Source organism: Eublepharis macularius, chromosome 1, assembly GCF_028583425.1.
Source record: "Eublepharis macularius isolate TG4126 chromosome 1, MPM_Emac_v1.0, whole genome shotgun sequence".
Classification (NCBI taxonomy): domain Eukaryota; kingdom Metazoa; phylum Chordata; class Lepidosauria; order Squamata; family Eublepharidae; genus Eublepharis; species Eublepharis macularius.
The window spans coordinates 63,348,340-63,618,236 of NC_072790.1; the positions used below are offsets into that span (position 1 = coordinate 63,348,340).

Here is a 269,897-nt window from a genome sequence, read left to right on the forward strand (position 1 = left end):
TAATATGTGCCAGCGACAACAATTAAAGGAATTCAACATTCAAGAAAGAGTTTAATTGAAAATAATGGTCCCTTTTACAAATTCCCATATTTGTTCCCCCTTATGGCAATTCCATGGCTGTTGAACTTAGGCAGATGTTATACCTGTCTATGTATCAGGTTGAACAATTTATGGTCCATGGTGTTCCCAAACACCAGAATGAGTGAGACTCATTTTATTTAAGGCCATTTTCACATGCGCCCTGGGAGATTGCGCAAACTCACAGCATGAAGTGTCTTCCTAGCACGATCTCCCAGCACGATCCCCTTTAATGGCCTGATGACATCAGAAAAAGGGCCATTAAAGGGGATCGTGCTGGGAAATCGCGCTAGGAAGACACTTTTATACTGTGAGTTTCACACAATCTTCCAGGTGCGTGGCCATGTGAAAATGGCCTAAGTTAGACCGAACAGTGCTTGAGATGGTATCCATAATGACTGCATTTTTATGCCAATAAAAGGTTTATGATATGATACGACTGTAAATAGTACAGTACAGTGTCTGAAGAGGCTTGACTTCAGATACTATGTAGTCAGTAATGGACTGGATGAGAATGAACAAGCTGAAACTGAATCCTGACAAGATAGAGGTTCTCTGGGTTAGTAGAAAGGCAGATCAGGAACTTGAGATCTCTCCAGTCTTGGACAAGGCTATACTTCCCTTGAAAATCCAGGTTTGCAGATTGGGAGTGCTGCTTAACACAGCAGTCACCTTAGGAAACCAAGTGGCTGCAGTGGGTTTGGAACGCTTTTACGCAACTTTGGTTGGTGTGTCAGTTGTGCCTGTTCCTGGTTCAGTCAGATATAGCCACAGTATCCATGCCTTAGTTACATCTAGACTGGATTGCAATGTGCTCTTCTTAGGGCTACCCTTGAAGAACATTCAGATGTTGCAGTTAACACAGTATGCTACAGCTAGACTGCTGATTGGAGCCAGCTATCAGAAGTGTGTGACCCAATATTACAGCAATTATATGGCTACCAATCCGCCGGTGTTGACCTTTAAATCTCTTCATGGCTTGGAACTGGGTTATCTGAAGGACTGTCTACTCCCATATGTTTCTGCCCAGGAATTAAAATCACAGGGAAAGGCCCTCCTGACTGTCCCATCAGCTAATGAAGCTCATCTGGTGGGTATACAAGACAGGGGCTTTTCGGTGGCAGCCCCACAATTATGAAACAGCATCCCCAGGGAGGTGCACTTGGACATCCTCACTTCTGATAATCAGGAGGCAGCTGAAGATGTTTTTATTTAGGACTGTTTTTAATTAGCATTTTTATGTTTATTGGCAGTCCTAAACTGCATTTTAAACTTTGCTTTATTATTAATATTGTAAGCCATCTTGAGTTCCTCAAGATAGATAGATGGCTAATAAATGTTTTAAATAAAATGTTTTAAATAAAATAATGCATCTCCCCCTTTTGGATAACAGCTTCAAGGGAGTGGGGAGACAGTACATGTACATACAAAATATTCAAACAGCTCATCCATCCTTACATTCCTTCCAAAAATTGCATGTTGTAGCATCTGTTTTTTGTGAATTCTAGCTGCTCAAAAATATGCTGTTAAAATAATGGAATTGCAGGATTAACACATATGAATAACCATATAGGAATGCATTTGTGGATTTGCCTTCATTCTTTAAATACTTTACAAACATATTTGCTACAGCTGCTTTATCACTAGGAATGAGGAAATGTGTATTTGAAAAGGTACATACAAAGCCAAACGGCAATGTCTGGCACCAAAAGAAAACTAGAAAACATCATAATCAGTTACTGGGTATTGATTTGCTAGAGAGGACATATATGTATTTATTAACTTTGCCTGATGTCGCCTCTTAACTAATTACGCTAGCACTGAACATCTCTGGATAAACATTAAAAGTTGGCAAGTAATATCTTCTATACTGTGCAGTATTTCAGCATTACTAGCTTCTCAGCCACTTCCAATTGCTTCACAGTGCCTGACCTTTAAAGCTTTTTTCAAAATTATTTGTAGCTAAGCTCATAAAGTGCCAAAGAAACAATTGTGTTAGGGAGCAAAATGTGGGCACTTGGAGGCCTTTTATTTTCTGGAATAGCATGTATATTTTAACATCAAAGTCCTCCCACATAGCAGGCTCCATACTAATTTGCCTATGGAGGCCATCCTACAGACTGAGATTGTATCCCTTTCAAAATAAATATAACCCAGGTATATATAGACTGCTATACTGAGGCAACAGTTTCTGTGATCAGATTTGGGAGAAGATAAGCCTATTCCATATTTCTATCTAAAGGAGATATGTTTTGGAGGTGCCACAAAACCAAGGAACCAGCAGGTGCCGATAGTAGCATTCTGACTGTGCTGGTGAGAACACAGTTCTGGTGTGGAATGCAGCAACCAGATTGACTTCTGCTGTAAAAAGCAGAGGACCCCATCTTACATGAGCTGCATTGCTTATGTGTTTCTATGCTAAATTCAAGGTGGTGGTTTTTTATTTTAAAGCCTTTTTATTTTATAGGTCTGGGATACTTGAGGGAGCACCTTTTCCTAAAGGTACCTCCTTCTTTGAAATACAAGTGCTACGCCACTCTGGACTGGCCAACAGCCAGTCAGATAGACATTAACACACTAAGTTGTTTTGGTACTGATAATTCAAGTTGTGGAGCCAGATATATTTTGAAGTTTACTAGATGAGGGATTTTAGAGCCAGGTGTATTTTGAATTTTGCTAGATGAGAGATTTTGTTCATCTTTTTGTATGCAGGCCTTTCGTGCCTAATGTGTCGTTTTAAATTTTAGTTAATTTTCTCTCTCATCTTCCCCCTGGGTGCTTAAGGTTAGCTATGTGGTATAGCTTGATTGTTTATCTTCTGGAACTGGTTTTATTGATTGCATTGCTTTATGCTTCATGAACATTCCCTGCATTGAGAAACAGTTTATTGATTTGCTAAACAAGGCCACAAAGAAGTATATGTGAAGGCAAAAACTGCAAGATTTTCATATAACAGGACTCAATATTACACTTCAGTGGGTAGCAATATGTCTTGTGTCACCATGTGTATCCATGTGCTAGTTGCTTCAAATGTATGATACATATCTTTGCACATTGCTAATAAAGCAGTGTTGTATATTTACGTGTAAGCATTGTTTACCCATCACCTGAAAATTGCTTCCATTGAGCACATTAAGGTTTGTACCAATTCATGAACCCTATTTATGGTGTCTTTTTCCACACTGAAGATGACACTTGATGATAACGTCAGAAGTGATTGAACATGAACTCTCGGAAGCAAAGCCATAAATAATACTGTTGTGTTATGCCAGTTCTTTGTTTGACTTGCCTCTTAAATTAACAATTGATACTGTGCTCTATGGCAGTGGTCTTTTCTCAGATCCAGGACCCCCACTGAGCCACAAGTTTGTCACATCAAGGTCATGTTACAGAAATTGAACATGATGATCAAGACCATAGACCAAGAGAGACAGGAAACATGGCTGAGTATGAGGAGATGTACCATTATCAGTAGGAAGCCAAAGGTCAAAGTAATTGAGGAATCACCGCCACCACTAAATGACCTCATCTTGCTGACCTGTTGTGCTGCTCTCTTAATTCTGTGCAAACAGAAGAGGGAGAAGTGACTGGATTAACATGCAGTAGCATCAGGTTCTTCTCAATGGCAGACAAAATATTGCAGCTCTCAAAGTTTGTGATCCTGCAGTTGGAGTTCAGAAACTGGCTTGAGGGTGCTACTGACCCATTCTAAGGAAAGACAGTTGATCAATATTGCTATGAAGTGCAAATTATGATCAAACCAGAAATCGCCCATGCCTATATTTATGCATTCATGTACTCCACATTTCTAGAAACAAAGATTTTAAATATTATTGTGTATGTGTGTAGTTGCGAATCAGATTATATATATAGCAAGGTTGCTTATAGGGAAAAATGAAGTTTAAAATTATTTAAAATTTTGCAGTGTTCTTTTGAGATCTATAATTTGCATCTATTAATCTTTGTATCAGGGTTTATTTCCCAGAGGATTTGTCACTAATTTAGGACATTTATGTGATGTGTTGGGCTGCACCAAAGTTATTCAAGTACAAGTGGGGACCCACAAGGACTTGTGAGAGAAATCTCTTTTTCCCCTTTCCTACTATGTCTTCTTTCCCTTTTTACCACCCAATGTTTCTCCCCCTTTTCTTGCTCCCTTCTCTCCACCCACCTTGACCCCTGGTCTTCACTCTTCCCCCTCTTGCATCCTCTCCCCTATGGCCCAGTTGTATAATGCTGGCTGAGCTGGGCACAGTTGCCTGGTAGGGAAGCTGCAACTTGCAGGGGGAAGGTACATCACTTCTCCCTGTATCCCCTTCCCCACACCATTTCTTCTTCCTCTCCTCCTGGCTGCCTCTATGTGCTCCTCTTTCTCTATGTCCTCCTCTCACCCACCAGTCAACCTACCTTATCTGTCTCCCTGTCTTCAGCATTCCCTCCCTCTGGCAGCCTCTCTCCAAGAAAATGCTGGCCAAGTTGTGCAGTTGTGGCTGAGCTAGGCTCAGTTGAATGATGGGAAACTTTTAAGGCCTTATGTGAGGTACCTCACGTTTCCCTATATTCTCTCCCTACACTTGCCCTCCTGGCAGCCTCTCAACTTTCCCTATGTCCTTCACATTAAACAAGTTACCATTTCTCTGTCCCCCACCTTCGCTTATGTTTCTTAATTTACTTCATTTATATATTGCCTTTCTCCACAAAGCAGCTACATCATTCTCCTTGCCTCCGTATTATCCTCACAACAGCCCTGAAAGCCAGGTTAGGCTGAGTGTGTGTGACTGGTTCAGTCACCCAGTGAACTTCCATGGCAGATTGGTGATTGGAGCCTGGGTCTTGCAGACCCTCAGTGTATTTTTTTTAAGAGTTCAGATTTTTCTTTAAACCTGAGTGTAGAAAGATTTGTCTGTTCATTACTCCCGTCTCCGGATTTAAGTAGCCTCAGATCGGGGCTACTTGGCTATTAGTATATTATATAGAATTTCCGCCTTCAGTTCTGTTCTCTTCATCCCCAATGGATGTTATGAAAGGGCCTACTGGATAATAGGAGATTTGTGCATCCTGCAGTTGGTTGATTGCTTTGATCCAAGCCTATACATGTTAGTGTAAATACATTTTTGCTAAAGGACAGCTGTGATTGCTGCAAGAAAACACCAGCATTTCCTGCCTCAATTTTGACATGTAGAGACACCCAAGGTTGTGTTGTCCAATAGGCACTGTAGGCTAAACATCTCATGAAGGCCTAGTCATTCTTGCATCGGCATCTTTTGCTCATGTGATCAAGCTTCCTTTCCAAGAGAAAGAGTCTTAAGTACCACCAGCAGCTGCAACAAGGTATGTTCCATTTCTTTCTTTTTTTTAATTAAACAGTTTTATTGTAATCAAATACATAAGATACAGATTGTAGTTTGTCATTTACAGAAAATTTTAGATTAAAAAACTTTACAATACAGTGTAGTAAAATACAGCAGTTGCTTATGAGAGTCAAAAGGCGAATGAATACTATTATACACAACAGCATACATAAAAACCCTTAAATTTAGTAAGACACATAAAAGTAATTTACACATATGAATGTAAATAAAACTGTTTTAAGCCTGGATGGGGTCTATTAATTTCAAGATATTCAAGGAAGGGAAGCCACTTTTCTAGAAAATTTGTGGTTCCTGGGAAGTACTCCATCTGGAGGATTTTATCATGTAATTTCTCTGAGATGAAGTGATCCCAGATTTTCATATACCAACTGTTGATTGTAGGGTTGGCATTTGACTTCCAGAGTTCGGCAATTGTACTCTTAGCAGCCACTAGCAGGGTTTCAATGAGGTCTTTCCTTATTGTGGGTATACTAACTTGACAATTGTCCAAGATATCTAAATGTTCCATTTCTGTTTTTCTTAAAGAAATAATCTCTTCATTGCTGCTCTTGTTTCAGAATGGATGAGTAGAAAAGGATTTTAAAAATTCTCTTTGAGATGTACTTTCCTGTGCTTAGAGCCCAAACAGGGTGGAGAGGAAATGGATACATTTTACTGAGGCCCCAAGTTCCAGGGGGCAATTAAGACATTGTCTGAATGTGTTAGGGTGGGTGTTGGAAATTTGTACCAAGTGTGATGTAGTGACTGGATAATATGCATTACCCCCCACCCACCCACACACCACATGTTGGGGGGGGAGGGGAGCATGGGAATAAAGTATGTGATAGGAGTGTAATTTTGTTCTTCGTATACGTTCTACCCACCTCAATTCCTTCCTTCTAATCCATTGTAACAGAATGGAGTTAGATCATATTTTTATTAGCCTGTTAATGTTTAACTAATATTTAATCAACCAATTATGCTCATTTTAATAAATGTGAGAATTAAGCGTGCATTACAAAGCATAGGTTGCTTTTATAAACACTCTTCCTTTCAGAGTGGGGACGATGCTTTATGTGTGTGTGTTTTCACGGTATGGGGATGGGTGAGGGTTTGGATTTTGTTCAGAATTACCATGGTTTTTCTTTGTGTTGGCAGGAAGAGAAAGCATCCACAGAAGTGAGGAATGCAGAGTAGGAGGAGGCTGCAAATACTGTGTTGACCATCATGAGATGATGGTGTTTGGTGGGTTAAAATGTCTTGCAACTTCCTGTCCCTTCTAGTTTTATTTTTTTTTTACCTTTTACACATGACATTAGTGCAAAATATAAATACTGTCTATTAGCCTTGGTAGTAATATAGCAATATAGTTTATATCAATATGGAGCAGTAGAAATGATGAGTAACTATGCCTTGGTTCATATCCTTTTTATTTATACTGTGTGCCTTTTTCTCCCATAGAAGTTGATGCAGCCTGTATTCTTCCAGTTACCTTCTTAAGGGTCTGAATTTGCTTAAATGTCCGAGGTAATAAGGGACAAGATCATATAGTACCATAGAAGTATTTGCTAATGCTTTGACAGTGAGCATGGATGAGACTTGGTCCAGTTCTCAATGAGGTGGTAAGCTTGTGCCTGGGCTTTTCTTTCTTTTTTTTTATAAAATTTTTTATTGGATTAGACACATATAAAATTTATTACAATCACATTCCCTTAAATTTTCCAATTCTAACCCCCTCCCTTCCCCCCCCTTTTGTTGACTTCCAACAGTTTTCCAACCCCTTGTCTATTCTCCCTCTACTCATTTCAAACTTATTGTACTTATTATAATATACTTGCAAACTCTTCTAAGCTTTTCTATAGTAACATAGTGCTATCTCTAATTTCCTTCCCAAATGGGTAAAAGTATGACAATCTTAACTTATCTTTTTCAATAATAATAATAATAATCATTTTGGTATTCTGTACTCTATCTTACTCTTTCTAAGTACTTCAAAATGGGACAAACAATTTGTCCCTCTTTATACATAACTTCACATACTTCTATAAACATTGCATACATTTATTATAAATCAATCAATTTGACTTGTACTTTATGTGTTACTCTTTACTTTCTTTTACATGTCTTGTCCTTTTTGATTAACTAATTTCTCCATTGTAAAACTACACAACAAACAATTCATGTACACATTCAACAAAGGTCTATCAATTAGACCTATATTATGTATGCTAATGTATATTAATTCTCCATTGTACAGTTATCTGCTTACTTAAAAAAAATTAATTAAATTCTATCCTTATAATCCTTATAATAGTAACACTATTGATACCCAACTATTCATACTAATCAAATAAAATAATTGCTTAGAATTTTTTCACTTTACTCTCTCCCCCCGGTATAGTCACTCCCCTCTCCTTTTGTTCTATTTCAGTAATTATCAAACTGCCACAGTCCTCCCACCTCCCATTTTTTCACCAGATATCGTTTCAGCCTCTCCCAGTCCGTGTTAAACTGTCCCGGGTCAAGGTCTCTCAATTTTCTTGTCATTTTATCCATCTCCGCCATGTACAGCAATTTGTAAATCCAGTCCTCAATAGTTGGCACTTCTTGTACTTTCCATTTCTGCGCATATAAGAGTCTAGCTGCTGCTGTCATGTAAAATAGCAATGTCCCGTGTTGTGCTGGAATATCTTCCATTCCCAAGTTCAGTAGCAGGAGTTCTGGGTTCTTATTAACTTGAAATTGTAAAATCTCACTCATTACTCTTATTATTTCCCCCCAGTACTGCCTAGCTACCTCACAAGTCCACCACATGTGATACAGTTGGTGTCAAATACCAACGATAAATCATTTTGTAGAGATTCTCTTTAATACTGGTACATGTCGTAATCTTCAATGTATTTTTCCACACATATTCCCACGCCTCCATTGTTATTTCTTTATTAAAATTTATAGCCCACTTCACCATTTGCACTTTAACTACTTCATCTTCCGTATACCATTTTAACAGTACTTTGTATATCTTAGAGATTTCCTTTTTTTCTTCTTGTAGAATTGCTTTCTCTAAATCTGAGTTCTCCATTCTTATCCCTCCCTTCACACAGTCCGAATAGTAAAGATCTCTAACTTGTCTATATTGAAACCAGTCATAATTTGGAGACAACTCTTGTTGCGTCCTTATTCTTATTTTAGAAAGTTCTATTTGCGTTATCTCCTTGTACGTTAAGCACTGTTGTTCATTATCAACCGTTCTCGGATCTATTACTTCATATGGAACCACCCAGGAGGGGATTCCTTCTTGCAGGTAGTCTTTGTACTTCTTCCAAGTTGAGAAGAGGCTTCTCCGAATGTAATGGTGCAAAAACATAGAATCTGCTTTTACTTTGTCATACCATAAGTATGCATGCCATCCAAATAATTTTTTATATCCCTCTAAGGCCAGCAGTTTGCGATTTTTCAGCTTCATCCAATCTTTCAACCATACCAAACAAATTGCATCGTAATAAAGTCTCAAATTGGGCAATTGCATTCCACCTCTTTCCTTTGCATCCTGTAATACTTTCATTTTCACTCGAGGCTTCCTGCCTGCCCACACAAACTTTGATATTTTCCTCTGCCATTTGTCAAACTGCTTAGTGTCCCTAATGATTGGTATTGTCTGTAACAGAAACATCACTCTTGGCAACACATTCATCTTAACTACTGCAATTCTTCCCAACCATGACAAGTTCAGTCTATTCCATTTAATCAAATCCTGCTCTATTTGAGTCCATAATTTCTCATAATTATTCTTGAATAGATCTATATTTTTTGCAGTCAGTTCAACTCCCAGATATTTCACCTTATTTGTTACTTCACAGTCTATTAGTTCCATCAATTGCTGCTGTTTTAACTTAGTTATATTTTTGCATATCTTTGATTTCTTTTTGTTTACATAAAAACCTGCCAAGTCTCCAAATTCTTTAATTTTTTCTATTACCTTAGGCATGTTTTCAATTGGATCTTCCACAATTAACATTATATCATCTGCAAATGCTCTGACCTTGTAGGAAAAGTCTTTTATCTTTATTCCACGGATTGCATTGTCTTCTCGAATCTGTATCATTAAAATTTCCAAAACCAAAATAAACAACAGTGGAGACAACGGGCAACCTTGTCTAGTACCTTTGCCAATAGTCAGTTTTTTAGTCAACTCGTCATTCACCACAATTGCTGCACTCTGGTCTCTGTAAATTTCTTTCACTGCTCTTATGAATCTTTCTCCCATTTGTAGCTGTTCCATAGTGGCAAACATAAAGTCCCAGTTCAAATTGTCAAATGCTTTTTCAGCATCTACAAAGAAGAAACCAACCTCCTTATCACAACGCCTATCATAGTATTCAATGGCATTTATAACTGTCCTTAGGTTGTCTCTGATTTGTCTGTTTGGTAAAAAACCTGCTTGTTCTTCCCCAATAACTTCGGAAAGCCATCCCTTTAGTCTCTCTGCCAAGACCTTCGCAAAGATCTTGTAATCATTGTTAAGTAAGGAAATAGGTCTATAGTTTTTAACATTAGTCAAGTCCTGTCCTTCTTTAGGGATCAATGATATATTAGCTTCACTCCAGGTATCTGGAATTCTTTGATCTCTCAAAACACCATTGATCACTTCTTTTAGAAATGATGCCAGCTCATTGACCATTACCTTGTAAAATTTAGCTGTAAGTCCGTCAGGTCCCGGCGCCTTCCCCAGATTTGTTGACTGTATTGCTTTCCTTATCTCTTCCTCTGTTACTTCACTGTTCAATTTAGCTCTCCAATCGTCCGAAATTACTGGAAGCTTAATTTTCCCCAAATATGTCGCTATTGAATCTTTATTCACTTCTTTTTTGTCATACAATTTAGCATAAAATTTATAGAAAGCTCTACTTATAGCAGTCTGTTCCAGATGCACTTTATTGTCCTCACATATTTTATTGTCTTTTTCTCCTTTCTCTTTTTCAATTGCCATGCCAAGTATTTCCCAGGTTTATTTGCACCTTCAAACGACTTTTGATTCATTCTTTTAAGATTCCATTCCAATTCTTTATTATTCATTGCCATCAACTGCTCTTGAAGGATTTTAATATCTTGATAGATTTTCTTTTTCCCTGGTCTTTTCTTTAATTGTATTTCTTTTGCTTTTATTTTTTCCATAATCTCCTGTCTCTTCTCCTCTCTTTTCTTTCGAGCTCTTCCATTTAATTCCATTAGTATACCTCTAATTACTGCTTTATATGTATCCCATACCTTGTTGGTTGGTACTTCTCGATTCATGTTATACTGTATGAAGAATTTAGTTTCCCTTCTCAACATCTCCATATTTTCTCCCTCTTGTAACAAGTCCTCATTTATTCTCCATCCTTTCCTCTTAATTCTTTTTCCGAACTTCCACATTACTGGGTTATGATCTGAGCCTACCATGGGCATTATTTCTACATCCTTAGTCCAAAGCACTAAGTCCTTTGAGGCCCAGATCATATCGATTCGTGATAGGGTAGAATGCCTTGCGGAGAAAAATGTATAATGTCTACCTGTGGGATTCTGCATTCTCCACACATCTTCCAGAGTTTCCTGTTGCATTAATGCAAAAAAAGTCTTTGGTAATAGTCCTCTTTTCTTTTGTGCAGTTACTGATTTTTTATCTTGTTCTAAATTTGTAACTCCATTGAAGTCTCCTGCAAGGATTATCTGATCATAAGAGAGTTCATCTAAATGCTTCCTTAAATCCTCAAAGAAGCTCTCTTTTGCTCCATTTGGTGCATAAATTCCAATCACCAACACTTTCCTTAAATTCCATGTACATTCCACTGCTATAAATCTGGCTTCCGCATCTCTAATCATTAGCTTTGGCTGTAGCTCCTCTCTTATGTATAATACCACTCCCCTTTTTTTCTTTTTTGAGGCCGCTACAAACTCATTGCCCAACTTGCCCAATTTAAGATATTTTACATCCTGATTTCTAATATGGGTCTCTTGCAAGCACACAATATCACATTTTTGTTTTAATAGCCAGTGGAAAATACTTTTTCTCTTATTAGATGAATTAAGTCCATTTACATCCCAAGATAGTACTTTACACTCCATATTCATAGCCTTGTTGTTGGTAAGTCTTTTTCATTGTCTCTCATAAACTTTTCCATCTCAAATTCAGATCTGATGCGCTTTTTCACTCCTCCGAATTCGAAGGATATCCCCTCCGGTAATTCCCATCTGTATCTTACTTTCATGTCCTTCAAATTCTGAACTAAGACTTTATATTTTTTCCGATCAAGCAGCACCGATCTGGGTAACTCTTTCATGATGATAACCGTCTTGCCATCAACTATCAATGGATCTTGAAACTGCTTACTCACTATCATTTCTCTTGAATTCCTTGTCGTAAATTGCACAATCACATCCCTTGGTAGTTTCCTCTGGGTCGCCAATCTGGAATTTATTCGATACACCACATCAAGGATAGCCACAACCTCCTCCTCCTCCTTTCCCAGGTATTCAGCTAACACCTCTGTAACCTGTTCTTGTGCTGTCTTTCCATCTATTTCCGGCAAACCTCGAAACCTCAGCTGCTTCTCCATGTACTTACTCTCCGCCACTGCCATCCTTCCCCTCATCGCTCTCATATCCGTTCGTTGCGTCTCTGTAAGATTCTCCACCACCTTCTCGACTACATTGACTTTTTGCTGCGCTGCTTGCAAGTCATTTTGTATTGTTTCCATTCCCTTCTTTACTTCTGCCAATTCATTTTTTACTGTCTCTTTGACATCTTTGACTTCCCTCACCAACTCCTGTTTTGTCTCCTTCAATTCCTTTAACATTTCCAGAAATTTTTTATCCAGGTTCTCAATAGCCGTTTGCCACTCTTTTTTCGACATCGTGGGGCTTGATTTACCTCGCTCCCACGAGTCTGCACGTTTCCTTAGCTCCGTGGCGTTTAAATTTATGTCCCTCTAAATTAATTTGACTGTCCCGATTCTTAAAAAAAGCAAAGGATGTTTCAAGAAGTCCAAAATGTCGGGCGTCTTTTCTCTATGGTTTTTCTGTAGTCTTTTTGCAATCCAAGATGTCCTACTTCCTCTCCTGTTGAAGTCAAAGTCCTTCCCTTTTCAAAAATGGCGATTCCCTTCTTCCTGTCTCCAATAAGGGTCGTCTCTCTCCAGCAGCTCTATCACTGTGACGCACTTCCTGTTTCCCGTCTCTCCACTGCAGCTCTCGCGATGATAGAAATTTTCTCACAGCCTGCTATCACTCTCTGACCACAGGTATGAAAAACAATTGTCCAGTTTCTTTAATAGCTTCATTTAACTTAGTCCTTTTTCTAAACTATTTCTTGCCGAGTCTTCCCCTCATTATATTCCGTCTGTTGCAGTTTAAAGTTTCACTTTAAAAGTTCATTACTTTAAGCAATCCATCCCAATTCGAGAGATAGTGATCTTTACCTTTTCAAGCGTCTTTCTGGGTTGTAATCACTGCTTCGATCTCAATTTCTTTTCCACCTACTTTTCCCCTGTTGAAGCTTGGGCATGTAGGTCTTATGCCAGCCGCACTGGCCCCGGTTCTGCTGCAGAGATTTTAGCCGACCTGTCTTAGGGTGGGACCTCAAGGGACGAGAGAGAATCCTTAGCGCAGAACCCCCCCTCGCCCGAGATCGACGCGCCCTGAGGTCTTTGAGCGTTCTTTGCCTGTTCTCCGCCTGAGAGCAGGTGGCCGGGGGCTATTTGTGCCCCTCCGGCCGCTGAAACGGCAGCCCGGTCAGCTCTGCACTTAGAGCTGCGTTAGACCTCCATGGATCCCAAACCGGAAGTCCCGTGCCTGGGCTTTTCATATTGTGGTACATCTCACTTGATTTGGATTTTCCTCCATATTAAAAAAAAATCCTTGCATGTAGAAAATGAGTATCTCAGCCTAGTATTATGACATGCTAGTTTTACCTGTGGACAGTCAAATTTGTTGCAAGCATCAGGATACCAAGTCAGCTATTTCTGTAATATTACAAAAAGCTTGCACAGTGTACTGATTAAGGGTGAACCAAGACGCTCCAGATTCAAATCTCAGCTGCTCCATATGGTTGCCTTAAGTCCCTTTTTAAGGATAATATACCATACAAGGTTGTTTGTTTGGTTTATTCAGATAATGTATGTGATGCATTTAGAACATTATTAAACACTGGATTAGCTCTGGCATGAAGGAGAAGTGGCGAATGAGGCATCAGTGGAAGGAATTGTTTTTTTGGAACGGATAACGTTTCCTCTGCACCTTATCAATGAAACCACAAAATGTCTAGTAAATGTTTGCGGTTTGCACAAGGTTTACCACAGTTGTTGCCTTGGGTCTAGATTTCCTTAAAGAGTAAGTTTAATTTCTCTGAACCCATTATAGTATCTAAGATGCATATTTAACAATTCCTTTCTTATTGAAATGCTTTTTTGGATAGAAGGTTAATTACAGAAGTTTGGTCCAAGAAAGAGTTTATATATTCCGACGTTCATCCCTACCCTTTTCAACTGTATAACCCCTTCTGTTGCAGTCATCCATACTCTTTGTGACTCACTATAGTTTTTATTGTTTGGGTTGTGAGCATTTTTTAAATCTGAATATGCCTCCCATGTAGTTTTTTAGCACTTTCTTTTTATGTGTGTATTTTCTTTTAATTTAAAATAAAACCTCCCCAAAAGCAAGTTATTGTCATGCATTTATTAACTGCATGCACTGCAAGGTGGGGTGTGTGGGGGTTTTGTCCCCAGGTTTCAGTTACATTAATGTTTTCCATTTATTTTCTTTGCAGATCTGGATCCTGAAAAGTTTTGCTGACCCCAGTTTGCCGTGTTGTTTTAAACCATGTTAATCTTTAAACAACAGATGTAATAGCAGTATTAAAATCTTAATTATATTAATAGCTAATAAAATTTGTTCTTGTAAAAGTGCATCTGTGTGCATGATGGGAATGGCAGAGGCAAACGGCGGTGTCTTCTTTTTTTAAGCTCCCAGGTTGCATTTGCCTTTAAAAGAACTGAAAAAGCATGAGAAGAAAAAGGGCTACAATGACAAATTGGCTATCTTTCTCTTTCATAGCCCTGCTTTTTTCAGCCTTCAGAAGCTGGTCTAAGAAAAAACAGGCTGCAAATAACACCCAGAATAACTTACTCTCCTTTTTCACAGTGCAGAACAGCTCCTTGTATGAATCATCCACAACTCATCCTGGTGACCGCTTACTCGCAATATACAATCTCTTCCATCATGTGTACATTTTATAATCCCTTCACAAAACTAGATTTGTTCTCTAGGTTTCAACCTTGCAACCGTGTCACTTTTTAACTGAAATGATGGATGGATTCCCAAGTTATAAACAGACAACCAGTTCTCAATTCAATTAAAGTTGACTGTCCAGGCCACAGAGTGAAGTATAACACCAACAGTTGAACAGTAGGAGTGAGCAAGGCATTCCACAGTTTCTTTAGTAGTTCAGTGGTAGAATACAAACAGAGGATATAGGAACACTTGTTACTGCTATTAGAACTGACCAGATTACATGATCTAAACATGATGATTCAGCAAGAGAAATGATGTAATGTCAGTTTCCATTGCCTGCAGTTCTGTTGCACCAAGGCCTCCTGTGGATAAGCAGGGAGGAGTGGTGACCAGGAAAACCTTCCAGCAGCTTTGGCTGGTGAGCCAGCTGTGGCCTTTCCTGGGTAAGAAAAGATCTTGCCATTCTTGTACATGCTGTGGTACCATGGCGATTAGATTACTGCAATGCAGTCTAAGTGGGGCTGCCCTTGAAGACTGTCTGAAAGCTACAGTTGGTACAGAATGCTGACTTGAGTCGGTCATAGGGACCACATATCTTCAGCCTTGTTTCATCTCCGCTCATTCCCAATTTGCTTTTGGGCCCAATTCAAGCTGCTGGTATTGACTGAAGACCTATATGACTTGGGACTAGCATACCTTTAAGAACCTCTGCAACCATTTCAATCATCTTCGGGTGTTTGTTCTATGTCCCCTAGTCATTTGAGGCTAGATAAATGGCAAACTGAGATAGGGCCCTCTTTGTCATGGCACCATATCTCTGGAATTCTCAGGGGGATTCAGCTGTTCCCCACTATGACTTTCATACCAGCAGGTGAAAACATTCAGCATTCTCTATTGCCCTCCTTTGTGCTTGTTTAATTTGCTGTTTTACATGTATTTGTTGTTTTAAAATTGATTTTAATGTCTTTTTAAATGCCTTGAAGACCCTAACTTGGAAGAAGAGCAGGACACAAAGGTGTTAAATAAAATAAAAATAGATCTCCAAAGCCTTGTTCTCACTCATTTAGTAGATCACCATTTGAGCTATACCACCATAAGTTGCAATGAAATTTTTAAAAGCTTGAGCTATGTTCTCATTGAAGTACTAGGTAGGATCTATACTGGGTGGTTGTTGTATTCATTCATTTCCTAGATCTTACTGTGTACAAACGAATCCAAAGGGTGAATTATTACTCTCCTTCAAAGTGACGATCCAGGCCAAGTCCAACAAATAAAGTAAGGTTGCCAACCTGCAGTTGGGGTGTGAAATTTTCCCAGAATTACAACTGACCTTCAGACTACTACGGTTCCCTGTTTAAAAAACAGAACAAAAAAACTGGTGGAGAGGGAGAGATTCTGTCTCTTAAAGATTGGATGATTATCCAGATTCCTGCATTTTATACACATCCAGTTTCTGTTTATTCTCATGAATGAAATGAGATCTCTATATCTGCAGACAAGTATCTTGTGCAGCTGCTGCTGGTCAGGGGAGACTCTTCCACGGGACGCCAAGTCCCTCCAGCTGCTGAGCCCTGCCTCCGGGCTCTTTTGAATTGTGATTTTTATATTGATGTTTATTTTTTGTCTTTTATAAGCCACTTTGAGTCTTGCTTTGTAAGAGAAAAGTGGGATAAAATATTCAAACAAATGGAAGTATAGGACAGGACATTTCCAATACTAATGTTCTAATGGTGAAATCAACCAACTTACTGGAAGTCAGTCAGAGCTAATTCATTTTTATTTGTAGCAACAGTTAAGTTATTTAGAATTTTTTTTATTGCTAATGAGAGTGGGCTTTCTGGATCTTCAGCTTTTACTAATTTTTACTTTGTAATCTACTGTTTCTCTCCTTGGTATGGGAAAGTAGATTATAACTCTTCCAAAAGAAACTTTTCTTCCACAAATCCCACAACTGCAAAATGACTCATTGCTCCTGCCCCTCTATATTTTGCATTATGTAACCAAATTCCTTCGTTTTCCTCCTTTCTTTCCATAGTGACAGCACTCATCACTTTATTTTGTTTATCATGTGGCAGTTGGGTTGAATTGAGGCAGCTCCAAACGTGACATCATTCTTATACTGGAATTGGATTGGGGAATAACAGCATCTGTATTTGCTTGTGTTTGTGGGCTGCGTACACAACATTGAACATTTATAGACATGCCAGGTCGTGACATTTGGTCTTCCTTCCTTCCACCCAAAGTATTCAAAATCCAGAATGAAATCAAGGAGATAGTTGCTTTTCAGATCCATCCTTCTACAAATCCACCATTCTAAAGAATGAGAAATATTTTGTGAAGTTAATGAGAATGTGTTCAGGTGATAATTTGACTTTTGCTGTTGTCCCCATCACCTTTTTGCTTGGACTCTGATCCTTCACTGCTCAGTGGGATCCCCTGTTCCAGCTACAAAACTCTGCTTCCAGTTTTACAAGGATCTCGATCAAAGATCTTCAGATCTAAATTGAGATGAAATTATTGGCTCACGGTAGTTCTAATTTTATTCTCCCCAAAACAGAGTGCAATGCAGATGACCATTTGCCAAGCAATAGCTACTTATAGTTATACGTCACCACTTTTGTAATGCAACATGTACAGCCAGCCTAATGGTCATCTGTATTTGCCTGTTTTTCCTCTTCCAGGATATAAGGACAGCAAAATGCAAGCATGTACGTCAGTGTCTTCTCACTCCGAGTGACCAGACCCCCCCCCCCACCTTATTGTAAGGAAGATGATGATTGGTGACTTAAGGCTACCTGATTACCCATTATGTATGAAAACACACAAGCACAGATTTTTAACCTAGGTTTATTCAGAAAACAACTGTTTAAGAAGTGTGCCTGCAGTCATGCCTCGTGGAAAACCTGTCTTGAGCCACCATTCTTTCAACGTGCTCAGCAGACGAGAGGAAGAGGGAGGATGCAGACATATGTGCAAAGCTAACATAACCCTAGTTCACGCTCATTTTCATTGGACCACGGTTCAGTTTGATGTAGGGCCAATCAGAATGGGGAGTGATGGGAATTAGACAACTGTTGCTTGTGGGGGGGCATTTGATAAACTTTGCAACTTGTTTAATGTGTATCCTCCTTGGACCAAATTGGCAGTGTAATCCTATACTCCAGCCTAAGTCCATTGAAGTCAATGGGTTTAGAATGGAGTAATTCTGCATAGAACTGCACTGAGACACCAAATTCTCTCTCTTTGGGTGGGTGGGGGCTGTGTCTTTTATTTTGTATTCTTTTATTTTATTTTGTATTCTTGCATTTTTAATTTTTTTATGGCTAGGGGACTCAAAAACCAGAATGGGGGGTCAGGGAAAGCTTTGTCTTTTGCTAATGTGGTGAAAATGGCCTTCGTTGTCCTGAGGACAGGACATTTCATAACCGATCAATTGAAGGGGAGCAGCATTACGCCACTTTTCCCTGGGTTGCAGGGAATGTGATTACCTCTAGAATTCAAGCAACAAGTGAGGGGGAAATCTTCTATACTTTATTTGAATAATATGCAATATAAACCACTAGATGGTACTATTACAGACAAACAGTATAAGCTTCATCATTATGATGGCAGAAAGTCAAGATGTTGAAGATAGATGTGATGCAGTGTTTTGCTGACAGTAAGTGGAAAAACTAATGATGTTGACATGTTTCTCACTTTCCTCCTATCACAAGGTTCCTGCTCTCAAGATCGTGTCTATCTTGTTCACAGAAACGAAACCCCCAGAAATACTGTAGTTTCCAGATGCCTAGAATTTGTTTTTTGACCTTTACCTTGTAAAGGCCACGGGGAAATTAGAAAATGGAAAACATACGTTCAAAATTTCAATTTTTAATTTCATAAAAATCCAGTGACATTTGCTGGTATTTTCAATTTAGTAAGGAGTTGAATAAGAATAAAATTATTACTGCCACTCTGAAAATAAGCTTTGAATGCCCGAGTAAATGCAGTTTTGTAGTTGTGAGCTGCCACTGATGGCACCTCTGTAGGTGCTTTGGCTGCCTGCCTAAGACGTACAAAAAGTATCGTTAAGACAGTGCCTTTTGAGTAGACAAAAGCATTGTAAGACCCATGGCCTTACATTTTAACCAGGGCCGTTTCCACACTACTTACCTTCATCTGGAAGACTGCGGAACGTCATGAAAAAAAAAGAAGATAGCGTCTTCTCACACAAGTTTTTCGTGATGTCGCACAAAACTCATGCAAGAAGATGCTATCTCTGCTTTTTTTCGCGACGTTCCGCAGCGTTCCGGATGAAGGTAAGTAGTGTGGAAACAGCCCAGCTCTTTCTCCAAAGAGCTCATGGAATCCCTTTCTCCCTCCTCATAACAACGCCATCAAGCAAGCTAGGCTGAGAGAAACGGATATGGCCAAGGTCACCATTTGTGACTGTAGATTTGAACCCAGGCCTCTACTGTCCTAGAGATACCCTGACTCACTCTTTAGAACTTTATAGGATAAAAATACCTTGAAAAACTGCACCAGATTTTCCTTCCTTTAGCATATTTCAGAGTATTGCCCATGCCCATCCTAGTATAGTAGTTCAGAAGCCTGGGTAAATTTTCATTTTTTGGGGGGGGGACCCTGTTTCGATCAAGCTCTCTGAAGTGAATAATAACAGTGTGCTTATATATCAGATTAGCACCCAACGCAGAATTGTGAACAATTACTGTTATTATTATCCCTACAATACAGCTGGGGAGCTGGGGCTGAGAGGAGTGGCTTACTCAAGGCCACCTGCTGAGCTCATGGCAGTCATGAGATTAGAACCAGCAGAGTGCCGATTTACAGTTCAACCACTTAACCACTAAGAGTTTAGCTGTGTTAGTAAGTCTGACCAAGCGAACTAAGCTTTTGTACAAGTCAGTCAACATCTATGAAGTCAAGAAATCTGGTACCTCTTCTCAGAGCTTGAAGAGTTTACTAGTCCCTAACTGGGATTTAATCTAAACCATTGCAACTAGTCCCTCTCTCAACTTGGCTTGTGAAGTAGAAACAAGTGACACCTGGAATGCATTTGGCATGTATGAAGCTGTTCAGAGGGAAGGCAAAGAGGAAATGGCCAGGAGGTGGGCTGATGAGTGGCATTTGTGTCCTGCAAAACTCATCAGTAGTTACTGATCAAAACATATCTATCTTCTTTCTCCTGTGATCCTTCTGTTGTTGCATATTGCAGAACCTGGCCAACATTTTTTGTCATCACCCATTCACTTGTGACACCTGATGGATGGTTTACTCATTTGCACAGTGGTGGCTTCACTTAGCACTTGACTTCTGCGTATTTTGGTGTTGAATTAAATCTGTTAAGTTCTTGTGGTTTCACCTTTCTTACAGGAGTCTATCAAATGGCTTCCCAAGTCTCCTAAGTTACATGGCAGTCATAATTGGAGTTCACAGGGCTCTCGCTGGGCCTCTTTGAAGGGAAAGGAGAGCATCCAGGGATGTAGTCTCTACAAATTCAGTTCTACCAATGAAAAATGGAAAGAAGGAAGAATCAGTCCTGAGCAAGAAGCTGAGGAGTTGGAGGATACTGATGAGGATGTAAGTTGTAATCCAGTTCTGTAGATCCTGTCCCCTTCCGGCTCAGGAAAGCCCATGTTTGTGTGTGTGTGGTACCATTGGTTACAAATAGATTTCAGGGTATGATCTAGGGCAGCATTTCCCAGCCTGTAGGTGCTGGCTGAAAAGTGAGTTGCAAAGCAAGTGAAAGCAGGCCTCAGGCTTTTGCTGTTTTATCGACTGTGCATGCTCTGTTTTTTAAAAAAAGTTGTTCACCATACCAACAATTTGGAGTTTCCACACCTAAATGGCTGGAAACTATTGGTCTTGGTCATATGCTGTAGTTCCCTTGTTGGAGCTAAGCAGGGCCGGGATGGTCAGTGCCTACCAAGTAGGTCATCCAAACAATGTATTGGAAGAAGGGACTGGTGATGTCTTGCTCAGGCCTTTAGGACCACCAGCAGAGAAAAAGGAAGGCAACAATCATAGAGTCAGTTAGATAGGCTGCTATCAAGTCTCCTTCCTGCCAGGGGAACTTCCTTCCCTTCTCTCCCCCTCCTCTCTCTTCTTCCCTACACGCACCAGGAGAGGCAGCATATTGAGAGAGATGGCCTACTTTCTATCTAAAGCCATCCTTAGCTAGTTAAATCAGTTATTTGTTCTATCTCTCCACTAATCTTAGGTGAATGTATTTCTTTCAACAAATAAACAGTTGTTGGTTCTCTAACTTGGATGAGAGCTTTCTGTATGCAGTTTGTTTAGTTAATGTGCCTTAAGTGAACCCAATACAGTGCTGTGTACATGGACTTAAATTCATGGAAGAAAGGTGGGATATAAATAAAAAGCTGTATATATTGATTCCAGCTCAAACCAAAACCTTCAGGAGTATATTTCTGACTGGCATTACAGAAGACTCCAGTGAATGTCTAATTGTATCCTGGAAGTTACATTTTGCACTCTGGTCCATTTTGATCACTGGTGTTATCCCTAATGCCTGTTCCTAAGAATGTATTAGTAAGAATAGAGTGTTTTCTTAAGTATGTATGTTCCCCTCTCCCCCAGATGTTTGCAAGATGATTCTACAACTGTAGATGTTTGGCTATTGATACAAGAGCCTATTGATAACAAGAGCCATTAGCTTTGAACTGTGCCAGCAATCCTCAAGTATTTTTTTCAGAAAGCTTGACTCTTTCAAGATAACACAAAGGGTGAATGAAAAGATGCCCATTTCACCATAGGAAAATGATTGCAGCTCTTCAGATTTTCTAATATCTTTAACTTAGGTAACTGATATTCTGATAAAATGACCCTTCCGATGCATAGTTTTGTAGGATTCATGCAATTTATGAGCATGAAGGTATGCGTATATACACATGGGCTAAATAAGGGCCAAAGTCTGAGGAAACTGCCTTGGAATTTAGCTGTACTTCACTCTTTTCCCCTTGCAGATAATGTGCATAGCAATGCCATTCATTTTGGGATGTGATCCGACAGCATTTGCACCCACGTTTCTGGCTTATTCATCACAGCCAGAGCCTTTGCCATTTTATTTGAAGCGCCTTGCCTCCATTACATCCATATTAAAATTGTCTTTTAATAATGATTTTTCCTTTTAAAAAACAAAACAGGAGCCTATATCCAAATTCTCTGGGAGTCTCTTTGACACTAGTGATACCATCCGAGATCAAAGAAATGCTAGAGTCTCTTTTCAGGAGAGACAGAAAGCAGCAACTAAGGTGAAACCCTTTCCAGTGCTGAGCCATAAGCACCCACTTCCAGCCGCAATTCCAAGCAACTTTCCAAAAGAAGGCAATAGAAAGTTTTCAAAGGAAACCAAAGAGCAAGTCCCAAGAAGAGCTGCAGATGCAACTGAGCCAGCCCTGAAGGTAATTCATCAACAGTGATGCCTTTTCATCTTAATTCCACACTCTAGAATTGAAAGCTACGAAGTGATGAATCAGACCAAGCTTTTTTAGCCAAGTGAATGGGATACAGGCGAGTAATGACCTACAGTAACTCCACTTTCATGTATGCAAGGAACTGAATGAAAGAATAGTGGGGCTAAATACTTGAGAGTGCAGAACAAGACTATCTAAGTTTCTGGAGAAGGTTCAGTTCTATATCTCCTGTTTCTAGGGATGTCAGCTTTTGAACTGGCCCCTGTACCTGTGCTTCAGGAGAATATTTTTACAACACAGATTAATTTTTTTTTGAGAAAAATTTTTATTGGATTAGACATCATTATATTTCATACTTCATACAATCAATTTCCTTTACCTATCTTTATTCTAACCCCTCCCTTCCCCCCCCCCCTTTTTGTTGACTTCCAACAGTTTTCCAACCCCTTGTCCATTTTCCCCCTACTCATATCAAACTTATTTTGTCCCTTGTATATATACTTTCACTCTCTTCTAGGCTTCACTATATCAACTAAATATTACATTTCTGGCATATCATCTTTACTGGTGTCCATTTAACTTATACTCTATATTGCTTATGTAATTTCTCCATTATATAGCTATCTATCAATAATAATTAATCAGTTTAACCCAAATTTCTTAATATGACTATAAACACCATATACCTTCAGCGTAAGTTAATCAATTTAACTTAACTTCTATATACTTATATTCATTCTATTTTGACTGTATATTTTCTCCATTATACAATTGTCTGTCAAAAATGAAATTACTACTTAATATAATAATCCACTAAAATAATTGCCTGGAAATTCTCATTTAACTCCCCAATCCCCGGTAAAGTCACCCCCTCTTGTTTTATTACATTTCAATAGTTTTCAAACTGCCACAGTTCTCCTCCCACCTCCCATTTTTTCACCAAATATTGTTTCAGCTTCTCCCAGTCCGTGTTAAACTGTCCTGGATCAAGGTCTCTCAATTTTCTTGTCATTTTGTCCATTTCCGCCATGTACAGCAATTTGTAAATCCAGTCCTCGATAGTTGGCACTTCTTGCACTTTCCATTTTTGTGCATACAAAAGTCTAGCCGCTGCTGTCATATAAAATAACAATGTCCTATATTGTGCTGGAATGCTCTCCATTCCCAAGTTCAGCAGCAGGAGTTCTGGATTCTTATTTATTTGAAATTGTAAAATCTCACTTATCTCTTTTATTATTTCCCCCCAGTACTTCCTAGCTACCTCACAAGTCCACCACATGTGATACAAAGATCCTTCATGTTTCTTGCATTTCCAGCATTTATTAGACATATTCAAGTTCCCTAGCGCAATTTTCTTTGGTGTCAAGTACCAACGATAAATCATTTTATGGACATTCTCTTTAATATTGGTACATGTCGTGATCTTCAACGTATTTTTCCACAAGTATTCCCACGCCTCCATTGTTATTTCTTTATTAAAGTTTATAGCCCACTTCACCATTTGCACTTTAACTGTCTCATCTTCAGTATACCATTTCAGCAGCACTTTATATACCTTAGAGATTTCCTTTTTGTCCTCTTGTAAAAGTGCCTGTTCTAGTTCCGAATTCTCCATTCTTATCCCTCCCTTCACACAGTCCGAATTATAAAGATCTCTGATCTGTCTGTACTGAAACCAATCGTAACTTGGAGACAACTCATCTTGCGTCTTTATTTTGAGTTTAGAAAGTTCCATTCGGGTTATCTCCTTGTATGTTAGACACTGTTGTTCATTATCGACAGTTCTCGGATCTATTACTTCATATGGAACCACCCATGAGGGGATTCCATCTTGTAGGTAATTTCTGTACTTCTTCCAAATTGTGAATAGGCTTCTCCGAATATAATGATGTAAGAACATAAAGTCCGCTTTTACTTTATCATACCATAAGTATGCATGCCATCCGAATATTTTTTTATATCCTTCTAAGGCCAGTAATTTCCGTTTTTTTAACGTCATCCAATCTTTCAACCACACTAAACAAATTGCGTCATAATAGAGTCTTAAGTTGGGCAGTTGCATTCCGCCTCTTTCTTTTGCATCTTGTAACACTTTCATTTTCACTCGGGGCTTTTTGCCTGCCCAAACAAAGTCTGATATTTTCCTCTGCCATTTTTCAAACTGCTTAGAATCTCGGATAATTGGTATTGTCTGTAACAGAAACATCATTCTTGGCAACACATTCATCTTAATTACTGCAATTCTTCCCAACCATGACAAGTTCAGTCTGTTCCATTTAATCAAGTCTTGCTCTATCTGAGTCCACAGTTTCTCATAGTTGTTTTTAAATAAATCTATATTCTTTGCAGTCAGTTCAATTCCCAGATATTTCACCTTGCTTGTTACTTCGCAGTCTGTTATTTCTGTTAATAATTGTTGTTTTTGTTTAGTCATGTTTTTACATAGTATCTTTGACTTCTTTTTGTTTACATAAAATCCTGCCAAATCTCCAAATTCCTTAATTTTCTCTATTACCTTTGGCATATTCTCCATTGGATCTTCCACAATTAACATTATATCGTCCGCAAATGCTCTGACCTTATAGGAAAAGTCCTTTATTTTTATTCCACGGATTGCATTATCTTCTCGTATCTGTATCATCAGTATTTCCAAAACCAGAATAAACAACAGTGGAGACAACGGGCAACCTTGTCTTGTACCTTTACCTATAGTCAATTTCTTGGTCACCTCGTCATTCACCACAATTGCTCTCTGGTCTCTGTAAATTTCCTTTACTGCTCTTATGAATCTTTCTCCCATTTGTAGCTTTTCCATGGTGGCAAGCATAAAGTCCCAGTTCAAATTGTCAAACGCTTTTTCAGCATCCACAAAGAAGAAACCAACCTCCTTGTCACAACGTTTGTCATAGTATTCAATAGCATTTATAACTGTCCTTAAATTGTCTTTGATTTGTCTGTTTGGTAAAAAACCAGCTTGCTCCTCCTCAATAACTTCAGAAAGCCATCCCTTCACACTTTCCGCCAGTATCTTCGCAAAAATTTTGTAATCATTATTAAGTAACGATATAGGTCTATAGTTTTTCACATTAGTCAAATCTTGCCCTTCTTTGGGGATCAATGATATATTGGCTTCATTCCAAGTATCTGGGATCCGCTGATCCTTTAAAACACCATTGATCACTTCTTTTAGGAATGGTGCCAGTTCATTAGCCATTACCTTGTAAAATTTGGCTGTAAGTCCATCCGGTCCTGGCACCTTTCCCAAGTTTGTTGACTGTATTGCCTTTCTTATTTCTTTCTCCGTTACTTCATTGTTCAATTTGTCTCTCCAAGTTTCCGAAATTACTGGGAGCTTCATTTTCCCCAAATATGTCGCTATTGAGTCTTTATTCACCTCTTTTTTATTATACAGTTTGGCATAAAATTTATAAAAGGCTCTGCTGATAGCTGTCTGCTCCAGGTACACTTTATTGTCCTCACAGATTTTATTTATTATCTTCTTCTCCTTTCTCTTCTTCAATTGCCATGCCAAGTATTTCCCCGGTTTATTTGCGCCTTCAAACGCCTTTTGATTCATTCTCTTAAGATTCCATTCCAATTCTTTGTTATTCATTGCTGTCAGCTGTTCTTGAAGAATTTTAATATCCTGGTAGATTTTCTTTTTCCCTGGTCTTTTCTTTAACTGTATTTCTTTGGCTTTTATTTTCTCCGTGATCTCCTGTCTCTTCTCCTCTTTTTTTTCCTGGATCTTCCATTTAAGTCCATTAATATGCCTCTAATTACTGCCTTGTAGGTATCCCATACCTTGTTGGTTGGTACTTCTCTTCATGTTATATTGTATGAAAAACTTTGTTTCTCTTCTCAACATCTCCATATTTTCTCCCTCTTGCAGCAAATCCTCATTTATTCTCCATCCTCTCCTTTTACTCCTTTTCCCCAACTTCCACATAATTGGATTATGATCTGAGCCTGCCATAGGCATTATTTCCACATCCTTAGGCCAAAGCGCTAAGTCTTTTGAGGCCCAGATCATATCAATTCTTGATAACGTAGAATGTCTCACGGAGAAAAACGTGTATTGTCTGCCTTTGGGATTTTGTCTTCTCCATACATCTTCTAAAGTTTCCTGTTGCGTCAATACAAAAAACGTCTTTGGTAATAGTCCTCTTTTCTTTTGTGCAGTTGCTGACTTTTTATCCAATTCCAAGTTTGTCACTCCATTGAAGTCTCCTGCAAGAATTATCTGGTCATAAGAAAATTCATCTAATTGCTTCCTCAAGTCCTCAAAGAAGCTTTCTTTTGCTCCATTAGGTGCATAAATTCCAATCACCAATACTCTCTTTAAATTCCATATACATTCCACTGCTAAAAATCTGGCTTCCGCATCTCTCATCACTAACTTTGGCTGTAGCTCCTCTTTTATATACAATACCACTCCCCTTTTTTTCTTATTGGAGGCCGCTACAAAATCACTGCCCAATTTATTCAATTTTAAATACTTTACATCCTGCTTTCTAATATGAGTCTCTTGCAGGCACACAATATCACATTTTTGTTTTAATAGCCAGTGGAAAATACTTTTTCTCTTATTCGGTGAATTAAGTCCATTTACATTCCAAGATAAAACTTTGCACTCCATATTCATAATCTTGTTGCTGGTAAGTCCTTTTCATTGTCCCTTATAAACTGTTCCATCTCTGATTCAGATCTAATGCGCTTTTTCACTCCTCCAAATTCAAAGGACACTCCTTCTGGTAATTCCCATCTGTACCTTATTTTCATGTCCTTCAGAATCTGAATTAGAGCTTTATATTTTTTTCGATCTAACAACACCGATCTGGGTAGTTCCTTCATGATAATAATCGTCTTGCCATCAATCTCCAATGGATCTTGAAACTGTTTAGTCACAATCTTCTCTTTTATGTTTCTGGTCGTGAATTGCACAATCACATCTCTTGGTAGTTTCCTCTGGGTCGTGAATCTTGAATTTACACGGTATACCACATCTAGGATAGCCACAACTTCCTCCTCCTCCTTCCCCAGGTATTCAGCTAACACCTCAGCAATCTGTTCTTGAGCTGTCTTTCCTTCCACTTCCGGCAAGCCGCGAAACCTCAGCTGCTTCTCCATATGTTTACTCTCCGCAACCGCCATTCTCCCCCTCATCACCCTCATCTCTGTTCGTTGCGTATCTGCTAAATTCTCCACCGCACTTTCCACTACCTTAACTCTTTGCTGTGTTCCCTGCAGGTCATTTTGCATTGTTTCCATACTTTTCTTCACTTCTGCCAGCTCATTTTTTACTGTCTCTTTAACCTCTTTAACCTCTTTCACCAACTCTGGTTTCATGTCCTTGAGCTCCTTAATCACTTCTAAAAGTTTTTTATCCAAATTCTCTATCGCCAATTGCCACCCTTTTTTCGACATCGTGGGGCTTGCTTTGCCTCGCTCCCACGAGTCCGCTCTCTTCCTTAGCTCCGTGGCGTTTAATTTAATGTCCTTTTAGTTTAAATGTCCCGGTCTTTCCAAAAAAACACTTTTAAATAGTCCAAAATGTCGGGCGTCTTTTCTCTATGGTTCCTCTATGATTTTTGTAATCCAATATGGCTTACTTCCTCTTTCGCTGAAGCCGCGGCTCTTCCCCTTTCAAAGATGGTGATTCCCTTCTTCCTGCCCTCCGGCAAGGGCCGCTTCTCTCCAGCAACTCTATCGTTGTTACGTACTTCCTGTTTCCCGACTTCCCACAGCAGTTCTCGCGATGGTAAAACTTTCTCACAGCCTGATATCTCCTTATAGCCACAGGTATTCAAAACAATAGTCCAATTTCTTTAATAACTTCGTTTAACTTAGTCCTTTTTCTAATATAATTCTTGCCGGGTCCTCCCCTCCGTATACTGAGACTGTTGCAGTTTAAAAGTCTACTTTAATTCTTCTTTACTTTAAGTAATCTGTCCCGTTTCAAGAGATAGTGATCTTTACCTTCTCATTCACTTTCCTTGGGTTGTAATCGCTGTTTCAATCTTAGATTCCCATCCACTCTTCTTTCCCCTGTTGAAGCTTGGGCATGTAGGTCTTATGCCAACCGCATTGGCACCAGGACTGCCACAGAGATTATAGCCGACCTGTTTTAGGGTGGGACCTCAAGGGTCGGGAGAGGATCCGTTGCGTAGGACCCCCCCTCGCCCGAGATCAACGCACCCTGAGGTGCTTGAGCGTTTTATGCCTGTTCTCCGCCTGAGAACAGTTGGCCACAGACTTTGTTTTGCCCCGCCGGCCGCTTAAATGGCAGCCTGGTCAGCTCCACGATTAGAGCTGCGTTAGACCTCCATGGATCCCAAACCGGAAGTCTACAACACAGATTAATGTTGTCATCCGCATCTCCCCACACACTTTGCTTCTGAAGGCCCAGGCATAGGTCTAGACAGTTTTTTTCCTGCTAAGATGGCCACCCTACCCAGTTTCTGTTCCTGTGTCTAAGACCCAGAGTGGCATTTTAAATTGGTAGCAGTTGGAAGTCTCATCTCTGAGATGGACTTTATGGTGTTATTGTGGTATTATTGCCCCCTTCCTGAAGCCAAAGGCAAAACATGCATACAGGAATGTAATTAGAAAGCTAAAGACAAATAGTGCAAGAACACATTACAAAGGTCTCATAGCTGCTACAAGGACTTTAGATCAGACGTGTGCCTAGAGTTCCATGCACACCAGGGCCTGATCCTACTCCAGACTTTAGCACACAGGAGTAGGGGGCTTAAGGCCTTCCCCTTGTATTGTTTATCCAACCTGAAATGCCTTCTAGGGACCTGCGATTTGCTGCCGTTAGGAAACTTAACTTGTACTAATGACTACATATAAGTTCCTCAGTGGGGCATTTGTGTCTCCTTGCACCCATCACAGGCCAGGAAACTTGTCCTGGGGGAAACTTAAGCCTTCTCTCCCTATGCACCTCGTAACTGAGCTCCCAGCATTGAGTCCAGGCACATATCTGACAATCTATTTGTCTGTGATACGGAGTTTGTAACGTATAGGCCCTCATGAGTTAGAAAGATGTTTTTACAAGAACCTGTTCTCTCTCTTTCTCAGTATGGTTTTGCTTGGATGGCGTTGTCTCCATGCATACTGCAAGGACCAGTGTCCTTATGCACAACTTCCAAGGATCCCTTAATGCCATCCTCAACTACAATACCAGTCTAGGACCTTGATTTCACATGGGGCAGCATGGGGGAGTGGGGGTGGAGTGCTTAACTGGAGTCTCCCAGACTAGACTATGCCAGGCTGATGGTGGTTCTTTGCTTTTTATCTATTTTGGAGGAACGTGGCCTCAGTATTGCAGGATGACAAGCCCTAGAAGGAACACGTTGGGGGAATAGCTTTGTGGTCATAGCATGCAAGTAATATTCAGCTTATCTGAGTAAAAATGAGTTGAGGAAAAACGTACTATGAATAGGTTACTTTTCGCAGAATGTGCGACTTGTAAAGCCATACAGTAATCGGTTACATTTGTTGAGTCTATAAAACAGACATATTGTAAACCATTAAAGGTCATTGTAAAAAACCATGCAAGAAGTCATTGCCTTAAGGATAAAGCTAAAACAACAATTAAAAGCATCTTGTCTTGGTAAAGAAATACATTAAAAAGTTAAAGCCTGCTTTATTTCATTATGAAACGGTATTCTTTTACATGAGTGTTTGGTGAATATTTAGATTGCATTTCTGCCAGAGGCTCATGAGGGTGGGAGAGAAGGAAGGGAGAGAGAGTTTGGTATTGAGGGTAGTTCTCTAAGATTTGAAGCTCTACTTTTAGAAATATTAAATTATTAACCTGCTGGAAAAAAACTGGCTGTATTTGAAGAACATGTGTTGTGGCAACTGGTGCTGAAATTTGTTATGAACGTAGGAAAGCTGCCTTACACAAAATCAGACCATTGGTCCATCTAGATCAGCACTGACTGCTTTGACTTGCAGCTGCTTTCCCAGTGTTTAGATAGAGAAGTGCCTTTCCTAAAAACCGCTCCATGAGATCTTTAAATGGAGATGCCAAAAATTGACACATTGGGCAACCATTGTGTTATTGGCCTTCCCTATAATTATAGCAATGTTATCAAGACCAGTAAAGCTAGGGTTGCCACTTCTGGGTTGGGAAATTCCTGAATATTGGGGGGCAGCCTGGGTTTAAGAAGGGGAGAGACCTCAGTAGGGTATAATGCTATAAAGTCAGCTTTCAAAAGCAGTCATTTTCTCCAAGAGAACTGATCTTCGTAATCAGAAAATCATTTGTAGTTCTGGGAGATCGCCAGACCCCACCTGGAGGTTGGCAACCCTAAGTCAAGCAGTCACCCTTTTGCTTTACCAACAGGGATTGGCACCATTGACATGTATACTTATGTATAAGCCCACAATTATTTAGAACAATAGTTCCACAGTACATGGAACCAGTAAACGGATTGGAAATATTGGTGCTTCTGTGAAAGTCACACATCCTTAGCTTTTGTCTTCATCTTCCAAAATGACACCTCTGGTTCCAGTTTCTCTATTATCAATGGAATTATTGAATAACATGCCATAAGAATAAGTGTGTGTGTGTGTGTGTGTGTGTGTGTGTGTGTGTGTGTGTGAGAGAGAGAGAGAGAGAGAGAGAGAGAGAGTATTCAATAATCCAGTGGTGGTACATTTTGTTTAACTTTCCAGGGCCTGTGCTTAGGGAATTTAAATACAGATGATGGTAGGTTGCTGCAGATGAAATATTATGTCCGAATTCCTTTGCTTTTCTGTAAACAAAGCATGTTTTCTTGAACTAAAGGCATACTAGCTTGAATCAGAATAACCCAAATACTGAAATTTTAGTAAACATTACATTCAATCTACTACACTGATTGGCCATGAAGCTTTGAATGCTTCCATTCTTCCTTCCACTCCTCCTTTCTCTTCCCATTTTACAAAAATTGCTAAGTTCATTTACTTTTCTTGGAAGATAATTACTATCTCTAAAATATTCTCACGGGAAGAACATTTGAAACAGTATAACAATAAAAGAACTATTTCCCAACTTTATTCCATGAACATAGGTTTACGTAGGTAATTATACTACAGCACAGTGACTGTGAGTATTCCATTCATTTTGAACTAAAGAGTTATGCATGGTTCTCCCCCCATGGTTTTCACTGGCAGTTGCTTGTCTAGTGATGCGAATAAAGTGTTGTATTTGTTTTCAACTGGCCATTCAATATCAACTGTAATTCTTTCCTATAATCATTACTGTGTGCAGTCAAATGAGGAGTCTTTGTACTTGTTTTGCTGGTAGAAAGGGCTCATCTCCATATGAAGAAAATGATGGGGGTGCATTTCATTACTTACACATTAACCAATGAATACTCATTTTTCTGAGATGCCCAAATAGTTCAGTGAAGCTGAAGCTGTTCTGTCACTGGCAGTTTGGGACCTACTAGTGATGCTGTAACTGAGGGTCAAACCACATGAGACAAAATGCACTCGAATTACACTCAAATACACTCGAATTACAAAATACACTCAAATTACCCATGTAATTCGAGTGTATTTTGTCTCGTGTGGTGAGACTCAGAAAGAGCAAAAGCTTCTCTTGTACTGACCCTCAAATTTAATGAGTAGTCACATTTTGTGAGGTAACTAACAGGGTTTTTTTTTAAAAAAACAACAGTGTGACTGTCTCTCAAAAGCTATATAACAGAAATATAATTTCTATTTGATGCTATGATGTGTGACTGCTGCGATTATAGACCTTTCCCACAGTCACAGCAGCCCTTTCTGACCTAGGACAATATTCCTGGAGTTAAGGATCCCACTCAGGTTATTCTGGGAGTTGGGGACCTATATGAACTAACAACCACCATGAAGGTCTGCAGGCCACAGCAGGGAGAGGGAAGAGGAAAAACTCCAAGTCAGAAAGAGAGATGGTGTCCCCTTCCCTCTCCCTCTGCTGCTTCCACATGGTGATGGTTAGTCCATGTGGGTCCTGTGACTTCCAGAATAAACTTTTCCAGAGTTGGAAAAGGTTGATCTGGGGAGGGGGATATAAGAAAGATCTGTGACCATTGTGCCTTTTGCTGATGGATTGTTGGAACCAACACTGTATCATTTTCTACCTAAATTCACTGGGACTCTGTTTGATGCTTGTACACTAATGCAAACACGTTCTGTCCCAACTGCCCCTTTTTAATACTTGTTTCTTCCTGTTTGGGCCAATGTTTTTGCCATTGTGTCATAGATGAATGCTTATACTCAGACTCTGAAATCTCGTTATCTCCTTCCCAAAGACAGTGTAATCAGTTAACTTGTTGCATGGTTTTGACCTGAGAGTATGGTTTAATTTTTATGTAAACAATCCAAATAATTGGCTTCTGTCTCATTAGAGGCAATCTCTTTGCCATATCTGTTCACACACAAAATATTTGGGTTTGGCTGGGGTACTTTGCAGATCACGTTGGAGGTATAGTCTTTTGTTTCATATTGTTCTTTGAACCTGAACATATCCATCTACCCTCCAAGACAGGTAAGTGGATTGCCAAAAGCTTCCCGATGTGTCATCATGGCTGTACAGCCACTTCTCCTTGACACTGGAAGAACATTGTCAGAGACAACCTTCTGAGTAATAAGAGTAGTTTTAGCTATGGCTTGTTGTTCTTCCAGCATTGCATTTGAGGTGCTAATCCATTCTGAAGGACTGTTGCTACAGCTTCTGTGGCGACTCTTTCGATGGATATTATTTTGCTTTAAAGCTGCCCGAAGAAAACTGCAATTTCTGGCTTGGAACCTTCCAACCATCACTGGATGATGCCCCTTCTCCCACCTCACTGCACCCCTCCCCCATGTGCCTTTTATCCACATTGGTCCTGCAATTCCTGAAAACATCATTTTGGGTATTAGAAGGGACCGTGGAAAGGAAAACATGGTGTGGTATTCTGCTCTCTTTATGTATCCTGTGGAATATAGCTCTTATAATGGTACTTTGGTATAAGGCTCTGAAATGGCCTGGATTATGCTGCCTCTCTGTCTTTCTTAGTGTTCCAAAAATGGATTTTGCTGTCACCAAAGGTTTTTGCCTTAGATTTCTCAGTTTAACCCAGAGATTAGGATGGCTTAGTCATATTTAGTAGAATGACCATCCATTCAGCGCAGAGGGTAGCTTTGAGGTAAAAGCAGATCCTTTATATTAGATGAAATAGACATTTTACTTAAACAAAAATAGAGTTATTATAAGAACATATGCATAATTATTTCAGGGTAATTCCTAAGCACATTGGCTTTGGAGTAGTTAATAAGCATAATGGCTTCAGGATGAATACAGACCTTCAAATGTTTCTAAAAGGAATCAGCCACAAAGACTTATTTCCCCCCAATTGCCACTCAGGCTAATATTAACCACAAAGAAAAGAAAACACAGACTGCACTATTTTCCTCACAACACTTCTCTAAAACTTGCAGATCTCTACTCCCCATACGGCAGGGCACTGCTACCATCTAAACACAGCATGCTTCATTTACCCATATAGCCCCTCTCCTTTCTTTAGAGGCCTGCATTTTAAACAATAGTAACATAGCTTTAAAAAACCACCTTAAATAGCAGAATACAACACACAAAAATATTTACATGGCAAAGCATTGCACATGGGGGGAAATCCACATCTATAAGCACTTTTTGTTGATGGCTGATTGGATCCAAATCCCTATATCTTACTTATATCCCCCAAATTAAAATTTCCCTTTAATGTATAGAAGCTATGACATACCATTTAACCCCTGGATTTTGCTAAACAGTATAAAACATTTTCAGACAATATATATGATATATCATAGCACATTTATTCTTATTTGTATAGCTTGGGGATGTGTTCAGCAGCAGGAATATGATTTAAATATTGAAAACTGGTTAGACTGCACCTTGAAGACACTTGGGATTTTTTAAAAACTACTTTTTCAAAAAGCAGCTGACATTTAAGATGTCATCACTAGTCCCAGCCTGGAGAAAGTTAATCATGCTTCAGTTCCATTGAAATCAATTGGACAAAATAGCTGTGAATAGCTGTTGATTTCGCAGGGACAAGTATAACGATCTTTTTCTGATTAAGGCTTTAGTCTTGCATATAAATGCAAGCTCATTATCTCCACGAGAAGGTCTCTGAGAAGAAGCAATGTGAAGGCAGAGATTTAGTGTACTTCCAAAGCATGATAAATCTGTAAACTTATCTAAATTAGTAAACCTATCTAAGGAAGGGAGCTCTAGCCTAATAATAGAGCTTATGTGTTGCTTATTCAAGTTCTTCTTGTGGCATCTTCAGTTAAAGCTTTTAGGTAGCAGAACTGAACATGACTTCCTGGTTAGATGGACCATTAGTCTGATTTAACAGAAGGTATCTAACTGCATATTCAGTAGTCCACACTGGTGTCCAAAAGGCATTCTGACAATATTACCACCTGTCTTAAGTTGATCCAGAAGAGTCCTAGTGTCATTACCTCTTTCCTTTAATTAATATGTTTTTTAAAAACGTCTTCAAGTTCAACAACCAAACTTGTGGCTGGCCTCAGAACATAAAGGGCACTGTTACAAGAAGCACTGGATCAAGGCTCACTGTCCCTAAGCCCAAACTGACCATAAAGTGAATCCACTTATGTCTCTTCCTTGCACATTTACAGAACTGAGATAGGAATAGGGTTGCCAGCTCCAAGTTGGGAAATTCCTGGAGATCTTGAGGGTGAAACCTGGAGAAAGGGGTTTGGGGAGGGAAAGGACCTTGGTATGGCATAATTCCATAGAGCTCACCCCCAAAGTAGCCATTTTCTCCAGGTGAACTGATCTCTGTGGCCTGGAGACCAGTTGTAATTCCGGGAGATCTCCAGCCACTACGTGGAGGTTGGTAACCCTAGATAGGAAGGAGAGAAAAGTGCCCTGAACCCTTTTCCATCTGGCAACTTTTTGCTCTAACCACTGTGATTTTCTGGTGGTGACAAAGAGCCCTCTGACCACAAAAATGGCTATGCCAGGGAATGTGGAATCTGCACACACAAAAGTTGTATGGGAGGAGGGAAGGGGTGGGATTGCGTCAAAAAAGCTAGATAGAGCCAATCTGTTGTTTTCTAATTGTATCTCTACTCACAGAGGGAAAGATATGACTGCATATCTGCTTGTTTGTTTAACAAGGGACGTTTCCATACACCCTTAAAGGGGCAGCCCACTCACTGAACGCTGGCAGCTTTCCCTTATGAATCCAGATGTTTCCATTTGCAAAACTCTTGCAGGCAGTCTGGCTTCCGTTTTTTCGGCACCTTTTTGGGGAATGCACTTTCTGTGGTCCCAGAAAAGGCGCCGAAAAAACAGAAGCCAAACAGCCTGCATCCATTTTGCAAACGGAGATGTCACCAGCATTCCAGTAGTGTGCTGTCCCTTTAAGGGTGTATGGAAACAACCAAGACCTGCAAAGTTAAAATTAACTACTTCATTTTTTTTATCATTTTTTACAGGCTGCCTTTATTTCAGAACCCAGCACACCTGATTCTGGTCCTCTAACATCATCTAAAAGTGGCTCTTTCCAGACAGCAAATCACATTATAACAGTATGTAATTATGGAAAGCAAAATTGGTGATGCATTAAAAGCAATGGTGTTTTGAACATTAAATTTTAAAAATATAGTCATGTCTTTATTTGTAATTCTTTTTCTCTCTTGGCAGTTGCCTTTTAAACTGTCAGATTTTTGTGTTGATTTTTAAAAAACCCAGCAGAGGTCAGTGTTACCCTGAATTTTACCATCCTCAGGCTTTGAGAGCTAAAGAGTGCTAGCCACTAGGGAACAATTTGTTCTCTCTTCTTTTTTCTAAAGCAAGTTAGAAACTCATGGAAGGTAAAGCTATTTTATAAACTGGAAGATGGATATCCTCCAGAAATATGCTCAGACTCATTTATAGAATTATTTAGGTATATACATTACCATGCACAACGTTTTAGACACATTCTTGCTTCAGCATTTACCACTGTAGCCAAACACAGAAAACAACACCACAATTTTGCTTCATATTAATAGGCTGGAATAAATTAGAATGCATGATTGTTGCAATTGTTGGACTGTCCTTTACATTTTAGTAGACGTGTATTAAACATTACAAAAACATCAAGAAAGGTTATGATCAGATAACTCCCTCTGTATGGAAGGAAGGGTAGTTTGGGAGGACATTTACCAGTGGAAGACCCCCAACTCTTGCACCTGGTGAAGGCGGAGGACTGTCCCTGTACTCCTCAGCAGCATAGGCCGGTGCATAATCCTGGCACTGTGGAAGAGGGGGGGAGGGGAGGATTATGTTTGCAGAGTAACCAGACAACACCAGTAATTATTTACTAGTATATACTTAAAACAAGCCTGATGAAACAATCATGTTGACAAGTACTGGGAATCTTATTTTTTTAAAACTGGTTTCTTTTGACTAATGAAAGTTTAGATTTGTGCATCGTTTACTAGTAAACACTTAAGGTTAACAAGAATGATCAATCATCTTTGATGTTTAATAATAGTAATAATAATGCACTTCATAAACCGCTCTGAGTGGGCATTAAGTTGTCCTGAAAGGTGGTATATAAATCAAATGTTATATTATTATTATTATTGCCTTGCAAATGCCAGTAGTTTCCAAGAGAGACCTTCCCTCTTTTTGGATTGACCTATTAGCAACCAATGTGAAATACTACTGTTGAGTCAGAAGAACCTGCTGTTCCCTAGAATTTTACTTTAAATTGAGATTATTAAATATCTCTTTCTTTTTTGCCTACTTTGTAATTTGCTACTTCGGAATAGGGTAATCTCCTACATTTTCTAACCAGTCTCACAAAAGTATATTGCCTCTGTAAAAAACTGTAAAGGCTCCCTGACCTTTTCCTTGTGAAAATTGGTAAGTCAGAATCTCTGTATGACAAGATAATTTTGTCAAAATGCAAGTACAGACAGGAGCCATCGAGTGAGACATTTAATATCCTGGAGTAAAATTTGGGACAGCCAGGTTCAAATCTCCATGCATCCATGATCGTGGTCAGGGTTATTGTGTGATTAAGAGGGCAAAACTGTGTACAGTGCCCTGAGATCCTTCTTGGAAGACTGGAATAAAAATGTGCTACCAAGAACTGCTTAGAAAGTGTGAGATCTTAACTCATGCATAAATGCTAACACTCACACACATGCACACTTAAGAGTATGGATGACTTCCAGCAAAAAGAAAAGTAATACCAGTTGGGTGAGGGGGGGGGGGACTGGATATTGGCTTTACAGTATTGAGCATTCCATTGGCATTATATTTGATGGTAAAAAGGATAGAAAGGAAACTGATGGAAGCAGAAGTAAAATGTGTGGGAGTTTGTTCGGTAGAGAAACCAAACATGGAGCCCCAGACTAATGTGAGATATAAAATACTGAATATTCAAGTATTCAGAGAATACTTGAGAGTATTTGACATTGAAAGAGCTTTTGTGAGCACATTTGTTTCTGCTTTACTTTTGCATTTCTCTGCTGCAATTAACTTCCCCCCTCTCTTTGTATTCTTTTGTGGTGCTTCAGATACCTCGCATCATCTTGACACGCCCGTCTACTTCAGATGAAGATGCTGACCAGTTAGCACAAGACCTTGATGACTCTGAGCCTGAAGAAACAGACAATACTGAAAGCCATTTCTATTCAGACTGTTTGAACCATGCTTTTTACCCTCCTTAATAAAGTATTCCTTTTAGGGAAAAAAGGCTTTATGGTAGTCTTTGCTACTATGAATGTGGTACATTATCTGCACTGCCTTATTAAAAGTTTAAAGTAATACGAGTTGAATTTTGACTGACAAGAATCTATCAGTGCTCCAATCTATTTCCCCCGAACTTTACTTGGGCTGTGATTTCTGAAGCCAAAGTACAGCCACTTACAAACAATTACTTTTGCCAAAGGTACCAATGAAGAGAGACGGAAATTCACTTTTAAAGTACATTTTAATAAGATCATTGCTGTCATGCAGAGAATATATTATCGTTATCAGAAGGGGGAAAAGACAATATAATTTAAAGGTTGGTGGAGTGTCATTTTACCTCATGTTCCTATTTTCTGTATAAGACCAACTAATATACCTGAACCAAATGCGTTTCTTTGGTTTGAATGTTACTTTTTATGGTAAGTTTTTATCTGAATAAAATATTATTTTTCAGTTAAATCAATAACTGGTACTTTCTTGGGAGGCAAATAGAGATCAGAACCCACTCCAAAAATCAAGGAACCAGTTACTTCCATATTTTAGTAGACTGCTTGCAATTTTTTCATAGTGGAATTTTACTGAGAATCTCTTCAGGACATTCTTGTGCCTCCTTTATTGAGCTGCTATAAATTCAGGCCAGGTTTTGCAGGGCCAATTTCCTTTTGGAGGGGAGAGACAAATTGACATTTTTAACAATATGCTAATTTATAGATGTGGGAAGTCAAGATACAATTTAAGAATGGCAAGTGCACAGTAGATGCTGATCCAATAGAAAAATCTCAAACACTATCTGAGCATAGCAAACTTCTAACAATCCCCCCAGACTCTTTTAGATCCACTACTCCGTGCAACTAGTTTCATTTCCTATCCCCTTCTGGGTGGGTTGACTTCAGTGTGCATTCCAGGTAGCTTGAAGAAAAGAGGCTTAAAAATCACAATATTTAAAAGCCTAATTCACTTCAATTTTTTGAAAGTTGAGAGAAAGGCCTAGGACTACATACACTTGGCATGTATATGTTTTAAAGATGAATTCGTCTGCATTCCATTCCCACTTTGATTTCCATTTGCTTGGGACAAAGATATATTATAAATATTTTATGTAAATCAGTATCTTGAAACCTAGGCACAGGATGTTAATAACAGACCCTTAATTTCCTGAATATAGCTAAAGTCCACAAGATGTTGATGGAACTGAACAGATTCGTGCTTATGGAAAACCCTTGACTGACACAAGTAGTGCCAGTGCCAGCTATTATGGAAATATTCCTTTACTTCAGGCGGCTGTAAGTGACCTATGGGGGTATGCTAGCATTTTTTTATGCTCAGTGCCCACCTAGTTTTGGAACAGTATAGTTTTTCTGTTGGCAAATCAGTCTTGAAGATTGTACGGATTTTCTTTAATCCAAATCCTTAAAAAAAACAAAAACCTGTAAGAACTTCTAATGTCCGACTCCCGATATCTCCTTCTGTTTGCATTTCAATCTCTTTCTCTCTCTCTCTCTCTATATATATATATAAATGACTGCTTCACCTGCTAAGTGATCAAGTAAATGAGAACTCAGCTAGTTTTCATTAATTCAAAGACCACACAATTGCGGGATAATGTGTTAATGCTATCATTTTCTAATTTCATTCAGAAAGCAAAATTTTAGCAGACAGTCTGAGCAGTATTTTTTCCTATAAAATATTTAATTCATTCTCTCTCACACACACTTGCACACACATGTGTGCGCATGCACAAACACACACACAGCAACTTATTTCACAAAATTTTAGTCTCCTTGGGTTTGTACTATAAACCCAAGAATCTGCTTACAAACTTGGGACCTTATGCGGACCTTGAAGATGGAAAACTAGGGAAATAGAAAGCATAGGAGAAGGTGTTGGATGATATACGGATTATCTACCACTCCCTCAACAAAAATAGTGTGTGGGGATGGACAAAAGTTATCACAGCCGAATGCTGTACAGACACAGACTTCTCTCATGCTGCTGAAAATTTTTGCTGGATTCTTGGCTTCTGAGGCTAACCCATTCAAGTGATTTCAGTTGATTTTTGATGATTCTTCTTGGAAAAGCTCGGGAGAGGACAGGAGGTCTTAGTCTCTGTCCATTTTTACAGGACCACTTGATTTATAAACAAGTTATTAAATTTACCTTTATTTTTGAAGTATCAAGACCTAATGGAAACAGCACAAAATATTATCAAGAATTTCAAAGTGATGCATATTCCACCTTGTTAATAGCACTAATTCATGAGTTTGCTGAGACCTTGTTGTTTTCGACTTCCTTTAGGCTTGTTCTCTGTACCATGTAAATCCGTGGTTATCCAGAAAAGAAGGCGAACAACACTAATCAGTTCCTTTAAGTGTGTGTGTGTGTGGGGTGCTGGTGGTGGTAGTTCTACTTTGCCCTTGTTAACCATGCCTGGAAAGCCCAGAGACCATCCCAGGAATGTAAGTTCTGTTCAACCTGCCCTCCATCTTGGTAAAGCATCTTGCACTGAAGCATACTCAGACTTCATATTTGTCTGACTTTGAGCCAGCAAGCAGTAACAAACACACATTTTGTACTCAGAACTTTTTGATTTCCATATCCAAGTGAGAAGACCTGGCATAAAGCCATGGTCAAGTGGTTCCTCTCTGAAAAACATATCGAAGCCATGTAGCACTCAAAGTTCTTGTACTTCTGTTATTCAGGAGTGAGTGTGATGCTAGGCATCTCATGTGGTACGCAATGTTTTCTTATTCCCCATTCCTTGTTATGTCACCCTCCTCTATGTATTTACAGAGCAAGTAGTGTTGTCCAAAGAGTGACAGCAACAGCTGCAGCTGTGGTCTGTGATCCATCACAAGATTAACTTCCCCCTCGTCCTAAGAGTCTATGTCAACAGAGGGCAAAATTCAGGAAATTAAATGTTTCATTTCCACTGGCATAAAACTATATGCAGGATTAAATTTGACCCGGGAGGTGTCATCAGAATGCCCATGGGAACATTTTTCAATAGACTTCAGTCCGGAACAGTGATAAAAAGATAAAAATCTCTGAGCACATTCAAGTTGACCTTTCCTTCACCTACCTGATTATGTGAGAAGTACTTCCGTTTCTCTGTAGCTATAAGAGATCACAGTTTAATGGCAGAGCACGTGTTTTGTATGTCTATGGACCCAAGTTCAATCTAGTATTTCCCATCTCATTTAGTTTAGAAAGGCAAGAAAGACCTCTGCTTTGGACTCAGCCACTATCAGACAAACTTGATAGACTATTGATCTGACTTGGGCCTAGTTCTTGCTTGATGGATCATTTCTGAATAGAATGCCACGGCATAAATACACACAATCCCACAGAAATTCATCCCTGTGTCTGTTTTCTATGTATTTATTAAAATATTTATGCATTGATTTTTTTCAGATAAGGAGTTCAATGTATTTTATTTTATTTGTTTTCAATTTTTATTCCACCCTCCCCGCACAGGCCGGCTAGGGCAGATTACACTCAATTAAAAACATTACAATATAATTTACACTTTAAAATAATTTAAAATGACAATAACAAACAGTCCAGGATAAATATTTAAAAGAATATAAAATAGCAGCACTCGACCAATAGGAAGTAATCGATCTACCGCCTACTATCACTTTAAAAAGTGATAGTATCACTTGTGTAACAGATATCAAAAAGACTTATGAAAAACAATAATATAATTTAAACATAAAAAATAGCATTCAAAAATATCATAAAAACAAAACAAAAACCCAAGGCCTGAATTCCAGACACAATTTCTGCATATTATGCTCTATCAAAAACCCTTCTAAATAACATTATCTTGAAAAATCTCCTGAAAGTTCATTCCAAAGAACTGGGTTTGGGGCAGGGGGAGAATTCAACAGAAAATGGCAGCAAATAGCGGACCCCACAAACCTTCATCTAGTCCTCAGTACAGACAGAATTTTTGTATGGAGGAGCATTCAGTTATGTGTTTCTCCACATGAAGTGGACAGTACAACTTATCCCGCCTTGGAGAAAATTAAAGATCAGTAAGGCGCCAATCCTTACAGTCTGTGTACATGCCACTTTGGGGAAACCAATGTATGCATGTAAAAACTTGTTCTGCTTTTAATAACGTAAGAATATGAGAGTGGTCATGCTGGATCAGACCAGTGGTTCATTTGGCCCAGCACTCTGGTTCCAACAGTGGCTAGCTGCACTCCACAAGGAAGCCCAAAGCAGAGCCCTCAGAAGAACAACAGCCTTGACTTGCTCACTGCAGATAAAGATACAGTGACCAGAACTGTACACAGCACTCCAAATATATAGCCACGTCAGAGATTTGTATAGTATACTAGAAGTTTTATTCTCAGTTCCTTTCCTGATGATGAATGATGCTTCATGCTAAATTGCCCTTTCAAAAATTGCTACTGAACACTAAACGTTTTCAGTGAGCTTATCAACCACACCCATAGGTCTTTTCCTTGATCTGTTGTTATCAATTTAAACCCCCATCATCACATTTTTAAAAATTTATTTACATCATTTATAGTCCGCCTTTCTCACTGAGGCTCAAGGCGGATTACACAGTATGAGGTTAATACAATCAGTATCAAGTACATTTCAATACAATACCATAAGGTAAACAGATACAAGTTTAAAAGACATAGCATTAGCAAGGATCCAAGACAGTAGAAAAAATACTGGAGCAAAACATAATCAATTCTAGGACTAACATTAGACAACATGGAGTGCTGGTTGTACATAAATACGTACTCCTATCATGGGAGTACGTATTTAAACCAGCAGTTAATATATAAAGCAAAATTAGTGAAGTCTATCATACCCAACTCATTAATGAAGCATCTGAGACCCCATCCCTACAATACAGCCCTCCCATTTGAGTAAAAAGCCTTTTTGAATAGTTCAGTTTTGCATTGTTTACAGAAAGTCAGGAGAGTGGGGGGCGCTCTTCTGACTTCCTCAGGCAGGTCATTACACAGGATAGGGGCCACCACAGAGAAAGCCCTTGTATGGGCTGCTGCTGACTTCACCTGTGTGCAGCCTGGCACCTGCAGGAGACCCTGTTCAGATGAGTGAAGCTGCCATGGAGGAACATAGGGAGGGAGGCGGTCCCGTAGGTATGCTGGACCAAAGCTGTGAAGAACTTTAGGAAACTATTGCCCTAATGTACGTCATTTAGCACTTGCAGTGAATTTCATATTCACCAAGTTTTAGAGATGGGGGGCTGGGGAGAGATACCATTACTTTGTGTTTACACTACCTTGTCAGCCTCTCCCCACAATAGTAGTTTGATTATCCTGTATATCAAGAGGAATATGGGATGGAGCCAAAAGAGAACAGCCATTACACTGCTGCTGCAATATGAAAATCTGCCCACGGTTTCATGTTGACCCTAATATCTGACAGAGAAATACAGGTCTTGTTCCTGACAGAAAATATCCATAGACCATTTTAGGAAAAGTTAACCAAGTGTTTAGGGCCTTTTCTTACATAGCCCTTAATTACAATAGCAACCATAATTTGCTTCCACATGCTAGAGCATCCAGTGACTCAAATATAGCTGTAAAATAGTAAAGAGTCCAGTAGCACCTTTAAGACTAACCTACTTTATTGCAGCATAAGCTTTCGAGAATTACAGCTTTCTCTGACGAGGAGAGCTGTAGTTCTCAAAAGCTTATGCTACAATAAAGTTGGTTAGTCTTAAAGGTGCTACTGGACTCTTTACTATTTTGCAACTACAGACTAACACAGCTAACTCCTCTGTAAATACGGCTGTGTTCATGTTCATTGCTATGTTTCATGGCATGGACATTAATGTTCATATAGGCACACAAGTAGTTTATATGAGGCTTCAGGGTACTTTTAATGCCATGTATAAAAAACACCCTTTGGTGAGTTGCTGGGCCACTGCTTGCTGCTTCCCAAATCATCACTGTGAATTGCTTCCAAAGCAACATTGCACTAGTTGGTGTGGCAACCGGAGGGTGTGTTGTTGTTATAAACCTTGGAATCTATAGCTGAGCCAGGGAATGAGCCCCCTCCCAGCACTGTTGCTAATATTGGACTCATGACTATCAGCCATGAACTGCCGCCAGGTTATTCTTTTATAGCTTGCTGGATACCAGACCATGCCAATAAAAAAGAACTGGATGTAGGCAAAAGGGGTGTAGGGTATGGTGTCGTAGCATTTCAGCCCCAAGACAGTTCATATACTTAAAGCTAACTGACTAAACATTTGTTTACAAATTTTCTGCCCTTATTTCAGAACAAAGGTCTGAATGTACTTATTTATGTACTGTTTGCTTTTAAGAACCATCTGAAAATTACTATCCGCTAATGGGATAACTGAGGAAAAAGACATACTTAATCAGACGACTCTGTGCAATTTGTGAATGGTTCTCCCACAGTATGTTTAATGGTACATAGCAGCTATCAGAATCTGCAAATTGGATCATGTTGAAAAAGAGGAAGGAGATTTAACCCTTTCCCACCCTGCATGCTATTTGCTCTGTGGATAAAATTTAAAGACTATCACATATGGTTTGCCTTTGTTTCTTCTCCCTGGGCAAATAATTGCTCAGAAGTTCAACTGAGGGCAGTAAAATGTTGCACATTGTAGTAGCGGCAGCAAATGATGCTCTACATGCTATGGTCCTCCTGATCCACATTTGGCCCCCCAGTATCTGATCCTTACTATTTAAAAGCTAGGAGTTCTATTCACAGATCACTCAATCTTTTATATATTTTGATCCTAGTTGGAGAAAATTGTGCAGGTATCTGCTTTCCAATATTGCTGTTAAGTACTATTTCATAGTAGCAGTTAAGAATTTGGAGATTTCAGTCCTCTACATAGTCTGTTTAGCCCAGTGATCAGAGATGATCACCTGAGAAAGGAATTTGTTCAAAACTGTGTATATTTGAGAGAGAGAGAGAGAGAGAGAGAGAGAGAGAGAGAGAGAGAGAGAGAGAGAGAGAGAGAGAGAGAGTTCCCCATTAGCTTTGTATCTGCTTCAAGAAGACTTTGATAGTTTCCGGTCTTTGTGTAGTCAACAAATTTGCAAGACCAATTTTTAGAGGTGTAAGCAAATGGAAGAAGATTTCTATATGTAATTGTAATAATGCATACTATTGTAAAATTATATAAATTTGCGAATACATTTGTTTGAATGTGCAAAATTAATAACAATTGGTAATATTTGGATATCTTCCAATCTGGCCATTATTTGGACGTATGGGCAATAGAGAGTTTGGCCCTCCCAACGAGCAGATGAAGGCTGCTGTGGCCGGGAGCCGCTTTTGCCACCCCAGAAGGAGAAAGCAGCATTGCTCTCCTTCCTGGGCCTCTGGGCCTTTGCTTGGGGGTGGAGCCAAGTGCCTTACAAGGCAGCTCCACCCCTCAGCCCTCTCAGTTGGGTCCTCATGTTCAGCCTGGACAGAGCATATTTGGCTTGCTGAGCAATGAGGGCTTCTGGCGACTGGCAGCAGTGGTGACACCGCAGCGTCTCGCTCAGGTTGCTCAGCTGCACCTGTCTTTCCCACTGCAATGTCAGCTTCGATGGGGCCAGGCTCCTGGCCCCCTTAAGATGCACCCTGTCACTTGGGCCTGGAACAAACATTTATTGTTCCTTCTTAATATGTATACACTGTAATTAAGTATCATAAGGGCACAGACAGACATAGGACCAATCCCGATGAGACAGATATCCGTGGATGAGGAATGGAACCATACAACTCTAGATCCTGAAATTTTGATGGATGTGTGAAGGCACATGAGTCACATGTTCTGTGGTTATTGTTCAGAAGGTGCACTCAGAGAAGATTCCCAATCTGTTTAAATGTGTCAGTTTCAAAAAGCAGTTTTGGTATTTGACACATGAGGTTTATAAAGGGAAACAACTGCCAAGAACTGAATGAAATTTTCATTTCGTTCCCTTCACAATAACTTATACCAAATCCTCAAGCTACCTTTTGAGCACAAGAGAGTTTAGAGGTGCTTGGGAGGAGGGGGAAGGACCTTCTTATGAAGCACCTTTGAGAAGGAAAATGAAGAGAAACTTGGATATGCGCATGCCCCTCTGGATTGCAGCCACATATGACAGCAACAACAAGGATTAATGTGAGCGATGTCATGACTCATGAGTCTACATTTGCTTAACAGTAGCCTGTTTTCCAAAATTCAGTTGTACTTCCCATGTCTTCATGCAGCAGATCTTATTCTATGAGTTTCAGGTAATAATAATTTTGTTGTGATATAACACATGTTAACATATTAAAGTATTTGATGCTATGTTGGCATTTATTATCTGTAGCCAGTTGCATGCCTTCCCGCCGGGTTCTATTTGTGAATTTTCTAAGTCTATAAATGGAAACCCTAGCTAACAAGAAATTATCACCCAGACAGGCTGATACTGTTCTGTCTCACAACTTGAGCATGAACAGTGGTGGTGTCTAACATGTAAGACACTTCTTTTCGGGGCTTGAATCTTACTCTTCCTGGGAAATGGAGTTAGGAAAACATGAGAGAGAAACCTCAGCAAAGGGCACTTTATGGAAGGAGAAACAGAAGGTAAGTTACAGTTTACCTCAGAATTATTGGCTAGCTTAGAGTCAAGGCCAGTAAGAAGCAGTTGCATAGCAAAGGAGTTTCCAGTTACTATTTTGATACTTCCTCAAGTCAGTGACCTTGAAGCATAACAGGTTCAATAAAAGTGTGCTGAAATTAATTATTCTAATATATTTCTGTGTGATATTGAATAAGAGTATTTAACAGAAATCTCTGTACTTTTAGTCTCCTGTTAAAACTAGTGATTTCTGTGAAGTATTTTTTAAAAAGTGAATTCCATGTTCTTGTAATGCATCCTATATAATTATGTCATGGGGAATTTGATTCCAGTAACCCTTACAACATGTTGTGTTGTGTTTACTGCCAATCTGATATTGAATAATGAACAGAATGTCAATTTCACTTTTGTTAACAGTATGTATTGACTGGATCCTGAATTGGATCCTGGCTAAAATTTGTGTGTATGAAAGCATTACTTTCCTGCCTTCCACTGCAGCCCCAAATGCCCCCTGAAATGCTGTTTCTGGGGGACATGGGTCCCACAGCATGAGGAGGGGTTTGGAGGGCTTCTGTTTGAGCAGGAAATTGACAAAAGTCACCCCACCCCGCACATGTGGTTCTTTCTGACAGGATCCAACACTACAACTCCAGAAGGATAAATGGAATTTGCTTATGCCAAAAGTTGTTCTCTTGTGGCATGAAGGCGCCATGTTATTCTTGACTCTGAAAACTGATAAGCTTTTTTTTAAAGTTGGCATTACTTGAACCAAGTCAGAAATTAGAAACAGTATTGCATTCTTGAATAGGAAGGCAATACTACTAAGGCATCAGTCCCCCCTCCCTTTTTTAAACTTCACAGTGAGACTAGTATAGCTCTAACACAACTTTCATTTAAGCCATTCCCTTTTTCTCCTCACTCCACTGAAGTAAATGTATTTTATAAAGGGTAGGAATATTTAAGTAAAGGCATCTAACAGTTTTATCTTTGTTTATGACCTGTCTATTGGTCACGGCCCTTGATGTAAACATTACCTTATCTATTACGGTGTCCTACATTGCTTAAGTTCCAACGCATAGCCTCATTAGCCCAGGCACAAGGCCACCCACTTGGCACTGACCTAGAATCACCCTTTGGAATTAAAATTACTTGGTCTGGCTATCAGTGGCCTATTCCACATGGTACACTTTAAGTCAGTGCTTCTGAATATTCATGCCGATTGGGGCTGAATCGGCTTGGGCTCCTGGCATTCTGCACTGCACAACCTGAAGGTGATTTGGTGTCTGCTTTCTTATTCTAAACAAATTGAGGTGTGTCTGTTTGAAGCCACCTTTTGTGGAGTCTGGAGTAAACATCACTTAAAAAATTTTTTTAGCGAATGCATCATAACGTTGCAATGATGGAACCCAGTGTGGCCACCATCCCCCTCCTTCTCCCTGTCTTTGTACTTGCTGATTGGGCAATCCTGTTCCCATCATTTTTTTTAAATTCTGGAGAGGCAATTAATAACAGAGCTCTTCGGGGACCTACAAAGTACTTTTTGTGTTTGCTCCACTAGCTTCTAGCAGATTGCTCTGGTGTGATTTAAATTGTCTGGTATAAAACAGTGCGTCTCTGCCAGAGCAAAATGTTCAAATACTGCTTCCCCAAAAAATGGCATTCTCACTGGCCTCCTCACACCATGTAATCATGTTCTAGATTGGGGAAGGTGGATTCTTGACACAAGTCCCCCACCTCTGTTTCCAAATCACTGGGAACATGAGCCTGGTTGTAAATAAAGGAAATAAAAAAGTAAACCCAAGAAGTGATCAGTGAGTAAGGTGGATTGCCGTCAAGGAACATCAAAGAACGCATGAATGTCACAGTGTTGCGACTACCCCCTAATTAAAAAAAGGGGGGAGAGAGAGGGGAATGGGTAGTTGCTTGGGACTTGTTTCAGGCTTCTCCTAACACCAAAGAGAGGAAAAAATAAAAATGTGTGTGGAGAGCTGGGGAGGAAGGGAGTGGTTTCCACAGGTGTTTGAGAAAGGATGCTGCAGCATTACCATCCTTCCCTCAATTAAAAAAATAAATTAGGAAGTGTGTGGAGAGCTGGGGAGGAGGGGGAATGGTTTCCACCAGGTGGCCAACCAATCAGTGCCCAGGGAAAGGAAGGGTGGAGAGAGACACAATTAGGGACTAGGAATTCTGTATACACATAGATGCAGAGGAGTTAGCCGTGCTAGTCTGTAGTAGCAAAATCAAAAAGAGTCCAGTAGCACCTTTAAGACTAACCAACTTTATTGTAGCATAAGCTTTCGAGAATCACAGTTCTCTTCGTCAGATGCATCTGACGAAGAGAACTGTGATTCTTGAAAGCTTATGCTACAATAAAGTTGGTTAGTCTTAAAGGTGCTACTGGACTCTTTTTGATTTTGTATACACATAGGACCCATCAGCAGCAACTCAACAGCAGCTTGAGCAACAGCAACACTTGCCTTATGTGTGCATGGAAAAGAGTAGGGGAAAAGCCAGGGAAAATTCAATTCTGCATCTCAAGCCTTCTTTCCTCATATGGATATCTAGAGATCAAGAGAAGCAGAATGGAATCAGAATCACTCTAAACTGACCGTGCAGAATGGGCCAGAGCCTAGTTACTTTTGTTTTGTAGCAGTAATTTAGAGAGGCTAAAGTAAACAATTATTTCCATACCCTCCAGATGAAAACAGAGACACACTTCTGCCCAAGGCCACCTTGCTACCACTATGATACATTGCCGAAGGTTCTACATCTGCTGTATGCTGCTTTCATTTACTGTGCATCTGCTTTTTAGCAACAAATATGGTCTTGTTCTTTTGTATCAAGATTTGCTAGGAAAATTGGACTAGATTGTCCTTCTATTTGTCATCAAACATATACCACAGCAGCTGCAGCATTTGAAATGACAGGCTATGTACTCTATTGGCCCTTATCATTTATGTACATATATTTACATGTCTGTCCAGTAGAGGAAAGATGTAACTCATCCCAACTTAGAGATGCAATTTCTGGCTATCTTAGAAAGAAACTAAACCCTGAGGAATAATAATCCTCACAAACATTTTAATAAGGTATCCATCACAGGTATTTGTAGATAAAGGAGGGCTGAAATTTACCTGAAAGAAGGGTGACTTAAACATGGGCATTTTCAGCCTGATCTTTGCTCTTCAGAATATTTAAGGTTTGGTTTGGCCATGAGTGGTGGTAGCATACAAGTTCTGTTCCAGTTCACATTGGAAAAATTCAATACCATTCACATCACTTGCTGTATTATTGAGGTTCTACAGTGATACATCATGTCCTGTTTTGGGAAGAGGGACTCAAGTGGGAACACAGAGATTAAAATATGTCTATCTTCATGTTAGATGATACAGGATTGTTACTTGATTGAAATGGGAAACTCAAAGTTTAAATAATTTTTAAAATTGCTCATTCCTACTAGATTTATGAACAAGTGAATATGCTACAGTTTGGGGCCTTGGATTATGAGGGGCTTCTAAATAAATAAGAAAGTTACTCAGTTACCATTTTTGGGTAATGCTGTCGAGAATCTTAAAGTGGATATGGCTTAGGACTTTAGCAAGTCTTAATCTGGCCTTGCCCACCATCCCTTTCCACTATGCTGCCAGGTTGTTTCTCACTTGCACTTGATATCTCAAACACTATGGATGATGTTATATCACCGGTACTCAAAAGTTCGCAGTGTCAGCTGTGCGCTGCCTTTGAGATTTTGCATTTTGGAGGAGGTGATTACTTTCCTCCGTGAGGTTCTTGCAACTCTTAGGTTGTGTATATTGAAGTGTTTATTAATCAAGTGATAAATGATGAAAAATATAAAGCTGGCCTTAAGAATGTATGAAAATGCACATTCCCAGTGTCCAGGCACATCCTTATCTATAGCAATCAGTATTCTCCTGATGAGTCAAAGTCTGAAGCTAGTTTTCTGAAATGCTGCAAGAATCCTACAAGGGTATGTATGGTTAGCAGCATTTAAACCTGGATTCTGTCTGGCTTGGATGTGTTTTGCCATGCAGTAGCAGGATGGACACTTCAGAGAATGCCTAAAATATTACTGCCCAGCTGTTTTCACACTCCTAAAACCTCTGGAAAATCACGCAAAACTCATGGCATGATGGCATCTTCATAGCTCGATTTCCCATTTAATGGTGTGATTTCTGATGTCATCACGCCATTAAATGGGAAATCGCGCTATGAAGACACCGTCATGCTGCGAGTTTTGCACAATTTTCTGGAGGCATTTACAGGCATGTGAAAACAGCCATTGTGTCAAGATGGCAAGCTTTAGAGCAATCATACAGAGATATTGACTATAGGAACTATCATGCATTGGGGCCGCTTGCAGAGCCTTAGAAAAAGGCTGTACTTTTGCTGACTGATGGGGTAGAAAGACCAGGGATTGATTCCAGAACCCTCAACTCAGTGCTATGTCACAAGGGATGCCGGGGGAAACAGAAAAGCTCCGCTTGTAACATGAAGATAGATATAACATTGATCCAGTCTTTTATAAGGTGTGTGCCAAATGATGACTGTATGTACAAAAACATATGAATGTCTGTATACGTAAGGCATGGAAGTTAACACAAATATGATGTACAGGAATAGCCCTGGTTGCTCAATTAGAAGGGAGAACTACACACAAACCATGACTGTGCACATAATTCTCCATTCTGTTAGAACTATGTATGGGGAAGCCACCTTTTGCATCTGGGCAGTCCTATTAAAATGAAGTACAGATGTAAGCTTCAAAGGGCAGCAAGGAAAACCATGTGCCATGTTTGTGAGCTTGCAAGGATGTCTTAGCACAGGAACACACTGATGTTACATAGTCAATGTAAATAATAGTGCTAATTCCGCCAGCTTCTGTTGAAAAATTAGGAACAACAAATCTTCAGATTAAATGATTTTTAAACCAGAGACCTCACTCCACAGATCCTTATGTGCATACTAGTGCATGTGAGCATTTAATATGTTGTACTCTTTTGCACTTATGAGTGAGAGCCCATTTCCATAGACACACTGCCTTGATGGACAGGAGTAATTGGATAAGATCAAGTTGTTATAGGGTTCTCATTACTGTTTTCCTACTGCATGTGTCTTTTATATTAAGAGGGGAATCCATGAGGATTCACAGGGAAGGGGAAATCCTCTCTCCTTTCCTTGCTAGATCAGCCACATCTCCAGTTACTGATTCCAGCATGGGCTCTGCTTTCCCCCTTGGTTTGACTCTGGCTTCCCCTGCTATTACCCTTTGCCTCACCACCATCTCCTGGTGTGGCTGCTTCCACCCTGGCAATATCAGGTGTCATTTGCCAATTCCAAGCTATTAACACTTTAAAGGATTTTCTGTACATTGTATATATCCATATCCATAATTCTAGCGCTGGTTGGCTCTGGTGGATTTGCTTGTCTGCACAAGGGCCAGCTCTGGGCTATTCAACAGGAGGATGGTTGGAGCATATTATAATGTTGTTATTTTTCCTTTCTACCTTTTGACAATTGAGCATTCAGAACTGTAAGACATTTTAATTGCCCATTTATTCAGAAGTTGTTTTAAAATGCTAAATCTTACTTACATCAAAACAATGGTCAATTTTTTAGTCATAGTAGCACTTTCCCTCAAATGCACTTTTAATTTTATGGTAATAGAAAAATGATTTACTGCTAATTATAATTATTACTGTTAAAGGATACTTCTTATAAGGCCAAAAATGACCACTACAAGAAAGTGTTTATTCTTATAAATGTGCCACTAGATATTGTGTGCGATACACAGCATTGTGTTGAGACTGCAAGAGCAGATCCTTGAAATAACTTCTTTCAAAGCATTTCCACTATTATCTTGTCCTCTGATTTTGTTTTAATAATTGTAATAATCTTGCTTTTATCTCCATGAAGATGGATTCTTTTTACGTTTGGGAGTATGGAAACATCTCAGTTGTTCCTATGTCAAAAGTCTTATTGTAGATCGATATGAAGTGGATTTCATACAATTTTGATGTCTGATAAAAATCAATGTTGTTAGTCAGTAAGGGGCCATCTGACTTTTGTTTTATCGTATCAAAATGGCCATAGCCTTTGGCAATTGCTGCTTTTGTTGCACTAATATTTAATTTTAAAGAGAGAAGTTTACTAGAAACTTAGGATGTTCAATATTTCGGATGAGCAGAGCAATCCTAAGCAGAAGGACACCTTTAGAAGCCTGCTGACTTCTGTAGACTTAAAAGGATGTGATTCTGCTTAGGTTTGCACTGGAAGAAAATTTTGTGACAACAGATATAAGCAATTCACACAATACTAGAATTTATATATGCTGAATATTATACTTCACGTATGGAGATAGTTGGTAAACTAAGCACTGCTGTTGCAATTTGGGCTTCTTGTTCTCATCTCACTTTTGGCAACTAGAAATTGTTCTCAGGAAGCAAGGATGGCCCCATCACAGCTCTGGCTGTATGTTCTCAGAGAGAAAAAGAGCACACACATCCATAGCTGTGCTCCTTTCTGTTTTCCTAGCTGGAAATGATGGGGTGGGTGACTCGCCCTCGCTTTCCTTACAAGAGAGAGTCAGTATACACACACGGGTAACAGCCATAACACTCAACTCTTTTATCCCTTGCAACAACAGCTCCTCGCCGCTGTAATTGCTGCAGCTGCTGTGTCAATGCTTTAACTCTGCTGTACCTGAATATTTTGTAATCACATTTCTCTAGCAAAGCAAAAAAGGAGATGATTGATAGGAAGCTGAGATAAAAAAGAAGATGGACTTAGAATTACCACATCTTTATTCTGACATTTAGAACATACAGTACTTCTAGTAAAAAAAAATATTTTCCATCATCTCTCTGTGCTGCATTTCACATACCTAAATTTGTTGTCAGGTTTTACAGCCAGTATAAAATCCACAGGGAGGAATTGAAATAGACACTTGTTGGAGATAAGATTACTGTCTGGCACCTCCATCTGAAACATTCACGATGTCATAGCCGCTGGGTGTTACCACAAAGACTAGGAGAACATCACGTTGAGAATGGTGCAACAGTTGAAAGATCTTATTTTAATCACATTCGTTTGGTGCAGCAAATCTCTGGATTGGGACATACTCTTGTTAAGACTGAAGTGACATGCCAATCTTAGCAAAGTTTCGGGCATGAAAATAGTCTCCCAAAAGTGAATGGCAGCTCTAAAGATGTTTGCCTTGCCATTGGTGGCTTGAATGGAACAAAACTCACAAAGCCAAATATTTTCTAGACTGATTCCTGAAAAATAGTCTTACCTGCTGCAAGTGACCAGGTGTGTAGTTATAAAAGTGCCCTACAGAGTTTATAACTGCAATGCATTGAAGTTTATCTAGAAATAAAAGTGAATTCAGAGGGTGGAGTGCATGCTGTGCATCAATCCTGTGAGGTTAGTGTGACTCCTGCTCCTTTATAAGGTACAGAAATGTGATTCCCCCCACCATGAATACCATGAACATACAGCTTCCCAAGCAGTGCTTCCTTAGGAGTGCACAAATGTTTCCTTGGCACTTCATTTTTTTTAAAAAAAACGTTTTGTTTCATTCATTGGTACATTAATTCATGTTCATTTTTCCATCGGTTTCCAGGGAAACACATTTAAATGGGAAGGCTGCATTCCTGAGCTGTACCTTTTTGGCTTTCATTGTCCAACTGCAATGTAATGCAAGGATTTTCTCTCTTACAAAGACAGAAAAGATTCCACTTTTATCTGTACTCGACTCTTTCTCGAAGGCAGACAACATGACTGAGCTGGCATAGGGAGAATCTGGCATCCCAAAAAAGCTGGGCAGAGTTGCACAAGAGGGCACAAAGACTTCCATTTGGCACTGCAAGGAAATGAGCAAATGTTGGTACTCCAAATTAGCATGACAACATTTTGTTTACTTATTCAAGGCACTTGATATCCAATTTTTCTTCAAAAGTCTTTTTAAAAACACAATTTAAACAATTTAAAATACAATGGAACCAGAGTGAAAAAGTACACTGAAGAGCCAGAGCTGGGATCCCCTGGAGAGGGGGTTTCATATCACAAAGAGCCAAGAACAGTTTAATTTCCACTCAAATTTTGGCTATGCCTAGGATTTAAGTACCTGCACGAGAGGGAAACAAAAGTTCAGCCTAGATCTCACACAGCTGGATTCAGCTTCTCCCTCAATTCCCCTTGTTGTTACACAGGGAGTTATAGGGCCGGATCGACAGGGGGCAGGGGAGGTAGTCTGCCCCTGGTGCTGTCAAAGAGGGGTTGCTGGGTACAGCTGCCAGCCACCAGGAGCACGTGGGCAGCTGAGCAGAGGGCTGAGAGCCCGCCCATGCCATTCGCCTGCCCCGAGGGCAGGGGGCATGCAGCAAGCCTGCTGCCCCATCAGCATGTCACCTGCACAGCAAGCTGGCTGCCCCAGCATGCTGTGGAGCTGGCGACAGCAGCGCTGGTGGCTGGGAGGCTGCCCGTGCCATTTGCCTGCCCCGCTGAGGGGGCGGCTGGCTTGCCACGTGACCCCTGTCCTGTGAGGAAGGCGAATGGCGCGGGCGGCCTCCCAGCCACCTGCGCTGCTACCGCCAGCTCCGTGGCACACTGGGGCAGCTGGCTTGCTGCGGGGCGGTGCACTCTGCCCTACATGATGACATCACAGAAGTGACGTCATCACACAGTGCCGGAGGCCAGACTTGGGTTGCCCTGGGTGCCGGCAACCCTAGATCCAGCCCTGGGGAGATATGTTGTGTACTGTGAAAGGCAGAAGCATGGCCTCTGGAAGTCCATTGATACACCTTTCAGATATCCTCCTCCCTTCCCCCCCCCCCCGATCATAATGCATGCAGTCTGTGAGAGAACAGGTCTCTAATGGAGAATACTGTTACAGTTCATTAAAAATACCAAGCGTAATTGCTAAAGGGATACTGGCTTATATTTGTGTTTGGCAGAGGCTGGCATGTGGAATCTTCCAGGGAAAAGGTCAGAGCAAGCACAGAGGCTTGCATTTGGCATCCCAAGAATGTGGCATTGCAGAGTGGGCACAGAGGGGTGCTGGATTTCCTGCAGGCAATACTACAGCAGCAAGGAGGCCAGATTCAGGGGTGGTTTTATTGATTCTGGGGCCCTAGGAAAATCACTCCCATATACTCCGTCTGAGGCCTGCACCTGCTAGGGCAAAGCAAGAGGGGACCCTCCCCCATGGTGAGGGGTCTGGAGGGGTCTGGAAATGAAGTTCTATGAGGAAAGGTTGAAGGAGTTCAGTATGTTTAGCCTGGAGAAGGGATGATTGAGAGGTGATATGATAGCCATCTTCAAGTACCTGAAGGGCTGTCATACAGAGGATGGCGCAGAGTTTTCCACTGCCCCAGAAGGTCGGACCAGAACTAATGGCTTGAAATTAAATCAAAAGAATTTTCGGCTAAACATTAGGAAGAACTTTCTGACAGAGCAGCCCCTGAGTGGAACAGGCTTCCTCGGGAGGTGGTGGGCTCTCCTTTGGAGGCTTTTAAGCAGTGGCTAGATGGCCATCTGACAGCAATGCTGATTCTGTGAACCTGGGCAGATCATGAGGGAGAGGGCTTAGTTTTCATGGGACCTTCTTACACGCCCAGGGCACAGCCAATCACCACCTTGGGATCAGGTAGGGATCCTGATGATGTTTTGACATCTTCTGGGCATGGAACAGGGGTCACTGGGTATGTGTGTGCAGGGGCAGGGAGGTACTTGTGAATTTCCTGCATTGTGAAGAGGGTTGAACTAGATGAGGTTCCTAGAGGTCCCTTCCAACCCTATGATTCTATTAGTCTATGTGGATGGGTAGAACTCATTGCCAGAAGCAAGCTGCCTGAGACAGGCGTGGGCACAAGTCAGCTGCCCAAACTTTCAATGAGCAGGAATGAGTGGACCAAGTCCTAGATGGGGCAGGTGCAAACAGCAGTGACAGCAGGAACTTGCTATTATTCTTTCTCCTCTTCATTGGAGGCATGTGGGTGTGGGGGGGGCATGGGCAGTTGGGCTCCCTAGCTTAAGACCAAGTGCCGCTGCCCAGATTGCCCATTGGTTAAGGTCATCCCTGCGCAAACTTGACATGGGTGCCCAAGACATTGAAAGTGAGTATGAAAGTGAGCATGCTTATGGAAATCACTTTAAGCGCACCTGCATGCTGCAATAAGAGACAGACAGAAAACCTGACTAGTGAGAGTGCACTGAGCGTCAGTAATGCACAAGAACTCAGACTTGCAAATAAGGTGCTCCCAAGTCTCAGAGTACAGAATTCATGGATCTTTCTATCAATTTTTTTAAAAAATAACCCTTTCCATTTAATAAATGCTGAGGAGAATAAAGCATAGCTCTGAAGACACACCAGCTGTAACCTGAGCGGCACCTCTCTGCCCTGGCCCCCTCCTTAGGGAAGGACATGATTTAAGGCCCGATAGCATGTTGACTCCAGAAACTGCTTTGAACTCTTCTTCATTCTGTTCTGGTCACTAGTATCCGCTTCTCCTGCTGCCAAGTGTCATAATGTACTATCAATGGTATGCTTAAAAAATTCTGGACGTGCAAATAAGGACACAAACAGCTTACCCCTTCTCTAGTAATTCAACAGTTACTCTTCTCTCTGTGTTAATGACTGGTGCTTTGCTCTATTGCTCAGGACAATTTGAACGAAAACTGACCCAACCATTTCTTCCATATGGTATATCAGAGCTGGAGCTTTGAAACAGGGTGTTGATGAATGTTGAATTCCAGGTCAGTTTTATGGACCCAGGCATAACTTTTTTCCCCTTGCTGAAATAGAAATCCCCACCCAGAAAGTATAAACAGACCTTTTTTTATTTAACTATTTATTGTGCATTTGAATTTTGACAAGGGAATCAGACTCAAAATAATCTGAAAGCCCAGATCAGGACAAGCTTGTTCATTTGATTAAAATATTTATATTTTGTTTTTTCTCTGGAGGGCCTAAAACAGAGTACAGTAAATCAGCAGTGACTGGTATGGGCTGAAGGCGGGATAGTTAATGGTAGTGAGCCAGCATTAGGCAGATAAACTAATTCCCTAATGCCACCTCTTTTTGCTGCTGTGTTTGCCTCAATAGTAGAAGAACCAGTACAGGAAAGAAATCATGCCCCCTCCTTCTTTCCTAAAATCCACAATTGAATACACTGAGCAGGAAAGTAAGGTTTATGAGACAAGCTGGGAGGGGTGGTGATGGCATATGAGCTCTGAAGGTCTCAAGGGGATCCAGGACTCCCTAAAACCCTAGCTCAAGAACTTGTTTTCAGTGTTGTGAATTAATACACAGCAAGGAGGTATATATGGCTGCACGTAAATGTCAGAGGTATTTCCTCATCCTCACCCTCACCTTCCATAACTTTCCTTCAGCTTCTCAGAGCTGGGAGAAAAATATTTTTCCTTACACTGAGGGAAAACGTCATTCTGTGGCAGCAAGATTTCACATAGAGACTCATACTGGTGTGAATCTTCCACTCTAGGCTTTCCCCTGTTGACCTATCAGGGGCTCAGAGGGAACCTAACGCCCTAGTTGGATGGGTCTGGTTGAAAGGGAAAGGAAAGCCCTCTGCTTCTCTTAGGAGGGACTTGCTTGCTTGCAGTGCTGAGTATCGGAAAGAAAAAACAGACAGACTGACTGACTGAATAGTTGGCAGCCTGCCATCCCCTGGGCTTCCTAGTAAGGAAGGACAGAGTCAAGCAGAAGAGGGGACTTGGGGCAGCCTGAATTGATACTGTCCTATTCGCCATAATGGACTAGCTCTATAACAACAAATATGTCAGAATGGCATAAATTAACATATAAAACAGTCAGCCTCAACCTCATTCATAGCATCAGTAGAAAATTACTTGTGGTAGACTGAACAGTTTGGTGTAGTGGTTAAGAGTGGCAGAACTCTAATTTGGAGAACTGGGTTTGATTCTCCACTCTTCCACTTGAAGCCAGCTCGGTGACATTGGGTCAGTCATAGTTTCTTGGAGCTCTCTCAGCCACACCCACCTCATAGGATGATTATTGTGAGGATAATAATAATACACTGTGTAAACCACTCTGAGTGGGTGTTAAGTTATCCTGAAGGGTGGTATATAAATTGAATGTTATTCTTATGTTATTATTAACACCTGGAGCGTGCATCCCAAAAATCCTGAGCCAAAAATATACATTAAAATTGCAGTTTCAGGTTGTTACTGTGTTTTCCATATTGGAAACAGTGAAGAGAAATGTGCTAAGGGGCACTTTTCTACTCCACTAGCCTACCTAAGTGAAGTCTTACTATTGGTAATGTATGGATAACATAACACTGGCCTATCTCATCCATCACCCTTCTTGCATGTTCTAAGAATATTACATGCAATTTTGGCCCACTGCTCTTTTTCTTACTATTTTTTGGCAGCTAAGCTAACCTTGGTGAGGTGATGGATGTATTGCAAGGTGATTCATTAACAGCTTAAGGCAACTGTATTTTATTTCTAATGGATAGTATGATAAAACTGTCTGACCTCATGTAGCACCGCTTGGCCTAATGCAGAAGCAGGAACCAGTGTCCATGGCCTTTCAGTTTAGAAAGAGCATTCCCAGAATACACATAGAGAAAGGAATGCATTTAATTTGTATGCAGATGATGCAGGCTGCTCTGTGGAGCAGGAAATTCTTGTTTTTCAGAGTCTGAAAGTAGCATAAACCACGCCAGCAGCATTTTAGACTGCAGCTAATGATAACCAAGGAACAGATTTCTGTGGTACCTTCATAGGGCAAGATGGTGTATATCCATCTGGACATAAGCTGTAAGATACAATAATGGAGTCAGGGAATGTGAAAAAACATACTGATGAGAAGAACCAGCATGGTGCAGAGGTTAGAGCATTGGACTAGTAACTGGGAGACCAAGGTTTGGATCCTCCATCTGCCATGGAAGCTTTCTGGGTGACCTTGAACCAATCACATGCTTTTAGGTGGTGTGTGTTAGGATAAAGCAGAAGAAGGGAGAAAGACCTTGTCAGTCACCTCGGATTCCCATTTGGGAGAAAGTCAGGGTATAAATATCTAGATATGTGAGGAAGACATCTAGACTAGAAAATAAAAAACGGAGCCCATTTACTATAAGTAATACTAAGTGGTTCAGGAACCTCGTGTGACCCTCTGAAAAGGTGCCTGAGGCTCTTTCTGACCACTGTTTCCCAATATGGCATCTCCCATTGTTTCAGAAACGTAGTCAAATCCATTTTCTGGTTGGGCTTGTGGCTGGTAGGTTGGTAACTCTCCTACATCAACAGCAATTAATCATATTTCATTACTCATTTGTTAATTTTGTAGGCTTTAGATAGGAAGCTATATGAGATGGGCATTTTTGATGGTTAGCACCTGGTTGTCACCATGTTTGTTTGTGTATTCTTACTACCTGGCTATTGGCTGATTTTATTTGTGCTGTAGCTCTGACATGATGGAGAAGGAGAAGAAGGGAGAAATAAGTGGGGAGACTTCTGAGGTAAAGTGCCTCTTTAGATTTAATGCTGTCTTATTAATCCCCACACTCTGGCTTCTCCTTTTCTTCCATTTAAATCCCAGCTGCCACAATATCCATAAAAAGAAGGACACAAGCTGTATTTAATATATAGTATGTTGTAGCTTTATGTTTCCTAAAGGGCTTATATTTGTGACCCTGAGAATGTGGTACTTAATAATGAGGTGATTAGAAACCCGTTTCCCACAGCTATTTTAAACTGGACAGCCAGCACACAGTTGGAACAGAACAACCAAAGATTCATTTGCAGGAAATAAATCATAAAAATGGGTAAAGATATAGTGTGGAATGAATAAGAAGCGCAGATGTACAACTGGCTCACTACTGGCTTCTCAGAGGTTGTTTTCCTCACTGGGAGGTTACTAGTTGAACCTGAGTCTAGCTTAGGGTTCCTGTCCCCCCGCTCGGGGCAGGGGATCTCCCAATCCCACCCTCCCTCCCCTGCGCCCGCTTACCTGGCCGGCGGGGGTCGGGTGCTCCCTGGGGTGCCCCCTCCCTGGGTGGTGCGGCGCGCCTCTGGGTGCGGGGTGTGCTCCCACGCCACGAGAGCAGGAAGCGGCAGAGAGAAAGCAGGCGGCAGTTGCAAGAGCATGCCACTCTCACTTCTGCCGCTGCGGCCGTCGCAGCCTGCTCTTTTGCCGTGGCTGCCACCATCCCTCTGCAGCCGGTGCTGGCAGGGACAAGGGGCGCGGTGGTGGCAGTGGCAAGAGAGTGAGCTGAGGTGGCCACGTCCTGCTATCTCTCCGCTGCTGCCACCGCGCTCCTTGTCCCTGCCGCCATGGGCAGCACAGCGGCAGCTGCGGCCACGGCGAGAGAGAGAGAGCAGGCCATGGCCACCGCAGCTTGCTCTCTTGTCACCGCCGCCACTGCCCTGTGCTGCCTGTGCCAGCAAGAGAGACAGAGAGAGCTGTGAGAGAGCTCCTGAAGTGATGTCATCATGCACACCGGGAGCACATGCACACTTTGCGCGCATGCGGGCACAACAAGAAAAGCCCCGACGAGGTAGGAGCCAGCGTCCCAGTCTCCCGCTGGGAGACTTGAGGAACCTGGCAACCCTAGCCTAGCTTCACTAGGGATGCCAGTCCCCTGGTGGGTTGTCAAACAATAGGGCACCTCTGGGTAAAGTGGAAACCCCTAACCAAAACTATAACCCACCCGGAGGTTAAAGGGAGAAGTCGCTCTTAATTTCTAAAAATATTTTATATTTTAAATATTTTTTTAAAGTGCAAAAGTGCCAGCAGTGATTAATAAATGTACAGCAATATATATTAAGCTACAACTAACATTAATAGTCTAATAACCTTGCCAATCAATAATACTATAGTTTATTCACCAATAAATAACTATTAATAAATTACAAAAGTATTTTACAATAAATAGACTACAAAAATATATATAATATTAATACAGATAAACATCCAACTGGTGGGTAGTCCTTTAATATGACCAAAAAGAATCCACTTCCTCACCAGGTAAGACTGGTTGATATATTGTAGTTTAAATAAAATAATTTCTTCCCCTCCGGATAGATCTCCTCAGCAAATAATAACTGCTGATAAGATTCTCTTCGGGTTCCTCACTGCTCTATCAACTTTCCAAGAAGTGGCCTCAGAACCACTACAAAACAGATTTTGATGGACCCTTAAAAGGATGCTTGTTTGCTTCATTAAAACAAGAATCCTACCCTACTCTGTCCCCCCAAATCCTAACTGAAAGAAAAGCCAGACTCAGCTTAAGGGGTAGAAAGTCCATGACGTAAATGGCATTTCAGAATAACACTTAGGGTTACCAGGTCCATGTTAGGAAATTCCTGGAGATTTTGGGGGTGGAGCCTGGAGAGGGTGCAGTTTGGGGGAAGGAGGGGCCTCAGTGGGGTATGATGCCATAGAATTCACCCTTCAGAGCATTCATTTTCTCCAGGGGAACTGGTCTCTGTTGCCTGGAGATCAGTTGTAATTCCAGGAGATCTCTAGCTACCTGGAGGCTGGCAACCCAAGTTAGGATCATGTGCTTATCTCATTACAGATGAGCCTTTTAAGTAGGTACTATTTTCTTACACATGGCTGAATCAAGAGAAAGAAAGATGCATTTCTTTTGACAGTGTTTAGGCCTGGTCATAGCTGGCCCTGTTCTATGCAGATTGAGTACAGGAGTTACGGCTCCTAACTCACCATATGTACATACATAAATGTGGACCAGTGCAACAAACACATTCCTTATGTAAGTAGGCCCTGCTCAGGTGCTCTGTCTATCTCTTTGTCATGATATGGGGGTTGTATGAGCAGACCTTTATTTGCACAGGAATATAAATGCATAGGCACTGTTGGAGATCTAAGAGCGAGTGAGCAGTAATCTGAAGTTTACTCCTGGAACCACACCACAACAATGTGCAAACTATTCCTTCTCTGGGGACAGCTGTAATTAATCTATAGGATGAGATTATCCTTTAAATCTGTAACTGAATTAATGGAATAACCCCACAAATCATCTGAGCAGTGTTTTGAACTATAGTTATTTGTCCCTTTTGGAGAAATTGTCTGATTAAAAAGGATGTCACCTGAACACACAGTCTCTGTGCCAATTTAATTCACATTGAAGAAAACAAAATCTAGAAACAATATACTGAAGTACTGTGAAGTAGAATTTTGCATAGTTTTAAACATCCTTATCATTGGCTTGATATCTGTGGCCAACCTATTGTGGCTCCCACTTTATGGAATGGCCTACATGATGAAGTAAGGAATGTTTCCACTCTACTAGCTTTCTCCAAACTATGTTGCGATGGACTGCTCTAGTTCCATCTCTCCCAGAGGAGCTGACTGAATCTTGGAGCCAGGCTGTCAGCTGAGAAAGGTTAGAGGGAGAAGGGTTTCGTGCTGCTGAAGGAGGAAGCAGTATGTGGGATAGCTGCCTTCTGTCAACTGTTATATAAATCTGGGATTATAAATTCACATGTGTTCGACTTGTAAATAAAAATTAATGATTTTTTTTCTCTGTTTAAACCCAGCTGACTGATAACTGTTGCCTCTGGGGAAACAACATATTCACACAAACCATTCTGGTCATGACCAAGATATCTCAGGAACTAAATGGTGGCAGTGTATAAGGGAAATAAATACCAAGTTCCCTTACTCCAATAACCCTGGGCAATAGATGGGTAAGCAATAGTGAATTTAGGGAACGGGCTGCTCTGTCTGGTGAAGTCCCTATGAAAAGGAGAGGGGGATCCATGTGTAAATGGTTCCAGGATCTTGACCAAGTAAATAGAGATTAGGTGAATTGTGATGAATTGTGACTGTCATATCTGCCTGAATCCCTGAACCTGAGGAAGAGAGGTTTTTGTATGAGAGGCACTGTTAAGGGGTCACACTCACAGCATATGCAAAAATCCAGGAAGGCTTTTTCTTACACAGGCAATACAGCTGCAATATAACAAAGATACTTAGATGAAGGGTTAGGGACTGTGATCTATATTGCTGGGTATGGTTTGTACTGCCTGTGCTATAAATAAGAACATAAGGAGTCCATCTAGTCCAGCATCCTGTCTCATATAATGGCCAACCTAGGATCCTATTTTGTAAGGATCCTACTATGCATTGTTAACACATCGTGGCCAAATCCACACTTACCAGCATAGCGCTAAACAGTTGGAATGATAGCGTCTTCCTGGCGCTTTTTCTGATGTCATCGTGCCATGAGCGTGGCATCATGGCACAATGATGTCATAAACCGCGCCAAGAAGACGCTATCATTCCGACTGTTTAGCACTATGCTGGTAAGTGTGGATTCAGCCCATGTTAATACTTACGCTTTGCTTCAGCTCTGTTTCAGATTTCTAGTTGGTTCCAAATTTCTACAATAAAACCCTATTGTGTTGTTTACTGGATGTCCCATCCTGTTGGTTGTATTGATTTACTTTGTGTAATTCACCTTGAGTCCCAGTGAGAAAGGCGGACAATATAAACAATGGCTGTTTTCACACTGTCTATAAATCGCAAGAGACTCACGGAAGGCTGCCGCTTCCTCTCCTGATTTTTAACACCATCCGACGCCGTAAATCACTGTTTGTGGCGTTTTGTAAACAGATAGCATCAAAAATCGTGTGAGAAAGTCTGCAGCCTTCCGTGAGTCTCGGGCGATTTATAGACAGTGTGAAAACGGCCAATGCAAATAAATAATTTTGGAAATTAGCATGCATGTCTTTTCTGAAACTCATTACCCAATATCTTTAAGCAAATACATCAACATAAAATTATCCCTGGCTGTTCATAGAGAGAAAAAAATTCTATGGGATTTTTGTCTAGATCTTACACCATCTTTTCTTTAAAAGCAGCTGCGGGGATAGAAATTTAGTTTGGGACATTGGATTGGGATGGTAAATTAACTATTTCTCCCAGTTTCCCAGACAGAACACTCCACACTTGAACAGCTGTTAGCCTCAAGGGGAATTATGCTGGAGGAAAGGGATATCGCCTGCCACTCAAATATCACAGCATCCAAATCAGCTTCACACTCAACTTCTAAAGCAAAATAAAGTCACAGGGCAATCCAAGCACAGGCCTGCCACTTTTTGACTTGTGGAGCCCTTATTCAGCTCTATGCATGATGTTATGGACATTTACTGCATGGGAAGAATTGGCACATACAGAGACTTTCTGGGTGGTCAAGTTACCTCCCATCTCCATCACAAGAACCTGACAGTTGAAGCTGGCAAAGAACAGGCTGTTCTTCTCACAAAACCATTTAAGGAGCGGCAATAGCTTCTTGAAATATGATACCTTCTTTTAAAGAATATCTTCAAATGATAGAGATCTTTACTCTGGCCTAGTATATTAATGTTGCTCTCTGGATTATAAATAATCTTCTGCGTTTTAGAGCTCATCTTGAAAACAGCTCTACAAATCAATGTGATCAATGTTCATGCACAGAGCTGATACAAAGGTTTAAAAGTTAGTCGCTGTACTGTTTAGAACAATCAATGTTACTCCACTAGCATCAAAGAAGCAAAGACAGTGCCTTATTTATTTCAGCAATACTCTTTATGCCCTTTCAAATTGCTTCCTCATAAAAATGAAGTAGTTAATATATTGCACAAAAAACATGACTGTGAACATCTTTTGCTATATGAAGTATTTTCACCTTGCTAAATTAGATAGGCATTATCTTTGTGAGTAACTGTGGGCAACTGACTGTGAGAAAATGAATGAGATTCCCAGCTCTGTTCAAATGAATTGTATAGCATAGGAATGATATGACTGAAGTTGTTCCATTAATTTTAATGAGTAGAGAGAAATACATGTTTAAATCCTTTTTCAGTAGAACCAATGAGCCTTCATCAAGGTGACAAATTAAAGATACAGTTTAGCCAATCTTCATATTTAGCAATGGCTGAGTTTGCAACCTCTGAGAAGTACTCTTTGACTCTTAGAGATGGGCACGAACTGGGAAAAAACCGAACCATGCGGTTCATGGTTCATCAAATTTCACAAACCATGAACTTTCACAAACCTGCCCCTGGTTCACGAACCAGTTCGTTTGGTTTGTGAAAAAGGCACATCCAGATCAGAAAACCATCACTTCCGGGTCAGCAGATGATCACTTCCGAGCCAGCAGAAGGTCACTTCTGGGTCAGCACAAGGTCTTCAGGAAGTCCATCCCCTGTTGCCTAAGAAACTGATTGATTGGCACCAGGCTGTCTGCAGTCACAAACCAAAAAATGAACCAAACGAACCAACCTAAAGTTCGTGGCGGTTCGTCAGAAATGGGATCTGATGAACCACGGTTTGCGAACCATGAACTGGCCTGATTCGTGCTTAATTTTGGTTCATATTTCGGTTTGTACCATCTCTACTCTTAATCAACCATTAATTTACAGTTCTTTTTTTTACAATTCTTATTTACTTCATTTAAAATCTGCCTTTCTTTGCAATGGTGAGCCAAAGTGGCTTACACTGTTCTCAGATCCCTCATTTTATTTATTTATTTAAAACATTTAAAAGGCCACCTTTCCACCCAAAATAGGGTCCCCAGGGCAGCAAACAACAGATAAATAAAACAGAATTTAAAATGCATATATAAAGAAAATGCATTTAAAATGCATATGTAAAGACAATAAAAATATATAGACTTAAAACACACACACACACACACACACACCATGAAGGAGGAGGTCCAATAAGAGTTTACTGGGGTATACCAAATGAACCAAACAGTCTTTACCCACTGGCTGAAAACATGACAGAGGGAAGCAGGTGAATTTCCCTGGGGTTTCAAAGTTTTGGTGCCACAACTGAGAATCCTTTTCTCAGTTTGCTATCCATCTAGCCTCAGATAGTGGGGACATCCAAAGCAAGGCCTCAGAAGATGACCAGAATTGACGGGTAGGTTCGTATGGGAGAAGGAGGTCCTTAACATGTGTTGTCCTAAGCACCTTGAATTGGGCCTGGAAGCAAATTGGGAGCCAGTGTAAATGGAACAAGATTGGAGAGATATGGTCCCCACAAGCCACTCCAGTCAACACTTTGGCCTCAGCATTCTGTACCAATTGCAGCTTCTTTCTTTCTTTCTTTCTTTCTTTCTTTCTTTCTTTCTTTCTTTCTTTCTTTCTTTCTTTCTTTCTTTCTTTCTTTCTTTCTTTCTTTCTTTCTTTCTTTCTTTCTTTCTTTCTTTCTTTCTTTCTTTCTTTCTTTCTTTCTTTCTTTCTTTCTTTCTTTCTTTCTTTCTTTCTTTCTTTCTTTCTTTCTTTCTTTCTTTCCAATTACTAGTCTGCCCTCCCCCTGAACCAGCAGGTTCAGGGCAGATTACATTCATAGACTTCAAAAATTGTACACAATTTAAAATCACAATGAGTACAATATAAATATTTTAAAACAGCAGTATAAAAATAATTTGACTCAGTCTGGAGATCTTCAAGGGAAGCCCCACATACAGCACATTACAGTAATTTAATCTCGATGCTATCAGGGCATGCACCACTGTGGCAAGTTATTTCATGCCCGGGAAGGGCCACAAATGCCTCGCCAGCTGGAGCTGGTGAAAGACACCACTGGCTACCACTGCCACCTGTTTATTCAGAAGAGGAGATATCCACATTCCTGGGTCGAACCTTCCCCCAACAATAGCACCTCTGTTCTGTCAGAAATAAGTTTCTGATAGCCCTCACCCATGCCAAAACTGCCATCAGGCACCTGTTCATGGTTTTCCATGGTCTCCCTGAGATCTGCTGGAAGCACAAGATACAGCTGAGTGTTATCCATATGTTATTGACAACTCAGCCCAAATACCCAGATGACCTCTCCCAGTGGCTTTACATAGATATTGAAAAAATGGGGGAGAAGATAGAACCTTGTGGAACCTCAGAGAACAAAGGGCAGAGCAGTAAACCCCCAGCACCACACTTTGTAACCTACCTACGACCAGAACCACTGCAAAATTGTGCCTCCCAGTAACAATTCTGAAGGGCAATCCTGAAGGATACCCAGATCGATGGTATCAAAAGCTGCTGAGAAGTCCAGAAGAATTAATGCTCCTCCTGTCCATCTCCTGGCACAGGTCATCCACCAGGGCAACCAAGACCATTTCAGTCCCCTGACCAGGCCTGAAACCAGATTGGAACAGATCTGAATGATCTGCTTCATTCAGGATTCCCTGAAGTTGCCACCACTTGTTCAGTCACCTTGGTCAGAAATGGTACATCAGAGACTAGACTGGATCCAGAGTAAGTTTCTTTAGGAGTGGACACACCACGACTCCAGGGCAGTGGCTACTGTCCGGGGTCAGCAGCCCAGCCCCTGGACTTGCTGACAGGCAGCAGCAGGGGAGAGCCGGGAGACAGCAGTTCAACTGCTCTGTCTGGCAAACAGAGCCAGAACCTGCCTACTCCAGGGGGAAGGGGTGAAAGGCCAAAGCCTCAGAAGGCTGGAGGGAGCAGGGAGAAGCCAGCCAGTCCCACCCCACAGGGGGAAGAGAGGGGGCTAAGCAGGCTAGAGGAAAAGGGCCAAGGCAGGGGGAATAGGGACCCAGCAACAGCCCAAACAGAGCCCTTACCTTCCAAGGAGAAGAATCAGCCACTACAGCCCAGAGCCACACCCTGGCTAAAGGACAGCAGCCTGGCTCAGGAGGTGCTAGGAGCCAAGCCCCTCCAGGTGGAGCTGCCACAGGCATTCTGGGGGAGGAGATGGGTAGCCCCGCCTGGCATCAATGAGCAGGCAGCCCAGAAGCTGGCCAGGGCAGCTCCTCGTGAGCAAGGCCAGGCATGCTCAGCAGCACAGAAGCTGGCTGGGGCAGCTCCTCGCGAGCAAGGCCAGGCATGCTCAGCAGCACAGAAGCCGGCTGGGGCAGCTCCTCGTGAGCAAGGCCAAGGAGACCTCAGCTGGGGATGGCTCACATTCAACCCCACCCTGCCAGCAAGGCAAGGAAGCCAAGAAGGGATTAGTGGTAGGAGGAAAACACCTGAGGGAAGGCACAGCTGGGCCAAGTCAGGAGAGGGAACAAGCCTAGAAGGAGGGCGGGGTGGGGAAAGGAAGCCCTATATAAGGTGGCTAGGAAGAGCTCTGAGGTGGTGGGTGTGAGTAAGGAGTGATGGTGTGGAGAGCAGAGCAGAGCAGAGCAGAGCAGAGCAGAGCAGAGCAGAGCAGAGCAGAGCAGAGCAGAGCAGAGCAGAGCAGAGCAGAGCAGAGGCTTGGAGGAGAGTTCTGGGAGGAGGAGATGATGGAGGATGCAGAGGGTAAGCAGGCCAGGTTGAGCAGGCCAGCGAGTGGACTGAGAGGGAGTCTGGGTGATGTATACTGCCCCTCCTTCCACAGAGCAGGGTCCTGCAGTATCCCTAGTGCCCTTCTGATGTCAGGGCTGGCCCAGCTGGGGCCCCGCTCAGCAGTAGCAGCAGCGACAAGCCCTGACAGCTGCTACCCTCTCTCTCATGGAGACATTTACTGTCTTCTGGATCCAGTCCACCAGCCCCCCACCTTCAGTAGATTTAAGCAGCCAAGAGGGACCAGGGTCATAAAAGCAGGTGGTAGGCCTTAAAGTTTCAATAATGTTGTCCACACCCTTAAACTGTACAAGCTGAAAGGTATCCCACACAACTGGACAACTTTGGGACCATCTGATCCTGTCACTGTGAATGTAGAATCCAAGCTGGAATGAATGTGAGGGATTTTATCCCTCAGAGCGTTTGGCAAAATTATCACAGCAGGCTGCAGAGCAGTCCACGTCTTTCTGTAGGCCAGAACCCAATAAGACTCTGACCACTGGAGGAGTTCACTACACCAGTTTTGCGAGTGCAACAGTGGAGGAGAAATATTGTTGCTTTGCCTCCTTCACTACCATGGAGTAGGATTTAAAATGAGCTATAGCCTATGCTTTGTCGGATTTATCCCATGTCCTTCTCTACTGTTTTATCCTCACAGCAATTGTATCAAGCAGATTAGGCTGAATATGTGTGACTGGCCCAAAAGTACATAACAAACTTCCATAGCAGAGTGGGGACTTGAACCTGAGTCTCCCAGATCCTAGTGTGGCACTCTAACCACTCACCATGCTGGTTCTCAATTTTCTTTCAAATCTATTTAAGCATTAATGTAATATGTAAAGGAGGCAGACAGCCATCTGCTTCATTCAGATGTTTTGCCAGTTTTTGATTTTTTTTCTTCCACGAATGGATCAGGGTTGTTTGTTTGTTGAAAGTAGCAATAGAGAAATCTGACTTTGTCTTGATATTCTGTCATCAAGATGACTCATCAACAGTATGTTCACCTTCCACCGTAGGGTGTGGGACTCTAAGAATAGAAGCAGAACTTGACTCTGGCCACAGCAACCATTGCATGACTCAATCTAGTTGACCGAAGTGCCTCAGCCAAAGTGCTAAAACAGTTGGCACTAGCAGAGGAAAGTCTTTAAATCAGTGATACAATTTGTATTATGTTTAAATAAATACTATTCAACAGCTAAAGAACCTCTCTCTTTTCCATACAGTCTAATTACAAGTCTGCAAAAGCAAGGCAATATGACGCTAAACAATTCCTGTACTTCGTTGGCTGCACAATGACATTAACTCTGTAACATGATAGTGGGCATACCCATGCTACAAATGTAAATAACTTAATAGTTCTTCCTTACCTCTGTCCAAATATCCCAGAAATTGTAGCTCTGGGTAAGAGGACAGAACAGAATTCTCAGTCAGCACTAAAACAGTGTTCTTAGGGGAGAAAGCCATCCCAGTTAGAGTGGAATAAAGCTATTCTATGTAAGTGGCCCAGGCTAAATTGATCTTGTCAGATCTTGGAAACAAAAGCAGGGTTGGCCCTGGTTAGTACTTGGATGGGAGGCAGGGTTTCTTCACAGAAGCAGGCAATGGCAAATCACCTCTAAACATCTCTTGTCGTGAAAACCTTTTAAGTCTACTGCAACTGGACAGCACTTTACATACACATGTGGCTAGTGCCAGGGTCAGTGAATCTTGAAATATATTCTGTAGGTGATCCTACAAGTCCAGTAGATGCTATCCTTCTTTCATTTAACTTGGTTCTAATTTACTCTGGCCAGAGGCTGTGTTATTGGTGGGTGGGTGGGTGAGAGGGGGTTTGCTAGCAGTCCTCCTAATTACAGACAGAAACTGTTGGAGAGGTAGTAAGTAGTGATACAGATGGCAGTGTAAACTAGCATTTATTAAATGCTTTCTCTGGAGATTGGTTGTGGGGAAGGTGTTTGTTTTTTGCAGAAGGAACTTTAGCAGAACAGAAAGGCAGGATCTAATCCTAAGAGAAGTGGTTCTGTTAGTGGGACAGAAGTTTTTTACCTCCCCCTCTCCCTGAAGATCACTGCTACCTCCCCAAATGCTGCTCCTGGATGACAGGGGGGCCTAGAATGAGGGGCAAATCATGGGTCTGAAGTGAAAAGGAGGGATTGGTGAAAATTGCCCCACTCATTTCACTAACAGAAATACCCATAGTCTTGAATATTAATTATTCTAGACTTTTATCACAGAATCATGGAAGGGGCCATACAGACCTTCTAGTCCAACTCCTTGCCCAGTGCAGGATGAGCCTAAAGCATCCCTGACAAATATTCATCCAGCCTCTTCTTGAAAACTGCCAGTGAAGGGGAGCTCACCACCTCCCTAGGCAGCTGATTCTACTTTTGAACTACTCTGACCGTGAAAAAGTTTGTCCTAATTTTCAGCTGGTACCTTTCTTCATGTAATTTAAGCCCATTGCTTCGAGTCCTATCCTCTGCTGCCAACTAGAACAGCTCCTTGCCCTCCTCCAAATGACAGCCTTTCAAATATTTAAAGAGAGCAATCATGTCCCCCCTCAATCTCCTCTTTTCCAAACTAAACATTCTCAAGGCCCTCAGCCTTTCCTTGTAGGGCTCAGTCTCCAGACCCCTGATAATTCTCGTCGCTCTCTTCTGCACCCTCTCAATGTTGTCCACATCCTTTTTGAAGTGAGGCCTCCAGAACTGCACACAGTACTCCAGGTGCGGCCTGACCAAGGCTGTATAGAGAGGGACGATGACTTCCTGCGATTTCAATGCAATGGCCCTTTTGATACAACCCAAGACTGAGTTGGCCTTTTTTGCCACCGCATCACACTGACTGCTCATATTTAGTTTACAGTCCACTCTTACTCCAAGATCTCTTTCGCATACACTACTACCCAGAAATGTATCCCCCATCCTGTATTTGTGCTTCACATTTTTGTGGCCCAGATGTAATACTGTGCACTCACCTGTGTTGAATTGCATCCTGTTCACAACCGCCCACTTCTCCAGAGTATTCAGGTCTTGTTGAATTTTAACTCTATCTTCTTGGGTGTTTGCCACTCCTCCCAATTTGGTATCATCAGCAAATTTAATGAGTAGCCCATTTACCCCTTCATCCAGATCACTGATAAAAATATTGAAAAATACTGGGCCCAAAACTGAGCCCTGAGGAACCCTACTGGACACCTCCCTCCAATCTGATGAAACACCATTGACCACCATTCTTTGGGTGTGGTCCTCTAACCAGTTCCCTATCCACTGAACTGTCCTATAGTCCAGTCCGCAGCCTTCCAGTTTACCCATTAGAATGTCATGGCAGACCTTATCAAAAGCTTTACTAAAATCCAGGTAAATCACGTTGACAGAGTCCCCACAATCCAGTAAGCTCGGCACTCAATCAAAGAAGGAAACCAGGTTGGTCTGACAAGTTCTGTTGGGGACAAAACCATGTTGACTTCCCTGGATCACTAAGCAGTCCTTCACATGCTTACAGATTGGTCCCTTTAAAATCTGCTCTAATATCTTCCCAGCAACAGAAGTCAGACTGACCGACCTGTAGTTTCCCAGGTCATCCTTCTTCCCTTTCTTAAAGACTGGGATAACATTCGCTCTTCTCCGATCTTGTGGCACATCCCCAGTCCTCCAGGAGGCCTTGAAGATGATGGACGGAGGCTCTGCAAATTCTCTAGAAAGCTCTTTGAGCACTCTTGGGTGCACACCATCTGGCCCAGGGGATTTGTATTCGTCCAGTGCAGCCAGGTGCCTCTCCACAACCTTACTGTCAATGTCAACTAGCTTCCGCAGGTGTCCTGTCATGTCTACTACCATCTTTAGATGGGCTCAGGTTCTTCAGGGAGAAAATAGAGGCAAAAAAGTCATTAAGCCTGTCTGCTTTTTCTCTGTTCTCCATTAGAGTTTCTCCTTCCACTCCCAACAGCGGTCCAGTTGCCTCTTTTACCTTGTGTTTGCTTCTCACATATCTATAGAAGTTTTTCTTATTGTAGCAAGCCCCCCTGGCCAGACTCAGCTCGTACTGAGCTTTGGCTTCTCTGATGGCTGATCTGCAGTACCTAGTAACCCTCATATATTCCTGTTTAGAGTTCTGTCCTTTTTCCATTTCCTGAACATTTCCTTTTTCTCCCTTAGCTTATTCTGAAACCCTCTGTCCACAGCCCTTACCATGTTTCTGTCTTGCTGGAATAATGAGGGCTTGACACTGTTATTTCCCCCTAAGGTCCCCACCACCTTCACTCCATCTACCAATTCTTCCCTGTTGGTTAATATTAAGTCTAGAATGGCTGAGCCCCTTGTAGCTTCCTCCACCATTTGAAAAAGGAAGTTATCAGCCAGGCAGGACCGGAAGTTGCATGAGTCTTGTCACTTTGCTGAGCTTGTCTCCCAGTACACATCGGGGAAATTGAAGTCACCCATAATTATAAGGTTCTGATGTCTGGATACTCTACCAATCTGTTCAAGGAGGGCAGCATCCATTTCCTCTCCCTGGTCAGGTGGTCTGTAGCAGACTCCAACAACAATACCCTTTGTCCTTCCCTTATTTCCACCCATATACTTTCCACTGGGCTGTCAACCACATTCTCCAGAACTTCCTGACAATCAAGCCCTCTCCTCACATACAATGCCTCTCTGCCTCCTCTTCTACTCTTCTGGTTTTTCTTGAACAACTCGTACCCATCCACTATCACATTCCAGTCATGTGAATCATCCTATCAAGTCTCAGTAATTCATACTATATCGTAGCCCTCTGTTTGCAAGAGAAGCTCAAACTCTTCCTTATTACCCATACTTCGGGCATTGGTATATAGGTACCTGTAGCCTTGTACCTTTGTTTGATCTGTCCTACCCAGGTAGGCCCCCGTTGTTATCACTTCTTCACCTAAATCTGTAGGAATAAAGCACTGGGGTCTCATTTGAATGTGCAGGGTGCTTGAAGGGCTTGACACTGTGTATAGTTTGTTTGTCTGTAGCTCCTGAAGTAGCCCCTCCCTGCTGTGAGTGAAGATTCTGTTTTGTCTGTGTCAGTTGTAAAATGTCTGTTACAGAAAACTGTCTCTGTCTCCTGTATAAGTGATGAATATGTCTCTCTCTCAGTTTGTTGAATATATTATGGTAAAAAGCTCTTAAATGAAACTCTTCTTTAACTAAAACTTATCTTAAAGTATATTTCTTCTCACTGTACTTCACTGTGGACTCTACTACACACATTCACATGTGGGGAAAGGTGGTATATCCTTCACCAGGTGAGTGATGGGATATGCCCCATATTGAGGGTCACAGAGATATCTCTCCTCCCTCACAAAATCCCCATGTTGATCATCCCCCTGCCCTTGCGGCATCAGTTTAAAGCTCTCCTGATGAAGCTCTCCAGGTTCTTTCCAAACATTTTCTTCCCTGAACTTGAAAGGTGAAGCCCATCGTGTGCTAGAAGGCCTTCTCTAAGAAAACTTATCCTGTGGTCCCAGAACCCAAAGCGCTCCTGCCGGCACCACCACCTCAGCCAACGATTCGCCTCGAGTATGGTCTGCTCCCTTTGCATTCCTCTTCCTTTGACAGGAAGGATAAAAGAGAATACCACCTGTACCCCCACTGTCTTCAACTGCCTTCCAAGAGCTTCATAGTCCTCTTTAATTCTTGTGACAGTATTTGCAGCCGTGTCATTCGTTCCCATGTGAACCAGCACAAACGGGTATAATCAGTCGGTCTGATAAGTTTTGGCAGTCGGTCTGTAATAGCCTTAATCCTGGCACCCGGCAAGCAACACATCTCTCAGAATAAGGGATCTAGCCTGGACACATGAAGTTCCATACCTCTGAGCAGATAGTCCCCGATGATCACCACCTTCCATTTTCTTCCACTTCTGTGTGGCCCATGCCCTCTTCACTTCCTCCTCCAGGTTTTTGTGGTTCTCCTTCCACTCTCGTCTCTGTCACTATCTCAAGCATCTCAAAATGATACTTGAGCTCCAGTGGACCAGAGCGTTGCCTTAGTCAACGTCTTCTGGTTTGTACTGCGGAACTGAGAGGAGGCCCAGAAGGGAGATCGACTCTTCCTTCTTCTCTTGGACTTATTTCTTCATGCTTGTACAGAGTCCCCAGGCTCTTCTCAATAAAATCCTCCCCTTCCTTGATTTCCTGAAGGGTAGTGATCCTCTCCTCCAGGCTCTGAATCTTCTCCTCCAAAAGCCTGACTAGCTTACACTTCTGGCAAGTGAAGTCCGTCTTATTTTCCGGGAGGAAAACAAATATGGCACACTCCATGCAGGTGACTGGAAAGGGGCCTCCTGTCGATATCATCACCTTCCAAGGCAATGATGCATGCATACTCAAATAAATTTTGTGCCTCCAAGTTCAGGTTTTACAACTTTGTTTTTTAGATTACTCTCTTACATTTTAAATAACTTTTACTACTACACTCAGATTCCTACTTATAGAATTACAGATTTATTGTGGCTTCTTTACTAAGTAGGGTGGAAATACCAAACAATCTTTAGCAAGTCAACATCATGATAATTATTTTTAATTAGACTCCTTTAAAATGAATAATCATTTTTATTTTATTTTCCTCTTGTTAATATTTTGAAAAATGTAGACACATCTTCAGTTATTTTTACAATAACTTCTACCAAAAATTTGTGCTTTTAAATTAAAAGATATTCCTCACCAGGTGGTAAAAATAGAGATGTCCCATTTCAGAGATATCTTTTGGGGCAGAGGTTCTGATGAGCACATCAGGGCCTCCTGGCATACTACAGTGTTCATATTTCAACCAGTGGGAAAATTCATAACTTTTTATGTATAAAAATCTCCTGCCTTTACTGAAATTAATGAGAAATCTGGGCATCATCTAGTGTAGGCTCTTATATAACACAGAGTATGCTTATAAATTTCTAAATGAGATGGGATCCATGTGTCTAATATATAACCAAATTATAGTTATGAGAACTTGATATGTGTTTAGAAATAAGAAGCAGTATAATGTCTTAATTTATTGTATCCTAAATTCTGTGCTATTTAAGTTCTTGCTCCCAAGAATCCTAACACACATTAAGTTTTGGAATAAACAATTAATTTAAGTTCAGATGTGTGACTTTTTTAGTTAAAGATTTCTTAGATTCTCATAGATGCAGGCATTGTCAATTATTGGCATATCCCAAAGGGAATAATTACTTTATTCCCTTCTCAGCAATGAAAGTCATGAACACATCAGTCATATTCCATGTTCACCATGTGAAATGCTTGATTCAAAGTTTAAAAAGTGTGAAAAAGCGTTTTTTATAGCCAGCTTAATTGCTTTGGAAAATTAAGTGTTAGCTTTCACCTACCTGCTAGTTTCAAAGGCTTATTCTGTTTTAGAATAGCTACCTTAATTTCGTAAGAAGTGCTCAAGATAAGTTCCCTTCACATACTCAGCCAGCTGCTTCTCTTTATTATGACCTCATGCTACTGTGATGGATTGATCTTTCCCACCCATTTGGCACCTTTTCAGAAGGGAAGGTGCAGTCTGTAAAGAACTATGTGATCTATCCAGGGCTTTTTTTCAGTAGGAACGTGGTGGAACGGAGTTCCAGCACCTCTTGAAAATACTTGACAATAGTGCATGAAAATAATATTATTTCAAATAATTCCATGTGTTTCTCCCTCATTTCCCTCTTGAGAGTTCTGCCACCTCTTTTCCCAGAAAAAAAAGTCCTGGATCACATGGTTGCTTAACATGTGCACGCATAAACATACAAAGCAAATCCTGCTGGGTAGCAGCTTCTTAGAGCCTGGCATTGTGTGAATGGAGCTGAGGAGGTTTTGATTAGGGGTATCTAACATCCAATAATACAAACCTGATATCCCTCCCCCTCTGCTGCCCATTTATTTGCTTATCCAAACCAGACCAGCACTATTATGACAGCTAGTTGAAACTTTAGATATCTAGATTACCATAAGGCTAGAAGAAAACAAGTCTGACGTTGGCACACTTTTTCCATTTGAGTCCAAACTAGAATTAGTTTTAAGCAAGTTTGGCTTTCCTTTTGCTGAAAGGAGTTCTGCATCCCACTTGTAAGATACATCATACCCCATATGTTACTGCGGTTGTGTGGAGAGTTGTTACGTATTTGCCAGAAGCATCTTATGAGCTCATGTCCCCCACTGCCAAGTTGTCATTTGTTTGTCCTAGATACAGGTCCATGTGAATGAGGTACAGTTTCCACACTGAGCCCAAATTTACACAACATGCCTGTGCAAGAAAACCCAGCACTTCTTGCTCTTTTGCCTAAAGGAACTGCTGGCTTAGCTTTTATATCCAGCTCAAGGAATGCACCAGGTCTGGGTAGTGACCTACACCAGCTGCTTTAAGGGATCTTTGACAGAATAGTGAGGTGCTTCAACAAGCTTGGAAGGAATACTGAGATCTGGATTGTGTTAGAACAGAAACAACATTAATTGAGGGAAATAACGCAGATATCTGGGATGGAATTTAAGCAATCTCAAACAGTCAAAATAACATTAAGTGTTCACAGCACTGAAAACTGTAACCACATCAAGAGAGAGTCACTCTAAGCATTAAAACACCATGCAAGTCATTCCACACAAGCAGGGAAGAGAGAGACTGGGAGGTAAAATAACAACAACAACAATAATAATATTCAATTTATATACTGCCCTTCAGGACAACTTAATGCCACACTCAGAGCTGTTTACAAAGGATGTTATTATTATCCTTACAACAATCACCCTGTGAGGTGGATGGGGCTGACAGAGCTCTAAGAGAGCAGTGACTGACCTAAGGTTGCCCAGCTGGCATCAAGCAGAGGAGTGGGGAATCAAACCTGGTTCTCCAGATTAGAGTCCTGCTGTTCTTAACCACTATACCAAACCGGCTCTCAAGATATTTATCTATCTTGCAGCAGGTCCAGCAAAGATCAGTTCCCAAGTCAAGGATTCTGGCATCTGGACAGTAAATAAACAAAAAGGGAAGAGACACAAGGTCACATTGCACATGACCAGAAGGGATACCCCTGAACCTGCACAAACTGAGGTGATGTCAAGCCAAGCTTTGGGGACAGATTCTGACCCCGGTCCAACAACCAAACATTCTTTTCTTTTTAGACTTGGAAAGATGGGAGAAGGTAAGGGAGGCGAGCTCCAGCTGTATAACCTGACTGGATGAAGAAGAGAAATGCAGGGTTGAGGATCTTAGGAAGAAATCCAGAAAAGACAAGAGAAAGAAGGTATCAGGCAGGGTGTGTGTGTTTTGGATTGATCAAGTGGTGAGTGACTTTGTAGACAATTCTAAATATTTCAAATTGGCTCATAACACTTTTGGAGGAAAATGCTAAGGTGGAGAAGGTACTTTCCTTGGATAGTGCTAATGCAACAAGTTAATGAGAGGCCCTGATTAATTAGTTGCTAATGCCAGGTGAGGTCTAACACCAGGTAAGGTAGGTTGCAGAGACAGACCCACCTACTAAGTCTAGATGATTAAATTACAAGGAGTCCTTCTAAGTTTGCTGGCTGTCCTGTCATGGTAATGGTCTGGAACTTTTTTACTGAACCAAGTAAAGATAGAAAAGAGAAGATATTCACATTACAAGAAGGAGGTATGGGGCGGGGTGGGGGGAGAAGCAAACCAAAATGGATGACAGTAATGTGATGGTAGCAATCTACATGGTAGGACATTTTATACAAAGTAAGACAATCAGTAACACCGTAGTGGAAAATATATAATTGTGCTCTGGTTCTAATATTTAGGAAGGGTACATTTCTTCTGTGGGCTGCCAACCTCCAGATGGGTTCTGAAGTTCTCCTATAATTATAACTTGTCTTCGGACTACAAAGACTAGTGCTGCTGGAGAAAATGTAAGCCTTGGAAGGTGGACTCTGGGGCATCATGTCCATATTGAGCTCTTTCACCTCCTCAAACTCTGTCCTCCCCAGGCTCTGCCACCAAATCTACAGGAATTTCCCAGATTGCCATGTCAAGGTTGTCAGCCATAGTCCCAATCACATCTGGCAAAATGGCATTGTGTGATGCCCCTTCTGGCTAGGAAACCAAAAGTGATATCACCATGTTGTGTTACACTCTAGGATTTACCCCCAATCTCTATGGTAAAAACCATAGAGACCAGGAACATTCCTAGAACATTGTGGCAACATCACTTCTGGGTTCCTAGCTGGAGGTGATGTTGCAGTGTCGCATGATGATACCCCCCCACACCCATTTTCTCCCTGTCACTCCATTGAGTACTATACTCTGGCAGAAAGAAAAAAAAGATAACAAATCATTTACAATCTGCATGACAGCATCACATAACTTCCAGGCAAACCCTGAAAATGACTTCATTCCTCTCTAAGAACTGCTGGTTACTCTCTGGTTTTTGGCTGTATAAAGTGACTTAGAAATTGATTGGGGGGAAATGCCTGTGGCAGAATTATGCCTTTCAGCTTTGCATGTGTAATGTTTTGCATAGGTTTTCATAAATTTCCACTGCATCACAACTCATTCCCTATTCTGCTAGTGCACTCTCCCATAAGAGGAAATGCAAGGAAACCTATGCAAAGTAGTACACATACAAAGATGTGAGGTATTATTGTGAAGGTCCACAAAATAACTGCTACCATAGGTAGCATTCAGTTTGTCTTTCAGCTTCTGGTTGCTTAGTGGCTGGCTATGAATGAGCCTGAAAATAAGAAAATCAACCCAGTTCTGAATGTCAGCTCAATGGCTGTGCTTCAATTCAGATTCTCTCATGAAGCACAAGAATTTTTGATGGAATAAAGAAGCTCACACAGGTGGTTAGCATCCTGGGAAGACTGCAAAACCTGTTGTTTGGGGCTGGGTAAAGTGGCTTGGAAATTGATTAGGAGAAAATACTAATACCTAGTTAGTCATGTATTCTTTTTAAAAAAAACACCAAGATTTATAAGAAATACAACTTTCCAATTCAGTCAATTAGATTGTGTTAATAGTTTTTACTGTAGTTCCATCTGAAATTCTTTCTAGGAATTAGTAGATAAGTTGTAGTCTGTGGCCTAATTGATATTAGGAAATGGAAATGTTTTAAGATATATATATATAAATGTTTTAAGATATATATATACACATATATTTAATATTTTAATTAATGGAAATCATTTACTGACATCTTTTAACACTAGGAAGTTGACAATGTACTTTACAGTGTAACAACTAAGTAAGTGGGTAGTTGAACAAATTGAGTCTTTATATCCCAAATTCTTCCTACGCCCACACGAAGTGCCTGCTTTCTGAATATCCCATTAAAACAATCTCTAGAGAGATTACTGAAATAGCTGAAAATATATTCTTTTCCTAAGACTCTGCCAGAATTGTAGTGAGAATATTTTTAATGTCTTGGGTTTACCTTCCTTTTTTCTTTCAGCAGCCCCCACAAAATGGAGAACCAACTGAGACGCCAGCTGTGAAAGAAAGTTCTTCTCTACGGTTTCTTTACAGGGAACAGGTAGGAAACTATATGGATAAAGTTATGTTGTACCTTTAAAAATGTTCAGAGACATTGCTGTTCAACAAGACCATTAAATTAGGGCATTGGTATTTCTAGGTATATAAAAGTTTAGTCTTAAAGAGGAAATCTTAAGCATATTGATTTCAGTGAGGATTACTTCAGGAGTGTGTGAACTGGGGATGCCTTTCAGATGTCCAGAATGAACTCAGTCTGGATGAGCCTTTGATTGTGACACGAGAGCCTGTTCCACAGACTGTCCTGTGAGATCTTGAACCCCTTAGATAGCTCTGATGATCATAGATCTGTTCACAACTTGCATGTGTGTATGTTAATAGATGAACTGCAGATTTTAAAATATCACCTTGTGCCATTTTCCTGCAAAATACTGCTTCAGAATCCAAGTGGGTGATTCTTATATCAGAAAGATTGTTCATGTAAAAAACTCTTTGTGTATAAAAAATAACAACAACGTTCGATTTATATACCATCCTTCAGGGCAACTTAATACCCACTCAGAGCGGTTTACAAAGTATATTGTTATTATCTCCACAACAATCACCCTGTGAGGTGGGTGGGGCTGAGAGAGCTCTAGAAGAGCTGTGACTGATCCAAGGTCACCCAGCTGGCTTCAAGCAGAGGAGTGGGGAATCAAACCCAGTTCTCCAGATGAGAGTCCCCCCACCATTCTTAAACACTGAGAGCCAGTTTGGTGTAGTGGTTAAGAGCGCGGGACTCTAATCTGGAGAACTGGGTTTGATTCCTCACTCCTCCACTTGAAGCCAGCTGAGTGCCCTTGGGCTAGTCTCATCTTCTAGCTCTCTCAGTCCCACCGACCTCACAGGGTGTTTTGTTGTGGGGATAATAATAACATACTTTGTAAACCTCTCTGAGTAGGTGTTAAGTCATCCTGAAGGGCAGTATATAAGTCGAATGTTGTTGTTGTTGTTGTAAACTGAACTGCAGGAGAGTAGAACAGGTTTTCCATACCTGTACTAGTTTTGTGTACACAAGAGACTATTTTACACAAGTAAGGACATTCCAAGAGAGGTTGAACGATAAAAACTCCCGTTTTTCCTGGGCCTGTGAATGTGATCACGGCTTCCTACTGACTGTGTATTTAGCTGCAGAAAATTAGACATTCACGAATTGCCGCAAAATGTTTTTGGGTGGGGACTCACTAAATCCCCTTTAAAAAAGGAAATTTCATGTGTACAAAATTATCTATTAGAATTCTATCACATTTTTATCCTATTCTTCCTTCAATGAGTATAAGGTAGTATATACAGTTCTAGGTGTATTCATATACCTCTGAGGGTTTTCTTGGCTTTTCTCCAATCTTTCTGAAACCTGCTTTGCTCTGTAGTTTCGGGAAATATTGCAGTAAAGCCTGCTATGTGAGCAGGAAAATTCAGATTTTCAGGCCCACATAGTAGTCGTTTTCCCTGACCCTGTTCCCATGGCAGCCATTTCTTCCCCCAGCCTTTGATGGGGAGTTTTCTTTTTTTAAATTGGCAATATAATACTGTTGTACTGATATATCATTGTACTGATGGGCGTAGCAGTTTCTCTGAATTCCCAGGGGTTCTTCTTCTTCTTCTTCTTCTTCTTCTTCTTCTTCTTCTTCTTCTTCTTCTTCTTCTTCTGTCAGTCTCTAGCCCCTTCCCTTGAGAAGATAAAAGGGGAAAGGTGTATCTCCACAAGAGAAAGAGCTAGAGACTTACTCTTAAAAATGAAAGCTGGCAATTCAGAGAAACCATATATTGATAATATGATATTCTACTGTTGATTTAATAAAACATTGCAAAAGCCATCGTGGCCTATCAGAGGAGGAATGGCCAATTCTCGGGAACTGGGGCAGGGAAACCTGTAATATGGAAGCCCAGTTGCCACTGCATTTTATATACAGCTGCATCAGCAATGAGGCTACCATGAAGTTTTGACCCTATGTGGAAGACACCTTAGGCAGTGGCTACACTCTTGAATTTATCTTGACAGAATTAGTTAAAATATCACTAATGTTCATAAATAATCCCTATTCTTAAAGAATGAATAGTCCTTTGGGTAGAGATTTAGTAAACCATATTGAGCTCCAAAGAGTCACCTCTGCTACTATTTGATAGTACCCTTTAAAATAATGGTGATAAGTCTATTTCAAACTGTTTGACATTACATTTTAAACAGACTGATTCCTAAAATAAATTTTATTTCAGTTTATAAACTCAAAAAGATAATCATATAATCACTAAATCATACATCTCCTAGAATCTACTTCTACATTTACCTACATAAAACATAAGACATTTTTGAATTGTTCTTTGAGTGACTGACTGTGTGGAATGTCCTGGGAAAGGGGAAGAAAGACTTACAGATTTTAAGCTATGGTCTCTCTGTGTGTCCATTCAATTTTTTTAACAATTCATGTATAGGTTTCTACCATTTTCTGTGCTATATAAAAGAAATTTCAAAATCTTCAACAACTGACATAATCAGTGGATAAAAAGGCTCGATTTTATTGTGACACGTCTGTGAAATTTATGGTGATCTATAATCAGCAGCCCTTCTGTTCATGAAAATTACTTGAATCATTTTGAATAAAATTTAGATTTCAGTGTTGGTAATGGTGTTTTCTTCTGCTCAACTGCTCTGCAATATTGAGTTGGCTCTGGTTATCTAGCTTCAACTGCAATAGGGACTTCTTTTTAGGGTAATGAAACCCTCTAATTGAAGCCTTTATATAAAGGGGGGGAAAGCTCTGATATGCTGGTGGCTAAACTGAAAAGCAATTTTCTAATTAGACTGAGTTGTGAAATGGCTCTGCAAATTATAAGGGCATTGAATGAATTCTATACAACTCTTCTTTTAGCATGCTTATAAAACTGTACATTCCCTCTTAAGCTTTAGAAATCTAAATTATTTCAGTTAATATGATTTTTGCAGTCCCCTTTTGCCTGCAACTTTAGATTCACTGTAAAATGTCAGGCTCTTCTGCTGTAAAAGTGTAAGGAAGATAAGTAGCCATCAATCAGTTGTTCATTTTATTTCATTTGAATGTATATGCTTGCAAATAGCCCCTACCCTGTAATGAGGGATAATTATATCGGAATGATCAGATATACTTTTTTTAAAAAACTGGAAGATGACTCAATTGGAGTTTTCAAACTAATTTCTTGTGGAAAATGGTTTTCCTCCTTTCAAATTTATATTATACATCTATATCCCAGCTTGGCCCTACCATGTGGATCAAAAAACAACAACAAGAAAAACAACAACAACATATTTATAGTCCACCCTCCTCACTGAGATCTAAAGCAGATTACATAGTGCAGGTGAAAATACACTATAATAAACAGCTAGGACAGTCACCGAGCAAAGTATAATAAGGCTGTCCAGGGATAGAGAATGTATTACTAGAAACCTAGGAGAACTTTCAAGATAACAGAAAACACTGAAAACTAACACAAAGAATGGGGGTTGGGTTTTAAAATTGAAAAAGTGAAAAAGAAATATCTGCACATGTTATTGTAGGTTCCGTCCGAATCTGGATTTCTGAGGTTCACATTTGTTCCCACATTCGGAAGACTGCCAAGTCAGTTCCATGTTGTTGATGCCTCTTCATTTCTTGTGAGGGTTTCAGAGGATCCTTTTCAGAAGAAAAATCAAGATATTAGAAACACGGTAGGACTTTGGCTTATTTATATTTTGACAATGATTTATAATATATGAATTTCTTCCAACCAGTATCCAAATATTTACTTCTCTCGCTGCTCTCTTTGTAATTGTTGTTTGATAGTTAAATTCAAGAAAATCTTGAAATGTAAAGTGGAGTACAGTATATAGAAACTGAGAGACATGCTTCCTTGCAGGATCAGAGAGAGTATGCATTCTTGTAGGAGTGGGAGGAAACTGTGATCAGCATTCATAAACAGAGTGTTGTTTTGGAACAGAACCAAGCCAAGGAAATTCACCAAATGTCAAATTTGCAGTCCAAAAGCCCAGCACAGATTCTAGAGATCTCAGGCAATGGGCTTTTCCTCACACTCAGCTTTTTCCTGAACTTCTTTTCAGTTGATCTTCAAGAACTGGAATCAGTTTGGGTATGGTTCTTCTGCATGATTGCCCTCTCTTTGCATTTGTACAGTTGTGGAGTCAGCTTATGTTGTTCTGCACATGCCTTAAATAATCAGGATTTTCAAGGGAGGGTGCAGTCATCATAGGTGGCATCATTGATGACATCACAGCACCCCTTTTAAAAAAAAATGTACATGCTTATAGCACTATAAGGGATGCATTTTTCAAAAATAGGACAAAAATTTAAACACAGGGAAGTCTGCACAGGAAGTCTGAAAGGGGAGGTGATTCACTAACCATACCTAAGTACCCCTCTTCATGGTCCAAACTCAAGAGCCCTGCCCAGGTTGATCCAGATCCTGGAGGCAGAGGTTGGCACTGGCAGGGAAAACTGACCTCTGTTGGGACAAAGCTCAGAGAAGCAGCAATGTGCTTTTCAAACCATGCTGTTTCCCCCACCTCCAGTGTCAGAAGTAGCCACCTCTGAGCCACCAGGGCTTTTGCAATGAGGGGCAGGAGAGAGAGAAAGCTATCAGCAGAAATGGCTATCCTCTGTTTATTTTTAAAAAGTGCACTTAATTCTTAAATATTTAGAGATTGCTATGCCCATGGAATCTGACTTGTGTGACAACTAGAACAGAAATATGGATATGCAAGATAAGCATCTAAAGGGTTAAGGACCAAACTTAACACCAGCAAGTGACTCATTGTAAGACAACAATTCTGCTTTGTCTTAAGTGCTTATTTATATGGTCAATCTCCCCAGCTGCAATTCCTTTTGTTTCGGCTGCTCAGCGAATGTTCTGGTTTGAAGCCCTTTTGTTCCTTTAATAATATGGGGTCTTGCCCCAGATTTGTCCCTCTGATAATTATGGGAGCTATTGTTTGTGTTTAAATATCCCACAGCCAGAAACCATTCTCAGTCATGGCTGGATCTCATAGTCCATTCTACTTGACTGCATCTGCAGTCTATTTCTATATCACTCTTGATATAATATGAAGTATTTATTCTGTTTTGCTCTCTTATGTAGCTAGAAAGGGGAAATCCGCCTTTCTTGTTTTGGACCTCATGCACTCATGCACCAGACAGTGGGGTGGTGAAAGTGGGTAGGCGCTAAGATTATAAACAACACTGTTAAACAATAAAGCCCCCAACTACCTTTCTCTCTGACTCTTCCAGTCTTTCCTGAGGCCTGAGATCTTGGACATGTTTTTCCTGTAGGCTCAGTTTGCAGAATAAGCTCCAAGTTCTTCTTGATTAGGTAAACAAGCATCATCACCTAAAATTAATAGAATTAATATACATCTCTTTTTTAATAGACTGAAGTAATTGCTGAAGGCCGGGGCATAGAAAGTGGACCTAAGAGAAACAGTGAAGCCTCTGGATGTAGATGGAATATCCACAAACATTTACAACCACAAGAGTGTAACGCAAGCAAAGGGAAAATGGACAAAGATGATCTTTTCCAAGCTGATTTTGTCTTTGTGACGGATTCAGATGAAGACAAAACAAAAATGGCAGACAATAGCTATGGACGTGAAAGATCCCAGATTTCAGACACATCTCATGTGTCTACAAGAAGCAAGTCAAGAGGAAATGCATCACAACAACCACATACTGAGCTTTTCCACAGTTCTACCAGTCAACAGAAACAGTGCCAGGTATTGTGCTTCTATTAGTTTGTGTGCGACAGAGAGAATGTTTGCATCATATTCATTTGCATGGATCTTGATTAGAATTTTTTTTATTGCCCACTGTGTTATGAATTAATAACACATACATTGTTTGCTTTACACCTGAGAGAAATTTATATCATACTCAGAGGTTGGTGTGATGGGGAAAATTTTTCAGCAAGGGGTGGGCTATAATAAAAATATATTACAACAGCTTCTTTATATTCTCACTGGGGATTTACAGCTGTGAAAAATAGATGTTGAATAGCTGATTTCTCCATAACAGCCAAAACAACATTGTGCCTGACTGAGCATACTATTAAATCTTCATACATTAGAAAATTCTCAGTTCAGTGGACCAGACTGCACAATTGCCACATGAAGACTGCCATGTGTAAGCTGCTTGTAAATTGTGTGCAATCAAAATATTTTTCGCCTTTAAAATTTTTCTTTATTTAAACTATAAACTATACACCATAACATAATAAACATAGAGAATAAGAAAAAACACACAATTCTAAACATGCCACACTAACAATACATATATCTATATAATTCAAAGGGAAAGGGAAAAGAAAACAACTCTCCCCTCTGCATTTATGGATTAAGAAACATGAACAATAGAAAAAAGAGGAGTTTTGTGACTAACCTAGAATAAGTGTGACTCTAGAAATGATATATACTTGTTGTGGAGAAAATCGGAACTCAACCTGTAGTGTAATCAAAATATTTTTAAAGTAATGTTAAGTTCAACATTTATAGGCTGGTAGTTTGTGGAATTACTCTAGTAATAGCTGTTAGACAGAAGATGTGCTTGAATTATGGGGTGAAATGGTAAGGGGGCCCTTCATGAAATCCACGAGCCCACTGTGGGCGGTTATTGTTTTAACCTGCTTTGGATCTTTATTACAGCTCCTCCTTACATTACCTTAAACTTTTACCTCAAGAGAGCCCTGGTCACAACCCACACTCCTTTTTCTCCCCCCCACCGAACTTCAGGTGTTCTCTACTTTATCCAAGTTTATTACCTTGAGAACACCTTCCTACCACTAACCCCACCTGTGGCGTTTTGCCCCCATTGTGTGACTTATATGTTGCTGCCTCCCTGGCTTCCTCAGTGTTCCCAAAAGGTTTTCACTGTCAACAAAGTCTTTCAGTTTAACTGGAATTATAGGAAAGCTTAGGTATGGATAGCAGTATGACAGAATGGTTAGCACATGCAGGTGGCTGTGAGGTTAAAAAAAGGGATCCAATATTCCAGATGAAACAGGTGTTTTGCCTAACCAGAACTGGGACTTACGTATAAGTACATATGCATGATGGTTGCAGAGTATTGATAAACATACTGGTTTCAGAATAGGTTCATAAGCTTGGTAATTTCAAAATAGTTATATATTCTTGAATGTTTATTCCCTGACTCAGTCACAAAGACTAATTTCCCTCAGTTCTTCACAGATACAGTAACAGAATAAATCTCTTCTCTCTCACATGGACTTCCACACAGAATGACTGAAGTAGACAGAGTGTCTCAGAACTAGACACGCTCTCAGGCTTCCATACAGTTTGACTAACCTAGACAGAATACACACTTTCTCTCAGCAGTTTAAAACTTCAGTTAACTCTGCCCCGCCCAGGGTACAGCTACTTTCCAATCACAGCACATTTCACAGACCATCCGGCCCCCTCTCCTTCTCACATTAGAGGCCTGCATTTAAACTCACAGTAAACATATATTGAAAATCCCCACGTTAATCAGCATAAACAAACATAACAACAACAACAATAACAACAACATTCAATTTATATACTGCCCTTCAGGACAACTTAATGCCCACTCAGAGCAGTTTACAAAGTATGTCATTATTATCCCCACAACAAAACACCCTGTGAGGTGGGTGGGGCTGAGAGAGCTAATAGCTGTGACTGACCCAAGGTCACCCAGCTGGCTTCAAGTGGAGGAGTGAGGAATCAATCCCAGCTCTCCAGATTAGAGTCCAGCGCTCTTAACCACTACACTGAACTGGCTCTCCCATAAACTATTTACATGGCAAAACATCACACATACCCATTTTACTCCCATCAATTTTAGCTCCTCCCACTAGTTGTCATAAACCAAACCCCAGGCAATATTCTTGAAGAGTACTGTGCAAATTATTCATATAGAAATACATCCATTATGGGAAAAAGTAGACTTCCGGTTTGGGATCCATGAAGGTCTAACGCAGCTCTAATCGTGGAGCTGACCGGGCTGCCGTTTAAGCGACCGGCGGGGCAAAATCCAGCCCGCGGCCAACTGTTCTCAGGCGGAGAACAGGCATAGAACGCTCAAGCACCTCAGGGCGCGTCAATCTCGGGCGAGGGGGGGTCCTACGCAACGGATCCTCTCCCGACCCTTGAGGTCCCACCCTAAAACAGGTCGGCTACAATCTCTGCGGCAGTCCTGGTGCCAATGCAGTTGGCATAAGACCTACATGCCCAAGCTTCAACAGGGGAAAGAAGAGTGGATGGGAATCTAAGATTGAAACAGCGATTACAACCCAAGGAAAGTGAATGAGAAGGTAAAGATCACTATCTCTTGAAACGGGACAGATTACTAAAAGTAAAGAAGAATTAAAGTAGATTTTTAAACTGCAACAGACTAAGTATAAGGAGGGGAGGACCCGGCAAGAATTATATTAGAAAAAGGATTAAGTTCAACGAAGTTATTAAAGAAATTGGACTATTGTTTTGAATACCTGTGGCTATAAGGAGATATCAGGCTGTGAGAAAGTTTCACCATCGCGAGAACTGCTGTGGGAAGTCGGGAAACAGGAAGTACGTAACAACAATAGAGTTGCTGGAGAGAGGCGGCCCTTGCCAGAGGGCAGGAAGTAGGGAATCGCCATTTTTGAAAGGGGAAGAGCCGCGGCTTCAGCGAAAGAGGAAGTAAGCCATATTGGATTACAAAAATCATAGAGGAACCATAGAGAAAAGACGCCCTACATTTTGGACTCTTTAAAAGTTTTTTTCGGAAAGACCGGGACATTTAAACTAAAAGGACATTAAATTAAACGCCACGGAGCTAAGGAAGAGAGCGGACTCGTGGGAGCGAGCTAAAGCAAGCCCCACGATGTCGAAAAAAGAGTGGCAATCGGCGATAGAGAATCTGGATAAAAAATTTTTAGAAGTGATTAAAGAGCTCAAGGACATGAAACCGGAGTTGGTGAAAGAGGTTAAAGAGGTTAAAGAGACAGTGAAAAATGAGCTGGCAGAAGTGAAGAAAGGTATGGAAACAATGCAAAATGACCTGCAGGGAACACAGCAAAGAGTCAAGGTAGTGGAAAGCGCGGTGGAGAACTTAGCAGATACGCAATGAACAGAGGTGAGGGTGATGAGGGGGAGAATGGCGGTTGCGGAAAGTAAACATATGGAGAAGCAGCTGAGGTTTTGCGGCTTGCCGGAAGTGGAAGGAAAGACAGCTCAAGAACAGATCACTGAGGTGTTAGCTGAATACCTGGGGAAGGAAGAGGAGGAAGTTGTGGCTATCCTAGATGTGGTATATCATGTAAATTCAAGAATTGCGACCCAGAGGAAACTACCAAGAGATGTGATTGTGCAATTCACGAAGAGAAATATAAAAGAGAAGATTGTGATTAAACAGTTTCAAGATCCATTGGAGATTGATGGCAAGACGATTATTATCATGAAGGAATTACCCAGATCGGTGTTGTTAGATCGAAAAAAATATAAAGCTCTAATTCAGATTCTGAAGGATATGAAAATAAGGTACAGATGGGAATTACCAGAAGGAGTGTCCTTTGAATTTGGAGGAGCGAAAAAGCACATCAGATCTGAATCAGAGATGGAGCAGTTTATAAGGGACAATGAAAAGGACTTACCATCAACAAGATTATGAATATGGAGTGCAACGTTTTATCTTGGAATGTAAATGGACTTAATTCACCGAATAAGAGAAAAAGTATTTTCCACTGGCTATTAAAACAAAATTGTGATATTGTATGTTTGCAAGAGACTCATATTAGAAAACAGGATGCAAAGTATCTAAAATTGAATAAATTGGGCAGTGATTTTGTAGCGGCCTCTAATAAGAAAAAAAGGGGAGTGGTATTGTATATAAAAGAGGAGCTACAGCCAAAGTTAGTGATGAAAGATGCGGAAGCCAGATTTTTAGCAGTGGAATGTATATGGAATTTAAAGAGAGTATTGGTGATTGGAATCTATGCACCTAACGGAGCAAAAGAAAGCTTCTTTGAGGATTTGAGGAAGCAATTAGATGAACTTTCTTATGACCAGATAATTCTTGCAGGAGACTTCAATGGAGTGACAAACTTGGAACTAGATAAAAAGTCAGTAACTGCACAAAAGAAAAGAGGACTATTACCAAAGACGTTTTTTGTATTGACGCAACAGGAAACTTTAGAAGATGTATGGAGAAGACAAAATCCCAAAGGCAGACAATATACGTTTTTCTCCGCGAGACACTCTATGCTATCAAGAATCGATATGATCTGGGCCTCAAAAGACTTAGCGCTTTGGACTAAGGATGTGGAAATAATGCCTATGGTAGGCTCAGATCATAATCCAATTATGTGGAAGTTGGGGAAAAGGAGTAAAAGGAAAGGATGGAGAATAAATGAGGATTTGCTGCAAGAGGGAGAAAATATGGAGATGTTGAGAAGAGAAACAAAGTTTTTCATACAATATAACATGAATAGAGAAGTACCAACCAACAAGGTATGGGACACCTACAAGGCAGTAATTAGGGGCTTATTAATGGACTTAAATGGAAGAGCCAGGAAAAAAAAAGAGGAGAAGAGACAGGAGATCACGGAGAAAATAAAAGCCAAAGAAATACAGTTAAAGAAAAGACCAGGGAAAAAGAAAATCTACCAGGACATTAAAATTCTTCAAGAACAGTTGACAGCAATGAACAACAAAGAATTGGAATGGAATCTTAAGAGAATGAATCAAAAGGCGTTCGAAGGTGCAAATAAACCTGGGAAATATTTGGCATGGCAATTGAAGAAGAGAAAGGAGAAGAAAATAATAAATAAAATCTGTGAGGACAATAAAGTGTACCTGGAACAGACAGCTATCAGTAGAGCCTTTTATAAATTTTATGCTAAATTGTATAATAAAAAAGAGGTGAATAAAGACTCAATAGCGACATATTTGGAGAAAATGAAGCTCCCAGTAATTTCGGAAGCTTGGAGAGACAAACTGAACAATGAAGTAACGGAGGAAGAAATAAGAAAGGCAATACAGTCAACAAATTTGGGAAAGGCGCCAGGACCGGATGGACTTACAGCCAAATTTTATAAGGTAATGGCTAATGAACTGGCACCATTCCTAAAGGATGTGATTAATGGTGTTTTAAAGGATCAACGGATCCCAGACACTTGGAGTGAAGCCAATATATCACTGATCCCCAAAGAGGGGCAAGATCTGACTAACGTGAAAAACTATAGACCTATATCGTTACTTAATAATGATTATACAATTTTTGCGAAGATACTGGCGGAAAGAGTGAAGGGATGGCTTTCTGAAGTTATTGAGGAGGAGCAAGCTGGTTTTTTGCCAAATAGACAAATCAAAGACAATTTAAGGACAGTTATAAATGCTATTGAATACTATGACAAACGTTGTGACAAGGAGGTTGGTTTCTTCTTTGTGGATGCTGAAAAAGCGTTTGATAATTTGAACTGGGACTTTATGTTTGCCACCATGGAAAAGCTACAAATGGGAGAAAGATTCATAAGAGCAGTAAAGGAAATTTACAGAGACCAGAGTGCAGCAATTGTGGTGAATGACGAGGTGACCAAGAAACTGACTATAGGTAAAGGAATAAGACAAGGTTGCCCGTTGTCTCCACTGTTGTTTATTTTGGTGTTGGAAATACTGATGATACAGATACGACAAGACGATGCAATCCGTGGAATAAAAATAAAGGGCTTTTCCTATAAGGTCAGAGCATTTGCGGACGATATAATGTTAATTGTGGAAGATCCAATGGAGAATATGCCAAAAGTAATAGAGAAGATTAAGGAGTTTGGAGATTTGGCAGGATTTTATATAAACAAAAAGAAGTCAAAGATATTATGTAAAAATATGACTAAACAAAAACAACAACTGTTAATGGAAATAACAGACTGCAAAGTAACAAGTAAGGTGAAATATCTGGGAATTGAACTGACTGCAAAGAATATAGATTTATTTAAAAATAACTATGAGAAACTGTGGACTCAGAGCAAGATTTGATTAAATGGAACAGACTGAACTTGTCATGGTTGGGAAGAATTGCAGTAATTAAGATGAATGTGTTGCCAAGAGTGATGTTTCTGTTACAGACAATACCAATTATCCGAGACTCTAAGCAGTTTGAAAAATGGCAGAGGAAAATATCAGATTTTGTCTGGGCAGGCAAAAAGCCTCGAGTGAAAATGAAAGTGTTACAAGATGCAAAAGAAAGAGGCGGAATGCAACTGCCCAACTTAAGACTTTATTATGACGCAATTTGTTTAGTGTGGTTGAAAGATTGGATGATGCTGAAAAACCGGAAATTACTGGCCTTAGAAGGATATAAAAAATATTCGGATGGCATGCATATTTATGGTATGATAAAGTAAAAGCGAACTCTATGTTCTTACATCATTATATTCGGAGAAGCCTATTCACAACTTGGAAGAAGTACAGAAATTATCTACAAGATGGAATCCCCTCATGGGTGGTTCCATATGAAGTAATAGATCCGAGAACTGTCGATAATGAACAACAGTGTTTAACATACAAGGAGATAACCCGAATGGAATTTTCCAAACTTAAAATAAAGACGCAGGACGAGTTGTCTCCAAGTTACGATTGGTTTCAGTACAGACAGATTAGAGATCTTTATAATTCGGACTGTGCGAAGGGAGGGATAAGAATGGAGAATTCGGAATTAGAACAGGCACTTTTACAAGAGGATAAAAAGGAAATCTCTAAGGTATATAAAGTGCTGCTGAAATGGTATACTGAAGATGAGACAGTTAAAGTGCAAATGGTGAAGTGGGCTATAAACTTTAATAAGGAAATAACAATGGAGGCATGGGAATACTTGTGGAAGAATACAGTGAAGATCACGACATGCACCAATATTAAAGAGAATGTCTACAAAATGATTTATCGTTGGTATATGACACCAAAGAAAATTGTGCTAGGGAATTTGAACACGTCTAATAAATGCTGGAAATGTAAAAAGCATGAGGGATCTTTGTATCATATGTGGTGGACTTGTGAGGTAGCTAGGCAGTACTGGGGGGAAATAATAAGAGTAATAAGCGAGATTTTACAATTTCAAATTAATAAGAACCCAGAACTCCTGCTACTGAACTTGGGAATGGAGGACATTCCAGCACAATATAGGACATTGCTATTTTACATGACAGCAGCGGCTAGACTTTTGTACGCGCAAAAGTGGAAAGTGCAAGAAGTGCCAACTATTGAGGACTGGATATATAAATTGCTGTACATGGCAGAAATGGACAAAATGACAAGGAAATTGAGAGACCTTGATCCAGGACAGTTCAACACGGATTGGGAGAAGCTGAAACAATATTTAGTGAAGAAATGGGAGGTGGGAGGAGAACTGTGGCAGTTTGAAAATTACTGAAATATAATAAAAGTAGAGGGAGGTGACTTTACCGGGGGGTGGAGAGGTAAATGAGAATTTCTAAGCAACTACTTTATTAGACTATTATATATAGCATTAAGTATTATAGGTGTTATTACAAGAATTATAATGATAGAAATTAACTAATTATAAGGATAGAAACTAATTAATTTCATTTCTGGCAATAATTGTATAATGTATTAAATTGATTGAATTGGTTTGGAGGTATATATGGGTCAAATTGGTTGACTATTTTTGGTGGATAGTTGCATAATGAAAGAATAATATAATTATATAATTAAAACAGTATGAAGATAAGATATGTAGAAAAAGTAATATAGAGAGTATAAGTTAAATTGGTTGACTTATATTGAATGTACTGTTTATAGAAGTATCTAAAATTATGCTAAATGAGGGATAAATTGTTTGTCCCATATTGAAGATGAGATTATAAGATAGAGTATAGAGTACCAAAATTAGCTAAATGATTATTATCAAAAGAAAATATGCCAAGAATGTATTATTTAGTTATGTATTATTTAGTTGTTAAAGTAAGTAGGAAGACAGAAGGAGCACTGTGTTATATAGATAAGCTTAGAAGAAAGTGAAAGTTTATGTTTGACAGATAGAATAAATTTAAAATGAGTAAGGGAAAAGGGACAAGGGGTTGGAAAACTGTTGGAAGTCAACAAAAGGGGGGGAAAGGGAGGGGGTTAGAATTGGAAAAATTAAAGGAAACTGATTGTAACGTACAATTTAATGATATCTAATCCAATAAAAAAATTTTATAAAAAAAAAATTATGGGAAAAAGTAGAGAGGCATTTTTTTCCTGCAGCAATAACCCTCTTCCTGTTTATACTCCCTACAGTTGTGGAGGGTAGTGCCTAGGAAAGAAAATGCCTATCAGTGCTTGGCTCATGCAGCAGAGATTCATTTGGGCAAAAGCCTGTCAACTGAGATATAACATGGATGGCAGAAGGCAGCACTGGTTTACTTCTTTCACTAGTCTATTTCTCCTTGGTCTGTTCCATCAGTCTTTACACTTTGATAAAATAACATTCTTGGTGGGCTGGAACAGAGCTGGAACCTTTCCTCTTGGCTCCACCCCCCTTAATTCTGTAAGAGAATGTTCAGGAGGAATTTGTGCATTGCTTTCCTTGTCCTTTCTGGATTTACATGAAGTAAAGAGGTCGGAGAATTTTTACTGAGGCAGATATTCTGCCTCTCTCTTTTCCTCAGGAAGGAGATTTCCAGCCTGAAGAAACAGAATCCTGACAGCCATTTTAGTCAGATTCTCCCCCAACTCTCTGCTACTCATTCCCCTGCTGCGTTTAGGAATGTGCACTGCTCACCTTGGGGCTAGAGTTCTTTTAGATCCTCATATTATCCCATGTTGAAGGGAAGTTTTAAAGCACTTTCCATTCGCTGGAACTTCTCCAGCAGTGCAGATAGAATACTGTAGTGTTTAAAATATCAGACTAGGACATTTTAAGTGCCCAGCTTTCAATCCCCACTCTGCCATGGAAGCTTGCTGCATGATCTGGGGTCATTCACCCTCTCAGCCTTACCTACCTCATAGGGTAGGTTAAAATGGAGGTTAAAATGGAGGAGAACAGAACAATGCTAAGCTACTTTAGGTCCCTGCTTGGAAAAAGACAGGGTATAAATGAAGTAAGTAAAAATGTATGGGAAGGTATTGGTCAACTAGGGCTTTTTAAAACAAACAACAAATTCTGTCCATGTTTTTAAACTGTTGAAGGACATAGCACTGCAAGCAGTGCTGTTTCAATACAGTTTTCTGCTTGAGGCCAGAGGAATTATTCTCCTACCTGAAAAAGTGTGCTAAGCCATGCACACCCTATAAGGCTTTCTGAATTCTAGTGAAATGTGGGTTCAGTAGCACCTTAAAGCCCAACTACATTTCCAGAGTATAAGCTTTCAAGTGTCAGAGCTCCCATTATGAGCTTCCTTTCTTTTGGTATGGAAAAGACATTATTTGGACTAGCCTTGAAAACTTGCAGGCTATGGTGGTTCCTTAGCCAGCCCAAATGATGGTAAAACCTGTGAGAAGGTATCTTGCAAATGTTTGGGAAAGCCTTGTAGGGTACATATCACTTGATGCACTGTTTTTAAAGAGGGCTATGGAAGAGAAGATGAGGATTATCTGCTTCAGCTTCTGGGTAGAAATGGAGGCAGAGCAGCAGTAGAAGACTGGGGGAATGAAGCAGAGGAGGAGGAGGAAGACAAAATAGGACACTAGTAATGCTGTTTATCTTTCTTATGAATTAATTGTATGTTATTGAGAATATTAGATTGCCCTGTTTTATACTTGTTGGGGTAATTGAGGGGTCAGCTACCTGGCAAAGTACATACTGCTTTGGCTTGCTATGGAACATTTCAAGCAAACAAGGCAAGAATACATGTACGTTAGAGATCCCAGGGGTCTGCCGGTGGTGGGCAATCTCTTGGTGGTTTACCTGATTGCCTGCTGGTTACTGGTGAGAGGTAGGTTTTGGGCTGCCCCAACATCTCCCGCCATTGGCAGGCACCTCAGGAAAATGTGTGGCGCATATGTTCCCAATAGATGCAACAACATCATTGTGCCCGCTGCAGGAGTGTTCCCGAGCTTTGTTTGCGCAGAGTGTGGGAATGCTCCTGCAGCCAGTATGATGATGTCACTTCTAGAAGTGACGTCATCACACAAGTGCCAGCATCGCACACACATAAAAACTCAGACACAGAAGGCATGAGGTAAGTGCCCGTCGCCCCTTCCCACCGGGATGGTATAGGGACCTGGCGATCCTAATGTAAATGTCCAGAAAGCTGGAACAAAATGAATAAAAGAACTGAAACACGTGATAAATGTCTAGGTTCAAACAGCAAAATGTTCATTAAGCTGGTGCACAGTTATTGCCTTGGCAAATATTTTCCAGCAGCATAACTATGATAATTTCAGTCATATGAAGGATACACCAGAGAATAAATTCTTAATATGTTTTATTGCCCAACAGACACCATATTCCACTGCTGCCCTAGATGTTCTCTAATTTGCTGCTTCAGCTTCTCCCTTTCTAGACAGCAAGCATCTTCTATAAACTTCCATCTCCCTTATAAGGAAATGGCTCTAAATTACAACAATCATTGCCAGGGGTTTTTTTCTGGGAAAAGAGGTGGGGGAACTCAGCGGGTTGCCTGCAAGGGGGCAACTCTTGGTGGGAGGTGGTGCCAATGACATCACTTTGGGTAAGCTGGAACAGGGGGGAGTTTTTAAAAATTTAAATCGCCCTCGGTGAAAATGGTCACATGGCTGGTGCCCCCCCCCCCCGATCTCCAGACAGAGGGGAGTTTAAATTGCCCTCCGTGCCGCTCAGCTCCCGCTCAGCTCCCCTCTGGATCCCCTCTGGAGATCAGGGAGCGGGGCCACTGGCCATGTGACCATCTTCTAGAGGTTCCGGAACTCCGTTCCACCAAGTTCCAGCTGAAAAAAAGCCCTGATCATTACAATAACTAAAATTAAAAATAAGCATTAACAGATACATTAACATTACAAAAAAATGAGGGTAGTCTTCAGCAGAAGGCAAAGTAATTCTTCAAGTAGTCTAGTTATAGAAGACAAGCCATACATTTGAGTCAACTATATTGATTCTATTTGATGATATGGTTTCCTTTCATTCATTCAACTCTGCCTGCTCCTTTATACTAATTTGTTTCCTGGTAACAGATGTGCTCAAGCATTTCTCTGCACAAGCGTCAAAAGGTCTAGAATTCAGTCAGCCTGAAGAAATATGAAATTAGAAATGATTGCTCATATTTCTACTCTATTGAATCCATTATCATTGGTTATAGTCGGGTTTTTTTTAAAAAAATAATCCTTATTTTATGAATAGCTCCATGTTAAACTGATGGTCAAGTTAAATCCAAGTTTATGCTGAAATGTAAATTGTACAAATGTTCCTTAGGCAGCCAAGTGGTTTGGGTTTTTTTTAGATAAATAAAAATGCAAAGTTTATTGAATTTGAATCTATCAAATTTGAATCTAAATACAGGTGAATGGCTTCCAGTTATGCATAACTCTGGGGTTGGGGTTGTAATTGTTGGTTATGCAAGTGAAATCTGGGATTTGACATTCAAATTCTGAATTTTTGTCACAAAACTTGAAGCATGAATCCTAAATGTTTATCTCATGATTGGGATTCAGAGCTCAAAAAATTAAAAAACTGCAACTTAAAACTTGAATATTTTTATTGTTGTTGTTATTTGAAGTTTCATCATTACCATTCCCAGTGCCAATTTTTCATTTTCAACTGTTTTGTTGATGGATCTGTTTGCTTAGGTATGCACTTTCAAGTCTGCTTACAGTTTGATACCTCCTATTGTTGACATATCTGAGCAGTATTTCTAGTAATGGCTGCTTGCCCCAGTTAGAGGTGTGCATAATGGAAAAAAAACAAGCCCAAATTACACATAGAAACTGATTCAGCTTATTAAAGCAGCTTCCGGAATGCTGAACCAAGGCTGCAATGATCCCCCCACACACACACACTAAAAAGTTTGTGTGTTTTGTTTTGGTACTTACTGCACAAAGGCCATGCAGACAGTCCAGGCTGTCAGGGGCCATCCAGCAGCATTATTTATTTGTTTGTTTGTTTGTTTGTTTACTTTCTATTTTTATTCTGCCCTCCCCATACAAGCAGGCTCACGACGGATTAAACAAGTAAAATGTTTATAATTAAAAACTTACATTCTAAAGCAAGTTAAAATCAACGGTACAGTATAAAGTATAAAATCAACGGTACAGTATAAAGTATTAGCAGCAATCTTGATTTCCTTAACAGCCAGTCTCTCTGCACATGCAACCAATTGGCTCCAGAGGGGAGAGACTGAGCCCTTAGCATTAACTCTGTTGGTGGGAAGGGGTGTGCATGCTGCGCACAAGTGCATTTTTCTTTTAGAGCTTCCTGGGCAATGTGGTTATTATGGCATTGGCATTGGCTTTGCACAGGGGAGGGGAGCAGCAGCTGGCATGGTGCCATCAGAGCCAGCGTCACCATCACCATCCCTTTCTGCAAGGAATGCAAGGAAAGGCCAGCCCAGCAACATCCATGCAGGCATGCGCATGTGGGTTTGAGGAGGGAGGGGTCTCCTGTAGCCTCTGAGTCCCTGGCTGCCCCAAAGGCTCATGTTATGCAGATTAGGGTGAAGATTGGAAAGAAAAGGCAATTATTAAAGGAGAGCCAGGAGGTCCCAGGCATGTGAAGCTGGTTTATGCCCATTCAGTGGCCTTCTGCTGCTGCTGCCCTTCGCTTAGGTGCCATGGTGCCCCAGAGCCATTCACTGTGACTGAAGAAATCCTCCAAGGATAGCGAGTTGAGGAGCACCAAGAAGAATTTCATCTTGTTCAGAAAGCCTTCTGGTAGGCTTTTTAGGTTTCTCTGATTAAACTGTTAACCCAATGTCATGGATATAAATAGTTGCTGAATATGACAAAGAAAGTTATTTAAGAGACACCTGTACATGGCAACAGGGCTGGCCCAGCCACATAACTAGATGTGCCACAAAGGGAGTCGAGGTTTCTATCTAACAACCTTGGAGAGGGGCATAAAACAATAGTTGTATTGCCATGTGTAGATTAAAAGAGCTGTCGAACTTGTATCACTATATACAATGTACCAAGGCCCAAGGGAGTATCTGAGAATGGCAGGAATGTTTAACTTCATAAAAGCTGGCAATATTATTCAAGATAGTTGCACTGGTGGAGGGCCAAAAGACATTTAAATGTATGAGAAACTTGTACTCACTAATTCTACACAGACTTTGTTAACACAAAAAGTAGCAAGAATGAATCAACTAACTACATGTTAGTTCATTCTTGCTACTTTTTATATGTTTCAAGAAGACGTTGCAAATATGGATAACCTTGCTTGGTACATGGAGTCATAAGATAATAACTTAGCCAAGAATTTGAGTCTTTGAAGAAGCTAGTGTTAAGAGAAGGTTCTAAAACCATATAAATATGACAAGCTAAATTGATCTAGAGCTTTTTCTTAGAAGGGGCTCCTTGCCCGTGACCTTTGTATCTTTGGGTAGGATACTTTGGACTCATGTAATTGCTCTCCTTTAATGATCTATGTAGTTATAATGGGTGGCATGATTTTCTGTTGATTGATATCAAGAGTAGTAAATAATTATTTTGTAACAATAAGGGCTTAAAATGGGGGCAGATACTCCATAATTGTATTACTTGTGTATAATACCGGTAACAAACCTAAGACCGATATCTGTGGTGTACTTCTTGCCAGAGGTTAAATGTTTTGATATAGGAAAGCTAACAAGATAGGGATTCTTAAGTGCATGCCTATATCTGAATTAGGCCTGGCCAGAGTCATCCAGAACACCAGAGTTAAATGACAGGGAAGTAGCAGGCATGTGAATTGAACACACAGGCACACCCAAGTCTTTCCAAATCAGTATTCCACGTGGAAGGACTGATCTGGTCAATTTTTTTTTTATTATTCTCTGGCACAGCAAAGGGACTCTCTTCTTCAGGTTTTTCACCATTGTTTCTTTTTTTGTTTTCTTTCAGCTCTGGATAACAGTTAGTCAGAAAGGGAGACTGGCAGCCAGCAACCTGTCCAGTTTCAGCCCCACCCACCTCACAGGGTGTTTGTTGTGGAGATAATAATAACATACTTTGTGAACTGCTCTGAGTGGGCATTAAGTTGTCCTGAAGGGCAGTATATAAATTTAATGTTGTTGTTGTTATAAAAAAAGAGGGCCATCCTCCCTCTACTTCCTTTCCATTGAAGGAAAAAACAACATATTGCACAGTGCAAGGACAGCTGGCACATTTAAACAGGGAGTTCAGGGCTGCCACAAAGCAGATTCAGCTAAGGAGGAGTCACTGCCCCCCCATTGTGGAAATGAAACTACAAGTCACAGGGAAACATGGCATAATAGCCATGTTTCATGCCAAAAATTCACTTTGCCTGCTTTGGCTGACCAACTCCAAGTAGCATGTTAATCCTTGTGGTTTGAAAGTTTGTTTGTCCCGGCCTGACAGTCAGATATAATTTTGGCTTATTAGCCCAGCCCTGGAACTTGATGGGGAGAAACAGAAGCCCTCTTACTTTTTTTTGCAAATGGCACTGGAGACTGTATAATGTTCAAAAGGAAATAATAACTATTTAACATACAGGGATTAGATAACTGTAGTCAGGGAATGAAAGTGCAGAGGTAAAATTTTGTTGGTAGTACAGAATACACTTTGAGTAACAGGCAAAATATTTTCCTTGAAGCTTAGTTTCTTATATTCTTGATTCTTAACAGTGAGAGGTGTTTTACCTAATACAGCAATGTTTCTTCACAGAGTTTCCTATGACATCTCAGGTTATCTGAAGTTAGTTTAAAACTGTTTCCCCTTCATATCAGTCCCCGGGTTCTCCTCAGAGCCAACCCCCCTTTAGAAACTTGGCAGGAATTAATCTTCTTCTCCTAAGGAGATATAACTCTTCTTCTTTTTGTTTGAAAGAGAGTCTAACCTACTACCCAGTCACTTTCACCAAAACACACTCCCAATTTTCTCATGTCTGTGTAAAGCGGTCTTCAGCTTCTGCTGACACTTAATTTAATTCTTCTTCAGGACAATGATGTTACAGTTCAGGCAAAAGTTTCCTCTTTCCTCACTTTGGAGGAAAACCTGTCGGACCTTCCCTGTCAGACTCACTCACAAACATTCTCTGAACAATCCTGACAGAAATTAACTGTTAGCCTTTCAGCCAGGTTCTAAGTGACCAATTGGAGAGGAAGGAGCAGCCTTGTTTCCCCAACTCCTCCCCAAAAAGAATAGCATGTGCATGCATGCATACTGTGCAGCACAACATTTGACTTCCCCAAGCATTCCTTGGGTTCCATAAACACAGAACCCCTGTTCTCAGATTCAGTGGGTTGATGGTTTAGGTAGATTTGTTCTGTGTGATTTTAGTGCTGTTGCGTGCAAAGACAACTGCCCCAGAACCTGTTTCCCCACCCCCCTTGAAGTGAGTGTGTTTATGCATGCAAGACCAATGCACATGCAAAGGCCGAAATTCATGAAAATGGAAAAACCACACCGATCAGTTTCGAGCCATCCTTGGCCTGCCCAGAACAAACCAGTAATGGAACAAAATGATTCCAGAACCCCCCAGAATCGAAACTGAAATGGAAACTTTCTGAGTGCACACCCCTAATCCCAGTTGTTCGCTGTCTTCTACATAGGTGTCTTGGAAGTAAATAATAAGCATTAAAGTAATGCAATGTGCTTAGTTGATAGATTAGGCCATCAGTTTCATGCTGGGCTCCTTCACAAATTAAGTTTTGCTATCTCAGTTCTGCGCTTGCTTTTTGTTTTTTTTGGTCTTGTGCTGCCTGTCTGGTAGTTGCTGAAAAATAATATATATATTGTTTTCACCTCCAGGAGATATATAATTATTCAAAAATAAGGTGAGCCAGAAATAAAACCAACATACCTTCATGCCAAAAGTTGAGGATGGTGGCAGATATTGGTGCTAATATCTACCTATCCTAATTCATTTTCCCATATGCAGTAGTTTTGATTGTACCATATGTGTACTTGCATGTTCATACAGGCACACATGTGTTCATGGATACCTAGTTCAATGAGAGCCCCTTACGCTTTCTGTTTTGAGTTTTGAAATACTGATTTCATGGCCAAGGCTTCTATCCGTCTGACTGTTATTTACCTCGGATGGTTTGTCCAAGAAACACTTGGTATTCCCTCAATGTGATATGGCCCTCACTTAAGCTCCTACACATATTGTGTTCTGAAATCTTCCCTAGCTTCAGCTGTGCTACCTCAATTTAGCTTCTTTCTTTCAGCTCTTCCTGTTTGCCCAGTTTGATGCTAATAAATGCTTATTCCCCAAATGGCTTTGACTTGATTTCAGATATGTGCCTGCTCTCCTTTATAACTCCCACTCCTGTTCTAATACATAAATCCCAGCTTTGCTCCCTTTGTTTCTGTGGGACTGACTCATTTTACCTTTTCTGTTAAGAATTAATTTTGAGCCTTTGACTTTTTGCTCTCGCTTTGCCGCACCAAATGCTTTATTGTGTAATGGTAGTGCAGTGCTTGTAACTACCATGCCAACATTATAAATGTGTTTAATGTTTGATCTTCTCAATTTTTCTTGATTGAATCTCCATTGAAAAATCAGGCTGTCAGACATCACACTTCAAATACCCTTATCTATCACAAGGTGGGAACTGGGAAATGAAGAGAGTGGTTCTCTTAAATATTTTACAGATAACATGTTATGCTACAATAGTCAGAAGACAACAAGTAATGGATTCATTTTAACTGATGTTCTTCATGTATATATTGTTGATAGAAGGAAATAAGAAGTCATTTTTCATGTATTCTCCTTGCTATCATGGAGCATTCCAAACAAACCAGATATTACTTTCTTCCAACACTTATGAAACTCGATCCCGTTTATTTCTGATTCTGCTCATGATTCTGCAATTTTCTCAGAGTGGTGAATATTAATTATTAAGTTTGTGAAATTCTGCTCACATTATTAGGGCTTCACAAGACGAGATTGTCATTGCAAATCAATGTACAGCTCTAAAGAAACAAAACTGTTGGCTAGTTTGTGTAATGGTTAGCATACTGGTAAAAGACCTGGGAGAGCTAGGTTCAAATTCCGACTCTGTCAGCTAGCTTCACTGGTGACCATGGGTCAATCACTTACTCTCAGCCTAATCTACCTGACAGGATTACTTGTGAGAATAAATTGGAGAAGTGAAAACCATGTGTGTTGCCTGTTCTGCACCCTGCAAGCAGGCCTAGTTAAATTTCCCTTGGAGTAGAGCCTCAGGCCTGGCTAATGAGACTTGGGAGCATAGGCTGGAGTTGGAGACTTGGAGCACGGAACTTGCACCTAGCAGACCAGTTAGTCCAGCAAGGCAGCCTTCTCAATCTTCAGCCTAACTGGCGGTCGTTAATCAGGCTCAGCTGCACTTGGTGGCAGGTGTTGATGCTCCTGAGCTTCAGCTCCTCCACTGTGCTTTAACCTTTAAGAGGCCTTTAAGAGGCCTTTTGCCTCTTTTGGGCCATCTTGGCCTGGGCCTTTTGCTGCCACTATTGCTGCTGAACGGAAATAGGCTCGGGGGACTATGAGCCTAGTTGGATACCTGCTCAGCTGAGGCCTGCTGGGTTGATTTGTCCTGGCCTGGGCTACTGCAGAGCACAGGAGTGCTGCTGTGTTCCGCAGTGTCCCGATCCGGGCCAATTTGGGCCTGATCTGGGCCAATTTGGGCCTGGGAGCATGCTACATGCCCCGGGAGCACACCCCAAGAGGCACATCCCCTGCAAGCCAGGTTAGTGAGGGCAGAGGGTGGAGGGTGGGAGTAGGAGCAGGAGATCACCCACCCCTAGTGGGAGACTAGCAACCGTAGCTCTGGCCTAATGGACTCTGATGCTACTGGCACATAGTCAGCTGGCACTTCCACAATGTCTTCCGGGTCCCACTGGTCCACCTCAGCCAATGGTCTTAGCTTCTCATACTCTTCCTCTAAGAATTGCGAGTTTTAGTCACTGATAGGGTTTCTAAGTTCCTTTACCCTCCTGGCAGAAGGGGTGGGACCTGGCACTCACCTTTGGGGACATCTTCCAGGAAGTGACATCATTGTAGAGGACAGGAGCACTCCTGTGCTTTGCAGTGGGCCTATTTCAACCCACATGGGCCTGATTTTTCCCATTTGGGGCCAAAGTCAGCCCACTGTGAAGCACAAGAGCACTCCTGAGACAGCACCATGATGTCACTCACAGGAGTGACATTGTTGTGCTGCCCCAGGAACATGCCTGGAAGACCCATTTCTGCACCCTTACCTCCCGGCAGCCAGGTGAGAGGTGGTGGGGGGATGGGTGGGAGCGAGGAATCTTCTGTCCCCACTGGGAACTTGGGTTCCCTAGTCACTGAGCTGGTTGTAGGGAGTCATCATGACACGACACTTGGAGGAAGAACAGAAAAACATTTGATAGACTAGATAATCAAGCACAGTGATACACGTACAGAGTAGAACTTGAGGTATGTTCATTTATAAGAAGGTAAAGAACCAATATCCATTTCCCCTTTTTAGAAGAAACAAAAATCCACATTATGATACTCTATGTGCCAATAACAGCTGTTGGCTTTCATCCAGTTCTATTATGTTGCTTATGATAATATTGTAGCTGTATTCTACATACTGATAAGAAATTCCATATGAAAAAATAGTTAACCTTGTACTACTGGGATGTATAATGTGCCTAGTGGCTGCAGTCAAGATTCAGAATATAGCCACACATTCACATGCAGTTTAACTTCTGTGGATTTAGTTAGGCTGGAGGATGAGCTCCAGACAGACATGGTTGGAAAGTACAGCACTGCCACTTTTCTAAGTCAAGATCTATATTGTTAGACTAAAGTTTAGAAGCAGTGGAACACAGCACACAGAAATTCTTCAACATTACACAAATAGAACGAAGCCTGCTTATGCCTACTCAGAATGCAATTAAAGTTATTAGGTCAATTATCACAAATTGCAAATTAGGTCTGACAGAAAGAGTTTGCTAGCATAACCCTTACTTGAAGTTGGTATTTAAAGCAAAACTTTTGATGAATTTGTTTATTTCATGCAACTGTTAATGACATTCATTAGCTTTATTATTTTTTGCAGAGAACAAATTAGCAGTAAACATCGAAAATCCTAAATACTTTTCTTTATATAAATAAAGCTAAATGAAGTCAACAAATTATTCATGCACATGGATATTTCAATATAAAATGGTGGTCACTTAGCAATCCACCATGCTAGATAATTAAGATACATGTTACACTCTTAAAGCACAGTGATTATTATTACTAACAAATATCATTCATGTGGAAAACAGATGCATACTTTTAATAGTATCATAGATTCTATTCTATTTTAACCTTTTCTTTTCTTTGTTTCCCTCCAGTTCACTTCTCCTCTGTCTACCTCTGGTCATCCTTCCCATAAATCACCTATTGCCCATTCACATTCTCCAACTAACTTAAAAGTTGAACCAGATCTGAGTCCTACTCTTCAACAAGCCTCTTCAGTACAAGAATCCCACAGCCAATGGCAGTCTGCAAACGGATCCACCACACATCAGTCCTCTACCTATTTACAGTCTGCCACTTCTTACAGTGTCCCTTTTTCCACATTGAAAAGACCTCCCTTCCCGTTTAACAGCCTTTCAGACAGTGTTCAGTCATGCCGTAATCAACAAACTAGTAATCTTCACAAAATCTCTGAATCCACTGTGTCCCCTCTACCAAGCAAGGATTTGCCTCCCTCTTCACAGATTTCAAGTTCATCAGATACTCTTCAAAGCCCATCCCCTCATACACTGTCTCCTCCCCCTCCCAAGAGATTCAATACATTGGCTTCAGTTCCAATCTATATCACAACACACTTATTATCTCCTAGTCCAAAGCCTCTTTCTTCCCCCTTTCATGGTTCCTCATCAACCATATGTAGTGTAAACAATCCTTGCAGCCATATATCTTCCAGGGAAACATCTGGAATTAGATCCCCTCTACCAACAAGGCTGTCTTTTTTGACTGCTATTCTTAAGTCAGGATCTTCCCCAAAGAGACCCTTTTCTCCTGCATCTTGTCCTGCCACATTTTCCCCCAATTCTCTAGGCTCTTCAACACTTACAATAGACCAGAAGTTTCAAACAACACCTCCAACTCCCAAGAAATTGGCCTCAAATTATTCTGTGAGATCTGATTCTCCAGGCCAAGATGAGTATCTCCTTTCAGTGTTTTCTAATGTACCCAATCACATGACCTTATCCTCAAAGTCCAGTCCTACTGTTAGAGCCAGATCTGTATCCCCTAAAAGGTATCTTGATGCCAGAGAACTTTATCCTGACAAATTACGTCCATTGTCACCAACTATTTCCTCCTACAGAAAAACAGTTGTCTCTCCACTGTTGCAACCGGTGACACTAAATTCTTCTTTACCTCCTCATGTCCCAAGAAACACTTCTCAAATTACTTCAAAGGGGGCACATTCTCCTGTTGACAGATACCTAGGGCCTGAGAAATCTAAGAGGGTACATACCTACTCTCCCACTTTTACTGCCAAGTCTTATCCAGTATCTACACCTACTAGCAACCAACAGGACACGTTATCTCCCACTTCAGAAAAATACCCTTCTCTCTCTTCAACCTTTTTACAGCCTACTTGTAAATCAAAAGCATGTTTCCCACAGGTCTCTGCTAAGGACCTAAATGGCCATTCACCAGTTCCTTCACCACACTGGCCTTTTTATCATAAAGGTTCTACCTCACCTACTTCTCAAGACTACAGTACTAGTTCCCCTTCAGTGCAGATTAATTCCTCCTCCATTCATGCAAACTACAGAGCTTGCCCATCATCTTCAAGACCTAGGACCCCATTAACACAACCTAAATCTCCTACCAGGGTCTGTTCACCATGTTCACTGCTGTCAAGATCCAGGGAAATGACTTCACCCCTTCCTTCTGACTCTAAGATTCCCCAGGTACTCTATTTGCTTGTTTTATTATTTTCTTTCTTTTATTTCTCCTTCCATCCATCTGTCCATTAAGTGGTACTCTAAAAACATAATGATACCTGTTTGGAACTGGGGTGCTGTAGTGCATGAACATCTTTTCCATTTGTTTCAGTGGATGGAAATAAATTATCTCTGTATCCTAGTACATATTGCGTATTTCCATTTAAGTCAATAGAGAATCTCAAAGATGTATCTGAATACATACGGATTTTTAGATGAGACAATTATACTGCGTGTTTTTTTTTACATCATATGTGACTAACAGCATAAACTACACTGCTTTTAAAGTTTTATCCAAGTAATTTAACATGAAAAAATGATGCCTTGACTGCTTTGAAAATATAAGCATTTAACTACACTCACAGTGCAGTCCTAAGCAGAGTTACTCTAGAATAAGCCCATTGAATTCAATGAAGTCAATTTGTTAGTCAGAAGAAAGAACCAAAAGGGAAGCAGCTTCTGCATTTGGAATAAAATGTTTTGATTTTGTGTTTGTGCCCAAGTTTTCTGAAGCACATAATATGCTAGCTATAGTCCTGCATTACAGACGCATTGCTTGGAGCATGCTTTAAGATCTGTTGAGAATGGGATGGTATGCAGACATTGTTAATGAATAACGATTATTGCTGGTGTGGATTGCTTTGTGGTTGGTTGCACAGAAATAGTTCTAATTAACTTCAATATAAAATGCAGCAGTTAATTTTTATAAGTATTTACAGTCAGTTTTCCTTGTAAAACTCACTCTCTTTTGTGATAGTTTCCCTCTGTACAAGCAACCCCCCTAACACATTCTATTAAAGATATTTGATAATGTTTGCTTTTCTTGCTAAATCTTTCCCATTGTTTAAGGGACAACAAAGTAGGCATGATGGTGTGCAATTTTACACACTACATACATTGTACCCCACTCTGTCCTGCAGCCATGCTATGTATGAATAGATATATGATGTTTCCTTATACTAAGTTGTACCATTGGTCCATTGAACACATCAGTGTCTCCTTGCAGTGGCTGTCTATGGTTCTTGGACCCATAAAATTCTTTCTTAACATCTACTACCTGAGATCCATTGCATGAAGAGGCCGGGATTGATCCAGTGACTCTATGTACCAAAAGCATGTGCTCTGCCCTCTCTGCCCAGATCTGCATCTTCCAGGTCACTTTAGCAAATGGATTAGAATCTAGAGATCCCAGGACTAAAAAAAAAAGTCTGTTGAAGGATGGTTGCAGTTGCCAACCTAAAAATGAAAGAAGGATGTGAAGGAAGAGGCAGTTTCAGCCATGGGACTTGTTAGTACACCATTTTCAAGATACCATGAGAAAGTGTTAAATTAAATCTTCAAAGTTGCTTTAGCTTGTTTGTTTCTTACAATGGTTGTTAGCAGGGGTCATTTCATAGAAAAAGAGCTGGAGGAACTCATTAGCATGACTCATTAGCATATGCCATGCCCCTTGACATCACCAGAGGTGTGTCATTAGCATAACTGATTTGCATATGCCACACCCCCTGACATCACCTATACTGGCTGTTTTGGACCCAATCATGGCCATTTAGGACCAAAATTTGGCTCAAAATGGCAAAAAGGGGCCCTAAATTACTGAAAGTTGCCATTTTGGGCCCTTTTGGGCCTTGTTAGGGGCCAAAACAGCCCAGATCGGGTCAGGGGAGGGGAGGGTTCACCCACCCGGCACCAATCCAATCCAGGCTGTTTCGGCCCCAATCCAGGCCGAAATGGGCCCAAAATGGCTGAAAGCCAGGTGGGCGGGGCCACCCAACATGTGACCTCTTTGGAGAACTGCCGGAACTGCGTTCCTGCACATCCCCCCTCGAAATGAGCCCTGGTTGTTAGTGAAAGGATTTTATGCCACAAGAAAAATTTGAGTGCTGTTGGATTTATTCTTCTACAAACCTACAAAATCTATTGGGCTGATATAATATAACTGCCAGCTATGTTTGTATCACAGTCTGTCTTTGGAACTAACTACACTGGTCTACTATTTGTCCAAGCAAGAATAACCATTAAGATCATCAGTACTGGCATGGCATGCTGGTGCCCCCTAACTCCCAAGTGAATTGCCCCCTTCCTTCAAGAAGAAATATCCCAAGTAATTTCAAATCTTAATATTCCTACTTTCATAGATGTTTTTAGAGTTTGAAAACTGTGCTCAGATTGGTAGTTGGAGAGCTATGCAGTGCAAATAAATGGTTTCAAATGTGTCCATTTCCTCACCCATCTTTTTAACATATTGACTCTTGCAAGATATGGAAATACATCCTCATTACTGGAGACTTTTGAAGGAATGTCTGAATTACTAGGAGAGAAGTGGTGACAGTGGGTGGGAGAAAGTCTTGGAACAGAAAACACTCAGGGCAGACTTTCTACCCCTCAAACCAGCCAGCTGATTGGAGACTGGGGCTACACGAATGTTGGGGAAGGAGAAAGCGGCTGTGGTAGTGATGAGAGATGCTAGGGAGGAAGAAAAAGTGGGAGACATTATGGGAAGTGAAACAAAGTAGAGGCCAATGTGGGGAGAATGAGATTTCCATCCCTTGCCTTGCAGGTCCCCAACTGACCATATTCTTAAAGATATTTTCTCGAAGACTGACAAAATGTATTGTGAGAGCTATGATGTCTGTTTTGCCACATTAATTTATCTTGTTTTGCATTATGATTTGTAGCCACACAAGATCAAGGCAAGCTACAAGGCATTTGCAGCAATTCCAACAAACACATTGCTCCTGGAGCAGAAGGTCTGTCTTTGTTCAAACGTTTGCAAATTTCACAGTATATTCATTCTTACTTCATAATCAAGAATTGTCTGGATTTTTCACAAAGATACCTCTAAAACTTTAGGTTTCAGGTTAAGTGCTGAGCCTTATACAATTTGTGACATACCAAGATGAATGCCATACCCAAAGTACGTTTGGGTTAAAAAACATTGGTTGGTTTTGTTGCCTGGGAATTTATAATAGCACGTGTCTTACTGAAAGCTGGAGGAACTTCATTAGTAAGGAGCTTCCTGCAAATTCAGTGGCTTTTCTGTTGGAGGAAGAGCTACTTTAGTTGGGGGAAGTCTCATTGGGCTGAAGGAAGGTTTCTCAAATTGCTCAATGGAGTGATAGCATATATGTCTATATGTAGCTGCTAGTATTTGCCACGGTAGGTCCGAGATGAGCCAGAGCCACAAAGACCCCCAGTACAAAGATTCTCTTTGGTCACCCATCACACCGCCCAGACCCAGCCAAACATCATACAAGAATAAATTACAAGGGCCCCTGGAATTTTTTCCTCCATGTCTGCTTCTGTCTCAAGAGCCCTGGCTGTATCAAACATTATGGGAATGACTATGCTATTTAGGGCAAAACTCTGCAACACTCACATGAAACAGTTAAGCATTCGTTTATCTTGTTTTTCCCAAAGGGAATTTTCTAAGGATGATTTTGCAGGCATTCCAAGGAATTGAGTTCAAGTGACCTAGAAATTGTAGTGGCTGTATAATCATTGTGCTCCTCAGTAGGCTATCTCCATTCATTGAAGTATGCCTGACTGATCTGGTCACAAGTAATTATATTTTGATAGAATCACTCCCAGTTGGCCCATTTCAATGATGGGTGATCCCTTTGTATATTGTTATATAGTCTTCCAGCTGTGTTTGCTACAGTACAACTTGGGTCTCTTTTGACAAGCATGAAAGTATCCTATAATGGGGAAAGCAAGAGTAAGAGTGAATTTATTGTACCCAATGGAAGCTGCAAATTTATCGTTTGTGCAGAAAGTAAGTTTGGTTAACTGTGAAGATTTAAAATGCCCATTCTTTCCAATGCAGCCAGAACAATGGTGTGAGGTGTTAGAATTATTCAGAAGGGATAGTGCTGTCTTGCTGTTTTGTGCTTTCTGTACAGTCTGCTGCCTTGGAAGGCTTTTGTCTAGCGGCACTGCTTATCAGGAGATGCTGATAGGTAACCATTCTCAGTAGGGGACAGGAGATTGGTTGTTCAGGGCTCTTTGTTGCATATGAATGGGCATAAACATTACCTTAATAGAACACAAATTGCCTGCAATGCTATAGCAGGCTCAGAATGTGGTTGCCCAGTTTAGCTGAGTAGCAATTTAGTTATACTGAATAATTTGTTTGTTTGTTTGTTTTAAATAGAAGTTTGTGGGCTTATTAGGAGCTGAACTGAAATGGCCAAGCCATTTGTAATAAATGCTGAAGTTTAAAGTTAAGTGCTGTCTTGAGAAAACATTGGGGTTAAAAATAAATGAAGATAGAATGCTATACAAACTTGCTTAGATGGCTCCTTGCTGTTCTGAGTCTTGAGGAAGTGGTCTATTGATCTTGATACAGCAAAATAATATGAAATAAAAACAAAATCCCAAGACAATATCAGACCCGAGTCTTAACAGAGGATAACAAGTCCTTAGCAAGTAGAGCTTATTTGTCTCTCCAGCATTAAACGAAGTGAAGTAGCATATGAGACAGGCTCTGCTGTATTCATGAAGACTTTATCCTCTTCTCTGTGGTGCCTGATGATAAACCATTGCCTAGTAAGAACCTGGAAGTAGGCAGTATGTGGCAAGAAGCCGACACCACGACCTTGAGTGCCAAGCCTTACAATTTGTTGACTGCTCAAGACATAATAAAAGGCAATAATGCATCCATCTGTTTGACTGATTTCTTGCCCTCTTGGCTTTAAACATGTGGCATGTATTTAAAGAAGATAGCAAGGTGGGCTGTATTAACTCTCAAGATATTGCATGGGTCAAACTTCAGCACAGTGTGTGTGCCCCCTCTAGAGGACAGGGGGGGCACTTCAACAGAAATGTAAAATGACCAACCTTTTGGTTTTCACCTAAAATACCTCTTGATTGAGGACCCTGGTTGTGAGGAATTAGTTAAGCATAACACAAGGATCTGAAAACATGCCATGAAATTCACACTGCAACATTCTGCTAATGAAACTAATAGAATTTGATCCTCTCCTACCAGCTGTGATGGTATCACTTTACTTTGCTCTGGTTAGACCATACTTGGAGTGCTGTGTTGCATTTTGGGCATCACAGTTTAAGTATGTTGACAAGCTGGAACATGTCTAAAGGAGGGGGCAATACGGTGAGGAGTTTGGAGATCAAGTCCTATGAGGAAAGGTTGAAAGATCTAGGTATGTTTTGCCTGGAGGCAAGGCAACTGAGGGTCTCTCTAGATATGCAGGTTTTTAAAGAGTTTGGTCTTGGTTCCCCAGACCCAACTTGGGTTCCCACAAGTGCTGACTGGCTGTGGGGAATGGCTGTTAAAAATTAAAGGAGAGCCCAATTGGCCTCATAATGCCACTGTGGGAAGAGGAGGGGCTCCTGCGTCCCCCTTCAAGCCATTTTCCAAAGTAGTGAGCAGAAGGGGTCTCTGTTTTTGCTGCTCCTCATGGAGTAGTAAAAACAGGGAAAAACCCTCCCCCTGTGCTATTTTGACACAGGAAAATGGCTTGAGGGGATAGGCAGGAGCCTCACCCCCCCTTGTTGTGGCGTTCTGAGACTGTTTGGGCTTTCCTTTATTTTTTTAACAGCCACTCCCCACAGCTGCTATGTGGCTGCTGGGAACCTGAGTTGGGTCTGGGGATCTCTGAGAGACCCTAAGAGGTGATATGATAGCCCTCTTCAAGTATTTGAAGGGCTGTCAAATACAGGATAGAGCAGAGTTGTCTTCTATTGCCCCAGAAGACAACTCAAAATCAAAAGAGTGTTCGGCTAAACATTGGCTGTTTCCACATGCTGTTAAAGAGACGGTCTACTTACTGAAGGCTGGCTTTTTTTTCACAGATTCCAGATGCCTCCGATTTCAAAGCGGAAGCAGGCAGTTTGTCTTGAGTCTAATCAGCGTCTTTTCTGAGACTGGGATTTCCCGCTCTTTCCTGTGCCGGGTCAAGGATGCTGATCAGACGCAAGACAAACGGCCTGCTTCTGCTTTGAAATTGGAGGCATCTGAAATCTGTGGAAAAAAACGCCAGCCTTCAGTAAGTAGACCGTCTCTTTAACAGCATGTGGAAACGGCCAGAATGAACTTCCTGACACAGCAGTTCCTCAGTGAAACAGGCTTCCTTGGGAGGTGGTGGACTCTCTTTGGAGGTTTTTAAGAAGATGCTAGATGGCCACCTGACAGCATTGACGATTCTATGGTTTAATAAGAATTTACAGAGATCAGGAGAGGGAGGGTATGAAGGGATGAGCTGGTCCTAGGCTCACATGGCCCTTTCTTACATGCCCAGGGTAATGCTGATCGCCACTTTGGGGTCAGGAAGGAATTTTCCTCCAGGTCAGATTGGCCGGGGATTCTGGAGGGTTTTTGCCTTCCTCTATTTAACGATGAAAGCACGTTTTATTGGTTGCTTGACTTTTATTTTATGCCTCATATGCTGGCCACTTAGATCTGTTTGATGAATAGATGGGATGGAAATGATCTAAGTAAATTAATAAGTAAAATGTCAAACTGTGAGTCATTAGTATTCATTTTTAATTTTTCTCAATCCTGTCTTAATCGCAAAATAATTTGAATTAATCTCTAGGCACTTAATGAACCAGAAGGTGAAGAAAGAACTTTGGACACACATTCAGAGGTGACTATACAATTCTCTCTCCATCTTTAATAATCTTTGTTTTAAAAAGGAAATTCACTCTCTTCAGGCTATCCCTACTAAATGCACTGATTTCTTCTCACATTTCTACATATAACACATGCAGAATTATCCCTGTGCTTTGAGTCCTCCTTTATAAGGAGAATTTGGCATGATAAAGAGGCATGCTAGCCTTCATGCAACACTGGAAAAAAAGGAGGTAACAAAATTAAAGAATGAAGCTAAGGAAATGAGGAAAGGAGCAAAGAACTGAGGGAGGATGAACAATTAGGATGTGTACAATTGATAACACAAAGGGGGGGTTACATCTTGTAAGCTAACAAAATCTGATAATCTTTGTACCTGTTTAAAGAGGAGTTAAAAACCAAGTGGTAGAAAGATCCAGAAGAGAGTGGGTAGTTAAGACAAAAAATGTATGTAACATAAGCTAATCCCAGTAATTAAAGCAGCAGATCATGTGACAGAATGATGCAAATGCGTCAGGAGCTTGCGATGGAGATGCATGGAGCTAACAACATATTTGAAAACAATTTCTTAGATCTGTTCCCCCGCCCAACTGAGACAGCAAACTGAAGAGTTGTGTGCTGCAATTGATGAAGTCTTACAAGACCCATTGTCTACAGTAGGTCAATATTTAAAGCTTCTGTTTGTATTCTCCCCCTCCCTTTTCCTTTTCAGTGTCTATACTTTAGTAACTATTATTTGTAATCCACTTTTTTCAGCATCAGCGTGATTCTTCTCCAAGCTCCTTGCAGAACCTGTTAGCTTCAGATATAGGCAAAGTAAGTGAGTCACTTTTATTGTATCTTCAGGGTGCACATTATATAAATCAGGCAGAGGGATCAATAACTTTCTTGTATTAAAAAACGTACATGATTGTTGTTTATAAAGGACCTCTAGTTAGTCCCTCCCTGAAATTAAAAGAGACTCCTTCACAGATCCTTGCAACAGAATTACAAAAAACCTACACGAGGAAAGAGAAATAAAAAATAAGGAAGGTCATTTGGGAAAAGACAGGCTAAATGATCAGTGGGCTACCATTTTCTTGTGATCTTGGTTATGGCACAGTGGAAACTCCATAGTAGGGAGAAGAAAAGTCACGCGGTGGCTGTATGGAGAAGATGCCACATGAGGGCTTGCTTTCCATGATGGAGGCAATGTATGGTATAACCTTTAGATGTGGTTCATAACCAGATGAAACAAAAATATATTGCTGCTATTGTTAACATATTCTCCATTGCTCCTGATCATTGATCTGGCCCCAGTGGTCTTCTGAAATATATATACTGTACATTCAGGTATCACAGGCAAACCACAATTTGTTTATCAAATTAATTAGCCTTAAATCCCTAGTCACGTCTGCCTCAATGTGCTGTGCAGCAATTGTGGTCTTCCTTGTTTAGAACATCTAAACAAGGAAACTTATAGGAAGTTCAGTTTAACTTAAGTTTGTTGAGATGTCTGGATTGTGGCAGTTTAAAAAATTGTGGTTTGTTTCTTGCCTTTTAAACAGGAATTCTAAACTTTGTTAAGAATCCTAGTTTGTTTAAGAGTCTGACATGGTTGCCCCACTAGCTGCTGTAGCATAGTGGTTAAGTAGTTGGTTTGTAAACCAACACTCTGCTGGTTTGAATCCCAATACTGCCATGAGCTCAACAGGTGGCCTTAGATAAGCCTCTCCACTCAGCCTCAGTTTCTCACCTGTATTGTGGTGATGATAATAACGCTATGTTCACCACTCAGAGTGACTAATCTGTTCAGAAAAGCAGTAGACAAATGAACTGCTATTATTATTATTATTATCCTAAAACCATTTTCTTGGGCCATCATTGAGTGGACCTGAATAGGATTCTGAGTAGCCCTGCTTAGAATGGCATTGTTAAACCACTAAGTCTTCAACAGAGGTGTGCATTCAAGTATGTCTGAGCCAAAATTATTCCCAAAATTAGCTGTTTTGGGTCAGCTCAGGAATATCTCAAATGACCCCAAACACTCCTGAAATTCTAGGAGAAATGAAATTTTAACTCCCAGAATTTCAGGAGTATTTCAGGGTTTCAAGGAGCTGCAGGCACAATGAGGGAAAGAGAGGGTGCCAGCAAGGAAACAGCTGTTGTTTGGATTCTCTCTTCCATTTAAAATTTAAGGAAAGAGAGATGTTGACCAATAGCTGAAGTTGAGTAGAGCTGGCTCCCATCCATGACCATTTGAACATTAAAAAGAAAAGGATAAAACTGGCCCCAGACCTCTCCTCAGAGGCAGCAACCCCCACCACAACATCAGGAAAACGGTGAATGGGCTGGTGGACACAGGGACTCCCACAAGCCTTGGCTTCCATGATGGCCATTTTCTTCCCCTAACATTGGGTTTATTTTTTTAAAAAATCAGCCATTAGTTAGCATTATATCAGTTTAACAGTATAGCAATATGTATATCAGTTTCCCTGAATTCTCAGCTTTAATTTTTAAAATGAAAGTCTCTAGTCACTTCTGTTGAGGATATAAATGAAAAGGCATATTTCCACAATGAAAGGGGCTAGAGAATTACATTTTTAAAAAATGAAAGCTAGGAATTCAGAGAACGTGATACACAGGTGATGGGGAGTGAGCATTAGGAAATGGCCACTGTGGCAGCAAAGCCTTGTGGGAGTCCAGAAGGCTATCTGCCATTTTTCAGCAGTTGGGTGAACTCTTCCACCGCTGATATTGATGGTGGGGAGAAGCCTCCAAGGAAATTCTGGAATAGTAAGTCTGAGATTAGCTTCCTCTTTCTCCTCTTCCCTTCTCCCTCTTCCCTCCTGTTGTCTCTCGGGATGAGGGGAGGAAAAAAAGAACGGTCGCAAATTTCCAGAAAAAATACCTCCCCAATCCCAAACCAGTAACAACACTCTTGAAAACTAAGTCGAGATAATGAAACAATGCCTTACCTGAAATCTCAACCCCAAATTAAGAATTTTTGAAGTATACGTGTCTAGTCTTCAACCTTGAGGTGCTATGTGAGTAGAGAAAGAAGTACAGGAGAAAATTCAAAGTTTTCAGGGTTATTCATATCACAAACAAATTGTAATTTATTTGTGGCATCTGAACACAATGACACTTTTTGAACATGCTTAAAAATGTTGAAGAGATAAATAAGTACCTTACCTATATTGGTCTATTAATAATTTTTATGTATTTAATTAACAAAATTTATATCCTGCCTTTCTGCCCTCAGAAGGCCCACTAAGGAGGAAAACAGTAAGCCTTGAATTTTTAATGTGGTAAAAAATATCAATAGAATGGCAAAAGTGCTTGATATTTTTTGCTTTTTAAAATTAACCTCTGCTTACAGACATCTACAGCTTTACAGAGACCAGCTGGACGAGAAACAAGATTTGTAAGTATTATCATAGTTTGAGCTCAATCTCTTCTCAATAGACACAGGAATAGAATAAAGAGCTTCTGAACAGATACAGACTGTATTTCTTTCATCATTGAGTGACAGGAGAGAGTCCTAAGATATCAGAGATTAGGGAAAAGAGCTTCCCAATACGAGGCTGGCATTTCCAGATTGGTTTGAACCCCCATGTCTCTTTTCTCTAGACTTTAAGCACTGATCATAACAACTTTAGGCTTCTAGCAAGAAGAATGTCATACACAAAAATCACATTACATATTGTAATGGCAACAGTACTTATATTTACCACACAGGATGACAAGAACTCATCTCTAGGGAGTGAAGATAAATGGCTCAAAGGTGTTAGCAATGGAAACATTAAACCTCATCACTCAGCTCTGCTCCAATGCGAGTTCCTGTCATAGTCCTTTGGAGAAGTCTGTAGTTGGCTTCTCCAAATCTAGGCAGTACATGTTAAAAACTATATGTATATTCAAATATATTTGTGAAGCTGAGCCACAGATGCAGAGTAGATGACAAATTAGAATTCTCCAGCTTAAGCCAAAGCTATTCTTCAAAACCTCACATTATAAATAGAGGCAGACCACTCCTTTAACTTCTCAGGAAAATTTTCAGTGGCTACTTCCCTGGTTGGCCCCAGATGATCAGTAGCAAGCTGGGCCAAGTAGCCCCAGCAATGCTAGCCAGGCCGTGGTGATGACATAGGTGTCAGCATGCCACAACATGGGCCGCATGGCTGAGTATTCTCCAGGTCTCTTTTAATATTTCATTTCATTCCTGCTTATAAATGGTACCAGTATAATTATTTCTGAGGTCATAGAATTCCCTCTTTGGAGCCTTGTCTCCAGTTCTGCCCCATATCAATAGCTGCAGAAACTTCAAAAGGAATAGAATAGTATAATTAGAAAGATGAGAAACTACTAGAATGCATGTGTTAGTTTGGATTCCCTGGCTACATAGGGTAATATTTTAAGCATCTGTTCTGAATGTGTGAGCTATGTCCAGATGTTACCCAAATAGGAGATCTTTTTAGTTAGTCAGAGGAATTAAAATTAAAGGAGACAAGCAAAAAGAGGTAACTAGGAATCTCCACCAAAGTTTATGGGGATTATTCTCTTAGAGAACTCTCAGATAAATCAGGCAGATGTTCAACAGGAAAGGGTTTTTTTTAATTAAAAGAGAAATAAAAAGGGCACTAACACAAATACACACAGTGCACATACAAGGCTAACTAAGAGAGAATTAGTAAGGAAAGGAGGAGAAAGCAGTTCTGGGAGGGTGATAAGTACCAGTCTTGAAGAGCAGAGGTCTGTGGAGGCGGCAAAACAAATGGCGTTTCCTGGAAAAAAGGAGATGGTCCAAATGAATTTGGGGTGTGTGGATGGGTCCCAACAAACACACATATTCAGCACATGGCAGAGAAACCTAATTATAGAGCAAAACATTCCTGGGACAAGATGACATCTTGCTCCAAAAACAATGGCTTAATTATTTGTTCAGAGATAGAACAATAAGTGGGGAGAGGTTCCTATCTGAAATAGACTATAAGTAAGAATATTGCTTGATGATCTGGTAGGTACTGGATAGGAAAGCTCTCAGGTTTGCTGAATAGCTTTGATTAGGGTAAATGGGTGAGTTGAAGTAAAGGAAGGCATTGATGAGATTAGGCAGGGAATTTTCTCAGGAAGCCTTGTTATTTCTGCGTCTCTCCCAGTCATAGAGGGATAGTCAGTCAATCACTCACCTCTGACTCATGTCCTGGTAACTTTCCAGTCTTCCTACCCAACTGGCATTTGCTCTGGGCCCAGCAGTGCCTTGGATTTATGGTATATGAGGAAGGGATTTATGATATTTTATCTATAAACTACCCTTTCAGCATGGGGAGGGGGTCTGACTGCCAACACAGGCACAAGAAAAAACCTGCAGGTAATAACTTAAAATATACTGATCCAAAGGAATATATTGTTTTCATAGATAATTTGGATATCTGGTTATATTCTGACAATGGGATTTGCACAGTCAAGACTATATATAGGTAAAGAGAAATTGAAAATATCTCACAAGATGCAGTTTCCCCTGCCATGTCACAGCTTTATTTATTAGCTTTATACCCTGCCTTTCTTCCCTCAAGAAACTTAGTGTGGCTTCCAACGGATTCTCCAGAGGGTCTCTTATCCAGGCACTGAGGAGACCCAAACATGCCTAACCTCAGTAAGACTGTGGTATCTTGAGGCTTACCAGCATAGCCTGGGGCCACAGTTGATTTTGTTTATGCCATGCTGATGAACTGCAGAGGCATAGAAATTAGTGGCGCTATCTACAGGTTCTGAATGCTCATTTGGCGGAGGGAGAGAGCAGCGACATAAATTCTCTGAGCAAATTTATTCACTTCAAGATCAAAACATTTAACAAGGTTAATGTCATTGAGTTAATAAAAGAGAAAACCCAGCCGAGGACTATGACTCATTTCCCTCCCCTCTGTCTGTTTGTTTGGCCACAAAGTTGTTGCCTTGACCTTCCTGATGGCTTATTACAAACAGTATTTGTTCAAGGAGAAAGCAATAAAAGCCTCCAGTTTATTTTTCATTTATATTGCTTAGTCAATGGCACTAGGTAGCAAGCTAGAGCGGTGCTGGGGGATTTGATGCGCTGTGCTATGCGGGCCCATAATTATTTGAACAGAGAATGGACATGATCATTCTCTCTACTCTTCTCCAATGGTCAAATTGTAAAATGATATTTGGGATGGAGTTGCAGTGAGCACAAGCAGGCCTCTCCAAACAACCAATTTCTGTAGCACAACTGACACAGAGCTGTCGTCTGTTGCATATCCTAGTCTTCCAGAGGAGTTAGCTGTGTTAGTCTGTAGTAGCAAAATAGAAGAGTCCAGTAGCACCTCTAAGACTAACCAACTTTACTGTAGCATAAGCTTTTGAGAACCACAGTTCTCTTCATAAGATGCATCTGACAAAGAGAACTGTGGTCCTTGAAAGCTTATGCTACAGTAAAGTTGGTTAGTCTTAAAGGTGCTACTGGACTCTCTTCTATTTTTATATCCTAATGAAGCTCACATCTCGGTGGTCAAGATCTTTTAGGAGCCAGTTTGCGTTCCAACCTTGTTTATGCTTAAGCACCTCTTTGTTTTCTTAGTTCTGCCTTAGATCTGCCCTGAAGGTATAATGTATTTCAGTTTGCCAATGCACATTACCTCCTGCTAGCTTTTGCCTCCATTTTCCTGAATGATACCTGAGAGGTGTTACATGGGGTGATCCTTCTGCCTTATTTCTCACAGCAATTGGCAGACTTGGAGACACAGGCAAGTGTTAGTTGTCTCTGTTTATTGAGGAAAACACTAGAGCTGTTCAAAGAAAAGAGGCACACATGACTGCAACTTGACATGAAAACAGCTTTGAGAAGAAAGTGTGTAGGTAGGCTGGGGCAATTAAGAAGGTATATGTAAATATAGTTTATTTGCTTCTTTCTCCTTGGTGCTGAGCTAAAGTGGGATGAGAAGAACAAAACATGAAACAAAGAAACTACTCAATATGTGTATATGTGATTTATTGTGATTCTTTAAACTACACTTTTTTTAAAAGCCCAAAACCACTTATGTGGGCTGCATCTGAGCTAAGAGCAGGAACAATTGCTCCCCCCAGTCCTTTTCCAGCTCAAAATCATCCTCTCCAAGCTGCTTGATCATTTTCTGGGAAAGATATAGGATTTCTCTAGCTTCCCCATATTTTTCCTCCAATTTTGAGCTGGAAAGGGAATACAGGAAAACAGGATCAGCGGCATATGACACATACCCTCAACTTAAACTCATAGCTTGTTTGGCTGCTTGTTTGGGTTAAAACAAATTTAGAACACACAGTTTGAGTCAAAGATCCAGGGTTGATATTTTGCATTACTGAAAAAAAAACCCGTCTGATGGGTATACTTGGATTCAGTTTGCCTTTCACAAATGCATATGCCAGCTCATGGAAATTACATGTGAACCAGTATTGTGGACAGGACTCTTGTGTGTGTGTATACTCTGATCTTGCATACAATTATATAGTATGCTCAGAATTTGGAGATGATTTTAACAATCTGAGCAAGCTGGTGCTTCAGCTGATAAATAGTTAATAATTTACATAGTTTTTTATTACAAAGGTAAACTAGAAATGAATATTTTGCCCTTTGTTCTTTTCTGGTGGACCCTGAGGCTGCCAAAAACAGTAATAGAGAGGTAAGAAATGTGTGCCCCAACTCAGCTCCCACTAATAGGGAGCACTAAAAGTAATGAATTATTCTACTCGACCTGATAACATACTTATTTTGTTTCAGGCTAACCTCAGCTTGCTGACGCCTACAGTAAACGAGAGTAAAAAGGTACTCTTTTTGTCTGCACTATAATTATTTTTTTCCAACGGGTTATGATGTCTAAAACAGTGGCTGAATTAATTTGAAAATATCAGCTGTCCCAAGCTCCAAGTAGTTTAGATAAAATGCAGTAAAAACACACAACAGTAGCTAAATCAATAGGCAGCAAAGACAACACACCCAGCCTGTTATTGAAAGTAATGCATTATTCACTACCTAAAAGGAATCCTTAAAAAATCCTTTTTAGAACAGCAGCACTTTACAGGAAGATTCCATCCATTGCTCAAGCTTAAATTAAGTCTTTGGGGCCTGATTTAGACTGATGTGCACTTAGCAGGCCCAGTTAGAGAGTAGAGATGGGCACGAATCCAATTACGACCCAAAAAAATGCACGAACCAGGCTGGTTCGTGGTTTGCAAACCACAGTTCGTGGAAGCTCCTTTCTATGAACTTCCACGAACTGGTTACTGGTTCGGGTTCATTTGGGTCGTATTGGGAAAGGGACAGTTTAAATGGCCATTTCTCCGAGGCAGTGGCCATTTGAACTTTTCCCTGCAGCTTGCAAGCCGCAGGTCCCTTTAAACTATCAGCTGGCAGGGGGGGATCCCTGCATTCAAGCGGCAGGGCCCTTTAAATAGCCCACAAGCCCCAGCCCCAGCCCCCCACTCTGCCAGCCCCAGCCCGACACCTTGATGACTCCTGCAGTCTGCGGCCTCCTCCTCCTGTGAGGAGCAGCAAGGCTGTTTTCAGCCTCTTCTGCCCCTGTTCAGGCCCGCAGAGGGATGGAGGAGGCCCGCAGAGGGACAAAGGAGGCCAAAAACAGCCTCCGTGCCCCTCAAATGGCCACCCCTCAAATGGCCATTTTCGGTCTCCTCTGCCACCCTGCAGGCCCGCAGAGGGATGGAGGAGGCCGAAAATGGTCCTTCCTGCCCCTTGCAGGAGGAGAGGGAGGACACCGCATGCTGCAGGGGAAGGTAAGTGTGGGGGTGGGGGTGGGGTGGGGTTTGGGCAGTTCAGTGGGGTTTGTAAGCCAAAATGCAGTTGTCTATTTCTGTCTTTAAAAAAAATGGGAATGCATTGCTTGGGGTGCTCTAGTGTAATTTGTACTGGTAGGATTTTTAAATAATAATTAGTCCTGGCACATACAGCAATCATAAGTGCTCTTTGTTTATAATGCATTATCTTGTTATTCTTACAAAAGCCTGTAAGACAGGACAGTATTATTAATTCCAAATGAGAGGAAAGCAAAGCTGAGAGAAAGAGAGTAGCTAATCTTCAAATATCTATTATGTTTACAGCGAAAGCAAGTTTTGAGCCTCCCAGGCCACAGTTCATTCTCCGCTGTATTAAGCAATCTCCCCAATTCTTTGCATTTATGAGTGGGATCTTATTCTCACAAACATCTTAGACATCTAGGCTTGCCATTTGCCTGGCCTGTGGAGGGTAAACCCCTGCCCATTGCCCCAATTTCCCACCCATGAGAAATTGAGGAGCTGGAGAAAAAAAATCAAGATAATTGCTGATATAGTGGTACTCTAGGAATTTCATAGTCTCTCTACGGTATTTACCATAGAGATTAGGGGAAATTCCTACGGCATCACCAAGAAGTAATCCTTCCCAAACTCATCCCCAGTCCCTGCCCTCAAAATCTCCCAGCCAAGGCACTGTGGGCAACCCTATAAGCTTCAAAGCACCATAGGCCAGGACGGACCATGAAGAGCTACTCCTCTGGGCAATATAACCATTAAGACTGTGCCCAAGCAAATAAATTAATACAATACAAAAAATTGACACCCTGATACTCTCCGCTCCCCACCCCAGCTCCGTGGAAGCAAATTTGTAGTTCTTACTGCTGAACATAGGCTTTGAAAGTGATTTTGCCAGAAGTGAGGCTCAAGCTAAGTTCCCCACAGACAGATTTGCATTTCATCAAGCCTTTATTGCAACAAGAAAAAGAACACACCAGAGGCAAGAAGGAAACTGCAGCAAGCTTTTGTTTCATGTACAGTTATTTAAAGGCAGGAAATAGGTAGCAAGCGCTTAATTAGCATGATAGCTTATAGCTTCACCTATGGGAGAAGTAGGTAATCTATAAACATAAGCACATTTAACTCCTGCTTCCATGATGTTGCCTCTCTGACAAGCATATGGGCAGTGCCTGACAAAATGTCCTTTTTAGAAAAGATGAAAGTGAATGGTGGGTGGTTGGATTCTCCTCTTCAGAAGACACATTGAACTTGTAGAAAGACTTATTCAGCCATCCTGTACGTGATCCTTAGATGGTTAATACTGAGTCAAGGAAAACAGTGACAGGCCAGAAGCAAAGATGAGTGAATGAACTCTCATTCAAATTATTCACCTCAGTCCTAAATATATGATCTGTATAAGCACGGGAAGCTAGCTCTTTATTTCAAAGTTTCCTACACCACAAGGTGACAGGAGAAAGGTGTATACCCAAAAGAAGACAAATCTCTGTGGAATACTTAAAAGATATCTCAGGAGATTCATTTGTAAAATATATCATATACAGAAATAATTGAGCTTGTGAATTGCCATAGAATTTGTTGCTCCACAAATACAGAAGCAAATAAAATAATTTGTCTTTTCCTCATAGGTATGTGTGAAGAAAAATAATTTATTGGTTGGAGCATTTATGCCTTCAGATTTTCTGATACACAAAGAGAAGTTTTATTGCTGTCAGAATCATTGTATGAGATGTCAAATTCTTATTACTTTTAAAATTTAAGATTTTATAATACAAAATGTTCTGTGAAGATTTTCCCTGATGAAATATACTACTGGTAAAACAATGACAGAAAAAAGCATTTTAAGGCAATTTATTCTTCAACTCAGTAGAACACTTTGTATAGGCAAAACTGAAAGTTTAATACATGGAGCCACAAGGCATCCGGGAAATCCTATCATGACATCTGGTAATGATTTCGAGAGCTCACTTTTCCATCTCCTCTGTACTAACCTGGGTTGGAGCTGTACATTGAATTTGTGTGGGTGGGAAAGGCAGGGGAAGAAAGAACTATAACAACAACAACAACATTCGATTTATATACCGCCCTTCAGGATGACTTAACAGAGCAGTTTACAAAGTATGTTATTATTATCCCCACAACAAACACCCTGTGAAGTGGGTGGGGCTGAGAGAGCTCCTAGAAGCTGTGACTGACCCAAGGTCACCCAGCTGGCTTCAAGTGGAGGAGTGGGGAATCAAACTTGGTTCTCCAGACCAGAGTCCCACACTCTTAACCACTACTGGCTCTCTCTATAAGAACTGGGCCGTTTCCACACGTCTTACCTTTTGCTGGCACATCGTGGAAGACAGCGTCTTCGTGCGCTAAATCACGCCAGGAAGATGCTGTTATCACGTGAGAAGATGCTGTCTTCCACAATAACATTGTCTTCCTGGCGCGATTTCGTGTACCAAGATGCTGTCTTCCGCGATGTGCCGACAAAAGGTAAGATGTGTGGAAACGGCCTTGTTCTTTCTCTATGTATATGTATATGTATATGTATATGTATATGTATATGTATATGTATATGTATATGTATATGTATATGTATATGTATATATCAGCAACACCTAATAGCATTTTAAGAATACCATCTGCAGTTCAGAGACACCAACATGATTTACTCCTCTCCTGCCCTGCCCTCTGCCCCAGTTGAAACAAAGGCAGTGATCCCCTCCAACCTTTTGGCTGAGGTATAACAACCCAGGAATCTCTGTTCCTTGTATGAAGAGAGCTTGAGTCTCAAAAGCTTATACCTTAGAAGTCTTGTTGGTCTTTAAGGTGCTACAGGACTGGAACCTTGCTCTTCCTGCCCACAGTGGGTAAAAGTACTTTCAACAGAGGTCTTTCCAGAAGATTGTACCAAACCAGGTTTGGGAACAATCACAGCAAAGTGGGGAAAAGACGAAAAACAAATGATGAGGAAACTATGAAGAGTGGCTACTACACGGAAGCGGCATAAGAGTGGTTAGAACAATCACAGCATCCTATCTCACTCAGGAGCTGACCAATTAACCTGGAAGACAAGTAGGACATAGAGATGGAGGCCCTTCCCTGCTGCCACCTCCTAGGACTGATATTCAGAGGTTTGTTGCCTCTGGATATGGAAGCCGCCTTCAGTCACTGAGGCTAGTAGCCATTGATGGGCCTCTGCTCCATGAATCTGTCTAAACACTTTTTAAAAGTTATCTATGCCTGTGATCATCATCACTACCTCCCCTGGCAATGAATTCCATAGTTTAATTACACATTGAACAAAAAAGTATTTCCTTTTGTCTGTTCTGAACCTATTTCCCAACCATTTCATTGGGTGCTGCTTGAGTTCTAGTATCACAGGGAGAAAAATCTCCCTCCATCCACTTTCACCACCCCATACATAATTTTATAAACCTCTGTCATGTCTCCCCTTAGCCTTCTTTTTTTCTGGACTGAAATGCCTCTAACTCTCCAGCCTTACCTCATAGGAAAGGTGCTCCAACCTTTTCATCATCTTGGTTGCCCTCCTTTGTACTTTTTACTGTTCTGCAATGTCCTTTTTGAGATACAGTGTCCAAAATGCACACAGTATTCCATGTGAGGCCACACCATAGCTATATACAATGGCATTACAATCTTGGCCATTTTATTTACAATCCCTTTCCTAAATTCATAGCATGGAGATTCCTTTTCCTCTGCTGCCACACACTGGGTTAATGTTTTCACTGAACTTTTCGTAAGAACCCCAATAATATCTCTTTCCATCTCAGTCTCAGCTTGTTCAGGCCCCATGAGCATATACTGAAAATTAGGATTTTTGTTCCAATATGCACTTATCCACATTAACCTTCATTTGCCACATAGCTGCCCATTCACTCAATTTACAGAGGTCTCCTTGGAGCTCATCAGTCTACCTTGATTTTCAGTGACCAGGTGTGTATACATTGTTGTCTTCTCCTTGTGCTGATTGGTTATGGAGTTCAAAAATATTCTAGGATTGTTTGAAGACAGAGAAATATATGACGACAGCCTCCTATGGCAATCAACCAAGGACTTGATAAACTTTCTGATTTGGGTAGCATCTGCATACTGTAGATTGTCAAGAATTGGTCAGGCCAGAATAGATTGGCTTAATCCAGTCTGGTGGCTCACAAGGTTTCTGTCTGGCACTGGTTTGAGTTTGTGCAAATTTACATGGAATTTTAGCATTTGATATACTGTGTGAAGTAGTGAATAGAGATGGGCACGAATCGAATTATGAATAAAAAAAACACATGAACCAGGCCAGTTCGTGGTTCGCAAACCAGTGGTTCATGGAAGCTCGTTTCCACAAAGTTCCACGAACTGGTCTACTGGTTCGTTTGGGTCATAAAGGGGCAGTTTAAATTGCCATTTTCCCAAGGGAAATGGCCATATAAACTTTTCCTATGGCTTGCAAGCAGCAGGTCCCTTTAAACTATCAGCTGGCAGGCAGCACGGGCGATCCCCCCTTGCCGCCTGCCAGCTGATAGTTTAAAGGGACCTGCCACTTGCAAGGCAGGAAAGGGCCCTTTAAACTGTCAAATGCCCCTTTCCCTGCCACTGCTAAGAGGCCGGAAAGGGGCATTTAAACCCCACGAACCACAAACTGGTTCGTAAACCTGCCCCAGTTCTGTGCCAGTTCCTGGTTCCTGGTTTGTTTTTTGTGGTTCATGGCCTTGTCTAGTAGTGAATGGATTGGAAAGGTCTGGGTTCAGATCCCCACTCAGCTGTGAAGCACTGTGGACCATGGTTGACTTTAGGCTAGTCACTGTCCATCAGCCTATCCTATATCACAGGATTGTTGTTGCAGTAAAAATGGGAAAGGAGGATCATGTGCTTAATTTTGAGCTTCTTTGAACAGAAGTGGGATAAAATGTACTAGATGGATAGATAAACTGGCTTTAAGGTAAGGAATGCTGGTTGTTGTAAACAGGATTTCTTCTGGCCATGTAAATTTTTCCTCCTTGCCAAAGCAATGTTTCACTAATGCTCTGTTATTGATAGGAATTTTCAACTGCCTGTTTATAGCACATGATGGGATTTTTATTCCCTGCACAGTAGCAGAGAAGAGCCTTATGTTCTATTTTATACATGATTTTCATTTTAGCTACATGCACCTGCAAGCTTTCAAATTCCCCCTCCTCTACAGATCAGAAGTTTTCAAAATGATGTGATCTCTTTGATGGTCTTATTCTCATTTGTGCATATATTTATTGTCTTTAATGACCACTGAATGTTAAAATTTGTCACACAGCAACTGTGCTAGAATAAACTTCATGAAAAAGCAAATGGCCTCTAAATAATGACTCTGCCCCAGAGTTTGATTGATCACAGAAGTTCAAGGAACACAACCTATATGATTTGTCCCTAAGTATATTTAGAACCTAGTCACAAAGCTAGACTAGAAAGCTAGTCACAAAGATTCTCATTTCAAGCTCTGCAAGTCAGGTCAGAATCCATGTGTAGAAAAAGGCTTGTTTGTGACAGAGAGTCTAATAGTATTTTATATACAATCTCTGATAAACATTCTGGCAATCTAGTCACATATCTTGGCACTTAGATGCCCAAACAGTCACTGAAGATAGGCTGGAACTGGCTGATGAAAACATGGGCCATTTCCACACACGTTGAATAATGCACTTTCAATGCACTTTCGTAATCCTTTAGAAGCGGATTTTTTGTTCCACACATGAGCTGATTCCGCACATATTGGATAATGCACTTTCAATGCACATTATCAATCATTTGAGGTGGATTTTTTGTTCCGCACGTTAAAAAATCCGTTCCAAATGATCTATAAAGAGGATTGGAAGTGCATCATCCAATGTGTGCGGAATCACTCATGGAAAATCAGTTTCAAATCTTCACTAAAGAGTATTGAAGTGGATTATCCAACGTCTGTGGAAGCAGCCATGGTGTTATGTTCCTGTAAAACAGTTTTCACCTGGAAGTAAGCTCTACTGTTCTCACCAGGATTTATACAGATGTGTTCAGGTTTTTGTGTCTTTTTTGATCATGAGATGGTACCAATTTTATAGTTCTAGAATAAAAGAAAAGGCAGCGAGAAGAAACTCTTGCTTTATGTTTCCACTATTTGTACCATATCAGTGAAATAAAATAAATTTCGGTCCCTAGTAGAAACTAATTAAAATATTAATTGCAGAGCTACATCTTTGCTTGGTTTTAAGCTCTTTGTCTTTTTATTTTTAGGCAAGAGCTAATGCTTTGATTCTGCAGGTGGCTGATAATGTCAGGCTCTGGTGATTTGTCAGTCTGTGACCTGAAACACCCAGAATATGACTAATCCAGTTAAGAGCTTCTGTTGGGGTTTCAGTCGTGACAATGTTTACTTTGATACAACAAAAACAACTTTGTCATTCATGACAAATAGTGCAGTAGACTCCAAAAATAAAAGGTGTAATTATGGAGAGAGGCCATTTGTTTCTTGTGCTCATAATGGCCACAACCTGATGGCAATTGAACTTCTGTCCAGATCACTAACGGGGAAAAGCTGTATATAAATTTTATGGAAGAACAGTATAAATCTGCACAGGATGGAAAAGTATGGGAGCAATCCTAAGCAGCTCTATTCAGAAGTAAATCCCTGGGTCTTAGACCCAGAGAAATATATGTGTGTATCATACATGTGTCTGTACCTGTCTACCTTACATCATTCAAGTTACAAATAACACCTTGTAGCCCATTAACGCTATCAAAAACACTGTACTCAGTTCTCTCTTTAATGTAACACACACATTCCACTCTCTCTGATGTTATCTGACCTCTGAAATGCCCCCTTAGAATCATTCAAGAATGTTGGGGGAATTTACAGAGATTTGTGTTTGGGAGCTGCAGAACTGGAAGGAGACTGGGAATTTTTCAGATTATGTCTTTTAGGGGGAAAATTACAGTGGAATGCAACAGATTGGGGGCTTTTCTGTTTCCGACTTTAACAACCCTTGGACTGGATGAAGAAGGATTTCCAGGGACAGCCAGGGATTTATCAGTGTTTGAAGAATGCAAGCTACATTTACTAGTATATGTAATGTGATGATGATGTGTGATGAAATGACACCTCAGTCCAGACATTTATGTAAAAAAAATTCACTTTGTGAATTTTGGGTTAAGCTCAAACTATCCTTACGATTTGTCTGATCAAAAGAAAGAATCAGTTCACCCCCTTCCCCATTTATTCTAAATTCCAACTTGTGGCTGTTAAACTATTAGAATGATAATGAAGGCCACCCAAAAGACAGCATATAAATAATGGGGAACCTCAAGTGACCAGATGGATTCTAGCTTTTCTCCTTCCTTCTCTGGTGAACTTACTGTGGGAATGGTTTTGAGGATGGTGGGAAGAGAATGCTGTCCCTTGAGGTGGGGGGGGGGGGGACAGCCATTCTCGGAGAGAAGCAGCCGTTCTTGGGGAGGAGACAGGTTGTCCCCATGGGGACTCTGAGGGAGACACACACAGGCACATGGCCTATGACCAGATGGAGAAGGAGGAAAAACTGAGGTCAAAAGAGCCTGAACAACAAACCCGGAACCATTCTTTAATATCACAGAGACAAGCTTTGGACCTAAGGAGAGAAGATTGCATTTATACTTGTTTCATTTATCAGTGCTTTGATGTTGTAGTCTTTGTTAGAGTCCAGTAGCACCTATAAGACTAACAAAATTTGTGTAGAGTATGAGCTTTCGTGAGACACAGCTCACTTTGGCCGTTTTCACACTGCTTACCGGCCACGGAACATTGTGCCAAGCTCCCGGAACGACAGCGTCTTGCTGGCACGATTTCGTGTGAGAACAGCAGTTCTCGTGCGAAATTGCGCCAGGAAGACGCTGTCATTCCAGGAGCTTGGCATGATGTTCCGTGGCCAGTAAGCAGTGTGAAAATGGCCTTCTTCAAATACACACTGCTACCCATCTTGATCTAGTCTTTTGTTGTTCAACTATATGCTTTTACTCATTGTATCCATTGATTGCTTATTTTCTTAAAAATAAAAACTTTTTTTCTGAAATTAGAGTTATTTGGTTTTTATGATCATGGAAAGCCTCATGTTTTGGCTCATGCTTATGAAAGCATAAGAGAAAAACACACAGAGAATATCTCTAACCTATGAGATTTCTTAAATCCCCCCCCCCCCTACCTCCACATTGGCTGAATTAGGAAGGAGATTCTGATTTTTTTTCCAGATAGTCTGACTGCAGGCCATCAGACTGTAATTCTAGTAATGGCCTGCTGGTGGCAGTAGAGCATAGACCCAGTGGGGGCAGTGGAGAAAAATTGTAAAAGAGAAGTGGGATAAAGCTGGAGAGGTGAACTCAAGCTGCTATGATCCTAGCAGCTTGAGACTTGGGCCAGCTGAGAGAATTCCTCATTCCCTGCTGTAAAAACAAGGACCAGGCGATGGGGTATGTGTGTCTTTTTACCGCAAAGGTGCCTAAAGGTGCTACTGGACTCCTTACTAATATGTATGAGTGCAAAGTTAATACCTAACAATAAATGCTCTTTACATAGCTCTTTAAAACATTTTTAAAAATGAACTAACATATCATTTTCTTCAAATCTAGACAAGGCCTGGCGTTATCCGCCCGACAACTGTGAAAGCAAAAATAATATTTAAACAAGAGGATCCTATCCAACCAAATCCATTCAAAAAATACCTGGAAGAAACCACAGAATCCCAAACCGAACAGGTAAGGGTTTTTTTTAAAAAAAAAAACTAAACATCTCTTATCACAGTTTCCTTTGATTGTATCATTTAAATTTTCTTAAGAGATTACACTTAGACAATGAAAAATATGCTAGTGGATATTCTTTAAAGACCCTATAAATAAAGGTTACAATGGGGGCTGCTTATAGTCCGTGTGCTGAAGGATGGATTCAGCACTCAGACTTTTCAGGGGCATTTAATGTTTCCTCTTCTCTCTCTAACCTCTAACACAATCAATCACCTTTTCATCACGACATCCTCATGTTCTTGGACCACGTCAATGGCTACTGCTCATATGGCGGGAGATGAGGGTTCCAAATCTTCCTCAGGACCAACACAGGTGTGGCATGGGAAACTGAAGACTTGATCTTCATATACTTTGATATTTATTTTAAAAACAGCTGCTAGAACTGCAAATTCAACTGGAACTTGGGAGAGGAGAGCATTCAACCCTTTCCCCACCCCATTTCCCCAAGCTATATCACCCCCACAAAGCCCTATTTCATTTGTCTTATTTATTTATTTTGTTCAGCAGAGATAATAGCAGCTTTGAAGGACTTAGATCAGGGAACCGACATTGGAGAGGGAAAGAGTTAAAAATATCTTTCCTAGTAGTGCCTCTGTTATAGGGTTGCCAGCTCCAAGTTCAGAAATTCCTGGAGATTTTGGGGGTGGAACCTAGAGAAATTATGGTTTGGGGAGAGGAAGAACCTCAGCAAGGTATAATTCCATAGAGTCCACCCTCCAAACCAGCCATTTTCTCCAGGTGAACTGATCTCTGTGGCCTGGAGATCAGTTGTCATTCCGGGAGATCTCCTGGAGGCTGGCCACCCTACTCTGTTATCATCTAGTTGCTGCTACCCCCCATGGATGATTTTAAGTAAAAATCAAAATATCCCATGGTGGTTGTGGATTTTCTGGGCTGTATAGCTGTGGTCTTGGCATTGTAGTTCCTGACGTTTTGCCAGCAGCTGTGACTGGCATCTTCAGAGGTGTAGCACCAAAAGACAGAGATCTCTCAGTGTCACAGTGTGGAAAAGAAGTTGGCAGGTAATTTATATCTACTCAGGAAGGTGGGGTTGGGCTGAGTCATCCTGTAACAGTTTCCCAGGGTGTGGAATGCTAATGGAGGGAGGCTTCACTGTATCCTGAGGAGGTTCTTTTGCATATGGATTGGTGCTTGATATGCTAATCTTCTCTGCAGGGCTATTGTCAGGTATAGAGTATTTTGTTAGCCTGGTATTTTTCAGGACTGGAAACAATGCTCTATTCATTCTTAAGGTCTCTTTCCTGTTGAAATTGTGCTTATGCTTATGAATTTCAATGGCTTCCCTGTGCAATCTGATGAAGTAGTTGGAAGTGTTGTCAAGTATTTTAGTGTCCTGGAATAGGATACTGTGTCCTGTTTGAGGAATCACTGGTCAGATGGGAAAGCTTATGAAAAAGCACAACCTTCAAGCAGTATTCAGACCCACCAGAAAAATACAACAGATGCTACGATCAGCAAAAGACAGAGACCCCCTCACCTCTGCAGGAGTATACCGCATACCCTGCAGCTGTGGACAAGTTTACATTGGGACCACACAGTGTAGCATCCAGACAAGAATAAAAGAACATGAAAGACACTGCAGACTTGGCCATCCGGAAAAATCAGCAGTGGTTGAACATAGCCTAACCCAAACAGGACACAGTATCCTATTCCGGGACACTAAAATACTGGACAACACTTCCAACTACTTCATCAGATTGCACAGGGAAGCCATTGAAATTCATAAGCATAAGCACAACTTCAACTGGAAAGAAGAGACTTTAAGAATGAATACAGCATGGTTTTCAGTCCTAAAAAACACCAGGCTAACAAAATACTCTACATCTTACAATAGCCCTGCAGATAAGGTTAGCATATCGAGCACCAATCCATATGCAAAAGAACCTCCTCAGGATACAGTGAAGCATTGGCATTCTATTAGCATTCCACACCCTGGGAAGCTCTTACAGGATGACTCAGCCCAACCCCACCTTCCTAAGTAGATATAAATTACCTGCCAACTTCTTTTCCACACTGTGACACTGAGAGATCTCTGTCTTTTGGTGCTACACCTCTGAAGATGACAGTCACAGCTGCTGGCGAAACGTCAGGAACTACAATGCCAAGACCACGGCTATACAGCCCGGAAAATCCACAAAAACCATCGTTCTCCGGCCGTGAAAGCCTTCGACAAAATATCCCATGTCTCTTTGTTTTGGTCTTCAATCACCAGGCCCCTGGGTGACTTGGCTCCACTACCAGGCTAACCTACCTCACAAAATAGCTGTGCGTATAAACACTTTGCTGATAAAATCTCTTACTTTTGTACCAACCCGGACTCTACATCAGCAGTGACAGGGTCAAATGGTTCCAGGGTGCCGACTTATCCAGTTGTTGGGGATACTTTTCAGTTTATTCAGTCTGAAGATGGGGACAGCATCCTTGGAGGTTTGAGGCCTATCACCTGCTTGTAAGAATACTTTCTGAATATTCAAATTTCCTGGGGGGTTGATGGACTGGGTCTGAGATGCAGTTAATGCCTCCTTGAGATAATGGGTAGTTGTCTTAGTTTTGCAACAGACTGTAGTGCATCCACTACTAAAGAAGTGTACCTTGGACCCAGAAGATTTCAGTAATTATCTGCCAGACTTCACTATTTCATTCTTAAACAATTTGACTGAACGGGCTGACAGCTGGACAACTTCAAGCATTCCTGGATGAAGTGCATTATTTAGATCCCTTCAAATCTGGTTTCATACTTGGTTGCTCTGGTGGATGACCCACTTCAGGAGATGGACAGAGGGAGTACAGCTCTGTTGATTCTCCTGGAACAGTGGCTTTCATACCGTCAATCATGGTATCCTTCTGGATTGCCTTTTGGGTTAGAAATGGGTAATTTCAGAAGGTGGTGCTGAGGGACGGCTGTTCAGCCCCTTGGCCTTTTATCTTGTGGGGTCCTGCTGGGATTCATTTTTGTCCCTTCTGCTTTTCAAAAATCTACATGAAATCTCTGGGTAATGTCATCTAGAAATTTGGGCTGGGTTATGATAGTCAGTACTATATAGTGGTTTTGGCTGATCCCAGGGAGGCTGTAGAAATCCCTGAACCTGTTCCTGGAGGCAGTTTTGGAGTGGATGAGGGCTAATAAACTGACAAGAAGTGCTACTGGTGAGTGGAAGGTCTGACTTGGTATTGCCTATTCTGATGGAGTTGTACTCCCCTTGAAGGAACAGGTCTGAAGTTTGGTGGCGGTCTTGGACCCAGACCTACTGCTGGATAAGCAGGTGGCAGCTGTGGTCAGAAGTGCCTTTTACCAGTTTTGACTTGCTAGCCAACTGTGGCCTTTCCTGGGCAGATAAGATCTGGCCACTGTGGTACATTCCCTGGTTACATTATATTACTGCAATGCATTCTAGGTGCGCTGACCTTGAAAACTGGAAACTTCAAGAAGTGCAGAATGCTGCAGCTACAATACTGACTGGAATGGGTCATCATAGGGACCCTATTACTCCAGTCTTGGCCTGTCTTCTCCAGCTCCCAATTTGTTTCCATACTATAATTCAAGGTGGTGGTCTTTAAAGCCCTATTTGGCTTGGGACCAACGTATCGGAAGAATTGCCTACACCCTTATGAACTTACCCAACCCTACTGCTGTATTCTGAGGCCTGCTTTTCTGAAATTAAGCAAATGGCAACCCAGGGAAAGGGCCTTCTCAGTTGTGTCACCCAAACTCTGCAACTTTGTCTCCAGGGAGACTTGACTGGGTTGCCATCTTCACCCAGCGGATGAAAACTTTATTGTTCCATCTGGTGTTCTCTCCATGATTCCTCCTTCCTGCCCTATATTTTGTTGTTCTTATGTATTTGTATGCATATTTTAGCTTTCTTTAATTGTTTTAATGTGTCTTTGTTTCGTTTTAATGGCTTTTAAGATGTGTTTTTATTATGCATATTTTTAATCTAACTGCTTTGTTCGTCCCAATGAGAGAAGAAAGGTGGGATATAAATTTTGTAAATAAATAAATAAAACACTTCCATAACATGTCGTGCTCTCTGAGGGAAAGGCTGGAAGGATTCATTTGTACTAAGTCAATAGAGTCCTGAAACTGACTAGGCCAGATGGTGAACAATTTTCTGCCTGCTCAATTTTATTCCAAAGAGAAATACTAATTAAAAATTAAATACGAAATGGTAGGGCTTTATTTATTGTCTGGGACCACAGTGGCAAACACATGCATGCGTCTAGAGTCTGTTGACGCAAACATGACAAACTGATCTGTTAAAGAATAACCATGTTTTCTAGTGTGAGCTTTTGTAGGCAACTTCATCAGACACATGAAGTGGCTTGGAAAGCTGGTAGGTATAGATATACATGAGTAAATGTGAGAGGGGAAAAACCATAGTTGACAAGAGGCCCCAATCCACCACAGCAACAAATGTACTAGATACTGTTGAAGGAGTGCTTGTATACAAGACTAATCCCATGTGGGAGTGCAGGTTAAATAGCATTCAAGGCCAGCTTCCATCAACAAACGATCTGCTCTTTGTGCAGTCAAAGGGAAAGGGCGCCCAAACTCCATTACAGTAGTTTATCTTTGAGTGTACAAGAGACAAATGAAGCTTGCTAGGCTGGAAATGAAAACAATGAGGTCAAAAAACTAGGAATTCAACAGCTATTTTTGTTGCATCTTTACTCTTTTTCTGCCAAAGTACCTAACAAGCAATCATGTCCACTCAAAAAGGTACCATTGAAGTAACATAATAGGTTTCAAGTTAGAGATTTTAAAAAAGGCATCATAATTGTATATCCATAACCTGCTACATATTAACAGTATTAATGTCAGCCAAATCATACTCTTCACAATTATTAACAAGCTAATAATGATTAATCTTTTGAAATGTAAGCGAATTGGCCTTCTGCTCTTTATATCTCAAGTTGTCCATTAACCGATCTCTTTGTCTACTTCTTTTTCTTCCAGGAGTCATCTCTTTCTCATCCTTTTTTTCATACTAAACCGAACTTTCCAACTAAGTCCCCGTTATACCCCCAGGTCATCTCTCATGCTGACTTGCTAACTCCTGGACCATTCAGTCATTTGGGTTCCATCTTTGGTGATACATATGACAACTCTTATAGCCCTTACCGTCACAATGCTTTGTATAATAAGGTGAGAGAACTCTCCTTCCTGTGGGTCTGCTGAGGGAAAAAAGCAATGTCTGAGGGAAATCATATCATATAAAACTCCCCATGACTTTTATTAGGGACATGTATTGCACTTTCAGACAGCAATCCTGAGAAGGCTTAGGGATCAATTACATGAGATACTGACAAAGACTGGAACTCTCTGCTTTTTCTCTAAAAATCCAGGAATGTGAAGGCATTAAGGGAAGGGTCTTAAGTCTTCCCAACCTAAAACAGCCACACAGGAGGACACTGTTTGCCTTATTTTACCCCAATGGGGCAAACAATCCCTTCCCAGCCATTTCAAGTTGGGAAAACAGCACAGGGATGGAGGTTTAAACCCCTTCATTTGCCCCATGGTCCTGATTCCAATCAGGGTTCTGTGCACTTGATTTTTTTAGAAATAAAAATACAGGGAGCTCCATTCATGGACCTCCCAGCATCACATACAGTTAGGCACTTCGTTTGGAAGTACATCTCTTTGAAAGTCCAGCAATATGACTTCTATTAAAGAAGACACAGGTACGGTCTGGTTGCTAATAATATGAAATAGTGTTTTAGAATCTTTATTTGTCCTTAGAGCGACTTTCTGAGATATGCTGTTGTTGCAACTTCCCATGGACACCCATTGGATCCCTAGGGAGCTCCCAGTAGGGGCAGCTGTTAGAGTCACTACTGAAATACAGCCCAGAATAGGAAGTGCTTTCTCTGCCCATAATACTTAAGAATGCCCCCATCAGATGCAGTGTCAGAGTTTAACACTTCACTCCGGTGGATGAATTGAAATCAGGGTCCCTGCTTTGTCAGCATTTTAAAGAGGGGGGGAAATGTGCTTTTGAAGGATGTATTTCCCCCGTTTAAAATGCTAACCTCAGAGTGGTAAACCTCTTTTTGATTAAAGCAACTAACAAAGCTTGAAAGGTTACCCTCCTTCTCCTTTCCCTCCACAGCCTCAATGCAAACTGAGGCTGCAACAAACCTACAATTTATATCTTCTAGATGGGCAGAGATATTTTAGTGCCTTCAGGCTTGGAGTGGAAAGAATCAGGTTCTGACCTCCAGTCTTGAAGTTTGCTGGGAGATCAGGCTGTCAGGCAAGGCAGCCACCACCTCTCATGTGCCCTACCTCAAGAGGGTCGTTAAGGGATAAAATGGAAAAACAGGGAGCCGTGTGTGCGTCCCTGAATGTGTCGGCAAAAATGCAGGTATAAACGTACTAGATTTGAGGAGGAAAGAAACTATGCCGGGGGTGGGTGTTAAGTCATTTCAACAACATCCCTTTCATAGGTAAGTAATCTTCTCCCATTCTAGCACTATTATTGAATCACAAAGGCTGAACAATAAACTAAAGATTATACAGAAAAGGTTGGATGCATACAAATGATGTGAAATTCATGATATATATTTAACTTCTGTCTGTTTTAAAAACATTTAAACATCCTTGTATGACTGGACTAACAGCTGTACTGTTCTTTATAAGCATCTCTTTTAAAAAAACTTTCCTTAGATTTTGCATTTTAGAAAGCGTTTTCTTTTCAGCAATGAAAAATAGCTCTTTCTCCGTTAGTATCTTCCATTTTAATCTTAAATGAACTCCTGACCTAATAATATAGTGTTTGATTTAACCAGATTAGCTTTTCATTGCATTAATGTTCATTACACCACTACGCAATGAGACTCGCTAAGCAGAAACAACCTCAAGCCAAGCATGCCTTCCATTTGAAGGCATATGCACAAAACGCTTTTGAACAAAAAAAAAGTGATTCTTCGCTTTGAAGACATATTTTCAAAGAGAACTTGGTGTATTAACATGGTGGGATAAAAATGGGGTCCTTTAAGGCTGAATAATATGATGAGTTTCCTTTAAAGTTAATCATCAAATAGCTTTTGTCTTGGGGTTGGTTTCATATCAGCAAGGCAGAGGAGGTGCTCTTGGGCAAGTCATGAAATCCTTAGCATGGCCACGGCTGGTCCACACCAGTACATCCATTGAAGGCTCTATCAGTGGACCTTGTCTGGCCCACTAGAGGTTCTGTCTGTCTGTGCTCTCTGTATCAACCGGGGGTGGGGGTGGTGCTGTGCAAATGCTCAGAGTAGAAGACTGCTTTTCATCAATGCTTCTAATTGACTGTGTTCTGAGGGTTCTTCTCAGCGCTGCCTGGGGATGGTCAGACAGCTGCATGGGTGGTCAGTGTGTTGTCATGCACTGTGTCTCACATGTCACATGCATTGTGTGTCTCTTTGATTCCTTGCCTCATGCCCTACCACAGTGGGACTTATGGAGCCATTTATAGTATTCACAAAAAGTTGAAGGAAGAGACTACCCTTTGTGTCCTGTGCACTTTGCTCAGTGAATGTCGTAGCTGTTGATTATATTGTATTTAACTTGCATTGTGTAATCTGACTTGGATCTCAGTGAGAAAGGCACACAATAAACAAACAAACAAACAAACAAACAAACAAACAAATAAAGGGGAAGGCAGCCTGTTAAATTAATGGCAGTCCCAGGTTAGGCTAGGTGTATTCTTATTTCTAGAAAACTATGGGAAAGTGCAATGTTGCAAAATACTATTTGCAGAGGCCTCCGTGTTGCAATGTTTTCTAAAGAAAATAAAGCTTATGTGATAATTTTTCAGTCTAGTTTCCCCAGTTCCGCTGACTAATACAGATTATGGTTGCTTTTTAAAGCAGTGGATGTTAATTATAGCAGATACAGTCCTAGAGTTCTGCAGGGTTTGGGGATTTGGATTCCTACATTCTTCTTTGTAATTACCATCTGTTTATCAGGAAATATAGTTGCAGAGAGTAAATGATCATAAAAATTGTCTGATAAGTGAAACTTCTCAAGAGGGTTTCTTTATACATACAACCTGGCTTGTATAGCCAAAGCATGGATGCCGACAGGCATAATGTGAACAACACTGCCATATTCATAACGAAAAGGTGTTTATTATAAAACTAGGAATCTGTAGAGCATTTAAAATGTTTGAAAACATCTGAAAATGGAATACAGATATAAAAGAAACAGAAAAATACAAACGTTTCTACACCGCCTGGAGTAACAAAAAAAATACAAGTAGAATTCTAAAGCTTGTTATATCCCTTTGCCTGAAGCTATTTCTAAGATAATTTCAGGCTGTGCAGCTTGCTTCTAATAGAGAAGCAGCAAAAAAATCCAGTCATTCTGGCTGGGCTCCACAATTCTTTGAACATCATTTAAAACCAAGCTGCTGGTCCTGTGTCCCAAACAAAAGAACCAATTATTTAAATATACCAGGGAACTGAAATGTACATTTTGAATTCCCTGGCAAATGTATACTTTTTAGCCAATGAGAGAGTGATCCAAAATGGCCAATAAGAATGTTAGAAGAACCCTGGAGGGCTGACAAACCGGGCACAGAGGGCAGGGCCTTCCCCTGACATTGCTTCCTAGGACACTGCTTCTGAAGTTAACTGCCTCTGTATATGAAGCCTCCTCATACTCACCAGGGCTAGTCCTCTTTGAATCTGTCTTACAACTTTTTAAAGCTCAGGTGATGCAAAAGACCTTTTCTTGCTTATGACTATCATTGCATCCACTGGCAGCGAATTCCACAAATTAACTACTTGTTGAGAAGAATTTCATTTTGTCTGTCCTAAACCTGAGTCCAGTGAGTTTAGTCCAGTTAGTCTACCCCATGCATAATTTTACAAACCTCTACCATGGCCCCCATTCGCTGACTTTTTTCAAAACTGAATAGTCTCTAACTCTTCAGTCTTTCATCATATCATAGACAGTAAAGCACAGTAAGGTAATTGAGCCCAAGAACCTATGAATGATTGATCGGTAGTAGTTTATGGATGCTGCCCATCCATCTAGGTGCAGGAAATAGGAACATTTCAACAATCAGCAAAACACTTATGCAAGGAATTTATAGCATAGCTAGAAGGGGCTAGACAAAGGGAAATGTCCAAATTCATCTAGTTGGCAAACAAGCTGGAGAGACATTGCCCAAGCTTCAAAAGAGAGTCTGGAAAAACCTTTCCAACTTTAGAATGGCAATTAAGAAACCACTACAAAACAAACCCCTAGCTTGGATATGCCAGGTGAGCCTGTTCTTGTCAGATCTCAGAAGCTAAGCAGGGTCAGCTTTGGTTAGTAATCGGATGGGAGACCTCCAACAAAGACCAGGGTTGCAGAGGCAGGGAATGGCAAACCACCTCTGTTAATCCCTTGCCACAAAAACCCTACTAGGACTTGCCATAAGTCAACTCTGACTTGAGGGCTCTCTCCACCACACACAAAATAAAGCAAAAAACAAAGTTCACTTCTTGTGACGGGCTGAACATTTTAATAGACTATTATACACAAACATTTTGCAGACATTAATTGCATGATTTTTCTTTCCTATCAGGAAGAAATGGACCTGTGTGTCTCAAATGCCTGGAGCATGTTATTATTTAAAGAGTCAAAAGGTTAAACAAACTAATTTAATTAAAAGAAAAGGACAAGCACAGTTGGTTGCTGTGGTTTATGCCAACTGATGGGCTTACCCCTTGATATAAATGCTATACAGCTTCTGAAGGGACTGAAAAGAGCACATTATAAATACTCTTCAGAAAGCCCCAGATTAAGGCTCTGACAGCAAGGTGATCTATAGAACCATAAAAGTAGCAAACACAAACACAGCTCCCTCTTTTATGATAAAGGAACAAAGATCTCATTAATCTGTTGTGCAATCTTTGTTAGTCACAGCCCTTGAGTCAAGAACTATGGCAAAGAATAACTAGTTGAGACAGGAGACTGAGACAATTGGTTAGTTTTTCAGAGTTAAGTCATATATTTTACATTTTGACTTGACATACTTCCTTTTTCATAATGAGCTAGATAATTGTTAATGTTCCCTATCTCTTCTTTAAAGAAATGCAACAGTCTTTTCAGTTATTATGGTTTTGGCAGTCCTAACTCAGAATCTCTCTACACAATACTTTTGACACATGTTCTTCACAAGTCGGAAGACGCAATGTTAGCCGGGGACAGATTCTCTCACAGCTCTCCACTGCCTCTGGCATCTCCCCTTCTGGAGCCTTTGCCCTGCCAAGGCTCAGTTAATTCAAAGTTTTACGCAGCAAAGGCAGCAGGGTAAAAGCTCCAGCACATGGAGGCAACGGAAGGCTATAAGAGAATCCATCCCCTCCAGAGCAACCTTTGCAGGCTCTGTCTTTTAAAACTACATTTCCTGACTAACATTGTGTCTCCCAACACTTGACAGATATGCACCCCGGCATCTTGTGTAGGGAGAGAGAGACTATCACTTACCAGGAGATCATGGTAGCTGTGATTCTGCCCCCCCCTCCATATCCATGATTGCCATTCAGTATGGTACTTTAAAGCTCTGATACATGCAAACACATATTTGCAACAAACCTGGCTTTCTGATCTCATGCCCTATTCACACAAAATGGTAATGATGTGTTGTGCACTTTCCTGGTATGTAAAGTAGGAGCGTAAAAACTGTAATGACTGCAAAGAGCTGCTGATTCATATCATTGGTTTATCAAGGTGCCTCCCTACCGGTATCCCGCCAGGGGGGCAACAAAGTCATCTGCCCCCCATAAGCGCTGTCACCAGAATATGATCAAACTATGGCCCCCAACCACTCCTCTTGGTTTGTTATGTTCAGATTAGGGAAATTGGAGGGGGCCACCATCTGATATGCTCTTTTAGGTATTTATGTATTTATGTTTTTTGTATTTTAAATCTTATGTATATATATTTATATATTTTAAAAGTTCATTGAGCATTTTATTTTACCCCACCCTGAGCCTGTTCACGGGGAGGGGGGGGGGGCTAAAATTCAAATAAATAAATAATAACAGGGATTGATCCTGGAACCTTCTGCATACAAAACAGATGCTTAACCAGTGCACTACATCATCACAGCTATGTTAAACATACCACTTTTAGTAATATTTCCCACTTGTGCAGTCCTTTCACTATTTTTAAATCATCATCATGTATGCTGCAGGCAATGTAACATATACAGTTTTAATTCTAAGGCTGATGTAAAAGAAATTTTTTATCCCTCCTCCATCCCCGCCCCATGTAAGCTTACCCAATATTGCTGCTTTTGAAATGTCTTCCTGCTGGGAAATAGGGAGCACGCAAGATAATATTAGGGCATGGTATATCAAACTGGATCTTTTCCATGACTCTGTTTATACAACTGATGGGTCTGCAAGGACTCATGGGGATGCATCCTCCCCAACCTATTGCAATTCCCCCTCCTCCTTTCACAATCACATCCTACACCACTTTGCTCCTTTTCTTGATTCCTTCCCTCACTCCCACTTGCCTGTCTCATCCTCCCCATCCACTCTTTTCCTTCCCCCTTGCAGCTCTTCTGATTTTGCTGTTTTCTTGACTCCCTCTTGTCCCCATGTCCCCTTCCTCCTCCAGCATCTTCAGTCTCTGATATGCTCTTTGTCTCTTCCCTGGGCAGAGGCTGGTCTGAAATGCTGTCCTGAGCTCCAGCGCTTGTGCACCCATTTTGACTGCCTCAGTGGCAGCAGCAGTTCCCTTCAAGATGGCAGTTTCTGTGCAGCCACAAGGAGTTAAATATGCTGATCATATTTTGGGTTTTTTTTAAGACCCCTCTTTTATTTCAACTTTTTAAGATTTTCTGCAAGGCTGGAGTGATTCTCAAGTTTGTAGTGAAATGTTACTCATGTGTAAGTGGTCCTGATTCTCAGATATAAGTATCCACAGATTGGGGCCACTTGGCTATCAAGTGCTAATGATATAATTATGTACGCTATTTATTTCTACTAATATTTGACATTGAAAAGAGGCAGTTTTGGGGGGTGGCACTGTTGCAGTGTTTCTTCTCCCCACCCTTAGCCCCACATCTGATAGCCTGACCCTCAGTAAAAAGGATCTCCACAGTGTGTATAAGTGTGTCTATTGATGTACAGAACCTCAAGGAATTCATTGTACACCCACACTCCCAGGATCTCTGCACCATATCCTAATAAGGACATTTTGCTAATGACCAAATGTCTCCACATCAAATCATGAAGTTGGATCATGAAGACCTGTTTGAAAAAGCTGAACAGTTATTTTTTATCACATTGGCCTCCCTTTCAACATACCAAGTGTTTTTACTGTATGCCAATTTGGCCTACGTGTGTCACGTGTTAACGTTCTTGCCGTTTTAATCCTTTGCAGCCCACTCATCCAATAGTGCCTATTCCAGAAAATGAAGCACTCAGCTCCAAAGAGGTAATGGCAGTTCAGTTTCTAAATGCATGCAAGGTTATGAAAACTGATTTGTTTTTGTTAGCTCACTGTAGAGGGTAAAACCAGCAGAAAGAAGAAATCAAGGCAAATGATGAAAAGTGTTTTATTTAACAAAGCAATATGTTTCCCATTCACAAGTTAAATCCTTTCAGAGGCGTGTCTTTAATAATTCACTGTCATTTAGGTGTGCCATCGAAGCATGTTACTGCTTAACCTGTTTCAGTTTAAGGGAAAATCCTGAGTTTTATTTTGGTCATGAGAGGGAAATGGCAGCTTGGTGTTTTGGTCTGCATCAGTCAGGGGTCAGCAAAATTTTTCCCTGACAGGAGCTGTTTCTCTTCCCCAGGCCCCTTTGACAGGCATCATACAGCTACAAAATCTCAAAGGAGGTCTGAAGAAAATAGTGGAGATGAGCAGTTTGTTACAAAAAACAAAAAAAGAGTGGTGAAGGAGTCACCATCTTCTTGGAAGACAAACACTATGAACTGTGATCTTAGATAAGCAAGGGCTTGTGGAGAGGGGGGTTACTCAGTCGGGAAGAAACACTGCATAATTATTGGTTTAGCAAATCTCCAGGTTGCCTTTCCTTCTAAGGAATTCCCAGAACTAGCTTACACAGTTAAAGAATACAATTACATAACTAAGAACATAAGCACAATCATGCTGTGTCAGATGAATGGTCCATCACATTCTGTTTCCTGTTTCACATAGTGGCTTACCAGGTACCCCTGGAACACCAACAAACAGGATGTAGATGTAAAGACCTTCTGTTGCTGTTCCTCATTTGGATGTTTACTCCCTCTGCACATGGAGTTTCATTTAGTCATTATGGCTGACTAGGGTTGCCAAGTCCCCCCTGGCAGTCAGCAGGGGTGAGAAGATATACTGGGTCACAGGGGGCTTACTGGCAACATCATTAAATCACCAGTGACATGGTGTTACTTTTTTGAGTTTTGGGCAAAACTCTATGGTTTAACTATAGAGTTTGGCCAAATTCCAGCACTCTTCTGGAAATGTGCTGATGTCACTTCTGGAAACACAGGGAATGACATCACTGCATCTGAATGCTGCCCGCCCCCCATTTCCCACCATTTTTTCTTTCCCTGTCTAGCAGAGCAGCTATGTGAAGCACCCACAGAAGCAGGTGATCCCTTGCCACCAGCAGGAGAATAGTAAGCCTGTGGCTAACAGCAATTAACAGACAAATGGTGTAATCCTATGAAGAGTTATGCCACTCTAAGCCCATTGAGAGCTAGTTGGTGTAGTGGTTAAGAGCAGCAGGACTTTATTCTGGAGAACCAGGTTTGATCCCCCACTTCTCCACTTGAAGCCAACCAGTTGTCTCAGAGCTCTTTCAGCCCCACCCACCTCACAGGGTGATTGTCATGAGGATAATAATAATGCACTTTGTAAACCAGTTTCAGCAGGTGTTAAGTTGTCCTAAAGGGCAGTATATAAATTGAATGTTGTTGTTATTATACTGGAGTAACTCTTCATAGGATTGCACTGTTAGCGTACATGAATTTGTCTAATTCCTTTGAAAGCCAACTAAACTAGTGCCTATTGCTACAACCTGTGGCAGTGAATGCCATTCATTACTTTGATTGAAGAAGTACTTCCTTTTCATCTATTGCCCATCAACTTCACTGAGAGCATACAAAGTTCTGCTATTATGGGAGAAAGGAGAAAATGTTCTCTCTTTCCTTTTTTCCACACCATGCACAATTTTATAAACTTCTATAATTCCTCTTCCCTTTAATTATCTTTTCTTTAATTTGAAAATTCCCAAATTCTTTAACCTTTTAATAAAGGGAAAGAGTTGCAACTATAGATGGGCACGATCCCCAAAAAATTAACGAGCCAGCAGATCGTGGTTCGGTGCTGGCGACAATCTCGAATTAACGATCCACACCAATCATCTCCCGTTCCCGAACCGTGGATCGTTGATCGTCGATGCCAAAGTGGGGCACGCTGGTATTCCCAGCTATGTGGGAAGGTGGGTTGTGGCGGCGGCCAACTCTCTCAGTCTCTCTCTCTCTCCAAAGGCTAGCAAGTAGCAAGCAAGAGCTCTGTCCCACTCCACTGCTCGCAGAAAGTGAAACCCAGCCTGGGAGACCACGGCTATTTATAAGCATGGGTCCCATTCAGCAACACAGGAGGTCTGTGTTTGGCTGTCAGAGCTGCCTATCAGGGTTTGCAGGGATGAGATTGGAGTTCCCATGGCTACAGAACACCCCCTTCCCCCTCCCGCCCCTGGGTGTCTTCTCCCAACTGGTGACTGCTTTGCTGCTCTGTGGTTGGAAGGAAGCCCTGCTGATCAAGGAAAGCTGGGCTTCCATTCGGGTTTCCAGGGCGACAGAAGGAGGGCAAACAGAGTTCAGGCATTCCCCTGGCTCCGTTGCCAGGGGAATAGATTGCTGGCGCCTGAGTGTCTGGATCCCCGATCCAGGCCTCTCCCGACCGCTGGATAGTTGGCCGTGAACAATTACGATCCGCCAGATCACGATCGCGCGATCGCCATTATCATGGGTTTTTTTCGTTCGTAATGCGGATCGTGCCCATCTCTAGTTGCAATCTCTTGATTGTTCTGCCCTTGGTTGCCCTTCTACACACCTTTTCCAGTACTACACTATCCTTGAATTAAAAAACAAAACTAATCAACTCCCCAGAGACCCAGTCTCCTTGAATGTGTATACCCATGTTTGGCAGTGAAAACAATTTACAGAACTGACTCCTGTTGAGCTCTGAGCAAGCTTCTTGAAATATTTACACAGGGCTCTTTACTTACATTGCCCAATGAAAATGAAAATCTAATAATATTACTCTTACAAAGTCATCTTTAAAATATTTCTAATTTAGTTTCGCAAATGGTTGATTTGGCTTGAACAGTAATTATTCGTGATATGCAACAGACTTTTCCATGAATTGAATTGAAAAATGGACTTAAATGATGATCCTCAGAAACCTACACCAGCAGAGCACTTTAACAAAGCAGTTGGAGAAACGTAGCATGGATACAAGAATGCATTAGGATCCTGACTGGGGTGCTACCAGACATACATGACACAAATGACATACATGACATACAGACATACAAACATAAACGACATAAATAAATAAATATCGAGTGATCTCTAAAACATCTTGTCTTTCACCAAAACTGGAAATAAATCACTGGCGTAGCTTCTTTGGTGTAATAGACTTCACATTTCATGAGGGATAACTGGATAACATTTTAGAATTTCCTTACATGCCTAAGAACGTGATAATTCAGTTTCTCCTTTTCATATAGACTAAGGGTCACTCTAGATGTTACTACTTTTATGAGTTTGCCACAAAGCCAACCCATGCTCTGCACAGTCAGATAGCAGCTCTGGGGAATGGCTTCTATAAAAAAGGAGAGCGCAAATGGGCTTGGAAAGCTGCCACCAGGGAGGGAGGGCTCCTGCCTTTCTCCCAAGCTTTTTTCCCCATGCAAAAATAGTGCGGAGAGGAGTCATTTCCCCATTTCTGCTGCACCACATAGAGGTATGGTGTGCATGTGCAGCAGCAGAAATGGGAAAACTGTTTCCCTGGCACTGTTTTTGTCCCAGCCATTCCCCGGAGCGGCTGTGTGACAGTGCAGAGCGCGGGTTGGCTCTGTGGTGAACTCATAAAAGAACTAACGTCTAGAGTGACCCTCATTTTTGTTGGACTGCTCAAGACCTGTGCCACTTGAAAGACTGGTGTGTCCAATATTAGATTACAGAGACATTAAATATACATTTTAGATTCATGTTCTTTGAGCCACAAGAACTAGAAACTTGTTTTTTAAGGAAGCTCAAGATATAGAGTTGACTACTTGAATTAAAAAGTTAAAAGTTATTTCAGCATGAATTCACTCTTCTCCTGTTAACTTTCATTTCATCCCCATCTTCTATTGATCAACCTGTCCTGAATTTCATACTGCAAGATAGAAATATCTCCTTTTGTGTTTGCCCTGTAAAGTGGAATGAACGTCAATGGCCCTAATTATTATTATTTAATGTAGATTTGAAGTCTGCTACATTCCTTGGTCTCCTATTGAACAATCATGTGTCCCTGATTGAGTCATGGGTGTCTTCGTGCTTTGAGCCCCAAAAAAGTGAGCAGTGAGCTGCCTATGCTGTGCCAGTTTTAGAGTATTCCAGGTGTAGAATGCGCCACACGGGGCTACGGGGAGGATGCGTACTAGAAGATAGAAATGGCATGATATGCCTTCTATGTGTTTATTTCAACAAGACAAAATAGTAGGAAAAATTGGATGGAAAATTGGATTGATATTTAAGCCTAATCATTTCCCCCCTGATTGAATTTTTAATGCCAGATCTCTGTTTTCAAGAGCAAACAAAAGCATCTCTGTATTATGTTCAATATAACAGCATCTTTTTGAAATTCCAATTTTGCAGCTTCATTCTGCTCGAATACAAAGCAAGGCTCATCTGCCACCCCACCAGGAAAACAAAGATCAAAGCAGAGGAAGTTTTGCAGACTGCGCACTCCCTCACAGCAGGGCTCCTTGTCTACTCAGAGGAGACCCAGGAGATTTTCCCGCTAAACTCAACTAAGGTAAAGACATGATTATTGTTAATGATAAGCCTATTGTTGTGTAAACACAGCCCTTTCATGCATATTTACAAGGCAGTGGTGTTTGAAGGCATGAAGCTGCCTTTTACTGAATTAGACCATCACACCATTAGACAGCAGTGGTCCTCCAGAGTCCGAGGCAGACGCCTTTCACATCACCCACGACCTGATCCTTTTAACAGGAGATGCTGGGGATTGAACCTGGGGACCTTCAGCATGCCAAGTAGAAGCTCCTTCACTGAACCCTGCCCCCTCTCCTGTTTGTTACTACCAGCACTGTGTAGCATGTTAAATCATGTTGTCTTTTCAGAGTGAACACACACACACACACAAAGCATACAAAGAAATCTCAAGATGAGTAAGGCACAGAATGCCTGTTGTCCTTATAGACATAGGAAGGCAGGTGGCATTTCAGAAGGAGATGATAAAGGACTTCTTAAGTACTTAATATTTTTCATCAACAAATTAGTGCATTCTGAACTTGTAGGGTCTGTTGCCCCACAAGGATTTTCCCCATGTTGACAGATGGAAGCCTTGCTGTATTGTTGTGCCCAATTGACGTGGCTCCTAGGTCTTTCCCCAATGACCCAGAAAAAATAACACCCACATTTTCTACAGCTCACAGGGAGAAAGTATGAGGTATCTGTAAGCAGAGCATCCATCTGCTTGCAGCGAATACAGAGAAGAAATGGAACTAACCTCCACTTTCAAAATGGTGAAGCTAAGCTCTGCATTTCTCCTTTCAGCCCTTTTAAACCTTTTATACTTTCCAAGCTGTTCCATTGTGGATCTTTACACCATAGTTCAACAGGGAAAGAGGAAGTTGCCAGGCCACAGAAGAGCACAGTGCAATGGTTGGCAATTTTGTTCCAGTGTGACAGATGGAAAGGGGTGGTGGTTGAAGGCAGCAACAGCAGATAGTGTTGCAAGGACAGGACATGCAGACACCATTTCTGCCTACTTCTACACCAATCACTCCTGCTTCTGCTGCAGAATGCCATTTATGATCATGGGACTGAAATGGCCTTGGTTGTTCTAGTGGATAACTCACACCAGGACATGGACATGGGGATTACAACCCTCCTAAATCTCCATGATCTCTCAGTAGCTTTTGATACCATCAATCACGTTATTGTTCTGGAACACCTTTCAGGCTTGGAACCAGGACGCACTGTTTTGCTGTGGTTCCAGTCCTACCTTGAGGGTAGGTTTCAGAGTGTAGTACTGGGGGACTGCTGCTCTGCCCCTTGGCCTCTGGCCTATGGGGTTCCACAAGGTTCTATCTTGTCCCCCCCATGATTTTCAACATCCATGTAAAGCCATTGGGAGAGACCTAAGGTTGCCCAGTCTCCAGGGGCTCAAAGTGGGGGATGGAGGGGGCACAGGGTGTTTGTGGACAGGGATACCTACCTTGTGAGTGTGTGCCATGCACATGCTCTGGAACACTTCCATGTTGCACTGAGAATGATGCCATTTCTGGAGCAATACAGAAGCAACTGGTAGTGTCAATCTAGCATTTGGGGATGATTTTTTTCAACATCATTCCCAGCATGATGCAGAAATGGTCCGGAGTGCATGAGAGCGCACATTGGAGGTTTTTGAACTGTTCCCATGACCCCCCCCCCCAGCCAGGTGAGAAGTGGCAAGGGGCAGAGGCTGGTGAGGGGGATGCCCTGCTCCTGATTTTATGGACAATTGAAGTTCAGGCTCATGAAACTAAAAAAAAAGTACTGTAGCATCTAGAAATCCATTTGTCAGAAAACATGGCAAATCCTTTGTATCCTATATCTCATATAGGATGCAATTAGTCCGTTATCAAAGTATAATAGATCTTTTATTTCTGGAATGTGTGCTCTGAGGGAGATGGAGCCAGCAGAGACAGAGAGATTTTATTTGTATATGCGGTATATGTAGTTCCTCCAAAGAGCTCCGGGAGTGAGGGTACGTTGTTCTCTCTGCCTCCATTGTATCCAGCTGGGAAGTAGGTTAGGTTGGCACTCCAACCATTATAGCACATGAACCACAGAAACAACAAATCATCAAAACTGGTTGTTTTCAGCCACTGGAAAGACACTTTGACTGTCAGAGGAGGTTTAGGCAATCCTTTCAATTCTCCCCTTTTAGTACTCCAGGGTGTGCCCAGCATATGGGAGGTGATCCCCTGAACATGAAGGCAGAGTTTCAGGAAGTGGGGTAGTCTATAATGAAAGAAGGCAGGAAAATCCCAGTTAACAAGCTCTATTGCTTATGGTTTTCATTAAGAAAAAGTCCATATCATTTACTTCTGACATATGCTTTGGCCTCTATTGCCCACAAAACAAGGAATCCATTCTCCTATGTATGTGAAATTTGATGGGCAAGATCTGTTGGGCCAGTGGTACAGTCCCTAAAAAATTCATTGCAATTGTGTAGACAGGAAAGATGTTAGCTGGGGTTGTCATTTCACTTGAAACCAATGGAAAATGAAAGAATTAATACCCAAAAAGAATGGGATTTGGGGAGCAAAAAATGAAAAGAAAATCAACTAATAATATTTGCATACTTATGTCCTAGTATTAATCTGTAGCACCTGAGGTATGTATATCACAAATATACTTGAATATTTGTCCTTTTATTTCTCAGGGCTCATATCCAGACCTACCTATTTTATTTTTGACTCCTTTACTTAGCAGCTGTTATAACATACAGCAACAAATTCAATGAAATTAATTAGGAACTGTGTCCTTATTTATCTTAATTTCTTCTCCCTTTTTAAAAATCTACATAAACTGCCACTGTGAAATTTTCTGTCTAGGAGCTAGATCAGGTATTATGTTTTTTAATTAATCTTGCTTCATTTGCATTCAAATTGCTAATAAGTGGCTTTGAAGCCTAACTAATGTTACAGGCACCTGTTGTATTAATTCGTGCTACATTTTCCTTCATCTTGTTTAGAGATTATGATAACTAACTTTGAAGTTTTCTCATGTAATCTTTGTGACACCCTTGTGAAGTAGGCCAGGACTGTTCATCCTAGATAGGAAATGGGGGAGAGCATGGTATGCTTTGACATTGAGAGAATACTGGCCATACCACGTGCAATGCTCTATGTTCATGGTATACTATGCATATTAATGTGTTATTGTTTTTCTTGTCTCTTTCAGACACACTTTGTGACTCAGTGCCAATTGTGGAGAATACTTACCAGCCTGGTGCAATGCTGGCACAAAATCCAATGCAAAAGTGAACCAAAGTGTTGTATCAGTAGCACACAACACTATTTTGAAATGGCTGTCAGAAGCAAGGCAGCTCACGAGTCTCACAAGTTGAAATGACCCTGGAAAAGGTCAATCTTCCAAAGTGTGTGTAAACTGCTAATGTATTTTGCAAAGTAAAAGAGTTGCGTTTGAGAAAGCCACTCCTATTTTGTAAAGGAATAAAGTTGGAATATAGTGTAGAGCACTTCTTGTGAATCACTATGCAGAATCAGTCTGCGTAAGATCTTTTGTTCCCTCTGAAGGCTGCAGCAATCTGCCAACTGAGAGTTTCTGTCATTTTCAACAATATCTCCTTCTCTTCTGTCCCATTTTTTGTTATGCTTTATTTCTGGAAAGTGTGAAAGTTTATTCAAATTTTGTGGCAACTTAGGTTGGTTCTAATAAAAGCTATTGATACTACTGGTGTTTTTAGATTTTGAATCCTATTTTACAGGCATTTTCAGACAGATTTCTGGCAATAGAGATATTTTCATTATTGTATTAATATACACATTACATATGTATGCTGCTCTTTCTCCAATTTTTTTATTCCCAATTTTATCCTAACCTGGATTAGGCTGAGAGAGAATGACTGGCCCACGTTCATCCAGAGAGCTTCATGGTGGAGGACCCGAATTACCCCGGAAAATCCTTGTCTGATTTTCTAGCCAGGCTGGTTGCCTGCTAATAGCACTTAATGCACCATTAGTTTGTGTTACGTAAAAGAGGTCATTGTTGTTAAGACCTTCTCAAATTGTGCACAAAGATGGCTGAAAGCCTATACTAAAATGGAGCAAGTTTTCTTCCTTCCATACATTATTTATGGAACTTCTTTTTTCCTGACAGTATCAGAAAATTGGTGTGCTGAAATGGAAGAGCCACATTATTCTCCCTAATATGCTTAGCCAGATTTTCCCCTATCCTGTGCTTCAGCTTTCGCCTTGAGAATATTTTATTTCAGCTTTAACTGCTTAAAATTGCTTCTGAGGTTCCAATCCTCGACCTGTTTTATGAAAGCAGATTCCATTAAAATTGGTGCAATTTCATCTCAAGGAATGCTACTGGCGAGAAAAATATCTCCAGAGAACAAATGGTCAGGCTTGGAAGGGCTGATGGCTCATGGGAGGGCAGACTTCGGACTGGGCCAGTACTGTGGACAGTGACTGGTTCTTGGTTCAAGTCCAGTAGCACTTTAAAGACCAAAAAATTTTCAGGTATAAGATTTCAAGAGTCAAAGCTCCATTTAAAGCTTATACCCAGAAAAACATGTTGGTTTTTAAAGTGCTACTGGACTCAAATCTTGCTATTCTACTGCAGACCAACACAGCTACATACCTGATTTTTCGTTGAAGTTGCATTCACAGTTATTCATGTTTTCATAGCGACATTGGATTCTTGTCTCATTACATATGCTGATTTTCTGCTTTTCAAATCCCTGTTCTATCAAGCTAAATACAGTATTGTTATACATTACATCCTTACTTTAAATACTGCACCCACCTTCTGGCTGGATAAAAACTCTATATAGTTCTACTTTTAAATGTATCTGAAGATGGGAGCTTTGACTCTCAAAAGCTCATATCCTGGAAATCTAGCTGGTCTTTAAGGTGCTGTTGGACTCAGATCTTGCTCTCCTGTTTTCATGCTCAACATGATTTTCCTCTCATTCAGAGCAATGTAGTTCATTCTCTATGCGTATGAAAATGAATGAAATCCTGCCCTCAAGTCATAGTTGGCTTATGGTGATCCCCCCTAGTGAGGTTTTCATGGCAAGAGACAGAAATGATTTGCCATTGCCTCCCTCTGCAACCCTGGTCTCCCATCCAATTACCAACCAATGCTGACCTTGCTTAGTTCTGAGATCTGACAAAATCAGGCTCTCCTGGGCTATCCAGACCAGGGCATACAAATGAAAGTGATGGTTAAATATAGGGATGCACAATTACCTGTTGGTTCAACTCATATCCTAAGCATGGATAGTGATTGCATGAGCTGAAGTCCAAGGTGTGTTTATTTTGAATGTGTTTGTTTTCTCATAGCTGCTGGCTCTCCATCACCTCTGTTATATTTGTGACTCCCCATCACCGGCATTGCAATCTGGCAGCAGTGCTGCTGTTCCAACTTAAAAGACATATTATTATAATGAAAAAAAATCATATACATTTTGTGCTGAGACTTACTCCTTTGGTGTACCTCGGTGCTGTAATGGCTTCAAAGCTGTCTGGATCAAGATAAATTCATTCATGCATGTTCTTGCACTGCCTCATGGATATTCTAGTTTATTTCTTTTTGCCCACATCACTTAGGGAATTTTTTTAAAAAAAACTACTTAAAGGGATGCATCTCATCAAGGCTCATCATGCTGGCAAGGCCCTCCCAAGGTCCCACAGCAGCCGGGGGGGGGGGGGTTCCTGCTGCGGGGCCTTGGGAGCAGCAGCTGAAGCCGGAGGACAATGGAACCCCCTGATCTCTTCCCCAATCTCCCTCCCTCAACTGATGCCATGGGAAGAGGCACAGGAGAGGAAGCACTGCTACGGCCTGTTGTATTTTTCCAAACAATGGGCTTTATTGCTAGTTGATAAATAATAGCAGTGTAGTCCAACTGTAAGCATACCTCTTGACTCCCTAAACAAGAGTGAAGTTCCTGGGCCACGCTACAGCAATTTATAAAACTTTTGGGAACTAAACTCAGAGGTGCTTGGGTGGATTTAATGAATACTTCCAACCCGATTTGGTTTCGTTTTCGCGGCCATGTCGGACGCTCCTCTTCGCAGGTCCGAGAGGAGACGTCCGAGCAGCCTGACCGGGCGGTTGATCTGCAAAGATTAGCCCCCAGGACTCCCAGGGAGGGAGTCAGGGTCTGGGACGCTGCGGGAAGAGCCCTCTGGCAAATCGAGGCAGGGGGTAAATTGCCCGTTTGTCCCCATGGAGGCCAGCAGACGTGCGCGGCACCTCACGTGCTGCCGGGCCACGGAAAACGGCAAAGAACAGGACTAGGCGGAAGCCTGTAAGTAAGCGAATCCCTTCTGTTATTACCAGCGTATGCGAAGGAGTGGTGGGATCTGAAGTTAAGAAGACTCGGATTTCTTCCCCTTCGCTGAGTTTCAGAAGGTTGGCGGTCCCCGCCCCCCTAAAATGGCAGCGAAAAAGCAGAGTCCCACTTTGGGCAAGTCAATTTCAGCTGCCCTGCAGGGAAAAGCGGAGTCGCTCGAGGAATTGGTGAAAAGGTCGGTCATCGAAGCCATAAAACCCTTTGTTGACAAGCTGAATGAAACAGATCAAAGGGTGGGCTTAATTGAGAGCGATGTGAAAGCCATTAAGGAAGCAGTGGGGGGGGGCAGAGAAGTCTGCTCGGGAAAATGCGTCACTCATGAGAGCAACGAACAAGGAGCTAAAGCTGGTGGAAAACCAGCTGATCGGGCTGCAAGTGGAATGAACACAGACTGTTTTGCGTCTCCAGAATGTTAAAGAGGAGGAAAACGAGGATTTAAGGGAGCTTGCCTCGGAATTATTGGCGTCACCCGCGAGGGCAACTAAGGAAGAGGTGAAAAGCACCATTTTGGAAGTCCGTCGGGCTTCTTCAAAATATGCAATGAAGCGGCAGCTGCCTCGCGAGATTTTTATTGAGTTTTCATCTAGGAAGGTCTGAGACACTATCCTATTTAACTCATATAATGCGGACTTGGATTTTCTGGGAAATAAAGTCAAGATACTGAAGGACGTTCCATTTCTAGTTCGGAAAAGAAGATTTAAGTACAAAAAGCTCGCGGCTCTCCTGAGGGAACGAGGGATAAAGTATAAATGGCTATTTCCGGAAGGAATTTGGTTTAATTATAAAGATCAAGCCTACAAGATAAACTCAGAGGATCAGCTAAGGGATTTTGTGGACAAAAATCAAGAATTCGGGCAAGATACCATGCAAAATGAAGAAGACTCGAAGCCTGAAGGGAGGGGGGAGGCAGTGAGCGCAGTGGCTGTAGCTGCTCAGAGAGAACTGCGTCCGAGGCCCAGGGGGGGGGAAGAAGAAAATTTAATATGGGTTGTATTTTGTATTTTGCAAGGTCAACCACTCCATCATTACTTTATGAAGGTTTAAATTTTTAACTATGGCAGTATGAAGGGAAAACACTGTAGTGTAGTGTTTATTGTTTGTATGTAACCTCCCCCCTTTTTCCAGACCTCCTTTCCCTTTTCTTTCTTCTTTCCCTTTTCCCCTTTCCTAGTACTTTTGTAGTTTTTTTTTGTAGGTTTTTGTTTTAGATATTAAAAATAAAAAAAAATTCAAAAAAAAAATGAATACTTCCAACCCTTGATGGCAATAGCTTAACCAATAAAATTAAAATAATATACTCCTGGGGCATATGTAAAATAGTTAGATTTAATTTAAACATAATGTGAGTTTAATGGATATTTAACATGCCTATTCTTTTGTAATGCAAGATTCATAATGCTGCAATCACTATTTCAAGTGGATGCTGAATGCTGGAGTTCCTTTCCCCTAGCCCTTAGAATTTTGAACAAAAATCTGAAGGTTTTGAGGCTCTAAGTGCTAATCTAAATGTGATGTGGGAGATTTACAATAAATCTATCATTAAAAATGCTAAATGCAGTTAACATCTATCAATGGAAGGATATACTGTTGGTGGCGATCCAAGGTTACCATGATATGATTGTTTCAGAAATAAAATGAATTTATTTTCATGACTGTACATCTCAAATATGATAGTACATACTTTGTGTAGACCCTGTTACAAGTTTGTACCAGGCCCAATGAAAACAATGCTTGGGCCCTGAGTGGTCAACAGTTACAGCATCTGACAGGCAGTTTAGTTCAAGAAATTGTGCTAGCCACAAGCAAGTGAATTAGCAGCTATCAGCAGCTAATATTTGTTCGTTTAAATATTTATAACTCTTTTTTCTCCCAAACCAGCTTACAGCATTCTTCTTATTTCCTCCAATTTATCCCCATCACAACAACCCTGTGGGGCAGGTTAGAGTGAGATATGTTACTGACCCAACGTCACCCAACAAGCTTTCATGAGAGTGAGGATTTGAATCTGGATCTAGTCTGGTTCTTTAACCATTACACCATACTGACTTTTATTTTTGTTTTATATTATTCCATTTATATTCCGCTCTCCTTGCAAGAGGACTCTGAGCAGATCACAGGTGGTAATAAAAACAGATAGCATAAGTTAGATTAAAATACGTCAGTCAGTACAATAAAATCTATATCAGATAGTCACGCCCATATTGCACATCCACCAAACTTCCTAACCATAGGGCTATTTTCACATGCACCCCAGGAGACTGCACAAACTCATGGCATGAAGCGTCTTCCTAGCACAATCTCCCAGCACGATACCCTTTAATGACTCAATGACGTCAGAAAAAGCGCCATTAAATGGGATTGTGTTGGGAAATTGCACTAGGAAGACGCTTTTATGCTGTGAGTTTTGCGCGATCTTCCGGGCACATGGCCGTGTGAAAATGGCCTAGGTCCTTAACAGTAGGTTATGAAGGAAGGTGTTTGAAAATCTGATGTTGCCTTATACCAAATAAGACCATAGGTCAGTGGTAATTTACTCTGACTGGAAGGAGCTATCCAGAGGCTCTGAGAAGGGTCTTGGCCAACCTTGACATTCTTTGTCTGGTGCTGGGGACTGACCCTGGGATCCCCTGCATGCAGAGTATATGCTTTACCAGTTTGCTCAAAACAAGGTTACAGTTACTGTGTTGTTGAAGAGGACTGCAGTTAAAGATTGATTAGAACTACTTGCCTCCCTATTGTGGTAAATTGGAAAGAGGGACTGGAGACTGTGTCAATAGGTTCAAGAGACTTATTTTTCTGTAGGTAATACAAAACAGCAATGAAGATAAAATAGTAAAGACCATGCACATATAAAACTGGCTGATTTTTATAGGTGTTCCAGCCCTATGGACTTCTTTACATAGTCTTGGGGAAATACTAGTGTTCAACAGTTAACACTTTTTTTGTCCTCATCATTACAAATGATAAAACTAGTTCTGTGCTTTGTTGCACAGGAGTACCAGTCTTATTCAAAATAAATGTAAACCCTCCTGTGAAAATCAAGGATGACGAGAACATTGCGAGAACATGACGATACCTTTGGACTTGCCTTGTACAGAATGCCATTTTTGTCAACTTGAGCCTCTCTTCAATCATATTGAAGGTTTGCTCAGAAGCAGCAGTTTTGAAACTGTGCAGTGACTGCATTTAGCATGGCAGCCCGATAACCACTGATCATGCAGACTTGATCACTACCATCCTCAGGGGACCTGCACAGCAGGCAGCAGTCTTTGTTACCTGTGGCTCTTCACAGACAGGACCCTTCCCTTTCTTTTGTTCTCTATTTCCTTAAGGTACCCAACTCGGTGGCCAGTGAAAACTAAGTCAAATTCATTTCAGGTTCCTAGGCTTCTAGCTCTGTGCCCATCCAAACTAAGAGCTCGAGGCTCTTTCTTTGCCTTGGGACTAGCAAAGAAAATTAAGCCCTCAAATCGAGCTCCAGGCCTTCTCCCTCCTGCTTTTGGCCAGTATCTTAGCTACAAGAAAAATAACCAAGAAGCACCTACACAATAAAACCAACAACTCTGAAAAGCCTTATAATCTCTCCTCAAAGGGAAATTGTAGTTTCTCCCTGTCTGGGGCCCGGCCACATACCTGCAAAGAAATTAAGAGTTCTCTCACCTCAGGCTCCATACCTGCTCCCTCCTGCTACTGGCCAGGCTGACTGAGGGGCATGGCTCTTGCAGTTGTTAATTCCTTTTGCTCATTGAATACAGGCTGACTGGAGCCATTTGCTCTGAACATCAGACTTTATGATAGTAATAATAATATAAAGGGAAAGTAACATGGCTTATGCAAGGTGTTCAGATACAGTTTGCTGAATCTTCATCAGATTAGGACAGCTAGTGAGCTGAACCACTGAGAATTATTGTTGATAATCTTATTTCTGGTAACATGCTAAGTTATTGTGGTTGTATTTAACCCCTCCCCAGAAACACCAAACCTCACAAGTGGTGCTTCTGTGTGAACATATGTAAATGTAGCCCAGTGGTGCTCTGGTTACTATAAACCTCAAGCAGATGCACCACACATTATAAGTGTTGAACCCAGGGAATTGCCCCCATCCCCAGTTGGAAGAAGGAGACAGACACGAGGTTTGGAACCAAGGGCTGCTTTATTAAACACAACATCAACTATTAACTGCAGCAAAGGCAAACTGGTGGTACAGGTCAAGCCACGCGGTCAACCCTGGACTTCCACCTTGACCTTTCTGGGCAAGCCTCACTGCCCCAGATGTGATCCATTCTTGGAATGGCTTCAACCCAGCTGGCCAGGCAAAGGGTTCCCCACCCTTCAAGCTCCCAAAGCCTCAGCCGTACAGCATGAGGGAAGGACTTGTTCCTAGGGTTCCCTGGAGGCGATCTGCCAGGAGGTGGTAGCTGTGAAGTATACCCTCCGCCAATGGCCAACCCCATTTCCCCACTGATGGGGAATTGCCAAGGGGGTGCTCATCAGTCCATTTCCTATTCACAGACTCTCTCCTATCACTGCAAAGGGGCCAAGCCTCTGCTTAGGCCCTTGTGCCCCACAGGTGGCCTAGTTCCAACCTGAGCCCTTCCTGCAGATCATCTAAGAAGACATCGTTGCCAGTAACAGACAGGTGTACCCCATCTCCTCAATAGAGGTTGGCAAACTCAGCCCGGATCCAAGGGTGTGGTAAGTAAATTCCTAGCCTCTCACTCAACTCTTTCTGTAGTACCCTATTGGCCCTACGCCTAGCTCATTCCATTACCCTTGGGTCCAGAGCTTCCTGCCATGCTTGGCGCAGAAGCATAGCGGACCAAAATATATGTATTCCAAGCCAGTGGCTCTTAATCAGCTGCAAATCTGCAATTGCCTGCAGGGACAGGGTCTTGCCCTTAACTAACCCCAGGTCATTACCCCCCAGGTGTATGACCAGTATATCTGGGGGAGGGCCAATCCTCCTTGAAACAGAAGTGGCAACAAACCTGGCCACCACAGGCCCCGCCAGCCCTGCCACTTGACTGTGGCAAGATCACCCAGCCCGAGCTGTGACCCGACCGGTGTCCTTCCAGCTTGGCGGGCCACCCAGAACACCATACGGTGTCCACAAATCAGTATTCGTCATGTCCCCTGGCAACCCACCGCACCTAAATAAGAATCAACTAGTATACATCTTAAAAGCTGGCAGGGGACATATAAAAGATTGAAAGGCAGCCAACTGCCATCTGCTCACATGCTGAATGGCATTACCAGTGTGCCCTATAGCCACCACTGTAGAAGGGGCCCCAATATAAAACAAATGGGTGCCGAATTTCACAGCAGTTAGCCCCAACTTATGGAGAGACTTATCAGTTACAGTCCAAAACTGGTACTGTGTCAATGGTAAATGGTCACTGTACCTAAATAGCAATCCCAGACTGTTCCACCTGGCTTTGACAAACCTCCAAAGGGCCCTATCAGGGCACAATCTTTCTCTGTACCGGGGTCCAATGTCAAAACAGTCCCCTTCTGCTTCTGGTCTATCTTGGATTGTCTGATCCAGATAGACACTTTATCCCCCGTAAACTTGACATCCTGAACTAGCAAAGTGTGGCCCGTTCTGTAACTCTGTGACTGGGCAACCAATTCATACACTCACAGGGCATCCAAAGAATGCCGTCAATGTGGCCGCATGAAAGAGCTTGCTTTCAAATCCCATACTGCAAACCACTCCCCAAATCGCTCCTAAGCCATTCAGGATTTCCGGGGAGATGGGCTGTCTTTTCTTCACTGAGGTGTCTACCTCTAGGGTCCAGCCCTCAAGCATCTTACATACCCAAAAATCCCTGGTGGCCTCCGGCAACCCATGGGTCTTACTAGTAAAATCTAGAGCTGCCAACTGGCTCCTGATGGGACTTCACCACCAACCAGCATGCAAGTTGGGCCACACAGAACTGTAGTATTTCTCTGGGGGGATGGGCCACACCTGCTGAAGACCAGCCTCCCTCTTGAACCCCCAAAACTGTCCTACCACACTATTATATGCTCTCTGAGTTCTGGGGGTAATGGCAAGCTGGATTGCTCTGGTCACTTCTGCTTTCTAGGCTGCCACAGTTCTTGGAGCATTCAGGTTGACTGCCTGTCGGCCTCTGGGGCTAGCTGCCAGAAATGCTCCATCTGTTGGTAAGACAAAGTGTCTGCCACTCCATTGTTAATGCCTGGAACGTGTCTAGCACTAAAGAGGATATTCAACTGAAGGCATTTCAACATGAATGCCCATACCAACTGCATCACTCTGGTAGATTTAGAAGTAAGGGAGTTCACCACCTGCACTACCACCATATTATCACACAGAAATGCACTGTGTGATTGGCTAATTCTTTCCCCCAAATCCAAACTGCTACCAGAATGGGGAAGAAATCGAGGAAAGTGAGGTCTCTCACTATCTCTCTAGATGCCCAGTCTGGGGGCCACTGGTCAGCACAGCAGTGGCCTTGGAAACACATGCCAAACCCCGTGGAGCCAGATGCATCCAAAGACACCTGCAGCTCTGTGCCGGCCAATAGGTCCTTGTGCCAAAAAGTGACCACATTAAAGGATCCAATGAACTCATGTCAAACTCTGATATCGGCCCACATACCACGGCTGATGCGAACCCTGTGGTGAGGGGACCACAGCAAGGCCATAGCGTCGCACAGCCATCATAAAAAAAGTCTGCTGGGGTGACTGCTTACATACGAAGTTTAGATGGCCAACCAATTGCTGGAGCTCCAAAAGGGACACTTTCTGTTTGTCTCTAAAGGAAGCCAGCAATACCCTCAGTGCGCTGACCTTGTCGGCAGGGAGACGGAGGGTCTGGTGCACCGTGTTCAGTTCAATCCCCAGAAAGGTTATCACTTGAGATGGGCCCTCCATTTTCTTATGGGCCAATGCAACCCCCAGTTTCCCAGTGAGAGCGACAAAACCCACCATCAGACTTGGACAACGACCAGTGCCTGCTGGTCCCACGAACAAAAAATCATCTAGGTAATGCAGTGTCATGCCAATTAAGCCGCTGGTGCAGCTCTCCCTCCAGAAAGGAACTGAAGTGCTCAAATGCCGAACAAGAAATGGAACACCCCATCGGGAGAGCCCTGTCCATGTAAACCTTGCCTTCAAAGGCAAATCTCAGAGCTCAAATTCCTCTGGGTGTACCAACAGAAGCCTAAATGCATTTCGCCAGCTCTGCACCTACCCTGCACCTGTGCACAACATTGACCGCCTGGTCAAAAAATGTGTAGTGCACTTAACAGAGGTGATCGGGGACTGCATCATTAACTGAGCCACCCTTAGGGAAAGACAAGCTGTGGATCAGTCGATATTTACCAGCTGTCTTCTTGGGGACCACCCCAAGAGGGGACACTCTCAGGTGGGGCACAGGAGGAGAGGAAAATGGTCCCAGATCCCTGCTCTCAGCACATTCTTGATGGATTTTCTCCCTCACCACCCCTTCCATGCTGGCAACTGAGAACAAATTGTCAGACATGAAGGGATTCTAGAGCCTTGAAACGTTATACAAAAACCAAACTTGAAACCATTAAACAGGAACATGGCATCTTGTCGGTTTGGATACCCCAGGAACAGGTGCTCAAGTACTTTCAGCCTTACTGGGTTGGGACCCTTTTCTAGCTGCCTGCTGACCCCCTCCTCCACCCGACCATCTGCTGCCTCCTCCTTGCTTGGATCTGGAGCAGGCTGCATAAGGGTGCATAAGGGTGGGGACCCAGACATGAGAGGCATTCTTGCCTGTACTTGCATGTTTTTCTGTTACAGGCCCCTTTGAACGTAAAATCCCAACAGAGCAGCTGGGGTTAAACCTGCTGCCCAGCTGAAGTGCAGATTCGTGAAGCCGGCGATGGGCAGTGAATAAGTTGGCCACTATCCGAACGATCCCCCATGTTTAGTTTTGCTGAGGACATCACCTGCAGCCATAGCTGCTGGGAATCTAAGGGTTGAGAGCAGCCCTCATCCTAAATTTCTCTTCATACTGCAACCATGCAGCCCCGATGAAGTCAGTATATCCCCTTTAAATGATACTGAGGCATTGAAATAGGAAGTATTACCAGGAAGGGGCTGCATTCTTTTTACTCCTCCTGTGAATTTATCAATTGACTGGCCAAACCGCAGGCCAAAATATGTTAATTGGGTATTGTTCTGTTTCCTTCTTAAGATTATCATTTTAATGATTTTAATCTGATGCTGTTTCAACTCATTTAGCTGCTCCCCAAAGTATTTTACTACTTTAATGCTGAACTTCTTTGTTCTAATATGATGCTGCCCAGTTAATTTATTGCTACTGTCTTATCTTAGTTGCTACTGGTTTTATATTTATTAAATTCTTGCTGTTGTGTTTTATTATTTTTCATGTTGCCTCTTCGATATTTGTATGGAGGGGCGATGTACAAATATGTGAAAACTTTGCAAAGATACTGGAGTGGAAACACTGGATTGGATACTGCTGTACCCAATCTGGACTTGTGCTGCAGCATCCTCTGAGACATATGAGGGTTTCTCAGATACACCTCTAAATCTTATGATGCTGTATTGGTAGTTGCAAAAAATAAATTGCTGTTACAAGGTTTTGTGTGGGTTGCTTCAGCTGCTAAGCATAGGAGTTGAGATCCAGTAGTGGCCCTGGCATGCTTCCAAATGGTTTGGCAAGTGACCAAAGCTTCAGTTTGTCCCGATGTGATGTTTCAATTTGATATGAAAGGTGGTGCTTGAGGCAAAAATCAAAAAGTCTAGATAGGTCTGACCTTCAAATTCTTAGTTACAAAAGGAAAAAATAGTGAAGAAAATAAGGAAACATTATGCCATATGTTCATTTGTTGCTTTCTGTATTGATATGAGCCTACTTCTTTGGAGAACATTTTTAAATTCAGAAATTTGCACAGCCAGATCTGATCAGGAAATTGATATCCTCAAAAGTATGTTCTTCTTTCAGACTTAAGTTGCATGTTCTGCAACAACAGACAAAACTTGACAAAAAAAACCCCTACCAAGAATAAGTATTTTGGGATGTGACAGTATCAGTGCCCCCAGTACTGATCTTCCCCAGATGTGCACTTGAAAGGGCAAAAGGGCAGAAGACTGGTATAATTCGTAAGTCTTCCACTTTCACCAGCAGTAAAGCAAGAGGAATACGGGCAGATTCCCTCCTCCCATTGCAGACCTGAGCGCCCACATGTTCTGCACTTCCATGTTGTTTCCACTGACCCTCGGGGAATGATTTTGCTGGCAGAACTGGCTGAAGTAGGTAAGGAAGATTTTACCTTTGGCCACTTGCACAATATTCCTTCTCTGCCTCCCTTTGTCCATCTGTCCAAATGCCCTCCCTCAGTTTCTATAAACCCCTCACCACTTGTGCTAAGTAGGAACCATTCCTCTGTGTACAGTGGTGATCAGCCGGATGGTTCCCAGAAAGATGAATCATGATTCCCTCTTCACATTAGCCGAGTTGTTTAGCTTCAATGGCTTTAAAAGATTTCTGTTCATTTTCATTAAGAGCATGCTTGTACTTTGTATTCACAGCCTATGAGGATTTTTTTTCATCTTACATAAACAAGACATTTTATAGCATCTCTGACTAATGTTTAACGTAGAAATGTTTTCCACAGCAGAGAATGTTTTTTCCAGTTTCTGTTCAGACTGCTTTCTGAATCATGAAGGCTTCCGGCAGGAACACTGTAGATACATATTTTTGTAAAATTTCCATTCAATAATACATAAAATCCCATATAGAAAACCTGGAAGTCATCCTCTGTATATCCAAGAATGTGGTTGAAGACCTGGATTTTGATCTTATGTCACTTTGCTATTGTGGGTTGCATAAAGGAGAAATTTGTCGCCGGAAATAATTTTCTGCTAAAAGACTCTCCTGCTGAAGATGGCAGTAATTCTGCAAGAGGGAGACCTGAAAGGGCAGTATCCAGAGGAGGCTACTGTAGACTACGAGGCTGCTGCCCAGGCAGGGATGATGGTTGCAACTTTCAATATAATGCAAGAAATGCCATATGTTACTGTGATTCCTTCTGTACTTCAGGCTCTCCTGCTTCTATAGACTGCTGCCCTGATTTTTGGGTAACCTGCTTTGGACACCCTACCACGCAACCAGCAAACATAAGGACACGCCCATTACAGCAAGAGGGTAAGTATTCAAAACAGGGCTCCACTGCATTAGTCCAAGACTGAGGAGATACAAATCTTCTCTTTAAAACTATGGAGCAAATGCTACTATTCAGTATTAAATGCTTCTATTTAGTATTAAAATAGTTATAGGAACATGAAATTAAGTGCTGCAAAAGGGAATAATTTCCGAGCTGCAAAAATGCATTCTGTTATGTTGCATTTATTTTTTAGATTCTAGCATGGTTTTTAAAAAGAATTTTCTTGAATTGCTGTAAATTTTGAACTATTTGGCTTCAGGAAAATGCTTCCAGATTCCTCTCTTACATAAAACAATGATTATTTACTGAACTATATCTCTCTGCAAATGGCATCCTATATTTAATAGTGATGGCTGATCCCATTGGGCAGATCAAAACATACGTGGGGTGTGTGTGTAACAACCCAGGGTATCTGTTTGCAGAAAAATATGAAAATAAAACAAAATGTGGGCTAAATTGCTTACTAAATACACAGCTAATCTGCTCATGCACAAACTTCAACTCAAGAAAATGCTAGAGGAAAAGGAAGAAAAAAAGGAGGGAAAGGTAGATGATTGTACTGGGGAAGGAAGGTGTGGAGAGAGGGCTGAAATGGGAGAGAAATATGTGATTATGTGGATGGCTGCGGGGGGATGGGCAATTGGACAGATGAAGAAGAGAGGATAAAAAGGAAAGTTTGATGGGAAGAAGCTGGAAAGGGACTATCAGATGGATGAATGTGTGGGGAGCAAAATTAGGGGAGGTGGGTGGTGGGAGAGGAATAAAATGGAAAGTTGGCCAGGAGTCAGGATGAGCTGGGTAAATAGGGAAATAGGGAGCAAGGGAAGGGAAATATACAATCAGGGATACCTGAGCTCCCTTAAGGAGGGGGATGGGGGGGTTCCTCCTTCTGCCCGACTCCTCGTTGGTCTTCCACTCATAGATCTCTTTTTTTTCCTGTGGTCTTCCTGGAATCAGTGCCAGCCACTAACCAAAATTGATTAGTGCCCAAATCAAATTGTTAGATTTAGTTAAAAATCTAATACTTTTTATTATGGAGACTTGGCTAGATGAGACTGGGGGTATAAATTTGACCCAGCTCTGCCCTTCGGGTTTCTTTATGTAGCAGGCTAAGCCACGGAGATAGGGAGGTGGTCTAACATGATTCTATCCATCTGTCAATATATCTATTATCTCCTCACACTCCACCAGTTTTGAGTGTACTTCTGAGGGTGGGGGACCAGGACAGAGTAGGGATTCTGCTGGTGTACTATTCATCCCACTGCCCAGTCATTTCTCTTCTGGTGCTGGCTGAGCTGGTCTTGGGAGTGTGGGTGGAGACACTGGGACTTACGGTCCTGGGTGACTTTAACATCCGTGCCAAGACCAAGTTGTCAGGAGTAACTCAGGATTTCGTGGCCTCCATGATGGCTACGTGACTGTCCCAAGTAATTATTGGTCCATGCACTTAGTGGGACACACATCTAATTGGGTCTATTATACAGATGGGGAGGGTGGTCTGGAGGTGGGGGAGGTAAAATTTACTCCCTTACCATGGTCAGATCATTCCCTGATAAAGTTTAGACTTGCGGCTTCCTCTTCCCACCGCAGGGGTAATGAACCCAGTAAGCCAGTCTGCCCCAGTCTGCCCCAGATGCCTGATGTATCCTGATAGATTCCAGTTTGAGCTTGGGATTTCCCCACCTTGGCTACTGATGATTCTGTCAACGCCCTGATGTTCTCTGGAATAGGGAAATGGCCTAGGCTATTGACACAATTGCCCCTAAGCACCCTTCCCTCTCCCAGAGAGAGCCAAGCTGTCTCCCTGGTTCAAGGGGAAACTGATGGTGATGAAATGGGAAGGATGATGGCTAGAGCACCACTGGCAGAAAACTCTGAGCAAGACTGATTGAACACAGCATAGAGCCCATATTAGAGCCTATTCTATGGTGGTGATGGTCGAGAAAAGGCAATATTTCTCAACCGCTATTGCATCTGCATGTAATCGGCCAGTTGAGTTGCTTTGTGTGGTTGCTTTGTGTGGTTCGAGGGATTTTACTTCATGGCCCCATGGAATTGGACTGTGACCACATGGCAGCCCGCTGTGATCAATTTGCTACTTGCTTTGCAAACAAAATCTCCAAGACTCACTCTGAGTTAGATGCACTTCTGGCATCTGCTTGTCCCATTTATATGGCTACCTTTCAGCTACTGGAGCCCAAGGATGTGGACAAGATCCCTGCAGGGGTGAGACCTACCCCCTGTGTTTTCGACCCTTGCCCATCCTGGCTGATAAAAGCTGACAGAGGGGGACTGGCCAACAGGATAAGGGGAATGATAAGTGCTTCTTTGTAAGCAGGAATTGTGCCTGCCATGCTCAAGGAGTGCTGAAAAAACCTTCCCTGAGCCCTACTGTGTTGGAGAACCTCTGGCCAGTCTTCAATCTACCATTCTTGAGCAAAGTGTTAGAACAGGTGATTGTTTCTCAGCTCCAGTGGCTCTTGGAAGAAACTGATTTCCTACACCCATTTCACTCCAGTGTCAGGCTGGAATTTGGAACAGAGCTTTGGTCTCTGAGAACTAGACAGGGGGAATGTGACCCTGCTAGTCCTGCTGGATCTCACAGCCTTCGACACCATTGACCATGATATCCTACTGAGTCGCCTCTCGGCTCTGGGACCAAGGGGCACCATGTTATAGTAGTACAAATCCTATCTGGGTGATCGGTCTCAGAAGGTGGTATTGGACTCCTGGTATGCTTCATGGCCATTGGTCTATGAAGTTTGACAGAGCTTTATGTTATCCCCCATGCTATTTAATATTTACATGAATCTCTGGGAGAGGTCATCAGGAAGTTTGGGCTGTAATGTCACTAATAGGCAGATAATTCCTAGCTCTACCTTTCATTTCCATTTAATTTTGAGGATGCTACTGACACTGAAGTCAGTAATGGACTGAATGAGGGTGAACAAGCTAAAGCTTAACCCTGACAAGACAAAGGTTCTCTGGGTTAGTACAAAGGCTGACCTGTGATGTGAGATCTCTCTAGTCTTGGACTGGACTACGCTCCCCCTTGAAAAGTCAAGTTTGCAGTTTAAGAGTACTACTTGCACAGCAGTCACCTTAGCAAGTCAGAGGGTTGTGGTGGTTTGGACTGCATTTGCCCAGCTTTGGCTGGTGTGTCAGCTGTGCCAGTTTATGGTTTAGTTAGATCAAACCTCAGTGATCCATTCCTTAATTGCATCTTGCCTGGATTATTGCAATGCACTCTACTTGAAACTACCCTTGAAGAGTGCTTGGAAGCTGCAGTCAGTGCAGAATGCTCTGGCTAGACTGCTGGTTGAGGAGAATACAGATATTACAGCAATTATACTGGCTACCAATTCACCCCTGAGCCCAATTCAAGGTGTTGGTTCTGTCCTTCAAAGCCCTGCCTGGCTTTTGACCAGGGTATCTGACTTCTCCCATACATTCCTGCTTGGGAGCAAAGATCACCAGGAGAAGCCCTCTTGACTGTCTTGTCAAGTAAAGAAGCTCACCTAGTGGGTTTGCAAGAGAGGGCCTTTCCAGTGGCAGCCCTATGATTATGGAACAACCTTTCCAGGGAGGTGCGCTGGCCCCCTCACACTCTATCTACAGGAGGCAGTTGAAGACTTTTGAAAATTTAGGTTGGCTTCCGCATAGCCACTTTTTCATGTATGGGTAGTTTTTAATGTGTGTTTTAAATGTAATTTTATATTTGTTTTTAGTTTAAATTTTAAGCTACCTAAAAGCAAATGGCTGCCTAAAGCTGAGCTCTGTCTCACCCTGAGCCCTTTAAACAACCTAACAACTGTAAAATGAATGCTATGAACAAACAAACAACAGAAAAGAAGAAAGCAAACAGTAAGGCTGCTAAAAAGCTTCAAGATTTTTTCCTGGTCTCCCAAACACCAGCAGTAGAAATCAGAGCTGAAAAAGACACACTCAAAATGGCTGCCGAGGAAAGCAGAGTAAGTAACTCTTCATCAGACTTAAGCTTACCAGCCTTACTTCAAGCTATGGAGTCTAATATCCTTCAAAAAATTTCCAATTTAACAGAGCAAATTGCAGAAATTAAAATAGACATTAACAAAGCAGGGCTAAAAGCTGAAAATGCAATGGATCTTAGCATTGCCTTGCAAAGAGATGTGCAAGACTTACAAAAAGAGAATGACCACATGCAAAATAGAATTCAAACCCTTGAACTTGCAAACCATCAGCAGAACTTAAAATTTAGAGGGATTGAAGAATCTGAAATAATAAATGCAGATTTAATCTCTTTCCTCTCTAACTGGCTAGCCACATGCCTTCAATTAGAAGAGGGCATCAGCCCTCTAATTTCCAAAGCGTATTGCCTTGGCTACCCTAATCATCCCAAAAGGAGAAGTCCCAGGGATGTTGTAGCGACATTTGTCGATTGGAGGACAAGAAAACAAATCTTGGAGGTGGCAAGATCACAAAACACGTTTACATACAAAGGAGCTTCTATCCTGGTGTTAACTGATCTGCCAAAGGACATTTTAAATAAAAGAAAGGAACTTAAACCAGTAACGGAGGCCTTAAGGAAAGCTAAAATCAACTATAGATGGATAAACTTTACTAAACTCCAAGTAAAACAACAAGGAGAGACCTACACAGCAGACGACCAAGAGACTGGATTATGCCTGTTACAGAGCATTAACCTGGAACTGCCTATGGAGTTAGACAACATATCTAACAAAAGAAAGAGATCATATCCTTCAACTCCACAAAAAGGAAGCAAGATACCGATTAGGCACAACTAAAGTCTCAAACTCTGCATTAGAAATAACAGAAGCTCTAATTCCAATGACTGAAACAAATGCCATTCATAGCATCAAAATATCAACAAAGGGTTCGGGGGGGGGGGCAGATTATAAGATACAGTAATATAATTAGCTTCCAAATTAGAATTACCCAGATATTCTGGAATTTTCCAGTAATTCAGGAGAGAAGTTTATCTCTTGAATTATAGAGGGTTATATAGGATAAGTTTCAGTTTCTTCCATTTTTTTTTTATTTTATTTTTTCCCCCTTTTGGCTTATTAATCGAATTCAAGTTAAACAGAAATTTATTGATAATAGGGATTGTTATTGTTCCTATATTATAGAGTGTTACTATTTTATATCAAATAATTAGTTATAAACAAAGTTTAGAGTTATAGAAGAGTTTTACTGTTATTAGAAAGTTATATTACTACAAGTTTATATTGTTACGTTACGGATATTAGAAGTATTACTGTTTATAATACACAGTTAAGTATAATCAAAATTTAAAGTTATAACAAGTGCTGTATTGTCATCAGAAAATTGTCTTATCGTTCAGATTTTATATACTAAATAGCATTACTGTTACCAAAAAAAAAAAAGCTACCTTGAGCTCCTCTAGATAAAAAGTTGTCTAATAGATGTCTTAAATAATAATAAAAAATAATTTAAAAATGCAGTGATGGTACAAAGCTGCAATTACAGTCTTCATTTGAAAGTTGCTCCATTGTGGTGTGTATTGAAAGCATTTTCCTGCACTTTTGACACTTTGAAGGGTGAAAAGAGTTTCACCATCTGGAGGTGCATCTCCACTTCAACACCGTTATTAGAGAGGTGTTTGCATCAGACCTGAGGAATAATCATTAGTATCTTTCTTGTCAGTTTCAACAGTGAGGTTTAATTTTCAGTGAAGAAGTTGGCTTTAACATCTTAACTTTGAGTTGCGACATGGAAAAAGTTTTTGAAGCTTGGAGGTGCAGAGTTCAAATTGTTTTTTTTATTGGATTAGATTATAATATCATTCAGTACATTCATTACCCCCTTGTAAGTCTATTTCTAACCCCCTCCCTTTCCTCCCCCCTTTTTAGTTGACTTCCAACAGTTTTCCAACCCTTAGTCTATTTTATTACTTAATTACTTAATATCTCATATACCCTGTTCAACACACACTTAATACTCTTTTCTCTAAGCTTATTAAATCTCTACTAAAAATATCTCTATATCTCTATGGTACAAGTTTCCCTTTAAATACCTGAGGTGCAGAGTTCAAATTGGAAGATCATTAAGAGCATTAAAAAAAAGTTAGCAGGAAACATTTTCACAATCCGACTTTTCCTTTCATTTAGTACTTTCCCAAGGAATGGTGATCCCTGTAAAGTACAAATTGAATTTGGCTCATTACAGTTAAATAGCTGCAAAACACCATCATCTCACTTCGCTGGCAAAAAGTCCTCTTTGCCAAAAAAAGCCAGTGGAGGGTGCTTAATTGTAACCAATGATGAAGTTTCTCTAATTAGAGTTGGTGCGTGTCAGGACAACTCACATCTAGGCTATCGGTTGTAGAATCCAATGAGCAACTTTCCCTCCCCGCCTTCTTTTCTTCATGGAGGTTGGTTTTATGAACTTCTGTATACAATTTGCTAAAGATATCGAATATGTGACTATAGACTATGTTCTCACAATGAAACTGGTTTCTCCTTCTAAAAATGGGGTATTTCCCACTACATGACATATTTGTAATATTGTTGCAATTGTAATTCTGTACAACAAGGAACTCGCTTTAGGTGTTTTATGCTCCCATGGAATGCACACCAACCTTGATGCAGCTAAGAAGGGGATGGGTCTTGACAATACCACCTGAGAACCTTATATACTTCTCTTTGAATTCCATGATTGAAGAAAACCAGGATTCAACTGTAATAAATAAACAAAAAAACTGTAGCATCAAACCAACTAAAATTAACTGTGAGTGAGGTCAGATTGTCAATATGATACTGGTGATACGAAAGAGCTCGTTTGTGGGACTTGACACTCATATTGCCTGCTTTCTATAAACTGAGCCGCCACTCATGGGAAGCAGCTTCATATGCTTACTAAGAAAACCAGAGGGTGATATACCAGTGTGCTAAATAAGCATGCATAGTCCAGTTGCTGGGCAAGGTAGGTGCTTTGGCTTCACCAGTATCCTATTGAAGTCAGGTCACGGGATGCAAACCTAAGCACATTTTCTAGGGATTCGCAATGCAGTCCTAAACAGACTTACACCCTTCTAAATCCATTGACTTTAATGGACTCAGAAGCATGTAACTCTGCTTAGGATGGCACTGCATGTCACATTAAACTCAGGGGAACCTAGTTCTAAGTAAACATGCTTTGGATTACATCGTGCATGCCTGTGGAAACTAATGGAGCAAGTTTGTCATGACTACCCTAAGTGACTTTCGGTGGGACTTAGAGAGATAACCTAGGTGGAATTACATCCCTATAAGCGTCAATGGAAGGATGTAACTCTGCTAGGATGAGACTGTAAGTCAGAGCTAAAGTGTTGCTAATTTTATATATTTGCTTCATTCAATTTTTTTTCAGATCTAATGATGCTTGAATGCTCTATGTAAGTTGAAGTACAGAGCATAAACACTTCAAGCAAACAAACAAGGAATCATTAAAGCTTTGTAGAAATGTGAATAATTATACTGGAAGAAGACTAACTGGAAAACAGTAATTACAAGGACCGTTTAGGGCATTTATTTTGAAAACCGCAAATTTTAAAAATCACTGAACGGTGCACTACTTAGGCACAAACAAGATTTTAAAAAATGTTTCCTCTGTCTTTAGGCATATTTTTATAGTTGCTCATAGCAAGCTTATTATTACCTCCTGTTCACACATATATGTGTTACGTTGGCAGGTTGTACCAAAGGTGGTCACCGTTATGGAGAAGGGGCAATCTTTAAAGACAACTGCAACTCCTGGTAATAGCCAAGAGAGAAACAAAGGAAACTTCTTCAGTTTAAAGAAGCTTGGCAGATGACTCTAATAATGACTTGAATGAATGACAGATACATACTTACAGAGATTGCCAGCTCAATTGTCTACTGGCTAAGCGAGGGGTGCCCATGACTTCTGCATACACATGCACGTGCATACCTCTGCTGACCAATCCTCAGGTCGCTTTTAATCTGAGCTGGTGTTGCTTAGGTTGGGGATTCTGCTCCTTGCATCATCAAATATTTACTCTAGTCTAAGTGGATGATGAGGATTTGAAGGGATGCTGGATTGCTCTGTGCCGAAGTAATTTTGTGCATTTTCTTGGCAAACAGTATATGCTGCTGATTTGAGTATTTGGCATAGCTTCCTTTCCTTCAGTTATTCTCCTTGCAAGATAAGCATAGGGAAACTTGCTAGCCAGCCTAAAGGAAAGAGCTCATTAACAATTGCTTAATGAAATCCACGGCACTGTTTTGAATAGAATATTGATTAGGGGTTTATCACCATTGGCATCCTGAGTAAACAAACACCATCAATGGATGGTCAGTTTAAGGTCTGATTAGACTATACATTAAATATGAGACACGTGGAACTGGCAATACGACAAGCCCAACTCCTGCAGTCAATTTCTGCTGGCAAAAGAGTGGCAGGTGGAAGGGAAGTAGTAATGATGCTCTCCCTCCTCCATTTTAAAGTGAGAGTCTGGTCAGGTTGGGGTTTCAACTTGCATTTCTTGTATCATCTAATCAGACTTTTATTACAGTTTTGTTTCTTGAATCCTAGATTTTATCTTTATGTATTTAACAAAGGTTAAAAAGCAGAATATTGATGAAGTAAATAAATTAAAATTAAAAATCTCCCGGCTGGCCTATGCAAAAAAAAGTTCAGGCAGATCTAACTGTCATAATACAATATAACTCAATCAAAATAGACATCAATGTAGGAAACAATTTTAGATTCATAATAGTAGTAGATTGCATTGAAACCTAGGTCCTTTTTGCACTTATGGTTTAAACTGCCATTTATGAGTATTTACTGCAATGGCTTCGGCACGGCACTCCCACATTCCACACTGTCCGAGGCAGTTTTGATTTGGTGTCTTGTTTTTCATTTAGACAAGCTTTGAAGCCTTGGTGCAGTTTCGGGCTTTGGGGACTTTGCAATTTACCTCACACTTCTTTTTCTTTAACTTTGAGCAGGTGTAGTCACGTTGCAATGATGGGACCCACCCATCCCCATTTGATGATTAGGCTGTCCCCTGCCCACTGGAAAGGCAACTGGTGGTGTTCTGGGGGAAAACATGTAGTTTTCATGCTTGTTCTATTCTCTCTTTTTTTAAAAGCCAAGCCAGGAAAGAGTTAAATGCTACTGTTTCATCCCCACCTGGCAGCTTCCCTGCCGCTGTGTTTCCAAAGGGCTGTGCAAAATGCTTGTTTTTTGTTTGTTTGTTTTGTCTTTGGCAAAGCCTGAAACATGCCTGGGAGGGAAAAGCAGCCATTTAATCCTTTCCTGGCTTTTAAAGCCAGGAGCAATGCGCAGTAATGTTACAATTGTTTCAATGTTACAACCTATTCTTGCCTTTGGAAAAAAAGAGAGTGTACGCATACCCCAGGGAGGAAGGGAAAAGCAGCTCTTTAACCCTTCCTTGGATTTTAAAGCCAGCAGGGAATAAGCTGCAACATTAGGAATCATTCCTAGTTTTAAAAAAATAAATAAGAGAGTGCCTGCATATCTGGGAGGAAGGAAGCCAATGGAGAAGCAGCCTTACGGTTGTTACCTTGCTTTACTGATAAAAATGGTGGGAAAAGAGTTCTGAGAGCTGAGGAGGGTGAGAGTGGTTACTTCTGCACAGACCAATCAGCTCCTGGGGAAAAGGAGAGGGGAGAAGAGACGCAGAAGAGGAGTATAGAGTTTGCACTGGCATTAATTGGGTCAGATGCAACTTGGCAGCGCCTTCAAAATAAAATCGTGGTATGTCTGCAGGGGGAAACATTGGGGATACCGCAAACAAAAATTGGTTCCACATCCCATGACTACCTTGCAAGTGTGAACCTTCTGCAAACATGGGAAGCAGAATAGATACCGAAATGCTTTAAAGTTCCAGTGCAAAAAGGACCCTAGTTAAGCCAGACAAGAGGTAAAGCAGCTTCCTGAAAACCAAGACCAAGTAGTCTTGTGACCTACTGGAAGGGGGGGGGGTGCATCTAGACAATGCTATCACCTGCCTTACCTCTTGTACCACCCAACTGTGTTCTTAACATCATTAGATGATATTGGCATACAAAGGGCCATCTGGTTACTAATGCTCCCAGGGTGGTGGGGTAGGGGTTAAACTTATATAGGAGGAGGCATTTTCTGAAACACCCTAGAATGAAGCCCCTTAAATGTCCAAAACAGCCAATTCAATTGTGCCTAGAAACCAAGTGGAATGAAGTTAAGACTAGGGATGTTCACTAAGAAAATTTCCATTTCAGTTTCAGTCCAGGGGTTCAGGAATCATTCTGTTCCAATACTAGTTTGTTCTGGCTGGGCCGGTGCCAGATCAGAACTGATCCATTTGGGTTTTTTTTTTCCATTTCAATCCATTGCATTCATGTTGACCACACATATGCAATTACACACTGCAATTACATTTTCAAGGGGGGGGCACTCTGGGGCAGATGTTTTTGCACTTAACCAAAAACACCATCAACCATTAGTCCCTCTCCTAGTCTAAACCATTGATCCGCTGAGTTTTTCCTCAAGTACAACAACAAACACACACATAACAGACCTGTAGAAGGCAAATGTTTGTGGGTGGAGTAGCTGGGAGTTCCCAAGCAGGACAGTGCTCCTACCCAGTGCAGTCCAGCAACTTTAAAAACAAGCCTGCTTCATATTCACTTTTTTCTTTTTCTATAGTGCCAATAATTTATTACCTTTGCATTCTGCTGTTGCCTGTTGGTTTCATATTTCCTTGTGCTTCACCCCCATAATGAGGGGCAAATCCAAATCCTTCCTTTTTACACTCAGTGTATCACTGCAAATAGGGGGCATTCTTGCTGCCAATCTTCTCCATTGCCCAAGTGCAGGCAGGTAGACAAAATGATTGGCTCAATTTCCCCCTCTCCCCACAGGTCTAAGTTTTCCTTTTGCTGTGGGGGCAGCCAGGATTGTTTTTTAAAGGGAGGAGTTACATATTTGTCAATTGACTCAGAAAAAGAGAGAGCCCTGAAAGACCATGGAAGGAATCCTAAACAATCCTACTCAGATGTAAATTCCATATTATTTAATTGTGCTTACTCCCAGGGAAGTCTCTTTAGAATTGCAGTATATGATTGAAGTCTCCCAGGGCTTTTATCAAGTTTGATTGATTGAACAGACCACTCCCCCCCCCCCACAGTGATTCCAAGTGCCCTGACTTGGGGGGGGGGGGAGATCAGTGCCTGGGTAGTGATGCAAAACAATCCAAGATGCACCCCAGCAGGTCTACTCACATGTAAGTCCTATGTTATTAAATAGTACTTACTCCCAGGGAAGTGTCTTTCGAATTGTAGCCTATAATCAATGTCTCCCTTCCAAACATTTCTAAAGCTGATAGGAAGGGAAGGGTCTCCCCTTGCGAAGACTGGATTAGCAGAGAGAAAGACTCATTTCCCAGGTAGCTATGGGGTGGGTGTGGGTGGGGAGATGCACTCAGGCTACACACATTGGTCTCATTCCCCCTCCCAGCCAACAGAGTTAATTAATAATGTAAGGTCCCTCTCCCCTTGGGATCCGATTGGCACTGTTCAGGAAAACAAGTGAGCCTAGTGCATGCCTGCAGCTGGAAGGAAAGGAATGAAACACGCAAACTTTTTGTTGGGAGAGACTCATAACAATTTAGTTTCCTGGATTTGGTTCAGCATTCCAGAAGCTGATTTAATGAGCTGAACCAGAGAGTTCTGTGTATAATTTCGGCTCTTTTTTTCTGTTATGCACATCCCTAGTTAACACTATTAATGCAAATTCAATTTACTCCCTCTGGCTTATTCCCACAACCAAAAGAGCCACGCCCACTAGCATGTTCTAAACAAAGGGAAGTTTGACAGCCTTGCCAGCAGCTGATCTAGAACATATTGTAGTTGTACATCCTGAAGGTTACCAATGTATACATAGTAAGTGGCCAGGACTCTGTTTCTAGGAGCAGCTTCAGCTCATATATCAGCCCAAACTAATAACAAGCATCCTCTCCACTCTCCTTCCTTTCCCACTTGTGCAGGTCAATGCTAAAAATGCTGCTGTTGGTGGTACTGGTAGGGATGGTTTTGTAATGATATGAAGAAGGCTGCTGATGAAAATAAACACCATGTTGATAATTTCAGGGCCACGAACAAGCTCTGTTTGTTTGGCATGATTATCTCCATCAATTTAATTCTCTGCTTTATTCATTTCAGCAAGTGCATAAACAATCATTGGATGTGTTCAGATGAAACATGTCTTGTGAGGCCCAATTTAATTAATCAGATCAACAGTGGAAGCTATGGGTAAGAATCTTGTTTGGCAACATTAATGAGATGTGAATAGCTCCCATTCTACTTATAGGCAAAACATTTGTGTATGACTTGCACTTGTTAGAGCGTTATGCTTACAGAGAGGTATTATACACCTTATTTGAGATATATGTGTGTTTTCTAACTCGCTTTTGAATTTATCAATCTGTGAAATAATTCAGCTTCAAAGAAGAAAAAAGACTGGATACTGATAACTACTTGTTTTTCACTTTCTTTTGTTTTTTCAAGATGAAAAGTATTGGTCTTCTGTAGTTGGACCTAAAAATGAATGTTTCAATGATTCATGATATAGCTCACTTAGGATATTTCTTCTACCAGATCTTAATCTATGTAGTATGTCCATAAAATAGATGAAGTTATCTGCTGAAGGACAGAATGTGAGCACTTCTACTATAATTTCCATAGCCCTCATGGTAGCTCAGTACCTTTCTGAAAAGTTGAGATACCAACAACAACATCTGGTATTCCATAATTAAAAGAGAGAAAACTAGTATTGCAGCAAAGGTCTATTCTGAGAATGTGTCTTTAAGTGTTCTGCAGAGAACATACAAAATATAATGTATCAATATATCTAATTCACAACATGGCAAAATTGGTGGATACTTAAATCTGGAGACTGGAGCCATATCTAGACAAGAAAAAATGTGGAATACACTCCAGGTTTACAGAAAAATCTGAAATGTTAAAAAAATACATTGCAGGTATGACACACACACACACACTTTGACTTAAACAACTTAAATGGCACTAGAGGCTTTTAAAAGTAGCCTCTAAAAACAAAGTATTTTATTTACCATAGAGGGAAAAGGTCGGCTGAAATCAAGGGTTGAAAATTTCTGAGGTAACTCAATATAGATAATTGAAGTAAAATCAGTACATGCACAGACTTAAGGTCTAATGTTACAGACTAATGAGAGTTTCTTAAGATCCTCCCAGTTACTTAAATCTTTGTGTTGAGGGGCTTTTGTTCCAATGTTTTCCCAAATATTCTAGTACATTTTCTTTAAGTATTCTCTTACTCAGTTTGGTTTCCAGAAGGCTGGTACACTCTTTCCAGTACCCAAACCTCTTCTCTTAAAACACCAGTACTCGTCTTCAGTTTTTAACTAATCCCTAAAGTCTCCACAAGTAGTTTCTAATCACACCAGACCAGGGATCTCTTCACTCGTGAGAGCTAACTCTCTGTTTGACTGGGTAGGGAAATCTCTTACTAGAAGATCTATCCCCTTTCTTTGGCCCAAATGGGAGTCTGCACCTATTTCCCAAACTTCCTTGCCAGTTTCCCCCCAGTTCTCCTGTCTGTGTTAAACTGCTGTCAGTCAGGGCTGAATCTTGAAACTGTCAGTACTCGACTCCTCTCAGCTGGGGCTGAAATCAGACTCCCTTCTCCCCAGCATCCAGTTCAAAAGTCTTTCTCTGTTGAATTCATGCTACCCAATCCTTGGAGTAGCCTGTCACTCAAGGCTCTCTGTTTCTGTGAAGCATTAATCCTCCACGGTCCTTCAGCTCTTACAGCACTTCTAAGCTTTTAAAAAGTGTAGTCCCTCCCAGCAGAGTTAACTGGCCCATTGATTGCTTTAAGAAATGAATGCTCTCAGTGGCCATTGCTAGGGAACCACAACAATATTGCCAGCCTTCAAGCCTTGATTTCTGTCAGTAAAAGGCAGGAGGCCCTTTCCAGAGGTGCTTTGGCATTTGAAGAAGAATTTATTGAGGCCAAGCCAGAAAGCAGCCACCAGGCAACTTGCTGCCATGTGACTTACATGACTTACCCAGGTCTGACTACTTGCTACTCTTCAACAGCATCCACCAACAAAGCCAGAGTAGTGGTTAGAGTTTCAGACTAGGATCTGGAAGACTCAGGTTTGAATTCCCACTTTGCTATGGAAGTCCACTGGCTGATTTTGGGCCAGTCACACACGCTCAGCCTAACCTACCTCACAGGTTTGTTGTGAGGATAAAATGGAGGCATGGAGAATGATATAAGCTGCTTCAGGTCCTCTTCCAAAGAAAAATGGGATAAAAATGAAGTAAATAAATAATAAATATTGCTGAAGGGGGGCAGATAAAAAGTGGGTGAGTAGGTGGGTGGGTGGGAAGGAGAGAAGGAAGCAGGGGAAAATACTGGATATGAAGGCTGCCAGGAAGAGAGAAAGAGGGAATTGTGCGAGGAAAAAGATACAGGGGAAAGCAAGTTCCACCTCCCCCAGTTCTTGCAGCTTTCCCACTGTGCAACTAGGACAGGCTGTGTACAACTGGGGCAGAGTTTTCCTGCGGAGAAATTTCTAGGAGAAGGAAGGAAAGCTGAAGATGGGGCAAATAAAGATTGGTTGGCTGGGGAAGAAGAGAACAGGAAAAGAATGAGGCTATGTGGGCTTTCAAGAAAGGGAAAAAGGACACAGTGGGGGAGAGGGAAATGAGATGCCTCCCAAATCCTTATGGGTCCCCTGCTTGTATAGAAATAACGTATGGATTTGGACACTGAGGTGGATATCCATGGCTATGATTAAGTTACTCTTATGTAACCTCGCTACATTTACATGCACTGTAATGGGGGAGTGAGAGAGAGAGAGAGAGAGAGAGAGAGAGGCAATTCTTGATGGGTCAGATAAGAAATTATACACATTTCAAACATAACAATGAGAAAAGACACCTTATTTATATGGACATTAATTTTTAACTGATCCAAATAAGTGAAACTTTGTGAAAACCTCAAATCATATAACAGGCAAACTTTGTGAACTGGAATGAATGTAAGAACATTTAAAGTGTGGGACCAGTGCAATAATGACTGGTTTGCTTTATTTTTATATTTGTGAGGCAGATGGAAAGCCAGTAACTACAGCCAGTTTTGGGGAATGAGCCTGCAGGAAGGTTTCAGCCAGCGTCTTGGCACATTTCCCCCGTCTGCTGCCCTACTGGACATGACACCTGTTGCAGTAGGTTTCCATTTTTTAAATTGTTGTTTTCCGAAAGCAAATAACTAAGCCTTCCTCAGCTGTAGTCCTAATGCTATGCTTTAAAAACTGACAGCAAGACAGATAAAGAAGCATCAAACAAGTTCTTAGTTGTGAAAAGGAAGTGTCTGCCTGACAGATAATTGCTTTCTCAGACAAATGTTTGTAACGGTGGTCATGACTTCCTGTTTCTTTTAAGGAATAAAAGTGATCCTTTGAAATCTTCTATGTTATTTATCACACTCTGACCATGACTGATGTTTCATTTTCTTTGGGAAGCCCAGTTCCAGTACATTACTCAGAGATCTGTGCATGCCAAACATCTTTAAAAGAAGCCTAATAGAGTTTCCTTTTGGGCTTAGGTTTGTTTGACATATATTGCATAAAATCTTTCCCTGCTCAGGCTCAGGTCTTAGTGGGAAGTCACTGAAACTCTTCTACACCTGCCCCAGTGGTACACTGGTGAAAAGGAGGTCAATGCACACCTCACATATTCCAACTCAACTCTCGCCACCCCTCCATTTGGTCAAGGAATACAAATTCAGGCAGCATTTGGAGACAGCAGTAAATTATAGTGGCCATTTCACACGTCTTTACATAGCACAAAACTCATGGAATGAGGGCGTCTTCATGGTGCGATTTCTGATATCATTGCACTATGAAAATGGAATTGCGGAGTGATGATGTCAGAAATTGTGCCATGAAAACGGCCTCATTGTATGAGTTTTATGCCATGTAAAGACGTGTGAAAATGATCCATGTGACTGAACTCAAGGCTGGGCAGGGATATGAGAGGTGTTCACATGCTTATTCCCCACAGTGGTCTGGTATGCTGCACCCAGTCAGCGAACTGGGGCTATGCCCTCTCAGGGTTCCTCTGCTTGTGGGAGTGGTGAAACCCACTCAAGGAAGGATCGTGCTCTGTATCACTCTCTAAAAAGAAACAAGATGTTTTCTCTTTGCTTTTTGAAGGGTAACTTGATGACAGAAATGGATTTCCCTGAACATTTTGTTGCCTGGCATGAATGGCCAGGGTGGATTCATGACCCTCTAGATCAAAGGAACTGTGCGGCGTCCTGGGCTTTTTCAACTGCAAGTAATTTGTCGCTTTTGTTACCTTCCTTGCTTGTCTGAAAGAGGCTGGCTGTGTTGGTCTTACAAACCCTTCAGTTCAGAGTTAACTTCTTGCTGCAAATTTTTAGAATGATTATATACTATGAACTGTCTCAAAGGATTCACTCTTTTGTCATGTAATATACTTTGGAAGGTCCCCCCCCCATGGATTTTTAAAAAATCCAATTATTTCCTACCATTTTGTCTAGGGTCCCTTAAAGAGAGAATAGTAAGATGAATTACAGGGCCCCTTGTGCACAGTGAGGATCAAATGGAGCCACAATGCATTTGTTCTTCCCCGTGGAGAGGACAGTGCAGACGTCCCATTCAAACAGGAGTACAGTAGAATAAATGCTATAGAGGTCCTTCTTGTTTTCTCTGAACATACAAATACCCCAGGCAATGTCGTACTCTTATTATTTTCAGAAACCCGCATTTTGGTCTAGATTATTTCAATTTATTTATTAATTGAAATATTAACACTTTACCTTGTTAGCAGTCATACTGCTCCCTCATGTTGAAAAGGGAAGTTTATGGGTATGGAATATCATAAACCCCTTCCTTATATGCCATGAGCACATGGCACTGCCTAGCAAGGCAGAACAGTTCCCAGCCCGGCTGGAGCTGGAAAATTACCAGAATGTGAGTCATGGGTGGTCTGGCTAGTTGATGCTCCAGAGAGTGATACATACCTGGAACAAAGAGGTCTCACAAGAGCTCCTGGCCCACCTTTAATCTCTTCCTCGGCCCACCTTTCCTAATCAGAGCTATTCAGTGAGCCTGATGGCTTTCCCCATCTAGCAATTGCTGGGTCATCAAACCCCATCCATACCTTTTGTCTACCACAGGTAGAGCCATCAAGCCTCTCCTAACTTATTGTCCCAACCTCCAGACAAGTTATCAAGCCATTGTTTTTGAGGCAAGATGTCAGTTTTGCCCCAGGACAAGTTTTGCCTTATAATTAGACTCCCCCAGCCACCCTCAAGTTCACTTGAGCCCTCTCTTCTCTCCCTGAAATGCTGGTTGCTCAAGCAGCGGTTCCCACGGACCTCTGCTTCTCTTCAGGACTGATAAATAACAACAACGACATTCGACTTACATACCACTCTTCAGGACAACTTAATGCCACATTCAGAGCAGTTTACAGTGTGTGTTATTATTATCCTCACAACCCTGTGGGTGGGGCTGAGAGAGCTCATCACCCAACTCCCAACTCCTCTCTCCCACTTTCCTCTCTGTTTTCTAGTTAGCTCTGGGTATAAGCTGTGTGTGTTTTTCTGTATGCTTGACTTTTACCTCACTGTTAATAAAGAAGTATTTTCTGTAGAACACCTGCCTACTCATCTGAGAGTTCTCTAAGGGAACAATCCTAGTATACATTGGTGGAGATCCCAGTTTCCCCTTCTCACTGCATCTCCTTGTATACTAATTCCCTCAACTCACAAGGAGACAACCCCCATTTGGGTAACAACTTTTTCTCTTTCACTCCACCCTCCAAGATATAAGGACAGATGGACTCACATTCTAGCTGCATCTGAAGAAGTGAGCTGTGGCTCATGAAAGTTCATACCCTACCACTAATTTTGTTAGTCTTATAAGTGCTACTGGACTCTTGCTACAGACAGACTAACATGGCTACCCATCTTAGCCTTTCCTCTTGGCATCAAGTAATAATTAAACTGTTACAAATTAAAACCAAGTAAAAGAAGTCTCTGGATACCTCCACTCCTCCACCTCCCTGAAATAAGATGCCTGCTGTACAAAGCCCATCAAAATCCCTGGCAAACAAACAAGCCCAAGGCTTAGACCAAATGATTAATGCCAAGCTTATTTTGATAATGTAGCAGTTTGGGCTAGAAGGGCTGCTGTGGGAGATATCCTTCTGCCTCCCAGTCAAAAACACCAGCTAGCGGAATATCAAAGGACCAACAGCTCCTGGAAACCTGCCTCCCTCTTCCTTCTTTCCTTTCTTTATTTAAAAAAAAAATCATTTGCTGCCACAATCAGTTGCCTTGTAGCTACATAGGCAAGGGGAACAACATTCTCATCCCCCATTACCCGGTGGAGAATGATATGTTGCCAGATGGTGCTCCATCCCTCCTAGCAAAGAAGAAGGCTGCTTTTTCTCTTTTTAATTTAAAATGTTAATGCTTGTATAAACTACTCTTTTTGAGGGGCCAAGATATTAAACACAGGGCCAAACTACAAGTGACAAATGACACAGGTTGGACACTTGTCAGCTTCTCTCAAGTTTTGATGGAAAATGTAGGCAACTTGGCGGAATGTTGGACAAGTGACAGTTGAAAAGTCCATTGGACAGCAGTTGGAGAGCCAAGCTGCAAGACCAGGATGCCTACATTTCCCATCAAAATTTGAGGGAAGCTGACAAGTATCTAACCTGTGTCATTCGTCACTTGTAGCTTGGCCCATAGAAAAGTTTTCAAGATATGAAAATGCAGGCATTTGGCAGGGGATATGCTATAGGCAAGAATATCAGACCAGAAAGTCCCATTATTATCCCCATTTTTATCCTTCCCTTCTTCAGCATGGAACTTAAGGCTGTTCCATTCATACATTGGTCTTATTGTATCTTTATTTCTCATAAAATAGGTGTTGCTGCAGATCGAATGGCAATTCATTCCAAAGGCCGTTTCACAGACAACCTCTCCCCTCAAAATTTGATCTCTTGTGACACCAGGAATCAATATGGATGTAAAGGAGGCAGCCTAAATGGCGCTTGGTCTTACCTAAAAAATTATGGGTACATATCTATATTTATATATTAATTACAATAATTTTTCAAGTTAACGTAATGCAAACACCTGGAAGCAAGATTAAATTTAATTTAAGTAAGAATAAAAACATGGTAAGCTGTTACCTAAATGAAGGTATATAAAACTGGTACTAGCAAAGAAATGGCAGCAGTGTAAAACTGATAGAATGAAATAATGGCATTTAATATCTATTGTAGATACTATATGCTAATGATACTTGCATTCTCCTCATATATAACATAGATTGTAGTATTTGTATGATACAGACTTGGGTTCATCAATGGACTCATTGGTGATATAAAAGTCACTCTCTTGGCCGTAGGGCCAAAAGAGGAGCAATGAATATCATGGATCAATATTGACCTGTAAAAGGTGAAGTGCATGCACACTCACTCCCAATTTGGATCATCGTGACCACATGAGAGGGAATTTAGCTCTTCAACCACCATTTAGTTTGTTAATCAAAGCTGGGCTTCCCATACTGCTGTTATAATTTTACATGTCCTTGAAATGCCTTTTCCTTAAAAAAAACCTAGGAACAGTGCAGTGAACCCAGTTCTCATAAATGCAACTCGGAGGTAATTGAAGAATTAAATCTCTCCTCTTCCTACCTAGCTCCAAACAAAATCATGGCTGTGCAAGCAAGCAGATTTACCTTTTAGGGTAATGACATCTGTGAACTTTGGTTCATCTGTAAAGTGAATGACGGTCACCTCTCTCTCTCTCTCTCTCTCTCTCTCTCTCTCTCTCTCTCTCTCTCTCTCTCTCTCTCTCTCTCTCTCTGTGCTCCCTTGTGATGCTGTGAAAGTAAATGATATAGTGTGATACTTTGAGTTCAAGCTTGATGAAATGTCTTGATAGAAGACCATTTTTTTACTTCTTCCATTAATATGTGATTCCTAATTTAGCAGAAGGAAACCAGAGAATTTTTACTGATAAAATGATAGAAATATGCCTTAGGGCCTGTTATAGTCATCAGGTCTGGACTTTCTAATAACTGGCAGAACAAAATTTGAAACTAGTTTGGATGGAATTAAATTTGAAATTTGGTTAGTATTGCTAGGTTTTCTCAGGGCTGAATGATGTTCGCTAGATGTCAGGCAATCGATCCTGCCTTCACCCCAGCATTATACATCTCTTTTGCCAGTGGAAAAGCTGTAGGATCTGCTGTCCAATTTTTCTGCACACAAACTAGTACAAAAAACCTGAACTCATGAAGTCAAACTATTGGTCTATCACACGAAGCCAAACTACTGAACTATCACGCTCAGCTACTCTCACCAGCACATCTCAGGCAGAGGTCTTTCACATCATTCAGCACTTGATCCTTTTAACTAGAGATGCTAGGATCAAACCTGAGACTTTCTGCATATGAAGTAGATTTGCTGCAAACCTGCAACTGAGTCACAGCCCCTTCCCATGTCTAAACAAGGTAGAAATTTCTGCTGTTTTCAGAGTCTCTCTTATGACACAACCATGATCTAAAATCAGTCCACCAACCATCAAGTGTACTTCTGCATTAGGGCTGCATTCAAATGTTACGCTGAGCTGCAGTTAAACTCCACTTTGCAGTGATGAACACAAGCACAGCTTGTTTCTCATCACCATATGGCTCCATTCCACCCTGTTATGTGTGAAAGTGTTTTAAGAAAACTGAGGGCGAAGCTACAAGTGACGAATGACACTTGAACGGCAAGTGTATTTCTCCCTGTTCACTTGCGCTCCACTCAATCCACTTGCCGTTCAAGTGTCATTCATCACTTGTAGCTTGGCCCTCCGTCTTTCCATTGGACCTAAATGAAGGTAATAAATATTGAGATTTCAGCTCATAGTAACAGCTTTATTGCAGACCAGGAACAGACAGACTTAAGACAGGCTCAACAGGAGCCAACTATATACACACAAGCCATGCCCATTTTCAAGCAACAACGAACAGACACACGTAACTAGAATCCTTAGTTTACATTAACTATAAACAAAGTAATATTTACAGTACAGTGATTGGTCTTTATTATATAGCACCAATAGTAACAAAGACTTCAGGAGCCTTAGCTCGGACAGAAGCTAAGTCAATACATAACAGAAGGTACCTAGGCAAACTGGAGTTTGCTTATTCCTGGCTCCGCTGGGACTTAAACTCTAGTTTTGTTTTGGACATTGTGGACAACAGGAGTCTGAAAGTTGGAAACCTTCTATTATACTCCACATGCAAAGGGAGGAAGGAGGTGCTTGCTGAGAGCGTGGGCAGGACTAATAAGCTGTGTCTGTTGTGGCAAACTGGAATTTAGTTGCAGCTGGATTGTGACATATGAGTGCACGCTAAAATCTTTTTTCAAATCCACATGAAACTCATATTCCTTCTGTAATGAGGATATCTGTTAGGCTTCTTTCTCTGTCCCTATTCACCTATCAACTCCCTTCACCCAGAAGCAAAATAATCCTTCTTTAAGAGTGAAATAGGCAGGGAAGGCAGCATAGTATAGCCCAGTCTCATCAGATCTTGGAAGTTACGCAGGGTCAGTACTTGGATGGAAGACCATCAAGGAAGACTCTGCAGAGGAATATGCTGGCAAACCACCTCTGCTTCTCACTTGCCTCGAAAGCCCCTTGCTGGGGTCACCGTAAGACAGTTGTATCTTGATTGCACTTTACACACAAGAGTGAAATAATTCCATAAAGTATAGATATATTGTTAGGATGCTTACAAGAATATGGAATGCGGATTTGTATCAGCAAATCTGGTGGATTATTTGAGAAACAATATGCCGCAGCATTTTTTACCAACATTTTTTATCAATGCAATCTTACGATAGTGACAAGACCTCATCATACTGGTAATTATCTGTGATGACCTGCCAAGTAATGGTTAAAGAAAATTAAAACTAATTTTCCAAAAAGATTTTTGCTTATTTGTGAATTGTTGTTCAAATAGTTTGTTTTCAAAGGTAATTATATTTGTCATTACCCCAGTATGATAAATGTGGGGATAGATTTTGAGCCAGTGAGCAACTAATATCTTGGTTCATTTAATGAGGCTCATAAAAATGAAAATATATTATATTTGTAACAAATTTGGAATGCAGAGTGCGAGAATGAACATGAAGACAGAAATACTACAGTAATCCTTTAATCTTATTTATCTGCCTGCTGATGGAGCTGGCCTGATCCCAGCAGTCCAAAAAATCAGTAACACAGTAGGGTGGGTGGGGCCAGCTACAATTGATAGAGCGCACTTCAATTTGATAGTGTAAGAGTACTGCTCTGCACTGATGATGCCTAAAGTCCCAGGTGCTTCCAGTACAAACACAAAAAGAGATGTACACAAGGAACTGTACACAAGTGAGTTGCTGGATACTGAGATGTGGAGGGCTCTCGGTTCAGAGGACTAAGCCTGTCACATCACAGTGTGTGCAGTGCATTAACAATGCACTGAACATGGAAGAGCACATGGCTTCTAATAAGAGCACCACATATTCATTGATCACATGCCTCTTGGTTGAATGTTAGCATTACAGTGGGCTCGGGTCACTGAAGACATTTGCATAAATTTCTGTCTAAGCAGACAACTTTGTAACAGTCAGTGGAATGGGAGGTCCCTGGATCCCTCTCATAATGGCATAATGAGAATAATAGACTCTTCACTAATTATCTTATTGAACACAGTTTTTGTTTCTTGGATAAGACTAATAATTGAGGCAACAACCCCACTGCCCATTTAACACAAAGGGATCCTTCAGCACTGGTGACTTGTGGACTAAAAATATAGGTAGTGTTGGATAAAAATAGGCAAATGACCTCCAGACTGATCTGAAATGGCCACTATCTAATAATCACCTTTGCAATGTCAAGAATTCATGTCAATTTAAAACAATCTTTTAAAACAATTTATTTTATCGAAATAGGCTGGTGTCTCATGCATGCTACCCCTTATTCTGGAGCCACCATCCCCACAATACTTGTGCCATTTCAAGTATAGTTGAAACAGATGGGGAAAGACGTGCTACACATCCGTGTCCAAATAATGTGGAACCATCCAATCGCCTTTATCAATGCAGTTTTCCATACAGGATCTCCTCGAGGGTAAGTGCAAAATGCAGGTTGGGGTTTCCAGATCCATCCATTTATCTTCTCTGTCATTTTATCACATCCTGGTTGCTTTGCTGTTTCATTCTGCCTAAGGCAGGACATCTTATAAAATTATAAGATAAAATCTTATAATTATAAAATTTTATAATTATAAAATTATATAATTATAAAATTATATAAAATCATAAAATTTTATAATTATAAGAGAAAATATAAGATAATTACAATTTTTTTTCAGAAGAATAGATGAATTGTTTGGCTTTGAATACCAAACTGGGAGCCTTTCTATACTGCGCTTCCCAATGAACTCCTGATCTCTTAGAGCCAGAATATGCTCCTTCTTTTATTTTATTTATTTATTTATTTAATTTTATTTATTCGATTTTTAGTCTGCCTTCCCCACCAGGTGGGCTCATGGTGGAGTACAACATTTCAATTTACATAAATAACAGTTTAAAACAGATAAAACATTATACAAATAACATTAAAACAACTTTGTATAATAAATATACAATACAGCTTCTCTTCAGATGGCGACAATAAAATACTACATTTCAGGGCCTAGCTCATATATAGGCTCATATATAAGGTGGTGGACAGATCTTTAGTGTGGCCAGTGGGGGCCCAACCTAGCCTCCACCATATGCCTGACGGAACATCTCTGTCTTACAGGTCACCCAGCTGGCTTCAAATGGAGAAGTGAGGAATCAAACCCAGTTCTCCAAATTAGAGTCCCGTGCTCTTAACCACTGCACCAAACTGGCTCTCTTTCCCATTCTGCTGCTCTGATGCATTTTTGTGTGTGTGACATTGATGTGAAGCAGCTAGTATGCCTCATCCTGATTTGCTAATTCAGTCTTAAAAATCAAACCATTTATATAATGGTGAAATGTTAACATACTGTAATATTATTGCACCTAATATATTGTGAAATGTTCAGCGCAGAAAAATGTACGTCAAAAGAAAATAAAAGAATGTTTCCTTTTTATCATCGTTAGGAGGCCAGCATAATGGAAGAAATCAAGGAAAACGGGCCAGTGCAAGGTAAGGGGTGGGGGTGGGGAATTGACATTATTGTCCCCTCTTCACAGAAAATTCTACACAGATTTTTCCTGCTTTTTATCTCCCCTTGCCATCAAATAAACGATTGGCTCAAGTTTCCCTCAGAGTCTTGATTATATCTGCTCTGTTCTTATCTTCCCCAGAACAATGGAAAGTGTCCATGCTATTTAGGATTTCTATTCGCACATGTATACATCTGATGGACCAGCTAATGCTGTTATATATCCCTTACAAATAGTACCTTCACTGGTGCCTGAACTCCATTTCTTCAACTTCTATGCTTCAGCATTCTTGTAGCCATGTTTCTTCCTTATGGTAGTCTTGGATCAGAGTTTTATTTTTTCCCAAGATGAAACATTATCACTTTGACCCTTCTGTCTCCTCAAGTGGGTAAAAAGCAGCTCCAGGGGATATTCATTTATGAACTTATTATTTAATGTACTCAGAAACCATGTCTCCGAACATTCAGCTGAGTTTCCAAATAAAAATTACATAAGGAAATAAAAGTAATGTAATTTTTTAAAAAAAAGAACCCAGCAACATAGAACAGAAGAAGACAACAGAATAAGACAACATTCATATTTATTCCAATTCTTCCTCAGCTTTTACTCTAATCAGTGGCTGACATCTCCTATTGCCCCTAGCTGCTTCATAAACCAGGGAACTGAATGGGCTCTGCAAGAAGTTATAGGTGACTAGAGTAACCAGGTCAACCATTCTAGTGAGTCATGTTGAAGTTCCACAGACTGACCGGGCTTTCAACATCTGAAACTAAGGATTATGAGGCACAATAGTTAACTCTCCCATGCGGTGGCTAGTCTGAATCCTCCCCCTTTCCCCCATAGCTACTAGTAACAAATAAACCTGCATTGGAGATCCATTCACTGACTGGCTAACTTGACTATGGCTCAGTTCAGATGTTCCATCATTTAATTAAATCACCTATGGTTAGTGTGATTCTCTGATGCAAAACTTGCAATCCCATGGTTAGATAGGGTGCATCAGACTAAGATCTGAAGCCAGGATCTGAAGTTGGGTTTGTATGATGTTTGAAAGCATCCATCCTGGCTTGTTATTTCGCAACTTCCTCTCCAGTTTAAGAAAATGAACATTTGTTGAGGCAAACCAGGATTTAATGGATTGTCTATGTCCATAGTTAAAATAAGCTATGGCTTTGTTAGAAATATTTGGGTAATGGAAATGCATGATAAGGTATACGAGAAATAACAACAAAGAGTAAAAAGTAAAGTAACTCAGAGCCAAACTAGATGTAATGAGGTTTGTGATTGGATCCCCATCCATATAGTTTCATGTTAAAGCAGCTGTCATGATGATCCCTAACTTGAGCCATGGTCATGGGGGGTGGGGACAGGTTATTGACTAGTGATATGAATTTTGGGTTTTATATTGTAATTATCTTGGGTTATAAACAATAACCTTGAACTGAATTTTTTGCTTCTGCTTAGCACTAGTGATAACAATTTGCATTAATTTAGTATTACTGAAGTTTAATGCTTTACTCATGATACATAGGTTTGAGGGGCTGCTAACCAGTCTTCTAAATAATGCATTATATCAGTAATGAAATATAATTGACATGAAAAGAATAAAGAAAACAATCACCAACTTTGCTTCTTTTGTGTTCAGCTGTCATGCAAGTGCATCATGATTTCTTCCTTTACAAAAGTGGGATTTATAAGCACAGGAGGAATGCAGGAGGCCCATCACAATCTAGTCATCAGAGTAAAACTCATTCGGTCAAAATTGTTGGGTGAGTAAAATCATGGGATTTTTTTTTTACTTTAGCTTTTTCCATAATCCATAATGGACAAGCAATGGAGGTACCTAAGGAACTCTGGAGGTGACTTGATCGTTTCTACTGCGATTGGAGAGAAAAACTTGAAAATGCAAAAAGATGATTCTTGACATCTTAACTGAGGGCCAAGCTAGACATGACAGCTGCCACCAGTTTATCCCCCTGGCTGCAGATGCCATTTTTAATTATTTGTACTGTAGTTTTGTAATCAGAGCCACACAGCCCTGTTCAGAACAAGTGCGCCGTGAAGCAGCCCTAGGTACATGGGCTCACTGGCTGGCCAGCTTGCCTGCTGGCATGGCCACACTGCCTTGCCCTGGTGTGCTGGGGGAGGATGGGCATTGCCCCTCAGCTCTCCACCTGGCTGCTGCTGCCTTTGCTGGCTGTTCATCTGGTCCCCCTTCCCCCAGATAGCAGCACATCTGGAGGTCCAGGCAGCTGCACGTAGCTGCCACTTTCCTCATGCTCTTGCCTCCTTTTGCAGAAAAAAAGACAGCAACATGGCTGGTGAGTCCATACTGCCCCACTGCTGTCTTCTACCTGCTTTTCCCTGGCACCACTGGCTGGGTATCCTCCTGAAGTGCTGGCCAGTCAGCAAACCCATATGCCTAGGGCTGCTTCACTGCATGCGTGTTCTGGATGGGTCCTCACAGCTCTGTGTTAAAAAACTACAAATTCATTTAAAATTGCATCAGCGGCCGTGGTGATAAAGTAAGGTAACTCTCCTGAATAACTCCACAGGAATATCTAATGCATTTGTCTATGAGTATGTAAACATCTCCGGAGTGCAGTAAACTCTTAACATGGAATTTCGACTCACAGGCAGTACAGCAAGATGAATTTTCATCACATGGCATGCTACTGTAATTATGTTGGCATAAGTCCCTGGTGTATACATTTGCTTTATCACAGTGTACATACAGCAGCATAAGGACTGCATAAATGAAAATGAACCCATTGGAGGACTATGTCTAAAATATTATCCATAGAAGATATTTTAATCAGCTTCAGCAATGGATTGCCTAAAAGGGTGCAGAGCAATGTGAAGAAGTAAAATACTGTAACAGCTTTACAAAAGCTCTTTGCGTTAGCCATCCACTATAGCTGTAAAGCTTTTAACGGACTAATGGATTCTGAGGGCCATAAAGTGTGGTATTCAATGTACAAGTTTTAGCTGTGTTCAGTAATTTGAGAGCTGTCTGATTTCTGAAAGCCCAGCTGTCAAAGAGCTTTGTATCTTTATGAAATATTTTTTCCCCCATCTGCTGGAGCAATTAAAAAATTGTTTACTGTGCTGGCTGAACATACGACCCAGGGAGAAAAGCAGCATGGTGTAGACATTGAGAAGGATATTCCAGGGCAGCAGGTACAGTGGAAGTGAGTCATCAAATTAGCGTGGGTGGCATGTAGAAGAATCAAATGTTCATTGGGGGAAAAGACCTTGAACTTTCCTGATAAGGATAATTTATAATTGATTGATTGATTAGCATAACATTCCAGCTACAGAAGTGAAGAAGAAATAATTGAAGCCCTGTTCAATCATGATCATTTTGGTACTCCAACATCACATAACAAAAGAGCACTCCACCAGCAATTCTCCTGATATGAATGGTTGCCAATTTGTGTAAACAGGGTAACCCACATATTTTCCAGCTTCAGACCCTTCTTCTCAAAAATATAGGTTTCACATAATATGTACCAAAGCTGGAAATGATGCATGTTGCCCTGTCCACACAAAATGATGACCACGTGTATCAAGAGGGTTGCAAGCGGTATGATTCTGCGTCACAAAGACTGCCAAAATGGTAACGTCTGGATAGGCTTATGGTTGGAAGAATAAGAAAGAGAGAAAATTTGAAAGGGAAGGTATAATAAGACATCTTAGTGCTGCAACTATGTTTCAATTTTTTTTTAAAGCAACAGCAAATCAAGTCTGAAAAATGCTGTCACATGATGCTTCCTCAGTTGCAAGCAGATTAAAGAAAGGAGGTCAATTTTACAGACCTCTGAAGTAGGTCCTTCTCTGTGCAGCTACACTTTTCTCTCTACCGATTTCTAAAATGGCTGCAGCCTAACAGGAGAGCTCCAGACGGGCATCAGCCTTAAAAAAAAAACCTTGTCTGCATTCATTTCATTTTCCTACTCTTACAGTGACTGACTGGCAATGAAAAACTTTCACCTTTCCACTGAAAACTCTGTTTGCCATGCTTCCATGTTGTGGTCTCTTTAACAAAGTAAGGAAAGAGATCAACAGCTTTTGTATGGGAAACATTTGGGGGGCAGTCCGGACGGAGTCATTGTTTTCAACCAAATATCACCCAAACTGAAGCTTCTTCTGCCTGTCTATCAAAGAACCACCAAGTTTCAAGCAAATTGGACAAAGGGTTTAAATTCCGCAGGGCCCTGAACAGAGTCCCTCCCCAGCTGATCTACAGTAATTGCATTTCCATTATTCCTTATGGGGAACTTTTTCAGCAGAGAGGTGGTTTGTTTTTCAACCAAATGTCACCAAAATGGCAGTTGAGCTTCTTCCATTTGTCCATCAAAGAACCCACAAGTTTTAAAACTGGACAACGGGTTTGAATTCTACTGACCCCTGAACAAGCCCATGTTTTCTACTTTTGGGGGGGGGGACTCTCCGCCCCACAAAGGTCAGGGGAAGGAGAATTGCAGCTCTCTGCAGTTTTGGATTGCCTGGGTTGGCTGGAAGTGCTGTGTACACCTCCCTTGCAAGGATCTGATTGGAAGGGAGAAATGCCATTGTCCAGGAAATGAGTAGAATTAAAGAAAAATGTGTTTATGCTGCATGGCTGGTAAGCATTGGAATGTGAAAAAGGATTTTGCAGGAAGGGTTTTTTGTTATGCCCAGGCATCTTGTATTTGTGTTACTGTTCTGAAAAATCAAGTTAATGATTTGAAACAACAATTTCTATGTATAACTTTGGCTTGGGAATTTTGTTATGCACACCCCTAATCAGGAAATATTTCTGGCACAGTTTAAATTGAACAATTTTGAAGTCAGTTCTGTGTGATGAGATAAAACTTTCTTACTAGTGCCTTTTAACAGTCTTTTTAAAAAAAGAGAAATAGGCTACCCCAAGCTACTTGAAATTATCTAGAGAGAGTCTGTCTCTCTTCTTCTACCTCTCATAGGGGTAGAGAGGTAGAAGAAGAGAGACAGACCTTCTACCTCTCAACCGTTTTTGTTTCCCCCACCTTCCTTCTGGGAATAGACCCTTGCTCATAGGAATGCTATATACCCAGCCTGCAGCATAAAGAAACATTGCCTGGAAGATGTAGCCATTGGCCACAGCTACAGCCAGGTTTACCATGGTCATTAATCTCCTTCTCCCCTAGGTTTTTCCTGGGGAATTTTCCTCTGGTCCCAGGAGGAAGACCCTTAGTTCATGTACTTCAGTAATCTACAGCATGGTGCCATGGGTGCCATAGTGCCATACAGCATGTTTCCTAATGCTCACTTCCTTCTTTACCAAAGTCAAGACCCAATATTGACTTTCATCCAGCACATTTGAATAAGACATGCTTCTGAAGAGCCATAGGGGCATCACTGTTGTGTCTGCAGGAAGCATCCATTCGGAAACAATTGTCTTTATCATAAGAGGATATTTAGCTTGGAACCTGCTGCTATTTTGTGCCAGTCACTATGGCAGCCTTTTGTGGTGATACCCAGTCAATGTTTTCAAAATTCCAAAATTGCCCCAGGCACAACAAGGTGGAAGACCCCTGATCTAGTCAACATCCTAACATTCCAGATAAACATCTACTCCCTAATATTCTTTAAAATGCCAGGGTTGGAACCATCTGCATGCAAAATATATGCTTCATCACCAAGCCACAATCCCTATCTTAACATATATGTGTCCTGAAACTTGTTGAAATAGGAGCTATCTCAGGGCTACTTGAAGCTGCCTTCAACTATCCCTCTTCAGACAACATATACTGGTTAGGAAGAATGTATATAGCGGGACAAAGAAATGAGCATACTGGCTTACATGACAGCCAGAATATGAGCAGGAGCCCTACATGCATACAAACTATGTATGTAGGTTCCATTCCTGTGATTGCTGTTGATAACCGAGATGGAGCCAACATACATACAGTGGTTATGTACCACTGTGTTGTGTTCACTTTCTTGCTCTCATGGATACACAGAGGACAGGTGGGGACAGAGCACTCATTCCCACCCACTCCTTCTACATGCATTGACTCTACCTTGTACATGTTATCTGTAAAAGGCTACTGAAGCCGTTGGTCCATCTAGCTCACTATTGTCTACATAGATAAACAGCAGCTCTCCAAAAGGAAGGTCTTTCACAACAGCTGCTGTCTCAGATTAGACATGGGCATGAATGCGAAAAAAATGAACAAGCTGTTTATGGTTCATTGCCATCCACGAACAACGAACAACAAACATTGATGAACATGATGCTGTTCGTTGTTCGTTGTTCATGGAGGCCTGCAGCCCCAACCCACCCCCGCCCCAACCCCTCCACTTAGCTCCCCCTCCCCTCTAATCCACTTACCTGGCCCTTTAAAGATCCTTTTAAACTATCAGCTGGCAGGCGGCAGGGGGGATTCCCCCCTGCTGCCTGCCAGCTGATAGTTTAAAGGGCCCTGTCCTGCCACTTGCAAATGGCAGGGCCCTCTAAACAACCCCAGGCCCCAGCCCCACCCCAGCACTTCCGGGCTGCTCCTGCCCCATGGGAACGGGGTAGGGAGATTCGACCTGTCCCACTTGCACCCGGCAGAAGAAGCCATGCGGCACTGTCTCTCCCAGTGCTAAGAGGGACGGGGAGATTCTCCCCATCCGTCTCGCACCAGGAGAGGGGCAGCCGGCACTCAGCTGATGAGCCCCCGACGAACAGCTGATTCAGGGGTTTAAATGCCTCTTCGGCATGGAAACGGGCATTTAAAGTCCTCTTTGATCCGGGTTTCCAGGGCAACAGCAGGAGTTCAGACAATCCCTGCCTGAGTTGCCATGGGAATTGATTGCAGGTGCCAGACTGTCTGGCTTGACGAACAGCAATGAACAGCAATGAATGAGGCTTCCAATGACCACCTGTTCGTTTGCAATGGGGCCTCACAAACAGCCTGTTCGCAAACAGCTGAACAGGCTGTTCGTCGGCTTTTTTGCATTTGTAATGCTGTTTGTGCCCATGTCTATCTCAGATCCTTTAGCTAGAAATGCCATGGATTGGCCATGGGACTCTCTGCATACCGAGAAGATATTCAGTCTCTTTGGCTAGAGGCTGCTATGGATTTACTTAAAGTTCTGCTGACAGATGCTAATTCCAGTGGTTTTAGATGGGTAGTCATGTTAGTCAGCAGCACAGCAGCAGGATTTGAATCCTGTAGCACCTTAGAGACCAGCAAGATTTTCAGGGAATGAGCTTTTGGGAGTCTGAGCTCCTACTCATATCTGGAGCTCTGACTCTCAAAAGCTCATACCCTGAAAATCTTGTTGGTCAAATCCTGTTTTTCCAATGGGGTAGCTATGAGCCAAATTACACATGTGATCAGGGATCATTTCGTAGAAAAAAAGCTGGAGGAACTCATTACCATAACTGATTAGCATATGTCCCGCCTCTTGCCCTCACTGGAGGTGTGTTATTAGTATAACTGATTTGCATATGCCACACACCCTGACATCACCTATTCTGGCTGTTTTGGACCCAATCTTGGCTATTCAGGGCCGAAATTAGGCCCAAAATGGCAAAAATGGGCTGAAAATCGCTGAAAGGGGGCACAAAATGGTCAGGATTGGGCCACTGCTGAGCGGGAGAGTGATCCACCACCTGTCAGAGGCCCGATCCAGGCCGAAACGGGCCCAAAATGGCCAAGAGTTAGGTGGGCAGGGCCACCTGACATGTGACCACTTTGGGGAACTGCCGGAACTGCGTTCCTGTGCGTTCCCCCTCGAAATGAGCCCTGCATGTGATATTTGTGATACAAGTTGGGAGGCCCCCAATCTGATGATATCCTTTTTGCAGCCTTCTCATACTATTTTTCTGAGCTAAAACAGCCCTCTGTGGGGGTCTGTGTACTGCAATCAGTGATTATGGAGGCCCACTGATGGGTACTTAGGGTTTTTGTGATCTCTGCTCTGATATATAGAAGCACCATTCTGTAACCTTTGGAGAAGATCTTGTGTGAAACTTCTTAAACAAAAAATGTAAGTGAGCCCAAGCATGCTTCCTATTTACGATGTTACAGGATGTAATTTGTGTAAAAATGCTGCCCTTTAGGCAGCCAATATTTGGAGTGAATGAATAAGCAGAATGAATAAGCAGAAGATTCTGTCAGTTCTGTCATCTCCTATTGGGAGAGCAGTGCTGGTTCGCCAGCCAAGAAGTAGCTAGGGGAGTCCAATTGGCAGGGAATCCATGAGGCTAGAGGTAGTAGGTGGCTCATCTTCCAGCCTGCTCCACTCTAACATATTGCAGAGAAGTTCTGCAGCCCTTGGCAGTCAGGGTGTCATGAACAGGAAGGGACTGTGTGCTTCTTCCCTGCTCATGTGGCACAGTACCAGTGGAGCCCCTCCTTTCTAGATCAAGCATAAGCTGTTTCCATCACTTTATCCATTTTCCATTACTTGCTTTTCACCAGGGACCCAAAATGGCTTAAAAAATGAAAATGGATTTTTAAAAACCAACAATTGAAATGAAAAAAAAATAAACCAATTATAACTTGGGCTGGTCTTGAATTCAGTGGTCCATTTAAGGATATAAGCCAAGAGCACTTTGCCTCATGCCCAAGGGCTCCCACCTCTGGTTGCACCCAAAATTATACCTGGAGACAATGAACTCATTTGCTTTAGTGACAAGTTCTGATTTCTTCAGTATAAAAATAATCAGATATTAGTCTAGTAGTTGTACAAAATTCCTTCCTACCTACTCGAGTCAACCACCCATCATGATGATACATCTTTCTATATTACCTTGTACAAAAATGTCTCTGCTGTACTATCAAGGTCAAATCTTGAATGAATTTAAGTACTTAAAGCATAGAACCATATTTTTCTATTGCCTTGATCTGTTTTTTCCCCCTGAATTATTGATGTGAATAAAGTTTATAAGTCTGGTTGGCTACTTAATCCAATTGCTTTCCATCATTTTTAATTGAAGTGTGTATTGCCATTTTTTAGTCTTAGGATTTTTCTTCCAATAAATACATAAAACCTGAATAAACTGCTGTAAAAGTAATTGGTTGACATTTTTAATTATTTGAGGTTAAGTAGAGCTCAGCAGATCATTAAACAGACCATGAAATATTAAATTTTAGAGCATTCATTTAAAATACATTTTTAATGCAGTTATGGTTCTTCGTATTTCCACTGTAATATTAAAAAAACCTGCTGCAATGTTTCATCTCTAATTTATGAAAATGGATATCTGTTTCTGAAGGTAATCCTGTCCGCCTTCTTAGCTACTGTAATGCTAACAGAGGCTTGTGCTGCTGCAGCTAAAAATAGCATTGTGAGCAAGGGCAAGTAGAACAGAACAATGCATCATCATGCTTCTTTGCTGTTATTAATTTCTACTTCTCCTATAACAGTATTTTTGGAAGCAAAATTGCATTAGGAAGATGGAGCCACTCTGGCGCATCTCTGGATGCAATTGTTGGTGACCTTTCCACTCCCTCACCTAAAACGTAGGAAAGCTCTGCTGCGTTTGGTCAGAGGTCCATTAGTTCAGCATTCTGTTACCTTAGATGTCCACCAGAGGTCCTTGGAAAGCCTGCAAGCAGGGCATGGAGACCCCAATCCCTTACTGTTGTTGTACTCAACAAGTGATATCTGGGGCATGGAGGTTCCAATTACCTATCATGGCAAATAGTCATTTATCAATATTCATGAATATGTCTAATTCTCCTTTAAAACTATCTAAGCCATCACTATATCCTGTGGCACTGGGTTCTATAATCTATTAGTTAAGTAAACTACCTTCCTTGGTTTCTTCTGAATCTTCTACTTATTATGTTATTTAGGGGCCCCAAATTTCAGTATCATGACAGGAGAGGAAAACATTTACTCTATACACATACCCTATACAATGCATTATGTTATAAACCTCTATCATATCCCTCCCCCTTAGAAAACAGTTAATTTATTTTTTATTTTACAAATATGTAAAAGAAAAAAGGGAAACAGCTTCCAAATGAGTACATTACCATAATAGCATATGCTCCTTTTAAGATGAAATCAAATACTATAAAATGTATTATTCCTGAATATAATACTTCCAAAATATTTCAACAAATTTAAACCTTCATATAATTAGTAAGCCATAGCAGGCAACAATCTCCTTCACGCCTCCACGCTAACTTCATCCAATGAATAGATGAATACCATAATTAATACATAGCTAAGGTTCTGTAGTGGTTCCAATCCTATCCTTGAGGGTAGGTTGCAGAGTGTGGTGCTGGGGGACTGCTGCTCTGCCCCTTGGCCCCAAGGTTCCAAATTGTCCCCCAGAGGTCACTGAAGATTTGGGCTGAGTTGCCACCAACATATGGATAATACTTAGTTCTATTGTAGTACACACCCTGGTTACATCTAGATTAGATTACTACAATGTGCTGTATGTGGGATTGCCCTTGAAGACTGTCCAGGAGCTACAGCTGGTACAGAATGCTGTGACCAGAGTGTTGACTGCAGTGGGTCATAAGATCCCTATCACCCCAGTCTTGCTCCATCTCTACTGGCTCCCAATTTGCTTCTGGGACCAATAGACGGTGTTGCTATGGCCCTTTAAAGTCCTATACAACATACCTTAAGGATCACCTTTTCCTGTCTGAACATACCTGCTCACTCTGGTCATCTTCAAAGGCCCTGCTACAGGTGTCCCTGCCATCTGAGGCTAGATGGAACTTTTCTGTATTGTTTGGCATACCTCCCAATAACTGTTATTGTCCCTCCTCCCTGTTTTTGGTGTTGTGTGTTTGTGTGTGTCCTTTACTTTTATGGTTGTTGTGGGTTCTCCGGCCGTGAAAGCCTTCGACAATACATCTTTACTTTTATGCTATTTTAAATGCTGTTTTAAATTTTTTAATGTTTACCACCTTGGACAGAAAGGTGGCATACAATGTTTTTAATTTAAAATAAAAATAAAAATAATGCATATAATTTTTCTATTTATTTTTTAAAGGATATTCCCATGCTGCCTTTTCAGAGTTCTGCTTGAGTTGAGTGACAATTAAATCAATGTAACAATGTAAAAATAAGCCATTAAAAACAAGCTAGAGGACATAAACAGCATAAATATGCATAAAACAGAAGCAGACCATTATAAAAGCTAGTAAGATAAACCCCCTAATTAAAAGCCTGGATAAAATGATGTGTTTTGGCCTGGTGCTAGAAGAAAAGGAAGTGCCATGAAGCCTCAAGAGAAAAGGCATTCTAAAGGTGAGGTGTGCTGTCTCTAGTCATCTCACTTCTGAAGGTGGGGGCAGATAGAGCAGGGCTTGAGAAACAGATCTTAACAGGCAGGCTACAAGAGGAAACGGTCCTTCATGTACCCTGATACCAACCCATTTAGGGTAAAAAAACAGTATTTTCAATTGTGTCCTGAAACAGATAGGCAACCAGTGCAGATCTTTAAGCAGGGGAGTGCTATGAGCCATGACTATATTAAAACTGCTGCATTTTAGACCAATTGAAGTTTCCAGACCATTTTCAAAGGCAACCACGTGTAGCACATATTACAGTGATCTAATTCAGGTATGATTAGAGCATGGATTACCATGCCCAGATCATGCTTTCTGATGAACACTTGTAGCCAGAGCTGATAAAATGTGTTATGTGCCATGGAGGAGATCTAAGCCTCCAACCATAGGCCAGGATCCAGTTGTACCCCTAAGCTATTAATCTTCTCCTTTAAGGAGAGTGGAACTCCCTCCAGCACAGGCTGACTCCTCAGTTCTCTGGCAGCTTTATCATTGACCTCGATCTTGATTGGCCTTCATCTAGCACATTAGTTTCTCTAGGCACCTATTCAGGACTAGAACCATCTGGTTTATCTATTCAGAAATAGGGCTGGGTGTCATCTACATATTGGTAACATCTCACTCCAAATTCCCAGATGAACTTTTCTAATGGTTTCATGTAGATGTTAAATAGTATGGGGGGGGGGGAGATGGAACCCTGTGGGACCCAAAGCATAAATGCTATGTGAGCAGCAATTAGGGATGCCAGACCCCTGGCAGGGTGGGGGATTCCCCGCCCCTGCCCCCACACCCTGCCCCCACTTACCTGGCCAGCAGGAGGTGTGCACCTTCCATGCACGTTCCCCTTTGGCACTGCTCACTCCTGTGTGCAGCAGCTGCCCAGATTGGACCCATTTTGGTCTGGATTGGGGCCACTGCGGAGCACAGGAGTGCTCCTGCCCTCCACTGTGGCCTAAAACAGCCCATTTTAGCCCAAATCGGGCTTGTTTGGGGCCCATTTTGGCATGCAGTTGGCCTGTTTTGGGCGGCTGCAGAGTGCAGGAGCGCTCCTGCACTCCACAGCGGCTCAAAATGGGCCCAATCTGCACCAAAACAGGCCCATAGAGGGCAGGAGTGCTCACGTGCTCTGCAGCAGCCCCGATCCAAGCCCCTGCAGAGTGTGGGCATGCTCCCAGGGGCCACGTGATGACATCACTTCCCAGAAGCAATTCTCTTGGCACAAAACTCTAGGATTGGTTGGTCAAGTAAGAATGGAAGCACCAAAGTACAAGGCCTTCCACTCTCAAACCACCCAGCCTTTCCAGAAGGATATTATAGTACAGGATATAAAAAGCAGCTGAGAGGTCCAGGAGAATCAACAGGAACACATTCCCTGTCGCTTTCTCAACAGAGGTTGTCAATCAGGGCAACTGAGGCCATTTCTGTCCTAAACCCAGGCCTGAATCCAGACTGAAATAGGTCTAGTTAATTAATCTCTCCCTCAGCTGTCTGAAGCTGCGTAGCCACCTACCACTCACTCAAGCACCTTACCCAAGAATGGAATGTTCTACAGTCTTATCTTTTTTGTAGAGCAGTAAGTCTAACTAAGATATACATATCTTTTATTTTGCTAAAAAAATGAAAAGCCCAAAACACTGCAATTTTTCCTCATAGGAAAGGTGCTCTTGAGCATTTTGGTTTACAGCTCCACAATCATTTACAGCTCCACAATGTACTTTTAGAGATGGAGTAAACAGAACAATTCACAGTATTCCAAATGCAGCTGCACCATAACATGCATTACAAGTGTATTACAATATTAGCTATTTTATTTTCAATCCTTTTCTCAATTATCCTTTTCTCCCCCACTCTGCTGCTGCATACTGAAACAGCATTTTTGCCTCACTATCAACTATAACATCAAGATTTCTTTCTTGGTTAGTCTTTACCAGGGCCGTTTTCACACTACTAACCTGCTTCCATAACGTTGCGAAACATTGCGCAAAAAACATGAAAGATAGCGTCTTCTCGCAAGAATTTTGCGCGATGTCGCTCAAAACTCTCACGAGAAGATGCTTATCTTCCGCGGTTTTTGCGCAACGTTTCACAGTGTTATGGAAGCAGGTTAGTAGTGTGAAAATGGCCTCATTCAGATCCCATTAAGGCCTGTCTAAAGTTTGTATTTGCCACCTCCCCATGTGTCATATTTTAGATTTATTTAAATCAAATTTCATTCATCATGCTATTTCTCACTAACCCAGTTTGGAGAGATCCTCTTTGAGCTCTTTGTAATCAACTTGGTTTGGGCTTGAATAAACTAGTGTCATCTGCAAATATGGCCAGTTAGTGCTCACCCCCATTCTGGATCATTTACGGACAAGTTAAATATCAACAGTTAACTCAAATTCCTGGAGAATTACACGGCTGCTCACTCAATTGCAGGCACTGCCATTTACTGCTATTCTTTGCTTCCTGTTGTGTAACATAATCCATGAAACGACCCCGCCCTGTTATCCCATGGCTGCTAAACTTACTCAAGAGCCTTTTTAAAAGATATGTCAAAAGAAGTCCAAATGTACTATGTCTTACCAGATAACTCATCAACATGCCTTAACATATTCAGAGAATGCAGAATGGTTGAAGCAGAACTTCCCTTTGCAAAAGCGATGATGACTTTTCATCAATGGGGCTTATTCTTCTATATGCTATATCATCATGCCAGCTCCCATAGCCTTCCTGCCTGTAGAGGCTTCTGTGGAGTGATTGTGTAAGAGTACTAGTAGTAGCTGCTGTATGAGGCATTGGCCTTAGCTTCAATCTTGCAGCAACAAAATGAGTGTGTTCTTGTACTGATACGCTTTTTCCTTGGGCATCCATTTGAAGAAAAAGAACCATTCAAAGAACAAGACAACCAAATTCCAACCTGAATGTATTGTTAAGAACTGATTTATAAATATACGTTAATGGCAAGAGAAGCCATTCACATTTTTCAGTGGATTGGTTTCAGCATTAACCAGAGTGCTTCAGGAGGATTTATTTTCCTTAGCGGTATTAAATCAGCTAAAGTAGATGCTTATGTTTGAGAACTTGAGCTGAGGGGACATGTCAAAGAGTCAAGTGATGAAAGGAATGGGGCCAGGGTCAGGAACACGGGTTTCTAGAGAAATATAACATCACAAGGTCAATCCTTAGCCTGTTGGTTCCAGACATTATTGTTGTAATCATGTTTTCCTAGTATGAAAAAGGGCTCGAGCTTTGTAGATATGCTATTTGATTATAGCTGTACGCCACCTTTTTTAGTAATGTAACTGAAAACAAATATTTCAGTGGCAATAGTGATGTTTGTGTGCCAATTTTCTATTGTGACATTTAGTATTAAATAACAGTACATTTTACAGGTAGAATTGGTAAAGGGATGTGTTAAAATGGCTATAGCTTTCATGAGCTAGATCTGAATATTTTTCACATATTCCAGTGAAAAATTTGGGAGATTGCTGGTAGCAACAATTTACCATTTGGGGTACCTGACAAAGGGAATTTTGAATCTTGAAAGCTTATACCCGGAAAACCTTGTTGATCTTTAAACTGCTACTAGACTTACATCTTGCTCTTCTACTGCAGACAAACACAGCTACCCACCTGAAATCATTTGGGGCAAGAAATTACATGGCCAAACATGAAATTCCAGCCACTGTATTGTACAGATTCTTATGGTTGCTACATGCTAATGTATTTGAGGCGAGGCTATGGTTAAGTGGTAGAGCATCTGCTTAGAATGCAGAAGGTCTCAAGTTCAATCCCTGGCATCCCTAGTTAAAAGGATCTGGTAGTACGTGATGTAAAAGACTTTTTCATAAGACCCTGGAGAGCTGTTGCCACTCTAGGTAGAAAATACTGCCTTTATGCCTGTCAGGCAGAGTAGGTAAATAAAGCGCAGTGAAGTCACACTGTGCTGATTATAGAGGTTAAAAAGTGTATTTAGGAACTACATACTTGAGAGTAAAGGAGAGAGATAGAAATAGGTCCTCACTATCTGACTACATCTTAGAGAAGAGGAAGGGTACCAGGAGAGAGAAGAAGCAGGATATTGCCTTGTTTAGCCCAATAGGAGACAAGACAAGGAGATGACCCCCAGGAAGCAAGAGAGATGCTCTCCTCACTGTCCTAACTAAGTGATCCTTGCTGCCCCCTGTATGGAAGGCTCTTCTTTCCTTCTTCCTTCCTTCTTTGTTGGACACCAGACATTGCAATTTCCAACAATGCCAATAGTCTGATTCAGCTTAAGGCAGTCTTCATGTGTATTCTTGCATGTGCATTTTAACAAAACCTTAAACTGATCTTTTAAAATTCTACCCTTTTGGTGGTTTATGCATAATCAAATATGGATACAAGTAACATAAGTAGCCCTGTCAAAAACAAAAGAAATGTTTTTCCCATTGTGCCACGTATATTTATCTGCCCACTGAGGTTACAGCTGCATGGGTTTAGAGGGGAAAATATCATGAAACGGAGGGTGAACTCTATAGGGTTGCCAAGTCCCCTTACCCTGCCTGCAGGAAGGAGGGACCCAGCACTCACCTTTTGAGAGTGCTTGAGTGCATGTAACACACATGCCCACTCCCAGCACAGCTTAATGATGCCACTTCTGAGAGTGATGTCATCATATCAGCATTGCCCGCCGCTGAGCGCAATGACTTCACTTCAGGAAATGACTCATCATCACGCTCATGGGGAGCACACTGGCTGCGCACTGGCCCAGGTTTTTTGCCTCCCAGGCGCATTCCCCAGGGCCTCCCCCCCCCACAAGCCAGGTGAGTGGCAGTGGGGAGCAGAGGCTGGGAGCAGAGGCTGGGGACAGGCAGCCTACAACTCTAGTCCATGAAAGCTTGTGCTTAGTCTTACTCTTTAAGGCACAACTGGCTTCTTTTTTGTTTTTGCCGTGAAAAACATGTCAACTTCTCTAGCATAGACATGTGGGAGGGGGGCACATTTGGATCAGAACTTCAGCTAAAGGCATTTTATGCTTTCCCCTTGCAGCATTTTTCTGACTTGAAATGTCTCCTGGGAGCTGTTATTTGTCCCCCTTGGAGAAGCTTGTGAGTACACTTATGTTTCCCCAACAGGGCAAAGAGCTGCTCCCTGTGTTCATGTCAGGCTGGGAAATCAGTGTTGGAGGGGGGAGACTTAAGCACCCTCTCCATACATGCCATCATTCCAGTCCAAATTGGGCCCTCACATGCCTGAGAATCAGGGCTTTTCTTCAGCTGGAATGCGGTGGAACGGAGTTATTGCACATCTTGAAAATGGTCACATGGCCAGTGGCCCCACCCCTTGATCTCCAGACAGAGGGGAGTTTAGATTGCCCTCCGCACTGCACGCCTGGATATCAGGGGGCGGGGCTACCGGCCATGTGACCATTTTCACCAAGGGCGATTTAAACTTTAAAAAACTCCCCCCTTGTTCCAGCTGACCCAAAGTGACATCATTGTGCGGTCCTGAGTTCCACCACTGAGTTCCACCACCTCTTTTCCCAGAAAAAAAGCCCTGCTGAGAGTTAAAGTTCAAAGATTGCTGGAAAGACTGAAAATATAATGCCACATTCCCATCTGGTTTGATAGTAGCTGTGGCAGACCTGGAAACAATGTCACATATGGCTAAGCCCTAATAAAACTCTTTGAGTTGGATCATGTGACACTATTCCATTAAGTGAGGAATTTCCCTCAGGTGGTAAAAGCCTTCCTCCAATGAAACAAGCTTCCTTTCACTGAAGCAAGGCACTTACCATGTGGGACTTGTTGGTCCAGCCCTTTCCTTTCCTTCCTTCCTTCCTTCTACCACCCCATCCCCTTCAAATGATCCACTTTAATAGGAATTCATTGGTAGGAGGACTGCAGAAATCAGAACGCTGTGTGCACAGCTCATCTACCGAAGTTTCATCACCCTTTAGTTAAAAGCTACTGTAAGTACTATCACCAATTTAATTAGAGCCATAATATCCATATTCCCAACTCTGCCAATTAAATTCTGAGCACAATAAGAGGTAGTTGTGGAATCAAATTAAATATGTAGGCAGGAAACTTGGGGAAAATGTGTTTACTTTTATTTACTCTCATTTCAGTTTGTTTAGCTAACTGGCAGCCTTCCCACAGAAGAAAACCTATTAAGGAATATATTAGGCTATTTTTGTGACAGGCAAGATGTGTCTTAATGGTGTACACCATGTTCCATGCTGATACTGAAAAGGCACTTCACAGTCAGCATAGCATCCGCTAAACAATTTAAAACTTTCACTCCTGTTTGTTATGATTCATACTGATCACTTACAGGTGGAAAAAATGTTCTCTAAAGTTGATGTTTGTTTTGTTGGGTTCCCCCCTTCTCAACCAGTATATAAGAAAAATAAATGTAGTGTATCTCACTAATGCCATCTCTTTGATTAGGTGGGGTGTACTGCAAGATACAGAAGAAAAAAGGCAGAAATATTGGGTAAGTTGAGCTTTGCAACAGAGAAAAGCTAATTGTAGATGAAATCCAGTTGAAACCAATAAAACAATGTGGTTGTAGCCAACATAAACACCAGTGATTTCAATGGATTTTAAAGAAGACTGCATTGGTCCAGATTATTCTTGATGTGTTGGAGCTCACCTTGATGTTTCACAGCTGGGGCCACATTCACACATTGTGCTTGGATTAGCAGCAATGTGGTTTTCTCTCTCAGGTTCTCTTTTACCTTCTTCCTTGGTTAGCAGTCACCTTCAGTGTGTGGAGAAACTGCTAAACAAATGAAAGCTCTACTGAACGTACCCAGTGACTCCCTACTAGGGTAAGGCTCAAATGCCATGTGATGTGGAATTCTACAGAATTCTTTCTTCCTCCGAAAAAGGCATTCTCCATCGGAAGAAGTCTTTCTTCATTGAAGGAAGATGTAACAGAAGAGAATCATAAGATCCAACTTAACTGAAGGGAGTCATAGAAACCAACCTTTTTGGTTTTTAAAATTGAGAAAAACCCATAGACCTTCCATAAAACATGTGGTGTGAACCTAAGAAACCTGCAGCTCATATATTATGAAGCCCTACTAGACTCCCGCTGGACTTTGACATCAAGTAGAAGGCACAGAGAGAGATTATTTGTGCCTAAAATATCTTGTCTGTTCCAAAAAAATGTGTGTAATGATAAGTACAGATAAGGGATTTCTTCAGATACAGCCAGTAACAGGCAAACGGGAATGATAAAAGACCAGGTACTGCTGCTGCTCCTCCTCCTCCATTTCTCATTAGTCTCTCTCTTTTGTAATGTCACAAAAACAATGCCTGGTGTAATGTCATCAGGCTGGGTTCTCCTCACACTTACTTTATGCCATTGGCTAACTGGGGGACGCACTCTGTGATGATGTTGTATTATATGTGTGTACTTGACCTGACAAGGAAAGCAGCACAGTGCTTCGTGTCTCTTATAAAGTCTAATTTACTGTCTATGTAGATGGTTCTGTACTAGAGGTTCTAATATGCTTAATGTAAAGTAGCTCCTTGTAGGAAACATGAGGAAGGGTCAACTTATTTGGAAGACACCAATATCTTATCACTTAGACTGGGGATATATCCCATCTTCTTTCATTGTGTTGTTACAATCTGAGCATTAACAGAGCCAGCATGGTGTAGAAGTTACGTTTTGTTCTAGGATTCTAGGAGATCCCAGTTGCTCTCCCTGCTCTCCCGTGGAAGCTCACTGGGTGACCTTGGACCAGTCACACACTCTCAGCCTAACCTACTTATAGAGTTGTTATTGTGAGGATTAAATGGAAGAGGGGAGAACAATGTTGTGAGCTGCTCTGAATCCCCACTGGACAGAAAAGTAGGGTATAAATATCCAATGAAACAAATAATGTGCTATGTTCTTTCTCTTTCCTCTTCCTTCCTAGATAGTTGCAAATTCCTGGGGAAAGACCTGGGGAGAAAACGGCTACTTCAGGATTTTACGTGGACAAAATGAATGTGATATTGAAAACCTGATTATAGCTACCAAGTGTCACTTTTAAAAAGTTTTCATTTGTGATATTTCCCAACAATTTTTAACAAATAAATAAATAAATAAATAAATAAATAAATAAATAAATAAATAAATAAATAGGCTGTATAATTCATCATCAATATACACCCTTGTGATTTGGGGAAGGGGGGCAGAGTAATTGTTTTAATTTAGATAAATGTGTGTTTTGATGGAAATTAAAACAGAAATTCATCTAGCAGTATCCAACTCTGTTACTTGCTTTTATTTATTTAACATTATTTATAGTCTGCCTTCCTTATTAAGACTCAAGGTGGATTACACAGTGTAAATCAATACACTGTGTAGTGATTTACACAATCAATACACAGTGTGTACAATCAACAGCAGGGACATTCAGTAAACAATGCAATAGGGGATACAATCTCTACAGAACTTTACAGATTATTTCTGCTAATGATTTTTGGAATTATGAACACAATCCAAATGTCAGTAGGTATGCATAAGAGTTAGTTATCATCACACATTTGTTGTGGGGTTTTTAGAAAGTGTGCACCACATTTTAACTGCACTGAGATGTATTGAACTATATACCCTTGCCATTGCATAAAAGCAAATTGTCCCATTCATTTCAGTGAAATGAGAAAATTGAGCATAACTTTTTTCTGGATGGTAACTAATGTATCTGATCAAGCTTTCATGAGATTCTAATCATAGATAACAATTGGCAGATGCAGATATGACAAAAGACAGTTAGCCTTTACAATAGGATCCAGATGAGCTCAACAATGGAAATGAGAATGCTCATCTAGATGGGCATTTGTGGCTGCTATGTTTTCAGAAGGCTGCGTTTGCATGTGATTCTTCCTTTCAGGTAAAGGATTGATGTTTTTATGAATTTAAGCTCTGGTGACATCAAATGATTACATCCTCTTTTCTCTATATACCATTTAACATTGCAAGCCTGCTGAGGACTCTGGAACATTTCAAATACAGAAATCTTTCATGCGCATCTTCTGTGAAGATTAGAGTGATTATCACTCACAGTTTTATGCAAAGATGGATAATCTGTGTTATGGGTACATGTATGAAAAAAGGAGGCACTGAGCACCAGAGGACTAGGAATGATATTAAAATGTATGAAATGTATGAATCACAAAAGTAAAAAAAGCAGAGATTCTCCCAAAGACTTTAACTGATATAAGCCAACTTGGAACGTCTAACTTGGAAGAATGGAAGTAAGAAAGAAGATGATTAAATGATACTTCACTACTGCAAGATGAAGTAGTACAAAAATGTAAAAAAGATCTTACAAAATATTTCAAGCTGAATAATACAACTAATATGAGAAGCTAGAAAAGTCTATATCAGAGAATTTTACTGGCAATAGCTGCACAAAACAAAAAGAAAAGCAGGAGTCTATAAAAATATAACAGAAAAATTGAAGACATTGGAGCAAGAGGACAAGATTACTAGAAATAAGAAAAAAATGAAGGAAATGAAGTAATTAAAAAACCAGTTAGACTCATTGGAAGTAGAAGTGCAGAAGGAACTGAAATATTTAAAACAAAGGCATTTTGAAGCTGTGAACAAATCTGGAAGATATTTAGCATATTGTTTAAGAAAAGAGACAGAAAAAAGAAGGATACCTGGGATTAGGAAAGGTAATCAAATAGTTTATGCAAAACAAGAAAAGAAGGCGCAAATAAAACAATTTCAAATCTTTATAAAGAGGATTCTATAAATGAAGTAGAGATGAAGAAAAATTTATCTGAGGTACCAATTCAAGAATTTACATCTGAACATAGAAGAATTTTGAATCAAGCGATAACAATACATGAGATCAAACATTCCATCAAAAAATTAAAAATAAAAATTGGGGAAAAAATTAAAAATGAAGCACCTGGTCCGGATGGATTGACAGCAACATATTATAAATGTTTTGAAGATATATTAGCAATACCCTTACAAAGAGTAATGAATGAGATACAAGACAGAAAGAATATACCAGTAACGTGGAAAAAGCTAATAGAACTTTAACATATAAAGAATGGAACAATCCATCATTACTATAATCATATCAACCAATTTCATGATTGAATGTGGACTACAAAATTTTTACAACAATAATGGGAGATAGATTAAGAATATGTATTCCATATGTGCTTCATGAAGATCAAACAGGATTTGTTCCAAAGAGATATATGAGAGATAACATCTGATATTTGCTAAATGAGTACTCAAGGAGAAAAGGAGTGAAAACGACATTTATGTTCTTAGACACAGAGAAAGCTTTTGATAATGTGTCTTGGAAATTTTTGATGAAAATATTACAAAATATGAATTGTGGAACCGAATTTGTAAATTGGATGCGAAGCATTTCTATTGGGCAGCAAGCCAGAATTTTAGTAAATGGCTTCCTGAACAAAGAAAATTGATTTGCCACCACAGTTGGAAATAAAGAGGCAGACATATAAGTTGGGATCTAAAGGGCTGCTTTATTAACATAACAGCAACATAGTCTCAAAAATGGCAAGAACCTAAACTAGCAGTACAGGTCGGGCCCTGGAGTCACTCCTGGCCCTCTGCCCCGACCTGTCTGGGCAAGTCACCTGCTGGCCCAGGTGCAAGCCATCCATTGTATGGCTGGTACCCGGCCTGGCCAAGCTAAGTGGTTCACCCCTTTAAAGCTCCCCCACCCAGCTGTAAAGCAGCGGGGGGAGACTAGCTTGTCCAGGGATTCCCCATGAGGGTGTTTGTCCTCGCAACTGGGCCGTAAAGCAGCCAGCCGATCCTGGCAGACCCCAGTTTCCCCACCAATGGGGATGTGCCAAGAGTGCTCACTGGCCTGCTCATCTTCCCCTAAATTCTCACCTGCCCCCAGTGGCAGTTGAAGTCACCAAGCCAATGACCTCCCTCAACGAACAGTGCAAGGTAGGTGAAAAACTCCCTTCCCAGAGGCCAATTTGAGAAAAAGGAGAAAAAATTCCTACCTGGCCCCATACAGGCAACAGCTAATCCTGCACAGAAATAGGGTGAGGTGGGTGGGTCAAGCATGAGGCGTGACTGAGCTGTTGGGGGCAGATCAGCCTGAGGAGGCCTGTAAGCTCTGCCCCTAACACATACCCAGATGCCCGGGAAGAGCCTGCCTGCGTCCCTTCCTCCGTGGGGGCAAATAATGGCACCCGGCTAAGGCGGCAGTTGCCACTTGCTGGGAGTGCTGCAATATCTAAGGTGTCCAATATTACCCCAATATCACAAAGGCATTGGAAATACTGGCTGTGAAAATTAGACAAGACACTAGAATTATTGGAATAAAAGAAGATAAAGAAGAATACAGAATGAAAAACTATGTAGATGATGTTATAACTATGCCAAAATCAAATATTTTAAAAAAAATATATAATGGAACAAATATTTATATTTGGATTGAATTCTAGATATAAACTGAACAAAAAGAAGACTAAGATAATGTTATTAATGGCAACTAGAACAGAATAAGAAGAGATAGGGGGAAAAATAACATTGTCTGGTATTGTCACCAGAAAACTAGTCAAATATTTGGGAATAAATAAATAAATTAAAATAAATAAATAAATTTAGGACAAAATGATAACTTATATAAAGATAACTATCAAAAAGTTTGGACAAGGATTCCTGAAGATCTGCAAAGATGAGAAAAACTGAATATTTCACAATTAGGAAGAATCTGCAGTTAAAATTAATATATTACCAAAACTGAACTTCCTATTTCAAATATTACCAATCTACATAGATGAGAAGATCATTAAAAAGTGGCAGAAAAAAATAAATAACTTTTTATGGAATAGGAAGAAAGCAAGAATAAGATTTAAAATATTACAAGATGGGGGAGGGGAAAAGAGATGAGTTAGCGGTACCAAATTTTGAATTGTACCGTCAGGCAGCTGTGTTAGTTTGGATATCAGAATGGATTATAAATCCACACTGAATAAATTTAAAGTTGGAGATAATTAATAACAAAGAAGGTGACGCTCATAACTTGAGTGATGGCCTACTAAAAATATGTTTCTAATGCAGAAATACATTAAGTCCACCAACTTTGCCATTGACATTTCCAATTAATGCCTACATAAATTCATAAATTCATATGAATATACAATAGATATACAAGGGAAAATAAAAACATGGCAAGAAATTCAGTTTCAAGGAAAAAAAATTCTATGGCTGATGCATTATCAAATGGTGTCTAAACTTAAAGATCAACTATTTGAAGATGTTGGTTCAAAGAAGTATATTTCACAGAAAGTGTTTTTGGAAAAAAAAATGATGAAAGGGATGATGGGAGAAATACTTTGTGGTTTATATATTCTGTTACACATAACTTTTTCTGATTTACACAATTGTTATATAATCCTTTCTTCCTTTGTGTATCCCTTATATTATTTGTTTTTCAGAATAAAATATATCATAAAAATGTATGAAGAGAATTAATAAAGGTACACATAATACCAAATTGCAAGAATGTGAAAAAATGATAATAATTACAAAATTACAAAAACCATCATGTACTGAAATAGACATATGTTATAAAGAATGGACAAGCTACAAACAACACACACAACAAAGACAGGATGCTGGCTACATTCCTGTTTCGATGTATGAATCTTCATCTGTCATGGAAAATAGCTGTAACATTTTAAACATATCAACAGAGCCCCTCTTTTTTGTGGCATTTCAGATAGCATTTCTGCAATCAGGTGTGGAACCACATCATCCAATCACCTGTGGCCAAATTTCATGCAGTATGCCATGTAGCAAAATACACATATATCAGGATTAAGGTCACGTTGCATCATTTGTATAACTGAGGTATGGAAAATTATCTTATGAAATTAATCAATCTATGTTCAGTGGGGAAGAAAACAATTATATCCTAGTGCTAACCCTTACTCAAATTCTAAACCATGCGGCAGAAGAGATCTGGAATTCTGTTTGAGAATATTTTTAGTGTACGTCTGTTGATATATACTAAAGTCGATGCAAGTAGTTGGATATTCTGTTGGCCTTGTAGCTGCCCGCTATATAACACTAGTGTGGTTAGGTCATCACATCAGCCAATTTTTTTTCATTTTATGCTTTATTAAGATTATATCAGAGAAAACAATACACACAGTCTTACAGAATCAGGAAAATGTGTGTTTCCATGTTCAATAAACAATATCCAGTTTTTAACAAACTTATTTGATTGGGATTCTCTTCCTTCTCTTCTATAGTAAGCTAATTTCATTAGAACGGCCACTCTTCCTATCCTGGCAGTGGCAGTGCAATTTTTTTATTTCCATACTCTGGCTACACAGAATCTTGTTGCTGTTATGAATGCTGTTACTAATTCTCTGTTATCAAGTCTGCCTCACTTTCTTGAAACCCTCAGTAGCTATACTTCAGGATCTTTCAGGCTCTCATAACCAATATTTGTAATCAGTGTCCATATTTTATCCCCTAAAGGTACAGCTTATTTAATGAACACTAATAAATATTTTTCATATCCTTACTTTCAGCCAATGTTTTGCTATATTGAGTCCATAAACATGTTTCAGTATTAGGGGTGGTCAAATGCTGTCCATCAAATATGGCTTCGAATTTTGACTAGCACATTCAGTTGTTCCTGGAAACAGGTGTGTATCCAATGAAGATCTTTTAGTACAGAGGTGATATGATCTTCATATCCAGCACCTGAGAATAACCTGGCTGCCGCATTCTGGGCAAGGTGATGTTTCTGAGCAGTTGCAGCATTACAGTAATTTAACTTAGATATAATCAGAACATGAATCAGTCTGGATAGATCATGCAGCTGGTGTATGATATGAAGCTGATAAAAAGTGCTACATGCCAGGCAACCAAAAGCAGAGCTGCCCCAGCCATTCACCAAAGCTGTAGGGAGAACACATGGAAGGCAACTTTCTATGATGCATTTTCCAGGCAACTAGCCACATTTATATCTTCCAGTCAGAGAAATCAGCACAGAACTGTGGCAGCCAATCACCACAGTCTTAGGTGGGTATGGAAGGCAAGGCACACCTTCTTTTTCTGTTTGGATTTCCTGGACAAGTGACTGCCTTTATCCTTTCCAGTTGGATCAATGAGCACAGAGCTATGCCAGCCAATCACCACAGCTCTAGGGCATTAATACGGAGGGCAGGAAGCTAACTCTCATGGAACCATAGCCAGCAGCTGACAAAATTGCATGCCTCCAGTGCCACGCCTATCTCTTCTCCGTACAGTGCCGCAGTCCTGCCGGTTTGAGTGGGTGTATCTCCAGAACTAGTGCAAAGTATCATTTAAACAAATCCTCCTTTAGTGCACTTGGACAGTCATGGAGCATGGTCACTGCAGGAAAAGTAATGCTGGTCGGGGTTGGTGAACCCTCATGGTCAACCAATTTTCTTCTAAAGCCCAGAGAAAGACTTCATAATCATAGTCTTTCTGGGCTCTTTTTCGTTCTGAGTAAAATGGCAAACCTGTACCCCATTGAACCTTTCACCCTTCTCCATCATATCCCAATGGGGTGTGTATGTTTGTTTTGTGGAGACCATGCTGGAGAGTCTGCAACTGAGTGGTAAATGGCAAGAATAAGAGAATGGTTTGCTTGCAGTTTCCTGGCATAGGAATCAGTGAAACAATGAGCATGCACCAACAACAGTCACCTACTTTTCATGAGAATAAAAAAAAAGCTAACAAATTTTTCAACCCAAGCCTGACATTGTCCCACTGAAAAACTACCCGATCACAATAAACATTTCTTTCCACGGCCCAGGATATGAAAACACAATGAAAATTTTCAAGATGCACATCCCTAGTAACAATCCTCTTCGTTACAGCTGTTATAGAAAAATTCTTGGAATATTTCTTCAGTGTTGTTGGCTAATTATGTTTAAATAGCATACCTGGCAGCATGAGATGAAGTCTGGCAGTTATCAGTTTAGGGCAAGCTTAGCAATAATTGCACATCAGTATGAGTTTTTCTTTTTTGAGGTTTTAAATTGCTTTAATCCAAATGTCCTCATTACCCTGCTATTTTCTCATCCAATTGATCTGTGAAACTTTCTTTGACTTTTTAAAATATTATTTGCTTATGAGCAAAGAAAGAGCGAAAAATGAGCACAGAATATTCCTTGCTTATGAGTTGTGCTTCAACAATGAATGTGAAAACATATGGGATATGAAGACATATCATGGGAATACCAAAGATTCTAAATTTTAAAAAGAAGTTTGAATGTAAGGAAGAGACCATAGCACTTCAAGAACATTGAGAAAATATCTTTCTGAGGTTATATCTTGATTAGCAAACTGTTAAAATTCCAACAAGATTAAATCAAGCTATGTGAACCACAGTGAAGTCTACTTTTTAAAAAATATCCAAAGAAATTCTGAGTAGTCAGTTAAAGGTGACGCAGGTAAGACCAAGGGCTTGTGATATTCTTGCTTGCACAATATTTTGCAATCAGCTAAGAACTACATTGTAGGCAAAACATTTACCAGCCTTCCAGAGTCCAGCTGTATCCTCTCTGTTCTTTTAACTCAGTCCTCAAAAATGTATTAAGTGTTCCAGAGTGTTTGTGTGAGTTTATCTTGAACAGATTGGAAATGAAAACATTTTTGTACTCAGAAAAAACTCCTTGATAACTTATCCAAACTTGAGAAACCCCCCTCAAAACAAAATAACCTTTATGACATCATTGGAAATGACTCTTGACAACTAATAAGCAGGCTACAAATATTTATGGTCAGAAACAGGATTTATTTTAAGTTCTCCCCCTAGCTATGCAAGAAGCCAGGGCTGTATCCAGTCTGTGAACATACATATTCGACCCAAACAACAGGGCTTATTGCTAGTTTAAAATAAAATCAGAAATGATATTACATTCTCAAGGTTGTTCCTAGACTGATAGTCTGATTGCTGAGTGATCCAATGTAGCAAGCACTGCAGTATGATTCCCTCAATATACATGGATATCATAATAGTGCAAGGACCACTAAAAAAAAGTTTAAAAGGGGGATGAATTATACAGTTGCTCATGTGAACCAGACACATGTATGGGAGGGATAATGGCAAGAGGAGGGGTTGGAGATTTGTGAGAGGGCACAAAAAAGCCTCCACATGCATTGATATGCGCGGGAAAAGCAGGATGAAAAATAAAGACAGACCAAAACTGGTCTCACAAAAACGCTTAAAAACCGGGTTCATCATGACCTGCTTGCACATGGGAAATGATGACGTGTGTAACGAATGAGATAACCCGCCAGAGTTCTGTTGGCAGGACATCCAATTAAGGACGTGTGGAAGTGACCATACACTCCATTGCAGGCTGAAAGTAAAAAGGAAAACCCATTTCATCTTTAAATTAATAATGTTTTAATTAATTTTAGGTGATGTACATGGTATTCAATCATTTAAAGCCAAATGGAGTGGTTTACTTTGTGTTTAGTTGTCTTTTCCTGGGTATGCATTTACTACATTGACAATTCCTTACCTTTCTTGGCTGAAATTATGCATCCTTGAAGTAGAAAAAAAGTTGTAAACAGCCATATTGGTCCACACAAAATCCCCAAACAAGAACAAAATCCATGTAATTCCTTTTATTAGAACCAAACACATTGACTCAAAACATTGTGCAAGTTTTTGAGGTCACCAGAATTCTTCATCAGGCTGGATGTTACAAAGTTTTTGTGAGGTCTCTCCCTCACTAGCACTCCAGCCAGCCCTCTGCCATCCTGCTGGTTGGTGTCAGGCCACAAACCAGCCAGGAAAGGAGGCTGCAGTGAGGAAGATGGCCTCTCCAGAGCTGTCTCCCAATTAGAGATGGGCATGAATCGAATTACGACCCAAAAAAACACACGAACCAGGCCGCGAACCAGTGGTTCGTGGAAGCTTGTTTCCACGAACTTCCATGAACTGGTCTACTGGTACATTTGGGTCGTAAAGGGGCAGTTTAAATAACCATTTCCCCAGGGAAATGGCCATATAAACTTTTCCTGCAGCTTGCAAGCTGCAGGTCCCTTAAACTATCAGCTGGCAGGCCACTGTGGCCACCATTTGAGGGGCAGGAAGGCCATTTTTTGCCTCCTCTGCCACCCTGCAGGTCCACGCAGCAGCAGAAGAGGCCAAAAATTGCCTTCCCACCCCTTGCAGGAGGAGGGGGAGGATGCCGCAGGCCCGCAGGGCAAGGTAAGTGTGGGGCTGGGGCTAGGGAGGCTGGGGTTTGAGCAGTTTAAAGGGCCCTGCTGCTTGCAAGCAGCAGGTCCCTTTAAACTATCAGCTGGCAGGTGGCGAGGGGGGATCCTCTCTGCCACCTGCCAGCTGATAGTTTAAAGGGACCTGCCATTTGCAAGGCTGGAAAGGGCCCTTTAAACTGTCAAATGCTCCTTTCCCTGCTACTGCCAAGCGACTGGAAAGAGGCATTTAAACCCCACGAACCACAAACTGGTTCGTAAACTGGACCCAGTTTGTGCCACTTCGTGGTTCGTGAAAAGCCATGAACCACTAACCTCATGGTTCTTTTTTTTGTGGTTTGTGCCCATCTCTACTCCCAACCACCACCAGCAGAACTCACAGGAACTCACTCATACAGGAGTTTCCTTGCCCTGCCTCCAGGCCTCCTTCCAATCCCGCCCTGGCCTTCCCATTGGCTGGAAGGGCTGTGTCAGCCTTTTAGCCGCCCTGACTCCTCTTCCAGCTCATCCAGGGCTGGTTTGTTCACCCACTCCCTGGTTGAGCCCACACTGGCCCCAGCCCTGACTTGACTACTGTTGGAGTCCTACTGCTAGCCAGGCTTTTGACAGTTATTGGGACATTGGCTGATTGTGAACACTGGTATTATACATTGGTTAAATTTTTGTCAGAGAGCTTTGAAATATTATTAAGAGCGTACTTACTTACATTACTCATAGTCCACCTTTCTCATTGAGACTCAAAGCAGATTACACAATGGAAGCCATTGCAATAAATATAATAAAACATCTGATAAACAAAGTTACAGGACTCAGATTAGAGGAATCTGAAAACAAATAATAAGTATTAGACTGATATGTTAACAATGCCAAGAAGTAGAATTATATAGATGGAAAACAATGTAGTGAGAGCAAGATAATACATACAGCAAACAATAGTATATGCTATACAAAGCAGCATAGCCCATAGTTTTATTCCTTTTATTAAAACTCCTTAAACCATTGCATTATATTATAGTCCTATTCACTTTATCAAAATACCCTCCCGAACAATTCTTTTTTACATGTTTTTTACCTGTTTGTTGAATGCCTGAAACTTGGGGGCCTTGCTGACCTTCTCAGGTAAGCCATTCTACAAGGTGGAGGATACACCAGAGAATGCATGTGTACAGGCAGTTGTTGATTTCCCCATTTGCAAGGTGGTACTTGCAGAAGACCCTGCTCTTAGCAAAGTTGGTGTTGTGGGGAATAGAACACAACAAAACAGTTGCTGAATACATGCAACTGAATCCATCCTATAGATTTATAGATAATCTACAGCTTAAAGAGTAAGAATCTTGACTTATTAACATTTCCTCTACAGAGCTTGTATCTATCCAGCAGTATTACCAGATACAATTATGGTGTTCTGAATGCCTAACAGTTCAGCACTGCTGAAGTCAATTGTCTTGAAGTGTAACACTGATTATTAGTAGCACATCACTGGAAAGATAATTAGCATTCAATCCTATGGAGTTACTCCAGTCTAAACCCATTGAAATCAATGGGCTTAGGCTGGAATAACTCTCCATAGGATTGCACTGTAAGTATGTTTTAGATGAAGCAGCATAGAATTCTATGGACAAAAGAACAGAACTGAACTGTAGAACCACACGTATCTCTGGGCAACAAGTGTATTTATCAGTTAAGGACATTTTGCATGTGAAATGGAATCAAATGATGGACTGCAGTGTTTTATATTCACCACACCATGTGCTTGAAACTCAAAGACTTCAAAATTTCTGCAAAAAAAAAATTCTCCAAGAGTACAACAAAAGGTGACACTCAAATTTTGGAAGAAAAAGTATTGCTTATATTGTATGATACAGCACAGGACAGAACACTAGATAAGCTCTACAAACATATTAGATGACATCAATATGTGGATGAAACCCAGCTCTATATCTCATTCTCCAAATCACTATGGGAGGCAGTGGAGACACTGGGTTGCTGCCTAACAGCCTAACAGCGAAGATCAACTGGCTGGAAGCAAATTGAACCTGAATGCAGACAAGATGGAAGTGATGCTCATTGGGAAGGCAGAGATCTTGAAGGACATTGTACTTCCCACCTTCAATGGAGTTCATCTGACCCTTGCAGACTCAGTTAAAAGCCTAGGGGTTATTCAAGAGGATTTTTTTACTCAGATAAGAGGGTTGTACTGTAGTGAAGTTGTCCCAAAGAGATGCATAACTAAAGGGATAGGGATTAGAGACCTCCTGGACATTTATATGTTGTTTAATATGTCAATCTGCTTGTGGTCAGTTTAGCATTTCTTCTGTATTAGATTCCTGCTAGTTTTAAAGCTTTGCAAATTTACAGCTGTATACTCAATTCTATTGTTTATTGAAATGTCTTTGAAATTGACTGTACTGGCTCACACTATGTAATCCACCTTGGATCTCAGTGAGAAAGGTGGACTATAAACAATGTAAATAAATAAAATTTAATTTTAAGAGACGCACGGGTAGGTGAACTGTATTTCTAGCTACCTTATGTGTGGTCCATCATTACAGGCCTTTTTATTCCAGTGTGGTTCTCTTCTCATACAAGAAGCAGCAATGTTAGGCAAGGTAAGGCACAGAGAAAGTTCAGCATCCTCTTTGCTATACAAAAATTAGATAATTAACCCTTTGCACTCTCTCTTGAAAGAGAGAGAGAGAGAGAAAGAGAGAGAGAGAGAGAGAGAGAGATGAACCCCAAAAGTGCCACCTCCCCCCCCCCCCCCAGTCACATTGAGTTTGGTCCAGAATCTAACAGGCTTCATTAAGAGTAAGTGGGCTGGAATAGGCAGCCATTAAGGGTTGAATACAGTGATTAAGAATCAAGCTTATATAGATTCTTTGAGTACCAAGAGCCTTTTCTTTTCAAATACATATTGTTAAATCACAGTAGAGAATTGTGCCCTGCAATATTAAATTCTAACAAAGGAAGACTTTACTAAAAGGCAAAAAATAAGCAGGTGTCTGCCTGATGTCAGTTTTGATGTATCCTTTATTATTATGTAAGAGAAAGTGCATATCAGTGTAAATGAAAATGTATGAAATATGGATAATAATTAACAGGAGGCAGAGGTACTTTTGGAAACAGTAATTACAGAGAAAAGAGGTTTGTTGACCTATGAAATTTGCAGAGCTGCTAGCATTGTTTCCTTTCTAGTGATTTGGAAAGAGGGACACAAAAATATCACTCTTGCCACATAAAGTTACTAAAGGAAAGGGAAAAATGAATATCCAAAGGTAAGTTTGTCATCTTGGTTTGCTTTGTTTTGTCTTCAACAGTTAAACTAAGGATGTGATTATTGAATCATGATTAATGCCACTTGGCAAAGAGATACTAATTGATAACAGGAGCTTGGTGTGAGCAGTTGGCTGAACTCTAGTTGAAGACATGCTAGGTAACCCAGAGAGACTTCTTACGAAACATTTATGCTACTGAAACGATTTCCAAGATCCTGTATTCCCTTCTGCAACAGGCCTAGTTCCTGCTTCTGCATTGATTAGATGAAATGCTGCTTGACAACCTCTCTTCTTACAATAAACACTGGCCTCCAGACTACCTGGGCAACCCAGTTGCATCCCATGGAGTGGGGGGAGGGGATGCATGGCTGCCATTGTCAGGGCTGGGTGGCCCACATGGCCCATTCAAATTTCCTCACCAGCCAATCAGGGCTGGCTGGCTGGGCTGCTCAGGGGCAGGTCTATCGCCAGGTCATTTAAGGAAGGGCCAGCCACGCCCCTCGTCACTTGGCAGGCAAGTGTAGTGGAGGCAGCTGCAGGCACCCAGGGGTGGCTGATTAGTGGCTGTTTAATGGTGGCAGATCGGTGGGAGATGGGCAGTGGATCAGCGGCTGTTTGGTGGCAGCAGCTCAGCAATGGGGGCTTGTCAGAGGTTGAAGCAGTGGCATGGCAGTGTGGCATGGCAGTGTGGCCTAGAGCAGGGCAGCTTGGTGATACGGCCAGGAGTGGAGCCTCAAGCAAAGCAGTGCAGCTGAGGGGAGGCAGCACGGCCGGCAGTGCAGAGGCACAGTAGTGGCACTGGAGCTAGACTGCATAGCCAGGAGAGAGTGGTGCAGTGGGGCCTGAGGGGCAGGTGCTTGCCAGGCCCTTATTTACTTAACCTCTTAAATAAATAAGGTCCCCCAGCATGGCCATGCTGCCCAAGAAGGAAGCAAAGGCTGCTACTTCTGGGGTGCTGGCAGCAGCAAGGCCAACCTCTAAGGCTACTAGGGTGGATGATCGGCTGTGGGTGAATCCCAGTCATGGGCAGACTCCGGGACCCACTTCTTCTGCCACACACAGCATGTGCCCGGTGTCAGGATAGCCAGGCAGATGCTCCCCTGGGTCTCCTGGCAAGCAGGTCCAGACATCATGGCCAGTCAAGGGTATGCTGGTGCCCAGCGGACCCAAGGGACAGTGCACTCTCCAGGGGATTTCTTGAGCTTTGGAGCTCCTCTCCAAGACTTTGGAGCAGCTTGGGACCTCCAGGTCCACTGCAGCTACCGCTGCTCTGGAGTCCTTTGACAACCCCCTGGTAGTTGGTAAGGCCACCAGGGGCAGGAAGCCTTCAAAAGGGCAGCTTCCAGCACTTTTGCCCAGTAGCAGTTCCAGCAGCTCTAGCAACCCAGATTGGTAAAAATGGCCTGCCAGGAAGAAGGCCAGCCACACACATAGGAGGGGGCAGTGTGCCAAGCACCAGAATGAGGACTCAGATAGCAAGGAAGCCTCGTCAGCCAAAGAGGTGGTGGGTTCCAAGAAGGATTATTGGGAGGCAGTGGCCCAGGTACATGGCCTACCAGCTTGGGCGCTGTGAGGAGGGCCAGGTACAGGCAGGTGAGAGCCGGCCCCCAGAAGTTATGGGCGGAAGATCCAGCTGAGGGTTTCCTCCCGACTGCTTCATCTTTCATGAAGACAAGGACCCACTTGTGACTTACCTCGCCTGTAAATTGTGGAAGTGGATCTTGGATGAGTACTATATGAATGTTTTGTGGCTAATATAGTCAGAAGCAGAGGACAAGAGGAGCACCCCTCCTCTCAAAACAGGATAGGAAAGCGGCCAAAAACGAAGTGGTGGAGTTCACCTTCCACAACTGGCTGGAGAGTGGTTTATGGGGGTGGTTCAGGCAACCTACCCAGAGAGGAGCTGGCACTTGACCAACCACTTGGGCAACGTGCTGCAGGCACAGGCCCTCATGGGCAATAATGAGGCCATGGAGTATGATGACACCTACAATGGAGTTCTGGGGCATACAGGACCTACATTCATTCAGTGTTTATGGAATTCCATTAATGGTTTCTCTTTTGGTAGTTCTTGCAAGTTGGCAGAAATTGGTATGGATCTGTGAGCACAGCATCATTCACTAGGCAGGCATCTATGCATCATTGTCTGGATGGGACCAGCAACTGGGACTGGATGGAACCATCAATGTCACCTGGCTTGGCATCAAGGCATGTGACTTGTTGGTGCCAACTGTTCTTCGCCATGCCACACATTGTGCCCCGCCAGATGCTCTGATCATACAACTGGGAGAGAATGATGTGCACACAGCAGAGATTAGACTTGAGGGATTCCATGGTGGCTGACCTGGAACGCCTCTGCAGACTCTTTCTTTAAATGTACCTTCTGTGGTCGGACTTGCTCAAGTGGCGCTCATGGCGTGGGGCTTCTTGGCCAGATTTGGCCAGGCAGAAGTTGGCCAGGGCTGTGGGGCAGTTCGTGGAGGAAGAGAGTGTGTGTGAGATTCCTCACTCAGACATATTTTTTTGGCTAGAGGTGTAATACAGTCTGGATGGTGTGCACCTGTCCAGCAGGGAGCAGTACATTTAGTTGCAGGACATTCAGGAAGGCCTACGGAGTTGGTTGCAGCTTTAGGAGCTTTGGCAGGAGACATTTTGTGGCTCTTGTGGTGGTTTGGACATTGGGGTTGGATCTTTTGGGGGTAACACTGGGCCTGCGAGCTCAGTTTCCTCAGGAAGGGGATCCCCCTAAGGGATCTTGGGAGTGAAGTATGGCAGGAGAATGCCCAGCTCAGGAGCTGTCCAGGTGTCCTCACTCCCAGGTGGCAGGGTATCCTCACAGGGATGTATGCTCATGTGGTATCCCAATTGTTGTTATCTCATGGTTCCCCCCCACACACACACGTGAGCTGAGGGAGCATGGTGGGTCATTAGCTGGCTGGCAGGTCAGCTGATGATTGGATCCAATCCCTATGCATTGCCAATGCACCACAAGCTTGAACCAATAGCATTGTGGCCTCTTTTAACTCCAGCTAATGTTGTTCTATGTATTTTGTCACTGTGCCCTCATCCCCCCCATCAGTGATGGGCCTGCAAACACCGACCCCCAGACTTACCTGGGTGGCCCGCAGCCCATGGGTGGGAGAGGGTCATGGCATGGCAGCGGCCATCTTTGTGGCTCCTAGCATCCCCTGTTGTTCTGTTTATTTTAGCACTGTCCCCTCACCTCCTCCCATCAGCACTCAGCCTGCAATGACATAACATGAATGTGAATGGCTCATCTTTAGACTATCTAACATTGATTTCCCCCCAAGGACAGTAGAAATGAGCAAGAGTGCAGCAAAAGGTCATCATCTGAATTTACCTATTTGCTAGAATGGAGAGACTGGTGTAGGAGGAAGAGACAGCTGGATTTCTGGTTTCTCTTTTGCCTCTTTAAAGGCCTTTTCATCATCTCCTGGAAGCTGATTCCAGATGGTTAGCCATGTTAGTCTGTAGCAGTAAAATAAAGCAGGGGTCCAGAGGGACTTTTGAGATTAGCAAATTTATTCCAACATAAACTGTAATGAGTCAGAGCATATTTCATTATATGCACCAAGTGACACTTCTGAACAGAGATTCATTTGAGAGAACACCTTAACATGCACAAATGTGCCTTTTCACAGGCCCTAGATAGCTATGTTTGAGTCGAACTCAGGGTCCTTTGGAAAATTCCTAGAGATTTGGGAGCAATATCAAAGGAGGGAGGAATTTGGGAAGAGAAGGCAATCAGCAGGGATATGACGGTATAGGTTCTGCCTCTCCCGCTCCCAAGCTGCCATTTCCTCCAGGGAAACTGATTTATGAAGTCTGGAGACCATGTGTAATTCCAGGAGAATTACAGGCCCCACCTTGAGATTGGTAACCGTACTTGAATGGAAGACCAGATTTCCTTTCCACCCCAGTCCTGCACTTTACCTTTTACATAGGAAATATTTAGGACCAAGGGTAGCATTTCAAAATCTGGACTCTAGTATCAAGAGATCCTCATACTTAATATATGTTTGATTGATTCATTTCCTGTTAGGACAGCATATGTCCTTATTGCAAAGATAAATTTTCTCAAGATGCTCAGAGCCAGGGTTGTGGTGGTTAGTTGAGTAAGTGAAAGGATAAAAAGCCGGAAGCGCTGTTTAATTAGAGAGACAAATAGCAGTGACCAAATTGCTTGACATCCAAGCCTTGCTAGCACTGTATCAGCTTTTGTGTCTAGCCAGTAGCTATATAACATGCATACATGTTTGGTATCCAATCCATATCATTAAGTTAATGTCAAATAACATGAGTAATAAAAACATAGAAGACCTTCTGATTCCTTCTTCAGGGCTACTGTTTTATTGTCCAAGCAAGTTGCGTCTTCTGACTACACAATTAATTACATCTGGAGGAAACCATTTGTTCACATCCACATTGTTTGAATATTATTCTTATGACCTACACGTAGAAGTGTATAAATGGAGACGGAGGGAGGGATTGATTTGGTTTACAACATTTGACTGCATTTAATTTTCTTTGTTTAAGTCAATGAAGAATGCATTTCTGGCAGTAAAATCTTTGCTTCCCATCCAATACGGAAGACAATTTCAGGGACTGTGCTTCTTGCTGAAGGCATCATGCATCATGCCTGGCAGTTTCAGAAAGACAGGCGAAAGGATCCAGTGTTATAAGCAATTAGGCTTTCTTGTAGAGCAAGCAGGAGCAAACAATTGACATCTCTCTCTCTCTCTAGAGAATTAGACTTTCTTCAAGCATTCTTCAGTGTTCAACTGCAGCATTTGTGCAGCAGGTTTCTATTTTTCTCTTTTGTGAATATGAATTCTAAGTGTCAAAATCTGTCAATATTTCATTTTTATTAAATAATAAATGAAAATATAATGCAAATAAATGAAAATTAACTCATAACATTTGTAAAAAAAAATACTCTGAAATGTTTCATATTTGTGTTTGTGTGTTATCAAAAGCAGATGGGAAAATGTTGAAATGAAAGAAAGATAAGAAGGACTTAGAAAAGTTCTCTCTTCTTGTATCAGTGCATACACACCCAAAAGGCAAGCAATAAAAAGATATAAGGGGAAAAGTCAAGTGAAATCCACTCTAGTTATATAATTATTTTAAAGTCCTCCTTATCATTTGAATGTGGAGTGTGGAAGTTTTTTGTTACTGTGAGTCGTTTTGCAATCAAGGCAAGAGATATCAAGAATTTCTTCCAAACGTTTTTGGAATTCATCCAAGATGGCTACTGACTTTAAGAAAATCAAGATTAGCCCTCCTCTGAAATGTATGACAGTTTGTTCAGCTTATGGTTGTAATAAATCAAATAGCTGCTTAGGGTCTTATAAAAATGCCTTGTTATCTCTGAGCATACTAGTATCAACCAGTGAATTCTAGAAAACCGTTTAAGCACAACTGAAAATACACCTGTGCCTATGGAGGACATACATCCTGTCTTATACAGGACAAGCTTGCTTTAAGTTGGTACCAATATGGCATCAGATGTCATAAATCCAGCTTCTCTTCATGCCCTGCAGCCAGCCATGAACGTGTGGCAGTCTAGCAGGCCTGCACAGGTGCAGAACCACTTCTGCACAGCCTGTAAGCCCAGCCAGCAGTCTGCGGGAAAGGGAGGAGGGGATAATTTTGCCCCCTGACCCCTCTCAATGCCATGTTCCACACTCAGCCTCCCCCTGCCAGTTTACCTCAGCTAAGTAGGCTGCTTGCCCACTCCTTTAAGGCCTCAGCTCTGGAAAGGAGAAGGATGTGACAGAGTGTTGCCAAGTAGGCCCCCTCCCCTGCTTTAAGGCCTGCCATGAACTGTGTTAAAGTTTCCTGCGCTACTGTTTCACTGCTGCACAAAGATTGCTTTGCACGTGTGTGCTCTGATACACGTGTCAGTTTCCTGCCTGCGTGTCAATTGCCTTGCTGCTGTTATAGACTGTGTAGTTTACTGACTCCATGTTTGGCTAACTGCACAAAAGGACTCTCTTTCTGGGCAGCCCTGCCCTGACCTGTATCTGGAATTCCCAGTGTGTGTTTGGACTTTGCTACAAGTGTGCCCCATGCCTGCATTGCCATCTGCCACGGACCGTGCCTGTTCCCTGCTTTGGACTGTGTTTTGTGTGCTGTTCCCCCTGCCTCCATGGAAGCCTGCCTCATATGGGCCCAAGCCGCTGCTAGCAGCCGGGCGCCAGCCGGGGAAACCTCCAGCGAGCCTGGCTAGGCGCTCCCTGGTCAGTTCCCGCCTGGAGCCTCCCGCGGGCCGGTCGCCGAGCTTGCCCTCGCTATCGGGCAGCCTGCTATCCAGCCCCAGCTATGCCCAGCCGGCATCCATGTTCTTAGGCAGCCAGAAGACCCTGGGAAGAAGACTGCTTTGAGAAGCCATTTCGGCGAAGCGGGCACACCACGTCCGCAGCGAGAGCCCCTCGCCCCGCTCTGCATATCTTAGGAGCCGCCCCGGAGAAGAACTAAGTGCCGACCATCCCAAGCACTTAGAGAATGCATCTCAAAGAAACCTCCGCATTCCAGAGCTGATGACATCAGGACAAGCCCTGTCCGCTGGAACATCCTTTCAGCCCACTTGGATTTCCCCCTCCCTCTTTTGTCCCCTCTTCCTGAGGTGTCACTTATCACGATCTGATTACCAAAGTGGCCCATCCAAGCCATTCAGTGACCCATTAGACCCTTTGTTTTAATCTGTGAGAACCACCAAGTACAGCACCTGCCCCAGGGTACGTTTTGGGGTATTTAAGCTGGTCTCCCAGACCACTCGGTGCTTAGGCCATTCCTATCCAGACCCCCCCCCTTTGCTGTCCGTGGCCTCGGCCATTCCCTATCCAGACCTCCTTGCTGTCCGTCTGTGGTCCCAGTGCTGGCATTGGGCCACCCTCGCTGCCGTGTCTCTGCTTCGCTCCAGGATTGTGAGTATTTCCCTTACCATCGTTGGGAACCCGCTAATGCGAATGTCTCTGTATTTCCTACTCTGTATTTCTTAGACCTTGTGTGTTCCTTGTATGATTGTGCAAGCTAGGCTTACGCTACACTCAATACACGTGTTTGGAACTTATTCGTTGTCTGCCTCTTTTTCACTAGAGTGTCTGGGATCGGGACCTCCGTATACATAGGTTATGATCCTCGCTTAATATTAAAGTTACAGACTGCTATAGCTAATTCCCCATTATAATAAAGAGCAGTTCTGGTAACAGTTTACTGGTGGAGAATATGCGGGCATAACCCAGTTCGTGTGAATACACGTGAGTCGACACGCGTGTCTTCAGCGAACTGACTTAGAGGAAAATTTTCCAGACCTCAGTGTAAAGAGCACAATTTAGCTCAGGGAATTAAAAGTGTGAGTGTGTGTGGCTCTAGCGAGCATTTCTATCTTGTGGGTTGGCTTTTCCCCATTTCCTCCTTCAGCCAGCTTTGGACTACTTGCCTTTTGTGGTGCACCACGAGGCCCTCCAGCCGTTATAACCGGTGTACTGTGGGTGAGGACCTCTGAACTGGTGAAGTTCCTGGCCACCTTCCGGGCCGCCTAAACGCGTCTATGTGGGTGGGATCCCAGAAGTAGGCTCTCTCTATAGATATATTTATACATCCTGAAGCAGCACATATAAAATTCTCTTCCGCCCTCCCCCGTCTCTCCTAAGTCCACCCAAACCCCGTTCCTGCCAGCACTTAGGCTTCAATCCCCGCTCCGGAGGAAACGTGAAGGGATCGATAGTCCGTTCGTTTAGTTTAGCTTTGGGAATCTGAAGCCAGGTTCCTGAAGCCCCGCGGCAGCCTGCCGCACCGTGCTTAAGAGTTTTAAGGTAGACTCTTGGGCACCTTTCCGCTTGCGAGTTTTAAGTCAGACTCGTGGGCGCACCTCGCTTGGGAGTCAGTGGGACTCTTGGGCACGCTTTTGCTTGGGAGTTGTTAGAACTCTTGAGCGCTTTTTCCGCTTGGGAGTATTGTAGTTTTACTCCTGAGCACTTTTGCTTGGGGACGTGCAGAGGCAGTCCTTGAGCGCATTTAGTCTTTTGGTCGAGGCTTGGAGACAGTTTAACCGTTTGTCTCTGAGCATGAGGCCTGGGGACACTTTGAGTTTAGTTCTTGGGCAGAGAGCTTGAGAGCATTTTGGCTTCTAAGCAGAGGCTTGGGAGCATTTCTGGTTGCCTGAGCAGAGGCTTGGGAGACCCCCTTAGTTGCAGTTTCTGAGCAGAGGTTTGGGAACACTTTTTGGTTTTCTGAGCACAGAGGCTTGGGAAACCCCTGAGCTTTGGCTTCTGAGCAGAGGCTTGGGAGCACTGAGCGTGTTGATTCTTGGGCTTAGAGAGCTTGAGAGCACCTTCTGAGCCAGTAAACTTTTCCTGGTCCCGTGGCTTGTAGGCAAGCTTAAAACGGGAGTAGGAATTTTCCTTCTCCCCCGGTGGAGAAGAGCCGAGTGTAGAACCCTTAAAAATCCCCTTGTGAACCTAAAAGTAGAACCTTAAAACCCCCTGGTAAAAACCCTTGAGGACCTGAGGGAAGGATAAACCTCCCAAAAGGAACATAGAGAGGAAGAAGTTGTTAAAACCCTTGAGCAGCTTTAATCGCCCCACCCCTGGTGTCGCTGATCTACTCTTTAACCTCTCCCGAGGTCAGCCTTAAACGAAAGTAAAAATGTACCGGGCAAACCCCACCGTGCCCCGCCTGGAGAAGTGGCTAGTTAAGAAGGGAGATTGCCCTTGGGAAGCCGGTTCCTTCAAGGGACCTGACCCGCTCCAGATAGTCAGAAGTGCCTTCCAAGATTTTTGTGAGAAAGAGAAGCCCAAGTCGAGCAAGAAGGACAGATACGGAGCTTGGGCACTTTTTACTGCCTTACAGGACAGCGTGTCCCTGATAAATAAATTACATATTGCGCAGGAAGATAGTGAGCAGGAAATAGAGAGGCTCAGATTGGCCCAAGACAAAGAAAGGAAGGAGCTAGAGGAAAAAGCAAAGAGAGAACAGGACGCCCTGCACCTAGAAATCCAGAGTCTCAGGGCCAAACTAGTCGAACAGGAGAGAGACCATGAGGAGAAAGCAGTTGAGTGGCGCGCTGAACGCGTCAATTTCATATTAGAAAAACAAGGACTAACCACTGCCCTCCAGGACGCTCAGCACAAGGCTGAAATGGCCACCGCTCGTGCCGATATGGCTGAGCACGCAGTAATTGAAGGACAGGAGAAAAGTGCCAAATTAACCCATGCCGCCCAGTTCATGGCAGAGCATAACCACTCCAAGGTAACCTCCGCGGACCACTCCGCTTGTAAGAGGGAGCTAGAGGCCCTAAAGCAGCACCTGGGAATGCAGCAGGCCGTAATTTCCGCCGTGCATCCCGCAGCCCTCTTGGCCCTCCCCGAAGGTAGTACCGACAGTTGGTCACCTCCTTCGCCCCAGCCCGAGGAAGCTCCACAGCCCCTCCATCCGATAGCTACCAAAGAAATTGTCACCACAGACGATGATGGCAGGAAGACAGACCGAATAGTTAAGGAAACCCGCAATTGGAGGCCCGATGAGCTCCAAGCCATAGCGGACCGAATGGGACCCCTGAACCGAGACTCAGCTATACAATGGTTTGCTCACGTGACCATGTCCCAGCCCTCCGCCAGTGGCTCCGATGTAGCTCAGCTGGCCCGCCATTGTGCCAGCCCCGAAATAGTCACCTCCCTCAACGCATATATTTCTAACCGGAGACTAGCCACTCGCAGTCAGTATGGTGCCATGAAAGAGTTGTGCGCCTTCCTCTGGCCTACCAAGAGCTTGAAGGCCTTATACATAGCAGAATCTCAAAAACCCGGAGAGGACCCAGAGGCATATTTAGCCAGAAAGCAGCTCCTAGCCGAACTAGCAGACGAGGTAGACTTAGACTTGAGCGACATGCCTGACTTCGATGACTTAGAGTTTAGGAGAGCAGTCATAGATGGGCTCAACAGCACCACTCGCCTGGCCCTGGCAGGAGTCGAACCCGGGAGTATCTCATGGGGAGAGCTGGAGTCTCGCATCAGGAGCATTGCTGGCCTGTTGCGAGAAACCGGCGCCATCCGCCATGTGAAGTCCCCGGCCTCCCATAGGAAGGAGAGTGAGCCCATCAACACAGTCACGTATGCCAACCATGGTCCCCACTCCCAATATCGGCCTCAAGGGCATAGCTCGTACTCGGAGCCTAGAGGTGGCATCTTGCGTGGGAGAAGCGGTAGCTTCAGCCGGGGCCGCAGCCAGAGGGACTCCCATCCAGGAGTAACCTTTGCGCCCACTCCCAGTCACTACCCTTCCTCCCCACAGGTACCCTCTGAGCCCTGGAGACCTGCGCTGCCCTCGGCACCCCCGCCCCCTCGGGCACCTCACCCCTACAATCACCAGGTCTACCCTCCCCCAAGTCAGGCTGACTCCTGGAGACCGCAGCCAAAGGACCATGAGGAGCCCTCTGACCTAGGAGAGCCGCCACCAGCTGGGAACCCCTTTTTCCAATAGGGATGCCCGGGGGTCACACATTATTCTCCCCACTTAACTGCCTGTGGGAGAAAACCAAAGGTTGAGGCTAGCCTTCGACCTCCGGGAACTAAAAATAGCTGGAAACATAAAAGAGAGAAGGAAAGATTCCAAAGGGTGATTCGCACCCAGAACCCAGCACCAACTTTGCCAGACACCTCTGAAAGAAACCAGGCAGAGCTGCAAAATAAAATCCATGAGCTCATAAGTGTAAATAGGGAACAGAATTTAAAAATAAATGATCTTAATAAAGAGAATGAGGAATTAAAAGAAAAATTAAAAGCTTGCACAATAGAGAAAGAGCAGCTCCACAATAAATTCCTTAGCATGCAGACTTTGCTGGAGAACCAGAATAATGAAACTGCCACTTTAAAAACCCTGATGCAAAATCTCCTGGAATCCCAGAGACTCACTGAGGCCAGATTAAAGACTTTGGAGGAACAATCAGTGATTGAATCAGCACCCCGCCCCGCCAAAGGCAGTGAAGCATGTAGCCAGTCACCTTTGCCTCCAATTTCTGCCTCAGCCCCCATGCCCAAGAAGCCAGAATTCACTTTAGCCTCTGAGCATGTGCAGAGTTTAAAAGTCATTCCCCAAGAAATTGTCTTGGCTCCCATAGACTGCCCCCAGCCAAGCTATACACAGCCCACCGTGACTGTGCCCTCTTGCAATGATCCTGAAGAACAGGTAAACAAAAGTAAAAATGCAGTTCCTTTAAAAGAATTAAATTGCTTTGAGAATCCAGTGCTTGCAACTACACACCAAATAGCTTTCTCTCAGCCTTCCCTGACTAACACCACTGAAGAAAACCTTATGTTGTGCCTGCATGGTTTAGTAGTGCTCGAGCTAATTCAGAGATATTTGTGTATCTGTTTCCATGTTTTAAAAGGCTCAAGCCCAAAACTTAATGAAAAGGTAGAGCCTCCAGCAGTAAGTGCAGTCAGGAATGTAATAATGCAACTGAGCAGACTCCAGAAAGAATCCCAGTTGCTAGCAGCGTCTAAAACAAACTGTTCCCACTCAGCACTACACCCCCACCCCTCATTGAAATGGAAAAACTGGCCAGACCAGGATTCTGACCTCCTCCCAGTTCTTCCTTTTGTCCTCTCCCAGGCTGAAGTAAGCCCAAATAAATGTAATCACTGGTTCCCTGTCAGAATTTGGAAGGGATTGGAACCAGGAGTGGAAAAGCCACCTTAAGGAGACTTGAGTTCAAGTCCCTGCAGCCCCCGTCCCTTTTCGTTGTGCAGTCTTAACTTTACGTGTGTGTGAACCTGAAGCCCAATTCCCTTTTGAAATTAGATGTAAAAAGCCAACTTGGCTTCATATAATCATTTAGTGTTTTTGTTATTTCTTCTCAGTTCTATTCTTTAACTTCATTAGGCGGGCCCCACAGTTGGGACCCTTGGGGAAGACACGGCAACCAAAGCCAAATAGGACCACCACCGAGAGTGATTCTTAATTGGATTGTAAGCCGCATGTTCGGAAAAAATTGCACAGGCAAAAGAGATTTGCTGTGTGTGAAAGTGTTTGGAGAGGCTTTAGCCCAAAAGTGAATGTAGTCTTCCAACGTTGAAACCACCAAAAAAGGTGATTTCTTTGTTTGAAAACATTTCACCCGCCGTGCTGGTGAAGATCCCGCATCTACGTAGATTCGGGGTCTCACCTGCCAGACCCACGCTTTTGCATGATGGTCGGCTTTGGCTTTGAGGGCCGTGCCTCCCCTGGAAAAGGACCCCCAGATCGCCCAATATCCCTCTTTTACTAATGTTCATATTCGTCATGGTGAGTTGCTATACGGCGCCACCAGCCAGTACGCTTTAGTGCACAAGTAAAAGACCCGCCAGTACTCTGTAAATATGTGCCCTCTGGAATATGTTATTGAGGTGCGTTCGCCACGCACAAGGGGCAGCGTGCCTCATTTACATAGCCAGAATCCCCCGCGCCAAGATGACCCCCAAATAACCCAGACCCAGTGGCGCCGGCAGATCTCGGCCGCCTCCGCCGCTTTTCGATAAACGCCGCCGAGCGCCCTCGGCTCCACCTCGGCCCTTTCCGCCAGCAGCCACCCACCCCACGTAATCTTTTCCCTTGCCCGTACCATACAAGGGAAAAGAAGGGGGGGAGACATATTGAAGTTATAATGAAGCCCTGCCAGGCCCTCCAAGTGAGGGCAACCTGAAAATAACCCACGCCCGTGTGCTTTTGCTTTGTGTGTTTCTTTCTTTTAACATGAAATTGGGGCCTCCCGAGGGAGTCCCTCCAAAAATTGATCCTAGGAAAAAATGGTCCGCTGAAATACATACATGAGGTCCTGCAAAAAAGCAGAGGGAAAAAGGCAAAGCAAAAGCAAACCATCATAAAACATACCTTCAACCCTAACCTCATCTACTTAAAAATTATTTTAGAAAAATAGAACGAAGGTCTCCTTTAGCAGCAACCCTTATAGTTAATGGAAACCGCTCTCTAGTTTTTTTTCCTTTTAGAACGGCAAGGCCAGGCCGAGCCGGACCGATAGCTCTCAGCCCGCAAAGTAAAAGCAGCCCGCCGCCAAGCAAGGGGCACCTGAAGGCCACATAGCCTAGGCACCCAGGGACCCCTGGGGCGAGTTTGCATAATCCCGCCTAACGTACAGCCAACCCGTGCTCGACGCAAAGACGTTACCCTCTGAAATATACATGCTTTAGAAAGAAACCTTCGCACAGGAGTTCCCCAGAGCAACAAGCTGGAAGGCTCGCTTAGTGCTCCGGGACTTCTCGTTCGAACCCCGCCTAATAAACAGTGCTGGCAGAAAAACGCTCTCCCTTTTTCTTTTTCCTCCTTTACTTCATTTATTTTGCTGCAACAAACTCAGGGAGCCTGTACTTATATCCGCAGGTCTCCCCAGGATATTTTCGCCACAAAAAGGAAAAGGAAGGCCAGGAGATGAGGCACCTGGCTACTCTGTGTTTGCTCGTGCTGGCAGGCACCCTAATAGAGGGACGCCCGTCCAAATTAATGCCCTACCCCCACTGGAGATGTATCAATACCCTAGCAGGGAATGAAATGATGGTCTGCAAGGTTGTGCAGCAGATTAACATAACCACCCCCACGGATCGCACTAACTTCCGCAGTTGTGAAGAGCAGTGGATCCGACCCCCAGAGCTTGTTGTTTTATGTGTGGGAGTCAAAACTCTGTCTCAGGAATTAGTATGTTACTCGCCTACCGATACAGTGTCACCACTCGCTCCGATTCCATGTATGTTTCTTCCCTGTATAAGGCCAGCCCCCACCACAGTCCCGGTGGTAGACAAATATACCACCCCTGCCAATGTCGAAACCTCGCCCTTTGTCACTGAGGCTTTCGGACCATACTGTGAAGTTATTCTAGTGTCGGCCGCAGTATGGAAGGCAGGAGACCCCTTTAGAATGACCATCCTACTAGGCACCACTACCACTGAGTCTGCATCAGTCATTATCACGCCCCCTTCAGGCGCAGCTCTCTCCTTTGCTATAGAACGCTGGGAGAACCTGACCTGGATTGTAAAAGAGAAAGACCTAGCCAAACACGGCCCACCCGATTGGATACTGGTTCAACAGACGCCAGAATGCCAAACCAAGCCCCTAGTAGAGAAATTTCACCGGCTTGGGCTGCTCTTTGTAAACTTGACTCACGAACCAGGCAATTATTCCCTGCTGATCCGGACCCAGGAGACCCACGCCATCCAAATTGACCCTTTGATTGCTAGCAATGAACAATTAAGCCAAGGCGGCACGCATATAGTGGGCTCCCATGTTTTAAAAACTGACATTCGAGAGAGAGTTCTAGTCCGCCCGCAAATGTCTTTAAAAGAGATCCGCATAGACTTAGCTGAGCTAAATGTAACCCAGAGGCTGCCGCAGTGCGCTCCCTATCTGGAGGCCGGTAGCAAGGGTTGGAATGCATGGCTACAACTGTGGATCGATCCCTCTCCCTCTCTCTCGCGTGCCAGACGAAGCATTGCCGACTGGACTGCTCCTGCAGCCGGAGGCTTAGCAATCATGGATTCGGTCAACATAGAGACTCTCGCTAATAAGTTTGCCCATGTCACGACTAGCATCTCCGACTTAGGTAAACCGGTGGTGCAGTCCCTAAATTCCATTTCAAATGGGCAACACGAGATCAGCTCCATTTTAGTTAACTGGGAGAGTCAAATTGAAAGAGATTTTTCTCTGCTGCTCAAAGGAACACAGTCTTTGGAACGCAACATGTCAATAGCCATGGCATGTATGCAAGCCCAACAATTAAACCAGGCTGTGGCCATGGGGCTAATTCGGCAAACCACGGATGGGCATTTGCCCCTGGAAATTAAAAGATTGATTATGCCCAAATTGACACCCGTAGAACTGGAGCTTGAATCCTGGTGGTCTCTTGTAAATTCCTCGTTCTCACCGACCACCCAGGAGCTTAAATTATTTTTATTAACGGCCAGTGCGCACGAGTCATTCCACGTGTATCCAGTCGTGCCTCTGGGACTCCAAGTCAGCGATACCGAAGTCCTCTACGCCCGCCACCCCGACCATTGGGCCCGCTTCACCCCGACCGGATGGCAGCTCGTCAGCCTCCAAGGGTGCCAGCATCGAGACCAGACCGGCTTCATTTGCCAGGACCAAGCCTTTGCACCTCATCACCCCTGTGTAGCCCCGCAAGTCGACGCCCTCAACGAGTGCTCCTTTGAGGTCGTCCGGGAGAACAGCTCCGCTGTCGTTTACCTTGGGAGAGGATGTGCCTGCGTGCGAACGGCCTGCGATTTTGTGGTCCTGAACTCGTTCCAGCTGAAGCCCGTGATCCCGGGAGTCAATCGCTGCTTTTGCAACCTGTCTTCGGTGGCAGCCTGCGACTTCACCTACACGGTACCGGTCTGGACCCAAGAAGAGATCCTGGTGGCACCATCCATCTATCGATATGTGAAGCCCATTCCCCTTGGCATCGGTCTGGAATTAATCCACGAGCTCCTGGCCCACCCGCAGCTCCACCGCACCCTCCAGAGCATCCAGAGGGACGGGGACACCACTGCTTTGGTAGTGTCCCACAACGGCAAAGAGATTTTGGATCTCGTCCAACAGATCAAGACCACCGGTGAGCATTCGTGGTGGGAAACCCTCTTTGGCTGGAGCCCCACTGCCACTGGAATTTACAATTTGGCTCTGCACCCGATCGTTGTTATTTTAGCCTTTCAAGTCTTGTTATGTGCCTCACTACTTTATTTGGGCTGTTGGAGCCGCCGACAGCTCCAGCAACTCCAACTATCCTACCGTCTGGATCATTACAATCCAGACCTCCTCTTGCCCTAATGGTTATTCTTGGCGCCCTCCTTTAACCCTTGTTTATTTGCTTATGTTGTTATGAACTATGACTATGTTTTATTATGTGTACGGATCCTGAACCAGCCCCATGGATGCTTTGCTGCCGGACACCGCTCCGAGGCCCTCTTGTGGACTAGGGGGGGACATATTTCTCTGCCTCCCAGCCCACGGCCCGTCTCCAAACGACCGCCAGCAGCGCCACCTCCATGAGGACTAGAACTGTGTGCCTGAAGCCCTTCTCGCCGCTCACCGACCCTGCTCTGCGGATTGACGCAGACAGCAAGGGGGGGTGGAAGTGTGTTTTGGAACACATGGACTAAGTTTGCGTGTTTCTGTAAATATGCAACCCAGTCTAGCAGCTGTACTGCGGACTGAGCCATCTGTGATCTTTGTTGCTCTATTGTTTTATGAATTTCTTGCCCTTGTTTCTTATGAATTTTACTCCCATGAATTTAGCCCCGAACTAGTCCCTCCCTCTATCTATCGCAAGTGCGCCCATGATCTTCCCATGAATTGGGACCCTTTTTATTACCCCCCCATTAACTTTATCCCGATGAATTTGATTTTAACCTTAGGAATTGCCTTTTTAACTTGACCCCCTCCGCCGAGGTAATTCTAGCCTATTTATTATTTTATGAATTTGGTTTTAACCGGGACCCCTCCTGAACGGTCTCTTTTAAAGGTTATTTTATTTCTGATTTTAAGTTCGATGAATTTGGTTTTAATCTGACTATATGAGTTGGTCTTTTAATTGCAGAGTTTATTTTTCTGACCCCCTATGAGCCCTTCCGTCGCTCCCCCCCCCCTCATGAATTGTTTCCACGCACTTGCTTTTATTATTGCTGCTTTTATTTATATACCGGTTTTAATCTCTCATGAATTGTTTTATCCTATCGATTGCTTTTAACCTCATATATACATATATATATTTATTATTTTAACCACCCATGAATTACTCCAATATTGTATCGATGAATTGATCTATGCCTTGCTTGCACATTTCACTTTTATCCTGTATGAATTGCTTTTACTCCTACATTCATGAATTGAACCATGAATTGTCTTTGCTTTTAAATCTTATGCTTATGAATTAATCCATGTATATGAATTGCTCCTGGTTTTTAATGCTTTTAACCCATCATGAATTCCGTATGAATTACCTTCATCCATGAATTAATCAATGTACACAATTATGAATTATTGCTATTTATATGCATGAATTGCTCATTGCTGCCTATGAATTGCTATCTATGTTGACTGTAGCACTTAGCCCACCCCCTGGTGTGAACCCAGAGACCTGCAGCCCATTGGCTGATCTAAATTGCACTTATTCGGTTAGGTGGTTCTCTAAACTAAATTTTTGAGTGACGCCTCCCCCTCCTTCCCTTCCCACTCCTTCTTCGCTCGAAGCTCGACCACCGGACATTGCCGACCACCTCGCCTTTGAAGTCAAGTTCGGAGACCCGCGTGCCTGACGTCCCGGGGTCTCCGAGGGGGGGAATTGTTGCCAAGTAGGCCCCCTCCCCTGCTTTAAGGCCTGCCATGAACTGTGTTAAAGTTTCCTGCGCTACTGTTTCACTGCTGCACAAAGATTGCTTTGCACGTGTGTGCTCTGATACACGTGTCAGTTTCCTGCCTGCGTGTCAATTGCCTTGCTGCTGTTATAGACTGTGTAGTTTACTGACTCCATGTTTGGCTAACTGCACAAAAGGACTCTCTTTCTGGGCAGCCCTGCCCTGACCTGTATCTGGAATTCCCAGTGTGTGTTTGGACTTTGCTACAAGTGTGCCCCGTGCCTGCATTGCCATCTGCCACGGACCGTGCCTGTTCCCTGCTTTGGACTGTGTTTTGTGTGCTGTTCCCCCTGCCTCCATGGAAGCCTGCCTCATATGGGCCCAAGCCGCTGCTAGCAGCCGGGCGCCAGCCGGGGAAACCTCCAGCGAGCCTGGCTAGGCGCTCCCTGGTCAGTTCCCGCCTGGAGCCTCCCGCGGGCCGGTCGCCGAGCTTGCCCTCGCTATCGGGCAGCCTGCTATCCAGCCCCAGCTATGCCCAGCCGGCATCCATGTTCTTAGGCAGCCAGAAGACCCTGGGAAGAAGACTGCTTTGAGAAGCCATTTCGGCGAAGCGGGCACACCACGTCCGCAGCGAGAGCCCCTCGCCCCGCTCTGCATATCTTAGGAGCCGCCCCGGAGAAGAACTAAGTGCCGACCATCCCAAGCACTTAGAGAATGCATCTCAAAGAAACCTCCGCATTCCAGAGCTGATGACATCAGGACAAGCCCTGTCCGCTGGAACATCCTTTCAGCCCACTTGGATTTCCCCCTCCCTCTTTTGTCCCCTCTTCCTGAGGTGTCACTTATCACGATCTGATTACCAAAGTGGCCCATCCAAGCCATTCAGTGACCCATTAGACCCTTTGTTTTAATCTGTGAGAACCACCAAGTACAGCACCTGCCCCAGGGTACGTTTTGGGGTATTTAAGCTGGTCTCCCAGACCACTCGGTGCTTAGGCCATTCCTATCCAGACCCCCCCCTTTGCTGTCCGTGGCCTCGGCCATTCCCTATCCAGACCTCCTTGCTGTCCGTCTGTGGTCCCAGTGCTGGCATTGGGCCACCCTCGCTGCCGTGTCTCTGCTTCGCTCCAGGATTGTGAGTATTTCCCTTACCATCGTTGGGAACCCGCTAATGCGAATGTCTCTGTATTTCCTACTCTGTATTTCTTAGACCTTGTGTGTTCCTTGTATGATTGTGCAAGCTAGGCTTACGCTACACTCAATACACGTGTTTGGAACTTATTCGTTGTCTGCCTCTTTTTCACTAGAGTGTCTGGGATCGGGACCTCCGTATACATAGGTTATGATCCTCGCTTAATATTAAAGTTACAGACTGCTATAGCTAATTCCCCATTATAATAAAGAGCAGTTCTGGTAACAAGAGGAGGTGGGAAACTGGAAGGTGGGCAGGAGGGAGGTGTGATGTCACTTCCAGGTAAAACCCAGAGGTGATGTCATACATCTCTAGGAGTTCTAGCAACTCTTAGAAAGGACTGGTGTCACTTCCAGGTTTTTCCCTACAACTGGCATCATGATGTTGGTCTTACAGCTCTTTATTTTGTATTATTTTCTCCCCTCACTGTTCTGAGTGCTGGCAGGAAAGGGAGCTGGCAGCTCTAGCGACCAAAGGAAGGCCTTTAATTCTGCTCTTCAAGCATCACAGCAAATTCCTGCCTACAGGGGAGTATGCTAATTCTTAGTTACTTCAACCAATGGGAGGCCATGGAGCCTTGGGAAGGGTGGAGCAGAGTTCTGGACTCGGAGTCAAAGCAAAGCTATTTGGCCTCAGGGCAAAGCTAGACATGCAGGTTTTTAAAGAATTAGGTCTCCGCTCTCTAGACACAACTCAGGTTCCCTGCAGCTACATAGCAGCTTTGGGCAATAACTGTTAAAAATAAAGGAGACCCTAAATGGCCTCAGAATGCCTCTGCAGGGGGAGGGGCTCCTCCCCCCTTCAAGTAATTTCCTCCTGCCAAAATAGCAGAGGAGGAAGTTTTTTCATTACTCTACATGGAGTATTCTGTGTACACGGAGCAGTAAAAACAGAGGGGAAAACCTCCTCCCATGGTATGTGACATGAGGAAATGGCTTGAGGGGGGAGAGAGGAATCCCTCCTTCCTCTGTGGAGGCATTCTGAGGCCATTTGGACTCTCTTTTATTTTTTTAACAGCCATTTACTTTTTAACTGCTGTATGGCTGCAGAAATCTCTCTATGCTGTATGACTGGCTATATGGTTGCGGAAACCTCTTTAAAAACCTGCACGTCTAGCCTGGCCAGATATGACCTGACAAGTGAACATACCAAAAGACAGAGATTAACAAAAAAATGAGAGGTTTAGGTATCCTGGGTTAAGCAAGGGAGGTTATCTCATGGAAATTAGGAGTTTAAGTTTTAGATATTGGAGCTGGGTAAGGTCCAGATGTACGGGAACCTGGTCTTCAGGGTCAAGTCCTATGGTAATTGGGCTGGGGAATTTGGGGGACTGAATAAAATGTGTACTTCCAGCATTCATCTTATTGAGTCTTAAAAGCAAATTCCTCTCTCACCAGGGCAAAGTAGCCTATTATTTGGGTAAGTGAGGGCTTTTCCGATTGGTTTTCCCCTGTCAGTTCTGGCTTCCTACAGCTTTGAAGCATCCCCTGAGTCCTGCACACACAGTCAAAATATCTTAGTTCAGTCTTCAAATTGCTTCCCATACTCTTTCAAGTTTTGCATGGTGAAAGGCTGCATGTGCTGCAGATTCAATCCCACTCCCTGGGGTTTCTGCAGGTTTTCTTCCTGCACATATATCTCCATTTTTAAAAAAATAGTGAAGTAAAAGATGTTTTTTTTGAAGCTGAGAATATTTTCTTTGGTGTAATCCCTGGCCCTTCCTTTGTCCGCCCTGCTATTCCCCTGCATCCTGACTGTACCTTTTCCCCTCTTTCTTCCCCCACCACTCTTGGCCCATATCGTTTAATAAATAAATAAATAGACTGAATGTAGGACAGGGGTCCCCAGCTTTACTGAGCATGCGGGTACCTTGGAATTTTGAGAGTGGGTGGTGATCACCACCACAAAATGGCCACCACAGGAGGTGGCACCACACAAAAAATAGCTGCTGCGTGATACAGAGACAAATAGAATACCTCCTTTCTCTCACTTTCTGGGAAGAAGGAAAGTCTGAAGGGGGAATGGAACCACACATTTACTAAGGAAAATCCAGGTGTTTACCAGTCCCCCGATCCTTCAGTGGCTACATTTATTATTGCATCCATTGAAAGTCAGTTCATTTGAATGAAGGCAGCCAATTACAAGCCCTGCCTTACAATGGCTCCACCCACTTTACGAAGAGCTCAGTGGCATAAAGGGAAGTACTGGCAGGCATTATGATGCCCACAGGTACCACACTGGGGAACCCAGATCTAGTGGTAAGTCTTCCAGCTCTTTATGGGTCTTTTCTTTGTCTCATACTGCAAGCACAATATGCATTATTTATTTACTTCATTTATATTCTGTCTTTTTTCCTGATGGTTTACGCTACAGTTGACACCATTATCTTCTCTTCCATTTTGTCCTCACAACATGAGGTAGATAAGGATGGAAGTGTGTGATTGGCCCAAGGTCACCCAGTAAGCTTCCATAGCACCATAGCCACTACATCACACTGGCTCACTCAGTAAGTGAATAATAATGATAAGAGGCAAAGCTCATTTATTATGATAGAAAGATGGATGTTAGAGATGAGACAGAGGGAAGGGGAAGGCTGCAAAAACTCAGAAATGTGTTTCATTTAGACAATAGTACCATATATTATTAACAGGGCTAATAAATTGTTTCTGTATATTGTTATCTTTGTGTATTACAGTGTCTGTGGATAATGCTGTTTGTTGATCGTTGAAGGCAGATCAGTTTTGAGCATTTCTTCACTGACAATACACATAGAATGGAAGAGTGTACTTTGAGATTTCTCCACCACTATCATCAATGGCCCTTGTTAGGAGCTTTGGATAGTTTATTAACATATTTCTTTGTTACTGCTTATCATCTTTCTAAATATGCTTAGGTGAATCAAACATCACATATCATGCTTGAATACTGCAGATTAAAATTTGTTTATGACAACTGAGTGAAATTATACAACTGTAAATAAATTATATACCATAGGGCAGTAGTTTTATAAAAATATTCAGTTCAATGTAGTTTTTACAATGACCTTTTGCTTGTATGTCTGTCTTAAGCAATAAAATTAGTACCTGGGATAATATTGATAGTACAATTAGGCTGTCTTTGATCTATCTGATTTACTAGTCTGAGCAAAAGAGCAACTTTAAGGCTTCCACATTAATTTAATCTGTCCTGCTGAGAAACCTTTCATTATTTGCTTTCATTATACTAGCCAGTCTGTAATTTTCAACTGTATGCCTCCAGGGTAATTTTAAAAAGATGACAATGACATAATGCTGGCTAGTTTCCAACCCTCTTGGGCAACATTTGAATGGCTTGGAAATGAAAATTTGTCATTAAACCTGAAGTTATGAAACACAACAATTACATGCAGTTGGATTCTACTTCATCTTGTGGTACACTGAGTCTGGATTCCAGCTGCAGGAATCAATTGCCAGAGACAAAAAAAAAATTAGCATTTCCCCCCAAGAATCACACTCTGTTTTTCAAGACATCTGATTTAAAGGCTTGGTAAGTCTTCTTCAAAAGGAAAGCAATAATGTAAGGCCCTATATATTTAGCAATAACTGGGGAAAAACTGAGACTGAATGCAATGCTGTGGTTAAATACATGAGCTGCAAATCAGAAAGTAATTTTAACCTCATATCAGCTTTGAACTCAAAAGGCAGTCCCTGTATAAGCCAGTGTTTCTTATTTCCCCAGTTTAGAAAAAGCACTTTATAGATTTATTATTATCCAGGATCAATAATTAGCCAAACTTAAAAACGATCCACTCTGCATTATTTGTAGAAAGATTTGGAATATGAGAGAATATTTGTAATTTACTGTTAGGGCACTGACCTTAAAGCATTTTGTATTGTTTCACAGGAAATCAAATTAATGACTGTAATGTTCATGCGCTATTATTAATGGGTTCTTATTTCCACAGCAATCAATTCATTCCTTGTTTTTCAAGGAACAAGTTGAGCTAATAAATGCACTGGATCAATCTTTTAAAATCGTATGGCTTATCTAATTCATTTTGTTATTCATATTCCACATTTCATCTTACTGAAGTTTTGTATCCCTGAATCCTTCACGATATTGCTATTTTTGTATATATTTGTTAACAGTAGAACCTGGATTCTCATGAAAATATAATCCTTATCATAAAACGCATACTATGTAGCATTTATCATTATTTTTGCCTTTGGAAAATGACATGCTACTAAAAATGTATTGAATTCTTAAAACTGAATATTTTACTAGAGCATCTTTTAAAAGGAAAAAGAATATTCTTGGATCCAAGAATGCTGATTACTTTGAAACTCTACTGAAAGCATGCAACTGAAGACAATGGGTTGCATCCTAACTACTGCTGGCAGAGTGAAGCTCATAAAAAACAATCCCGTTTCCCTTACTCACACTGTAGCCCAAACAGGCCTCTAAAATCCTGTTCCTGAGGATCAAGAGATCTTCAGGAACAGCATAGGGTCAAAGTGGGGGCATGCAATGGGAGGAGGAAATTGGTGGAAATCGCCACCATTCCTCTGCCAACATAAGGATATAACTCCTTGATTATTAGCTGAAATCATATTATATCATATTATATCTTGGTACTCCTTGCCACCTTAAGTTTTTCAAATTACACAGCTTTATGTCCTACCTAGGACTGCAAAAACAGATGAGTGTCAAGCGCCTAGCAGGATGCAGTACATGATACGTAGCCTGCATTCAAGCTTGATGGAGGCATGTTGTGCAGGCATGGCCTTGACTGTAGAGCTAACAACCCTGCATTTCCTTGGCTACTTAGCCCCCATTCCTCGTTCCTCTAAACCTTTCTTTCTTACCAATAAAGCATAGCCCCTTTCCCCTAAGCCTCTGGAAGGTTTTTAGCCAGTCCTACTTTCTGTAGACCTTGAGCTTGATGGCTCAGGCTAGTTTGATCTTGTCAGAACTCAGAAGCTAAGTAGGGTTGGCACTGATTAGTACTTAGATGCGACTCCACCAAGGAAGACCCACGTCACTATGGAGAGGCAGGCAATGGCAAACCACCACTGTTCATCTCTTGCTCCAGCAGAGGTTGCCATAGATTGTCTGTGACTTGATAGCACTTTACATTATTATCTAGAAAAACCCATATCTAGCAGCTAAAGCTGACATGATTGAAGACTCTGAGAGACCCAGCGTTAAATATCCATCAAGCCATTACGCTCATCGGATGACCTTGAGCCAAATCAATCTACTGTACAGGGCTGTTGTGAGGATCAGATGGATTAGGGAACCATGTATGTTGCCTTTAGCTGGTTAGTGGAATGTCAGGGTGAAAATGTGATACTGAAAACTCACTGTTAGGGCGTCATGTATGAAATCTCCATATTTAATCACTTTCAACTCTCAGCGTTTTTGTATTGTGGTTGTGTTAATAGTCACAACACAACACCAAGTTCATTGGAGAAATAAATTGCTTGCCATTAGCAATATTACAACTATTATCACCCACAACTTCTTCTCAATTACATTTCATATACAAATGCAAACTATATCTTGTTCTGTGGGGGGAAAGGAAGACAAAAATAATGCCAATAAAGACACTGACATTTGGAGAATCATTATGACCTTTAAACCTCCTGATAATAATGAAAATACTCAACTTCAGTTTTGATGTATGAACTTCAGAACTAGAATTTTCTAAATCCAATACCACTGCTAGAAACAAATCATTTTCACACAGGGAGATTTGGAAGTGGATTGAATTTCCATAGAAAATCTCATAAACTGAAAGTATGACTCTATTCATGAATGGCTGTAACAAAAAAAACCCCATTCTGTTACAAAGAATATTTTTCTTTTTCAATGAAAAGGAAAAGGGGGAAGAGAATGGTAGATAGAAAAGCAATTGGATAGGAGTTAAAAAACAAGTCCTAACAGAGACTGACAAACATTACTCAATAGAGAAATCAAACTCTGTATCTCTTTACATCCTCTGCTGAGAAGAATGGCTTGTATTTCCACTTACAAAATGCTACTTCCTCACCTCATGTCCCACTGTAACCCAAACCCGTGCTGCTCCTGGAGGACAGGGAATCCCAAGGAGCTGCATTTCAGGGGGCAATGTGGGCTGAAATGGGAAGTGATAAAATTGCACTCCACTGGCAGAAATCTTTTTGTCCACAGAAATGTTCCAGTGCAGCTGAACCATCATACGCTTGAAAAGCATTGTGCTTGGGTTTTTTGTTGTTGTGTTAATTTGCTTTCATGCTATGAATGTGCTTTCTTAATTTTTGTTTTCACTTTAAAAATGTTATTTATTACATTGTAGCCATTATTCATCATAATCATTTTCATTATTTCACTTTTGTTTCTATTGTTTTCACTACGGTTGCCAGCTCCAGGTAGAGAAATTCCTGGAGATTTGGGGGTGGCGGCACCTGGAGAAGGCAGGGTTAGGGGAGGGAAGGCACCTCAGCAAGGTATAATGCCATAGACTTCACTCTCAAAAACAGCCATTTTCTCCAGGGTAACTGATCTCTATGTTCTGGAGATTAGTTTTAATTCCAAATCTCCAGCCACATCGGGAGGTTGGCAACTCTGCTTTTGCAAGCTCTGTAGCACAAGTGGCAATTTTGCTCTGAATTCAACCCTAGATCACTTGTCAGCATCTATTTGGACTCGTAATGAGTCAATTTTGTTTTGTAAAGAGCACATTTTAAAATCAAATTTGCTTTCAAACTGAGCACTCAAATGACTGGCTGTATATTAAGAAAAGCTTTTTCACCGTCAGAGTAGTTCAAAGGTGGAATCAGCTGCCTAGGGAGGTGGTGAGCTCCCCTTCACTGGCAGTTTTCAAGAAGAGGCTGGACAAATATTTGTCAGAGATGCTTTAGGCTCATCCTGCATTGAGCAGGAGGTTGGACTAAAAGGTCTGTATGGCCCCTTCCAAATCTATGATTCTGTGACTGCATTAACTTGTTCACAACTGAAAATGAACAGTACTTTGAGTGATTTTGTTTGTATAGTGGGTGACATTTCAACATGGCAGCTGGCTGAGTAGTTAGCATATACAGGCTCATAATTTATGAGTTTATTTGGACTGTATACATCCTGGAATAATCATGATCATATCCAACTAAATTAAAATCAGCTACATTTTGAATATATGTGCTGTTTTTATACTTGAGCAGTCAGTAACATTCATCTTGACACAGAACCTACTGCACTGAACTACAAATTCCAGACGTTCAAGTATTTGCAATCCACTTTTAAACTCTGGATTACAACTAGACATGGGCACGAATGAAAAAAAAACCCGAACACCCTGTTCGTCATTCGTTGCCATTCACGAACAATGAACAACGCATATGGACGAACATGAACTCTTCCTGGACATGTTTGTTGTTCGTGGGGGCCAGAACCACCCCAACCCCCACCCCACATTGCCCCCCTCCCCTTGAACCCACTCACCTGGCCCTTTAAAGATCCCTTTAAACTACCAGCTGATAGTTTAAAGGGCCCTGTCCTGGCAAAAACAGCAGTGTCTGCTTGCAGCTACTTTGAGGGGTTACCAACTGACCTTCCCAATGTCCAATACCCACCAAATTTGCAGGGGATATAGTCCTCACTGTCCTCTGAAGTTTCAGAGAGATTGCACGCTGGGAAAGGCATGATCCATGGGTCTCCCCGTTGGCTGTCATTTTCACAGTGGCAAAAATGGGACTCTCTGCTGAAAGTACTTTGAAGGGTTAAAGCCAGAAGGAAAGACAGAAGGAGTTCAGACAGAGTTCAGTCCCTGCCTCCGGTTGCCAAGGGGATTGATTGCAGGTGCCAGACTGTCTGGCTTGACAAATGGCTGCTGAAGGCAATGAACGAGGCTTGCAACGACCACCTGTTCATTTAGGATGGGGCATCACAAACAGCTTGTTCACGAACAGCACATTGGGCGGTTCGTGGGTTTTTTCTGTTGTGATGCTGTTTGTGCCCACGTCTAATTACAACACACACAGAGATATTCGAGAGTCAGGCTGGCAATTGGACAAGGAAGGAATATGAGTGAGACAAACTACAGAGCTTCTTGCCCAACCCTTTCAAAATTAGGAAAGAGACAACAAAAGAAAGCACCATTTTGTCATTCTTTTTTAAAAAGTGAATTGGGTGGATGGGAATGGATACAGGAATAGCCATGAGAGAGCAGTACGAGATCGTGAAATAATTTAAGTGTGTGATTGAGGGTACTGTTCTCAATTTGTGATTAAAATTCCTGCAGATTAATCTACATATTCCTTAGGGATAAGAGTGATGAGTGTTGCTTTGTTATTTTCTTGGGAGATATTCCTGTATCACAGTAATGGGCAGCAATATAATTATATTTTCACAGACCATTAAATTATAGTCAGCTCAGTCTCCATTGACTGCTTCTACAAGGTAAAAACCAGGAATAAATGTTTTGCCACTTTCAATAAAATGGATTCAAGTTCACTGAAAGCCATAGCTATGATGACACACTCTTCATAGCCAAAGCCATTTGTTCACAACCAAATCATTCGTTCACACAAGATTGCTTACCAAATGCAATCTCCATCCACATTTTGGTGAGACAAGAGAAGAATTAAATGATAATCCTCTTGAGGTTAATGGTTTCCGTGAGGAAAAAAACCCAGTGAGGAAAAGCTCTTTATGGGGCAGCTGCCTAAGGAGTAAATCAGTCATAATAAGTTTACTATAAGTATTGGTTTTAATCTTTATCCTTTATGTTTGTGAAATATCAGAAAGCTGCTTTATGATGTACTATTTATATAAATTGTTCACAGAGATTTCATACATTGATGTAAATCATGCAGGGAAAAGTAGGCACTTGACTTTTTCAAATGTGGACTACTTGAACTCTGCTAAATAGCTCAATTGGGAATGTAGCGAAGAATATCTCACAAGCCTTGGTGGGTCTGAATTACTTGACTTTGTTTGTGGATCGGCACTAATGCATTAGCAGTTTATCATTTAACTTTTTTTGTTTCTTTCAGCCACTTCCAGTGGACAGTTTTCAGTTTATATCTTTTTTCTTACCAATGCTAAGGAGTACATATGGAAATAGATTGGCACAGTGCCCAAAATTTGTAATGCAATAGTGTGTTGCTATAAAGAGGTATAATTATCTCATATATTTTTTTGTAGATTTAGTGCAGCAAACTGTGCCAATTCCAAAAATAATTTTAAAGTTCTCCAGACTGGAAGGCAAGCAAAATGGAATAAGAGGCCAAACCTAACAAAAAAAAATAATGAAATGATAAAGAGGACTTCTGTAGGGCTACATTAATCCCTAGGGCTGCATTCAGCGAATCAAACAAACCCTAGTTTGTCATCTGAAAATGAATCTTGGAAATTCTTGGGCTAGCATGTTCCCTTTCCTCTTTGCATTTGGCTTCTGAAGACTTCTTGGTTTGTTTTTTTTAAAAACCCACATGATATGCCAAAATCAGATGAAATGACAAGTTGTAATTTCTTTCTAGTTTACAAACTGGGATTGCAAATTTTGATGGACTGAAACAGCTATGAACAAAGCATGCTTTGTTAGGTGAACCAAATGCAGCTGAGGTATGAGCCAATTTTTTAAAAGACTCGTCATGACTGCAGTACAGCTGAAAGCACAAAATGTCAGACACACAGACAGAGAATTTATAACTGGACACACAACTTCAACTGAAGTTAATTCACACAGGCATCCTTGCAAACTGGCCTCTCATTCATATCATCCAGACTCCAAGGATACAGCACATGAACACCCACTACATACAGAGCTGTGGGTGGTCAATCATAATAATTTAATAATGACAAAAACTTAGGCATTGATCCAGTGACGTGCAAGTGGAAACAACCCTACTGTAGTTCCACTTGCACGAGATCTTCTGCAACATCTAGCATTTTCCTTCTTATAGTGCCCAGGAAGTGTTTGCACATCATGAAAAAGCAGACAATCAGCTTGGGATGTGCTGTTTCACTTAGCACAAGGGGCCGGCCGCATGTGTTGGATGTTTCGCAATTATGCTTGTGCAAGGACCCTAGCGCATATGAAAACTAGATCTAAACCTTAACATTTATATTGCACCAGGATGAAAGTAAGCCGGTATGAAAGTCCTTCAAATGAGACCTCCCATTATCTGCTTCAAGCCCCCCAAGAGAGATTGTACTGGTAAGAAATGTAAATTACTTTCATCCCTGCGTAGCACCTTGCAAAGGTTGAAAAGAATTACAGTATATGATGCACTCATGGGGATATTAAAATGTTACAGTACTTTCTCATGATGACATTTAGTACACAAATTTTGTTTGTTTGTTTGTTTATAGTCTGCCTTTCTCACTGAGACTCAAGGCAGATCACATAGTATGAGACTAGTACAATCAATATCATGTACATTTCAATACAGTATCAAGGACATTTCCATAAACAACGCCATAGGGTAAATAGATACAAGTTTTAAAGACAGTATTAGCAAGAATCCAATACAGAGTAGAAAACATACTGAAGCAGAACATAATCCATTCTAGGACTAACATTAGACAACATGGAGCAGAGGTGGTACACAGGAGTACATATTTAAAGCAACAGATAATATGTAAGGCAATATTGTGATGAAGTCTATGATCCCTAACTCATTAGTGAAGCATATGAGACCCCATCCCTACAATACAGCCCTCCCATTTGAGTAAAAACTTTTTTGAATAATTCAGTTTTGCATCATTTATGAAAAACCAGGCGATTGGGGGCTGTTCTGACTTCCTCAGGCAGGTCATTCCACAGGATAGGGGCCACCACAGAGAAAACTTGTGTATGGGCTGCTGCTGACTTCACCCGTGAGCAGTCTGGCACCTGCAGGAGACCCCGTTCAGATGAGCAAAGCTCCTATGGAGGAACATAGGGAGGGGGGCGGTCCCGTAGGTATGCCGGACCAAAGCCATGAAGAACTTTGTATGTAATAACTAATACCTTGAACTGAGCATGGTAACTGATGGGTAGCCAATGGAGTGACTGTAGGATGGGAGTGATGTTCGTGCTCCTGTTTGTTCCTGATAACAGTCGAGCTGCAACATTTTGCACGAATTGGAGCCTCATAGTTAACTTAGATGGGAGACCTATGTATAGAGCAATAGTCAAGCTTCGATAACTAGCAAGCTCTGAAAACTGGGCATTTGGATTTCTTGTTCTCAAAAAGTATTCATTTAATATGTCCAAATGATTAAGCTATGGCCATATATAAGGAGAAAGCGGAATCCCCCCCAATATATTTTTTTATTTACTTCATTTGTAATCTGCCATTCTCACTGAGATAACATACATCAAAAACAAAACTTTTACCTGGACATCAACAAGTGGATACTCACATATATTTTGAAGAATGTAGCTTGGACAAAGACGTTCTCTTAAGGACAAGGCTCCTAGCAAATCTTAGTTTAAAGACATTTTTCAGTATCGAAACTATGATCATATTGGTATATGTATTTACTGGATATGCAAAAATACACAAGACGTATAAAAGAGGAGTGTTCCTAGAGAAAGGAACAATTATTAAGTCCACTCTTTGATGTGTTTGTATTGTCAATGTCTAAAATTAGGTGAATGAACAATACATGTGAATGTCAGAATTGTAGACAAATTTTGTAAAACTGTAAAAAAATTTAGAGATGCATCACTAGATATTGAATGATACCATAAATGTGATTAACAGTACATGTATTTACAAATATTCACAAAATTTATCATCAGCATTTACATGTGGATGTTGATATTCTCCAAATTTTCACTATCTAGTTTAATACAAACATCAATAACTGTTAGGTATTAGTAGCACATCAGAATAAGAATTATTCTAGTAGAAAGTCACTTTGTGGTCACTAGAGGGCTGTACAGCTAAAACTGTCCTGTACAAACAGTTTTGCTGAACTTGTCCTATATGCTGCAGTCAGATAGTTTCATCCCACAGCTACTTTGATAACATTCAGTTTTCAAAAACCAACTGCATCAAATGCTTAGAACCAATGTGACAACAATGTGACAACGTGAAAGTTGGAATATGTTAAGTACTATCCATTATTATAATTATAATCCACATTTCAAAGGTAATTTTGCAACTGTTTGCAGTAAGACAAAGCTTACTCCACTTCCATGGGCAGGGGCAAACAAAAGAAGGGCTTGGGATCAAGAAGATCTCTAGTTTAACGCAAGATAATGTGGGAGAAGGTGGGACTTCAGGTATGTTGGTCCTAAGGCATAGAAAAGCAGTCCTTTGAACTATACCCAGAAACAAATAGGCCACTAGTGTCGAATCTGTCGACCTTACAGTAGAAGATTGATCTGTGTTCTGTATTCAATCTCCAACAATAGTCTGTCTGCAACATTTTGGATCCAGGGTCTGGGTCTAGACAGGCGGCAGGAAGAGAAATCTCAGGAAATTAGCTATGCTTTGAGCTAGCAGTTCAGAGAGATAAAAGAGAACACAGATGCAGGTGAGATCATGGGATCCAAGGGCTTCAAGGCCACAGACCAGGATGGGAAGCTCCCTACTGTCTTCCATCTAATTAGTGCAAAGAACTCTGGTTGGGATCAGTTGCTCTGATTGCACAAATGACTCAACTGCAGAGAGATGTGGTCGTATGTCGTAATAACACCTCTGATTGATTGCGAGCAGTCTGGCATAAAGCAAGGATCTGCATTCTATTCTGCACACTGTTTGTAGTTTGTGGATACTTACATGCCGCTTACATGCCATCTTAAATTTTTTGGACCTTGGACCTCTGGAGTTTTATTGGATTCCAGGTTAACTTGACAAAGAAACATCTGTACAGTACAGGATTTTTTAGGATAGTTATGTGGTTTTATTATTTTCGTCTTTTTTGCACACTTTTCTGTAATTGTAATTTCTTGCACTTCTTAATAAATTCTATTAATTATACCTCTGAGATGCTATTTGGGTTTGGGGGCGTCAGTCTAAAACCAGTACCTTGGCCTAATTTGACTCCAACTACCAAGTAATTGTTTTTAAGGAACTCAACCTGCAGGCATCCCACCTTGCAATGAGTTTGTTTGCCCATTTACGACATTCATTTTGCACATTTTCATTCAGGCTTAAAAGGGTCTCTCTGCAGCTGTTACTATGTATGTGGTTCATTTTTATCACACAACTACCTTAAGAACCTTGAGAACTGGCTAATAAAAAGGCATGTTTCATGTTGTCCTATTTCGCATTCCTTATCACCATTCTTTACACACTTTCATGTAGCCATTGGGATGTATTGCACCCTGCTTATTGGTCATGTCTACCAACTGAAGATCTCAGAGCTCTGTCAGACTTACAAATTTGTCATACTTTGAGTTGTAATTAACTGAAGATGGTAGACATGGCTCTGAGCCAAGCAAACTCCCATCCACCACTTAAAATGGGTTGTTGTGAATCAACTAAATACATGCATACTTGCTTATTTTGCATAAATCTCATCAAATTGCTTTTATCATTTTGAAACTGGTTGAAATTTTACAGAACGTGCAGTATGTTGGCAAGAAGCAATGGGGTGCAGTCTGTAACATTACTATAAATGTATGGATAGGGAAACATGATTGGAATGACAAGTAAAAACGATGGAAACTTAGCACAGGCACTCTTTATTGCACTTGTCACTAGGAATTTTGTGGGAAAATATGTGGCACTGTGTCCTCATTTGGTTCCAGGAGCTGTCAAGAGGTTAAATGTGGCAGTAGAGGCTGGAAGCAGCCAGAATGGGCCACCAATGTGTAGATCAGAGGGTGGGAGACATGTAGATGGGTAGATGGAATATGCAAGAGAGAGGGTGGGGAATATGTAGATGAAAGACATGCACAGAAGGATGTGCACAGAAAGGGGGCGCTAGAGGCTTCAAATGGCAATGCAACAGGAAGGAAGGAAGTTATTAGCCACAGCAAATGAGGAGCCAGGAGTTTTCCAGGCAGCTTAGACACAGTAATGGAAGTGGCTTCAGAACCTTTGCAGGATGAGGTGGGAGTCTGGGAGAAGGGGACATGTTAATATCACCTGAGGCAAAGGGAAGGAATCTGGGATGACTCTGAGTTAAAAAGACCAAGGTCCGTACAGCCACACGAATTCTGCCCTGAAAGGGAGGGGTGGAGCTTGCAGCCTAATGAGAGAAGATCTATATACTGCCCCTAAGGACCCTCTTAAAATCTGCAGCCTGTAACCTGTCAGCATTGTACTTAGCAAGAACAAACCAATTAAACAAATATTTGCTTTGACTTACCTGTCTAGATAGTATCATTATCCTAAGTAATCTTAGCTGAAATGAGTGCTTGTGCTATGGATTTCTGAAAACAGAATTCCTTGAGTTCCAAAAGATTAACAAATGATTGCTTCATAGCTAGTTACACAATTGATCTAAACTGTAGAAAAAAACTACTGCAGTTCTAACTCCTTTTTTGTTTGTTCCATAATGGCCGTTTGTTAAACGTGGGTCATTTGGGGCCCACACAAATAAAATTAATGAAAATAAATTGATGTTGGACAGCAGCAGTGTTTAGAGGCTCATATAAACGGTTTTGAATTGTGGCCATATGGATTGTGGGCATCATAAACAGCTGCAGTTTTACTGAAACAAACCAGTATTCGATTCATTCCACAGAATTGCATTGCAAGAACTTCTGGAAGGATTTTTTTTTTGGTTTTGCATTTAACATGTCAGGCAAGGATTGATTTATGTGACTTCAATTAGACTGAGATTGCTAGCAACCTATGTATTACAGTTAGCAGGAATGAGGAGGCTCTTATTTCCAGAACACCATGCCAGTCTTTTGAAACTGTAATGAAATTAAAGCAGGCAAGCCCAATGTGACCTAGGCTTACCTTGAGGATACTGAGACAGCAGCCAGACTAGTCAAACCTGTCTGCTTTCCCATGCTTTTAGGATTCGTTTTGTAGTGTGCTGTGGAAGAACTTTAGCATCAAAGTGCAGCCTGAATTCACTGTTAACTTCACACTCTGCTAACAGCACCGGCAATTGCAAAGTGGTGCGTTTTGATCATACCTTACTCTCTTTCACAGCCACAAATGTTGTAAGGTGTTTTCTTTAAAGCTCAATTTTATTATTAGAAATGCAAACAAATATAAGAATTGTCAAGAAACTGCGTTGAGGTTTAAAAGAATAATTCCAACCTGTTTGAGAGAGAACAGAAAGTGCCAGCTGCAACAAAACAAAGCAACAGGTGTGTGTGTGATTTTAAACTAAGGAAACTTATGCAGATGTAATTGATCAATCAAGTTAACAAAAATGTAATTAATTCACACTGTTAAAAAATCAATGACCGCCACTCATAGATTTTTACTAAGCCCAAGTGAAATTCTCCCAGTTTCTGCTGTATCCGCTTCGATAATCCACTGTCTCTATTATCTTGCTTCATGTTTCCCCTCCCCTACAACTGCAGTGATTTTTATTATGGCTTCTGTACAACATTGTTGCGTTTTTACCAAATTCTGAGTTTTCCTCAGATCTACTGTTGGTTTCTGCAAAGCTGCCTTGGAACGAATTAAAAGAAGTTTGGGGAACTTGTGGATGGGAAGGTGTGAATTTCTACACTTCTCCATTCACATCTGGTTGCATTTCACCATGTGCCTGCCATTCCCCCTTACACACACTGCTAGTGGGCTTTTTGGTAAAACACTATAGTGATATCCTTACTACCAGCAAAAAAATCTACTGGAGGCAGGAGGGGGGAATGGCAGGCACAAGGGGAAAGCACAAGGGGGGGGGAAACATGGAGAGGCTTTTTCGCTGCTGCAAATGTCAGTGCATTTCTAAGGGTAATGAGAGGAAAATAGGGAACTGCCACCATGTGGAAGCAGCTTTAATAATCAAAGTCATATAGTCCTAGTAATAATAATACAATAATAACATTCGATTTATATACCATCCTTCAGGACAACTTAATGCCCACTCAGAGCGGTTTACAAAGTATGCCATTATTATTCCCACAATAAAACACCCTGTGAGGTGGGTGGGGCTGAGAGAGCTCTGAGAGAGCTGTGACTGACCCAAGGTCACCCAGCTGGCTTCGAGTGGAGGAGTGGGGAATCAAACCCAGCTCTCCAGATTAGAGTCCCACCCTCTTAACCACTACACCTGTAGAGTCCCTGTAGTAGTGCCATGCTTTTGCTAATCATACTTCCATTTAGCCATATATCAAGCTAGAGATGCATTCAATGTCATCCAGCATTTATTTTATAAGAAAATTGTTTTCATTAATTTTCTACCTCAGCCAACCTAAAGTTTCTATCTTTACCATGTTGTTTGTAGTTGTGAAAGCAGATATAGAAATTTAACAGACTTTGAGAATCTCAACATTTTCACTTGATTAAAAAAAATAAATGTTTGAATTGTCAAAATCTCCTACAGGATGCTTATACTCATACGTATAAACAAACAACAAAAAGTCAGTGCTAAACCTCATAGTAAATAATTCATATGTGTCTAATCAGGCTCCTCTTAAATCCAAATTGAGCCTATTTCAAGCAAGCTGAAATAGAAGTGTTTATTTCCTTAAACAGTTCTTTATTAAACTCCACTGTTTCAACATGACAGTAATTTATTCTCTTACTATTTACTTTCTAGAGGCCATCTTTCTGTAATACTTATGTTCACAAAGCCATTTCTAAACAGAAATAGGCAGTGAATGAGAGGGGCAGCCTCCATGTTACTATGCTACTATGACCAACCCAACTATATAATAATAATAATAATAATAATAATAATAATAATAATAATAATAATAATAATAATAATAGAGAACTCCACTGAGCAACACTTCACCCCCAAATTATGCTCTCCCCACATAAAGCACTTTGGAAAGATATGTCATATCAGTTTCTCATGAGGGAATACAGTACACTGTAGCATAATAGTTAAGGTGATGGACTAGAACAGGAAGGCAAGAGTTCAAATTCCAATCTGCCATGACACTTACCGGGTAATCTGTCCCCTAGCACTGGTCTTAGATAAAGTGGAGGAAGAGAGACTAATGTATGCCAGCCTACACTATTTAGGGAAAAGGTAGGACAACAAATGCAACTGATAGATAAATATAGCTTGGAGGTGAATGATGACATTTTAACTTTGTTTGCTGTTAGGATTTATTTGTGATTCGTACTTAAATATAAACAGCTCTTCTTTTTGATAGCTTCCAGCAGCTTTCTGGGATCTCACATTCAGGCACAGATCATGTTTGCTCCTCCTTAGCTTTGCGAACGCTACAGCAATAAGTGTTCCTAAGATGTTTAAATAAACAGATAAAAGGGGCTTATATTCTATAATAAATGGTAAATATTTAAAATTAGAGATTACAAATCCATAATTGTATGGATTCACAGCTATGAAGCAATACTTACTATGTAACAAAGGACTATTTAAAGTATGGCTATGTCGATTTTAAATTTTTTATTATTATTAAGGAATTTAATAAGCACATAGCTCATTTTATAGTTTAAACAATGAAATCTCTACATGAACAGAAGCTGGTAAATACAACTTGGGGTAGGATCAATCCATGGAAATCAAACACCTTGAAAAATACCAGCCACTTAGTTCAATATTTCTTAAACTGTATCCTTTTGAGACCAACAGACTCCAACTCATGTGGTTATTAATATTTGTTCCAAACTTAAAGTTGATATTTTCTTCCTCTTGCAAACTTTTTTTGTTCTTTAATGTGCTGTTAAATAGTCATATCCCAAGAGGCTGAACTTCACAGAAGAAGGAAATAAATTATCTGCCTCTCCTTCCTAAATCTCAGTCATTTTATTAATCTATTGCAATGAAATACTTTGATTAAAGAAAATGGAAAGATGCAATTTGGCTGTATGAATTTCACTGACCCCAACCTGCGTACATCTACCTCTTTGACCAATATAATTATTTTGTTTGTACATCAGTTTGGTAGTTAGAACATTAGACCAGGATCTGGGAAACCCAGGTTTGAATTCCCACACTGCCATGGAAGCTTGCTGGGGTGACCTTGGGCCAGTCACACTCTCAACCTAACCTATCTCACAGCGTTGTGAAAATAAAATGGAAGAGCAGAGGATGAGGTAAACTTCTTTGGGTCCCCAATGAGTAGAAAGGTAGTGTATGAAGTAAGTAAGTAAATAATTAAAACTGGTACCCCTTCCCCCAACTCACCTGTTCAGTGCCATGGCTTGATTAGTGGCAGTCAGCTGCTGGAAAGGAAAGGCCTTGGTTTAATAACCCCATACAGGTGGTTAACCCTGTTAAAGTGGAAATTCTCTCGGGGACACTGCTTACATGATGCAGTCCAATGAGCAGAACTGTATGCAAAGTCTCACTCAAATGATGAAGCCATAAGAATAATTTCTGTAATTTTGTGGTAGTTTTATAGTGTATAGTCCAGAAGCCAATCTGTTTCAGTGTTTGGATCATCCTTGCTGGACTGAAGTGACCGATGATGATGATGATGATGATGATGATGATGATGATGATGATGATGATGATGATGATGGTGATGGTGATGATATTCTTACTGTGGTCAGGAATGAGGAACTGACATATCAGAGGATGTAGAAATATCTATGAAGTCATCCAGCTTGGAGTAAGACCAGTGGGGACAATAGACAGGAACAGGAACATTTGGGTACAGAGTATCAAAATAATATAATGGGAGTTCTAGCAAAACATGCAACCCACTTTCATCATTGAATAAGTCACAACATGTAACAACTTTACTATTAGCATGGAATGAACTACTTGACAGTATGAAGCAACTTAAGGTTCAGCCCATACAACGCAATACTCAAGAAGAGATTAACAGGATTTTTTTTAAAAAAAAAACTCTAACTATTACACCATTGGCAGAAAGTCACGCTTGTCTTCCTGTTTTTCAATCTATTTTTAGCCATATGATGAACCTAAGTGTGTGGTATATACAACATGCCCAAAGTAGAAAACAGGAATCTGACTATTAGGATTGGATCCTAAGCAGTGTGAGCAGAGTCATGCCAGAGAAAGGCAAGTTCCCATTTCCTCCGTATCACTGACACTTTCTGTGCCCCAACCTCAAATTGTGCTCCTGGAGATCAGTGGACCCAAAGGAACATCTTCCGTGCCTCAGTTTATAGCAACTGATACATATGTTTTCTCAGAATGAAAATGTTTTTCAAGTATTTTTTAAAAATATTACCTTCAAAACCTTATTCAATCTCTATATAAAGCCTTTAGGAGACATTATACATAGTACTGGAATTGTATGTCATAAATATGCAGATAATACTTAGTTTGATATCTCATGATCCGAATCCCCCCGGGATCATGTGACAAAAGTCTTGACCTGTTGGCTGACTATAGTGGTCTAATGGCTGAAAGTGAATAAATTGAAACTGAATCCAGACAAGACAGAAGTGCTGCTAGTTGGGAACCAGCCAGTCTTAGAGGACATTGTACTTCCTACCTTCATTGGGGTTCAGCTTACTCTTGCTGATTTAGTTAAGAACTTAGGGTTCATACTGGATCCAGCATTGCTGGTGGAGAAGCAAAACCGCTTTCTTTCAGCTCAGTATGGCCTACAAGATGCCCCCTATCTTGACACAGCCATCTGGCCAACTGGATTCGTGCCACGGTAACATCCAGACTAGACCATTGTAATGCACTGTACATTGGTCTCCTCTTGAAGTAAATTAGGAAAATCTAGTTGGTACAGAATGCTAATGCTTCGCTATTATTGGGAGCCGGGGGAACATGCATATTACTCCCATTCTGCAATCGCTCCATTGGTTGCCCCTCAGTTACCAGGCTCAGTTCAAGGTATTGATTATTACATACAAAAAACCTTCAGGGCCCATCATATCTGCACAACCACCCCTATGTTCTACCACTTTGAACACAGGGCACCCTACAGATGGGCAAAATCGACAACTGCCTGTACACATATTTTCTCTGTTGTGGCCCTGTGGAAATCAACCACAAAGTTTCACTTCTTCCAGGGCTCTCCAGCCCTGGGGATTCTGCCTTCAAATAAGCCCCAGAGACTGGCCAGCCAATTAGAGCCCCTGGAACTTCACTGGTGGTGGTAGGGAGCCACCTCTGTTTAAAAGGGGAGAATTGATACATTTTTCTTTGAACAGGGGATATCACAGCTTTGGACAGGAGCATAAGATGTGATAGGCTTTTTCTTTGGGCTATTAGTTAGGATTTTGTAGTTAGGGTAAGATAGGGTAGGGTAGGAACCTTATTTTAAGGCATTACAAAGTATCCTGTAAAGGGTCTGTCCCAAACCTAACTTTTCTTGTTTTGAGGACTGGGTCTCTGGGTTTAAAAGAACAGCCTAGTACTTAAAGTAGAAGCCTATCAGCTGTGATAAAGAGGCTACAAAAGGACCTTACAGCAGCTCGTACATGGGCTTTCTCTGTGGTGGCCCTGTGGAATGGCAGGCCTGAGGAGGTCAAGAGAGCCCCCACTCTCCTGGCTTTCGGCAAACGATGCTAAGCCAAATTATTCAAAAAGGCTTTTTACTCAGATATGAGAGCTGTATTGTAGGGAGGGGATCTCAGATGATCCACTAATGAGTTAGGAACTATAGACCTCACCACTTGTTGGATTCCTTCTAATGCTATGTCTTTGTGAACTTGTATCTATTTACTCCATAGCATTGTTTATGGAAATGTTCCTGATATTGAATCTCACATTTTGTAATCTGCCTTGAGTCTCAGTGAGAAAGGGGGACTATAAATGACATAAATAAATAAATGCTGAGGAGCCCTGTGTGGAAGGTAATTTCTTTCCTCAGCATATGTGTTGTTAACTTAGACCCAGGTTCAACTAGTTAACTCCCAGTGAGGAAAAAGCATAACCTTGGGGGAGAGGAGTGTGAGCCAGTTGTAACTTTGTTCTTATTATTCATTCCACACTAATCTTTAACTGCTTCAACAACTTATTTCATGTATATAAATCTTTGGTGGTAGTTCTGTACCATCTGTGTGCTGTCTTTAGTCAAAATAGCTGTGGAAAAGGGGTTTCTAATCACCTCACTATGAAGTATCACATTATTAGTGATGTTGGAAAGTGCTGCCAAGTCCTGATTGAGTTATGGTGACTAGGGGTGTGCACCCCCCAAAAGATTCAGGTTTTCTGCTTCTGGTTTACCCAGAGCTGCTTCGTGTTCTGGTATTTAAGCTAATTTGGGATTATTAGGGAAGATTCGGCCATTGTTTCCAAAGGGAAATGCTGCTCCCGGCTATCCGGGGGCCTGGGGGGCATTTTCTTCCCTAATAACACCAAATTTGAAGGGGGCCCTTTCCCAACCCTCCTCTCAAGGCCACCCAAGTTTCAGGGAGATTGGACTTTGGGGGCCATGTTATGGCCCCCAAAGAAGGTCCCCCCAACCACCGCCTATCTCCATTGTTTCCTAAGGGAAAAATTGGAGGGAAGGTTCCCAGGAGGCTGGGGGTAGCATTTTCCTAGCAAAATGCACCAACCCTGCAGAGGAGCCTCTCCCAACCCTCCTCCCATGTCCACTGAAGTTTCAGGGATATTGGACTTCAGGGGGGCATGTTATGGCCCCCCAAAGAAGGTTCCCCAGCCACATTATTCCCTATGAGAACTAACTTCACACGAGAGTATCACAATAAGAAAAATTTGATTAAAAATACACAAAACTATATGAAGTAAGTGAGTGAGCAACTATAAGTGAACTAATGAACAACCTCCCTCAATACAGCCAAACTGATGAAAGGGGATCAACTTCACTCCAGAAAATCATCCCCTGAATTCAACACAAACTAGACTGAACCGTGTGTTGAAAATTAGTTGGCTGTTCTAGGAGGTACTTATGAACAGAGCAAGGGTGCCACAGCAGAGGCACACTCCTGATTGCATGCTCATCCCTGGGAAAGCACGACAGAAGCAAAGACACACATCCCAAAATTCCCCAGCACCCCCAGAGCAGGCTGGCCAGCCACTCTCCATGGTTCTCTATGGGGCCAACCATCACAACAGAGAATCTCTCTCTCACACACACACAAATTAATTTAAACATTTATTTCTTGGTAACAGCACTAAAAACATCACATCACTGTTAAATCAGAATATACAGTCCTAGATTAAATCAACCCCCACCATCACACCAGAGAATCAAAAACACAACAATAACAGAAATAAAAACACACCAAAATATTTTTTTTTAATTTTATTTCTTGGATTTCTGGCCCACCCTCCCCACAAGTGGGCTGAGGGCAGGTACAGCATTAATAGCACATTCAAATCACACAACATACAGTTCCACCTTGAAACAAAATCTAACATCACACCAGAGAATCACACACCAAAAATAATTTTTTAATTTTTTTTTCATGGATTTTTGGCCCACCTTCCCCACAAATGGGCCGAGGGTGGGTAACAGCATACAACAACATCAGTACAACATTTATTACACCCCCACCCAACAGAACTGAAGTGGCTCAACAGGAACTGCACCATAGTATCAAATCCATTCCACCCAAACCAAACGAAGGGAGCCAGAGATGGGCAGGAATACCCTAGTTAAATGCACAAATGGGCGGCCTATTTATCAACACAGCTTGAGAACCTGAACTCTTGCTAATCCCTACACAAGCCTACTAATCAGGAAAAAGAGGCCTTAGGTCCCTAGCTAACAATTCAATTCAGAGGGCAAAAGTATGATGAGACGTACAACTAAAAAAAAACCTTTTAAAAGCCTCTTTTTTAGAACACTCCAGAAATCTCCCCAAATATGCAACCCCTCCTCTCCAGTCAACAGCAGCACCCAGAAAAGCAATTCAGTAAACAGGAAGCAAATAAATCAGTGGACCCCCAAAAGCAAAACTGCACCAAAAAAGCCAAAAACTGCAAACCATCTCCCTCTCCAGCCTCCACTCAGCAAAGGCAACACAAAAATCAGCACAGCAGCAGAAAATACATGTGTGAGTGTGTCCCTCCCAGTTGCTCAGCAAAGCTGAATTTAAATGCAGCAACAGAGAATCAAGGCACACTCCCCCTGGAGTAGAGCTTTACAGAACAAGGCCAAACTCCAGCCCCCCTCTCCAGCCCCCACACAGCAATGTTAAACAGAAGCAATAATTAAGAGGCAATAAGAAGCAATAATTAAACAGAAGATTTTAAAACTAGGTGCAACCAATCACCCACAATTTTCCCTTCCCTCAAGCCACCAAGACTAGAGAGTCAGCCACCACCCTCTCCCCCACAAATAGAAAAAACCCCAGTGTGAGTCTAGTGACTCTCAAACAGTTGCAGACAGTCCAGTCCAGGTCCACCAGGGTCATCCAGTAAGGTTCAGTTGGTCCAGCAGCAGCAGCAGCAGGTCACTCACATCAGCAGCACAGCCAGCCGAGAGAGGTAAGTACATGGCTTAGGGCTAGCTTCCCAAATGTATGGCTTAAGCTGGACAAGCCCCCAATAACCAGCCCGACTCACTGCAGCAGGCCAGCAGCATTGGTGTGTGTGGGGAGGAATTAAAAAAAATACTGTCCTCCCAGAGAATCCCCCAATCGGGAAGGGATGAGCTGCTTGCTGCTGCAGTGACTAGCTCTTTATGTCAGCCAATCTCCCTTCCCTGATTACCCCCCTCTCTCCCTCCCTCTCCTGCCTCTCACTCCCCTCTTCCCCCTCCCATCATGTGAAAGCCACGGGAAGAGCTCTTTGAAGCTTTTTTCTTCTTGCCGCAGCAAGGGAAAAAGGCTTCACAGAGCTTCCCGAAGCAACCCGAAGCACTTCAGGAAGCTCTGCTTCAGGTTTTCTGAATCGGCCCAGCTCTGCTGGGGCCAATTCGGGAATCACAGATCAACCCAAATTGGGGGTGATCCAGGTGTGGTTCGGGTTTCTGAAACGTGAAGCACACATCCCTAATGGTGACCTCTGCTGGGATTTTCAAAGCAAGAGACTAACAGAGGAGTTTTGCCATTGCTTGCCTCTTCATAACAACCCTAGTCTTCCTTGGTGGTCTCCCACCCAATTACTAATCAAGACCAACCCTGCTAGGCTTTTGAGATCTGATGAAATAGAACTAGCCTGGGCTTATACAGGCCAGGGAACAATATTATTAGGGTCACAAATGAAAGTCCTATAGGGAACACACAGTTACCTGTTACCATCCAGTTAATAAAAGTCTGTATGCCCCCCTTTTCATGGATATTGTGGTGGCTGGAGTTTAAACAGAAGGACAGGCTAAAGTGCAGAGAGTAACAGGACAGCATTCAGGTCAGAGAGCCTTCTACCTCAGAGCCTCCCTTCAGCTCTCCTTCTCCCATCACATCAAGGCTATGCTACAAATAAAATCAGTGGCAAAAATGGAATAATATAATGGCATTACTATTTTAATAACAGTAAGTATATTTGGAATCTTGGATTGCTGACTGTCATCCTATATGTATTGTATATTGTCCCTTTAAGAAAGTTCCATATGAGTCTGAATTACTTGCTCTTTAAATATCTGCTTTACTTAATTGCTTTGCACTTGGACACCATTATGGACCGCTTGAATTTTCAGTGCTGAGACTTTGTAGTATATGTATGGTAAGTTACAACTGCATTTTTGCATATGTTGTTATTTGGTTTATTGGATTCTTCCATTGTAATCACTTGTTTTATTATAATAGTGGTGGACTCTTTAACCCCCCCTCCCCAAAGGAGCCAGCCCTGAATTTTGGGTGGGTGGGCTGTGTCCGTTGGGCGTTCTGTTCTTCAGCAAACCACCTGAGAGAACGATATGGAATGAGGAAGAAATATTGTTAATAGTATTGCATTATTTGCAGAACTGACTTACTTGATTTACTTACCTATCATCACATTTTCCTCTGTTTGGACTTCCCTGTACCTTTTGCCCCTAATGTTTAATAGTGTTCATTGCTTTTTGGTCCGGTATTAGCTGCATGAACACTTGACTTATTTGACTTGGTCGTTGACTGTTTCCTGACTAGGTTGTTCACTGTTATTGTTTTCTTTAATAATTTATTGAATTCACTGATGTGGTATAATACATTGTGGTTACAAATTTATTGTTTTCTGCCTTCATCTGTGGTATACCACTTGTGTTATCGCATTACGTTGTTTGAAGGCGCCTCCCCCTTCATTTTTGGTTTGGTTGTTACAACTAAAATCAGCAGCAGCCCAGGCCATGCAGTCACAATATACAACAAAACAGTGACCACCAGGTGCTAGCTGTCACACCCCACATTGTGGAATGGCCATTAGACAGGTTCCCACTTTGTTAGCTTTCTGTGAACTATAAAAAACTGAATTAAGAGAGCTTTTTTAAAGCAGATAAAAGGGCCCTACAGAAATGAAATGGTTCTGAAAAATGCTTTGTCAAATGGATAGGGACGACTGTACTCTGCCTGTTGTTGTAAGTATGCCCCTACTATGCAATTTCTGCATTGTTTTAATGTGTCCGGCTTAAATTGTCTATGCTTGTTTGAACTGTGTTTCAGACCTTTGCTTGGTTTCAGATTTCTACAGTAGAAGTTCTTCTTCTACTATATTTTACTGGATGTCCCATGCTGTTAGTTGTATTTAGTCTACACTATGTAATGCACCTCAGATCTCAATGAGTAAAGTATACTATGAATGAATGAATGAATATTGAACACCCATAATGGCAATAAATAAGATTCCATTCTTAAATCATATCAGTATCATAGCTGTCATTTCCATATGGCTATCCTTATCCTCCAGTAAAGTAAGCATGTATGTATCTTAAGCATTTATTAGCCAGCTTTCCTCGAAGGTGCTCAAGGCAGTTAATGAAAAGACCATGTGATCAACATATGAAGTGGTTAATACCCACACCAATGCTGTTGGCCCCTTCTCATATGGTATTCCTATTACATAGGGTTATAGAGATGCATGGCAATTAATCATATGATAACAACAGCCATATCACTAAAGTAACGCCGAAATAGGTGCTAAGACAGAAGTGGAGAGGTGTTCCTCCATGAATAACAAGTTTGCAGATTGATCTGATCTGGTCCCAGCAGCAGTGAGCAGTTGCAGAGGATCTGCAGATAAAAGTGTATCTTGCACAAGGTGGAAACAAGTAGCTGGAAATGAGTAACTCCCTGGACCCTGCCCAATTGCTTTGCTTTGCAGACACTACGTTGGTTATAAAACAATCAAGCAACAGCATGGTACACATTTTTGGTGCATATGAAAGCTCACCATACAGTATACAACTTGCTAATATTTACTTATTTTATCAGCATTCTTATATTTGCCTAAGGAGCAGGTTTTTGTGGAACAGAGTGATAACACAGCATGAGCCTAAACTAAACCATAGTTCTGAAACTAAAAGAGATCTGATCAACTTTTTTTTTTTGCTTTTTGTCCAAAATATTTGAAAATCTTTTTATGTCAGACCTGAAATGTAGTCTCTTAGGAGTGGTGTTGGGTAATATCTGACCCATAACTATTAATACAATTCTAGATAGATCAACATGGGCATTATTTGCATTGAATAATTTAAGCGGTTGTCTTCTGCTCCAGGCATGCATGCACTGGATTTATTATGTATACTTCCTTAACAATTTAAAGATAATCTGCAACTGTTGGTATTTTTTCAGTTTTGCAGATGTATTGAATATGTTATAAGATGGTAAAAGAAGGTCTTTCAGGTACCCTAATGTAAAATAGAAGAAGTAATGTAGATAGTTGTCAATAATCTTCCCATGTCATAAATATTTTGGTTTGGGTCAAGAATTTTGTATTAAAAGTGTCTAGTATTTTTGTTGCAAGATTCAAGTCTAGTAGCCTCTTAAAGACCAACAAGATTTTCAGGGTATAAGCTTTCGAGAGTCAAAGCTCCCTTCCAAGCAACTGAGGCAAGTCCCTGTGGCCAGTGACATGGGAGCAGGTGATGGGCATGCTCATCATCACCTGTTGAACCTGCACCTCTACCAACTGGGTAGTTCGTGAGGCAAGGGGAGGTCCACTTGGATTTGACTCGCTTACAGTGCATCTGGTCAGGTACAGCTTCATCTCTCTCCCCCTCTTTGCCAGTACAACTACATCTCCACAGGAAGCTTGTGTAGTCTTTTATTGGCATGTAGGCCAAAAAGATTGCCTGCTCTTGTGTCAGCATTAGCAGCCATGCACTTGCAAATGTATAGATCAAAACAATGATCAGAAGTAGTGTAATAATGTGCCCATCCTTAGTTTCATTTTTCAAATACTGTTTGTGTATGCATTCAAATTCACATGCCTAAAAGAGTAACTATAAAAGAGGTAGAAAGATCAGTGATCTCTGCCTATCTGACTTCTACACAACAAACTTGCACTGTATTATTTTCTTCCAGGTTCTTTTTTCACACTGAGAGGACCACTTTATTGGGGGGGGGGGGGAATAATAGTCTGAAAAAATGATGGTAAACTTCTCACATCCCAAAATTTTTATAAATTGGATAATGTATTCGTAGATTTTACCCACTTTTACAACAGAAGACTTTTAGTGTAGGTGAATCAGAATAAAAAATAAGATATAAGGGTTTTCAAAACGGAACTTCAGATTCTGTGCGCCCGGCATCCACAAACCCCTCACTGATCCCCCTCTGCAAATTGGGTAGCAACAGGCTTATTGCAAGGTGGTGTTGTCAAAACAATTACTTTTGTGAAACACTTTCCTGAAAAATTTGGTATTTCTTTTTTTGTCATGCTTCATCACCACTTCCAGTTTAGTGTTATAGAACTCAGGGCCCTGCACACGTTTACAATTTAAGAGCCAAACGGCGTCAAAATTCAGATCAAGAGATCAATAAAGAGCCAGTCCATGAAAGTCCATTTTCATAACTGGATCTATACAAGTTACCATTACTGATAGTTGATATAATAAGTAATCCATAAAAGATTCTGCAGCCCAAACAATGCTCGTTGCAAGTTCATTATTAGGAAGTGACACACCCAAGGCCTCACAATAACTAATAAATATGCACAAGAGTACCCTGCACGATAGTTTTCATGTACTGGCATAAATATGTGCATGGTTTGCGCTTACTTACACCTGTTCCCTTTCTGTACATGTCTCTAAGAAGCCGTTTAGTCCCATTAAAATGCTTGACTGCCAATCCCTTCACATACTGGTTTCTAGCCTTTTACCTGCCTCTCCAATATACCTTAATTTCAAGATTTATCTTTTTAGCAGCCATGTTTGGTTCCATAGTGAACCATGGGTTGCAGATGGCTGTACTAATACGTCCATATATGCAGCCAAATTAAGTGAACAAAAACTCAATGTAAATAGAAAACTTCAAGAAGTGGACTGGACTAGAACTTGCTTTCTTTTACCTGTAGGATTTTTTTTTACACATGATAGTGTTTGTGCATTCACATATACATGCAGTCTATTCTACTACTACAGATTATACTATCTGTGTTCACACAATGGCGATATGCAAGTGGAAGCAGGCCTCTTTTTGCAGATCTTCTTCCTGGATTGGAGCTTGTGTTTAGGAGCTTAAAAACATATCATTTTTGGATTAGGTGGCTGATAGTAACACAGGGGAAAAGTTTGTCATAGTTTTATATATGCTCTAACTAAACATCCTCCTTTGGGACTAAGACTTCATTTCCTGGCTGCTTTAAAAATTTTTGAAGATATATTTTGGGGTTGTGTCTGATGATATAAAGAAAGGAGATTTGATAAACCAGAGGGGGGAAAGCACTTTCAGGTAGAACTCCAATTCAGAACTCATCATTAGTTTGCAATTGGGAGAAGCATGGTGATCTCTGGAACACTTGTTCAAGAAACAGAAAGGGCCAAACTAGTCATAAGGCATCCTCATGTCTGCCACAGGGATGCTGCTGCCATTGTAAAGTAATTTTAAAATGCTGCAAGGATCCAAACCTGATCAGGCCAAGAGCACAGCAGGCTGAGCCCCTCTTGTCCCCCTGCATACCTTCTCAAGTACAGCTTTCCTCCTAGGGATCCCATTCCCCCAGTGGGAGCAGAGGATCCCCCACTTTCACCCTCCACCCGTCACCACTGCTCACCTGGCTGGTGGGAGGGGGAAAGGCATGGAAATGGGCTTCCTGGGTGCACTCCAGGGGTGGCACGATGACATCACTCCTGAGAGTGACATCATCAGGCCACCCTGAGAGAGCCCCTGTGCTTTGTCATGAGCTGATTTTGGCCTCAAAAAGGCCCGTTTGGGGCAAAAATGGGACCAAGGCAAATCACGTATATTCCCCACATCAGTGCAATAACGTCACTACCAGGAGTGACATCATTGCACTGCCAGTACTATAAAAAACTATAGCCATTAACCATATACCCTATTTTCTCCCTAATGGGGACTCATAGCATATTGCAATATAGTTCTCCTGTCCTCACAACAACCGTATAGGGTAGGACAGGCTAAGAGAAAGTGATTGGCCCAAGGTCACCCAGTGAGTTTTCTTTTCTATGAAGTTTTCTGAGGTGCACATCAAAGCTACCTTTGGTGCAAAAAGACCTGAAAAATGTAAAACAAACCTTTCTGCACTTCAAGGTATCGATTCTAAGATAAATATGAAGTTGCCCATGATAGCAATAGCAATAGCTGAGTTGAGGTTAAATCCCCAACTCCAACCCCAGCATGGGGAAAAGAAACCTCTGACTAAATTTCTGAGGTCTGCTTGGTGCCTACCTTACTGTGATTTAGCCACTATGGCAAAAAAATTCTCTTCACCATGCTTTTAATTGTTTTTTTTGTTTGTTTTTGGTCTTTTAATTGGGGGGGTTTTTTTGGCTATTTTATGGCCTGCATAAAACAAACAGGCAAATGTTCTACAGAAAATATTAACAGAGCAATAAAAGGGTAAACACACAGAAAACACACACACAGTATACACACAGAGCCAACTAATACAGGGTGGAAATGGGAAAGCAGTTTTGGGAGAAGGGTGATAACTACCAATCTCAGAGAGAAGGAGGTCTGCGGAGAAGCAACAAAACAACCAGTGCTTCATAGAAAGAAGCCCAATGAGTGCATGAGTAGGTACCAACACACCACACACACACACACAGACACACACTGAGCACATGGCTGGACAGTCCAGTTATAGGGTGAAATGTGCCCTGGAGCAAAACTGATGTCTTGCTTCCAAAAACAATACCTTAATGGCTTGTCTGGAGGTAGGACAATAAATTGGGAAAGGCATGATATGACTATCTTGGGATGGACTATAGGTAAAAATATAGCTTGATGACATTGTAAATCTTGGACAGGAGGGTTATAGTATGCGCTGAACAGATTGATTAGGTAAGTGGGAGAGAAAGGTGGAGGAAGGCATTGATGAGATTAGGCGGGA

The 269,897-nt window shown here is 41.6% G+C and overlaps 2 protein-coding genes across 8 annotated transcripts; both read left to right on the forward strand.

Annotated features, from left to right (window-relative positions):
• Positions 1–46,083: 46,083 nt before the first annotated feature.
• Positions 46,084–152,135, forward strand: MLIP (muscular LMNA interacting protein). Of its 5 annotated transcripts, none has more exons than XM_054981671.1 (16): positions 46,084–46,118; positions 80,180–80,260; positions 83,789–83,938; positions 85,652–85,993; positions 105,656–107,233; positions 109,945–110,016; positions 113,824–113,874; positions 114,431–114,514; positions 114,615–114,674; positions 117,220–117,264; positions 121,612–121,656; positions 131,244–131,369; positions 136,393–136,581; positions 143,803–143,856; positions 148,302–148,461; positions 151,623–152,135. In XM_054981671.1, exons 1-15 carry the CDS (start codon positions 46,089–46,091, stop codon positions 148,458–148,460), a joined length of 3,066 nt encoding a protein of 1,021 aa, XP_054837646.1. In that variant the 5' UTR covers positions 46,084–46,088; the 3' UTR covers position 148,461; positions 151,623–152,135. The 5 variants fall into 5 exon arrangements, with proteins under 5 accessions (XP_054837646.1, XP_054837489.1, XP_054837727.1 ...); XM_054981514.1 differs by lacking the exon at positions 46,084–46,118 and adding an exon at positions 46,309–46,455; XM_054981752.1 differs by lacking the exon at positions 46,084–46,118 and adding an exon at positions 46,309–46,455 and having other exon boundaries at positions 136,465–136,581.
• Positions 152,136–164,004: 11,869 nt separating this feature from the next.
• On the forward strand, positions 164,005–208,728 carry TINAG (tubulointerstitial nephritis antigen). 3 transcript variants are annotated; one of them, XM_054983183.1, is made up of 12 exons: positions 164,005–164,044; positions 164,831–164,935; positions 172,648–172,711; positions 177,143–177,232; positions 180,084–180,198; positions 181,189–181,312; positions 183,940–184,090; positions 188,006–188,183; positions 189,188–189,233; positions 190,899–191,022; positions 206,952–206,997; positions 208,433–208,728. In XM_054983183.1, exons 1-12 carry the CDS (start codon positions 164,014–164,016, stop codon positions 208,547–208,549), a joined length of 1,191 nt encoding a protein of 396 aa, XP_054839158.1. In that variant the 5' UTR covers positions 164,005–164,013; the 3' UTR covers positions 208,550–208,728. The 3 variants fall into 3 exon arrangements, 2 of the variants coding, with proteins under 2 accessions (XP_054839158.1, XP_054839145.1); XR_008597315.1 differs by lacking the exon at positions 164,005–164,044 and adding an exon at positions 205,549–205,607 and having other exon boundaries at positions 164,441–164,935; positions 208,433–208,459; XM_054983170.1 differs by lacking the exon at positions 164,005–164,044 and having other exon boundaries at positions 164,441–164,935.
• The last annotated feature ends 61,169 nt before the right edge of the window (positions 208,729–269,897 follow it).

Bases quoted from the DNA above. Each gene is read 5' to 3' on its own strand.
- MLIP (XM_054981514.1), top strand. From the start codon at position 46,390: ATGGAGTTAGGAAAACATGAGAGAGAAACCTCAGCAAAGGGCACTTTA. The intron at 46,456-80,179 runs GTAAGTTACAGT...TTTTTCTTTCAG, and splicing joins TATGGAAGGAGAAACAGAAG to CAGCCCCCACAAAATGGAGA. The intron at 131,370-136,392 runs GTAAGGGTTTTT...TTTTTCTTCCAG, and splicing joins CAGAATCCCAAACCGAACAG to GAGTCATCTCTTTCTCATCC.
- TINAG (XM_054983170.1), top strand. From the start codon at position 164,563: ATGTGGTTGAAGACCTGGATTTTGATCTTATGTCACTTTGCTATTGTG. The intron at 172,712-177,142 runs GTAATAGCCAAG...TATTCATTTCAG, and splicing joins AAAGACAACTGCAACTCCTG to CAAGTGCATAAACAATCATT. The intron at 189,234-190,898 runs GTAAGGGGTGGG...TTTTGTGTTCAG, and splicing joins GGAAAACGGGCCAGTGCAAG to CTGTCATGCAAGTGCATCAT.